The following is a 282,561-nucleotide window of genomic DNA, read 5'->3' as shown; positions in this document are numbered from 1 at the left end:
TTATAATCACTAACTCCTTCATGCTGTTCAAATACTGGTTCCTAGCCAGCGCATTCCCTTCCAAAGACATGTCATTGCACTGAGTGTTAACAATGGCACTCCTGGCTTTATCCCCGTTCCACCAACCACCCATAGTAGGTTCTTATTTCCAGTCCCTTGATAGATGAGCCACTCTGTGTAGTGGCTGCTTTCTTGTACCACGCAGCTATCAAGTGTCACAAGCTGGTCTCCTGGGAAGTAGACTCTGCAGTAGAGGTTCATTGAGGATGGGATTGTCATGGATAGAGAAGGACAGGATTGAGCAGAGAGAAGTTTGACTATGACACCTTTGCATAGAATACTGCTGATTCTGTGAGGTTCTCTGGAACTGGGATGGCCCTGAAGAGTTATCCCCAAATTGGGGGTGTTGAGCTGTCATAAAATGGGAGCCGTCCCTGGGAAGAGAGAGTAACTTAGCCAGGTGTGGTGGTACATGTCTGTAATCCCAGCAGCTTGGAAGGTTTAAGCAGGAAGATTGCAGGTTTGAAGCCAGCTTCAGCAATTTAGCAAGGCCCTAAGTATTTTAGCGAGACCCTATCTCAAAATATAAAATAAAAAGGGCTGGGGCTGTGGTTCATGGTTAAGCACCTCTGGGTTCAATCCCTGATACTGCCCCCACCCCCAAAAAAAAAGAGGGAGTACCTTGGATGAAGTGCCTGCCTTCATTGAGGATAATCATAGGGAGAAGGGGTTAGCTGGGAGCTGCCACCTGTCAATCCTTCCACTAGCTGAGGAATGAGTGCTTCCAGTCTAAAAGAAAATCCTAAATCTGCACAGTGTAGGACAGTGTGTACTACAAATTTAAAATCGTATTTTAATAGTAAAAGAGAGGCATTTAGAAAATTGCCCAGGAGAAAATGATAACTCTCTTTGTGTTCATTCCTCTAGAGACTTAGTAACTTGAACCCAGGAACTTTCCCTACTTGAAGAATGACTGGGACCTCCCACAAAACAAATAAAAATCTGGGAGTGACTTATTTAGTGAAACTGCTGATAAGTGGTCAATTAACCTCTCACCTCCCCACCAGTCTATCTAAGTTAGACCAAAATTATCGCTCCTGGGGTGTGGACTCCAAGCGGTCCCCCAGCAAAGCAAGCAGGAAACCTGTGTAACCTGAGCAAATAAATCAGGGCCTGAATGCTTTTGCTCTGAGTCTTGCTGTCCTGTTGCACCCACAGTAAAAACCATAAATCTGGGCCTAGGGATGTAGTTCAGTAGTATATCACTTAGTTAGCATGCACAAAACTCCTGGTTAAATCCCTAGTATTGCTGAGAGAGACAGAGATAGAGATAGAGATAGAGAGAGAGATAGAGAGAGAGAGAGAGAGAGAGAGAGAGAGAGAGAGAGAGAGGAAAAACAAAGAAAGATATAGAAACTTGACTCCCAAGATCTTGAAAATAATCAGATCTTTACAGAAGAAGAATGGAGGAAGGATGAGGAAAATGAGTGATGGGGAGGGGTGGGGGGAAGGAAAAATAATAGAATGAGACAAACATCATTATCCTATGTACATGTATGATTACACAAATGGTGTGACTCTACTTCGTGTACAACCAGAGAAACGAAAGTTGTACCCCATTTGTGTACAATGACTCAAAATAAAAAATAAAAAAGGAAGATTTACAACTCAATTCACAATAGCTAAATATGGAACCAATCTAGATGCCCTTCAACAGATGAATGGATAAAGAAAATTTGGTACATACACATGATGGAATATTACTCAACTTTAAAGAAGAATGAAATTATGGCATTTACAGGTAAATGGGTGGAACTAGAGAATATAAGTGAAATAAGCCAATCCTGAAAAACCAAAGATCGAATGTTTTCTCTGATAAGCAGATGCTGGTACACAGTGTGTGTTGTGGGGGTGGTTAATGAACTTTGGAGTGTGCAGAGGAGAATGAGGGGAGGGATGGGGTGGTGGGATGGGAAGGATGGTGGAATGAAACAGACATTATAACCCTGTATACATGTATGATTACACTACTGGTGTGACTCAGCACCATGTACAGTCAGAGGAATGAGAAGTTATGCTCCATTTGTGTACAGTGTGTCAAAATGCATTCTACTGTCATGTACAATTAATTAGAACAAATCAAAAAAGGAAGCTTTTTAAAAATATATATCTGTATATACTTCACAAAAATCCTGCTTGGACAGCAAATTTCTAGGCTCCATCCATCTGTTACTGCTCTCCAAATCTCTTTTTATTACTATTACCAAAAAAGCTTAATCTTTATCCCTGAAGTCAACAAAAAGGACACAGTTTTGAGAAGAAGAACAAAATTTTACATTTAGCTTTACTTAATAGAAAGGAAGTTATGATTTAGAAAGTTTAAATAACTGTCCAAATGTTAACTATCTGGTAACAAATTTGAGATTTGAACTCGGACTTCTTTATTACCAAAATCTGTATTCTTTTTACTACCCCTGTATTACTTGGACTTTTAAATTATTTCCGTTTGCAATGTACTAATAATAGATAATAGTCACATGCATCATCCAGTCCCTTGAGTTAATCTAAGTTCTGATGTAATCTCTAGTTAGAAAGTAAAACATACAAACCATGCATTATAAGTATAAAAACATATTGTAAACATGCAAGGAAGAATCTATTTAATGATAAAGAGGTCCTATGCATTTTTCATTTACATTTTCTCTCCTTTTTAAACTAAAAATGTAACCATTGTCTTTCCATGCCAATAATGCTCTCACAAACATGGTGAATGTTCCTAAAACCTGCCAAGTGTTCTGTAAGAAGCATGGCAAACACCAAGACCATAAAGTGACACAGTACAAAAAGGGGAAGGATTCTCTGAATGCACAGGGAAAGCAGCGTTATGAAACTGTGGCTAAAATAAAACAGTGTAAAATTTGATCATGTCACACTCTTACCAGAATCAAATGTTCAGGCTGCCTGCCTGAGTACCCATATTTGTGAGATGAGTGTAGGGAGGAAGGAATCTTGTGTGTTCAAGTTTGGCCCAGAAGGTGATACAGGGCTGGTTCCTCAAAGCTCTGTCTTCCCCAGTCAACAAAGGTTGTGATGGGGAAGGGCAGGGGACAGGCAGTGAGGATGCAGATGGGGCAGGGCCCTCCTTGGCCCTATCTTCTCCAGAGCATCACAGTGATCTCTGACCTCCCACTAAGGGAGAGTGTAATAAAGGCCCTCTGGGTTCCTGAAATGTGACGAAATGTGAACTGAAATTCTGACTCAAAATTTTAGCTAGGCTACTACCCTTGGATGCCCAAGAGGATGCAAAATAAATTTTTTGTTATTGGCAAATAAATGATCTTTATAAATTAGATAAAGAATAATAGACAGTGTATTAGAGAACTCAACATTTCTCATTCATTCACTCTTCTTTTGTTGGTCACTCATTCATTTTACAAACATTTGTTAAGCATTCTCTATTTTATAGTAACAGGTAAGTGAAGTCAACCTCCAACGTTAGGACTCAAACTAGTTAATGAGGTGACTCCACCAGCAATTGCAATAGTGTGCTAGGGCAGATGGTGCTCTTGGAGCCCTGGGGAAAGAGAAGGATGGGGGAAGGGTGGCAGGGAAGAGGGTGCCTAATTCAACCTGGGATTTGGGTCCTGTATCTTGGAGAATTCTCAGAGTTTTCAGAAGACAAGAGTTGGCAAAAGATGTTCCCTTCACAAGAAATAATGTTAGCAAAGACCCAGAGGTAGAAAAGAGGTGTGGGGCATTGGAGAGCTTGCCACTGGTTTGCTGTAATGGGGTGTGGAGACGTCAAGGGCTAATTCAAGGAAGGCATGAAATGCTGGTCTGAGGAACTTACTCCTTATCTCAATGGGATGTGGAGCCTCAGAAAACTCTTTAGCAGAGCATCATTGTAATCTGATGAATGTAGCACAGTCAAGTGCAGTGGAGTTCATGTGGGTGTTGAATCTATATAAATTGCATTTCCTACTCAAAAATGATAATAAAGAATTGAAATTGTGAATAAAGCACTTTTTTGTAAATTAAATACATATATCCTGATACCTATTTAATAAATATACATAAATTATATATGAAAAGTATATATACACATACACATTACTCTCATCCACTTGCTTTTAAATATGTTTTTTTTAATGGAGTTAATGCCAAAGCAGTGGAAATTATATGCATAAATTATATACTTATCTCTTTGTTCTAGCTTTTAGAGAGGCACCTGATATAACATCTATTATCCAAGTAGATTAAAATATTGTAGCATCTGTTTATAATTTTATATTTATGTCCATGTTCTTTTAATTTTTTCAAATAATTGCATTTTAATTTTATTTTTTATTTTTTAAGAAAACATCAACATTTTATTATCATCACAATAAAATGAATGATGAAGCTTAAAACTGGCTCATTTGACCCTTTCTCTTCTTATCTTCTCCCAGTTCAAAATGCTTGCATCTCTTAATAGCCAGCATTCTCTTAGATCTGCAGGTAGGTTTAACACACTCAAACCTCAGCACAATCTTTGAGTTCTAGTCTTTTTCCTGAAAATTGGCTTAGTCGTCCACCATAGCCACAGTTTCATAACACTGCTATCCCTGTGTATACAGAAAATCCTTCCCTTTTGTGTATGGTGTCACTTTTTGGGCTTGGTGTTTGCCACACTTCTTACAGAACGTCTGGCAGGTTTTAGGAACATTCCCCATGTTTGTGAGAGTGTTATTGGCACCAAAAGTGATTACAATTTTAGTTTAAAAAGGAGAGAAAACTAATGAAAAATGCACAGGACCTCTTTATCATTAGATAGATACCTCCATGCATTTTTACAATATTCTTCTATAAAAATAATGTATGGTCCATATATTATACTTAGATTATACTTAGATTAACTTAAGGGAGTGGATGATACATGTGACTATTATCTGTTATTGGTACATTGCAAAGGAAAATAATTTAAAAGCCCAAGAAGTACAGGGGTAGAAAAAAAGAATACAAATTTTGGTAACAAAGAGGTCTGAATTCAAATCTTCAAATTTGTTACTTACCAGACATTTAATATTTGGGCAGTTATTTTAACTCTCTAAATCATAGTTTCCTTTCTGTAAAATAAAGCTAATAATAATTTCCTTTCCAGATTGTTGTTCAAAATGGCAAGTGCATTTAGTGCTTTGTATAGTTGTTTAAGGTGATGGTTGAGAGTAGAAAGATCACTGGGGAGGTGGGTTCTGAGCTGTGTTGCTTCTGAGCCTTCTGACTAGGTGTAGAGGGCTCATGCAGGAAGATGGGGCAGTTAGCTCAGGAGGTCTAAACTAAGATAGTTGCAAGTGGGAGCAAGAACAACTTTTAAAAACATTCCAAATTTGATGTTTACCTTAACGAAGACTATCATAACAACCCCTAAATCCATATAACATAGTACAACAAATATTTGTCTCCCCGCCATATTAATTCAGATCCTCTGAGAAGCATATGCCAGGGTTAGATTAGTCATGTAAGAGATTTATTTGGGAGAAATGCCTACAAGGTATAAAGAGGAAATCAGAGAAGATGAGGAAAGCCTTACATGATTACCAATCTGTTATCTGTGATGGAGAGAACCAAAAAGGAATGGATAGGGGCAGTCCCAAATGTCAGCCTAGTTAAGAAAGTTTCAGTCAATGGAAAATCCATGAGTTGAACTAGTGCCTACCTTGCCATTCTCAGTCATTGGCTGGGAGAGTCCATGGGAAGTACAGTCTCAGAACAAACACAGTGATAGATCATATTACATTGGCCAAGACATAGCAATTCTGTGACCACATCTAATTGCAGGAAGACTAAAATATAAACCAGCTCTAAGCCATAGCACACATTTGCATGAAGTAGATGAGAGAGAAAGCAATGACCCCAGGTTCAGGATTGGATTATTGGGTAGAAGCCTGTGCTATTCACTAATATAAAAATCAGAGAAGGCGGATCATGATTTTGAAGGAGGTGGAGCTATCTAGTAGACTGCTGTACATTCAAGTCTAGAACTCAGGCAAGAGATCTGGTTGGCCATATTCCAGATGGTGGTCAAAGCTAAGAGTTGCCCAGAGATAGCACTATAAAAGAGAAAGGCTAAGAACATAAACCCAAAGAACACCAAAATTTAAGGGATTATAGGAGTGAACATCTTTTTCAATCTCCTTTTATAGTATGCCTTTATGTACTACAAAACTAAAAACTACATTTCCCAGACTTCTTGCAGCCAGGATTTCCAAAGATATGAATTCGACACTCATGTGAGGTTCTAGTTTCAAAGCTGAACAAGTAGGGGCTAGGCAGGACAGGAAGCACCCTCTGTGCCGATGTGGAGCACAGCTACCCTAGGTTTTGAGCTGGTAGCATGGAGCTAGTTTCCCAATCATCAAGCACGTCCTAATTGTGGTCTAAGCAGCAACTTCCCTGGCAACTCAGTTGAGTGTGGCTTTGTTCCTAGTAATTCATTCTAGAGCTTTCATTCTTCAGCTCTCACACTAATTCTATGAGCCAACGAATAGTTTGCAATTATCTCTGTTTGTTTAAGTCAGCTAAGGTGAATTCTGCTCTTATCACCTAAACTGTGAACAGTATGGTCAGAGACCTGAGTCTTGGAAAGAGGTTGAGAAGGATGTAGAAAAAAAGGGGAGATTATGCCACGTCCTTCATGGATGAGGGAAAGGGTTTCTGTCTGAGGACGGTGCCAGCTATTGGTTAACCACTAAGAAATTTATCTCATTAAATAAACACAAGAGCCAATAATCTTTTCAAGTGGGAAAGGTGTGATGAATTGGGCCATGCCAAGACCTGGCCTCAAAACAAGATGGAGAAGCCTACCTTCCCTTTATTTATAGTCGCACAGGTAAAGGGGGACAAAGAGGGGCTTCTTCTGTGAAGAACAGGATGGGGTGGAGTTAGGGACACCATTTGTTTAGAGAATTAGCCTTTTATCAGGCGGTGAGTCACCTCTGTACAGAGTCACCTACCCCAGGCTATCTGAAACAGTCTCTCATGACTGCCAGTTCCTGAGAGTCAGACCTCGGTATCCCATGGCTCAGCAAGGCCTGATTCTGCTAAACATGGCTGGCTTCCCACAGAAGGAGAAACCAGAAAAGTAGTAGCAAAAGCAGAACATACTGATATCTTACTGAAGGAAGAGTTTCAGTAAGTGGTCAGAGTTGGTCATGGTGATGCACACCTGTAATCCCAACTACTTGGTAGGCTACTAGAATCACAAATTCCAGTCTGGTTTGGGCAATTTAGGAAGACCCTATCTCAGAATTTAAAACTAGAAAAGAAAAGAAACAAAGAAAATCTAATTAAAAGGCTTGGGATGTCGCTTAGTAGTAGAGAAAAGCTGGGTCAAAAAAACAAAAAAAAAAACAAAAAAGTGTTCAGTCATTAAACACTGCAGAGTGGCCGTGACAGATACAAATGGGAGGGAACACTGACTTAGGAAATCTCAGGCAATCTTAACAGGCAGTTTCAGTGGAGAAGTAAGGAGGAACCATATTGCAGGTTTCCGAGATTCTTCCACTTTTTTGGACCCAATTTAAGAATCACATGCTGACTCCATAATTTTTCCATTGCTTAGTACTTTGCCTGAAATCTAACATGGCAGTACAATCCAGGTGTTATTATAAGAAATTGTCCTCTGGCATCATCTTTAAAAGGAGCTCTACCTCCAGTTATACTATTTGTTATTCGTGTAAAATAATTCTTCAAACTTTCCATTTTAAAAGGGAAAAAAAATCTCTAGAAAATGGGTGTACTAAAACATAGCCTGTCTTCTTCATTAACAGAATGGCAGAGAAGATAAGAGCACAGGATTGGACATGGCCAAATGCAGGCCTTAATACTGATTTCACCTGCCAGTTAGCTGTGTGACCTTGGGCAGGTTAGCTATACCTAGCTTTCCCCCTCTGTAAAGTAAGTATAATATATCAACCTCACAGAGTGATTCTGATAATTTACTGAGGTATTGAAAGCATTTAGTACAGGGACTGGCAAGTAAAAAGCACTCAGTGAATTTCAAGTGGTTAAAAATACCTTTGGGGAGATAATGCCCATTACTGCTTTCTTTATAGGGTTGCTGGCCAAATGAGATAATGTACAGGGAAGCAAAAGGTCTATTGTTAGGATGAAAATATCATGTGGAAGGTCACACCTCATACCAGATATTCACTGAGTTCCTTGATAATGGGACTGTATGATGGAGTTGGTGGGGAGGGTAAAACCAACAGAAAGAGGAGAAACTGAAGATGAGCTACATTGTTTGCAGTTTGTCCCAAGGCCCACACATGTTACAATAATAGACACTCCACCATAAAAGGACAGTTGATTAATACAGACCCGTTGGAAAGAAAGACAATCTGTGGCTGGTGGAACTGGGTAAGTGGAAGGGATAAAACGAGGAGAAGATATATTGCTTGAAATTAGGTAAAAGATTCATATATCAAAAAGGCTCGTTCTGGCTGGTTTCACTGCCAAACTTCCACCTCCCTACCCCTGCTCCCTGCCTGCCTGTTCCCTCTAGACCTTTGCAGAAAACATGCACAAGGGGCTGGCGTCGTGGCTCAGTGGTAGAGTGCTTGCCTGGCATGCATGAGGCACTGGGTTCGATTCTCAGCACCACATATAAGCAAATAAGATAAGGTTCATGGATCACTAAAATTCTAAAAATAAGTAAACAAAAACGTGCAGAGGTCCAGAAAACATGCACAAGCTCTGTACAAATTAGCATACTTGGAAATAATCTACTTTCTCATACAAACAGAGAGACCAGAAAGCCCTGGAGTGGGCAAGTGAGTTCCTTGCTTCCCTGCATAGCTCAGTCTTTCTCTTGGCCCCCTGTTACCACAAAGAGATAGAATTAAACTCCATTCTCTCTAGCCCACCGCCCATTTTTAAATTCCTCTCCACAGGAACACACCAATAAAGGCACCTACTGGTGGCCCACTGATATCACCTCCATCCCACCTTCTCCCACTTCCGTTTATCTTTATTCCTGTTAGAGATGAAACACTGCTCAGGGAATGAGTTTTTCACTGCAGATTATTAAATTTTTTTCAGTTCACAGTGTTCTATTCAGCCATCCATCTTCCCTGTTACCTCATTCTATGGGGTGAAGCATTTCAAGCTTGTTAGAATTCAAGGTTAGGCTGCCTTCTGCACTTGGAGGCACCCGCTGCAGTGCTAGGCTTTACTCACTTGGCTGGCTTCAGGGACATGCAGGGACAGAATGAGGCATGTGGGCAGAGGCAGTGTGACCAGCTCCGCCACCAACTGTACAGGTGGCAGTGCTGGTTGAGTCAGTCTGCCAAGAAGGATAGCTTTGGTACTGGCCCAGGGGAGTCTTAGTAAATCCCTCCTGATTACTAACCTCTGAGACACTACATGCTATAATTTCCCAAATCAGACCTGTAATTATAAACTCACAACCTAATAATCACTGCCCAAGCCCAGGTGTTCTGAAGTAGGGTGTAAGCTAGCACTAAAGAAAAATGATAAGAAGCTGTTTGCCCAGGAAACACATTCTGTAGAGCAGATAACATGTACATATTGTACTATCTCTCTCCATCTTCCATAGCACCTACCAAAGTCCCTACAAATCACTAAATTATGCTTATGTTGTGGCTGACTTTTTATAGGCTGTTCTTGATATTTTTATAAAAGATTATTTAATTTATTCAATTCATCCAATGAGTTTATACTTTTGTTTTAACATCTAGTCTATGCCTGACACTGTGGGGGTGAGGCATGAATTAAAATATTGTGTCTACCTTGAAGTTATATTCAACAGAGTTGTAGAAATAAGAATCTTAATTTTTTCACAGTGAAGACTGAAGACAGTACATTGGAATGCTTTGGGTCTTCCTTCCACGACTCTAGACTCTCCAAAGACCATAAACCCTACCTTCTTCTTTCCCTCTCGCTTTGAAGAGAGAAAAATAGAAACCTTCTGCTAAGGCTTCTTTGCCCTTGGAATCTGAACCCCACAGGCTACTTTTTTTTTCAGTTGCTATATATTAATTATACAGAACAGTGGGTTACATTGTAGCATGTTCATATATTCATAAAAACCTAATTTAAAAACTTTTTATTGGTAATTAAAATCATACATAATAGTGGAATTTATTATGACATATTCTTTCACATGCATGACTTAATTCCCCAGTACATTGCATTTCTTTCCCTTCCTCCCTACTCCTGGACCATTTATTCTACTCTACTGGGCTCTCTTCTATTTTCATCATATCCATGCAACCAATCCTTTATCCCTTTTTTTCTCTCTAGCTTCCACATAGGCAATAAAGCACACAACCCTTGTCTTTCTGTGTTTGGTTATTTTACTTAAAATAATGCTCTCTAGTTCCACCCATTTTCCTGGAAATGACATAATTATGTTCTTCTCAGTGGCTGAATAAAACTTCATTGTGTAGACATACCACATTTTCTTTATGCATTCATTCGTTGGCACACATCTAGGCTGGTTCCATAGTTTGGCTATAGTGAATTGCACTCCTATATACATGGGTATGTGTGTACTGCTATAGTATGCCAACTTTAATTCTTTTGGATAAATACTGAGGAGTGGTATAACTGGGTCATATGGTGGTTCCATCCTAGTCTTTTGAGCAACCCCCATACTGATTATACAATAAACAATCCCAGAAACAGTGTACAAATATTTCTTTTCCCCTGCATCCTCATCAGCATTTATTATTATTTGTATTCTAGATGATTGCCATTCTAGCAGGAAAGAGATGAAATGTCAATGATTATACATCCCTGATTGCTAAAGATTCTATTTCTTCTTTGGAGAAGGGTCTTGTGAAAATACAGTTTGATCAGTTTCACTCCCTTTATTTCCTTCACCCTCTCCTCCTCCCTCCTCTAATCTCTTTCCTCTACCCTAATGATTTCCCTTTTACTTTCATCATGTCCCTTTCCCTTACCTTATTTTTTCCCTCTAGCTTCCACATATGGTAGAAAATATATGATACTTTTCTCTCTGAATCTGACTTATTTTTCTCAAAATTGTGGTCTCCCCTTCCATCCATTTTCCTGCACATGACATAATTTTATTCTTTTATTTTTGGTGTTTGAATAATACTCCATTATGTATATATACCACATTTTCTTTATCCAGTCATCTGTTGATGGACTTCTAGGTTGATTCCAAAACTTGGCTAGTCACTAGGGACTTTGCCTCATCCTCAACCTTTTCTTTCATTGACAGCCTCTTTCCATCTGCCTAGAAACACGTTCAAATCTAATCCATCCCTATGATTGTTGCTCTGCCTTCATTTCCTCTTGGGATACAGTGTTTTATCTTTCATTGATTCCATCAGTTTTTATTCTTTAATGGAGGCACAAAAACAAATAAAGCCTTCTTGATTATTGCCTTTAGGGAACTGGAAGAATAGTAACCCGCTCATTACTTGATACTTTGACCCTCATGGCTTCTTCTGAAAAAGCCATTGTGGGAATCAGCTGTGACTTTCCAATTGCCGAATGCCCAGGCATCATTACCATTCACCCCAGCCCTCTTGCTGGATTGACACCTTGCTCAACTCTTGCACAGCATGGTTTCTTGGAGACAGAGATATACCAGTTCTTGTTCCATCTAAACCATATATGAGATGTGTGGCTTGAGAGTCACATATCTTCTCAGTTCACCCTGGGTCTCTGTTAAGTAGGCATAATAACATTTATATATCATGGTTATTGTGGGAATTAAAGAAAATATCACAGATAAATTTCTTGTCACATAGAATGTGCTAAACAAATATTGGTCACCTTTTCTTGGATGACACTATACATTCCTAGTTCTTTGCCTGTTTCTCTGACTACTTGGCCTAAAAATCCTTTGCTGAAACTTTGTCCTCCTTATCCCTTTCAATTATAGGAATTACTTAATAGAAATGTGATTTGGGGTGGGTCGCCCAGGATCACTTTACCAAAATTCCAGGGAAAGTTCAAGATTTTCTGTTTGGAGAGTCTATCCCTTCCCAACCTTCAGATCCATCCCTCGTCCCCAACCTCGTGGTTTTTGTAAAGCAAGTCTGGGGATGACATGAAAATCAGACGGGCCAATCCATAATCTTGCATTCTTTTGGACAAGCTGTGATTAGGAATGGACACAGAACTCTTCCACATCACTAAAACTCCATGAATCTTCTGCTGAGGTTTCTGAGAGTGAAATAAGAACTTTTCCCTACTGAACTTGCGTGTGTAAAGATGTAAGACCAAAAGTTGTAGTAGCCATCTTGCTACCATGAAGAATACCAAACCTATGAAAGAACCTAACCCAGAGCAAGCAGAACCAAAGGGTTGAGAAAAGAAAAAGGCCCTGGTGACATCATTTGGACCTCTACATCAAGTCATACCTGAAACCAACATAAGCATTTCTTTGCTTGCATGAGCCAGTAAGTCCCTTTTCTGCTTAAGTTATTTGGATTATGTTTTCTTACCCTTACAAGCAAAGGAGTTTTAGCTGAAAGAAAAATGTTAATATTCACTTTCCATACAACAAATGTTTATTTAGCATCTTCTTGGTACTATTCTCGTCACTGTTTTTGAAGCACTGAATCATCTTTGTCTCTTCCCTTTACAATACCATATTCAACTGGAGGTGTAATAGTGGTCCAGGATTTATCCCTGCCTTCAAGAAGTTTAGAGGTCAATTAAAAAAAGTAAACAGGTAATGACAACACAGTGCAGAAAGAGTCTGGCAACATGCCCTGGAAGTACATGGACACTTGCAGTGGTGTCAGGGAATCATGGGAGGTTTTCTGGAGGGTATACTTGATATGGAGCCAGTGTCAGAGAGAAGATGAAGAGTGTTTCATGCAATGGGAGAATAGAAAGTGAAGGCTCAGAGAAAACAGAGCACCTGGCATTTCTTGGAGGCCTATAAGTAGTTCAGCAGAGTTTTAGGGAGGAAGTCAATTAAGAATTTAGAGAGGTAAGAAAGAGCTAAACCATAAAAGATCTTAGAAGCTTAAGAAGTTTTGGTGGTAATTTTAAAGACTTTTAGCAGAGGAATATGTGGTGGGAAACCCCATGAGGACATACTATGGAAACTTCAGGTGAATCTACACTTCTCTCTTACTCTGCCTGAGTTCCCAAATTCACTAATAAAATTTTCTTTCCAGTCACTATCTTTAAAGTCCTGAGTCATCTTTATGTCTTTCTTTCTCTATACCATACTCTGTTGTTGCCAAATCACAGCAATTCTATTTCCAGAATGTCTCTTTCATTTTTATGTGAACTGAAAGAGCTATATTTTTAATTTCCCAGAAAATTTTCCCATCCTCCTTCTTCTGATCAGGAAATATGATCCAAGCCTGGCTAGTGGTGGCTTCTGTAGAAGATAGGTGCCAGGGTGACCCCAACCCCAAATCCCTAGTTCCTGGTGTTCATGCCTTAGTGTTCTTTCTAGGAGATTTACTTTAGATACTTTCCCTGACTGTTGAGTAGCCATGCTGGAGAAGCCAACCTGGCAAGGAACTGGGGGTCGTCTCTAGGAGCTGAAGGTAGCCTGCAGCCAATAGCCAACAACATGTCAAGGACCTCAGTCCTACAACCTTAATAAAATAAATTCTGCTAATAATCTGAGTGAGCTTGGTAGCAGACACTGTTCCAATTGAGCCTACAGATGAACACCCAGGATTGACCAATCCCTTGATTTTAGTCTTGGAGAGGACCCAGTACAAACAGGGTCAGAGAGAGGTTCAAGAATTGTTCTGGGACTACTTCCCCTTGGATACAATGAATGATTACAATGAGTACCCTGTACTTCAAAGGTAGCTCTACAACCTAGGGTATAGAATTGATTGGTACAAAGCACTCTTTTTTTTTTCTGTATTGTGAATAGAACTTAGGGGACTCACAAGTACTCTTCCACTAAGTTATTATTTTATTATGAAACAGGGTCTCAGTAAGTTGTCCAACGTAGTCTCAAACTTGCAATCCTCCTGCCTCAGTCTCCTGAGTAGCTGGGATTACAGGTATGTGCTTCCACAACCAGCCCAAACCAATTTTGTTCATCCAATTTACCTCACCAATGATGGGCTCCACAAATATGTGTATATCATACAATCCTAAACAACAAAATTTATTTATTTATTACATATGTACAGATCTTTAATAGAAAAGGAAAAGTATATCTCTTTACAATAAAAATGACATTTAAACAAATAGTTGATTTTTAAAACAACACATAAACTCAAAGGTAGAATACTAATAAACTACATATTTTGTTAAAACTGAATTTAGCTCTTTATAATAACTAATTTCAGAATATACATATAAATTCAGAGCTTATTCAGAACTCCTAAAAAATCTATCTGCACTGAAAGGAAAAGTACAGTGGTCTCAGTTCCTGGGCAGGTAGAACAGGATTCTCTCCCAGTACCTCCAACTGCAGGGTGGCCTGTCAGGCTGACGTCTGGCTATTTTCCATTTGACTCTTCATGGTGTAAGTGCAGGAGATGCTGTCTTAACCATGAAGGAGTATGTTGTCCTGGGAGTTTCTGGAAAAGTAGTGAGATCAAACCACATGGTGGTATGCTTGCTTCGGAGCAATAAGATTCACCTAGGAGGGTCCTCATGAGATTATTTCTAGAAGCACATCTCTCTTGGTTCAGGATGGTATTAGTCAGGATTCTCTTGTGGAACAGAATCAACAGGAAGTATGATTATAAAAAGGGGATATATTAGATTGTCTTACACGATCAGAAGCTGGATAGTCCACAATGGCCATCTGCAAACTAGAGAACTGGAAGAACCAGTAACTGTGCAGTTCAAGAGGCAGAGGCCCCAGAACAAAAGGGATCAACAGTGCTACCCTAGTCCACAACCAAGGCTTCTGGAAACTCCCTGGAGAATCATTGGCAGAGCCCACTTTGGAAGAGTGAAGAAGGGATAGTCTGAAATCCTCAAACAATCGAAGCAGCAATCAAAAACCTGTTTTAGAAGAGTCAAGCCTGCATCTGCATTTGCTTCCTGGTTCTTCCAACTTTTATTTCATCCTATTGGGCAGGGCTGTCCTTGCTTAGGTAGGGTCTCCACTTCAGTTCACTATCCCACATTCCAATCATTCCTGGACATGCCCTCATGGACATCCAGAGGCCTCTTAATCATCAGCATCTCCTAATCCAATCAAGTTGACAATTCAAATGAACTATTACAAGAATTCTGCCTTATCATCGTCACTTTCATGATTTTCATCCTCCTCATCTTCTTCCCTCTTCCCTTAAGCATTTCCAGATACTTACTGGCTAAAATCTTCTTTGGCAATAAATCTGCAAGAAACAGAAATTTCTGATTCCTCTGCAGTGTTTGCGAAACCACCGTTAGATCAGTGCCTTCTTTTCTTTCCCACTGCCATGCCTGTGGGAATAGGTGGCTAGATATCCAACAAAGAACTCTGTGGCCTTGGCCGAGAGCCCTGGTGCCTCCTGCTTGATGCTGGACACCTTGGGGGAGTGCTTCATGGTGACCTGGATGTGAGGCCCAGGCAGTGACACAAGCCGCTGCTCCCAGCTCTTGTCCTTGCCCGTGGTCACATCCTTCATCTTCCAGCTGCCACACGACCCAGCATTAGTAAACAATGAAATTGAAAAGAATATTTCCTGGCAAGTTTTTCTCGCCTAAATATGGATGCAAATTACAAAAAGCTTCTTCTTGCCCTGAGCTTTCTTACATGAGGAGATAGATGGTTCTTGGAAATGCAGCAGCCATCTCGCCCTTGAAGGGAAAGTCAAGAGACTGGCAGAGAGGCCTACCTGGGACCTTGGCATTTTTATGTAATTCTATTAACCTACCTCAGAGCTTCTTAGTAAGTAAAATGTTATATCATTCTCATTATTTAAATCACTTTCATTCTGTAGCTTCCAGTCAAAAGCACTCTGATTGAAATATTGTAAAAGGTTCAGAACAAGGAATGGGCACGCCACCATAGCAAGGCCTCTCAAAGTCACTTACTGGGACTGATGGCCAGATTCTAGACAAAGTCCAGTAGGCTTGCTAAATTGGGGGAGGAAATGAGTCCCAGACTCCTGGAAGCAGTCTTTACTTCCACTTTCAGAGAGCTTCTGTGCCGGAAAGAATGAGGCCAAACCATGGAGAGAGGGAGAGACTTAGCAGTAACAAGTCCCCATTCTGTCACTACAGTTTTTGTGTGCTGCAGCTCATTTTATTGGGTTCTTTAAAATAACCTAATATTTTTCCTAGCTGTGTCAGTCAATATATGTAATTGCTTAACAGAGTTTGAAGTGAATTTCTATCATTTGTGCAGAAAGAATCCCCAGTCAGATACTCTCTTCTGCCCTGCTAGTACATGCAGTACCCAGACCTAATGTACCACCTATTAGTTGATTCTTTCACCTGTCAAACCATTCTTTCTCAGGATCTGGTTATGCCATTTACCTCCTGAAAAGCCTCCAGGGCACCTCATGGTAGACAGTTTTAAAGCAGGATTCTTCAGACTGACATTCATTATCTAGCCCCAGCCTACCTTCCACTATCTTCCATTACACTTAGATTTTTTTTCCCCTTTACCATCACTCACAGTAAGACATATTATACATGTAAGCATTTTATACTTTTACATTCAGTCAATGAAAAAAATATTAAAAGCTTCTGCCTTACTTTGAGATGTACAATAGTATTATGATTTTCCTCCAATCTTTAATTCCAAAAATTAGTTCTTTAGTGACTTACACTAAATATTTTAAGAAAAGTCTCAATTTTGTTTTTTACCTATGTGAACAGGAAACAAAATGTCATTTCAAAATGAATCAATGTACTTATAGATTCAAGGTTTTCCCCCAAGAAGAGCTCATTTTATAATTTAATGCAAAGGAAACAGTAGAAAATGTTCAGTAAAATTGCCTGAAATATCTCAGGTCCTTATACTTGGAATAGAATTAAGTGAATATGAATAGAGTTTGAAATAGTGTTGATATAACAAGTTCAGGTTGAAATGAGTTGGCTTGCCATACAGCCAAATTCTCAGCATTGCCAATCTCTGTTATGAACACATTCCTCTGTCTTTAACATCTTGTATCCTCTTTCTATGAACTCTGCCAGGCTAAAGTTAACATCCTCTTCTTCATGCTTTTTTATTAACTTTTTATTTTGAGATATGTGTAGATTCACATGCAAATACAAGAAATTAGAATTTATTTATTTATTTATTTATTTATTTATTTATTTATTTATTTATTTTGTAGGGCTGGGGATCCAACCCAGTACCTCCTGTATGCTAGGGAAGTGCTGTACTGCTGTGCCACAACTTTATTTATTTATTTTTGGTACCAGGGATTGACTAAGAGTGCTTAACCACTGAGCCACATTCCTAGCCCTTTTTATTTTGTATTTTGGGATAGAGTCTCACTAAGTTGCTTAGGGCCTCGTTAAGTTGCCGAGGCTGGCTTTGCACTTGCAATCCTCTTGCCTTAGCCTTCTAAGCAGCCAGGATTACAGGTGTGCACCACCACACCTGGCTTTCTAGCCCCAATTTTGAGAAATGATACAGAGAGATCTCATATATCCTTTACCCAGTTCCCCCCAATGGTAACATCTTTATAATTCTACTATAATATTACAAACAGGAAACTGATATTGATATAGCCCACCCACCTTGTTCCAATGTCACCAGTTTTGTATGCACCTGTTTGTGTGTGTGTTTGTGTGTGTGTGCAGTTCTATACTGTTTATCACAAGTATAGATTGGTGTGGCTACCAACATGGTCAAAATATATAAAAGTTTCATCATCATCCACAAATCTATTCTCCATTTCTACCCCATTCCAATGATATTATATAAGTGGATCATTCAGTAAATAATCCTTTGTGTTTGCCTTTTTTCACTTGGCCTGATTCCTTTAAGGCCCATCCAAGTTGTTCTCTGTAATGATGGTTTGCCCTTTTTATTGCTGAGTAGAACTCCATGATGTGGATGTACCACAATTTGTTCAACCATTTTTTTTAGTTGAAGGACATTTGGGTTGATTCCAGTTTAGGACTGTTATGAATAAATTCACTATGTAAAGAACAAATGTAAACTAAACAAATGCTAGTTGTAGCCCACTAAACTGATTTCATAACCAACTAATGAGCATGACCTGCAATTTTAACAGAAGTTTTCAGTTACTTGGCCACACTAACCTTGTTCTTGTTACAGAAAATATGGAAAGATATGGAAAATTATGGCAATGGAAAGAGACAAAGGGCACTTATACAGATGTAGAAGAGAGAGGTTTATTCAGCACCAGTGCGGGCTCAGCAGTCTTCTCCAAAGGCTGAATATAGCCCTTTGTTCTCAGTATCTTTTTTTTGGAGGTGGGGTACCGGGGATTGAACTCAGGGGCACTGGACAAGTGAGTCACATCCCCAGCCCTATTTTTGTATTTTATTTAGAGACGGGGTCTACACTGGGTTGTTTAGTGCCAACCACTAAACAACCTTTTGCTGAGGCTGTCTTTGAATCCATGATCCTCCTGTCTCAGCCTCCCAAGCTGCTGGGATTATAGACATGAGCCACGGCACCCGACTTCTCAGTATCATTTATATAGTACAGACTTCTGGGTTTCAAGACTTTCTCGTGTAAGTAGCCTTCATCCCTTCTCCTTTCTTCAGACAACTTTGGTTCCTACCAAGCTGCTGAGCAAGCATAATTACAGAAGCAAAAACTAGCAGGTTGCAGCTCTTAACAGAGATTGAAAAGAAACCTCTTAGGAAGGAATTGCTGCTTCATTCTTAAACCAAATGACAGGTCTTGCTTTCCTCACACATGTTCTACTTTTCCTGTTCAGGCTGTCCTTTGTGCTAAAAATGCTCTCCCTGAAACTTCTTTCTATGGAAGTCCTACTTATTAGTATAAGTTAGGGTTGTGTTTGGCTACAAATCAGGGGAAACTTGACCACAGTACCTATTTTTTTTTTCCTGCCCTAACATGTATTGCCTAGAACAAGAGTTGACATTTTCATGTAGGATCAGAGAGTAAACATTTTAGACTTTGCAGGTTAAGAGGCAGATTTGAAGATATTATGGAGGCAGTGATATAACAGAAAACAAAACTCCTTCCTTGCCCCATGTGCTTGAGGTGGGCCATCTGAGTGTGGGCATGCTTTGCAGTTAGTTGCCTTCCCTTAGAGATATTCTTTTTTTTAAAATTGTAAACAAATGGGGTACAACTTGTTTCTCCAGTTGTACATCAAGTAGAGGCATACCATGTGTGTAATCATACATTTACATAGGGTAATGGTGTTTAATTCATTCTGTTATTTTTCCTTCCCCCACCCCTCCCACCCCAGAGATATTCTTGGAAGATAGAACCTAGGGGCTCAAGGAGGAGAAGTCTGGCCAGCTAAGTGGTAATGGAGATGGCAACACCCATGGTCAGTTTCATTCTGCCCCCATGACATCTAGAGTCCAATATGTCCTCCTCTATTCCTAGCAAGTTCAGCCAATTCAGGTAGGCAGCTGATCAAGGCAAGGTGACTTTCAGGCTTAGTAAATTCTCAACTGAGAGATTGCCACTCAGTGCCCAGCAATTGTCAATGGTGATGTCCCAGTATATTGGTGGCAACAAGCTGGGAACAGAAGTGTCATTCAGTACTGACAATACATAGTTGTTCACTAGGAGATAAGTGCTGGGAGCAGAAGGGGAAGTAGAAGCAGAGGAGGTGACCTTTAGTCTTCATTGCTCACAGTGCTAGCCTGCTCAGGCAGTGCCCCTAAATCGTACAAAACAGATATGGCACAGGGAGTGTAGTTGGCCAAGCCTTGTTTAGAGCAGTTAATTGTTGGTGGCTTGAAGATATCAGGACTATCATCTCTGTGTTTCTCTTGATCTTTCCCTCATGATCTCAAGATGTCTGTTTCTACTCCAGCCATAACATTTACACTCAAGTCAAGAGGAGAAAAAATAGGAAGAGACCATGACTGTCTTCTTTACTAGCAAAAAAAATTTTTTTCTCAAAGTTGCATGCAGCAGATTTTCTTTAAGTTGCACGGGCCAGAACTGGGTCTATGGCTCCATTCTCAGGCAATGTCTAGTTTGGATTATATTTCCATCCCTGTGGCCTTGCGGGTAGGGAATTCTGATTGACCAGCCTGAGACCATTCCCTTCCCATAAAAGAGAGGATAGGATTGTCAGCACTGCCAGGAGAGGATGGGGGCGAGTTCCTAAATGAACAGGGTGCCAGGCAGAAACAGAGATCCATTCCAGAAGGGAGTCACTGTAATTTTACTAAATTAAAGTATGATTGTGAAGTCATTATATATAACATGTCAATGGATTTTTAAATGTGCTACCCTGGCAGAATTCTGGGCAGTATAAAAAAATGACTAAAAGTTTTTGCCTTTGAGAAGTATATAGACTGGCATAGACAATAGTTATTTGGTTAAATATAATTATTTTGGTTTCAAATGAAAAAATGTGTAATAAAATATGGAAGCCATGAAATTCTGAATAAGAGGCTCAGAAGTTTAAGTCTTCAGTATACTTTGTGTAGATGAATTGAAACAGAGAAAATTTAAATGCTGTATTCACAGGTGCCTTGAAAGTTGTGACCCAGTTGAGGTAAAAATGCAGCCTCTCCGTTGATAGGACTGATCCAACCTCCTGAGTTTGTCAAGTTTGGAGTTTTAGAATATGCCCATAGAGGAGAGATGCTGTGTCCTAACAGACATGGGGAGGGTCTGCAGGCTGTGATCCTTTTTTACCTGGGAACATTCAGAGCATCTGACTGTATGTTAGTCATTTACTACACCTAGAAGGACACATGCTACTGGAACTCAGCCACTAAAAGAACCGTTTCACAACCTGTGCTATGGGACATCCCTGATGACCCAAGGCATTCTAGATTTTCTCATTTTTCAAGTTTACCCCAAGATGGAGGATGCCAAAAGTGACAGTGGAAACCATAATGAAATGAGAAGATGGTTTGTCATAAGGTGGAGTCATCACATAGAAATGGACAGAGGACTTGGCAGCAGCAAAGCGAAGAGCAGAGAATCCTTTTAATGTGTTCTAGCCAGTTCAATTTTGTCTTTATTTAATAATTAATTGCACTATCCCTCTATACCACAATGCACATCAATTCCTACTTATCAACTATAGTTGAAATCTACTAGCAATTGAACAAGCATTAATTCAATATGTCCACGTACACACTAAACTGCAGTAATACTTTCCTTACTTGTCAAAATAATAAGAATTTATAGTGAGAACACTGATTCATATTTCTTCTACAATTAAACAGTGCAAACATTTCCCATTTTTGCACAATGCCAGGGGTGTAAATTGAAGAAGGAGAGGGCACTGAAGGGAAAGATCTGTGGAGTGAATGAGAACCACAGTCTCCACTCGGACGTCTATGTGAAACCACAAGATTCTTAAGATTTCTGGATCTGTTTTCTCATCTATTAAATGATGATGTGATTTCTGTCATCTCTTTCTATTTTATTTTTTAAAATCTTTATGCCTATATTAAAAGCATTCTAAATGCTGTTAACTCTTTTGTTTATAGGTAACAAAAACTCCCTTAAGTTGGCCAAAGCTAAAAAGAGGTATTGATTAGAAATTCTAGTGTGCAAAGAATGACATGTTGGTAAACTTCCTTTCACTCAAAGAAAATTTATTTCTGTTCCTCCATCCCATTGTGCTGGCAGGAACATGAGAGATGGGGTGTGTGCAGGTGTAGGGATATGGATCTGAGAAGCAGAAATATTCTAAATATTTTACAGCCACAGGAGCCACAAAGGTGCAAACGAGCTGAACATCAGTGTGGGTAAATAGGTTTGGGAGTTGGTGGAATTGGGGCAATGGCGGGGGGCGGTGAGAGGAAAAGAAGAAAACACAAGTACCTCTTTTCCTTTCTGATTCTTTCCCCCCAATAAATAACAACATTAGCTTCTCAACACACAAACTACACATAAAGATAGATGAGCATTTAATGGAACTCAAGGACTGATGCAGTCGATGGCAAGAATGAAGGAGAACCAGGACCTTGAATGCCCCTAAGACTCCAGCTCCATCTCTTACACTGCTTTCTCTTTAGTACTACTTCACTGGTTTCTTTCTTTCACCTGATCAGCTTGGTCTTGTCTGGTTTTCCAGTTTTCAAACTTCCAATAGCTTCTGAAATCACTTTTTGTTTTTGTATAGACATATCACATAGACTAAGGATGAGCCAAATCCAAATTCCCCATAAGGGGTGTAACTAGAAAAGCCTGGGTCGCATGTCCTTCCTTGGACAATCTAATTGTGACAAGGGTGGCATATTGGGGAAAAAATTCTGCTGGAATCCCAGAGCTATTTGTGTGTAGAAGGTGGCACAGGAACATATTGAAAATATTTTAACTGGTATGATGTTACAGGTACTAAGCATTGAGAATGGACACCAGCCATAAACCACCTGTTGGTCTTAAAGGGCATTCTAGCTGGATATCATTCTGGGATGGGGGAAGAGGACCAGTTCCCAGAAAATGCAGAATAATTGTTGTGACTTGAGCAGTTAATTCAAGAACAGTCCATTACAGAGTCCATTATAGAAAAAAAAAGTCAAATTCATTTTAAAAACAAAGTTGTAATGTTTCTGGAAACTTTTCAGTAATTAGAGAGATTAAGTACCATTTTGGTTTCCATTCAATTTTAGATAAGAATTTCATGTAATAGTATGCTAAGTGTTGCAAATAGTAAAAGAAAAATATAGCATGAGACACCCCTTACCCTACCAGGAGTTTTCACTGATGGAGAAGTGAGGTGAAGATTTTACAGAACCAGTAATGTAATCATGTAGCTCACAAAAGAAGTGCCCCAGATGTCAGAGCAAAGAGATTCCTGGGGGTAAGACTGGTCAGAGGCACCTTCAGGAAGTAGCTGAGGATATTTTCTATGACTCCTTTCAGCACAAAGATTTTCCAAATTCTATGAATTGATGAAGGGACCTATCTTTTGGACTGTGAGAGATGTACTAAAAAATCTGGGAGAGTCTTCTAAGTCAAGGATGAGAATGTAAAGAACTTCACTAAAGATTAAACACCAGCAAGGTATGGTGGCACATACCTTTAGTTCCAAGTACTCCGGAGGCAGAGGTGAGTCAGGAGGATCACTCAAGGCCAGGAATTTGAGACCAGCCTGGGCAGTAGGTGTGAGACCTCATCTCAAAAACAAAACAAACAAAACAAAAACTAATTGAACACCAGTCTTCTGAATAAAGTACTGATACATCCTATAATGTAGGTGGACATTACATTAAGTGGAAAAAACCAGACACAAAAGCCACATAGTAAGTCTGTAGTATGATTCTATTTATAAGAAGTATCTAGAAGAGGCAAATCCATAGACCCAGAAAGATAATTCATGGATGTCAAGGGGTAGTAGGACGAAAGAATGGAGAGTGACTGAAAGTGGGCATGGGATTTCTTTTGAGGATGATGGAAAAGTTCTAGAATTAGACAACCAATGATGAGGGTGGTACAACCTTGTGAAGATACTAAAAAATTACTTAACTGTATACGTTAAAATGGTAAATTTCATGGTATTGGACATAGATTTCAATAAAAAAATAAAAACAATAACAAAACCCAAAGCTACCAGGCTTCTGTTAGAAATAACTTCTTGGTCTTTTATTCCCTTCGCTTCGTTCTCTATATTTGTCCTACCCGCCCCTGTGCTATGAATGTCCACCTGTTCGCTGACAGCTGCCTAATCTATCATTAGACTAAAATCCTCCCCTGGGCTTCAGTTGCTGCTAAATATCTTTCCCTGAGATCCTGGAGACATCTCAAACTCAATGCAATGAAAATAAAACTGCAGTTTGGGACTCAAAACTTCTTTTCCTCCTTTGCTTCCTCCCTTAGTTGGTAGCTTCCCTAACCTCTAGTCTTCAGGTCATTTGTATGTGAGTCATTCTTTATGTCATTCATTTGTTGGTCCATTCAGATAATCACTTCTAAGCTCCTGTGTCTATCGGGCACTGTGCTGCATACCTCGAACATAGCTGAAAACAAGATGCACATGGTTGCAGCCTTTGTGGAGTTACACAGAAGACTAATGAGAAATGCTAACTCGGTGAACTCAGTGCTGGAAACACAGGGATCTACGTGAATGTGGAGCATAGGAACCCCACCTCCCGCCTCTCTTTCAGTCACCAAACTCTATGGATTTTGCCTTGTAGATACCTCCTGAATCTGGCATTTGACCCTCATCCACAACACCTTCCTTTAGGCTCTCCAACTGCTCCCAAACTTGTCTCCTTGTCCCCATTTCTGATGTCCCCAGCTATTTTCCCCCACTGCCTATAGCAAGATTTTTCAAAAACAAAACATCTTCTCATTTAAGTTCCCTGCTTATAACTTTTTATCTCTCATATCAAACACCCCAACACCTAAAGGCAATAAAATGGTCTCTTCAGAACAGAGACTCACAAAAATAGTCCTTGATGAAATGAAGGGTGCTTGCCTCTCTTCCCCAACTCTGAGGAAAATCCTTGTATTGTTCAAGTTCTTTCCTAGGACGTACAAAGTTCTTCATTCATATGACCTCTGCTTACTTCTCCAGTTTCACATTTTGTCATTGTTCCTGCCATTAGTGAGATGCATTTTCTTTATGCTCAGTCTCTCCCAATCCCCATGGGCTGTGCAGCACCACGCTGAGAGTACTCCTTAAGGTAGAGAAATTGTCAGATTTTCTTTAAATGTAATAACTTGTTGTAATCCCAGTGACTCAGGAAGCTGAGGCAGGAGGCACTCAAACTCGAGCCAACCTTGGCAACATAGCAAAACCCTATTTCAAAATAAAAAATAAAGAGGGCTTGGGGTATAGCTCAATGGTAGAGAACCCCTGGGTTCAATCCCCAAAATAATAATAATAATAATAATAATAATAATAATAATTAAATCCTTTGTTAGCAGGTAGCTAGACTAGACCACATGAAAGACCTAAAGATCTTCTTTAGATATTTGACCCTGAGACCAGTTCATGGGCTCTCTCCCTGATCCGCTAGATTTGAAGCTTCTGCCCCAGTCCAACAACAGAAGTGGATGGAATCCAGTGACTAAAAACCTAAGACAGTATAAGAAGAGGTGGGATACCGAGCAGAGCTGGAAGAGGAGAGAATGAGAGATTTTAAATAGATTATGGAACTGGAGAAGGAGAGAGAAGAGGAGATCAGAGAGGAAAGATGACTGGTTGACTCTTGCTCATATAGGGTATTCACCACAGGGCCACTGTGGAAATTGATGCTAACACAGGTGCTTGTTAGAGGGGGGACTGGTGGGGTGAGTGGGGAGGAGCCCCCTCCTGAACACCTATCCTACTGAGGATTTTGCATGAGTCGGAACATGCCCCTTGAGCCAAAAATAAAGGACTGAGTTTACTTTTTTAATATTCCCTATGTATGATTAAGTGACTCATTGTAAAAGTCTTTGGTGGTGGACTGTACTATCTCTTCCTTCTGTGTTGCAGGGGGTGAGCAGGAGTTGTGCCCAAATGTGCCCAGTACACTGGCCATTGTCACTTCCTGCAAGTGCCCTGCTGTTCTGTGCCTCTGTGCTTTCTGTACTTGCTGCCCATGGCCTGGAAGGCTTTCCTCCCCTCTTGCCTGTATATTAGACTCATGCTTCATGACTCACTTAGAGCTGTTGCTGACCCTCCCAGCACTAAAAAGCAAGGTGACTAGAGAGCAACGTGATCCTTTTGTTGTTCCTCACATCCAGTGTACCTCTCTTAAGTTCTTGTAACATGATACTGTGATTATTTGTTTAAATATGTCTTCTCCACTGGAGGGGAGGGTGAGGATTGCATCATATTCATCTCTATCCTCAGGCCTTAGCACCTCGGTGGTTTCCAATAAATATTTCCTGGATAGACAAAAGAATTAATAATAGAATATTGCATATTGAATAATAGCCTTGTGTCCCTTTGTCCCCAGATGAAATCTTATTCAGGGTTTCCAGGGCATCCAATTAAGGTGCTTTCCTTCTCATCTATTTTAGAAATATAGAGGGATCAGAGCTCATTGGATTTGTTTAAAGAGAAAGGGAGGGATGTAAAGCAGGCCCCATCCTGCTGCAAAGTTTGCTGGACACAGTCGTAATAAAATTAGATCAGCTGGCATAATTCTTTCTCAGTTTTGATTTAGAGAGGACAAGAAAGGTTGAGTGTGCCTTTAAAGAGGAATGTGGGAGGAAGGGAGATTGCTCAGATCCAATGGAACTTGTTGAAGGAGCCAGTTGTGCCCATTAAGTGGTTAACAGAAGGGACACTTTGCCTCTCGTACTCAGTGTCCCCTCCAAGAGCCTTCAGTTTCCTGGAAGTTTGTGTGTGTGGAGTCTGACTTCCCTGCCACCCATTCCCACTGCGCATTAATGATGGAGTAGCTCTGACCATTTATGGTTTTAATGTTTAATTTGAAAGACAATAAAGATTCCTATTTGTTGTTGTTATGAGCTCATAAGCACAGGGGGCCACCCAAACACCCATACCTTACCATCCCAATTGCTATAATTAACTTCATTATATTTTTGTCCTATGATAATCTGCAATTAATTGCAGCCCATTAGAATTTTACTTCGGCACAAAGCAATGAACAACAGCATTCATTTATGTATTTATTTTGTTAAGGACATTTTGAAAAATATTGAAAATTGTTTTGGAAATATGAATGTGCAGCTTTCTTTTTTTTTCTCTTTCTTATTTTGATATGTACATTTATTTATTTATTGGATCATGTTGCACTATAACCTGCTTTGCTTTGCCAAACCATAGAATGACAGATTGCATATTTCTCTGTGTCATGTGGTTTACGTGATTTTTGAAGACCATAGTATTCCATCACATGCAAGGACCCTAGTTAATTCAATCTTCAGCCATTATATCATATTTCAGGAACTACTTACCCTATGAATTTCCTGCTAGTACTTCCCTTTGATATTGCCAAGATTCTAAGACTTTGGTCAAAATTCCCAGGTTCTCAGGTGATTCTTGGAACTCTGAGAAACATCAGGGGGAAAAACCCAGCAAAGTTGGATCTTTGTACCCAGAGTGGTTTTCAGGGTCCTTGTTGGATGCCCCTAGTTCTGGAGGATACCAGGATGGTGGGAAGAATAACTAGAGAAATTTAATTTAATTGGGAGAGAAGACAAAAGCAGAGAATTTTACCTTAGTTTGAACTATCCAGGATGTTCCTTCAGTAGGCCAAATTCTTGCCACTCTGTTTACTTCAGTTCAATTCAATTTGACACTTTAAAAATTGAGTAATCTGTTACTTAGCACATCCTGCTGGGGACTCAGAATTACTCCTGCTTATTCTCTTTTTTCTTCTTTCTCCCTCTCAGAGGGAGAAATGTGTCTCCTTAATTGCTTTTTTGTCCTCATTGTTTTCACCCCTGGTGTATATCCATTTCTTCTAGTCCATTTCTAGATCATTCCAGCATCCTCCAAGGGTTCTGGAGCAAATGATCATGGACTCCTGGGCCTAGTGGGTTTCCCATGTGCTAAGCATTCACATTATTTGGTTTATACACTCAACAAATTCTTTTTCAGCATATATGCTATGTCATATGAATGTGACTGTGAATATCATGTGCACAATTTTTATTCAATAGGAGCTTACACTTTAGTGGAGGAGTCAAAGAAGTAAAAGAGAAATACAAAATAATGTCTAAGTATCACAAGAGAAATCAGCTATATCAAGATGCTGAACAGAAGTCACCCTTGACCAAACCCACTTTACCAACATCCAGGTCCCTGGGGAGGGCTACAAATATGAACTGGAGAAGACACCCCCAGTAAATCTGCCCCTGTCCTGTGATCTGACCTCAGTCTCATCTATTCTGAGAGGCCTTCCAGATGGCCAGTTCTGGCTCTCTAGCTAACCTTTACACAGTGAAAACAGACTCAGTAAACATGAGCTGAATTATACTGGTCAATTGTTGGATTGATTTTTTTTTTCTTTTTAAATCATTAAAACCCTGAAACCAAGCCAGAATCAAGCATGAATAATGTAATTGTTACTCAGCTTGTCCAAGATTGCCATTTTCATCTTCCCATTCTATTAAAAGGAACTGAGAGCCAAGATAAGTCTTCCCGAGACGGGCTTCAACTAAAGAGCTGTGGACAGAACACTCTGTCCCTTTGGGGGATTCTGACCCCCAGCAGTTCAACAGAGGGCAATCTGTGCCTTTGCTCATTAGCCTAACTGAGATGATAAATGTTGGACGGGAATGAGCCATAGGGAGTTGTGCACTTCTATGCAGCTATCCACACACTAACTGAAGGTGTGACAAAGTTCAGGAATTCAAGCCTCAGTTTTTCCATCCTGTGAGAGTTCACATGACTCTCCTTCCCTAGTCCTGAATTTCCCTCCAAAATCTTCTTTTATAACATCTTCCAAATTGAAATGGAATTGAGCAGAGTAAAAAAACATTTTATTTTTCCAAACTTTTGGCATCAATCTGAAGTTCAATTCTTCTTATTTTCCAGATGCTCAGGGAATGCTCACCTTCCTGTCTCCTCCAGGATATAATAAGTAAGAATCCTGAGAAAATTGAATGAAAAAAATGAAATTTTCAAGACCTTTAAGAGGGGTTTCATGGCCATTTATCAGGAGAATTTTAGTTACAAATTTCTGCTGAAGAATAAGGAAAGATTTTATTTTCATATCCATATTTTTGCCATTAAAGTACTATGATCCAATTATACACTGTACTTCTTAAATTTAAGTTTTGTTTAGGAACAAGTGTGAAAATTAACACACACATCACATGTTGCAATTTAGGAATTCACATTATTTTATTAATAATATAAAAAGTTCCTGGTTGGTCATTTTATCATTCATCCCTACAGTTTTGCCTCTGAAACTCTTCAATCACAAACTAGTTACAGCAGAGTGGGAGATCAGATGCAAGGTCTCAGAACTTTAAATGTGTCCAAGTATATTGAGGGCCCAGGAGTGATTTCTCCATCTTCTCTTTTGTTGTAGGAGTCAACTGACTTGTTTCCATAATTGTTATTTGATTGTCATTAAGAAATAAAAAGGGTCTGGGGATGTAGCTCAGTTGGTAGAGTGCTTGCACAAGGCCCTAGGTTCAATCCCAGCGCTGCAAAAAGAAAAAAAAAAAAAAAAAAAAAAAAGAGTACAACTCTAGAAGAAAATCAAATTAGTGTTAGGGACCAGCCATTCTACCATTAAATGATCTAAAATAGACACAAAATACAAGAAAACCATTATTCTTATCTATTTTTAAACTGATTGAACCACAGTTCTTCAGCATCCTGTATGTGAAATAGGCAAACTTAATATCATGGTTGTTTTCCCCAGTTGACTGCTGGCAGGGAGTCTCAATAGGAAAACCAGGATGGATGGTTCTCTCATAACTAAATGTCAAGGAATCAATAGATTCAACTTCAGGGTTCAAAAGTAGAGACATTCAGGTTTCCCTAAATTCCTCCCAAGTAGTCTCCTTAAATAGTCTATATTTTCTTCAAGTAGAAAGTATTGAAACAAAGATCCATAAGTCATCATTTTAGTCAAGCAATTGCCTTTTTGTCCACACTGTTATGTGATAGGCACAATGCTGAGGGCCTAAGGTGGGTCATTTCACTTAATTTGAGCAGTAACTAGATGCAGTGGGTGGATGATACTTCCATAGTACAACTAAGACTCCTGAAGCACGGAAAGTTCACACTTTTAACCATTATCTGAAGTGCCTATCCTTTTCTTTGCCATGACAGTCCATCCATAAGACGTAAAAAGGAAACAATAATAACTAGAGCTTTTAAAGAATTCTATATATTGTGTAAGTTTCCACAAGTAGGTCTTGTTGTAGGTCTTCATTTAGAACAGATCAGTATAAACCAGTATAGACCAGGATATTTTAGGCAAAGGGTTTTATCTCAGTCACACTTCCAATTCTTCATGTTCTCACCCCTTTGTACTTCACATGAATCAATGAAGTTTAGTAACAAGATGCCATCAGATGCACTTTGAGCTCCTTGGAAAAGGGATACCATGTAAACACAAAGTAAAAGTTTTATAAAAACAGTGTCAGTTTGGTATGTATACAACATAAAATAAACCAAATTATTTTGTTGGAGATTGGGACAAAATAACTCTTTAATCTTGTATATCTTTTGAAAATCATTTTTCATGTTGCTTATGTCTGTGACTTTTAAGGGCAATCTGAAAAGGAAGTGGTGACTGTTTAGCCTTCATATTGGGGACATGCTGAAATATCCAAGATTTTCTTGCCTGTTTCCAGCTTGTAGAAAAATCCTAGGTTGAAATTTTATTGCAATGTTGAAATGTTACATGGAGGGAGGTTTGGCAGTGAGTTTCAATAGACCAAAGACCATCCTGATTGTCTTTTATGAAGGATCTAATAGGCTTTAATTATGATTCAAAAATAGAAAGGTCACTTGAGGACTCTTTTTTCCAGAGTTACCAAAACATTATTTACTGCCTAAGTGAAGTAGGCTATGGCCTCACAGTGGAAAATGGAGGGAGCTTGCATGAAAACCAAGTAGTTTTTGTTATGTTTTGTTTTGTTTTTGGTACTGAAGATGGAACCCAGGGGCACTTTACCACTGAATCATATACCCAGTCCTTTTTTTAAATGTGAGACAGGGTCTCCCTAGGTTGCTTAGAACCTCACCAAATTGCTGAGGCTCTGAGACTTGTGATTCTCCTGTCTCAGCTTCCTGAGTCACTGGGATTAGAAAACAAAGCAGTTTTAATAGGCATAAAGGGCCTCCTTTTTTGTTTTGTTTTGTTTTGTTTTGTTTTATTCCTGCCCCTCTCCCCACACTCACCCAGGGCCTCCCACACTGAGCTATATCCCCAGCCCTTTCCATTTTTTAAATTTCTAGACAGGATCTTACTAAGCTGCCTCAAACTTGCAGTCCTACTGCCTCAGCTTCTGGTGTAATTGGGATTTCAGGTGGGTGCAACCAAGCCCTAGGAGAAACTACTATTCTTATCTAGTTGCTCCAGACAGCTTCACTTGCAAACAGAACTCCTCTCTCATAGATAACAATGCCTAACATCCCTTATTCTTTACATGCACACTTACACCTGCCCTTTGATAAAAGGAGAAAAGGACAGTTGCCTTTGAAAAAGGATTAGAGGACGTGTTAGTCTCCTGGTAAAGCTTCATACTCCAGGTAGAGGAATTCTGGAGAAAAAAATCTGCAAGAAACATCAACAATGCATTTCCACTGGATAACTCATTGCAGTTGAATTGAGACTGTGAATAGGCCTTCTGATTTCCTGGCCTATAATTTTGTTTCTAGAGAGACTCAGAGCAGCAGAAGAGGGAGTTTTCACTTTCTCTTCATCAGCTGGGTTGTACAATTGTGATCTCTGGCTTTAAAACAAATGAATGCCAATTAGTATCAAAGGCCCATATTTTTGAGGATTGGTCCCTGACAATTTTCCTGATTCTGACTGTGCTTCAAACCTGCCAAGTAGCTGCTCAGTCTAAAATGTTTTCATTTATGGAATCGAAATAGTTCTGTTAGATCATCTACTTTCTTTGGTTCATGATATTTTGCTGAGGATAAATCAAATAATGACTTCAAAAATATTTTGAACAGGAAAAACATTATAAAAATGTGAGATGTTGTTAGACGTGTCACTAAAACAGGGTGGCATAAGGGAAAAGTTCTAGGAATCAACAGACCAAAATTAGGCCTGTCTGAGAATAGTGAGATGAGGTGGATGGAACCCCTATAGTAACATTAATACAGGCCATCTTCGCAGGATTGGATGGGTTTCTTTTATTTAAAAAAAAAAAAAAAAAGAAAGAAAGAAAAAGAAAAAAAATGCATACTGCTCTTTAACAGCAAAACCATTTCGATTCTTAACTGATGGTAAGTGCATTTTTCTCATGGGAAAATAGAGCATTGTGGGTGAGGGGCAAGTCATGTTACTGGTGCCAGGACCTACCGGAGATCTTTAGGTGGAGGATGGATTGGTAGAAGGTGGTTTCTTGGCCGGATGGTGTAAGATGTGGGTTTGTGTGATGAGTCTTGCACGGGTGTGTGAAAGTGTGTCTGCAAGAGCCTACGTTGTGTGTTATAACATGATTTATTTCATAGGCATGACCATCAAAGCTCACAAAAGGGCGGTGAGAGAATGAAGGTAGGGATTTAAATCCGTCTTGAAATGGCAGCGGAAGTTTGTTGTTTCCCTTTCCCGAGAGATTTGGGAAACAGCCCCCAGGGATGGGTTCCTGGAAAGAATGTAAGTGCGGTTAGCTGGTCCCTTTCTCAACCCCTGTTTTTTTTTTTTTTTTTTTTTCCTTGCAAAGGGGTTTACAAGAGTATGAACCCCCAGTGGAAGGAAGCGGCGTCAGTCAACTTCCTCGGCTGCAGCGGCGGCTGCAGAGGGGTGTGCGCAGGCTGCGCGGGGCTGCGCGGGGCTGCGCATCCCGCCCCCGGGTCGGGAAGGGGCGGAGCCAGCGCCAGGCGGTCCCCTCCTCCTGGCCGCTCCCCCGTGCGGAGTGCTCAGCAGACACAGTCGCCCGCTGGAGGCTGGTAGCCGGGAACTGAGTCGCGAGTGCAGGCTGGACCGGGCCGGCTGTGCGCACCGGCTCCGCCACCGCCCCTGCGGGTGAGTCCGGCTGCGGAAGGCGGAGAGCGGGCCAGGCTGGGAATCAGGACCGCGATGTAGAGGAGCCCAGTGCTGGAGCTCAGGAGGCGGGGACGTCAGGATCGCGACGTTGGGGAGCCCCGGGACCCGAGGCTGAAGCGGGGTCCAGAACCGCAGTATTGGGGAACCCGAACCCGCGGCGAGGGTTAGGACTCCGGTGTGGGGGAGTTTTAGTACCCGAGCCTAGAAGGCAGAACGCCGGGTCAAGACCGTGGTGTTGGGGAGCCCGGAGCCCTGAAAGGCTGGGGCGGGGATTGTCTGCGATATTAGGGCGCTCCGGAGCCGGAGCCCCGAGAACTGGGGATGGGGTAGGTGTCAGGATCGCGACGTGCGGGAGATCCGGAGGCAGAAGGAGGGGCACCCTGCCGACACTCTTGGGGCGCCCTCCGCAGGGTAGAGGGAAACTGAACCCGAAAGGGGAGTGCCGGGAGAGGAAGAACAGGGTGGGAGGGTGCCCGAGGGAGGGGAGCCCCGGAAAGAGCGGGGTAGGGCCGTGCGTGTAGTTGCACACTGGAAAGAAGGGGGTGCTTCTCCAAGAAGATGGGCGCGATGGGTGCAAAGATTGGAGCTGTGTTGAGAATTGGGGGCAGCTGGTTTATGGGCGGGATGGTGGGTGGGGTTGAAGGGTGGAGAACGCTGCAGCTGGGTGTCGGAAGTGGCGGGTGGGGCTGGGACACAGGGAACCTCTCAGTCATGGGAAAGCCGTCCTCTCATGCAACCAGGTCTTGGACACCTCGAGAGGGCATCCGCTGGAGAGAAGATTGGGTAACTCCAGAGAGGGACGAATGGGGACGCAACGCTCAGAGACCTCCGGGAGTATTGGGAACCTACTGTGGGCGCCCTGATGTAGGGACTTGGAGGCGGCCAGAGCATCGCAGCTTCCTGTGCAGCTGTGGGTGCCCCAGGTACTGATGGACAAGAGGACTGGGCTCTTTATCTTGCCCTAAATTGCACCCCATATTTCTGAACTGGGTTGAAAATTATTTAGTCCAGTGACCCGATCAGAAGAGTGTGTGCTAAAAATAATAGTTGTGGAGCGAGATTTCAGATAAACAGGTAATATCTACAGTGTGTGTTCCTTAGGCGTAACTCATATAATAAAGGTGTGTGTAATTTTTAGATACACGTATGCTACTTGCTTCTCTACATTCTGAGAGGCTGTTTTGGAGTAAAAACTGGAGACCAGTAACACACACAAACACTCATACACATACAACAGCCCACAAATGCACTAAATTCCACAGCCAAGTAAACAGGAGGAGTATTGTAGTTTGGGATTGTTTGTGTCAGTGAAGCTTCCCTTTACTGCAGTTAATAGGAAGTTGCCTGCATGAAGGTGAATTGCCCTTGACTGCACTGTTGAGATCATCCACAGCCTGTACCCACCCCTGAGCTGCTGTACCCTTGACCAAGTCAACTGGAAGGGAGCCAGTCTGCTTGGCCTTAGCACCTCATCAGATGGGTAACCAAGTGTGTATCTAAAAAAACAGATGGCCAGGGCATGGTCTGAGAGTTTATTTATTTATTTTCTGTTGTCTTGGGTGCACAACTGCCTTCAATTATTTAAATAATGTTTGAATACCTTTTATTGTGTGTTATGTTGCTAATTATGTATTGTAATTAGTTTATTTGGTATAACAGTTACTCAGGAAGACCCAGGGCCTGTGAATCCTATTAAGTGGATTTCTCCATTGCAGGACACCTAGATTTGGGACAAAGGAGAGGTGTTCCCTCCTTCTTTCCTTCTGTGAGCACCTGCTGTGCATGCAGGTTCATCTTCTGGCACATACTGAGATTGATGAACTTCCCAGGAGAACCAAGGATTGTTTTGACAAGTAGCATTTGTTGTTGGTTCTGGTCCTCCTCCTTCATTAAAAAAACAAAAAAAAACCAAAAACAAAACAAAACAAAACAAAAAAAAAAAAAACACCAAACTCCTCAGTAATTATGCAAGTTAACAGAAAAGGGAAGTATTCCTTTTGCAAGTGTCATTTTAAGACAAGGTTGGTTTCATTAAGGAGGTATGTATAAGTTATTGAATCTTGCACCAAAAATCTGCATTATCATTGCAGCAGCATATTTATTCACTTGGACATAAAGCTGCCTGGTGCTTCCAATTCTTTATCCAAATGTTAAAATAAATATGCCAGTATTTATACATTCAGATGAGTATTTCTCCCTTTCAGATGTCTCTTCTTGGCAAACCATGTACTAATCTTGGTGATGCTGTCATTGCTGAGAATAATTTTGGAGCTCCTGCTTTGTATTGCCTTCTGAGTTTGCAGCACATTTAAAGAATTGCTTCAGTGATGGCCAACCTTCTTCTGTTGGGAAGGAGTCAAATATTTAGTGGGGCCAACTTGGGCTTCTGGGGTGGAGAATCGAGGTTATAGCAAAAGTGTGCCCATAAAGGTAATGAAAATTCTCACTAAGGACTGGTAATTCTAAAAGGTATATATTTTCAGGATGGGAAAAATAATTACTCCAAAGCACAACCCTCAGTTGGGTGTTTATGTTCTAGTATGTGTGAGAATAGAACTTGGTTGTATCACTTTATTGTTATATCTTATGACATACTGGGATAGAGAAAATAAACCTTTCTTTTCCCTTCTTGATATTCTTCACTAGGCAGTTTCCATCACTGCATATTTTCAGAAAGCAAAACAAATAGGAGAATTGTTTTCACATAAACACACACACACACACACACACACACACACACAAAGATACCCAGAAAACCACTTATCCTATGTAATGCCTAGTGATTGATTCTTGATGTGAAAGAATTTATGAAGAAGCAAGTAGAAAAATCCCTTTAACTGTAGGATTCTAGGACATACATCATAAGAAATTAACTGGACATGCACCTTTTCTTCTGTTTCCCTAAATCCCCCCTTTCTTCAGATTATATGGCATAAATTTTCAGGCAACCATGCATCAAATCTGACCGAACTGTGGTCTTAAGCATGTTTCACTTCTTTTAGCCTCCAATTTTCTTACCTTAAAAAGAAGATATTAATGGTTATGTGTCTCATGAGGCTATGATAAAGATTAAATAATATGCATGTAGAATACCTAGCTTGGTGCCTGACACATAATGAGTGCTTAAAATTATTTGCATTATTTATATTAATATTTTTTAATCCACGTGAAAATTTATAATTTTTCAAGTAATGATTTTCCTTTTAGCTAAGTTTTACAACTGAATATGTGCATGAGAACATTTTGCTTTTACCCTCCCAGCATCTTAGGAGTATTTAAAGGGTAGACTTAAAAATTACCAATTATTACTTTATTTTGAATTCTGATGTTTTAAAAATGAACATACCAATTAGGATTATGCATTACAGTTTGGTGTAGTAGTGAAAGTCTGAAGGAAAAAGTTTTAAAGCCTCTACTAAAATTTTTTTCCCTAATCCAATGAAAATATTTTTCTGATGAAATAGCTATCATTCTCTTGCCATGTATTGAAAGGGATGATTCCAGTAAACATCCCTTTTATTCAGAACATGAGTTTGCTATGCTTTGTTTTTTTAAAGGACATGGAAGAATAGCTTGGCACTCAGTTCTCAGCTCTTTTGTAAATATTGGTATGAATTTTTTCAAATTTATGAATTTTACTTAATAGATATGTGAGGAAGATGAAAAATAATTTTATGCTAATTTTAATCGGATGATAAGGGGTTGCTGTGAAATAGGTAGTGTTCCATGAAATGCTTAACCTTTTATGAGAGTTCCCTATGTTTTAGGCAAGTAAGTGCTAGAGATGGAGAGAGACACAAGACACAGGCTTTGACCTCCAGAAGTTCACATAATGTGCTTTCTCATGACTACATTAGCCAAAGCTTTTTCTCCTAATGGCTTATGGGACCAAGCATTACTATGGGTTTCACTATAGGTTCTTTTCTCTTAATTTCCTGGAGAAGTCTAAACAGGTGGATCTCTCAAGAGTGTTCATATTTTTGAGGTTGATTAACTCTTTCAGGATGAGATCTAACTTAGGCGATTTCTATGAAAGTACTTACTGAATTGTGTAGTGAGATATAACTAACTATAGTTTCCTGGAGGGTTGTGTGTGGTTCTTGCTTTCTCTTCTTAATGGTGACTTATGTACTTGTCAAGTACAGGACATAATATACAAGGTGGTTTATCCCATCATAGTTTCTTCATGGGGAGAGAGCTTGATCTTGCCCACTCCCTGTAGATTTTTTGTAATGTCTGGAGACATTTTTTATTGTAACTGGAGTTGGGAGGGATGTTATTGGCTTCTGATGGGTGGAGATATGCTGCTATGTGTTTTATAAAGCACAGGACTGCCCCTTAAAATGAAGAACACTCTGGTCAGTAGTGCAGAGAAACCCTGGCCTAGAACCTGGGATCTGGAGTGAATGTAAACCTGTACTAGCACCCTGGCCCCACCAGGTATTCACTGTACTACCTGGGTGAGTTATTTATTCAACCCGAACATCTATACAGTGCACATCTGCAGAGATATTGTGAAATTAAATGATAGTGTTTATGAAGTGCTAAGTACACTGGAGGTCCCTACTAAATGGTCACTCTTAGTATTATGACTGGTTTGTAGATCTGGGTTAAAACCCAGGAACTGTGCTTCAAACAAACATACCTTTAGGTGATTTAACCCATTGTGTACAGAAAGAAGCCACATTTCTTGATCCTTCCATGTGTTCAAAGATAGAGCAGAGGAATATACTTCTGGTTCCTTCTGAATTCTGGCCCAGGTTCTACCAACAGCTAGATGTGGTCTGCAGGTCACACCAACCAGTTCCTCAGACTTGTTTTATGTAGACGAGAGATGAGCTGAGGATGGAGTTTTTCTGTTTCCATCTGGGCTACACCTGGATGGAGGAGATAGCCATGCTATGGAGCCCCTTCTCACTGAGTTCATCTCCCCTGCAAAGAAGGTTCTTCTCAGATCCCTGTCTACTCTCGGTCCAAGCTTCCTCTGCTGTGTGAGCAAGCTAGGAGGTCTGGCAGTTTCCCCTCTGCTTTTCTTTAGCCCCTCCTACTTGCACAGAATTCGTGTAGGGGGTCTCTTTACTTTTAGCAAAATGTTCCCATCCATTTTTGTTTTTACTTTGCATGGCATTATCCTGCCATCTGAGAGGGAAAAGCCCAGACTCCACTTTAATCTTCATTTCTTTGTTTTTTGTTTTTCCTCACCACCCGTGGAGCCATAGGAGTGAGTAATCAATTCACAGTAACATGCTGATCTTCAGGACAGGGGTGGGAGTTGAGGTGAGGCAAATTCCAGGCCACAGAGAGTGCTTAGCAGACAGGGATGTAAATAACAGTGGTTATTTGGCCCTGAGCTAAAAACCATTAGAGCTGTACAATAGAATAACCTGGGGCTGCCCAGCTCCACCTCAAACCACTGATTCAGTCTCAGTGGGCAGGGCCTGGGCATCAGATTTTTTAAATGCTTCTCAGATGATTCTGATGCCCATTGAAAGTTGGAGGTCAAAAATCACTGCCTTATGAAATTAATGACCTGCATTTAAAAAGGAGAGAAAAGAGAATAGAATTTAAAGTATCAAAATAAACATTGCTTTGTTAAGCTTTTGCTTTAGTGATGGGCATATGCTGGTTTGCAGTGTGCTTTTGATGGGCTATAGTGTAAAGAAGTTAAAAACCATTGTTTTAGTGCTTAAGCAGTGTTTAATTAATATTGATGAATTTACCTTGTTCAGTACATCTGTGTGTTTATCTGCAGGACAGTTTTCAAAGTGCTTTCATATACCTTGTCAGTTATACCTTTGCTGCCATCCTATGAGACATCAAGAACAGAAACCATCATATTGATTTTTTTTTTTTTTTTTTTTTTTTTTTGCAGATGATAAATTTACAACTTGGAGTTGGAGAGGGTAAGAAATTTGTCAAAGTCATAATGAAAAAATGGCAAAAACAGGAACTTGAACCCATGGCTTCTGATGACTGTTATAGGGCTCTGTCCACCACATTTTTCTACCTCTTCTGATTTTTCAGACTCTATGAGAAAGAAGGGAGCTATAAGTAGAGCATGAGTCTGGCTTCAGGATTAGAAGATAATTGCTATTTTTAAATTTTTTGTTTGTTTGTTTTAGGTGGACAAAATACCTTTGTTTTATTTATTCATTTTTATTTGGTGCTGAAAATCAAACGCAGTGCCTCACATATGCTAGGCAAGTTCTCTACCACTGAGCCACATCCACAGCCCCAAGATAATTGCTATTAACTGAGCATTTCCCTGTATCAGGAAATGTATTTATATTACTTTATTTAATTTTCAGAACAACCCTGTGAAATAGGTATATTATTAGTTCGATTTCACAGATGAGGAAACATACGCAAAGAGGTTGTGACTTACCCAAAGAGCAGAGTGGGCCTTACTCAGATAAAATTCTCAATTGCTTTAGTACTAGTGTGTTGGCATTTTTCTAGATTTAAGATTCCTGGTTTTACCAGGCATGATTATGCACACCTGTAATCCCAGTGACTTGGGTGGCTGAGGCAGGAGGATCAAGACCAGCCTCAGCAACTTAGTGAGGCCCTAAACGACTTAATGAGACCCTATCTGAAAATAATAATAATAATAATAAATGGGCTTAAGATAGCTCCGTGGGAAAGTACCTTGGGGTTGAATCTCCAGACAAAAAATAAAAGACTCCTGGTTTCTTAAGGAGGAGAAAAATGACCCTACTATCTGTAGTTTTCATTCAGTTTTCCTTGTGTGTCTGGAACCTTCTACCCTCCAATGATTGAGAGAGAAAAGCCCTCCATTACTCAGACCTATTTTGTGGAACTTGTCCATGTTGTTTGTGTTACCTAATGCTGTGAATTGTTGAATTTTGTGCTGTGACTTGGGTAGTCCTGGCTAAAGAGAAACCTGAACACTAACCCCAGAAGAGTGAGAGCTAGGTGGACTTGCCTGTGGTCTGGGAACCATTTCATACCTGTTCATTCATTTGTTCATCAAATATTGCAGCCTACCAGGTGCCAGGGTCTGAGCTAAACATTGGGAAGGAATGATAAGCAAAAGTATAATTCCTGCTTTATGGAGGTTACAGTTTGAAGTAGGTTTTAGAGATGACACTTTTCTTCAAACATGGGTGAAGAATTTAATTATCGTGACTTTTGAATGCTTGTATGCCAGACTGAAACCATCAGGGCAAAGCAAGGCTCAGGCCCTATGTAAGAGGGAGGGCACCAATTAATTTACCTGATCAGAAGCTTATGGTGGATGAGTTAGACTTCATGTGATCTCACATAACTTAAAAAAATTTCCCTTCCTCAAAAGTGGGGAGACTGCTTGCTGCATTATGTCAACTTAAGTTAGATGATCAGGTTGAGCTGAGCCATGGGTCGAAGGGAGATTTTTCTTCTCTGCATGTCTGAGAAGGTATCACAAACTTCAAGCCTTCTTGGCCATCTCTACTTTCTTGTTTATGGAGAATTCAGTATCACATCAGGGCAATATTTGTGGAATGAGCAAATTAATGATAATTATGATGAATTTTAATGTATAATAGAGGTAACAGATGACATCAAGATTTTAAGAAGAGTACCTAAGGTTTACTTTCCTTTGAAGAGAACCCAAAGACCACTAAAGTCTTTGCTAAGGGAGTTCCAGCTTTATTACTTACAATCCTCCCAAAACACTCAACAATATATATACAGTGACATTCAACAACCATTTCATAATAAAAACAACAGTCTTGCTGGAATTGCATTGGAGCATATTTTTCTCTTTATATTTTACTTCTTATAATTTTCTTTTAGTTTAAAAGATAATGTCACAAGACATTTACAGAAGTATGAAACACATAGGGTAGGACATATGTACTGATGATTATAACAGTTATCTATTCATCAGCCCTATGGAAAAGACAGTGCACTTGCATCAAAATTTTGTCAAATGAAATAGAAGGAAAATATTGAACTGTTTCTTATTATGTAGTTGTGATCCATCTCACTGTCTGGAGAACCTTGGGGTCTAAATACTAATCAAATTCCAAAAAAGGGAATAATAAATCCATGCATACATAAAGACTTGCAGAGACATAGAGTAATTACTATGTATTGAGTAACTGCTATGTTCCAGGCATTTTGCAATGTACTTTACTTGCTTTATCTTTAATCCCTGCAACAACTATGGGAAGGAGATATTATCCCAGTTTACAAATGAGAAAACAGAGATGAAATGGCCAACCCCAAGGCTATTAGAGTTAGTGTCAGAGTTGGAATGGTAAATTTCTTATTTGTGAGGGGCCATGGAGTAGTTTGGGAATTCTGGTTTAATTAAAAGATTATGCCTTAATCTCTAGCCTGGGATTAGTTCAAGGGGGGTTCCTATCTGTCAGCTCAGGACCCTAAGAAATTCCAGAAATTGGGAGTTTCTGGAACTGACTCTGAATTGCTGTCAGTGGTTCCCTGAACACACTGGAGGCATAAACCTGGGGTTGAAGGTGGGGTTCACTGAAATTTGTTTTCCTTATTTCATATTGCCTACAAAGCCACGTGTATGTGTGGCAAATAGCTGATAGACCATGAAAATTCAGAAGTGTTTTGCTTGGGCTGGGGTAATAGCTCAGTTTGGAGCCACCTACCATCTTACCTGCAGCTGACTTGTGATCTTGTGTATCTGTAAAAAATATGGAGTAATGAATACTTAGTGGATGTGGTTGATTTAGTAAACTTCCAACGCATACAGAACAAATAACATTTTATTCTTATTTTTGATGGTAAAAGGTTGGGCAATCATGGATGGTCTTGAGTAACAAAGAAGTTCTCAGTGCATCTTATCCTCCCGCCTCATGCTGGTGACCCATGCATATCTCTAGAGAGGCAGGCAAGTCTCATGGTGCCTGCATGACCGGGAACAATACCTTTAAAACCCTCCCTGATCTATAACAGATTGTGTTTATTGAACACATGTTGTGTGCTAAGAGTTTTACTGTATTTTTTCTCTCTCTCCGTCCTCCGCCGCTTTCTCTCGTATTATAGAAGTGGACAGAATGGTATAATAAGCCCCTAGGTATTCATCATCCAACTTCAGTAATTATCAATTTATGGCCAACTTCTTTTGTGTATACTTACCTCCAGGTTATTTTGAAGCTAATCTCAGATATATTATTTATGAATATTTGGGAATGTGATTCTAAAAGATAAGGGCTCTTATTGCAACTTTTTTACACTTCACAACAATCACATTAGTGAGGTACCCTTATCTCTGTTTTACAGATGAGGGCCGTGAGACACAGATTAAGTGACTTGCCCAGATCACCGGACTTGTAAGTGGCAACATTCACGCCCAAACTGCCTAACTCCAGAGCCTGTCCTGTGCCATCTGGTTGCCACTGGATCTCTTCTGTAGTAGCTAATCCTTACGCTATAGAACTGGATCCTGGGACTATAAGCAAACTCCCAGGGACATGACTATTGATTTCCATGCATTCAATCAGCCCACCATTGCTGCAAATTGGGTCTTAGGTACCCAGGGACCGAAAGTTTGTGAAAAGCCTGAGTGGTTTTCTCCAGGAATGAAAGGACTAGCTTGAAAGAATAATGAATTCTGTTTAGGCAGGAAAACTGACAAAGCAGTCAAACCATTATTGTGACATTGTTTGAAATGTTAGAGAAATAATCCACAGTGAAAAAAAGACTCAGTAGACATGTGACTGTCGATGGGTGACAGCTACCAAGGGAGCTAGAAGGTTTCTTTTAAGATGAATTTTTCTTTGGTTTTCTCTCTTGGCAGAAGGAATCAAAATCTCCCCACTGAGTCTTTTCAGTTTGTTTCTAGCACAGCTAATTGTGTTTATTTGTCTCCAGAACCACGTGCCTGCCTCTTTTCCCTTGCCTTTTCTTGAGGTCTCTTGCCTGCTGTGTACTGCTTTTACTGCCAAAAATGTTCTCCTCACCTGGGAGCCAGTGGCTGACAACACCAAGAATACATTGGGAGGCCAACTCTGCCTCCCCAGGGATATGACCTAGCCCTGGCTCCCAAACTTGCCTCAGAAGACAGAGAAGAGGGAGAGAGAACTTAGATAAGCAGTGAAAGTAAGCATGTCTTTTGTCTTACATCCATCCACTCCAACCATCACATGTTAAGAACAGAGCAGAAAGCAAGTAAATATTATTTATTAATTGGTTGAAAGAGTTTTGCTAGTTCCAGTTCAAGAAAATGGAAACATTTTTCTTTTCAAAATAAATATGTTGACTTTTCTGCTTAGTGCTTTCCTGTCTCATTGGAACCACGAAATTCTCTTGATTCTTAAGCCTAGGTTTCCTTTCCTTCCCTCTTTCCAACCCAGTCCCATCACAGAAGCCATATAACTGCTGAAGCACTACCTACCTCCTTTTTCATCCTCTCACCCTTGGAGCACTAAGGTGTGGCACTTGTCACAGTGCAGTTGAGGAAGAACCAAGAAATTCTACCTTTGTCCCTTCACAGGGATATGCTAACACAGACCTCAGATGTCCTTTTCAGGGACCATGTATTTTCCTTAACATTTGTTGCTGCAAATATTTTTAGTTTTTCATTATTAATACTTCCACTTAAAAAAAAGTCTATTGGGAAAAACAGTGGAGCGCAAGACATTTAGCTCTCTATAGTAGTTTACTCAGGGATGGCAAGTTAGGGCTCAGTGCCACGGCTCTCTCTTGAGCCTGGCTTCCCTTAAAGAGCCCGTGGCAGACATTGTCAACCGATCACAACACCTTCCCTCAGCTCAGTCCAGGCCAGAATGCCCCTCAATACATTACTCCAGGTTTATCATTGAGTGATAGGGGTTGGCATGAATGATGAAATCAATTTGTCATTTCCTAAATAAGGGATCCATAAAGATCTTCCCATACTAAAATTCTGTGAGCCTTTTTGCCTGTGGTCCCAGTAGGTCTCTAAAAGCTATGTAATGCTTCTCCTCTTTTGACTAAGAATCAGATCAAAGGAAGGGGAAATGTTACCACTCAAGGATGCCATACTATTTATGGAAAGCAAATGACAAGAGAAAATGTTTTAAATATTGATGGTTAGGAAAGGATTTGGAGGTCAAACTCTTCCTTTCAACTCATAGTAGGCCATTCAATGAGTTTGTAGGTTGACTGGTAAACCAATAAGACTAAATAAAGTCATTTTTATTTGGGGAGAAAAGGAATGCTTAATGCAGTGGTCAAAGGAAATCAAAATCAGAGCCAGTCCCTAATGAGTTCCTAATCTGGTGTAGGTGTTGTATTGAGGTGGAGTTAGATTCAGTGTAGTTGAATCAGATGAGAAAGCAAGAACCATAGCCCTACTTATAACTAATTCATTCTCAACTGACATAATTCTCTTTACTTTTGAAGAAACCTGAAGGTATTAGAAATAACAGCCTCCTTGACAGAGATGTTTTTAGTGTTCATAATCATGTTATACATAATGTATTGGGCAGTAAGAATGGCTTAGTGGAGGCCGTAGTCACCAGAAATCATTTCCAGTTCATCACATTGTGCAGGCAGAAGTTGCATAGCCTGTTCCAGGTCTGCCTGTCTCTAGAAAGATTGACAGAGGATGCCAGCTATCATCTGGTGGTTAAGATCAGGCCATATATGCCTGGGTGTTTTTCTTTTGTTGTTTGACTAACAGCATATTCTTTTAAAGGAAAAATCAATCCCACTATTTTGGAATGATCTGATTGGACAACAAGGATGGACAGAGCTACTTTTCTATTTCAGAAACCTCAACTATATATTGGAGTTTGGGGAGGTGAGGAGTGAAAACCCCGTGTAGTTCTGTCACTGCATTATGCTGACCAAGTATTTTAAGGGTATTTTTTAAAAATCAGGTGAGATTTAGATTCCTCCACGCCCAGTAAGAATATACTTGTACCTAGTAATTTTTATCTAAAACTCATACATCAGCAGAAATCACTTGTGGCTTACTATTATTACTTTCAGCATCTTTTTAGATGTCACAACAAGAGGCAAAAAAAATAATTATTTGCCTGTTATTTGGGAATATCTAAATAACTGAATTGCCTGTAGGGATGAGAGGCTGGAAGAGCAAGTTGGGTGATGAATGCAACTTTTCAGTAGATATGACAATTCTTTGTCAAAGAGAGTGCTGTGGTGATGGAAATGAACTGCAAATGCTGATCTTGAATTTTCTGGTAACATAGAGTGCTTGTCTCTTCCTAGCTCCAATGATCCGTGCATTTGCCCAAATAGCTTCTTGCTGGTACTGTATCCTTTGTTTGCTAAAGTCACATTGGAAGCATTAAAATGTCCCCTTTTGGCTTTAAAATATATCTGTGAGGGTGGGATACTGGATGGAACCCAGGGGCCTCACACATGCTAGGAAAGCACTGTACTACTGAGCTATATCCCAAACCTTTTTAAATTTTGAGACAGGGTCTCAGTGAGTTGCCTGGGCTGACCTCAAGCTTGGTATCCTCCTGCCTCAGTCTCTTAGTAGCTGGGAAACAGGGATTAGAGGCATATGCCACCACACTTGACAAAAAAATATATCATATTTGAATGTTAATGTGATGGCAAAGTTATATAATATTATCTATAAAGCACTTAATAAGATTAATCCTTTAAGTCCCAAGTTTTAATTCTGCAGATAGGTTAATGAAATTGACACAAGTGCATTAAAATAGGTTGGAAATCATAATCTAGAGTTTATGTGCCCTTTATATATATATATTTTCAAACACCCTAATCATTCACTTGTTACTTTTCTCAAAAGACTAGAATGCTAGGAATATAATAATTATATCGACAGTTACCATAAGTGGTATATTTGTTGCTCAATTTAAGTTTTTGTATGTATTCCACATCTGGGATGATGGGACTTAATGGGTTAAAACTCAGAAGTGACTCTTGCTGTACCTGTAATCATCCTAATACATGTAATCGCATTTGTCTTTTTCAACTTTAATTCAGAAATCCCAACCTGCAACCTTTATTATTATTTTTTTGGTTTACATATGGCATTGCTGGTGCCAGAAGGATTGTGGTTTATTTTTAAGTATGTGCTTCATTTAATTTCACAAGAGTAGGACTTGGGACCTTTGCCTTCCAACCCACTTTGCCTCTAAGATCAATACAACTTCCAAGGAGAAAAAACTGTCCATTTTTAATGGTGTTTATAATGGATGTGCTTTGTTAATATTAATGACTATATTTACTACACTATAGCTTTGATTAAACACAGTTTTCAATTAAACTAACTTTTACTGACATATTCTACTTTGAAGAAAAAAAACATTAAAACAGGAAAATCAACTGCTAATAGAACTTTTAAGAGTAACTTCTCAGTAAGATCCTAGACCTACCCAATCTTCTCGACTATTGATATCTCCATTAGCCAAACTGCATAATGGAGATGAAGGACCTGGACAGTTCTATATTATCAAAATCGTATTCACGTACTCAGTTTGGAAAGTGGACTCAGACATCTTAGAGTGGTTTCCAGTAAACCCATTTGAAACAGAAAGTGTTTCCCAAATATCACAGAAGTTCAGGACATAGGCTCTGGAGCCAGACTATCCAGGTACAGATTCTTAGGTCTACCATCTCCTGTCTGACTGACTTTGGGCAATGTACTTAACCCATTTCCTCATCTATATCATAGCTAAAAATAGTAGATTCTATTTCATCTACTTACAAGGAATAAACAAGTAATATAGGCAATGAACTTAGAACTTATAGAGTAAGTGCTCAATATATGTCAAATCATAGTAATAATTATTGACAATTGAACAAAAAGGAGTACCAGCTGAAGAAGAAAGAAAAATAAATCTCTGGTTTCTAGCTTGAATACCAGGATGTTGCTATTTACTCAGGAACAAGGAACACAGGACAGAAGTAGGGTTAGTAAGGCACACTTGATTCTCTATGGAAAATGTTCATTTTAAGCTATCTTTGTTATAACTGAGTGGGGATATCAAGTGAACACTGGATAATACCCCATTCCTTAGCTTTCTGCATATTTCATATTCTCTCTTTGGTTTTCCTATGGACTTCTTGAGCTCTGCAAAATACCAGATTCCATGTGTTTCAGGATTTCCATATAATAGTAATGAATATAATAATTGCATGTAGTAGACACTCAGCAAATATATGTTAAAGGGATAATTGCTTTCTAAAAGTCCTAAATCTCTTGTGTGAAGGTAACATATGAACATAATTGTAAACATACTATGATCAAAGGCATAGAAACCAGGTTTTCTTTTACCCATTCACTCATTCTTACAAGAAATATATTAAACACTTGCTGTATACCAAGCACTGTTCTAAGTGCCGGAGAAACACAGTGAACAAAATAGACAAAGATGCCTGTGTTAATGGGACCTGTATTCTGGACCAGTAGTGAGGCTAGGAAGAATGGACAACATAATAACAGACAGCCTAATAAATAAAAATAATAAATTTATCTCATAACCATTACAATGGCTACTATTAAATAGGAACATAAAATAAGAGATGAGGATGAGGATCTGGAGAAGTTGGGATACTTGTACATTATTGGTGGAATAAAAATGATTATAGCTACTATGCAAAATAATATAGCAGTTCCTCAAAGAATTAAAGATGGAATTACCATATGATCCAGCAGCCGTACTTCTGGGTATGTATGAATGCAAAGAACTGAAGGCAGACCCTTGGAGAGAGATTTATACACCCATGTTCATAGCAGCATTATGCACAGTAGCCAAAAGATGTAATCCAAATGTCCATACAAAATGTGGTATATGCATATAATGGAATATTATTGAGTCTTTAAAAAGATAGAAATTCTGTATATAAAGAGCACAAGAACTCAATACTAAAAAATCAATAACTCATTCAATAAATGGACAAATAAACTAAACAGACATTTTCAAAAGAAGAAGTATTCTTGGCCAATGATTATATGAAAAAAAGTTCAACATCTCTAGCCATCAGGGAAATGCAATCGAAAACTACTACTGAGATTCTATTTTACTCCAGTAAGAATGGCAATCATCAAAAATACACAACAATCAATGCTGGGAAGGATGCAGGAAAAGGAAACACTTATACTCTGTCAGTGAGAATATAAATTAAGAGTGCAGCTACTATGGACATCAGTGTGGTGATTTCCCCAACAACTTATGATCCAGCTGTACCAATCCTTGGTAGCTATCCAAAAGATAAAGTTAACATGCAATCTCATGTTTATAGCAGCACAATTCACAATAGCCAAGTTATGGAACCATCCTGGGTGTCCATTAACAGATGAATGGATAAATAAAGTTAGGTATATATACACAATGGAGTTTTATTTAATCATAAAGAATGAAATTGTCATTTGCAGGAAAATGAATGGGATTTAATAGCATTATTTTAAGTGGAATAAGCCAGACTCAGAAAAATAAAAGTATCATATATTTTCTCTCATACATGAATGCTAGAAAGAACAAAAGGAAAAAAAATGGGTATCACGAAAATAGAAGGGAGACCATTAAAGTAGAGGAAGGGAATCATGGAGAAATAGGAGGGATGGGGCAAGGGGGGTACTGGGGAGTGAAGTTGGTTAAATTATGTCATATGTATGTACAAATATGCCACAATGAAACCCACTATTCTGTATAATTAATATATACCAATTAAGTAAAATGTTTTAAAATATAGAAATTCTGAACTATGTTACAACATAGATGAATGGGGGGAGGGGTGGAATTTTAGTCACAGAAAGGCAAATACTCTGTGATTCCCTAGATAGGAAGTCCCCAGAGTAGTTCAATTCATAGAGATGGAAAGTAGAATGGTACTTGCCAGGGACTGGGGTTGTGAGAGGAATGAGGAGTTGTTTAATGTGGAGAGAGTTTCCATTTTGCAGGATGGGAGTTCGTTGGTTGTACAACAATGTGTATGTACCTAATGCTACTGAACTGTACACTTAAGATGACTGAGGTGTTAAATTTCATGTTATGTGTATTTCAACACAACAAAAGTGTGAGAAAGAACATAATATGTTGTCACAAAGTGATAAGTACTATGTAAAACAAAGTAGAGTAGGGTAGAGGGCTCTGGAGTGCCAGGGAGAGTACATATGCAGCATTAAATCAAGAGGGTGGTTGGGAAGTCACCTTGAAAAGGTGAGATTTGAGCAAGGGCTGCAAGGAACTGCTTGTTTCTTTGCTCGATCGATGTTATAATCTGTGTCTAAATCTTCCGGGGACTCTCATGGTGTGGCAGTGCCCTGGCCATGATCAGGTGGTGTCTATCTGTAAAGTATATGTGGTGGGCAGCAGATGTGGAAACTGTAGACATAGGCATTTCAACTTGATTGGAAAAACAAACCAGGTACTCTGGTAGCAGACACTTGCGCAGATTATAATCAGATGTCATCTGAGACTTGAGGTAGTGTTACTGTGAGGATACGTGGTTTTTCTTTAACGTGGCACTTCTAAAATTAAACTATAAGCTAGAAGCAAAAACCAGGAATTTGATTTTTCAGTTATTCTTAAGTTTGCATGTTATTATTTAACCTGAGGAGTCTTGGTTCCTTGGGAGCAAACATTCATTTCTAACATGAATTTTAAACTCCTTCATAAGACTAGGATTTTCAAAGCTTCAGCTGACCTTCCTGTCAACTCGGGAGGGCAGCTCAACTGTACTTATTTCAGTTGTTCTCTATCTGGTAGATCATATGGCATGGAATGGTGAGCTGCTTATAAAAATCCTGTGACCTGAACTATTTTATTATGAATTTATGAAGCTGGTGTAAACAGGTATCAACTTGCCATCATTTAAATCAATACTTTATACTCCTGAAAAAATTGAAAGAGGCTTGTAGCATTGAATGATTGAACTGATTTTTCCAAATGTCATTTTTTTACCTCACTTTTCTAGGTCTAATAAAAAAGAAGAGTGACCATGAATCTCTACTTTGGAATTAGGAAGAAATCTCCTAATTTTATATGAAATTCTTGTTTTGTTTTTTTTTTTTTCCTTTTGTTGGTGCTGGAATTGAATCTGGAGCTTTGTGTATGCTAAGCATACACTTTACCAGTAAGCTATACCCTTAGCTCTAAACAAAATTCCTGTAAAATGATTGGCATAAATATAGTATCTTAAGTGCTTTAACAACAGTAGAGGAAGAATATTTCCTTGATTTTTATGCACAGGCAGCTGCCTATGGTCATTTAGCCCCACATGAGCTCAGGGAACTCCCTGTACCTCTAGTTTCTCCCCAAAATACAGTGTTGATGATAGAGACAAGCAGCATCACTTTATCCTCATGCTGGAATGATATGATATGGGGATGTAGTAGCCACTAGGTATATATGATTGTTAGCATTTATCTTATTATAAGGTGGTAGTGGTACTTGGTAGCAAAAAAAAAAAGGAATGTTCAATGAATTCAGTAGACATTCATTGAGTGTCCACTCTAGGCAAACATCTGTGCCAGGCTCTAAGTGGGGAGGAGAGGGAATTTTAATACCCTCATGCAGCATAGTACTTGCCCATAAGAAATTTATGGCCTGTTATGGATATAGGAAAAGTACCCAGACAACTGCAGGACAAGGTTGTATATGATGGCATAATTTAACTAATACAAACTGAAGGTTGTGAGAGAATGGAAGGAGGAACATATCGCTTTGGCTTGGTGAACTGAAAAACACGGCAGAACTGGCATAATAGAGGTGACTTCAGAGATGGATAACATTTTCTGAGGTAGCGATAGGGAAGAAACCATTCCAGTTAAAGACAAACAACCTGGGCAAAGACCTGAACAGGAATCCCCTTCTAGCATACACCTTCTAGCATTCACAGGAGGATGGATAAATAAATTGTGGGAATTCACACAATGGAAAATATTCAGCAGAGAAGGTAAATCATATAGCAATTAATCTGGAAAAAAAACATATATAAGTGAAAGAAGGCCACAAAATTTTGGGTACAAAACTTATATAAAGGTTAAAATACTCAAAGGTTAAAATATCCAAAGGTTGAAATGTTGTTCATGGATGTACACTATTATTATATCATTATATGTAGACATATACTTTTTAAATTTCCTGTTTTCGTGAGAAAACAACAGTGGGAATGAGAACTACACAAATCAGTCTATAGTGAAATATGAAGTAAATCTGAAGTAAATAAGATGTTAAGATTTGACAAATTGTTGTATTATCCTCTACACTCTTCCATACACTTAGAATATTTCATAAGTTTTAAATGGAGAAAGTCATAGTGCATGTTTAGGAATAGAAAATGGTGTAGATCAGTGATTTTTAAACTTTAACATAACCCTTGTTTAAAAAAATAATATTGTAGGAACCAGGAATTTTCTTACCATATGGAGTACACCCTGACATGTTCTTTTCTATTAATTTTCTTTTTGTCCTGCATGAAATCAAGCAGGGTGATGCCTGTAGATGCAGATTAGGAACAGATCACTGGGGCTTTGAAAGCCAGGCTCAGGAATATGAACTTTAATTGGCAGAGAGGAGAGGGATACCAGTGGCTTTGAGGCATGTTATTTTCTGAGCTGAACTTAGCCAAATTAAATTTGATAGAATTAAGGAAGATTCAAGATCAGCTAGGAGGTTATCATCATTAGTGTAGTTGGGACCAGATACAAGTCTGTAGGGAAAGTGAAAAGAAAAAACAGGTTTGAGAGATGCTGTGATTTAAAAACAAAGAGAGGATTTAATGACTGGGTTAAGGGAAGGAGGAGGGAAAGGAGATAAATTTCACTCTTGATTTCAAGGCGTGGTGACTAGACCAGTCATACCAATAACAAAACTAGGTATAGTTGAAATTTGGTTTTAAAACGCAGTGCTTGGGCTGTGGTATAGCTCAGTTGGTAGAGTGCTTATCTTGCAAGCACAAGGCCCTGGGTTCAAACAGTGTTAAGGGGCCGATGGGGACATCCAGGTGGATATAATGAGCTCCCATAGCATTACACTGTACCTTGTGAGGAAAACACTGAAATTAGGTATAGCCAAAGTGGGGCTAGGCAGGTGGGCCCAGCAAATGGGTGGGAAATAAAGGGTGAGAAGTGCTGGCTAGGGAAGAAGTAAAATGGTTGGCAGTGGTTCAGGTTTGTGACAGGATGTCGCTGGGGCTGAGTGAGGTGAGTGGGCTAGGAATGAAGAAGGGTTGGAGGACTAAAGGTGATGAAGAACCCAAAGAGAGTGTCCAGCAGGTATGAGAAAATATTACAGGTAGAAATCAGGAGTGCTATAATCAGGGAGCAGGAATTTCAAACTGGAGATCTTGGAGCTAAAGTCATTCTGGGTTATAAGTGATCATTACCTTTGTAGAGAATACTGGCCAGGCAGGGGAATAATTATGATATAATGGAGATGAAAGCTGTAATTGTGTGATAGTTCCGTTATTTATCTGAATTGAGTAAATTGATTCTTCAGATCAATTCTGTGTAATAATGGATGATTTTTTAACCAGATCAACTAACTACTGATTATGAATCATTGCTTCAAATTGTGGAAAATGCCATCCTGGGAAATGGAATGCAGTCTTCAGGGATCCCTGTAGGAGAACCCCACATGGGATATCCTGGTAAAGGAGGCTCTGGCTGTTCTTGGTGCACAGCCTCTTTCATTCTAGCTCTTCCTTTTCATTGTGGTTGATGAACTTTCTTTTCCTGAGACCTAGTTAGTCAACTGGACTCTTGGGACAGAGGAGTCAGAAGCAATGGGTTAGGCCCACACGTTATTGCTGATTTGGTGTAAGGCTTTGAATAGGTCATGTCTCATTCTCCCAATCAGGTAACACAAACATTTTTTGGTTGTTTGTTTGTTGTTTTTTTGTTTGTTTGTTTTTTAACTGGGGATTGAATCCAGAACCTTGCACATGTTAGGCAAGTTCTCTTCCACTGAACTACATCCCCTTTATTAAAATTTTATTTTGAGACAAGGTCTCCCTGAGTTTCCCAGGCTGGCCTTGAATTTGCAATCCTACTGCCTCAGATTTCTCAGTAGCTGGGATTTGTTTGCCTGACCACAAACACATTTTAAAAGACAGTTTGAATAATTTTCTTGGGTAACTGAGTCAATTTAATGTAATATATACAGCCAGCTACAGCATAATGCTAAGAGGACAATCAAAGCCTGAATGTTTATGTCCTCCAAAATTCATATGTTGAAATCCTAACTCCTAATGTGAGGGTATTAGGAGGTGGGAACTTTGGAAGTTCATTAGTTTCCCCATGTGAATGGGATTACTGCCCTTATAAAGAAGACTTTGGAGAGCTCCCTTATCCCTTTTGCCACTGAGGACACAACCAGAGACAGCCATATAGGAACCAAAAGGAAGTCCTTACCAGACATCAAATCTGCCAGTGACTTGATCTTAGACTTCCCAACCCCCAGAACTGTGAGAAATAAATTTCTGTTGTTTATAAGCTATAGTCTGTGGTATTTTGCTATAGCATCCTGAGTAGAATAAGATAGGCTTTAACAGGATATGATTAATTATGCTTGAGGCTGTTGCTGAACTTCAGAAGAGAGATTCTATTTGAGCCAAATTTGAGAGAAGCAGGTATTGCCAGGCACAGTGGGTACAATAGCATTAGTGATGTCAAGTGCGTGGCTTGTTCAGGGAACCAGGATGGTCTGTTCTGCCTTTTTCTATGCAACAAGAATAGGAAATTAGGTCTCTTAACTCAGCTCCAATGTTATTTTATATTTTTTTTCCTGCTAGCCCTTTCCATTTCCTGAATCTTTGTTTAGGCATTCTTGGGCACAAAAGTACCGATGGTTAGAGGTGACAAACCAAAAAACAATCTGGTGATTAAAAATCTAGTTAGCAATTTAAGTATTGTTATGGCTACTTACCAAGATGAGCCACAGAGATAAACAATGTCCACCTCAAGTGGTTTCCTTTTGATAAATGCCCCACATTTTGATTATTTAAGATTCCATTGGTTTTTATCCTTAGAAGCATGTAAAGGATAGTCTTATTTCACTTTGTCTTGGGATAATTATTATCAGTTGATGAATTCTGGGACACCTTTACTCTGATAGTTTGCTGATAAGAAAGGACAAGTAAGTTAGTGTCACTGTCTCATGGAGCTTGCAGCTCAATAGGAGAAGCAAGGTTTTTTATAAACAAAGTAATAAGACAATGTGTACATTCAGATATTCTACTTACCAATGATGTGATATAGGTGGGTAACATGGGGGGAGGGGGGAAATCAAAATTGTCATGAAGTAGGTTTCTTGGTGATTCGGGGTTGAGTTAGATAACTTAGGGATATCTAAAAAAGACACTGAGAATGAAGTGACTTGCTTGAATTTGTAGCAAATAAAATGGTCAGGTATACTGTGTCAGCTACTAAAGGGTTAATGTTAACCTTAACTGTGCTAGAGAACACAGCAATCTTTACATGGTGCTCCAGTCTCCAGCTTCATTTGTTATCCAATTCTTCTGCTATGAAAAGGGCATATCCAATATTGATTCCTTGCCGGTGGAAATCAGCCTTGGAAATATCCTCCCTTCAGGGTTCACTCGGCCTGCCTCAGGTCCCAGCAGGTTTGCGAATCAGCGGAAGCTTCCTGATAGCACTAGATCAAGCTGAGAGGCTATTTGACTGAAGCCAAACCACACCTAGTGAAAATGATAGTAACTGCTCACATGTAAAGTCCATGGAGACTCCTGTCCCTAGACTTTAATTAGCAGGAGTTTTAGGCAGCAGTTTACTTTTACCTAAGCAAGAAATCTTAGAAGAAAAATGATTCTTCCCAGTTGACCTATTGATTAGCCTTAGATAGCTCAATGTGTTCTTCTAATATATTTCTACCTCCTCTGAATTCTCCCATCTGGTGGATTAAACTCAGATACTGTTTGTTCCATGGGGTAGGTGCATGCTGTACCTTTAATGATGCATTTAGAAATGATACCTGCTCAATGGTGAGATTAGCTGAGATATGGGATGTAAAGGAAGTGACAACAGAGAATAGTTAGGAATTCTACTTAGAGGAGAAAGAGAAAAAGGCATTCAGAGGAATTATGCTCTGCTCATCTCCCCCCAGGGGCACAGCAGCAAATTAAGGTTGTTTTTTCTTCCTTCTATAATGATTATATATATTTCAGAATAAAAATAAATTCCCTATGATCTCATCACTTAGTAATGGCAGCATTGTTTTGATTATATGCATGTCTATAATTTTTCTGTGCCATATTTGTATGTTTGTAAAAATAGGAAACATACTTTTAATTTGCTTTTTCCTTGTAACACTGTCTTTCATTCATTTAGTCCACAGATTTTTTTTGAGCATGCAGAATGTGCTGGTTAATGTAGCACGTACATACATATCATGTGCATCACTCTATAAGTGTAAATAGACTACATAATTATTTTAATAAGCACATAGTATTCTACTGCATAGTCATCATAATTTATTCAATCAAATCTTCCTTTTAGAATGTCAATACTGTATTAAGTTTTCTTAACTATAAAGGGAAATATGCATTGTCCTTTGGTGAATTTTAAGTCATGTTAAAATTATGTCTGCTAATAATAGGATTCAGCTGGTAGTGTTACTCTGTAAAATATGATTTTATAAACAGTGATATGATTCTTGGCAGATGTGGCTACAAAGATCAGTTAGTGTGGGCCCAGCAGTCCCTCACTTGATGGATGACTGTGGAGATCCTGGAGGCATCTGAGACTGTTTCCAACTCTACCTCTGTCTCAAAGGCTGCTCTCAAAGCATGGTTCCATTCCTTATAAATGGGCACCATGTTGTCATTTTGACTGCTGTTCCTTCTCAGCCATTTATGGTTATGCAGTGATGTGTGAAGCTGACCTTCTGGGGATTCTGGAAGAATTTCTCCCATCCTCTTTGATGGGAATTGCTGCTCTTTTGTTCTCTTTCCAACAACCAGCAGGCCACCTTCCTGCCATCTGTGTAAGTCCTGTTCAGTGACATGAGGCGATGTCACAGGATCTGTTGTTAATGATTTCAGCACACTGTTTGATATTCAGTACAAAGCAAAACATAGCCCAAGAAAATTATAAACTTTTATACTATTAGAGCTTGTATAGCCTCTGTTTATGGACAAGGACACTGAGCTTTAGAGAGGTTGAATGAATTGCCTTAAGTGTCATAGTTAGTGGTACAGTTGGGATTTCTGATTTCTCATCAAATGCTCATTCCAGGGAATCAGCTATTCCAAGTTTGTGGTAGTTTCATGTAGGATCCTTATAACAAGTCGGGGAACACACTGCATTGTAGCATTTCTATGTGGCCTTCACCTAAAATGTCTTCTGTACCAAACTCTGCCAATTTCCCAGATATGGAATTTTCATTTAATTCTCCACTGTTAATCTGGGAGAGACTTTTAGATAGCATGCAATATGTATAACAAAATTCAGTGATTGTCCTCAATTTCAGTGTGCTTTCCACCAGATGGCCGATATATGACCTTCATCTTCAGCCTTAGGACTGGAACATCTCATTGCTACGATTTTGCAAAGACAGCTGCAGTGACCTACATGTTAAGATGAAAGAGCCCCAGCAGGTTTCTGATCATGTTTATCTGGGTCATGGACCCACTTCAATCTACTGATAGATTCCATTCAGATTTTGTGGAAGTCACATTTTCTTCTGTTGGAGTGTGCTGAATTCTGATTTACAAATAAACTCAGTGGCAAAGAACTGAGATGCTTTGCAATACAATTGTTTTTATGAAACCAACTGCAAAAGATCTTTGTTAATAAAGCAAAGCAATATATCCGAAGTTACATATCATCAAAAATTATTGGGTTTAGTCTTAAAGTGCAGTTTTTGAGGACATAGTGATTAAGAGTCCATACTTTAGGCCAACTGCTTAGGTTCACATCCTGAATCTTTCTTACACTGTGTAACTTTGGGCAAGTTACTTAATCTTTCATCCTCTGTTTCTAATATTACTGGTGCCAAGTAATTGTTGGGAATCTTAAGTGAGGTAATACTTACAAAGCACCTAAAACACTTTCTGGCAATTGATGAACACCATATAAGTGCCTGCTATTATTTGTTTCAAATTTTTCATTTCATTCATTTTTTCATTTATTCATTTATAATTTATTGGATTGTCTTTAGTGTGCTAGCTAAATAATAAAAATATTCCCAGCCCTCAAGAATCTCATAGTTTAGTGGGTAAACAGACATGTGACATAAACCATGACACTTTAGGTGTACAGCAAGGAAAGTGACATAATGGAGGACCATGAGTACCATGGAAGTAAGGCAAAGAAACACCTAAGGGGAAGGCTTTACAGGGGATGTACGAGCTGGGAAAAGAAGAATGACTAAGAGTTGGTCAGCAGTCATCAGCAGTGGGCACCCGGGCAATGCGTACAGACACACAAGGCCTAAGAAGATGGTAGAATAACTGGAACAAAAAACATAGCAGCAGAGAGGAACAGTTTAGGGACAGTTGAGATGAGCAGGTAGCAACCAGAATGGCCTGTATTCTACAGAAGTTCCTATGAGAGATGATGAGCCTTCAAATGTGGCCATTGGCTATGCCACCCTGGAGCCCTCCCTGAGAGGGAGCCCAGCAGTGGAATAGGGTGAGGAGCAGTGAGTGCAGTGGGCACACCTGTTACATCTGGTTACGTCTGTCCCTCAGCTGACTGGAAGACATCCAGGTGCTATTCTGCTTATCTATAGTTTCTCTCCAAAAGTTAAATGGTTATTTATGGCCATGTGATATTATGATAAATGTCTCTTTTGGTTTTTATACATAGTTCCTGACTTATAACTCCACAGCTTTTATTTCCTAAATGATTAAAACAATACACTTGAAGTTTTTTTGCCTTTTGACTTTGGTTCCTGAAGCAACTTGTGGGGGACACTTTAGGCTTCAGAAGCGGGTCTCCCTAAACCAAAGATTTTCTCTCTGACCTCCTTTCACCTGCTCCTTTCCCTCTCCAAGAAAGACCACAGAAACCAGAATTTCTGTTTCCTAAGGCAGGTCTTCAAGACTAAAAATAGAATCTAAATTTCCCTCACCTTTCTTCTATAAAATAAATTCTCTGATATTACATCACAAGACCACCATTGTAGAAGAAGTGCTATCTCCCATACCATGGAGGAAGGAATGCTGCACAGAGAGGCAAAGAAGACTCTGAACAGACAGATCTTGCTGGGTTTCCCAACTCAGCCTATTAGCACGGATCGCATGCTTTTTAACCAATCATATTCCTACACAGTTATCTATGCTTTTTACCTAGGCAATGAGATCTCCTTAAAAACCCAATGGACAAAGATCCAAGCTTTTGGGCAACTGAACAGGTGGAGGCTTACAGGAGAGTAAATAAGAACTCATCCATGTGCTGGGAAGGTGGCACACCCCAACTCCATGGGGACCCCTCCAGACTTCACCCTGTGTATCTCTTCAACTGGCTATTTATATCATTTAAAATTTTCTTTTATAATAAACCAGTAAACATTAAGTATTTTAGTGAGTTCTGTGAGCCTCTATAGGAAATTAAATGAGCCTAAGGTGAGAGGTGGTCATTGGAAACCCAACCTAGAACTGGTTGGTCAGAAGTTTTGTAGGACAGAATTTAGGACTAGTATCAGAAGCAAGGGAAGTCCTGTGGGACAAAGACTTCCATCTGTGAGATCTGACACTATCTGTCAGAATTAAATTGGATTAGAGGATGCCAAGCTGGTGTCCAAATCAAAATTGATTGCTTGCTTACTGGCAGGAAGAAATCCCTATGCATTTTGGGATCACAAAGTGATGTGAGTATATCGTGGAAAAAACTGAATTTGTTTTTCTCCTGTCTCCTCAGGGCATGTGAACATCCTATCACCATAAGGGGATTCAAGGAGGTCTCTCCAGAGGCAGAGGAGACATCTACTTGGAACTCATGACAAATTGCAGAAAAGAAGTTAAAGACACATCAAATTTCAGCAAAGAAGGAAGAGCCTTGTCAAAAGTAAAAGGTGAAGATACACATCCTCAGAGCCACATGTGTGCTCTCTTGAGAGTGAGAAGCACTTTTGGGGTCTCAGGCTCTTCTTTTAAAGGACACTTTATGAAGGGTGGCATGGGAAGGTATGTGGGAACCATGCCAGCTTGGTGAACTCAACTCTTTCATCATGTACCACAAGATATCTTTGGTGGTTGGTCTTCCAAGATCTTCGGGTTCACATTGTCTTTTCTATCTAGGTAATATTTGGAATGTGCCTATATTATAGATTTTTAAAATACATCTCCCTTTGCTTTATCTAACTTGAAAGTCCATTGTGCAGGCTAACAGTGCACTTAAGCTTTAATCAAAATGAGAAAATTTTCACTAGACATGGTGGCACATATCTCTAATCCCAGCTACTCAGGAGGCTCAGAAAGGAGTATCACAAGTTTGAGGCCAGCCCTAGCAACTTAGCCAGATTGTCTCACAATAAAAAACAGAAAGGGATGGGGGTATAATAGTGGTAGAAAACTCCTGAGTTTAATCCTCAGGACTGGGGAGGTGGGTAAATGAAACAATTTTCATAGACAAGTAAATTTACTACAGTCACTCTAAGATTTGTAGCTTTCTCAGAAATTGGGGAGTGACAGGTGCTGAGGAAAAAACAGGTCTGGGGAAGAAAGTCCGATGATGGGGCTTTTAGATTTACAGCTATAGTCTCATTTTCCTTCCCTTTCTACCCATCTATATTCCTTCTATCCTACTTCAACATACTTCTTAATGGGGAAGAGAGAGACAATGGTTACCAGAGAGACATATGTCTTGTTGTTCTATTTAATATTATTTAAAAAGAAATATATTCTTTCAATCTAAACTAGGTAAACAAACCTTAATTGATTGCTGTGATTTCTTTCTCTCCCCTACTCTCCTCTCCCCTCCTCTCCCTCCCTTCTTGGGCTGAAGGTATAGCTCAGTGGTAGAATGCATGCTTAGCATGTGCACCAATCTCTAGCATCACAAATACACGAAGGAAGTTTGGGGAGGAGCATTGTGAGAATTCCCAGAAGCATAACATGATATTTTACATTCTTTTTTTTTTCTAAATTTTTATTATTTTTTTATTTAGCTTTTAATTTTTTACAGACTGCATTTTGATTCATTGTACACAAATGGGGTACATAATTTCATTTCTATGGTTGTACACAATGTAGATTCCTACCATTCGTGTAATCATACATGTACATAGGGTAATGTCTGTCTCATTCCACCATTTTTCATACCCCCTCCCTCTCATTTCCTTCTACATATTCTAAAGTTCCCCCATTCTTCTCTAACTCCCCACCCCCCACCCCCATTATATATCATTCTCCACTTATCAGAGAAAATATTTGGCCTTTGTTTTTGGGGCTAGGCTTATTTCACTTAGCATGATATTCTCCAATTCCATCCATTTATTTGCAAATGCCATATTATTATTCTTCTTTATGACTGAATAGTATTCCATTGTGTATATATACCAGAGTTTCTTTATCCATTATCTGTTGAAGGGCATCTAGGTTGGTTCCACAATCTAGCTATTGTGAACTGAGCTGCTATAAACATTGATGTGGCTGTGTTACTGTAGTTTGCTGATTTTGAGTCCTTTGGGTATAAACCAAGGAGTGGAATAACTGGGTCAAAAGGCAGGTCCATTCCAAGTTTTTTAAAAAAATATTTTTATTTTTAGATGGACACAATACCATATTTTATTTATTTATTTTTATGTGGTGCTGAGGATCAAACCTAGTGCCTCACACATGCTTGGCAAGTGTTCTACCACTGAGCTATAACCATAGCCATACATTCTTTTTTAATTTTCAAAAATTGCATTAAAACAATTAGAAGGTAGAAAATATATACAGTTGGCCTCAGTATCTGTGGGGGATTGGCCAGGGATAGCAGGATCTGAGGATGTTCTGGTCCCTTATATAAAATGACAACAGTATTTACATAACCTCCTTATGCATATCCTCCTTATGTACTTTAAATCATCTCTAGATTACTTATAATACCTAATACAATATAAATGCTATGTAAATATTATACTGTATTGTTTAAAGAATGGCAAGAAAAAAAGACATGTTCAATATACTTTTGTGTGTGTGTGTGGCACTAGGGATTGAACCCAGGGACACTCTGCCATTGAGCTACATCCCTACCTTTTAAAAAATGATTTTGAGACAGAATCTCACTGAATTGCCCAGGCTGTCCTGCCTCAGACACCTAAATCTCTGGGATTACAGGTATGTGCCACCACACCTGACTCACCTGACTCACCCAGCCTTTTTAAAGAAGACAATGATACCAACAGCTGAGTAGAGTAAATATTAACAGCCAGACTTCCTACCAATCCATAATTTCTTTTTTCTTCAATGTTTATTCAGTAAATAATTATGAAGTGCCTTCTATATGCCACATGCTGTTTTAAACAAGGAAACTTCTGCGCTGCCACTTACAGAAGTGGATGGCCAATGAACGAGTGGAGTATATCAATGATCATGGCTCCAGGACAAAAGCAAGTAGAGGGAGGCAAATCCCGGTCCCACAGGAGCTGGGGAGAGACCCAACCTAGTCTAGGGGTTAGGAAAGGCTTCCCAGCACTGCTGGCTCCTAGGCAGAGCATTGAAGATGGGCCAGGGTTGCTAGTCTAGGGATACTGAGTTTGGGTGCAAAGGAGATAGAGCACTTTGGAAGAATTCCCAGTGTAATGATCCAGGCCTCAGGCCACAGAAATTGCCTGGGGATGTAGACTGAAGAGGAGGCTGGAAAAGAGAGGACACGAGAAAGGGCCTGTTTGCATGGCAAGGGCTTAGAATTTGTATTGTAAATAATGGTGAGTTATTAAGTTTTGAGGAGGAGATTATGATCAGATTTCCATTTTTTATCCTATCACCATGAAGTGATTGGAGAATGAAGGGAAAGAATGAAGTGAGGCTGTGGTTGCGTGTGTGTTTTGGGGAAAGCCATTATGCAAGAAAAAAGGGCATTTATGGGAATTGGTTGTTATCATCAACGCAAATTAATTTTGAGTGAATTAAGGGAAAACAGTAGAAATGGAAAAGGCAAATGGATTCTAGAAATACTAAGATAAAACCAGCAGCCCCAGGGCCAGGGTTGTAGCTCAGTGGTAGAGCACTTGCCTAGCACGGATGAGGCACAGGGTTCAATCCTTGGCATCACATAAAAATAAATAAATAAAATCGGCAGCCCTAGAGCTAGGGACAGGGGCAATTCTGAGCTGATGGAGATATTTCATGGTGAGTTTGAAGGACCTGTGGATATTCAGTTAGATACCTCAACAGTGGTTAGATATTTGAATGCAAACCTCAGGAAAGATCTGGCTGGAGGCATATTTAGGAATCACCTGGTACATGTTCCAACTGAAGCTAAGGATCTGAGAGAAGTACTTGAGTGAAAAGCACAGCAGAGACACTTAAGAAAGGTGGATTTTGGGGAACACAACTGCCAGGGATGGTGGGACAAGAGAACAGAGGCAAGGCAAAGAGGGTAGTGTTGCTGATCCCAAGAGGAGGAACTGGTTAGCAATAGAAGTCCTGCAGAGCTCAGGGGAGATAATCACTCAAAACAAGCTAAGCTTGTTTCAAACCTTTTCAGATTTTTCATCAAACCAAAGCTTTCACTAATGCCACTGCCCTTAGCCCACTCTTCCTCATTACTCCTCAGCACCCCTTTGCTCATAGACTGCCAAGAAACCACATCATTCTTATACTTGTATTTTGCCCCTTTTTTGAAATGCCTCATTCTTGTCCAAGTTCTGTTCAGCCTTTCAGACCTATCACGTCCATGGCTGCCCACACGTGCTCCAGGCATGCTGTGCTCTATACAGACCTGTTTGTGTTTCATTTTACTTTATGTTATTGGAGGAGTTCCTGGAGAGGGGGACCTTGACTCAGAACAAGTGGGGTCCTTGGTACGTGATGGAAAAGAAGTTCAGCACAAGCCAGTGACACATATATTTAGGGAAGCAGATACACGTTCAAGGGAGAATGTGGGGTAAAGCAAGGAATACACCTTCAAGACAGGATACAGGCCATCTCCAGAGGGAGAGACAGCAACCCATTGGTCAGGGGTGTTATTATTTATACAGGGATAGTAGCTAGGGGTCAAACTAGAGTGGAAGGGCAGAGTTACACAGTTTCATGCCAGTTTTCCTGCCTTTGTGTCTTGTGTATTTCCCTCAAATCATGTTACTTTTTGCTGGCAAATACATGGGCCAAAGATGGGCTAAGTTGTTCAGGAATTGCTTATTTTGCATTTCAAAGGTTCACGGGCATATCCAATGGCTCACAGGTCTTTCTCTTTTGAGACTCCATATATCTTTTTCTGTATCCCTAAATTCCTATGTCATTTACACTTGATTATATGCCATTCGGTGATTTTAGCTATTGATTCATGAAGTTTGACTCTTCTTATAAACTTCTTGAAATAAAAGGTCTTCTTCCTCTGTGGTCTATGTAATGTTGAACAGATAATCCTTGCTCTGAAAAAGCTTTCTGGTTGATCAAAATGATCAGTTTGACTTGTCCAGTTCATGAGGATTCTTTTTTGTTTGTTTTTTGTGGTAATAGGGATTGAAGCCAAGGACATTCTACCACTGAGCTACCTCCCCAGCCCTTTGAATTTTTTATTTTGGGACAGGATCTCACTGAATTGCCCAGGCTGTCCTCAAACTTGCAATCCTGCTTCAGCCTCCCAAGTGGTTAGATTACAGGTGTATGCTACCACACCTGTAATTTCAGGATTTTTTTTTTTTTGATACCTAGGATTGAACCCAGTATTGCTTAACCACTTAGCCACATTCCCAGTCTATTTTTATTTTGAGACAGGGTCTCATTAAGTTGCGTAGGACTTTGCTAAGTTTCTGAGGCTGTTTTGAACCTGGGATCCTCCTGCCTCAGCCTCCCAAGTTGTTGGGATTACAGGGGTGCACCACCATGCCTGGCTAGTTCAGGAGGATTCTTAAGGAAGATATGAATTTCAGATGTCCAGGAGTTGGAGTGAATTTTGTGCAAGGGAGACCATTCTGAGGTCGCCTCTTGGTCAGCTGATAATCACATCAGCTTGGGTAGGAGTACACGGGACAGAGGCCAGAAATGAGGGAATCCTCACTTAGAGAAGCCACCCAGGAAGGCATGAAGGTGTATGCCTGAACAACATTGTGATGTCAACATGTGGTTTCTTCCAAAATAAGCTCAAACTTTACAGTTGGTCTTTTGAAGCCTCTTTCTGGAAGTGCTGCCCACTCTGGCTTGGTGAAAGTGAGGCCTACCTAAGGGCAGGGGGTGCTGGAGGCAAGACCCCACTAGACAGTGGTCTGTAGTTAATGTTGATACAAGATTTATAACTATTTCCATTACTTTATAACCATTGTATAAGTTGCTCTTAGACAAAAGGAGAATTTCATGTCAGAAGGGGAGGTAGTTGCTAAGGAAAAAACAGAAATAAAGTACATTCCTTACTTTACCCCCAGAGTTTCTTGCTATCTAGATGGCCCACATTCTCCCTTCTACTGAAGGAGATTAAGTCTGAGGCCAGACTGGACAACTTAGTGAGACCCTGTCTCAAAATAAAATGGTCTGGGAATGTAAATCAGTGGTAGAGTACCCCTGGGTTCAATCCCTAGTACTGCAAAAAAGTTTTGAATTTTTCATGACTCTGCATGTCTCAAGGGAAATTTAAGTCCTTTAAGTACAGGTAAGAGTACCTTGATCTTTGTAACCCACATCATTGCTGAATGAGACAGGAATATTTTAAGTTGGAGGCCATGGTGATTATATCCCTAGACTTACCTGGTCCCTCTGTGATTATCAGGTTACACTATCCAGAGGGTGTATTAATCCAGGTGAGTATTAATCCAGAGGCATTAATTCCTATGGAAACTCAGAGACTGGGGTGGCTCTATTTTAAAGATCTCATTTGCAAAGAAAATGGTTCTGCCAACTTTTTCTTCTGTGCTTCCTTTCCTTTGAAGCTAAAGTTAATATTTTTTTGGTCTTACATCTCTCTGCTTCTTTGTATACACCTCTCCTTAGTTTATTTTCCATGAAGTGTGAAGCAGAAGAACATTTCTGTAAAGGACTTATCAACATAAAGCCACAGGACTAGTTACTAATGTGAGAACTGGAAGACTGTCATGGTCACAGTTATGCAGGCATGGTCTTCTGGTGTTCAACAATTAGGCAGCATCACATTCTGTCCTTCTTCTCTCAGAATAGATGGGACCAGTTAGTTCCCAGAACTGACTTATGCTCCATTCCACCTATTAAATAACCCAAAACTGAAGCTTTAGTCTTTAGAAATTCTGTTGAGCCAGATGTGGTGACACACTCCTGTAATACCAGCTACTTGGAAGGCTGAAGCAGGAGGATCACCGAGTTCGAGTCCAGACTAGGCAACTTAGTGAGGCACTGTTTCAAAATAAAAAAGGCTGGGCAATGTAGCTCAGTGGTGTAGTGCAACTGAGTTCAATCCCACATACTGCCAAAAAAAAAAAAAAATCAGTTGAGTCATCAGGTTTTTAAGAACATGCTGTTTAATAAACATCATTTTCTTTTACTTCATTTATTTTTTGCAGTACTGGGAATTGAACTCAGGAGCTTTCTACCACTGATCTACATCCCTAGCTCATTTTAGTTTTATTTTGAAACAGGGTTTCACTAAATTGCCCAGCCTAGCTTTGCACTGCCTCCGCCTCTGAGTAGCTGGGATTATAGGTGTGCACTGCAGCACCTGGCTAGACACCTTAAAGGACATAAAGATAAGAAGGAACTCGGTGATTATGTATTATTTGAAATGCAGAACTGTTGCAGATTTTTCTGGGCACACAAAGACAATGTAAAATCCTTAATATCAGATGGCATCCAGATGGGGTCTTCTGGGAAATATCTTTAGGGATTTCTTCTTATAAAGCTTCGTATCCCCAATGTCTCACCTCGGAATCTCCCAACCATAAAATTAGACTGGTATTCTCATCTGATTTCATTTTCTGCTTCACAAGAGATAATAGAAGCTTATGTCTAAAGAACAGAGCTCCAACAAGTACAACTCCCCAGATAATGTGTTGCTAACAGCAAAAGAACTTGAAAAGTTATCTCATGTCCCACTTCTGTAGTTCTTCCCTCTGAGGTCAGCTGTAGAAGTACTTCTTAGCTTTTCCTTTTTGTTCTGAAAAGAATTTGGGTGTTTTTTGGTTTTATTTTTGGGATTTGTGGGGGGGAGGCACTGGGAATTGAACCCAAGGGCATTCTACTGTGCTACATCCTCCGCCCTTTTTATTTTTTATTTTGAAACAGGGTCTCGCTAAGTTACCAAGGCTGGCCTCGAACCTCTTGCCTCAGCGTCTCAAGTCCCTGGGATTACATATGTGTGCCACCACAGCCGGCCTGAATTAAGGTATTCTGATGAACATTTTCTTTTTTTCTTCCATACTCCCTCTTCTTGTGTTTCTCTTGCTAGTTGACTCTGTAATCCTTAGTACTTTTCCCTTGGCATTAATACTTATGTTGAGACTCAGTTCATAACCTAATTTTAGTAGGAGGCTACTGTCTAGTGGGTGCTGACTTAGCAAATGTCTCAATATAGGGTTATTGGAGTTAAAACCAAAGTACAAAGTATGAAGGAGACGTTAGACTCTCCACTCATGAACCATTCCTGTATCACACACTAGTGACAGTTATTATAACAGCGAATTGTTTTTGCAGCTTTAGAAGCAAACATTTTGATAAACACTTAACAGGCATCATATTATATCATAATAGTCCTCACATCAACCTTATAGGGCAGCTTCTCTGTCATTGACTCTACTTCACAGAAGACCGATCTTAGGATAGTCATGTGACTGGTTGACAGTGGGGCTCAGAATTAGAGCTTAGGTCTCTCTAATGCCAATGTTATATAGTGAACTACACTAGTAAAGCATCTTCTAGTTTTCTAGCCATGTCTTGGCAAAAGTTTTTGATCTTGTTCTCTGCCTGGAAATCTCCTTCCTTATCTCCTTTCAGGAATTCTAACTTTTCCTTTAAGACTCAGTTCAAGGTCACTTGGAGAGACCATCTCCCAATCACACCTTCTATGGACTGTGAATTAGGGCTTTCTCTAAATGGAACACTCAACTGTACTTTTCTAGCATGATCCCACTTCTTGTCTACCTCCCAAGTAGACTGACCTCCATGAAAGCAGGGACCCTATCTTATTGGTCTTAGCATTCCTAGTATTTAGCATAGAGCCCAGCTCATAGTAATAAAAATAGTATTTAACATTTACTGAGCACCTATATTGGTGCCAGGCAAAACAATTCATTTTTTAGACTCCCTCATTTAACCATCACAACTACCCAAACAATATGCAAAATTATGAAGCACACTTTGTTATTTAAACAGGCTGAGGAAGTTCTACAACTTGTCCAAAGTCACTAAGTAGCAAAACCAAGACTGAACTCCAGGTCTCCCTCAACTTCTTTCACATTTTATTGATTATTCTGGGAACTGAAACCAGGGGGGTTTTAACACTGAGTCACATCCCCAGCCCCTTTTATTTTATCTTTTGAGGCAGGGTCTCACTAAGTTGCTCAGGGCCTAATTTGCTGAGGCTGGCCTCAAACTTGTGATCCTCCTGCCTTAGCCTCCCAAGTTGCTGGGATTATAGGCATGTGCCACCATACCTGGCCACATTTTATTTTTCATGCCCTACATTTTTTACCTGATTAGGATTTTTTTTTCTTTGAATATTAAGAATAAGTGAGAAGATGACATTTTCTTCACTAAAATTAGTAGTACCCACACAGTACTTGCTGTTTTTTTCCAGTTAAGGATCGTTGAAGGAAGGGCTCTATTTATATAAATTGGTATGCAACTTTTTTTTTTTTTTTTTTTTTTTTTTTTTTTTTTTTTTTTTTGCGGTGCTGGGGATCGAACCCAGGGCCTTGTGCTTGCAAGGCAAGCACTCTACCAACTGAGCTATATCCCCAGCCCTGGTATGAAACTTTTTAAAAAATATTTTTTAGTTGTAGATGGACACAATATCCTCATTTTATTTATTTATTTTTAAGTGGTGCTGAGGATTGAACCCAATGCCTGACATATGCTAGGCAAGTGCTCTACCACTGAGCTACTACCCTAGCCTGGTATGCAAATTTTATTGAGGAAAGAAGCTTAGGAATTAAAAAGTACAGTTAATGTATGCTTCTTTACCCAGTAACTTCACATGAAATTTTGCATCAATTTTATGAAATATTTTACAAAATAATTGCTGTGCTCATCAGGCTAATCTGTCACATGGACATTCCAAGAGTTAAGCATTTCTTAAGTACAGATTTAGTTACCCAAGATAGGCAAATCCCAAACTACTTGATTTCCAGAGCCTTTTTTTTTTTTTTTTTTTAAAGAACAATCCTGCTGGGCACAGTGGTGCAGGACTGTAATCCCAATTAATTTAGGAGGCTGATACTGGAGGATTACAAGTTTGAGGCCAGCCTGGGCAACTTAGTGAGACTTTGTCTCAAAATGAAAAATAAAAAGGGTTGAAGACACAGCTTCATGCTAGAGCATGCCTGGGTTCAATCCTCAGTGCTAAAAATAATAATGATACTAAGTAAATAGAACAGTGTTTGAAATTAAGATTTATGTTAAATTTAGGCCATAGTTTTTTTCTTTTTTTAAAAATTTTTTACAGACTGCATTTTGATTCATTATACACAAACAGGGTATATCATTTCGTTTCTATGGTTGTACACGATGTCTCAGAATATGCATTGGTTTTTCCCAACCTAATGGATGAATAATTTGCCTTTCTTTAGTTTGAGGTTCAATTGCTTACCTCAGATTTTCAAGTTACCAGTAAAATTAGTGCACAGTTTAAGATTAGGTGGGTGCTAAAGAAATAGAAGCATTTATTAGCCTTTATCTTTTTTTTTTTTTTCTTTTTTTGGTACCACAGATTGAACCAGGTGAGCTTAACCACTGGGCAACATCTCCAGCATCCCCACCCACTTTTACTTTTTTATTTTTATTTTTTGAGATTAGGGTCTTACTAAATTGCTCAGGGCCTTGCTAAGTCGCCTAGGCTGGCCTCGAACTTGTGATCCTCCTGCCTTATCCTCCTGAACCACTGGGATTACAGGCATGTGCCACCACACCCAGCTCTATCATGCTTATATTTATCGTTCTGTTTCAATGTATTTATAGTATTTCAAGCCTGTCTGGTTACATCTTAATTACATCAAGGAAACCCTAGTCTTTGAAAAAGTAATCTTATTTACTCCTAGATACCATTAAATGTTGTTCATTATTAACTCATGTTATGATGGCTACGAGACCCAATTTACAAGATGCGTCTCTGCCTCACGCAGAGTGTAGCGATACAGAACCCTGGACAGTAAAGGGACCTTGTTCCAACTCCATCATTCTAACAATGACAAAAACGAGGTCCAAAGAAGCCAGCGGCAGTCCCTTGCTTCCCCTCCTGTCGGAGGAGCGGTGTTCCATTAAGACTGGTCACAGCTGCTCGCCGTCTGCCACCGGCTCGTCTCACCACGGTTTCCCTCTTCCTCAGGCTGCCCTGGCCCTCTGCGCTGCCGCCATGACCACCGCCATCCTGGAGCGCCTGAGCACCCTGTCGGTCAGCGGCCAGCACCTGCGCCGCCTGCCCAAGATCCTGGAGGACGGGCTTCCCAAGATGCCCTGCACCGTCCCGGAAACGGATGTGCCCCAGCTCTTCCGGGAGCCGTACATCCGCGCGGGCTACCGCCCCACGGGGCACGAGTGGCGCTACTACTTCTTCAGCCTCTTTCAGAAGCACAACGAGGTAGTCAACGTCTGGACCCACCTGCTGGCAGCCCTAGCTGTACTTTTGCGATTCTGGGCCTTTGTCGAGGCCGAGGCCTTGCCATGGGCCTCCCCCCACTCCCTGCCCCTGCTGCTCTTTATCCTGTCCTCGATCACTTACCTCACATGCAGCCTTCTGGCCCATCTGCTGCAGTCCAAGTCGGAGCTCTCCCACTACACCTTCTACTTCGTGGACTACGTTGGTGTCAGTGTGTACCAATATGGCAGTGCCTTGGCCCACTTCTTCTACAGCTCCGATCAGGCCTGGTACGAGCGGTTCTGGCTTTTCTTCTTGCCAGCAGCTGCCTTCTGTGGCTGGTTATCTTGTACTGGCTGCTGCTACGCAAAGTATCGTTACCGAAGGCCTTACCCAGTTATGAGGAAGATCTGTCAAGTGGTACCGGCGGGGCTGGCCTTCATCCTAGACATAAGTCCTGTGGCACACCGGGTAGCGCTCTGCCACCTGGCTGGCTGCCAGGAGCAGGCAGCCTGGTACCATACCCTCCAGATCTTCTTCTTCTTGGTCAGCGCCTACTTCTTCTCCTGCCCGGTGCCTGAGAAGTACTTCCCGGGTTCCTGTGACATCGTGGGCCATGGACATCAAATCTTCCATGCTTTTCTGTCTGTCTGCACGCTCTCGCAGCTGGAAGCCATCCTTTTGGACTACCAGGGGCGGCGTGAGATCTTCCTGCAGCGACATGGTCCCTTATCTGTCTACATGGCCTGTCTCTCCTTCTTTTTCTTGGCCGCCTGTAGCGCTGCCACCGCAGCCCTTCTGAGACATAAAGTCAAAGCCAGACTAACCAAGAAAGATTCATGAGGCTTGCAGGTGGAATAAGATGTGAAGATAGCCCTTGTGATTTGGGGGAAACGATACAACAGTAGAAGTTGACTTATTTTTAAGGGTTAATTTTTAAAGTAATATGAATTTCCAAGGATGTGCTATGGCTACAGCATTTCAAAGCCAAAGGATTCAAGAGTTTTATTGTTAATTAAAGGAGTATTCCTCTTCCTTCTGGGTCATAGCCTTACAAGGGAAGGGATCTTGGTAAGACTGATGAAACACTGAACTGAGAACTATCTAACGGCCTAAAATTTTAGCAAATTCTGACTATAGTTTTCAGAGACAAGTCGTAGAACCGAAAGGATAATAAAAATTGTACTGAGAAGTAAGTAGGTGGTTTATTCTCACCCTATTGGAATAACCATCCTACTATGCTGATCTTTGGTAATTGCATAAATTGACCTAAAGACCCATCTTATTTGGATTTCAAATTGTCTAGAGGAAAAGTCAGAATCTTCAAGATAATTCAGTGAAACTGTTAGAAATAACGAATTACTCAGTTCATCTGATTTCTGATCCCTCCTCTCTCATCCACTGTACCACTGACCCTTTCTCAGGACAAATGTCTGCCTGGCTGTTTTGTCTGAAGTGCTGTTCACTCCTGTCCCTTTTTGCATGGTAACTTAAAGGATTTTGAAGCAGTCATATTTCCAGGAAATGCTTGAAGCCATGTGAACATTCAGGAAGTTCATTTTCCTATAATAATGTAAATGGTACTAGAAAGTTCAGTGCCAAGAGCCTCCAGGAGGTCCAGCCAACAAGCATGAGTAGCCTTGCTTGTTTGGTGTTTTGGGACCGTTATTTTATACCTGTGGACTGTAGGATTACCAGAGCTATTAGGGCTGCCTTACAGATCAGGAGATCTGGGGGTTGCTCTAGGAATCTGGTAGACTTGACAAACATGTTTGAAAAAAAACCTTGGTAGTGTGAATCGGTCCTTACGTTTCCTCTAAGGATCTGATTATTTCAAGAGGAATTCGAAGTCCAGACATCTACATAGATGCTGCCTCATGAAGGACCAACCCCAATTCAGAGTCCTCAAGCAGGCAGTTCTGCCTCAGCATAAAGCAGAACCTTAAAATAATCAAGTCCCAGTACAGACAAATGTGGGCTCACTGTGGTTGGTCCCTGAAGGCTCCTTTGGGTCAAGAGCAAGTGAATCAGGCACCCTGTAACCAAAATGCTCTCCTTGGAACTTTGCTGCCCAGCAGCTTCTGTGAGATAGGTGGTGCTTGCAGTTGATGTTCTGGCCACGCAGCCCTCTCTGAGGATTGGCTTCTGTACTAATCCAGTGAAGGATGCTGCATCAAAGGAAGGGCTGAGAATCCGCCTCTTCACAGGCTACGTTTCCTATCAGTATAAGGTCCCTTGTTTACTAAAAAGGGACGTGGTTTGTTTTAATTTTGGTTTGATGAACCTCCTCTAAGATTATTGTCTTCACAAAGATTACTTTTATTCCTTTTTCTGAAAGATTTGTGAGTTTTGTGCCTTATAAATGAAAATGTATAAACACTTTATTTAATATATGCACGTGTGGGATTTCCTGTCTTGGATTATTTGGATCAGAAAAAAAATTCATTGTAAACCTAAGAAAGCTAGAATTACTTATAATCAAAAGACTTTGAATCTGTGTTTTGGCCAAAAAAAAAAAAAAAAAAAAATCCAACTCAAACTTTTCTATACTCTTTAAATCATGAAAGCATGTGTCTTGTTAGCTACATTGTTTTGCTAAATGAGTTTCTTGTTTATCCTCAAGTATCTCAAATTCTGTGCTATCTAAGTGTCATACAAGCTACTGTTTGCCGAGGCCAAATTCACAGCAAATAAAGTTAGCAAAACTGAACAGGGTTGAACTGAACACAGGGAGGGACACAGGAAGGGAGGAATTGTGCAAACATTTTAAAAAGAGGGTCAATTTAAACTGGGAACTTGAAAATGAAATTTTCATTATTATGGATTCACAGACTATTTTTAAAGTTGGTGGGAGAAGTGAGAGAAAAAGGAAGAAGGGAGAAAGGTGTGAATCAAACTCTTGAACATAATGTGGTGGTACTGGTGGAGATCTTTAGATTAAATCACCCAGATATATTTTTTAAAAAGGGAATGGAAAGTAGAGGAGTGATCCTCAAATGTATCTACAGACCAATGCCACTCTACACGCTGTATAGAAATAGGCATGAAACTAAGATACTGCCATACCATTTTTATTTCAATTTGCAGAAGTACTGACCCTCAAGTAATTGAAAAATTTTAAAAAAGAATAAAGGAAAAATAATTTTCTTTATAAGCAATAGTGAGAGTCATTAAGTTAGGGGACTATGATATCATCTCTCTCCTTTTTTGTTTTGGCAGTACAGGGGATGGAACCCAGGAACGATTTACCATTAACTGCATCACCAACTCCCTTCACCCCACCTTTTTGTAAGACATGGTCTTGCTACATTGAGAGGCTGGCCTCAAACTTCTGATTCTCCTGCCTTAGCCTCCTGAGTAGCTGGGATTATAGGCACGTGCCACCATGTGCAACTACAATATGCTCTCAAAATACCAGTATTTCATTAGAAATACATAAACACAGGAAGTGCAGATGTTTATAAATACGCAAACCTTTTTTTTGGTACCAGGATTGAACCCAGGTGAGCTTAACCACTGAGCCATGTCCCTACCCTTGAGATCCTCCTGCATCAGCCTTCTGAGCCACTGGGATTACAGGTGTGCACCACCACACTTGGCTAACTACTCAAACTTTTCAAAGGGGCTAGTACTCCTTTGTGTGTGTATGTGTGTGGTATTGGGGATTGAATCCGGCGGCGTGCAACCACACCCTTTTTATTTATTTTGAGACAGGTTCTTGTTAAGTTGTGGAGGGTCTCACTAAATTGCTGAGACTGCCCTTGAACTTGCAGTCCTTCTGCCTCAGCCACCAGAGTCACTGGGACTATATGTATGTGCCACTGAGCCCAGCCCCTTTAAAAAAATTATCATTAAAATGAGTTATCAGTAAGGTCGAGTTTAAAAGAATAAGAATTTTATAAAGGAGATGACTATTTTACTCCACCACAGCAGCTCCACAACAGTTGACAAATACTAGAAATTCTGTTTATTTCTTCCTTTCTCACTTTTAATTAAGACTGAATCTATTAAAATGCAGATGTTCCTGATAAAACTAAAATTATCAGTCATTTACATCTTTTGGTGAATAAAAATTCTGATGGATTTGTATGAGGCCCTATTGAGGGTAGCAGAACACTGTAAACTATGGACATATTTGCCTGTTTCCCTCCTGTCTAGTTTCTTCCTGACCTGTATTTGCTGATGAGCTAATTTTAATGCTCTTAAGATGTTAGGGTTTCATTTTCAGTTTTGACTGAAAGTATCTTAATAACAATATTTGCAAGATTCATATACTAGAAGCTTGAAATAATAGGTGTTCATAGCCATGAAATGGGGATGGTTTATTCCTGTCTTTGTTGACCACCTGTTCATAAATTGTACCTTAACTTGAAAATATGTAGGTTTTGGCACTGTAGTTTCAAATGGATCCTCCAGATGGCGATCATGTCTTACTTAGGGACAGCCATTGTCACCCACTTCTGCCTACTAATAATGTACTGGTCTTGTTTTGCTTGATTGCTTGGCAAAGAAAAAGTGGTACTCTTTTCTGTCTCTATAAATCTACTTACACAAATGATCATTAAATGGATTTTGTATATGGATTGTTGTAATGTTAACAGTTTAAAGAAACAGCTACCTTCTTCGACAAGGCCCTGGATAGGGGCTACCTTGAAACAGCCCCTCCTAAAGCAAATTTTATTTAGACAAACATTACCAGAAGGAGGCTAGGATATTTTACATCCATCTATAAGTAGTAAAATATATAAAGTTTTAAATTGTCTCTATACACCCCCCAAATATACATAGACCTCTAATTCCTACTTGTGAGTAAAACAAACTGTCTTTTAAAAAGCTACAAAGTTGTTTTCTCTGACGATTTCAATCTAATTAAATAAATACTCCTACTTTCTCAGGTAATAGTATTAAAAGATTAAGTTTTTGAACTGATGACTATATTTTTTGAAATTAAAAATTATTAATGATCATAATTCTGTAAAAAATACTATAATACATGTATTGTGAAATGTGGCATCCATCATACAAATGATTTTGTAGTCTTCACAATTACATTTAAATAGCTAAGTAAAAGGTGATTATCTGGGTTACTGCAGCTTCGGTCAATAGTACTGTCACCATAATAGTTAGAAAACATTTCTATGGTTAGAGGCTTCACTGGTAGAACTATGGAAGCTCCTCTGCCCAAACCTTTTTTAATCATCAGCTGGAGCCCAGCAGTTTATAAATGTTTCTGTTGTCACTGTTACTTGTTTAACCACTCTTAGTTATTAATTTAACAAGAATTTATTGAGCACCTACTGGTGGCAGCATGGTTGCTCTGGAAATACCATAGTAAGGAAAAATAGACATAGAGGCTGCAGACAATGCCTGTAGTCTAGTGAATGAGGACCAGCATCTTCCCTTTGGGCCCCATGACAGGGTTCCTCTTTCTAGGTTTTGGTCCTGGTTACAAGCCTGCGTACCAGATGGCCTAAGGAGATTGACTTCTGTGGGCCAGAACCTTTCAAAGGGATTGAGCTTTCTGTCCTTTCTCTCCAGATGCCAGAAACATCTCCCCTCCAGCCAGACAGTCACCTTAAAGACACTTCAATCTCTTATTCTTCAACCATTCTTATTGCCCTCTGGTTGGTTAGGTCTAGGGATCTATAACACATCCAGACACAGAAAGGAACCCTGTACTTCCACAAGCAGTATAGACAACCCAGGTCTCATCCTTCAGGAAGGGGAACGTGGATTTTGACCAGAGGAAGTTTCCCATGAGAATCACAGTGAGGGGTATTCATTTATGCTAAGAGTTCTGGAGGCCTTAACCAAATTGAAGGCTCCAGAGTAATACATCAAAATTTTATCATGCATTATCCTTTCCCAAACATTTCCACATCTAAATAACTGTATGAGGCATGTAAAATAAAAGGGTATTCATGGATCTAGAAAATATTAGTAAAGTAACTGGTTCAAAGTCACATGACTAGCTGTAATGTTTAAACTCATTTTTCCTTCAGCTAAATCAAGGACTCCTCTAAGCAGAAACATCAGCACCAAATATTTGCAGAGTAGTTTACTGTGTATGAGCATCTATATACGTTATGCATACTTTAACAAAATCTCATTTCAACTTTGATTGTAAATACCTCATGAATCATCAAGGTTGTATTATTTCTTTTTGAGTTAAAGTGACTTAACTTCCCTACATATCCTCAGATACCAAATAAAGCATCCCTTGTGCCACAGAGGCTTCTCAGAGGTCCCAAAGGTCCGCTGTCCATTCTTGACCTAGATTACAGAGAAATCCCATTCTCCATTCAGTGTCTCGAAAATATCTCTGAATCCTTGGATGAGAAGCTCTTTCAGTCTTGATAATCTTGCCTAATCCCAAATTCTCACTCTCATCTTTCACTGGTTGTTCCTCAGTTAGCTCATCCACAGACTTTGACAAGAGATAGGGATTTGAACATGGGATTTTAAAAACCTTACTTTGCCTTATAAAAGAGTTATGCAGAGTTAGAAAATTAGTAGAAAGTTTTTAAAAAGTCACTGGTTATTTCTCATTTTAAACTAATATAAACTTGTCAAAGAAAATGTAGAAAAGTAGGAAGAAAAGATAATCCAAAGGTCTGTCACTAGAATAAAATCCCTTTTAGGGGAAAAATAAGGCTTTTGTCAAGATAATTTCAACTACAAAAGGTAAATAAGCAGTGTCACAGAAAGCTTCCTGAGAAACCAGAAATTAGGAACTAAAAATTTTAAGCAACTTAATACTTTCATTTTATTAAGTACAAAGTCAACAGTTTACAGGAATACCAAGACAGTGACATTATACTCCCTTCTGATGTTCTATTATGCAGGTAATTTGATGATGCTGGACTGAGATACTGGCTCATGAAACAAAGGCCATGATACATTATCTTTCATGTTGAAAGAATTGTGTGAAATGCCTTTTCTGAATCAAGCACCCAGAGTGTACTGTGCTAGAAAGATCTTCACTGGAGGCAAAATCCAGCCTGTTGAACTGGTAAATACCACGATGTACCAGGCTGTGTTCAAGGTATCCACGGCTCGGCAATGAATAAAACATACAAATCCCTGCCCTTGTGGAGAAACAAAAAACCAAGTAAATAAATTACAGTCTGTTAGAAGGTGATGGTGCCAAGGAGAAACAGAGCAAGAAAGAGGCACAGCTGGAGGCCTGGTGTGAGTGTACAAGTTTAAATGGGGAGGATCCCCCAAAAGAGAGGTGAGGAAGCCAGCTATGTTTCTCTCCCAGGAACAGGGAATAAGTGAAAGGGCTCTGAGGCCAAAGCCTGTGAGGAATAGAATGGAGGATAGCATGAACATAGAGGGAAGCAGAACAGGACATGAGAGTCCCCAGTTATTAAATGTAAATATAATAGAACCTCTATGGTAGGGAATTATGTACAGAGAAAAAATTCAGAAGTCAGTTTCAGTGTACTTAAATGTGTTTCCCATCTGAGTCCACCCTGTTAAAGCAGATGTTCCTGGGTTATACCTTGGCAGCTTCCCCTGTGGAGCCTTGCTTGGCTTTCACACTGACTCACTTACCTTCAAGCACGTTCACACTTGGGTGAAAAGGCTGTAAAGGCACTGTCTGCTCTTGCATCCCAGTGGCAATGAGTGGGATGGAGGGGAGAAAAAAAGAGAAAAAGAGAATATGATGATAACAAACCAAAGGAATAGGGAAAAGACTCAGGAGCTCTGTGGGAAGTTCTAGACTTCATCCTTTTCCATGGCACACAGGAAAACTCTTGGGCTCTTTTCAAAATGTCACCTCAAAGACAGATTGGAGTCCCTCCTATCCTCTACAAAGATCTGGGTTATGGGTGTGTGTGATGTTTATATGGAGTGGCCTGTGGGAGGGGTGTAAAAATGAAGGCAAAACTCAAATCTTGCTTAAGAAATCCTTCTAGCCGCTATAATTCCAGGACTCAGGAGGCTGAATCAGGAGGCTGACAAGTTAGAGGCCAGCTTGGGCAACTTAGTGAAACAGTGTCTCAAAGAATAAAAAGATCTGGGATTGTAGCTCAGTGGTAAAACACCACTGGATTCAGTCCTCAATACCAAAAAAAGAAAAAGAAACCCCTCTCTACGTCAGAGAGTCTCATGTATCTGTGTGTGTGAGAATGTGTGTGTGTGGTGGGGGTGGTACTGGGAATTGGACCCATGGGTGCTTTACCACTGAGCCTGACACCCAGCCCTTTTTATTTTTGAGACAGCATCGCACTAAATGGCCCAGGCTGGCCTGTAACTTGCTTCAGCCTCCTGAGTCACTGGGATTACAGGCACGCACCATGGTGGCATCTAGCTGTACAGTATTTAAAATGCCCAACATACTTTCCCTCTTCCCTTCCCTTTTACCTTAATCTGCCTTAAGTTAATCATCTACAGTTTTTCCAGTTCCCAGTCACTCTTCAAACTGTCCCATCAGATTATTCCCCTGAGACAATGGAAACAGGAGTCATTGTGTGGTTTGAGGTACCAGGAACTATTATAAGTGCTGACATATACTGATTCATTCAATGTCCCAATAACCTTATGAGTTGAGAGTAATCATTATTCACCCTATTTACAACTAGGGAAAGGGAAAAGTCAAGAAACTTCCAAAGGGTCTCAGAGTTGGTAAGACAGATTGGTATTTTTTAAAAAAAGTCAAATACATTTATTCTTCATTAATGAAATATTTAAAGATATATCTATTGTAGACATAGCTATTGTAGTAATTGTGCAAATTTTTAGAGATACAGGAGGAGATGCAAATTTTCATAGTTTTGGGAGAGAGAAGTTAGCAATGATTCCATAGAGGGAGTAAGAAATCTTGATGGAATAGAAGTAACCAAAGTTCATTTGAGATGTAAACTAAGGAAAGAGCGAACAGCCAGGTATAGCTAAACATGAGGATCTTGAAGGAGAATACAGTACATGAAGCCAAAATAACAGTATGCACCAGGTAGCATTGGTCAAGATAGCTCTGTGGAGTGGTTTCAATGCCAACCTAGCAGATCAATGGATCAATGATTCTCAAGAGAGGATATATGTATACACCACAGTTGGAGAGCACAATACCCTCTTCCCCGTAATATATGTCCTTACTGTAGTCAGGCACAAATATTGATTAAAAGGTTCTTTGTAACATCTTCAAATATATTAAAGAGAATCCAAAAAGGCAATAGACACCATCTAAATATTTTAAGCAGGCAAATCACTTGTCATAGCTATGTTTTACTTTGTATAATTCTATAATTACATATTCAGGAATAATACTGTTTTTAGTTATTTCTCTGCAACAGCACGAGGTACCTACATACAAGTGTGTTATGTGGGTCAATCTCGAGTGCTTCTCAACACCAGAATTGGAATTTGTATCTCTGAAGTCTGGATTCATGATCTTTTTTTTTTTTTTAATTATAAAAAAATCCTCAAACATATGCAAAAGTAGGCATAATTGTATAATGAATTCCCATGTAACATGTCAACAATTATCAACTCAGGGACAAACTGGTTTCATCTATATGCCCACTCACTTGCTCCTTTACATATTTATTTTAAAGCAAATCATATCATGTTCTGCATAATACCTAGTTGTTTATGCATTCTTGAAAGAGGAAGATTTTTAAAGCAAAAACATAATACTTATTATGTCTTTAAAAACCAAACAATTCCTTAATGTCAAATATTCAGTAGTTTATCCTGGTGGGGTGGCATACACCTGTACTCCTAATGACTTTGGAAGCTAAGACAGGAGGATTGCAAGTTTGAGGCCAGCCGGGGCAATTTGGAGAGACCCTGTCTCAAAATAAAAATAAAAAGGGTTGAAAGGTATATAGCTCAGTGGCAAAGTGCCCCTTGTTTTAATCTCTAGAACCCCCAATCTAGTGTTTGAATTCCCCATGGTCTCAAACTTAATATAAATTTTGATTAAATCAGGATCCTAATAGGGCCCACATGCTGCAATTGGTTGACATGTTACTTAAATTTATTTTCACCTATAGTTCCCTTCTATTTCACTCTCCACCAACATACCCCTTGTAATTCATGGGCAAACAGGGTCATTTGTCGAGAGCTTTCTACAGGCCCAATCTTAACCACTCCTGCAATCTGACTTTGGGCAATATTATGGACCTCTCATTCCATATATTTCAAAGAGGTTAGAGCTCAATGGAGTCATTCCCAGACCCACTGGAGCTTACTGGTTTACTCCATGAAATTATAAGTAAAATCTGCATGTGAATATATGTTATCAGAGTCTGTGGCTTTTTCATGATTTTCAAAATGATCCCATGACCCCAAGCAGTGAATGATTAACTCTGGTTCTCATTTTAGGGAAGAAAACCAGGAGACTCAAAAGAGGTAACTGTCTGGTTTACATAACTATTCATAACACAGGGCAAAAATGTGACACTAAGAATCCAAACTGGTTCCACACTGCATACTTATGAAAGAGGAAGAGGAAGAGTAATTTTGGATATTTGAAGAGTACTGGGGATGTGGAATGTGTGTGAGTATGAGGACAAGAAAGCCAGGGAAATGTCCCTCAAAGTGTTCTCTAACATTGATTTAAGCCACTCCCTGGACTCTGGAATCTCTTATCTTAAAAGAGGGGCTAGTCAATTGTGTTAAACTTTGCAAACTATGGGAAACAGGGAGAGAAACATCCAGAAATTTCAAAACAGATTCTGAGACAGATTTAGGACCCACAGGAAATCTTCATTGACACAAAATCACACCATTTGGGATTTAGGCTATTTTAGTCTTGCTGTGAGCTCACAGGATTGAAAACAAATTCTGGGAGGCGGTATCAGTCATCTATTGTTTCAAAGTTGCCATTTATCTGTCCTCATTTAGAATCCAAAACCTATTCCATGTTATTGCCACACCATTCTCACACTTTTCTTTGAAGGAATTAGGAGTTTTATTACACCAGTGATGTCTCAGTACCAGAATGCCAAGACCAATGATTTCTCATATGCTAAATGAGGAATGTCTTAGCTGTGAGAGGATTAAGGCAGAACATAAGACATTAACCAATGATTACATGTGGGGAACCAGACATTAACCAATGATTCTTTAATCTCTTTTGACCTGGGGATTTCTCATTAGTTAAATGAGCAGGTTAAATTGTTATCAATGGCTTTCCAAGCTTTTTTTTTAATGGTAACCACAATAAATACTCACTATATGAATGCATATATATAATATAGCTTTATATGTCTCTATATATCTATTACAGATATATATATATTTTTTTTTCACTGAATTATTCTTGCCCATACAACATTCCTTTAAAAAAATCTGAGCCAGGCATGGTGTCAATGCCTGTAATTCCAGCAGTTTGGGAGGCTGAGGCCAGAGGGTTCAAAGCTAGCCTCAGCAACTTAGCAAGACTCTAAACAACTTAGTGAGACCCTGTTTCAAAATTTAAAAATAACAAAGGACTGGGGATGAGGTGCAGTAATTAAACACCCCTAGGTTCAATCCCCAGCACCAAAATAATGATGATGATAATAATAATAATATTAAATAACAATCTTGGTCATGGTCACAATCTATTAAGTTCATTTTAAGAACTACTAAGAGGGATTCAATGGCAGTTTGAAATATTCTTTATGGTGATCTCCAAGTCATCATTCATTAGTTTACTTGCCAGTCACTATAACTGTTTAATGGGTATCTTTGAGCTAGGAAAATGGCATAAAAACCCTCCTCAAGAAGCTTACATTCTGTGTGGTGTGTAACACACAAAGTTCAAAGAGAAAAGGGAATTTCAATTGAATTAGTAAATCCATCAAATAGATTTGACTTAAGGAATTGAAAAGCAGCAGAAATACAAGTTTTCCCCAAATCCCAGCCAAGAAATCACAGAAAAACTAAATAGCCTAAACCCCAAATGGTGTGATTCTGTGTCATATGAAGATTTCCTATGGGTCCTAAATCTGCCGCAGAATCTATTTTGAAATTACTGGATGTTTCTCTCCTAATAGGTTTGCAAAGATCAAAGTAATTGACTAGGCCCTCTTTTAAGATAAGAGATTCCAGAGTTCAAGGAAAGGTGGCAATGATTGTTAGAGAGCACTTTGACTGAGGGACATTCCCCTGGCCGTCTCATTCTCGAATTCTCCACACTCTCCACACCCCAATACTTGCAAACCTGCGGGGTGTGTAACTCTTGTGCCCACCCGTTCTGCTCTAGAAAACATGCTGTACCACTTGTACCCAGCAGAGGGAAGTAGAACACAAAATGACCAAAGAAATAATCCAGGACACAAAGAGAGCCATTTGGTATTTGTCTTGTGGATTTAGGTAGCACAAAGTAAAAAGGTAAGAATATCAGAGAATTGAAAACAAATTCTGGGTAATGATGCCAGTTCCAGGCAAAATGTGAAAAAGAAGATGCTTATTTTAGGTGACTACTCATGGTCTGTCCCATCAGGACATCTCCCCTGAGGATTCTCTGGGAGACACCTTCCAAGATGAGACTCTTTCAGGTTTGGCTGCTGGCCACCTGACCTTTCTATTTTTTCCACTCTCTGTGCTTTGAAACACCTGTTAAAATATGCAATGTCTCTGTATTCTTCTGAGTCCAGGCTTTATGCAATGGCCTTCCAAACACTTTTTTTTAGCTGTCAGGGGTGGTTCCTAATGCTTTCTTCAGTTCCACAAAGTGGGAAATGTAGGTACAGGCTGAAGTGCAATGTATGCTCAGTGGTCATGTTTGGGAGAAATGAGATTTTTATATTTGGGTACAGGGGATTGAACCCAGGGCCTTGCATATACTTTCACTGAGCTACATTCCTAACCCTTAAAAAAAAAAAAAAAGATTTTTTGTTTGTTTGTTTTTTTGTTTTTTGTTTTTTGTGATTCATGGTTCCAAAGACTGGGAAGTCCAAGAGCATGGTGCCAGCATTTAGTGAGGGCCTATGCTACTTCCTGGCACTTGGAAAACCAAAGGGCAAGCGGAAGAGAACAAGCATAAGAGGCAGTCTCATTTTATCACGGTCAGTTCTTGTGATAACTAATTTAGTCCTCAAGAGAGAAAGGCATTAATTATACATGAGGGCAAAGCCCTCTTGACTTAATCACCTCTTAAAGGTCCCACCTACCTACAAAATAGAAGACACAGAGACAAACTAACATATATACAGATATCTCATTACTAAACAAAGGTGCCAAAAACATTCACTGGAGAAAAGAGAGTCTAGTCAATAAATGGTTCTGGGAAAAATGGAAAACCACATGTAACAAAATGAAATTAAACCCCTCTCTCTCACCCTGCACGAAACTCAACTCAGAGTGGATCAAAGACATAGGCACTAGACCAGAGACCCTGAACCTAACAGAAGAACAAGTAGGCCCAAATCTTCACCATGTTGGCTTAGGATCTGATTTCCTTAACAAGACTCCTAAAGCACAAGAAGTAAAAACAAGAATTGATAAATGGGATAGATTCAAACTAAAAAAAAAAACTTGTTCTCAGCAAAGGAAACAATAACATGAAGAGAGGGCCTATAGAATGGGAGAAAATCTTTGCCACATGCACCTCAGATAGAGCATTAATCTCCAAAAACTTAAGAACTCAAAAAACTTAGCACCAGAAACACAAATAACTCAATCAATAATTGGACTAAGGAACTGAACAGACACTTCACAGAAGAAGAAATACAATCAATCAACAAATATATGAAAAAATATTCAACATTTTTAGCAATTAGAGAAATGCAAATCAAAACTACTTTAAGATTTCATCTCACCCTAGTCGGAATGGCAATTATCAAGAATACAAACAATAATAAATGTTGGTAAGGAGGTGGGGGAAAAAGGTGCACTCATACATTACTGGTGGGACTGCAAATTGGTGCAGCCATTATGGAAAATGATATGGAGATTCCTCAGAAAACTTGGAATGGAGCATCATTTGATAGCATCCAACTATCCCACTTCTGGGTTTATACCCAAAGAACTTAAAATCAGTATATTACAGTGGTACAGCCACATCAATGTTTATAGAAGTTCAGTTCACAATAGCTAAACTATGGAACCAACCTAGGTGCTCTTCAACAGATGAATGGATAAAAAAATGTGGTATACACACACACACACAAACACACACACACACACACACAATGGAATATTTCTCAGCCTCAAAGAAGAATGAAATTATGGCATTTGCTGGTAAATGGATGGAGTTAAAGAATATTATGCTAAGCAAAATAAGTCAATCCCTAAAACCAAAAGTCAAAAATTTTCTCTGATCTGCAGATGCTAATTCACAATGGGGGTGGGGCCAAGGAAGAATAGAGTTACTTTAGCTAGAGGTGAGTGAAGGGAGGGGAGGGGGTTTGGGGGTAGGAAGAACAGTAGAATGAATCAAACATTATTACCCTGTGTACATATGTAACTAAACAAATGGTGGGATTCTACATCATGTATAACCAGAAGAATGAGAAATTATATTCCATTATATATGATGTAAAAGCGAATTCTACTGTCATGTGTAACTAGTTGAAACAAATAAAAAAATTTTAAAAAATAAACAATTCAATTAAAATATCCCTCAAAAAAAAAAAAAATCCCACCTTCCAGTATTGCCACAATGGCAAATTTCAACATGAGTTTCAGAGCAGACAAACCATATTCAAACCATAGTAGCAACACTACCTGGTTTACCCTTCTCAAAGGGGATGGCATTTTCAGGAAAAACAGAAATTTTCTTTACCTATGCACTTCTGGGGTTCAAAAGTAGTTAAAACACATTCCATTAACCATGTAACTAGCTTGTGTGTGTTTGTGTGTGTGTGTGTGTGTGTGTGTGTGTGTGTGTAATAGATAGATACCTGAGCAAGAAGGTACTCCTCAAATAGAAACAGATGCAATAATGAACCATGGGCTTAGGTATAACTCAGCCTCTAGTCCAGCAAGCTCCTTCCCTATCCAACCCAGTGAATATATATATATCCAAGTACAACCATACAGTTAGGCAAGGACTCTTTATGCCAGGGAATTTATTTTTATTAAGAGTACTAGGAGGGAGGGATCATGTAACTTCTAAGAATTTAAGATTATCATGAAGAATCAGTGAAAATTAGTTACCAGTGATTCTGGGTGTTCAGCATCAATGAGGTAGAGAGAGGTGGGACATGTACCTTCACTTTGAAAGGTTGAACTTTCCATCTCGAATAACTCTCCTAGTAGTTGTGTCCATCCTAGGTTAGTCGCCAAGATATAATGCAATGAACAGGTAAATCTAAAGTTTTCAATAACTTCAAAGATACTAATCAATTCATGGAAGTTCTTTCTAAATGTTTAAGACTCCTTGCAGTAAGTTAACATTGTACCAACAGAAAAGAAAAACAGGGTTAAAGAAAAAAGTTCAAGAACAGGAAACAGTAAGAGGAAAGGAAGAGTTAGTAATAAAGAAACTCTTTGGGTAGGATATTGTATATAGTTACCAATAACTGCTTAGTTGCCACTTAGTGCATTCATGTTGTGAAAATCAACAGGATTTGCTCTGACAAGCAGCAATAAAAGTAAAGCTGCTGTCTGTATTGGCAGTACCCATGACCCTGAGATATGCCTTCCCTGTCAAGTTTACTACTTTGCCCATGTTTCTAAACTGACTGATCAGAAACACCCATTATAAAAATCAGTTTCTTGAACTCCACTTTAGACCGAATGAATCCAAATCTTTGGGCACCTGAAATTTTTATTTTTTAAAAAAAATTTTTTAAGTTCCTCAGTGTGAATGTATAGCTATCTTTCTTTGTTCCTGAAAATGTTTCAGGAACAGGATTACATTTCTTTTAAAGAAAAGGAATCTAAAGAAGTTTTGTTAAAAAGTACCAAATACAAAAATATCTATGATGAAAATATTTTCCCTCATTTAATTTACTTGCTTCTTTCTCTGGACTTGGTCTTTCTCTTGGAAGGAACTGCATTTCCCCCTGTGGTTCCCATCTATTCATTGTGCTTGCAGTTATAAAGCAGAAATTGAGAGATCTTTTCAGTTCAATTCTCGACACTATCCTAGCGCACTGAGACATACAGCAAATATGAAAGATACGGCCTGAAAGAACGGAAAGTGTGCTGAGTCAGGAACTGACAGTAGGATAAAGGAAGCTGAGGGGGTTAAAAAAAAAATAATGCGGCATTGGAAGGTAGGGACGACGAGATAGTTTCCTTAATTCATGGCCATCCCTGGGCAACAGAAATGCAATTATGAATAATCCACAGCCCCCCGTTCCCAAGAAGCATGAGTTTGGGGTAATTAACACGTTCACTGGGACCAGTCATTTACACTTCTGGGTGAACTGGGACAGCAGCCAGGGTGTGAGCTTAGCGACGATGGGGGTCGAGGGAAGGAAGGAAAGTACGTCCCTTCCTCTAAAGACGTGCTTCGCCTTCTCTGCGCGAGCCAACGCCCACTTTTCCCACTCAGTCATCAGCTCCCACGTCGCATCTTCTGGAAGTCTGGATGGGCGGGACGAAGCAGAAGGGGCGGGGCCACCTCCGCAACGCCCACTACCCCCACCCGGTTGTCCTACTCCACCTACCGCGAGAACGCGGAGGGCCGCGAGCCGCGCACGCGCAGGCCTGTCACGCCCGCTCCTCTGGTCCCGCCCACCTCAGCTGGCGGGCGCTGTGTTTGGCGTTACCATGGAGCCTGCCCGGGCCGAAGGACGCTCCTTGTCTCCCGGGTAACCGGGAAGGACAAAGCTAGACCGAGGTGGCGGCGGCGACACCGGCTGCGATGGTGTCCAACCCTGTGCATGGCCTGCCCTTTCTCCCGGGCACGTCCTTTAAGGACCCCACGGTGAGGACTTGTGTGCCCACCCCCACCCGTTCCCGCCTTCCGGACGCCTAGAAGGATTCCTACTTAGTGTCCCTGCGTTCTCCTCCACCCGAGTCAAACCCGTCCTCTGTCCCGAATTCTCTCTTCAGTGCAGTTCTGTTGTTATCTTCTGCACAGTCTCACCCACTCTCACGTATCCTTTGCCCTCACCTCCATCCTTCTCTCGTTTTTGCACTGCATCTTGGTAGTCTCTTGATCCCTTTTTCGTTCTCATCCCCCTAGTTGCGTTCTTACTGCTCTGTTCCTTCAAATCTTCCCCTTCTTCTAATCTGTTTACCATACCCTACCTTCACGCACCCTTTAGGTCCTCACCCTCGTTCATACTTTCACACCATGCGTGGTCTCTGCCCAGCTCATCCCTTACCTCTCTTAGCCTCGTTCCTTTCGCCCCCTCAACACTTCGCCACCTTCATCCATATCCTACCGGTTTTCGCCAGACCCGTCATTCTCTCCCTGCCTCCTTCCTCTTCTGGATCCTGGACCCTAATCTCTTCACTCCCAGCTCCATTTCCTGTGTTGATGTAAACGGTTTCCATCCACTTCTTTCCCTCTGGCACTTTCGCGTAGTCTCCGCCCTTCACGTTTCAGCTTTTACGCATCCTCATTCTTTTTCTCTCCAGCTTCAATCTTTAGTACTGTCTAATCCTACTCTGCCCATCTTTGTTTTCTGTTTCCATTGCGGTTTCCCTTCAAAACTTGATAATCTTCTTCCCAAACCATCACCCTTCCCTGCTTTGTAGGAGATAGCCATTCCAGTTCCCTCAACCACAATGGATTAATTGCTGTTTTCTCTTCCCTCAACCCTGTACTTTCACTCTTAACATTTTTGTAAAAGGCTCCTATTCAGATTGTGTTTTGCTTGACCCAAACTTGTTTGTTGTCACATTTTATAGACAAAATTAAAGAGAAAGAAGTGCAGCAACAGTAGTTTAGATTTTTTGTTTCCTCTTGACATAGTTCAGCTCTTCAAATTATTTAATATTTATTTCATTTCTAACAAGTTTACTGAAATAAATGTTCCGGAAAATCAATATTGAGTATCAGTACACTGATTATCAGAGCTGACCCAACAGTAAATTTTTTATGTGATATAGTTTAATAAGTTAGACTCTTAATTCCTCTCCATATTCATATAGTTAAGATAAAATATTTAGTCAACTTATTTTCTTCCGGAGAATAAATTTAAATCGAAGATGAAAGTGTAGTGAGAGAATTTGGATTCTGAGTCTCTTCTATTATTCCTTCATTAAGGCACAACATCATAGATTTTTGGTTTCACTGGGTTTCCAGTTTTATGTAATTTAGAAAATATTATAGGAATTTTCCTGCACTGTACAGATTCAGGCAAAGTGTTTGGTGTCAATGAGTGGGTTACCCACAAGGCAGGCTTGAGTTGATTTGGGGGATTATAGAGATGTGGATGGAAGTGCCAGATCTAAAGATACATACTGCCATGCTACAAGTAAGATGAACTTGCATTGGATATATTTCATGTTTTAAATACACTGGCCAGATGTTAATGTTAACCAGTTTGTCTTATTTGAAATTTGAAAACATGGTCATCATATCTGCAGCAGTGAAAGAATAGGTATGTATATCTCTGAAGTAAAAGTATTCAGAAGGTGCATCATAATGAATAAAAGGGTAGAGAGGCCTTGCCATGGGGTGTACCATGGGTCATAGTTGAGTGATGGTAGCAACATCTTGTTGAATATGAAAAAAGCAAACAAGTTACTGATGTTGCTCTTTTATATTTTGGTGCTGGGGACAAAACCCAGGCCTAGCACATGCTAAGCATGCACTCTACCACTGAGCTACCCACTCTTAGCCCCTAGTGATATTGTTTCTGCCTTTCCTTCGAGCAGAGGATCTAGATGCTATACAAGTTACACAGTGAGAAAATCAGTTCAGCCCATTTTGTTTTGTATCTTGTGTGTTATGTTCCTGAAAGTTCTGTCAAGGGAGTTGTGGCCCTAAACATATGACCCTTTATAAAAAGTTCACAATACATAACTATTTTAGCAAGAGAAGTTTATTCTATTGTACCTTTCATGTTGGTACAAATCTTGAAGTCTGGTAGGCTGGGGTCCAAAGAAATTAGAAGATAGACAAGTAGATCTTTTGTCTTCTTAAAATATATATTTTGCAATTAATTATAAAATGTATATGTAGTTAAGTATTTCATATATAAAAATTTGAAAGTAACCTCATATTACAAAGAACAGAAAAAGGAAAACCATTAAATTAATCTAAACTCTAATTTGCTTTCCTACTCTTTCAATTTTTATTTAACCTTATTTTTTCTAATTATGAATAAAAATATGTTAATTTTCAATATATAACATAAAAATTAAATAAAATATAAAAAATCAATATAATTCAGAAATGTATAGTATAGACAGAGGATGTTTGCCAAATCCAGTCTCTCTTCAAGCAAATTTGCATGTTTATAATTGTAGTATGATTTTTTAGTCTTATTAAATCATAAAACATTTTTTCCAGTTTGCAACATGGTCTATAAAGCCATTATTTTAATGACTGTGTGGATAGTCCACTACTGTTTTCCATCATTTACTCATTTCTTCATGTTTGTCTTTTAAATTGTTTCCAAAGTTTTCCTATTGTAAATAACATTGTTATGGGCTACTTGAGGCATATAATTCTTTCCCATAATTTTGGATTATAACTTTAAAATTGGTGATCGAGAGTAGAATTATTGGGACTGGGATTGTGGCTCAGTGGTAGAGTGCTTGCCTAGCATGTGTGAGGCACTGGGTTTGATTCTCAGCACCATGTAAAAATAAATGAATAAAATAAAGTATTGTGTCCATCTATAACTTAAAAAAAAGTAGAATTATTGAGTCCAAGAGTTTAAAAATATGTTATCCAGTTGCTTTCCAAAGAGTTTTATGAATGTATCAGTATGATACATAAAAAAAAAAAGCAGGGCTTTTAACAAAAAGGGCTTTCTACTGGAGGTAAAAATAAAATTCACAGAACCTTGTCTTCTGGGTTCCATGATTCATGATCACCGAATAAGATTAAAACTAGGAAAACTAGTGAAAAATTAAGTATATAGATGACCCAGCATGGTGACACACACCTGTAGTTCCAGATACCTAGGAAACTGAGGCAGGAAGATAACCTGAGCTCGTGAATTTAAGACCAGCCTGGGCAACACAGTGAGACCCTGTCTCAACAAAAAAAAGCAGATGAAATAGTGTTTTAGTCTTTCATGTAAGGTGAGCTGATAGTTAAACTGAGAGTATAGAGCAAGATTTTAAATTTCAACATCAAGTGGTTCTTTACCTTTTCATTCCCATCCAATTTTAAATATAGAACCTTTTAATATAGGTAATTTTTCAGATGTAAGTTTATAAGCATGTGATGTTTATAAGCAAAGGTTTAAGTTATAATATTTTTAAAATTTTTATATAAAAAATTTATATAATGTTATTAATGACATACTTCTTTTCTTTTTCAGAAAACAGCTTTCCATAGAAGCCAGACGCTGGGCTACAGGAATGGCTATGCAGTTGTTCGACGTCCAACAGTTGGGATAGGTGGGGAGCGGTTACAGGTCAACCAGCTGTCCCAGGCTGAACTGGATGAGTTGGCTAATAAGGCACCAGTTCTAACTTATGGCCAACCTAAGCAGGCCCCACCTGCAGAATTCATTCCAGCGCATGTAGCTTTTGACAAAAAGGTATCATCTGGGATTCTAGGGTACCCCTTGAATTTAAATGCTGAGAGCCAACTGGCTACAGAAAACTTAATAGTCAACCACAGGATTCCCAGAGTGCTCTGTGAAGAAAATTGTTCAAATGCCTCAACCCTTAGTCATAGACAGCTGAACTCAGGCTTGAAAGAAGCTTTTTTTAGTCAGGAAGCTGATTACAGAAAATAATTCCCTGTAGACTTCACTGGAATATTTGCAGATACAGTTAAAGAAAAGTTGGATGAATTCTGAATTTGTGAGTTCATATTGCTCTGTTTACCTGCTCTATGTTTTCTGTTTCTTAAAAGTACTCTATTCTGCAACAATGATAAGTGTTCAATCTCTATGAAATGTAAAATATCATCTTGAAAACAATGATCTCAACTATTGTCAATTTTCTCTAGGCTGTCTCTGTAAGTTTTTGTTTTTCAAGAAACATTTTACATTTGAATATTACATAACCAAAGGGTCGTATAAAATTTTTGTTTGTTTCTCATTTACCCTTATACTTTTGCAGTGTGAATTGCTTTATTTCCATCTCTTGACATTTCCACATCATTCTTTCTTTTCTTCTCCAATCTTCTTTTCTTCTAAAAATCCTCTTTCTCATTTCAGTTAACTCATTTATAGGAACATGGTCATATATCCATTCGTAGAATGAACCTAAATATCCATGGAACAAAATATAAAATTTGTAATTGGCTGTATCTTTCCCATTTGCTTGTTTTCCTTGTTTATTCATGGTTCTAACAGGCACTGCTAAATCAGTGTAGAAGAGAGAGGAAAGTACGAGAAAGGGGCAGACTAGGGATTTAATAATTTATCAAGAAATTCTAGTGTGTTCGATTTTTGCTAAAAAGAATAGCAAATGATTAATATAAAGTAGAAAGTGATAAAGTGACATAAGAAAATATTGATGAAATTCAGAGAAGGAAAAATTGTACCTGAATAAGCTAATTTTTTGCTTTCAATTATTTTATATTGTTATTAATTTATGCTTATATGTATATATATATTTTTTAGTACTGGGGATTAAACTCAGGCATTTTACCATTGAACTACATCCCCAACTCTTTTTTACTTTTTATTTTGAGACAAAGTCTGCTAAGTTTCTGAGACTGGCCTTGAATTTGCAGTCCTCCTGTTTTAGCCTCCAAGTTGCTAGGATTCCAGGGGTGCACCATTGCTAGGCTTATTGGCACTATCTTTAAAGAAATTAATTGTGGCTGGGCACAGTGGCACATGCCTGAAATCCCAGCAACTCAGGAGGCTAAAATAGGAGGATCACAGATTTGAGCCCAGCCTGGGCAACTTTATGAGACCCTGTCTCAGAATTTTAAAAAAGGGCTGGGGACGTAGCTTAGTAGTAAAGCACCCCTGGTGTCAATTGCCAGTACCAGAAAAAATAAAAATGAAAATGGATAGTATATATAAAGAATATTATTATATCATTCACATATTTATTTTCCAGGTTATTTTATTTGTATCTTTGTGATTTTTAGATAAATAATCCTTATCATAGATAATGAGACAGAGTAGTTAAATGGTTTTGAAACTATTTGCTTATTTGTTGATTTCTCTGAATTAAATCAGAATTCAAATGTTTTAAAGACTATCTGGAGGTCTAATATTGATAACCAACATATTTTTCCTTATTTTGGATATTCTTGAGGCTGCTTCTTGTAGTCAGAACACAACTTCATTTCTTCTTAGGTGATAAAGACCAGGACATGATCTCCATCTACTATGTGTGCCCTCATCTTTTCTCCTTGCTCCCATATAATTTTCTCTACCATTACCCATTGTATTCTACATTTCAGGCTAACTTCCCTCTCTGTGTTCCTGATGTTACTCTTCTTCCATCTTTTCATCTTCAACTTTCATATTATTTCCTGATATTACTCTTCTTCCACCTTTTCATATTCAACTTTCATATTATTTCTGTTTCAAACAAGAAACAGAAGGTTCTGGTACCTTCTCTAGCTAGGATTATTATTCTGACCTAAAAAATCAACAGCAATAATAACAAAACCTCCTTTTACCTTGTGAGTCCTTTAAGCAAAAGGACTTTATTTCTCCCTAGAATGCCAGATCTCTTACAATCTGACTTACCCCATCCTTGACCTCAAAAACTACTTTCTCCTGAGTAACTAGTATTATCCTTTTGCCAACTCTAGAGAGGTTTACTGCACCCACATTTTCTGACTTGCTTACAACATCTGACACTGTTGACCCTCTCTCTCTTCTTGAAGCTGCTCTTTTGTTGCTCCCATGACTATTCCTCTCATGATTTTCTTACTCTTCTCTATTGCTTGCTCTTTCTCTGATCTCCCTTCTTCCTGTCACTTCTTCATTGTAAGCATTTTCAAGTTTCCACACTCATTCTTGATATTATCTTCTTGAGACATCTCAGCCCCTTTTCATGGTTTCAGCTATTTCCTCAATTTAGACAACTGTCAATATTTATTCTCAACTCTGGCCTTGTTGAGACTTAGATCTGTATCCCTCTGCCTATGGGATATCTTCACCTAGATGAGCTGTTAGCACTTCAAGTTCTGTATGGCTCTGACTGACCTCATGTCCCTTTCCCCTAGATATTTGCTCTCCCTGTGTGGTTTCACCAGGTAATATGATCTTGGAACCTGAGCCATCTTCTGCCTTTTCTCCCCAACATTCAACGAGTTACCAAGTCAAATATGTCTCACTTTCATTTCCTCTATCACTTTTGTGGCTCAAATGAGCAATAGGACAACTGTTGTATAGTCTCATACTTAGTTATTTGCTTATAATAGGTCTACCACCTCCTTTATTTCCTGAAACACAACTCTGATTCTGTTACTTCTCTAGGAAAATGCTTTCAGACTTCCTTAACCAATACTGTAAACTTTACCACCTTCCACCTGGCTGCTCTGGCCCCAACTTGAAAATCATCTTTAATTCTTCTTTCTCCTCACAACTTACATCCAATCTATTAATAAACTGTCATTTCTAACTAATCTGCCCATTTTTTTCTATCTCCAATATTAACTGTAAATTCACTTTCCATAGAGCAGCCAGGCTTATCTTTTAAAAATTAAACTATGTCGCATATCGACCTAAAGCATTTCCACAACTTCCCTATCATATATAGAGTAAGATCCAACTCTACAGTTTGCTCCCTCCCCTAGGACCTAGATGGCTGGCCTCCCTGCTGTTTTCTGACTCTTTCCCTCATCTACTGTGTTTGAATCATAATGGATTTCTTTTCCTCATTTCCTTGAAGTGGCAGCACTTCACACCCATCCCCCCATTTCGGGGTCTTTGCACATGCTGTTCCTGGTACCTGGCTTGGCTTTCTTCTCTTTCCAGGTTGCTCTCTGTCTCATCATTCAGATGCCTTACCTGAAGCTTTTCCTGGCCACCTTACTAAGGAAGTCTGTATTTTTCTCTATCGTTTTCCTTTCTTTGTTTTCCTCATAGCACCAATTTCTTCTCTCTGTCATTGCTGATAATAACATGCAACCCACACAGGTAAGAGTCAAATTAATAAAATGTGACAAGGCTTATTTTCATTATGTATGATATGAAAATATTGATTCAGGATTTCCTCCATCTGGAAATAAACAGAAACATTTCCATGTTTATTGTGTTATTCTGAGCACTTCCTGGAAGTTAGAAGACCTGAGTTCTAATTCTGGTCTTCTACCAATAGCATTATAACCCCAGAGAGCCACAATCTCTAGTTTACACATCTATAAACTCAGAAGGTTAGAATACATATTTCGGAGCCCAGACTGCTATAAAATTCCATGAAAAATACATTTTAAAAAACATAAATATTTTAAAACATAAATATTTTCTTTCCCTTCTATATAACACATCAAGTTATTCTACTTGATGTTATCCCAACTGCTTGCTAAATAGTTTTTTTTTTCCCCTTCTAGATTTTTTTTATGGTGCATTGCAGTAGTACATAATGGTAGGATTCGTTTTTGCAGATTATTACACGCACACAATATAATAGTAAGATTGACCAATATCATTCCCCTTTCCTTTCCTTCCTCCTTCCCTCTGGTTCCTTACCTCTACTCTACTGATCTCCCTTCAATTTTCATGAGATCCATCCCCCACCTTTCATTTCCTTTTTCCTCTCTAGCTCCCACATCTGAGAGAAAACAATTACCCTTGACTTTCAGAGTTCTGCTTATTTTGCTTAACAGAATGTTCTCAAGTTCTATTCATTTTCCTGCAAATGATATAATTCTTTTCTTCTTTATGACTGAATAAAACTCCATTGTGCATATATACCACATTTTCTTTTTCCATTCATCTATAAATGAATGCCTAGGCTGGTTCCATAGTTTGGCTATTGTGAATTGTGCTACTGCAAACATGGGTATGCATGTATCACTATAGTATGATAGGTATTGAGGAGGGGTATAGCTGGTCATATGGTGGTTCCATTGCTAGTCTTTTGAGGAACCTCCATACTAATTTCCATAGTGGTTGCACTAATTTATAATTCCACTAACAGTTTAAAAGTGTTCCTTTTTTTTGTATATCCTCTCCAGCCTTTATTATTGTTTGTATTCTTGATGACTACCATTCTGGCTACTGTGAGATGAAATCTCCATGTAGTTTTGGTTTGCTTCTCCCTAATGGCTAATGATGTTGAATATTTTTCATGTCTTTGTTGGCTGTTTGTATTTCTTCTTTTGAGAAGGGTTTGTTTAATTCATTTGACCATTTACTAATTGGATTATTTGTGTTTCTGTTGTTAAGTTTTTTGATTTATTTATATATTCTAGTTAATAATCCTGCTAAAGAGATTTTTCTTTTTAACTCTTTTGCAGTGATTTCTTTATCAGAAGGAGCACAGAACTCTATTCTTGATAACCACTCAAATAAACGAAGACTTTTTAGGTTAGAGTATTCTTTACCTGAGACCTTATTTATTAACTTGGCTCTCTCTAACGTGAATTACATATTAAAAATGTTGTTTTACCATTTGTGTAGATTATGTGGCAGAGGAAACCCAAGCACTTTTTTCCCAGTCATATATATCCCCCATTCTGAGGTCAAGTACCTGTAACCACACACATCTACATGCTCCCCAGTTTTAAGAACATGGCTGTGGGGCTGGGGTTATAGCTCAGTGGTAGAGCGCTTGCCTAGCGTGTGTGAGGCACTGGGTTCAATCCTTAGCACCACATTAAAAAAATACATGAATAAAATAAAGGTATTGTATCCATCTACAACTAAAATTATTTTAGAAAAAGAACATGGTTGTGGCCTCTCAATCAGTCTTTCATCCTCTTCTCTCTGTGCACCCTCCTTTGGTGGGTCATTCAGATTCATAGCTTGGACTGGCCTCCTAACGTTGACAAGCTGTCCTCTGAACATAGCATATGTAATAGCCTATTTGATATCTCCTCTTGAATATGTAAGATATTCAAACTAACCATGTCTAAAACTGAACTCCTAATTTGCTTCCCCCAAAAAACCTCACTCCATTACGGTCTTACTCATTACTATCAGTTTGATATTAATTCTATCTATTCTTTCTGTTGTTTATGTTTGAGTCATCCTTGCCTATTTTCTAATGTTTATTTCTTTTCCAAAACCTAGTCCTGCATCTTAAATTACCCCCTGAAGTATCAACTTGTGCTGTCGCTTAAATTCAGTAGTCTAAAATCAAGCTCACCATCTGCCCTGTTAAAATTATCTTTGTTATGTCTCAATTTCCAGGGGCTTACCACTGTATCCCTAGCACTGTATTGTCCATCCTTCTCCTGTCTCACTCTCAGTCCAGTCAGCCACCTTCTGCTTTTCCTTTTCTGAAAACTAATTATTGCAATCTGGACCAGGGAAGGGGCTTTCAATCTGGTCACCATGCCTAGCGTATTCTGCATGCTGCTTCTGGGTTTCCTTCCTCTTTTTCTGTTATTACCATTGCCTAGAATCCCCTCTTGTCCCCTTTGCTTATCTAACATTTTCTCACTCTTCAAGTCTAGTTTGTCTTCTCTTCTTAGTTAAGCTTTCTCAGACCACCTACACAGATTTCTTTTCTGAACCAGTATATTACCTATTATCTGGAAAGTAGTGAGATATATGGAAAGAACATTAGGCTGTGAGCCTATAGACTTACAGAGCTTCAATTCTCTGATCCTATCCCTCAGATGGCCTCAGGTAAGCCAATATGACAACCTGGGTCTAAGTTTTCATTGAAAATAAATGAAGTTGAACTTTTTAATCAATTCTGGTTTAATATTTTGCATGGTTATAAATCTGTGGCTCAAATACAGGATATTTCCTATTTGAATTACTGTGATCATATCCCTTTTAATTTTTTATAATTGACCCAGAATGTTACTTAATTAATCTTTGTCTTTTGTTTTTACTATTTTTCTCTTCTAAACATTCTACTATACTTACCATTTTACCTTTTTATTATGAGTTTTAAGGTCTTCATTCCATTATAGTTATTTTTCTCCTAGGCAACAGTTTTCTTTTGATTTTTATCTTGTTCTTTCACGATACTATACCCTTTCTATCAACACTGTTTTGTAGGATTATTTTTCCATTCAGCAAGCTGTTTTTGTGTCTTCATTTAAGGATTTTCTTGATTTGTTCCTCTTGAGTCTAGTAGAAACTTGGGTTAGCTCTCTGGCCTACTTAGAACATCATTTCAATACTTTCTTTCCCTGAAAAGAAATATTAAATGTAGAAATAGAATAACATAAATTTTAAAAGTAATCTCAAAGCATATGCTTTTATAATATTGTTTTATTTATTTAAATGTGTACTTGATGTGCCATTTTGACTTTGCATTGATGCTGATGCTTCCGGGAGGGCCAAAGGTTAAACACAGTGAGAGTGTATTACCCTTTCCAAGGAGAATGTATCATTAATATGTACTTACAAGGGACTCCATTTCTAAAGAATTGAATTTGAGCCTTTGTTTTCATTTTGAAACAAAAAATTGTAGTCATGTCTAAAAATGTTAATTAATCTTTTTAGAAACTTGCAAGTTACTTTTAACATTGAGCTAAAGCTAAGTAGTGTTAAGGTCTTTAAGTCATCTCACTAAGGAACCATACAATAAGTAGTCTATACACACTGTGAGTGGTTACAGCAAATGTCAGCAAAGTTTTTCTGTAAAGGGTCAGACAGGAAATATTTTGGGCATTGAAGCAATTATAGTCTGCTTAAGCTTCAATAACAAAATACCACAATAGCCACAGAGAGGCTTAAACAATAGAAATTTATTTGCTCACAGTTCTAGAGGTTACAAGTTCAGGATCACGGTTCTAGCCGTCTTGTTTTCTGGTGAGGGCTTTCTTCCTGGAAGCAGGTAACTACCTTCATGCTAAGTTCTCACATAGCCTTATCTCAATGCATGAATACACTGTGAAAAGGGGAGAGGTTATCTTTTTTCTTTCTTCTCTTGTAAGGCCCCAGTCTTATATGGTCTTATCCACTTAACAATTGTCACATATGGACTTTATCTTCCTATGAAGTCACATTGGGGGTTAGGGCTTTAATAAATGCATGTGGGGGTCATATAATTCAATCTAACAGTAATAGCTCATATGTCTTTCACGACCACTCAATTCCATTCTTGTAACAGAGAAGCAGCCATTAATAAATGTTAATTATTTACATAATTACTTTATCTGTGGGTAACTTAAATTCAAATAATTATCATATATTCATATAATTTCCATGTGTTGTGAAATATAATTTTTAATTTTTCAACCATTTAAATATATTTTTAAAAACCCTCTTAGCTTACATGTCACAAAATAGGGGACAGGGTAGATTTGTAGTTTGGTTGTGGACTGCCAACTCTTGATTTAGAGGATGAGTGATGAGTATTCATATCTCCCTGTGTGGTCCTCTTTTTCAGGAAGGTACTTAATGTTTTTTTAGATGACAGTAACAAATTAATACTACCCCATTTCTCCTTGCCTTGTGTGTTATAGGTGCTGAAATTTGATGCCTATTTCCAGGAAGATGTTCCTATATCAAGTGAGGAACATTATAGAATTCGTCAAGTTAAAATATACTACTATCTAGAAGATGACAGCATGTCTATTGTAGAGCCTGTTGTTGAAAACTCTGGGATCCCTCAAGGCAAGCTAATCAAACGCCAGCGAATAGCCAAGAATGATGTGGGAGACCATTACCACTGGAAAGACCTAAATCGAGGAATAAACATAACCATATATGGCAAAACTTTCCGCATTGTTGACTGTGATCAGTTCACACAGGTATATTATATATTTGTGGGATCTTAGTCATCATTCTTATTTATAGCCAGATATATTCATTTATTAGGGTAATGGGAGGACACTGGTAATACGTCCTGTATGAATTATCATGTATGTTAACTAAGTATTTGTGTGTGTGTTGACATGTGCCAACACTGTGTAGTAACATTATTTTTTAGAATGAAATTAATACAGATCCACTCAAAATCAATCTGTACTATAGCTGAGTAATTTGGTAAGAAACCAGTTCTAATGGTAGTTCAGATAGAAAGTAGGAGAGGTAATGCCTTTAATGGGATAGAAGTAAGGAAAAAGAAGAGGCATTGAACATTTTAAGTTCAAATTTATAAAAACAGTACCACCTCTATTAGCAAATAGGAGCTCCAATTTTTATGTGTAGTTTATATGGTTTTTAAATAATACTTTGCTATATTTGAGGAAAATTTAAAGGATTTCTGAAAAATTTTTTTGAATTTTTTTTTATCGAGAAAAGTCCTTCACTTTCTTTATTTTGAAGTCCTTCACTTTTTCTATTTTGTAAATATGGATTTTTTTATACAAAGTTGGCTTTTCTTAAAGTTATATATATGTATATAAATAAATATATATGCATATGGGATATGATGATCTTTCTTTAGTGTATAAATATTAGGAAATCAATACAAAATTTTCTAGTTTAAAAAATTTTCTGGCATCAAGGATTTTATGCCCTTTATCCTTTACTACTTAATGCCAAATGTAATTTTTTACATGTACTGAACTGCTATGAATTCATCATCTTTTATTTGCTAGCTTATTTAATGAATATTTACTATATACAGAGACTTGAGGGAAGTGAAGAAAAGAGCCATGACATTAGTGTCATTCCGGAGCAGTGAATAAGAAAAGTATAGAAGGTAGAGATGTTAAATTATCTTTGAAATATTGTCCCCTTCAAACTTATTTGGATGTCCTGCTTTTTAAGTTTCCTGTTTATGATAGGCAGCTTCAGAATTGTACCAGCAGTGAGAAATTATAAAATATCATCTAAACTTATTATTTCTACATTTGTATCTGAGCAGTGGACCTAATTCAGTTACTGCTGATTTTCATTATTCACAGTAGTCACAACCTGTAATGTCACCAAAGACACTGAAGTAACAAATACTGAGACATTGTTCTTACAAATGTAGGTTTAGGTTCCTGCCAGTCTCTGGTCAAAACATTTTTTAAAAAATATTTTTAGTTGTAAATGGACATAATACCTTTATTTTATTTATGTATTTTTATGTGGTGCTGAGGATTGAACCCAGTGCCTCATACATGCTAAGCAAGCTCTCTGCCACTGAACTATAGTCCCAGCCCTGGTCAAGACATTTTTGTCAAACAATATGTACCTTGTTTTATGTATGCTTCTATTTAAAGACACCTAATTTAATGTATATTATTCATTTCATTAACATTGAACTCATGGCCAACAGCACTATAAACTCACACCTAAAAGAATCTTATGTAACATGTGTATTTTCTCCATCATTGCCTTGTTGTGCTGGGGAACACTAAACAGCACTTTAGCACTGTGCTTTAGGACCATTTTAAACAGCAATATCACCAACAAAAAGGAGAAAAATGAAATACATATGACAAAAAGGACACTGTTTTACAATGCGAGAACTGAAATAAGAAGGCAACTCTTCACTTTTTTCTACCTCAGCTGAGAATGTACACATCTAGGTGACTCAAATTTTCTGCACTCTGTGCGTGTCTGTGAAAAACAATAACATGTAAGAAGTATTGATTTTAGGGTTACAAATAAACTTAGCAAGTAGGAAAATTCACAAATATGGAATACATGACTACTGAGGATCAGTGTATTTTAAAAACTGATATTTGACTAAAGCTATATATTTGGACATTTTAAAACTTAGATGTTGGTCTGGGGATATAGCTCAGTTAGTAGAGTGCTTGTCTTGCATGCATAATGCCCTAGGTTCAGTCCCCAGCACCACAAAACAACAATAAAAACTTACACGTTTGAACTGGGGATGTGGCTCAGTGGTAGAATGCTTGCCTAGCATGCCTGAGGCCTTAGATTGCATCACCAGCACCACAAAAAAAAATTTTATAAATAACAAAAAGAAAACATATATCTAATTGGTGTTCTTCATTAGGGGTGGACCTCTGAATGGGTAGGAAAACAGCTGTCTTTATGGCATGATTTGAACCTGGAAACAGTGCCTCTCACTGTTCCAAGTAAATATTTGGTGCTATAGTCAGAATTGACAGAACACATTAAAAATAAATCTCCAGAAATCATAGATCTAGAATGTATTATTTTTTGTGTAAGTATTGGTGCTAGTGTAACAGGTGTAAATCCTACTCCACCAATGCTTATGTGCAAGAAACACTGTTTGTTTCTAAAACCAACTTGAGCCCCAGTCCAGTTTGGCTGGTTTGTTATTCAGTTGAGGCTACCATAACAAAAATACTGTAGACTTGGTGACTTAATAGTAAAAATTTATTTCCTCTGGAAGTTAGAAGTTCAAGATCATGGTGCTAGCATGGATGGGTTCTAGTGAAGACTCCCTTCCTACCTGCAGATAGCCCACTTCTTGTGTGCTCACATACCTTTTTCTTAGTGCACATGCATGGAGAGGGAGAGGGAGAGAGAGCATGGGCACAAGTGAATACTCACAGAAGTACTTTTATTTTTCTGACTAATCCTATTGGATCAGAGCCCCACTTTTTATGGCCTCTCATTTTAACCTTAACTACTTACATAAAAGCTCCATCACCAAAGAGTCATGTTGGGTGTTAGGGATTTCACATATGAATGTTACAGATATTCTGTCTAAAACAGCTGATGTGTCTAATCATTCAACTTTACCAAAGAGTCCAAACCCTAAGAACAATAAGAAAATAGACCCACTCCTAGGTCAAAAGGATCATATAGGCAGGGTGCAGATTGTCCAGTGACCAAGGGCACCTCCCTTGTGCTTTGGTACTAGGAAGATCCTGGGTCTCAGAATACCTGAGAGTGGATGGCCTGGCTAGGGCTACATGTGTACTTCAGAGAACTGCCACTGAGCACATGTAGGGGTCCTGCTCTTTTGAGGCCTACCAACCTGTGACTTTTCTAGCCTAGAGAAATTTCCTGCTTCCTTTTTTTTTGCCTCAAAAATCATTCCATTTTCTCTTATCTCCTTGTACATTTTAGAGTAATATCTTCAAAGAGTTTAGGCTTCTTTAAAAATTTGAAACCCAGTCAACTTCAGGAAGCTCTGTGTTCTTGCCAGAATTGCTAAGGTAATATTTTAAAAGGGCCTGGTTCTGTTGGATGTAATAGAAGAGAGTAAAATAGCCATTAAATGCTTCAATCAATAATTGAGTTATACTAATGCTTCATTTCAAGAAAAAATTTTATAGTTATTATCTCTAGTTCAATAGTCTTAGTAGAAGTTAATATTATAATATTTTCATACAGAAATGACATTGGAGACTGCCTAATAAAACTTAAAATACTGAGTTCACATGCTCATTAGCAGTAGAGCTAACACTCAAGCCCACATGTTGTGGCCCTGAGTTTTATATATTTTCGGTTGAGTTGTCCAAAAGCAAGATACACAGTTCTCAAAAGAAACCAAATTTTTTTTGTTAATTTCCAGTACAAGAATGTTCTTTTCTTTTCTGATTATCTGTTAAGGTACAGTTTATTATACTTTTTGTTTTCTTTTCTGAACTGGGGCTTGAACCCCTGAGCTAGATCCCCAGATATTTTTTTTTTCTGTGAATCCAAAAGTGCTCTTACATCCGCAACTCTTTTTTTATTCTTTTGAAACTGGGTCATACTCAGCTTCCCAGGCTGGTCTCAAACTTGCAATCCTCCTGTTTTAGCCTTCCGAGTCTCTGAGATTACAGGTGTCCATCACCATGCCCAGCTATTAGACTTTTAAAAAGATGGAATGTCAAGTTGTATTAAAAGATATAATGACTCAGAAAATAATATATGTTTTTATAATTGGCATAACAAAATTGAAGGTCTTATCAAATTCAGATGCTTTTATTGACTCTTCCTAGTTAGATATGAGCCCTTGATTTGTGTTTCCTATTTTGCTAAAATATTTCTGGTCTAAAATAACCAGTGGGTGTGCTTTCTTTTCCTTTTGGTGAGGGGGATCAGTTTAATCATATACTTGTTTTAAGTGAGTTGGAAGGTTGGAATATGATTTCATCTTATCTTGGCCATTGTTCAGCTTGATTGCACACCAAATGTGAATTGCATACTGTTGGAAACATGGTTAAGTTCCAGATAGTGTTTTTAAGCAATCCTACACACAGTAATCCTAGGACTTACTCTGCTCTTGGGCATCTAACTTGATTGATCTAAATTCATTTTTGAATCCAGTTATGTCTCCCAAATAACTTAGCATATAACCTACTAATTTTAGAAAATAGAATACTTCAAGTAATTTTCAATCATTAGTTCTATCACTATAGAGTTAATTTAAGGTATTTCTGTGATATGATCAAACTACAGAGTAGTAGTTAATTTGAACATTGGCATAGGAATTATTATTGCATCTATTTTGTACTACCAGTTAATTACTTATTCCATGAAGCTCTAAGAAAAATTATCATTATTAATTTTGAAATATTTAGGTATATTTGGAAAGTCAAGGAATTGAATTAAATCCATCAGAGAAGATGGCTCTTGATCCTTACACTGAACTCCGGAAACAGCCTCTTCGTAAGTATGTCACCCCATCGGACTTTGATCAACTTAAGCAGTTTCTCACCTTTGACAAACAAGTAAGTGACCTGGGAAAAAGGTGTACTCATTTCAAAACATGTGTTTATTGGCAAGCTGATTTTGGTAATGATTTTTAAATATTAAATCTATAATTTAACCATTTGGATATAGTGCTATCTTTTTGGTTTCATGTAGGGTTAGAGGTATACCAATAACTAAGTTTCTTATAGCTCTAAAGAAGATTGTGGAGTTAAGTTTTGTGAATTCCAACATATGTTTGCATCTTAAAACAATTCCTGAGCTACATCTGCTGCCCATTTTACATTTTCAGTTGACCATTTCTTTCCCCTAAAATGCATTAATCTCATAGAATCCTTTGGAAAATTTTAAGTGGATTATTGGCAAATTTCAAAGCTGTTGCACATTTGTTAGTTTCTAATATTAAAATAGTTAATTTCACAAAATTCTCATTGTAAATGCTTCCTTTTTAAATGTTATGTTAATGCTGGAGTACAGAATGTTGTATTTTCCAACTCTGTTCCAACTTTCCTAATTCTCCTCCTTATAAGTCAAAGTGTATAAACTGATTGAATCTTTTTTCCCTGGTAAAGGAAAGTGAAAAGAGAGAAATTACCCTTAATACTTCTTTGTTGTTCTCCCACCTCCCCAGAAATTAAATTTCTTTTTGTTGAGAAAATGATACCTTAGTACTAATGTGGCCTTTTAAGGATTTTCTTTATAACAATCATTATCTGTTATTACTTGCTATTTAAAGATTGTGTTGATACTACTACTAGAAGATGTGTGCTGACAGAACCAGAAAAAAAATGGTTAATAAATGAAAATTCTTGAAAACTCAGAATCTTTCTATCTTTTCATACTAATTATATATCAACCATTTACATGAATCTTTATTGATTTATATAAGCCATGGTATAGAGTAACCTATTGCTCTTCTAATGCAGCTTCTCTTTCATTGTCTAATGTTTTGGGTCAAAGTAAGCTCTTAGCACAAATAATCCTTATCTTTTTTCCAGCTATTAACATCTGATACATAATCCAAGATGTTTAGGATCTTTGATGAATATTTCTTTTTTTAATTTACCATCTCAAATTACTTAACAGTTTTTCCAGATAATCATTTCATCATTGTCTTATGTATAATGCCAAAGTAAGTTAAACTCTCCAGTTTTAGGATTCTTACTTAAGTTATTACTTTGGATTCCGCAAAGGTTCTTCGATTCTATGCAATCTGGGATGATACAGACAGCATGTTTGGTGAATGTCGGACCTATATCATTCATTACTATCTTATGGATGGTACAGTGGAGATTCGAGAGGTCCATGAACGTAATGATGGAAGAGATCCTTTCCCACTCCTGATGAACCGTCAGCGTATGCCCAAGGTTTTGACAGAGAATGCAAGTATGTTCAATTTATCCTGTTACTAAAGACTCTTTTTTTTTTTTTAATCTTCAAGGAGTTATTTAGTCAGGGTGGTTATTCCTTTACACTTGGAAAGTTCTAGAAGTTTTCTTAGATTCTTAGCAAATAGCTTTCCTACAGTGCCCCACCTTTAATTTATCCCTTAATTCAGGCATGACTCTCAGACAATCTGGTAAAGATGACTGATATGTAGATCAAGGAAACAAAACCAAAATAGCAGTGGGAGGTCAACTTAAGGAAAGGTAGAACAAGACTTCTGAACTGAAGCAATTTAATAATAGATTTTTTGTGTATGTGTTTCAAACAGGATTGTTATGATTTAAGGATGTAGCTTGCTTAGCATTTCCTTACGTGCTTTCCTGATTTTGCTTCTCATCTCAACTACTTTGTAAATAGGAAGTTTCCATGTGATTTAACTTGAGATTGGGAAAGGTATATCTGTGACTCATAGAGGGAGGGGTCCAATTGCTCAGAACCTACTCTTTTTCTTTGTGGGCTAAAATAACACCTAGCATGTTGGATGGTGAGAAGGCAACAAAGTAGTAATGGATACCTGCTGTTCACTTTTTCCTGGGATAAGTAGGCTTGCTTTACTAGTTGACTTAGCAGTTAAAGACTTTTCTTTTACAAAAATGTCATCTTGGTCACATCTTGACATCTCTCATGTTTGGGAGAGTAACAGTTTTGTAAATATATTCATTGATTTTTAAAAATTTTTACTATGTTTTTTTGAAGTAGGAAATAAAGAATTCTAGGTATTAAGAGGTTTGTCTAGATTAGTGGCTGTAAATAAATTTGACAGTGTGAAGGCTAAATTCAGCCCACCCACATGTATTTCTTGGCCTGCACAGTACTATTGTTATTGTTGTTGTTTAATGCAGTGTTATTTGTGAGCAAGGAGTTGGAGGACTTTTATCATTGTGAGTGTAGATAAATAAAATCTGGTGAAGGTGCATCTTAATTACTGTGCATTAATGAGAAGCAATAAAGAAGGTGTATGCAGAGAGAAAATGAATGGATCTTAAAAATAGTGCTATGTAGAAAACAAATAGAAAAAAATGATGTAATAACATTTATATAATGTGAAATCCACACAAAACAATAGTACACATGGTACACATTCAGTCAGAAAAACTGCACATTAGTGGCACAGGAGTCTGGGGTTGGCCTTTCCACAGTGATTTTGCCCAGTCAGAATCCTACAGTGCTATGAATGAGGCATCTGGGCCTACCTTGACCCATGGAGAGTATTAGGGAGAATGGACTACTGTTTTGAGGTATTCCCTGGTTCTTGCTGATCTCAAATAGCAAACTGTTGCTGCATCTCAAGAAACTAAAAGAAAAAAATCAAACAAAACCTAAAATTAATAGAAGTAAAGAATAAAGATAAGAAATAAATGAAATACTCACAAAAAGGAACATAAAAGATCAATGAAACAGAGAGCTGGTTCTTTAAGATTAAAAAAAAATTGACAACACTTTGCTAGCCAAGAAGACAAATAAAATCAGAGAAGAAAGGGAGACATTACAGTTGATACCAGAGACATATAAAAGATCATAATAATTATGAGCAACTATACCCCAGCAAACTTAATAACCAAGAAGTGGACAAAATCCTAGACACATGCACCTTATCAAAACTGAATCATGAGAAATTGAAAACTTGAATAGACCAGTAACAAGTAACAAGATTGAATCAGTAATAAGTTTTCCATTACAGAAAAGACCAGGGACAGATGGCTTCACTGAGCTCTACCAAACACTTAGAGAAGAACTAATACCAATTCTTCTCAAGTTATTTGAAAAAACTAAAAAGGAAGGAATTCTTCTAAACACAGTCTATGATGCCAGCATTACCCTGAAGCCATAACCAGACAAGAATACAGCAACAAAAAGAAAACTTAATGATTAAAAGAAATTGAAATGAAGGAAATTCTTTCAAAAAAATTCTATGAGGCCAGCATTATGGTGATAAGAAAATTATAGGCCAATATCCTTGATGATCAGAGATTCAAAAATCTTCTACAAAATACTAGCAAACCCAAACCAACAGGACCTTAAAAAGATTATTCACCATGATCAAGTGAGATTCATTGTAGGGATGCAAGGATGATTCAATGCACATGTTATGGTTTAGATATGAAATGTCCCCCAAAATTCATATGTGAGAGAATGCAAGGTTATTTGGAGGTGAAATGATTAGATTATAAGAATTGTGACTTAATGGGTGGATTAATCCACTGATATGAATTAACTGGGTAATAACTATAGGCAGCTAGGGTGTGGCAAGAGGAAGATCATTGGGAGCATGACTGTGGGTTTATATTTTGTCCCTGATGAGCAGAGCTCTCACTCTGCTTCTGGTGGCCACGTTCCAAGCTGCTTTCTTCTGCCACATCCTTCTGCCATGATGTTCTGCCTCACCCAGCACCCAAGGCTATGGAGTTGCTAGACCACGGATTGAACCTTTGAGTTTGTGAGCATAAATAAACTTTTTCTTCTCTATGTTGTTCTTGTCAGGTATTTTGGACACAGTGGCAAAAAGCTTACTAAAACATATGATATTCTATATCAACAGAATGAAGAACAAATGTGATATGATCATCTCAATAGATGCCGAAAGAGCATTTGCTAAAATTCAACATCTCCTTTTTTTATTTTCATACACTTTATTTACTTATTTCAATGTCTCATAATAAAAATGCTAGGCAAATTACATAAAGAAGGAATGTTCCTCAACATAATGCTTATTTAGAAGAAGCCAATAGCTAACATTATACTGAATGGGGAAAAGTTGAGAGTTTTCTAAGATCTGGAATAAGACAAGAATTCCCACTTCCCACTTTTACCACTTTTCATCATAATGCTAGAAATCCTAGCCAGAGCAGTCAGACAAGACAGAAAAAGAATAAAAAGCACCAAAATTGGTAAATAGGAAGTCAAGTTGTCACTGTTTTCATATGACATAATCTTATATGTAGAAAACCCCAAAGATATACACACACACCCCCACAAAAAACAGCTGAACTAATAAGTGAATTCAGCAAAGTTGCAGGATACAAGATAAATATACAAAAATTACTGGCATTGCTGTGTGTCACTGGTGAATTATCTGTGAAATAATAAGAAATCAAGAAATCAAGTAGTTGTTTACAACAACTACTAAAAACAAACAAGCAAAAACAACTAGGAAAAATACCTAGAGGTGAAAGATCTCTATAATGAAAATTAAAATTATAGAACATTGATGAAAGAAATCAAAGAAGACACATAAAAATAGACATCCTGTGTCCATGGATTGGAAGAATCAATATTATTAAAAAGTCTATACCATCTGAAGCAATTTACAAATTCAGCATAATCCCTATTGAAGTCAATGACTGTCTTCCCACAACTAGAATAAACAATACTAAAATTTGTACGGAACTACAAAAAAACCCCAAAGCCATCTTGATAAAAAAAATGACAAAACAGGAGACATTATGCTATCTGACATCAAACTATGCTACAAAACTATAGGAATCAAAACATAATGGTGTTTGCATGAAAACCAACATATAGATCAAAGAAACAGAATAGAGAGGCTATAAGTAAACCCACACATCAACAGCCAATTAATTTTTGTCCAAGGTGCTTATAAAATTGAAGTTACAAAATTAGCTCAAAACTGTTTGAAGACTTAAATGTAAGACCTGAAACTGAAACTACTAAAAAAGAACAGAGGGGAAATGCTTCAGGGCATTAGAATGGTATAAACTTCTTCAAATAAGATTCCAAAAGCACAGGAAACAAAAGCAAAAATAGACAAATGGGATTATATCAAACTAAAAGGCTTCTGAACAACAAAGGAAATAACAGCATGAAGACACGACCTATAGAATGGGAGAAAATATTTGCAAACTCTACTTCTGACCATGGTAATAACCAGTGGATATAAGGAACTCCAAAATCTCAATGCCAAAAAACAACCCAACATACCTCAAAAAAGCTGTGTAAATGGCCAATTGGTTTATGAAAAAAGCATTCAACATTACTAATCATTAGAGAAATGTAAATCAAAACCACAATGAAACATCATCTCACTCCAGTAAGAATGACTGTTATCAAAAATGATAAAGATTACTGGTGCTGGCAAGAATGTGATGAAAATGGAACTCTTATACACCACTGATGGGAATGTCAAGTAGCACAACCATTATGTAAAACAATGGAGATTCCTCAAAAATTAAAAATAGAACTTCCATATGACCCACCAATCCTGCTACTGAGTATGTATATCCAAAGAAAATGAAATAAGTGTGTTGAAGAGACATCTGTACTCCCATATTCATTGCAGCACTTCTCACCACATTAGCCAAGAAATAGAAGCAACCTAAGTGTTCATCCACTAATGAGTGGGAGATGTGGTTACATGTATGCACCAATATAGTATTCAGCCATAAAAAGAATGAAATCTTGTAATTTGTAACAACGTGGGTAGAGTTGGAGATCATTATGTTATTAAATGAAATAAGCCAGACACAGAAAGATAAGTACCACATTATCTCACTGATATGTGAAATATAAAAATGTTTATCTCTTAGACATTGAGAAAGATGATTACCAGAGGCTGGGGAGAGTAGGGAGGGAGAAATGGAGATGGAATCTATCAATTGGTAGTGAGTTATAGTTAAATAGGAGCAAGAAGTTCTGGTGGGTTGTTTAACCATAGGTGACTGTAGAAAATAATCATATACTCTGTTTTTCAAAAAGCTAGAAGAAAGGATTTTTAAGGGAATAAAAGAGTAAAAATAGTCATCATTTTAAAATAAAAGAATTCACATTAAATAGTAATAGCTCTTTTTAAAGAGATGAGAAAAACTGCTAACAGTTTACATTCTCAAATAGCAACAACTGAATCTGTGCCCCAGTTTGACACAGTCCAACTGCTGCCTACCTACATATTCTTAACTCAGGTCTGTATCAAGTCCTCTTGGATTTATATGATACAGGGACTCATGTACTACTTTTAGCTTATTACAGTGTTTAAATGAGCCTGAAATTTCTGCTATTAGGAGCTAAAATAGTCAATTTATAGTTGATAAAGAGGGAAAATGGGAATGTACTCAGAGAAGTAGGAAGAGAGTCTCACTGAACTGAATCCCTTAGGAATTCAGGTTCCAGGTTTGTCTCTGAATTAGCAATGTGACCTAAGTTTAAAATTTTCAATACATAATCATCTTAAACAACTTCCAGTTAAAATATTTTTTCATTAGAGTTGTATGGAGAGGCAGCCAGGTGACATATATAGGGTCATTTTAGGAAGTAGGAAACATCTTTTTATGAAATTCATTGTTAGTCATAAGGTAGCAGTACAAAAAAAACTTAGCTCCTATCAATTAAATTATTCCTTTAGAGAGGCATCTAACTGATTCTCAAAGGCATTTATCCAAATGTTGATTTTTATTAAATTCAATTAAACGAGTTAAATACATGCCATGGGAAGATTTCATATGCTAAATGCTATGAAGATAAAAATGAAAAAGTAACCCCATCCCCACCCAGACATAGAATTCCAGTCCTTCAAGCACTTCTGGTGTCACTGGATAGTAAGTCATATTAATACATAAAGTTGTTAAATAATAATACAAGTTTACTAGATTATCTGATTATGTAGTTAGTTATATCATATAGACAGTTCAGAAGAGACAGGTGTACCAGAAAGACTAAAGAAGGCTTTGCGGAAGAACTGGGGTTAAACCTAGATTTAGAATGGCAGAACACAAAGGCAAACACTACTCTAAAGAAAAGAACAAGAGGAATTAGGAAGGCATATGGTATGTTTGGGAGTGTCTAAAAGACGACTTGGTGGGGAATTTGTATTGGACATTTCAGTCCCATATTCATTGCATTGCAGTATCCAAGGGGGATTAGAGTCAGGACCCTGCTGAGGAAACCAAAATCCACAATGCTCAAGCTCCTTATATAAAATAACATAATATTTGCATATTACCTATACACATCCTCACTTATATTTTGAATTTTCTCTACATTATTTATAATGCCAAGTAAAATGTAAAGGGTATGTAAATGGCTATTTAGGGAATAATTCCTGGGAAAAAATGTCTACACATTCAGCACAGATGCTGTATCTTTGAAAAAAAATATTTTTAATATGCAGGTGGTTGAATCTGTAGATGCAGAATCTGTGAATAATGAGGGTCAAGTATAATAGGGAATTATGGAAATATCTTGCAAAAGTTCTCTATGCAAGGACTTTCTTTTAAGTAGTTAAGATGAATCAAAATTATATGTTTATGATGGACATAGCTAAAGTACCAAGATTCTGAAAGTTCTTTCTTTGTTGAAGGTAATTGCTGGTTACCAGTAAGTAACAGGTAATGTTAAATGAGTATTTGACTTTCTAAAAGCTTTCTATTCAGCTTTTGAGTGCAGTGCACAAGGTTCTGAAGGTCTGTTAGTCTTTCTTTAAACTGACTTCTATATTTCAGTTTTGTCTTTTAAATGAATCCAGAATACCTCTTAGTTAGACCTTTAGTACTCCAGAAAGTTGAACATTTTTCCTCACTTCTCTGAGCATCTTCAGTGGCTTAGTCAATCATTCAGAAATGATAATTTAATTTAATATACTTATGAATGAAGGAAATATGGTAGGTATTGGAAATCTAAACTTTATAGAAGCCCATATCTCAAAGGCTTTATAACCTAGTGAGAAATGCACATCAATAGCATCAATAGCATGAATTCACAATATCATGTGATAATGTTTCAATTGGAAATAATACTAGTGGCTCTGTACACTAAAATTGCCTGTAATAATACAGATTCTGAAACTTTCATTTCGGTAATGTGATAGATTGGTTATTTATAGAAACCCCAATATGCTATAATTTCAAATATAAATATAGCTTCTTTTGTTTTTTTACCCTGGCATGTTGGATATGGTGACAAAGGAAGGGAGCCCTTAAAGGCCATAAGTAAGGAAAAAATCATCAGTTCACACAGAAGCAAATACTACATATGGGACCATACAGGAAGAAAGGAGAAAAGACCAGGAGGAATAAATAGGGTAAAAAGTACATTGTGTACAACCACAGAAACAAAAAGTACCCCATCTGTGTATAATGAATCAAAATGTAGTGTGTAAAAATTTTTTCAAAAAGTCAGAACTACTTATGAAACTGGGATCTTAGAAGGGTAACCATCATGGAAACTCCCCTGCAGAAATAAACAAAAAAGTTACTTTCCTCTTCAGGTCTTGACTCTGAACAGAATGGGAAAAAAAAAAAAAAGCCTCCAGAGAAATCCCCATAGACATCATTACCCTATGTACATGTATGATTACACAACTGGTATGAATCTACATCGTGCAACCATAGAAGTGAAATTATGTACCACCCCATTTGTGTACAATGAATCAAAATGCACTCTGTAAAAAATAAAAAAATAAATAACTAAAATTTTAAAAAAAGAATAAAAAATATAAAAACTGTAAAGAAAAAAAAAAAAGAAAAGAAAAGAAAGAAAAGAAATCCCTACAAACCAACATTCTGACATTTGGAGCCAGAATTTATATATCTATTTGTTCTCACAATCCAAAAGTGAAAATTTAGATTCATAATATTGTAGTTTAGTATTACCTACATTTGCCCATTAAAAACAAATGTGAATCTATTCTGAAAAGACTGATTTTACAACCCAGGTCTCAATGAATTTCTATAATTAAAAATCAGTAAATATATCCCAAATGTAATACTGATTTTACAATTGAAAATTTGTTGATTCCCAAATAAACTGATTGTTATAATCATCTCATTCATTGTCCCTGACCCCTGCCTCCAGTACTAGGTCATACTGTCCTAATATCAGTGATTACACTGAAATGAAGTCATTATTTATGTATTTGTTTAGTATCTGTCTCTCCAAAAAGAATATTTTCTCCATTAAGGCAGGAATTGTATTTATATAAGCAATTATTGCAATCCTAATACTTCATAGTACACTTAGTCTATATAGTTAGTCACTAATAAATGTTGGATAAATAAATGGGTGGGAAGTTAAACCAAATGACTTGGATCCTTCCTCCTCATTAAGATCTTATATGTCTTATAGAAGGACATTCGTTCTTCCTTCCTGTAATGATTTCTTGTAAGCATTAATTTTGCTAAGCTTAGTGACTTATACTGATATTCCAGCTGCATATGTGGGAAAGACTTTACAAAAACCCTTTGGGATATTATCTGTGTGTCCCATCAACAAATGGAAATACACAATGTTGTAGGAATGTAAGCAAAAGACTGTACTGCCCCTGTTTTCAAGAATACTCACTTCGTGTGTCAGGTTTTTTCCTATGCTCATTCATTCTTCTTTTCTCTCTAATCCCACCTTATGTTAGAGAACTTCCCTCAGTGTGTGCTGGAAATCTCTGATCAAGAGGTGTTGGAATGGTACACTGCCAAAGACTTTATTGTTGGGAAACCACTTACTATTCTTGGGAGAAGTTTCTTCATTTATGATTGTGATCCATTTACTCGACAGTTCTACAAAGAGAAGTTCGGAATCTCTGATTTACCACGCATTGATGTGAACAAGCAGGAACCACCTCCTATAAAACAGGTAAGAATAAGTACTGAATGTGGTGAGAAAAAAAAAATATTTTATGTAGAAATTTTACAAAAAATTAAAAGAGAACTCCTATATGAATATTCAATAAAAAAATGAAGAATAAGTAATAGATTAGTTCACAAAAGAAATATAATTGACCAATTGACACATGAAAAGACCCTCAATCTAATAATCAAAGAAACAATGAAAATTGTAATGTTTTTGAATTTCTCAGATTTAATAAGTTCCATTATCCTAACTTCAGGTTCACTGATTCTTCTGCTGGTGCAAGTCTGCATTTGAATACCATTCATTTAATTTTCAGCTCCAGAATTTCTTTTTGGGTATTTTGTATTTTGATTGATATTTCCATTTTGTCCATGCATGATTCTTTGGACTTTTTCCACATCTGCCTTTTGTTCTTTTAAGTACTTTCAAGGCAGTTTTAAAGTCTAGTAAATCCGCCATATGGATTGTTTTCAGCGATTGCCTCTATTGATTTTTTTTTTTTTTTTTTTTTTTTTTTTTTGGGGTGCTGGGGATCAAACCCAGGACCTTGTGCTTGCAAGGCAAGCACTCTACCAACTGAGCTATCTCCCCAGCCCGATTTTTTTCTTTTGTTTCCATTTGAATGGGCCGTACTTTTCTAGTTCTTTGTATGCCTTGTAATTTCTTGTTGAAAACTGGACATATGTCAGATTCTTCCCTTTCTCTGTAGTTTCTTTGTAGTTTCTTGTGTTTTTGTTGTTGTTGTTGTTATTGTTATATCTTTATTACTTTTGTTTTCTTATTTTTGTTTTTTGATTGTTGTAGGCAGTTTCTTTGCCAAGTATCAGCACAGCCCAAGGTATAAAATTAAGGTCTTTTCAGGTATCTTCTGCAACTTTCCCTGGGCACTTAATCATCTAAAAATTTTCCTTGTATATGCATTTGTTTTTGAATGTCCTAGTTGTTAGCGTCTAGCTTCCAAAAGAGGAGAAGAAACACTGAAATAGAGGAAATGAGGTACTAGCCCTTCAGATCCCTTAGAAGTTAATTCATCTGGTAGGGGAAAGACTTGTAGAGATGTGAGGAGGTGCAACAACAATGGTCATCTGCCTCTTTGTCTATACTCTGTGAACAGAAGTAGCATTCACTGTGATCCCAGTGGCTCAGTGGGCTGAAGCAGAAGGATTTCAAGTTCAAAGCCAGCCTCAGCAACAGAGAGGCACTAAGCAACTCAGTGTGACCCTGTCTCTAAATAAAATACAAAATAGGGATGGGGATGTGACTCGAGTTCAACTCACGCCCCCAAAAAAGAAGTAGCAATCACTGATTAGTAGACATATCCCAAGTATTTGGAGGACAGAGTGATTTGTTTTTCTTTCTTTCTTTCTTTCTTTCTCTCTCTCTCTCTCTTTCTTTCTTTCTTTCTTTCTTTCTTTCTTTCTTTCTTTCTTTCTTTCTTTCTTTTTTTTTTGTCTCCTGTGGCTCCTACTGGTTGTATGCAAGTTGTGTAGGCTGCTTACCGCAGTGCTGAGGGGTATGGGATTGGTAGGTGCTTCTGTGGTAAGAGCTGAAATGTATAGAAATTCATCAAATTTACTGCCTAAGCCTTCTGCTGAAAGTTACAAGTCTTCAAGAGACTCCAGAATTTAAAAATTATTACTGCAGATAGATTCTGCCAGTGTAGGTAGAGAGTGAGAGTCCTGGTATTCCTACTATGGCATCTTCCCAGAGTTTTCCTTTGTATTAGTTTTATAACATTTTTGTTCAGTTTGATTTAAAAAAAAAAAAGACATCTTAAAATTCTAGACACTAGGGCATTTCATTATTCTTTTCCTATTTATCATATTTATCATATCCTTTCATTTAAAAATGGTTGAGAGTAAAACAAAGACTTATTAATTAAAGATGTTGGAAGATGACTTTTCATTGCAACACAGCTTTCTTAGAACCAAGTTAGCAACACAATTCTGTGTATTACAGAAGTCTATTCTGATCTGAGAGTAAGTTCATAGCACCTTATAACATACCAAAGTAGTGATCTGATAAACTCGAACATTCAGAATTTTAGCCAACCACATATTTTTAAAGAATTTCAAAATTGTAAGTTATAAAAATTACATATTTAGTAAATTCAAGAAGTATCTAAGATATTAAGATGGTGTAATATCATGAACTAAAAAAATCTGGTGCTTATTATACCTGTTTGGACAGAAGCACCTCATACAAACCTCTCTATGACTGTTACCCATGTGTAAAATAGGGTATTAATACCTGTACACCATATTTATTTTGCTATTGTGTGCATAAAACCATGTCATTGGGCTTTTTATCCTCAAAGGAAGGAATAAATAAAAGGATAGAATTATTGAATTCCTCCAGCTCAGACCCCGCCTTTCTACCTCATTTTCTTTTGTGCTTAGCCAATAATAATAGTAAATTACATGTGGTTTTGCCAATAGAATGTCCTGTCTTACTCTGCAAGACTTATTTCTCTTGTTCTCTTCCATCTGCTTGAACCACTTTTCCATCATCACTTCACATGGCTCATTTTATACTTTAATACTCAGTGTTGGCTTCCTTTCTTCCCAGAAGGCTTTTCTAAAGTTCTAGTCAAGGCTAAAAACCTTTGTCTCTGCTCTTGGGGTATTGTCTGCCTCTCTCCACTAGCACTCATCTGTTATATTAAAAAATCTGTTTACAAATCTTTTCTATTGGACTATAACTTCCTTGAGGCCAGGGACTATGTCCTTTTCATCTTTTTGCTCCTAGCACCTAATATAGTGCCTAACAAATAGGAGGCATGTAATACATTTCTTCAATTGGACTATAGAAGACTGCATGGGAAACATGTGTTATGTTTCCCAGGAAGGCAGCAGATGTTTTTAGACAAGTCTTTCAGAAACAATGTTTCATAAAACCAGTTAAAAAGAAGAATTTTATGAGTTCCCATGAGCAATGACATTTCTGGAAGGAAATGTGGTAGCTCTCTTGCTATCAGTTTTTTCTCTGGTAAAACTCTTCTATCAGTGCATGTGTTCACTGAGTAAGAATTATAATAAATCCTACGTTGCTTAATTTGTTTTGCAGCACTTGATGTACTACAGGAAAAATATAGTAACAGATCTAGATTTTGATGAAACAAACTACTCCACCACTTTAGTTTATAGATAAGGACAGGGAAAAATGGTAGTTTAAGGGACTTGCCCAGAGTCACATTGTAAGATCCAAGGCATTTCTGTTGTCCGTCAAAAATTCATACACGAAGGACTTAGTATAGACAGGGACTGCAACATGGTAATGCCCTTAATGAAAAAGCTTTGATTCATCTTTTAACCCAATGAAAACTTTGGAGTCTTAGGTTACCTCTTTCCCTCATCCTCTCATCCTCATTACTATGATTTTTCCCCGACTCATAACCTTTTCTTTTAAGGAAAGAAAAGGGAGGAAAATCTTGGATAAAGAGCAGAGATAACTGAAGAACCAGTGGAGATTTTGCTTTGGTTTTTTTTTTTTTTTTCCCTCTCCTCGCCTCTATGTTTAATAGAAACTAACTCTCTATATAATAAAACACCCATACATATGGCACATTAACCATAGTGTTTGGTTAATTTTTAAAGTGAATCCTCTATAGTATATAATTCTCATATTAATAAAATTCTGTCAATCCCTAAAAGTCTTTGTTAGCAAAGAGTAAGAAAGCTCCACTTACCAAGAAGCAAATAACTTTAGTCGTTACATGAACCATCCTTGGTAACACACCAGTTATTTTATCTCCAAACAACAAAGATGGAAACCAAGTATAGGAAGCTCTAGCAGGATTGAGATAGATAAAGCTAGAGCCAAGCCAATGGCCAGGGATAGAAGTGAATATAAATTGGGTATATTTAATTTGAGCATCAAGGCACTTTAAGGTCAAACTTCTCTGCTAGGTCAGGAGTAAGTAAATATAGATCCATTGACCAGATATATTTTATCCTGACTGAATCTGTCTGGAGGAAGAGGAAGAAACCAGGGTTAAGATAGTTAATCTGATAGGGGTTGTCTCTAAAAAGAGTATCTGAAGGAATATGAGACTCTCGGGCTCCAAGTATACTAGCTTGGTTAAGAAAGCTCAGGAATAATTCTGGTAGGTAGGTCATATGAGCAGGAGAATCTAGGAGTGATGATGAGGTCCGTGGTCAGAGAATAGGACCCAGGCAGTAGCTTGAAGTGTAAGAAGCAAAGTGCCAGGACCCCAGCCATGAGGACTGATAATTAGGAAAGGTCTTTTGTCAAGGGAAATGAAGTGTGATTCAGGAAAAACAAGTAGGAATTTGAAAAGAATGCTCAGAGACCTATGACTGCCTCTCTGAAAATTCCTCAACCCTCAGTTGTACCTCCAACCAGGATGTTCTCTGTATATGTTGGTACATATGCAGAGCAAATTCAGGACCACCACTTTGAAATTTCTGCCTTACCTCTTGAGAAACTCAAATGTTTAACATATCATATCTCAGCCAGAGGTCCCTCTGTCCACAATAACCTGAATAATTATTGGGTAGTGATTTTGCACTTGAAGGAAATTAGGCCATTGGCCACCTGCTGAATTCACTAGTCATATTCTGGCCATTATTATAACTTTACAGTTCTAACAAATGTGTGAGTGGGTCAAAGTTCCAATTAGTACATCTTAGATGAATATAATGGAATCATTTGTTTTTGAGGAGATACCCTGTTATAGCTAGAACTGGGGACTGTATGGATTATTTTGATAATAAGCCTGAATACAATATATAAAAAGATTTGGGGAAAGTATCTGCAAATTAAAATTATATATACATAGAGTCTGAGTTCCCTGAGTGCACATAACAAAAAGTCAGAGAAAAAGAAGATTGCTGATATTTGCCTAGTGTTGATGTGGAAGAGGAAAACTTAGTCTCTGACCTAAAGATTTTAGGTTAACAAATCTCAGCATCCTACAATGATGCTTTAAGCTCATCATGGAACATGAATGAAACTTACAAGCTCAATTTATACCTTCACACTAACTCATCAAATAACCTATGCATCTGAAATTTTGTTTCCTAAGTGATGAGGGTCCTATGTAGACAAAAGATCTGAGTTCTCAAAAAGTATACCTGTCATCCTTTCCTGTGTGGCAAAAATAAAGAAATAAAAATTTTTTAAATATAGAGATAAATAGAAAAATAGTATGAATCAAGTCCTGACCATTCCTCTTCTAACTCACACATAAATGCGCACTCACTTTGGGTGATCTGTTAAAGAATTTTCGGATCCGCCACACTGAGGCCAGCACCCTAAAACAAAGAGACCACAGACAGACCCATGGGCTTTACCATCTTAGGGTGACCATAAGGTCATTTGCACTGGGGACTCAGTGTAGGACTAGGTCCTGCTTTGGTAGTAAGTAGTCAGTAGGACTCACTAATAGTTTCCAGCCCTAGCAGTTATATTATAGCATCATTAGTCATTTCTGTGAGCAGTAAACATGATGTAAAATCATAAAGGGGTTAAATGTTATTTTTTTCTGATTACATTTGTATATAGAGAAATTAGTTTTGAGTAAGTGTTTTCCAGAGGGTTTTTTTTTTTTTTTTTAACTTTAATGTCATTATTTTTGGAGAGAAGGCGAAGATACCAGGGTTTGAACCCAGAGGGGCTTACCCATTAAGCCACATCCCCGGCTCTTTTTATCTTATTTTATTTTATTTTATTTTATTATTTTATTTTGACACAGTGTCTCACTAAGTTGCTGAGGCTGGCTTTGAACTTGTGATCCTCCTGCCTCAGCTTCCCAAGTTGCTGGGATTATAGTTGTGAGCCACCATGCCTGGTTTTAATGTAATTTTAACACAAATAGCATCTGCTTTACTTCTTGCTTCCTGTGTATCTGTAGGAATTACCTCCTTATAATGGTTATGGATTAGTTGAAGATTCTGCTCAGAATTGCTTTGCTCTCATTCCAAAAGCTCCAAAGAAAGATATTGTTAAAATGCTGGTGAACGACAACAAAGTGCTTCGTTATTTGGCTGCACTGGTAAGGTGAATTTTTATGTACTACCTGTTCTGTCTTAGTATTGTGTACTATTAGCCATCTTTTCTGTGTTTATTCAACAAGCATTGAATCTAGTACCTAGTCTTCAAGAAGGTTGGATAATATTAAGAATAATACCCCTGAACCAAGACCTACCTGAAGTCCTGAAGTCCTTTTTCCTCTGAACCTTTTTTAGATCATTAATCACTCTCTTCTGTTCTTCAAATTTCAGCAGACCTTTTTGCCTCTGTAGTAGGCAATTATGAAATTCCGTGTTATGTATGCATGTGCCCTTCCAGGGTAATGTGATTTCCTTAAGAGTACAGATCATGTCTTACTAAAGTTTATTATTAGCTGTGATTAGCTTGATATATATTTATATTCATTAAATGTAACAAATTGAGTCATATCAATTTAATAGACACTGCCTTTGAGAGGTTATGTGACTAGTGGTTAAGAAATTAGACATAAATTCAAACTTAAACTACAAACTTCTTTCTTTCTTTTTTTTTTTTTTTTTTTTTTTTTTGTACCAAGGATTGAACCAGGGGCACTTAACCATTGAGACACATCCATAGCCCTTTTTAGTTTTTGTTTTGAGACAGGGTCTCCCTAAATTTCTTAGGGCCTTGCTCAGTTACTGAGGCTGGCTTCAAACTTGCAATCCTCCTGCCTCAGCCTCCAGGCTACTGGGCTTTCAGGTGTGAACCACCAATGCCCAGCTAAGCAAACATTTTTAACACCATGTTTAAGGAAATAAACAATGAGATAGAGAATTTCAGAAGAAATTGAAAACCAAACCAAAAAACTCAATCTTAGTTTTGCAAAATTGTCATATTGGTAGAATAAAAGAGAAAAGATAGGTTTTGAAAAGCACTTGATAAAATTAGTCTCTTATGATTTAAAAACAAATCTGTTAATAGAAAATAAAACATGGTTTCCTTAATCTGTTAAAGGGTATCTACCAAAAATCTACTAATGTAAACAGTATATATAGTGAGAAAATGTGGACAGTATACTTCTTGACATTAGGAACAAGGCAAGTTTCATACCTATGGCCAACATTGTTCTGGAATTCCTTGCTAAGACAGTAAGACAGAAAGGGACATAGAAATACATGAGAATTGAAGAGGAAGAAATATAATTTCATTATCCAAAAGGAATGGTTGTTTATGTGTAAAATAAAAAGAGTCTACATTCTACATTAGTAAAGTCAATACAAATGTCAATAAACAAAAAAATAGTTAAAAATACCATTTACTGGATCTGGGGCTGTAGCTCAGTGGTAGAGCACTTTTTTTCGCATGTGTGAGGCACTGGGCTTGTGCCTCAGCACCACATAAAACTAAATAAATAAACATATTGTGTCTACATAAACTAAAAAAAAATTTTAAAATACCATTTACCATAGCATCAAAAATATTAAATTCCTAGGAATAAATTAAACAAAAGGTATATAATACCCAAAACATTATTGAGAGAACATTAAAGAAGACCTAAATAAATGGACATATTATGTTCATTGGTCATAAATTTCAGTATTACAAAAATATTTGCTCCGAATTGATCTGTGTTTTCAGAGTTATAACCAAAATCTCAAAGAGTTTTTACTTTTGCAATTTGACATACTGATTCTATAATTTATGTGGAGATGCAAAGCATCAATAATAGCCAAAACACTCTAGGAAAAGAATCAGATCAGTGGATTTTCTCAACAAAACATCTCAATATATTATAGTAATGAAAACAATTGCTATTGGAACAAGGATAGATAATTAGACCAAGAGCCTAGGATAGTCAGCCCAGAAACAGAGCTACCCATGTTTAAAATATATGGCAAATATGGCACTGCAGAGAGGTTAGGAAATAAGATCCTTTTAGTAAGTTGTATCAGAACAGGTACTTCCACATGGGAAGAAATAGGAATATTTGAACTGTACTTCATACCAAAAATAGAAATTAATTCTGAATAGATTGAAAATTTAAATGTGAAACAATAAAACTTCTTAATGATAGCATGCATAATCTTAATTTGTAGTAAAGAAGATTTATTTAGTAGGAACCAAAAATCAGTAGTTGTTTTAAAAATGGATAAATTTAAGCACATTAAGTTGAAGAATTTCTGTTAACAAAACAAGAAAATCAAAAACACACCAAAAAACAAACAAAAACAAAAAACACCACTGAGAGAGGAAAAAAAGGCAAGCTTAAAATGGGAGAAGATTTTACTACAGAAATCCTAAGAATTCACATTCAAAATATATAAAGGACAATCTTAACTCATTTCTTTATTTTTTTTGGGGGGGGGAGATTAAACTCAAAGGTGCTTGACCACCGAGCCACATCCCAGGCCTTTTCATATTTCATTTTGAAACAGGGTCTTGCTAAGATGCTTGGGGCCTCACTACATTGCTGGGTCTGGCTTTGAACTCACCATCATCCTACCTGAGCCTCCTGAGCCACTGGGATTACTGACTGCACCACCATGCTCAGCTCAATTCATTTCTTAACAGGCATTTCACAAAAGAGAATATCGAAAAGGCCATTAAACATATGAGAAGGTGCTTAAGCCTCCTCAGTAATCAGGCTACTGCAAATTATAACCTCAATGAACTGCCTCTCCTCACCCATCATAATGATTGCAGTATGTTGGTGAAAATATAAAGCCATAGGAACTCTCATACTCTCAGTGACATATCCACTTTGTAAAACAATTTAGTATAATCCGTAATACTACATTGTGCCAAAATGGTATTCTGTATGTGCATCAAAAGATAAGAATGTTCATAACATTACAATTCATAATAGCCAAAAGTAATAGCCATAGTAATAACATCCATAATAGACCTAAGTATCTACCTATTGGAGACTGGATAAATAAAATAGGCATATTTATACAAAGATTTGAATTCTATTCAATGAAAATTAATGAACTATAGCCTCAAATAGTAGCATGGATAAATCATATAAACATAATGTGGGGGAGTACTGGTGATTTAACCCAGGGGCACTTAACCACTAAGCTACATCCCCAGCCCTTTTTGTCTATTATTTTTAGACAGGATCTTACTACATTGCTTAGGGTCTCAATGAATTGCTGAGGTTGACCTTGAACTTGTGATCTCAGCTTCTTGAGCTGCTGGATTACAAGCATGTACCACCATGCCTGGCCAAATATAATTTTAAATGTAAGGATCCAGACACAGATGAATACATACATGTTATATAATTCCATTTATATGAAGATTTAAAAGTAGTCAAAACAAAACTGTTTTGGGATGCCTGTTTGTGGTGATGATAAAGAAAACCATAAAACTCAAGATAATGGCTTTTTTAGTGAGGAAGAGTTACATATAGAGAGTGCTTTCTATGTTCTGTCAGTGTTCTGTTTCTTGACATGGATGGTGATTACATGGGTGCTCATTTTGTAAAATTCTTTGAGCTGTAAATTTTGGGGTTTTGTTTGTTTTATAGTTCTCTCTGTATTGTAGTTCATGATAAGAACATTTAAAAGAAAGCCACCAGAACTATTAGCAATGAAATCGTGGGTATCTTTGTATGGGCAGGAAAAAAAAGTGATATGCTGGTCATGGTAATTTTCAAATGCTTTTTCCTGACTGACTTGCTTAAAGTACAGAATTGTATTTATTAGCCTCCTCACAAAAGTTCTAGAGGAAGAAAGAAAGTGTGCCTGACAATCAGGAAAAAGGTTTAGGAGTGAGGTGGGGACATCAGAAGAAAAGATGGAAATTAAGTTAAAAATGATCAGAGGCAAATATAAATAGGTTCATTATAATTGAGTTAATATAAGGAGTTCAGACAAGGGCACTGGACATGTTGTGAGACAATAAAGTAAACTAAAGCTAGGCAGGTGTTTGTTACCTAAGTAAAAATCTGCTGGGAAACTGCCTGGGGCTCAGAATAGAGTGCTGGCCCAGGAACTTGGGTAGTGTTAGAAGAACATAAGAAACATGATTTTAGCATAAAAGAAAAACTTTATGTCGCTAAGAGAAGAATTGGTTCTTGTGCATGTCCTGGCTGTTAAAGAACAAAAACACAGAAGAATGTGCTCAACAAAGTTTGTTTACATCAGCTACTACACGTGATGGTTATCCAAAATGAATTTTAAGTGTACTATGTTAGGTCCTCTGAAAAATATGTAATTATATTATTTTGAGACAGGGTCTCACTAAGTTGCTTAGGGTCTTGCTAAGTTGCTGAGCCTGTCCTCAAATTTGTGATTCTCCTGCCTCAGCCTCCTGAGTAAACTGGGTGTGTGCACCCAGTGATATATCATATTTTTTAAAAGTTGTGGACTGGAGTGTAGCTCAGTGGTAAAGTGTGCACTTAGCAACCTAGCTGAGGACTTTGGGAAGTGTTAGAAGAACATAAGAAACAGAATTTGAACAGTAATTTTCCAAAGAGTGTGTCTGTCTTCCAAAAGGTATACAAGACTTTACAATATGTGGTGTTTGTTAAGAAAATACTGTAGTCTCTGTTTACCCTATATGAGTTTTTTGGTACTGGGGATTGAACCCAGAGGTGTTTAACCTCTGAACCTCATCCCTAGTCCTTTTTTATATTTTGGAGACAGGGTCTCACTGAGTTGCTTAGGGCCTCACTAAGTTATTGAGGCTGGCTTGGAACTTGTGATCCCCTGCTGGGATTACAGGCATGGATCATGGTGCCTGGCTATCTTATATCTTATTTATTATGAGTGTACTTATTTAATAGCCCCAGTGTTTTTATATGTGCTTTGTAATGCACAAACTCAGCAGAAACTTTTAGCCAGGTGATCAAAGCTAACATCAGTAATAAGACATATTGATATATGAAGTTTTTGAGATGTACTGAAGACAGAATATCTTTTTTGTGATATTTTTGTCAAAAATTCAAAAGTAAGATACCTAAGAAACATTGGACAAAATAAGTGATCAGCAGTTGTCCAAAGTGTCAAGATCATAAAAGACAAAAGCAGACTAAGGACTATCACAGATTGGAGGAGACTAAAGAGAAATAACAACTAAATGCAATGTGGTATCCTGGGTAGGATCCTGAAACAGAAAAAGAACATTTGTGAAAAAAAAAAATAGGTGAAATTTGAAAGGACAGTAGTTGATTTAATAGGATTGTACCAGTGTCATTTTTCTGGTTTTGATAATTGCACTGTGGTTATGTGAGATGTTAACATTAGAGGAAACTTGGTGAAGGATATAATTCTTCATATTATGTATGCAGATTTTTGTAAGCATATGCTTAGCTCAAAATAAAAACTTAAAAAAATTAATTTTTAAAATACTTCTACCTATCCTGGTAAACCTTTCCACTGTCCCCCCAACCCTTGTTGTATGCCCCTGCTTAGAACTTCGAAGTGTGATGGGATCCTTTGATGGTTGAAGGGTAGTGGAACAATGTGATTAGACTTTTATTTACTCTATTGTGGGTGTTTGTTTAAAATTTATTTGTATTATGTGGGTGTTCACTTTTATTAACTATATTGTGGGTGTTCACTCAAAACGTGAAAAAGTTGTTTTACTAAGAGGAAACCGCATGACTTACTTCGTTAAATGAGAAGTTATTACACAAATGCTTTCATGGTCTAAATGAGGAAATATATTCTACCCTGGCACTGTGGCACGATTTGAGTCACGAATGAGCATGTCTGTATTAAGGCTTGTTCAAGCTGCAGTTTCTGCTGTAAGGGTGATGTGATCACTCTCAGTGATTTGATTTAGGAAAAATCTTGCCCCCAAGGTAGTTTCTCTAAATCACTTTCAATTTTGTGATTTTATATTATTCATTCCTCCCTTCTTAATTTTAGTTTTAGAATTATGTATATAAATGATTTGTTAAAAAACAGAACAACAACTAAATCTTGCATCATCATCTCAGTGTCCATGAGGTTAAGTATGATGTCAGCCACAAGGTCTCAAACTAGAAGCCTGTGGCAGAATGTAGCCCACATATGTGTTTTGTTTGTGGTGCGTTTTGCTTTAAAAGAGTTGGAGTCAACATTTTAAAATCAGGGATTTTAAATGGTAATCCAGATTTCTGTCTGTTTGATAACTGAAAAACTGGCATCCCACGTGGCAACACTCAACTGGAATTGAGTTGGGGCAGCCACCCCATGAAGGCCTTCCTTAGATGAGCCATGTCCTTTCCAGACCACCAGTCTCCCCATACGTGGAGTGTTTATATTACATGAACCCAACTTGCTTGATTTCTGTCATATACCTGGCCCTGTATTTAAGCTTAGGGAAGCTGGCTAGATCATGAACCTTCATAACATCCTCTCTTCTTTACCTTTATAGGAATCCCCCATCCCAGAAGACAAAGACCGCCGATTTATCTTCTCTTATTTTCTAGCCACTGATATGATCAGTATCTTTGAGCCTCCTGTTAGAAACTCTGGTATCATTGGGGGCAAGTACCTTGGGAGGACTAAAGTTGTTAAACCATACTCTGTGGTAGAAAACCCCATCTACTATGGCCCTAGTGACTTCTTCATTGGTGCTATCATTGACGGTAGGTCTCAACACAGTTCAGAATTCCCTACTGATTGGGTAAATGGGTTCTTCTTAGTTGTAATTTAATTCATTTGAGTCTTGTGAGAGGCAATTAGGTTTTATTCCAGATGAGATAAAGCTAGTAGACTTTTATAAATATCTTAATCTTGTTCCTTATCAATTAAACTTTAAAATTGGTTACGTTTTTTAACATTAAATTGTTTACATTAATGCATCCGCTTTAGTTAGTTGTTGACAATGAGTTTCCTAAAAACTAAGAAAACTACCGCATATTTATATACACAGCTATTGAAAAATTCATTAGTCTGGGTCATGTCATTGGTGTGTTAATTTTATTTTATCTCTGATCACATGAGAGAAATAATCAAACTAAGTGTATTGCTACCTCTCTCCAGTGTTTGGCCACCGGTTCGTCATCCTTGATGTAGATGAGTATGTTCGAAAGTACATGGAGAGCAATGCTGCCCAGTATTCACCAGAAGCACTCTCATCAATTCAGAACCATGTCCAAAAGCAAGAAGCTCCTGCACCAGAACTGGAAAAGTATGTTTCACTGCCTTTTTGGCCTTGGCATATGCAAGGAAGTAATTCTTTTCAAAATGAATGTGTAATTTTATTTTAGATTTTCAGATTTCCCTCATTAGATGTAAGTTATTAAATCTACACAAAAGGTTCCCTGGATCCAGTATAATAACTAGTAATTTGGAACTTTTTCAGCTATAATTATTTGCTAAATAATTATTTGAATACCTGTCTTTAAGATGCTATCAGTAGATCCGTGGGCTTTATCAGTATATAAAATAGACAAGAAGTTGCGACCTCATGGAGTTGACTTTCTAAGCAGCAAGAGATAGATAATAACACAAATAAGTAAATCATACAGTACACTGAGTGACAACTACCATGGGGAAATAGGGCAAAATGCAGGTGATAAGGGTTTCTAAATGGGGGGAAATGGGTTGCAGTCACTTAGGTTGCCCCTTGAGAAGGTGGCCTTGAGCAACACTTGGGGAAGTTCGCCTGGGGACGTGGAAAAAGAGCTCGTCAGGAAGAGGGAATGGAGAGTGCAAAGACCCTGAGGGGTAGCACACCCAGCCTTGAGTGCTCAGGGAGCACTGGCAAGCAGTAGACTAGTAAGAGTAGCTAAAATGGAGGAAGGTGAGGGAGACCAAGAGATTGAATTAGAAAACTAACAAGGGATCAGGTTGTGTAGGGCCTGACAGATCTGTAGAAAGATTTTGACTTTTCTCTGAATGAAATGGAGACCCAGTGGGAGTTGCTGAGTAGAGGAATGGCAATATTTGATCTATATTTTAAAAGAATTATCTTGGCTGTTCTGTTGAAAATAGATTAGGAAGGAGAGTAGCTAAGAGGACAACAGTAGTCCTGGCAAGAGATGATGATGCATGGACAAGGGTGATCAGTGGAGGTGCAGAAGTGCTCTGATTTCATTATATTTAGAAGGTAGAGCCAGTGTGATACAGAGCTATACAAGGACTGTTAGAGAAAGAGAATAATTAAGGATGACTCTAAGGTTTTTGACTTGAATAACAGGAAGGAAGGACTTGTCATCAACTGTGATGGGAAAGATGTGGACTACAGATAGAGGAGGTTTTTAGTGGGATAAAAGTGGGAATTTTGGTTTTGGATATACTAGCTTTAAGACCCAAAAGAGATAGCCAAGTAGAGATGTCATATAGACTGTTGAGTATTTAAATCAGGAGTTCAGGTGAGAGGTCTGGGCTGAAGGTGTAAATGTGGGAGTTGTTGTCGTATGGACGATATTTTAGGCCATGAGACTGAATGAAATCTTTAAGGGAGCTAATGTAGACAAAGAAGTGAATGACCCAGCACAGTGGTGTAATCCCAGTGATTTAGGAGGCTGAGGTAGAAGGATTGCAAGTTTGAGGCCAACCTCGGTTGAGAGGCCCTAGGAAACTTAGTGAGATCCTGTCTCAAAGTAAAAAATAACAGGGACTATAGGTCATTTGTAAAGCATGGATTCAATGCCCAGTACCAAAAAGAAAAAGAATTTAAAAAGTACAGCTAATCTTTGGGTTTTTCTGGAGAGACTGGAAAGGACCACCAGTGAAGCAGAAAGAAAGACAAGAGGGTGTGACATCCTGGAAGTCAAATGAAGAGAGTACAGACCATCCTTCTTTCACAGTAGTGTGGGAGGGGAAAAACCACTGAATGACTGTGAAAAACAAATATAGTATTCAATAGGAAAACTTACTATTGTTCTGTTAAAAAATTTTGTCACCACATTAATTCTGATCATTATGTACACCTAGGGAAATGAAAAAAATAGTAAAACTAGTTTTTACTCAGCACATTATAGTTTAAAACAGTGGGAACACTGAGAAGTAAAGTGTTTGATTTTAAAAAATGTATCAGGAATATCTTGAACAGTGCTTGCCTTGTTCTCATTGTATAACTTGTGATACAGAGTGAACATGTTTCCTCTGACTTGGCACATTGTCATATTCCTGTTTAAGTTTGGTCAACTTCTAACATTTTTATCATTTTTACCTTCAAATGTCATGAAAGATGTCCTAGAATTTCTTTACTGAGAGTAAATGTCTCTGAGAGTTCTCACGGCATGTTTTTTTTGTGGGCCTCTGGGGCGTTGTCATCCTTTTCATTGCAACTGCTTTCCTCACCTGTGTCAGTAGCTTCACCTTCATGGAGGTCCTCTGGCCACATATCCATGGTCTTTTGAAAGGGAGCAGCATCAACATTACCACAGTCAACTGTTTCATAATTCCATTTATGTTTGACCAAAATTTCACTGTTGGACAATTCCCTCTTTTGATGATCCACTTTTGTAAATGTGTCATGTAGATATGTCCCCAAGAAAGGAGGAGGCAACTGAGCTATGTACTTGGCTGTGAATGAGTGAATGAACTGAAAAACAGATGCATAGGAACCAACAGACAATAGACTTTGAGACAAGTGATGTGATTGTCATTGATCATGATGTACATCTGCTATTTATGTCACAGTTAGTGAACTAAAGATCTGACATAGAAGTTTTTACTTTATGCATTACAGTTAATAAACTGGTAACTTGGATTTGAACCATGTTGTTGAGGGACTGAGTCATTTTACTAAATGGCAGTGACTGAGATTTATACATCTCAGATTTGCAAATCCAGAACTGTCATTGTATTAAGGAAAACAGAATGATTTATTGTGTCAAATAAGGATTTAGTAATATGCATGGAATTGGGAACCTTGGTGAGGAGTTTCACTGCAAAGGGAGGTACAAGAAAACTTGATGGGAGTGGATTTAAGAGAGAATTGGAAGAGAAATTTTTGACCAGAAGTACAGATAACTCTTTTGAGAAGGTTTGGTGCAAAGGTGAAGAGAGAAGGAATGCAGAAGCTGGCAGAGGAAGCAAATTCGAAACAAGTATATATATATAATAATAGCATTTTATATGTGAAAATTCCGTAGTGAAGAAAACATTGATAAATTGTGTGTGTGTGTGGTGGGGAGGATTGTGAGAGGATGGGGTTAAGTACGCAAGATGAGAAGATGGCTTTAGGTAGAAGCCCTAACCCTGCATCTAGGTCAATCATTCCTGAATATTTTAGTCTCAGGAAACTTTTGAAGTTTTAAAAATTATTGAGAACCCTAAAGAATTGTTATGTATCTTTATTCATATTTAGCATAGAAATTATATCTGAAAATATTTAAATATTAATGTTTTTAAAATGATAATAAATTCATTTTATGTTAACAAAAAAAATATAATTTCTGTGGGGAAAAAAAGCCCCTATATTTTCCCAATCAGAAGCATTCATTAAAAAGAATGGCATTGTTTTATATTTTTACAAATCTCTTTAATGTCTGATTTTACTAATAGAAGATGGCTGAGTTTTTATCTGTTTTCTATTGAGCCTGTTATGATACCATTCCTTGTGAATTTTTGGAAAATTCCATTGTGCACTTATGAAAAAACAAGAGTAAAATGATAAATAATGACCAAATTGTTATGGGGATAGTTTTGACCTTCTAAACCCCCAGTATTGTCCTGGGAACCTTCAGGGATCCTAGGATTATTCTTTGAGATGTTGTTCTCTGGTAGCAGGCAGGAAGGCAGAGCATCTGGGTATAGATGTTGGTAAGTGCTTAAATGTGCTTGGGGCCCTTCCTGATTGTGTCAGTGAGGTAGTCAGTAGGAAGAATGAGAAGTTGTGAAATGCTCTATTTATCAAATATATAGATGAAATTAAGGATGAATATAAAAATAAAATGAAAAAGACATAGCATTATTTAATCTCCTACTAAAAAAGAGAAAATGCAAATTATAATCCATAGATACCATTAACTGAAAAGTGAATCCTAATTCCAGAGATGTTAAAATATTTGGCTCAGGCCTAAAGAAACAGGGCAACTGTCTAGCAAAGTGGGAAGCTTAGTGGGGACTAAATATCACTAAGGGCCCATTTATGGTCATATTTAATTCAAGGACTTCTCAAAATATTTTTTTCTGTTATTTCCCCCATGTCTCTGAAAATGCCAGCAGACAATAGAAAGCTACTTGCTTCAGCAAATTAGCAGAAAAGTGATCTTTTTTTTATTGAGAAAAAAATACCACTGGGGCCCTTACAATGATACCAATAAAAATAAAGAAAAATTCAAGTTCTGGGATAAGAAATCTGTTGCTGTCCTTGTTTTGAGCCTCACTTCTCTTTTTGGCTTCTAACTTTCCCATCTGATCATGAATCTCAAAATAAGGAAATACAAATTCTTTATTTGACTAGGAGTAATGAAAGGGTATTCATCAGGCCTGAGTGAAAATTTTTATGTCACGTGGCAGTTACAGAAGGAAATTTGGAGTTAACCATTTGCTTCTCTGAACCAGAAAACTAGAATGGTAGCTGAGTATTGGACTTCATCTTGACGTTCTGAAGTTCTTTTAGGGTTTTGGGTTCTGGTTGCAATTTTTAAAAATCAAATTTAAGGATAACAAATGCCCACACACTACACAAAACCTGTGCAGAGGTTTGACCCACACATTCAGATAGATTATTCTTGTTCTGTTTCTCTGCCATTTATGCCCTTCAACTTCAAGAGGACCTCCTCTCCGGTGATCCTTTTAATCCTTTCTTTTTCTCACTGCTCCTTTTCCTATGGAGAAATTTCCAAATATTCTCATTTGTTTTTCCATTTTCTTTAAGCCCCAAGCTCTTCTATATTTTCTCTGCAGTTAGCTTCAAATATGAGATCAAGTGATCCTGTTTTGTACTCTTTCCTTTAGTATGTTTCTTTACTATTACTCATTGTTTCTTTACCTTCTTTCGTCAAAGTAGCTCTTATTTCTCCAAACTTAAATCTTCTATTTTGTGTCTGAATCCACATCATGACTGCTCCAGAATCCAAGCACTCCTTGTTAATTGCTTTCTTAAAGGTCATTTCTAATTTCCAGATATAATGGTGTCATCTCACTCATTAATTCAACAGATGCTTGAGCTTATACCATGTATCAGACTTTGTAATAAATACTTAAGCAAATATATGAGAGAATGCGGAGCTTGGAATCTAGAGCAGGAATTCACAAATTTCTGCTTGTAAAGTCACAAGTGGGAAATCATTTAGGCTCAACTCAACCCTTGCAGTATGAAAGCAGCCATAGACACATGTAAATGAATAGGAGTGCCTATGTTCCAATAAAACTTTATGCATAAAAAAACACAGACAACAGGTTGGTTTGGCTTGTGTGCTATGGTCTCCTGATCCCTTGCTCTGGTATTTGGTCTTTTTGACCTACATGTGTTTACCACCCCCTATTTGAATCCTTCTTTTTTGAGTTCTGGAAAGTTATTTTGTGTATCTTTTTCTTACTTCTTCTAAGCCAGTGTTTCTCAAGGTCCAGTTTTTGGTCCTCTTTTTTGCCTTCTCTAAATTCCCTTGACATCTCACAGTGTGTGAGCTGCTCTCCAGCCTAACCATTCTCCAGATGGAATTCCTACATTTCTGTCTGCCGTAGGCTCTAGGTATCTGTGTCCATTGAAATCATCAGCACCTCACACTTTGTACAACTAAAAATGAAGTCATTATCATTTTCATCTTTCTAGCACACCTGCTCTTCCCTAGTCTGTCTTTCTGCCTGTCTGTCCCATAAAGTTGAGATAGCAGTGAATTATGATGACACGTAAAACACCAACATAGTGACAAGAACACAGGAGGTGATCAGTAAATGCTAATTACCCTTTTAATGCAATCAGTATCTTGATTTGAAACCTTGGAAATAACCTTGACCTCTTCTATTTTGCAGCATATCCAATACACTGTGCTCTTTTATTTTTTCTGCAATAATCTCTTGCCTTTGACTTTTTTCCCTTCTGAACACCATTTCCTAATTTAAAGCACTCTATCAATTAGAAGTTACATTTGCCTGCACATGATAACCACAATAGTAACAACCTTACGTTAGCTTAACCCAGTGGAGTTTGATGTTTCTCATGGAACCCTATGTCTGGAGGTGAACGGACTCAGACTGGCGTGGTAGCTTTATGATGCCATCTGAGACCTGACTTCCCAGTCTCTTCTCAGTCTTAGCAAGTACCATTTGTCCTCGTGCTTTCTACTCTGTGACCACAAAGTGAATGTCCCATCTCTAACTTCGCACCTATATTCCAGGCAAAAAGAAAGGGAAGGACAAAGGGTAAAAGACCAAAGAACTAAAGCCAGGTGCTATGACTCACACCTGTAATCCCAGCAGCTGAGGCAGGATGATTGAAAATTCAAAGCCATCCTCAGCAACTTATTGAAGCTCTAAACAACTTAGTGAAACCCTCTCTCAAAATAAAAAATAAAATAAGCTCAGCATGTGATTCAGTGGTTAAGTGCCCCTGGGTTCAATCCTTGGTACCAAAAAAAAAAAAAAAAAAAAGGAACTTTGTTATACACTACAATTTGTTGTGTCTCTGGTATGTCAGACACTATGCCATTTATATGTTATACTTAATTCTGACAAGAACCTTTATAAGGTGGTTTCCTTAAAAAAAAAAAAAAACCCTATTACAGATGAAAGAACTGAGTCACAGAGCAGTTAAGGAATTGCATGAAGATTATGCAGCCTTAAAATGGCCAAGCTGAGATTTTGAACCAGGTGCTGAGTCCAGAGCCCAGGTTCTGTACTGCAATCTTTTCTGCTTTTCTAGAGAAAAGCACCAATAAATCAGGAATGTTTTTATTTAGTAAAACTCATGGCCATAACCAAAGCTCCCTGGGCAAGTGACTGCCTATCCTGTGATGGGTTTACCTTTACTGGGGTAAAGGGGAGGCCATGGGTCACAGATCAAGAGCTAAGGTCATGCCAGGGGTCCACGCTGAGTCTTTGCAATAGAAATGAAGCTCTGACACATTGTTAGAGCTGCTGTCCACCAAAAAGAAATACTGTAGGAACAGGAGAGTAGGATTTCAGACTATTTGCTTCTTAAGAAAATATGTTAGTTCCACTCAGTTCCTGCTAAGTAGACAACTTGCCAGAGTGCTTGTAGTAGAATATTCTAAGCAGACTGAAAAACCATTAACATTCATCTTACCATCTTTCCCATGGAGTCACCCTATAGAACACACATTCACTATGGTGGAAAGTAAAGTAGGGCATTGGAGGGCTTGGCACAATTTTCATTCCATGTGTTGGGACCTCCAGCCACCTCTCAGGTTGGCAGTCTCTGCTAAACATAACTAGCAGACCCCTGAGTTCCCATAGGAGCAAAATCTTAGTCTGGGACTTGCTGCTGTCTCATAGAATGGGCCCTGGCTTGTGCCCCCCAAATCAATTAGGGACTCTAATTTCAAATATGTCTGCCTTAACCAGTACCACCTGTTGCTATCTATCTCTGCATGTATTCCATCTTGCTCAAAGACTGATGCCTGGGTATTTTCCCTGCTGTATGAAAGGGAATGGTCATCTGGCTTCTTCAGGGAAGGGAGAGGTATTGTCTTTGTTACTTGTCATTTTTCCCAAAGTGATTGGATGATGATCACGTTTTCACTTAATATGCTCCATGACTCTAATGCCTGAGACTATGTGCAGACAGAAGTTATACTTTCTGACACTAAAATAGTTCCTTGCCAGTCATTTATAATTTAGTATATATCACTGGAGTTATACCCATAAGTTAAACATAGTCAGTCTGCTTTTCTAATAAATAATGCCATAGATCATTTAAACCCTGAGATTTTTATAAAAATCTTTATTGTTTTGCTATAATGTAAAAATACCACATGTCCAAAGTTTTAAAATTAAGGAAGTAAAATTTAAGTCATGCAGATAAAAGCAAGAATATGTTGAAAATCTTGTATTCCAGAGATTGATTACTTCTTATATTTTGTTTTTAATATGCATATAAAATGCACTAATTCTGTGATACTGTTTTACTGACTTTACTTGATAGTCTATCATAAACATTCCTGATATCATGAAATATTTTATGGACTATTGATAACTTAATATACTTTGAGTAGACATGATATTCATATCTTTCATCTTTCATCAACTGCTTACTCCATTCCCCATAGGAGACTTTTTTAAAAAATATCTTCCCAGAGTTTCTTCACACAATAAAGGCAAATTTAAATATATATTTTAATTTTCTCGTAAGTTTTACACAAAGGCTAGCACTTTTTTTTTTACTCTAGTACATCAGTTTTCTAACAACAAATCTTCTCTTTCTGCAGCATTGTTGATGGCTTCATTATTATTCCATTATTTGATTAAAGTATTTTAACTAATTTCCTACTTTTGGATATTTAGGCTGTCTAAAAACATTCTAGTAGATTTATCTTTTCATACAATTCATGATTATTTCCCTAGGATAAATTATTTGGAATTCTTTGTTTGACCTTTGCTCCTTATTTAAAATGACTCCTTTAAGATTATACCACTTTATACCTCTCCCAGCAATGGCCAACAGCAGATAAAAGGAACTAAATTTAAAAGGGGCTAGTTGCAACAGTGAAATTTTTGAATATTATATACAAGAAAATATAAGAACAGAAAATCAGCGCATTGATAGTTTTTAAGTCATGGCAGAAGAGGGATTCAGTAAGAGGTAGTCAGGCATCCTTGAAAGAATATGTTGGAATGGAGTGAGACATGAGTTCTGATCTTGCCTCTGATGTGAGATCTGGGATAAATCACTAGGTCTTTCCAATCACTAGTCTGCCTTCCAATCATTGAAAAAGGGAAGAATGCTTACTGGGTTTATTTGGGCTCATTTTATTCTAAAAGAATTTATGAATATGAGGAAATCTTTTCTAGCTCTAAAACTCCTTAATTTTATAGCTGTAGCTTTATGTTCGTTCAAAGGAGATAAAAATTGAACTTCTACTTAGGGTAGTGTGTTTTGAAGAGACAGGCCTTTCTCTTCCTCATGCTCTGTGTTACTAATCCCTCTTCATTTCAGTAAATGCTAAACTTAAACTTCTCACCACCACATAGAGCAGCCCGTTATTTTTCATAGATGGACCTTCACACAATTCAGGGAGAATTGGGAGAGAGAAAGTTAAAACTACAAGAGATTTCTGGCTGCATACTTACATGTATATTTAAAAAAAAAACTCAGACATTTATTTTTAGATGGGGTAATGTTAATCTGCAACAACAGGAAGAGACAATCATGTAGTTCCTGCAAATACCAAATTTGGGGTGGTGGTGGTATTAGATTTGACTCTCTGTGGCGCAGTGATTTAATAGATGGCAAGAAGGGAGGCAACGAAAAACTGCCCCGTCAGGCCTTCCTGATGTGGGCATTGGTCATCAGCCAGCCTCCGTGGGCAGGTGTTCAGTTACTGGTCAGCTCATTGTCAAAGCTGTTTGTCATTAGAAACTTCCCTGACTTCACCAAGTGAGAACTTTGGTCATTGAGATAAGAGTAGGTCAAGAATAAATACCATGTCCAGTCATGTCCTTCCTTTCTCTACAGCAAGCAAGCTAAAGAGGAGCCGGGCATGCAGGAACTGGAATCATTAATAGACACAATCCAGAAGCAACTGAAAGATTATTCATGCAAAGATAACATACGTGAAGCATTTCAAGCTCATGACAAGGAAGCATCAGGATATGTGGACAGAGAGATGTTCTTTAAAATCTGTGAATCTTTTAACGTCCCAATAGATGAATCCTTGGTTAAGGAGGTTGGTATGAGTTCCTTTTTGGGGTTGATTGTAGAGACTGAGCACTGATTATTCTTTCCTAAAGGTAAATGCACATGTATTTTCTTTTAAATGGGGAAGATTTAGGATGTTCAAGTCAGAACTGTCCCGACTATGGTATTTTCCTGATTCTAGCATTGGCATTCTTGCTTAATTTCTGCTGAAGGGCTTCTCTATAAGTGGGCCTGGGACTAGATAGCATAGAGTTTAGACCAATACATCGGGGCTGAAGGAAGGCAGCAGAGATGACCTGGAGGGGAGCTGCCAATGGGAGACCCAAAGACCCAAAAATTGAACAGGATGGTGGGCAGCCTTTGATGCCCTTCACAGCTGATGCATAGCTTAGCCCACCAGTAGGGCTAGCATGGAAGAGGATGTGAACACTGTCCAAGCAGTGTGTAAGGGGCATGGACAGCTACAAATGGACAAAGGGCAAGGAAGTTTTTCTTCTAGAATTTTCATAAGTGAATTGAAGTGTCATGCCTTTCCTTCATTATTAATTCCTTTATCCAGGGTTCCCCTGAAAGTCAGAACAAAATCCATCCCCCTAACACATTTGCCAAGGATTCTGGCTTACTATTGTCAAAATATTCCCACTAAGAACACCAAGATTCTGGAGCCTTTCTTGAAGATCTTTAAGAAGAAAGCAATGTTCAGAATTAAAGATTCATTTAGGAAAGGATTTTGTTTAGGGCTAAAGTGACTAGGTTAGAGATGAGTAGTTTTTATGGACAGGAACATTAGCAAAGAGTGGGGGAGAGTAAAAAGAAAGGTATTTGCTCATGTGGGCCAAACACCCCATACCTTAGATTGACAGCATGCCTAGTTTGATTTTTGAGTCATTCATGCCATATGACATGGGAACTGACATGGAAGAGAGGAATGGCTGTCATTGGGAAGTGGGACAGGGAAGGGAAAGGTGTTGTGGATTTGTACGTGTCTTATAAAGACTACCACAGGAAATCATTGTTACCAATCAGAGCTGAGTTTTAGGGGACACAGTGTAAACAGTGACAGAATTAGATTGTTCTGTTAGGCTGCAATATCAGGAAACTGCTATTTAGGAGTCTTATTTCCTGGTTGACAAAGTCTTCTATTTGAATATAGAAACAATTAAAATTGCTTTGAAAATGACAACACCCTTATAAATATTATTAGTCTTGAAATCTTGGGCAAGTCATTTACTCCAACTTTGGTTTCATTAAGTGTAAGTGAGTGACAATGTCTGACATTCCTACCATGTTCACAGGATCATTTCTGAATCAACTGAGGATATAAAAACTGAAGTTTGGGTTTACAAAGGTGGGGGATATATGCTCTGCAGTTAAGTTGGAGGAAGTCCACCTCTCTCACCTGTTCTCTCTGCTCTCTTCTGCAGTTAATCAGGATGTGCTCTCATGGAGAAGACAGGATTGATTATTATAACTTTGTTCGTGCTTTCTCAAACTGACCTGGCTGATGAGAGAATACAATATAAATTTTTTCTGTTGGAGCCACAATTGGAAATATATCTTGTAGAGCTCCTGAAGTTATATTTCTTTTTTTTAAATTATTTTTCACTACTCCAAAATTCTCAATTAAATTGGTTTTTATAGGATTGGTGCCTTATTTGGGGTAATTGGGGTATTGTGATGGTTAATTTTATGTGTCAGTTGACTGGGACAGAGTGCTCAGATATTTCATCAAACATTATTTTGAGTGTGTTTTTGATTTAAGTACGTCTGAATTGGCAAGCAAGCAGATTACCTTCCCCAAAGTGGTTGGGCCTCATCCAGTCATTTGAAGGCCTGACAAAACAAGATGGCTGATCCTCCCGAGTAATAGTGAAATCCTCTTGCCTGACTGCCTCCAAATGACTGGCTCTTTGCTCAGACTCAAACTGAAATAAGTCCTTTGCTTTCAGGCTTCAGACTGGAGCTGCACCATCAGTTCTCCTGGGTCTCAGGAGTTTGGACTCAGATTGGAACTATACCCTCAGCTCTCCTGCAGCTCCAGCTTGCCAACTCACCCTGCAGCTTTAGGGACTTAGGCTCCATAATCATGTGAATCAATTCTCATAATACTTATTTATAATAATACTTCTTTGTGATGTCTATACACATACATACACATTCTATCGGTTCTGTTTCTCTGAAAAACTGTAAAATAGATATAGCATCATTAAGTGCTATATCTATATGAATGATAGAATTTTCTAGCAACATTTGGCATATTGAAAATAAGTGCTGGCATCACTGTTGCTGCCAGCCAATAGCCCCCATCACTACCAACCTGCCTGTCCCAATATTGTAGAGAAACATACTACATGTTTTCAAAAACTCTGGTTCTAGGCCCATCAGTAGACCTGCATTTTTAAAAAATGGAATATAATAGAAAGGATCAGTGTGGAACACATGTATAGTAAGTATTTTCATGAAGCTTGTTTCAACTGAGTATATTTGATGGGTTATGAAGTAAAATGTTTTTCTTGATGTGGGCATAGTTTTAAAAAGTAGAAAAACACCGATCTTTTAGAAATTCTGGCATTAAGATAGTGGGGAAAGATTAGTAGCAGTTGCTGGCTCTCTAATGAGTTCTGAATGACTTTCTAGCCAGTGCTACTCTTTCATTGAAGTCAGTCACCAACTTCATCTTTAAAAATGCCATCTTGAATTCTTCCCTGCCACCCAAAATATGGCATGAATGAGGTTGGAATTACATGGGCCTCCTCGGAACTGCTGGGAAGCTGCCCTTGATCTTTCCTGCCCTAATGAGCTGCCACCTTTAACCAGCTTAACAGCTGTAGATACATTGTTGATGCCTCCTTTTTGCTCCAGATTATTATCTCAGGAAGAACCCATGTTTTGTTTTGTTCCTTCAGTCATTCATAACTATTTAGAAAGTTTCAAGTATTTAGAAAGTTCATTTCAGTTTTTAAAATACTAAGTTCTGTCCTGTTTCTCCAGCTCAGTCCTGCCTCAGGCCTGGAAGACTTTAGTAGAATGTATGTGTTGGGACAGGTATAGTCCTTTCTCTGGCTTTTGTTCCCTCAGCCAAGCTGCTGTGTGGGCCCTTGTAGGATTTAGGAAAGGTTAAAGGGCAGAGCCAGAGAAAAGGGAAACATCTCATTTCTGTGACAGGTAATGTCATCATAATTTGGGGTGAAGGCTGAGTACCATGTGCCCAAAGACTGTCACTTTCTCCCAGGGCACCGTGTGTGTGTGTTTTCTTAGGTCACTTTCCCCCAGGGAACCTCCTAGTACACCATTCTCAGATGCAGATGGTCACTAGTTAGCCAAACCTGCTCTAATGGTCTGTTGCCGAGGCTCCTTATCTGTCAGGCTAACTCACCCTGCCAGGGTGTGCCCTCATGCCCAGTGTTCTTAAGGTTCTCTTGATTATGCAGTTAGGTAACTATCTTTGAGACTTGTTTTAGACGAGAATTAGGCACCCCTAATCTTGTGCTCTTCAATCTCCAAGGGACACATGTCAAGCCCCCCCTTAGCTTGCAGACCCACTACATCTGATGCCCTTTTAAGAAGTCTGAATTCTCCAATCCATTCTTCGTCATCCCTGCCTCCTGAGGAAGACAGAAGCTCAAAAGCTTTGGGTCCCTCTGAGGCAAATCTTTCATGGATCAGCCCAATTGGCAACATATGGAAATACTTAACCAATTTTGTCATCAGTTTTGAGCCTTAGCTGAAATGGAAATTTAGGAAGATCTCATTTAATATCCTCTTACCTGCCTTTTGAAATCCAAGTGCTCATAGACCTTCTAAACTCAGTTCGGACCACTCATCTCTTTTTATTTCCCTTTATCTTTTCTACCATATTAAACTTTCAGCCTGCCCCACTGCCGTTGTTAGACGCATCTCAGAACTGTCTAGAATTAAGGTTCATATATTCCTTAAGCTTGCTTTCCACTTCTCACCTTGCCTCCCCTCCCAAGCTCACCCAAGATTGAAAAGCTAAGATCTGACAGCACTATCAGGTATGAGTGATACCTCATCAAAGACCCTAGCCAGCAGGACATTTCTGTGGTGACCTCACACTGCTCACTTCTGTTAGTTTCCACAAGGCAGCAACTGTAGGAATCACCAAAATCAGAGCAAATCACTTTCCTACTGAAATCCTGAATGGCAGTGTAGCCATTAAACATCAATTACATATGCTACAGTCACAACTGGGCTCAGGTGAAGGAAGACGGCAGTTAGCCAGCAGCAAGCAATACTGTAAGAAATGACCATCGTTTCCAATTGGCCAGTTTAGTCAGATACAGGGAGTTTTGTCAGAAACAGAATTATCGTTACCTAGTAGCAGTGACACTGGAGACACACCAGGAGCTGCAGCTGTTAGCTTTAACTGAAGGATGTGTTTTAAGACTCATGAGGGTGGCTTATAGCTTTAGGGCTAATATCTGCCTTGTGGATGCAGATTGGCTGTGAGTTAGCACCTACCAACCGTCCTGGGCCTTGAAAATGCCACCTAATAGTGAGGTGTATTGAACCCATGTCTACAGGCTTTGAGGGTGTTTGGGATCAACAAGTAGAGAAGACTTCTCTAAATGTTTTCAGAGTGAGGGTCACTTAGGTAAGTGATTCCTGAATATCTTGCTGGCACACAAGTATGAACAGGTTCACTTTTAAGAAAAATGAGTTCGACAGCTTTACTTATGCCATGAACTTAGTATTTACTATCACCATTCCCTGTAAATCGAAAACAAAAGCCCTAGGACACAGATGAGCTAGATCACCTACCTTCTCTCACGAGAAAGGTTAAGTGCTGGAGTCACCTGGTTTCTCATGCACAGCAGGACTCCAACCCAAACCTGCCAAAACTTGCCCCCACCCAAATTAGTACCACTCACCTTCACCTCAAGCAAATGCTCTCTGGTTATTCTCACTCCCTGTGGGTGTCCATGACTAACTGCACCTATCACTGCACTCATCTCCTGAGCTCTCGCCAAAGATGTTTCTGGAAAAAACAGCAGACAGCTACAGGCAATAACAGGCCATCCAAGTGACACCAATAATCCCAAGTGTCCACCATTACTCCTAATACTGGGATGTCTTCTGGTTAGCACCAACATACTTGGTGGCACTGAATCCCATGTCCTCCAAGCCAAGTTACTTCATAGGACAGCAGTTAATAAGCAGAGTACTTCCTTCTGGAGCCTCCTGCCCACAAATTGCATGATAAGGAAATCCCTCTTTCTACTTCACTTGCTATAGGTTGAATTAAAATGATGCATATTACTATGCAGCACAGCACTTAATATAACTGATTCTCCATCCTTCATTCCAACTCCCTGATTCATATAACGACATCAAACAAATGTATCTCAAGAAATATAAGAAATGGCTGGAGTGAAAGGTTTTAAACACAAAGGCTAAAATTGATGCCAACTCATTTGTCAAGTAAAAGCAAACAAAAGCATCCACATTAAAAACATTCCTATATAGAGGCATCTCAAGTTATTCCAGAGACTATTAAGACTTATAATAATTCTATGCCTTTTATTCAGTTATTACAGAAAATATTTGATCATTTGTTTCAAAATGTACATTAAAAAATCCATACAAAACTGTAATTTGTTTTAAAACCAGACAGAAACAGTGGAAAAAGGATTTTGAAAAAAGTTCACCAAAAGTAAAAAGATATCCCTCCCCCCAACCCTTTTACATGAAAGCATAAATACGGCAGGTACAAATTTTCCTTGAGTTCCTTGTGGAAATTTGGTCCATAACATGAACAGGCTAAAGTAGAAAAACAAAGACAACTTGTCCACATTTGCATTATGAGTTGCTCAGGGCACCAGCAGCCTCAGCTCATCCTTCAGATGTTTATTTCAGAGGAACCGAAAAGTGAGGTTTGTAGTCTCATCACATAAACACTCGAATCTGCACCCAGCAGGATGGTGGTACTCACTCCCACAGCCAGACCCGCTCAGGCCGCAGGGCTCTCCACCCAGGGCTGATTCTCCATCCTCTCCACGTGCACAAGAAACTGGAACACTTTTACAGAGTGATCGTGATGCCATGGGCCTCACACAGATTGTATTCCCAGATGCTGACTTAGGTCCCATCCTGAGGATTTTTTTTTTTTCCTTTTCAACAGATTCTTTTTCTTTTTTAATATAAGGACTCTTAAGATGATACCACATGTTCTACAACAGGGCCACAGAAACCCACCCAGCATCATGAGAATGACAGCAACAAGGGGAAATGGCTGACATTTCTTCTGTAAGGGATGATGACTACCTCTCCCAAAGGTCCCTCCTCCCCACCTATTGGAGGGCATTGTAAGGGACAGAAAGGCCTGTGGAAAAGACCACGGGCTGGGAGAGTTATTGCACAACCCGGAAGGGCGGGAACAGGCAGGCAGGCGAGGGGCAGGGAGAAGGCTGCAGCTACTAACACAGGGTCACCCCAAATTGGGAGCTGTAGCAGTTCCGCAATCACTGGACCAAACTCACTGTGAAACAGGTAAGGAGTTAAGTCTCTGGACCAGGAAGTATGGGTAAACACCTTCCTCACACAAACTTTGGGAAGTGAAATAGATCAGAAGAGCTTATAGCAAGGATGCCTTTGTTTCTAATATGGGGTGGGAAGAGACAAGGTCAGGGCTTGTTGCCGGGCAGGGTACAGGGGCTGCAGGGGCAGTGCTGAAGCCTTTGAGCTTCCCTTCACAGGTACAAGGCACAGGTGCCTGCCCTTGGGCCACACACAGGCTTCCACAGCTCTCCAGCAGGCCAGAAGTGAACTGCTACAGGGAGAAGCTCAAATGAAGCAGAGAACACAGAGCCTACTACTATGGGGGGGAGGGTGTCAAAGCAAATGAGACAAAACTTTCAGTCCGTGTCCCTTTATGCGTACTGTACTGAGGTATGGTGGTATCCTTGGCTGCATATGCTGAAAGCCCTAGAGCCCTGGCAACTGGGAGCTGGCCATACAGTACAAATGAAGGCCACACGGCAACATAAGGCACTTATTACATAAGAACAGATCTGCTTAGGACAAGGACAAAAACTCTACAGGGGTCACCAAACACTGAAAGGCTGCAGAGAGCCTGCAAGTTTGAATGCTTTTTATCTTCAGGGCTATGCTGATCCAGCCACCTCCATGAAAGAGTTCGTGAGTGGGAGGTGAAGCCACTGGGAGGAGTGTCTTTTCCAGCCTTTTGGGAGGTGGAGTTAATACTCATGCAAACAGGGTGAAGGGTGGGAAGCTAGTCAAGGCTTCCTCACAGTGGACCATGGGCCAGAGGCATCCTATTTATACTCAGGTTTTCAAATGGACCTAATTCTCTAGCAACTACCAAACTCTCTTCTCAGGAAAAGAAGCTGTAAGCTCAGGAGCAGGAGAGGAGAAAGACCATCCAACTGCCCTGATTCCAGACCCTCAGCCCTCTCCATCAGTGGAGAACAGAGGCTATAAGGGATTAAGATCCACTGGAGACACTGAAGCCCTCTGACAGGGAAGGGAAGTTAGTTATGTTCAGACAACCCTACCTCCTCCCACCCCAGATTTAGGCAAAACTAACAGGGAAGACTGACATCTATCAAAGAAATGCAAACCAAGGCCTTCCCCAAAGGTGTTGGCAAACCTCTTGTAATTAAAGCTTCCATGTAACATAACTTTATGTTGTGGAATTTTTGGAGGGCATGCATTCTCTTTCTTATTTACCACTTAGGAAAAGGATCAAGGGGTACTGAGGAAAGAGGTCTCAAAACCTTGGTGCACACACCCATCCCTGGCTTCAGGGACTCTTGGAGTCCCAGGGATTCTAGTCAAGGGAAGCACTGTGAAGGTGGCCAGAACACAGGAGTCTCTTTGGGTTTAAGTGTCAGTAAGCTCCCCTTATCCTCCAGAACCATTCTCTACCTTCAATAAGAACACATGAAATTTATTAATAGTGCAGCTATCAGAGCCTAGAAGGTAAAAATGACTTTTCCATCACAGAACTTTGGAGCATTGGCAGCAGGGGCTCCTCTATCCATCAACATGGCCTCCCTCTCCTACCACTGCCATCTGCTGGCATCTGGATGCAGGTGTACCAGTCAGGGATGTCCAGAGAGGCAGTGGCTGAGGTAGATAAGCATCATTTCTTCTGCTCTTGGCGGATGGTGCTGAGCTGCCTCTCCAATGGAGGGGTCTGGTAGGGTCTGCACAAGTGACTTGGTGCTTTGGGGATAGGATAAAGAATAATGAAAAAGTAGCCAAAGTTCCCAAATTAGTACAAGCTAGCCCAACATGCTCACAGGATGAGTGGAATTGAGTTAAACTCTGGCAACATAGTTTGTGTCAATTTGGCAAAGACTTGACTTTGCTATGACATAAATGTGCCAGAGAAGCAGGTGGAGGAAGGAAGTACCCTACAATTAACTTCTAAGCACCCCCAAATATCCCTGAAGTCCAGGATGGCAAGTTATCAGAAAGGAAAGGGAGATTAGGGGAAAATGCAAACTTTCAAAAATACTGTCCTGCTTTCTAAGGGTAATAAAAAGAAACCAAGGGTAGATCTTTCCAATTCTGTCTCAGGGGTTTTTCTTTTAATGCAGAATAAGATTTTACAAACTCCCATCAGTGAACCAACTCTTGTCCTTTAGGAAACAATCTAAGTTGACCCCAGCCACGAGGCTCATGGTACCATGCATGATATACCAGCAAGACGCTCGCAGGAGACGTACGGAACATGGAGCCATGTCATCTCTGATATCCATGTGCCCTGGGATAGAGCAATGAAAATGGAGAATGGGGGCAGCTGGATCCAGACTTGAGCTGCTCTGCTCACTACCACATCCCCAGCCCTCAGAACACTGCACGCAGGCTCTAAGTATCTGCTGAGGGCATGACTCAGCAGCTCAGCCTGGACTCACCTGAAGGAGAGTGATCTCCTGCAGAAGGTTGGTGAGGCCATGACAGCCTGGGGAGAACCCAGAAGGGCATCTGAGCCAGTGGGGGAGGACGGTGGGTTTAAAAGGCTGCTGGCTAGACTGAATACCCTCTCCACAAGTAGTTCCTGGCCAGATAAGCAGGAACTCAGTTACAGCCTACATCAGGGCTGTTGGCCTGAAGTGGCAAGGGCATTTCAGACCAGCTCTGCTGGGTTAATACCAAGCTACCCTCTTATCAACTTTCTTCTGTGCAGCCCAGAGAAGAGTCAGGGAAGCATAGGGAGATTAGAGGAAAATGCATACTTTCAAAAATATTATCCTGCTTTCTAAGGGTAATCAAAAGAAAGCAAGGGCAAATCTTTCCAATTCCATATGCTTACCGCAGACCAAGATGGAAGTTTACAGTGGTGTTTGGAAACAGATCCCTTGGTTACTGGTAACTTAAACTTTGTCTACAATGCAAATGACTTGGAGAAGGGGAGCTGCCTTGATGAAAAGACCCAGGTCCCCCTTTCTGGATAAAAATCCAAGGTCTGATCTCTACCATGATGTCAGAGAGAGGGCCAGTATGCTAGGTGACATTAGCATTCCTGTGCCACCAAGAACTGCTCCCCTTTGCCTCAGTACAGGACTCAGGGGTTCTTAACTAGGATCTTTTCAAGCCCCCTCCCCTTCAGGAAGTCCTTACAAGACACCTTAAGGACTTGTCAGCCTTGTCTTCAGGCAGCTAGGAAAGAACAGTACAGGGAGGGGAACAGAAGACTTCTGTCTGCTCATCCTCATCCAGCCAGAAGAGCCACTCTGAGTCAACCCTGGCTCATGCCATAGTTGTGCTCAACAAAATCAGCAAGTGATGAGGATTCCAAAAAATACTCATAAGTGAGGCCAGAGGGCAGAATGGCCAGCTGACCCTCCCTTGGGCAGCAAGGGACTGGTGTGGGGCTGGAGCCCTTGAGGCTTAGTGTTTCTGCAGCTAGAGAGATGAAGCCAAGGTAGAAAGATTGACCTGACAGGGCTGGCTGGTTCTGGACTCTGGGCCAGCACCTCTCAGGCAGGTTTACTAGCTATCGTTTGGTTTGGTTTTGAGTGCTGGTGAACGGTTGAAGAAATTACAGCAGCTGGTGCTGCTGGAGAAGGGCCCAGGCTACTCCTGTCTCTCCTGTTGTGTTACCTGTCTGGAAGGGCCTGCTGCTCAGCGTGCTGTGCTCTTGCTCTACAAGTGGGAAGACTTGTCCTCCTTCAGCACTTTCCTCCAGAGTGAGTGCAGGCTGATTTCCAATACAATTCCAACACAGGAAACCCTCTGGAGTAATGGGACCCAAGAGAGTTAACTTGGTTCTCCTGGATAACGTTGCCATGTCCCACAGCAGTGGCTGCTGTGCCTCAGGATGGCATGTGTAGAACTGGAATTAGACATCTTGTCAGTTAATCAGCACCAAGGAGATTACGATCCAAGAGGGCAGGCCTCTCCTCTTCCTGCCCATCCGCATGAGGACCACCAAGGGCCTGCTGCCAGCCCCAGGTGAAGCTCCTTGGCACAAGGCTTCCAGATGAACAGGTCCTGGGAGTGATGGACAGGACCACAATCTTAGCTCCCTCCCATGGTAAAAACCAGACACAGAAAAATTGCACATTAAAGTAAAATGAAGAAGTGAAAAGAAAAAGGAGCAGCCATGAAGGAAGAGAAAGAAGAGGTAAGAAGAATAACCATGAGGATCTAGGTTTCTAGAAAACCCAACACAGGACAGAGGTGAGGCCATGAGGTGGCTTGAGGGAGTGACAGAGGAAGATTTTTGGCTTTATTGAGAATGGTTTATGGAAAAATAAGAAGAGAAAGCCAAGAAGAAAGAGAAAACCCCCCTCTGAAGACAGGTTTCTGCTATTTGAGACGGAGCATGTCAAGGAGAAAGGAGGAGGCAGTGTTGGGGGCCCGGGTTCCTCGCCTCCCTGCTGGGCCCCCACAAAGAGGATTCCTGTTCTCAGCACTTTGGCCTTAAGGAGACTTGAGTTTCTTAGTCCGTGGGGAGGTTCCATTCTCTGCTTTCACAACTCCATTTTCATGGTAACCTGGGAAGTAGACAAAGACAGACGTATGTGGGGTTTCTGCCGGGACTGAAGCAGGAGAATGAAGGATGAGGGATGGGGCCAGATTAAGGAATAAGGGCCACTAGTCCCTCCTGATACACCTCAAAGAGCCAAAGGGGCACTGGGCAGCAGTTTCCTACAGCAAATGGAAGCTAGCTAACAGCTCTGGAAAGCTTCTGCTTTCCCCAGCATCTTAGACAAATGGCCCCATTTTACTGTGCTTAAGCCTGGGGGCTGGGGATGACACACAGAAATGCAGTATCAGGTAGCTGCCCTCCTGCCCAGGCCTGAGGCTGGGGTGAGAGCCTCCCTGGAGTCACCTAGATGCTGCCAGTGCTCTTAGTTCCTTTAAGGCCTCTGCAGGACACCAACTCATTTTAGCAGTAGCTCCCAAGAATGGGGGCAACAGAAGAGAGGGGTACAAAAGGCTGTAGGGAAAGGCCTTACTCAGATGCCTCACATTTCTCTGGCAGAAAAATTGTGCTCTTTAGTTGTTGTGGAAAAGACCTCCAGGTGCTTGATCCAAATCAAATAGGCGCGTCAGCTGCAGCCTCTGGCCGCTCCCCCACCCCCAGGCCTCCTCCTCACATCCAGCTGCGCACGTGTCTGCTTCAAACACACAGGCCCTTGCCAAGCAGGCAGCTGCCTGGAGAAAGGCAGGTGAGTCAGAAAACAGATCTCAGTACAGACAAGCTCCCAGGCTGGATAGGAAGTGAAGGGCTAGGAGTGCTCAGGGACCTGTGGAGGTAGGTGATTAGTAGAGAGGTGGGTATCCCACCCCTGCCGCCCACCTAGCACCATGTCACCATGAGTCATTCCTGAACAGAGGAGGAAACAACAGCCCAGGAGGCAGAGGCAGGCTGAGATGAAGAGCATAAGGGCAGGTGAGGACACAGCAGGCCTCTGGGTAGCACAGGGCATGAGTGGTGGCAGCAGCTCATGGAACTTGGCTGGGCTCCAGAAACCACCCTGAAGACATGTTTCCCGCCAGAGGTCCCCATCCAGCACAGCCCTGCCCCACAGTGGTCTGGGCTCCTGGCCTAGTTAGGGCCAGCCCTGCCCACACTGTCCCTGGCCCATGCCCAGCCACGCGCCAGTCAGGGAGCCCCAGGCCCAGGAAAGTAGTCAGGAAGGAGAAGCCAGCAAGACTGGTGTGTGGAGTGCCCAACAGCCGCCAGTAACACCCCACCCATCCCAGACAGACCTCACCCTCTCTTAGCCTCGGGCCCTGGCACTCACCAGATTCTCTCTTGACGAGCCTGGCTGGAAGCCTTGGGGCAGCTGGGACTCTCCGCTTGGCACTCTGCTCATTCCAGTATTCCCGCCAGTGCCGCAGCTGGGAGTGGATGAAGCGCCACATAAGCCAGGCCTGGGCGGCACACACCAGCAGTAGCATGCAGAGCCTGCAAGGCAGAGAAGGTGGTATGAGGGCGGGCCTCAGACCCACAGTCCTCAGATGGGAAGGCAAGGCCCAGACCCTACAGCTTCCATGGCCAGTCCCCTCATATTGCCAGTATCATCAGGAAGAGCATACGCTGTGGTCATTATACCAGCACACTTCAGTGATGCCGAAGTAAGATCCAAGGAGACAGGGAAGGAGGTGGTGTGTGTCCAGCTCCAACAATCACACTACTCTCATATTTTGGGGGAGTCTTTCATATCCATAGCACAGAGTAAGGCTAATATAAGCTCTGCAAATATTGGTAGAATTCAAATGACTGAACTATGATATACCTGAAATAAGTGTGAGAGTGGCTCTTCATCCAGCACGTCACTGAAAAGAGGAGAAACCTTGGACAAGTCACACCCTCTAAGGCCTATGGACTCATGGAAGCACATGGCTTCTGGCTGTCCCTTGGCCACTGGCCAAGCTCTGGATGATAGGCGTTTAAGGAGTCCACACATGGTTGTAATGATCAACTGGAAGACCAGACGTGAAACCACCTGTGCACCACAAAGTGTTGCACAACGGTAAGAGGATTTGTATTTGGATTGAGATCCTGACTGCAGTCTGAGAAAATCAGGGCTAGGAAGTGATGAAGGTTTTGAGGGAAACAGAAGGCTAGTATCTCCTCTCCCCTCAGGCCGGATGTCCAGAGATTTCCAGCTGTATCTCTGCATGGAGGAGACTCAAAGATCTGCTGCCTCCTGACCTTCTGCAGAAGTTATGCCAAGTTCAGGAGGTTCCTGGAAGCAATCAGGGAGCCCTGAATCATCACCTTGGGCTTCTGCCCAACTCACCTGCAAAGTAAGGTGTTGAAGTTCCCTTTCTCAGGGTCAAATGCCTGGTTCTCCATGCGAGCTAGTCCAAAGCCAATGGCCAGTACAGCAAGGGTGAGAATGAAGAGGCGTGTGACCCCGAACACAGCAGCCCAGGCATTAAACCTGCTCACAGAGGCAGAAAAGACATGTAAGTCTGTATGGCTCTTGAAAGAACCTTCACTCATACCCTGAGTGGGAAGAGGACCCAAGGGAGTCCTAGGAAGGTGCTTGAGAGGTATCTTCAAAAAGACGCCCCCTCCCCACTACCAAATAACCTCAGGGCGCTGCCTGTAGACAAGTAGGCAGCAAAAACCCAGGACAAGAGCCTCTAACTGCTCAGGTCTCAAGGGAGGCCCATGCTCCCTACAGCCTCTGAGTGAGTCAGTCCCCAGCAGCTCCACTTACAGCTTCTCATTGTTTTCATCTGCGAAGTAGAAGAGTCGTGCCATGTGGAAGAGGAACTCAGTGGAGTACTGTAGAAGCAGCAAGATCAGGCCCAGGCGGCTCAGGCTGCAGGGAGAAGATGAGCTTTACTCTCCCCACAAGCAGAAGCCAAGGCCCCATCTTGCCCTAGGCTGTCCTGTATGCCTGGACACCTGCTTTCTACACCACTTCCTGGACTGGCCCTGCCTCATCCTTTAAGATTCAGGTTAGCTATTGCACTTTTAGGAGATTTTCCCAAAGAATGAACCACGTGGCTCTTCCCTGCCTATCTGGGTCAGGTCTCCTTGCCTGTTCCCACCATGAACCTGACATAGGCTCTTCATAGCACTCGGCACCTTTCACTTGTCACCCTGCTAGAACCAAGCACATAAAAGGTGCTCAGAACAAATTTGCCAAGGTTGCTGTCTGATATCATTATCACAATCCTTCAGGCTGAGAGTTGGGAAGCAGGAGGCACTTTTCTATGTGGTCCTCCATGCACACTGCTAGGGAGATGGTGCAGACTGGCTTCCTTAGACCCATTCTGCATGTGACATGTGAGCATCCAATACCAAGCACAGCTGGTACATATCCCTGAACCCCTCTCCAAGGCCCATCCAGGAAGTGACATGGCTCTAGGCTTCTCTAGAAGACCAGAGTTTGAGAAACACTGTCTTCCTGGACTCTAGTAACCTAACTCAGTCATTGTCACAGAATGTCTGCTGCAAGAACCCAGGAGACAGAGGTTTGAGGACCTCCAGGCACACAAGCAAAAGTTACACATAGCAAACCCTCAAATGATAGCCTAGAGGAACTTTAGGGAGCTCAACCCTGTGTGGACAAAGCTCAAGTGAAGTTGAAATTATGAATGAAATGACATATTCATCCTACATAAAAGAGACCCTCTAGATCAAACACTACAGCAACTCTATATACTTCTAGAAAAATCAAGGAGTAAACTATTCTCCTTTACATTACAAACCAAAAAGAAAGAATCCCAGGGCCATGAGCTCTAGCAGTAGAAGCCCAGATTTGGGCTGCCTTTAACCTGCAAAGCCATGGTTCAAAGGCCAGCATCTGTCAAAGTCTTCTCTGGCTTTTCTCAGGTTGAGGTTGTCACTCTCTGATTTCCCATGGCTGATAAAACAGACCTTATTATAGTGCTCATCACAAGTATATTGTCCTCACCTATTTTTATGTTTCTCCTACCAGATAGAGAATAAACTACTGAAGATTAAAAAAATACTCCATTATCCTTTTCTGTATCCCCATGTCTTAGCATGATACCTGGTACACAGAGGGCATCTAATAAATGTCTGCTAATTAAATGACTGTGAATAGATGCAGCAACAAAAGAGGGAAAGGAACTCTGGTGGTTAAGGATCTCACTCACTTTAAGAGGTATGCTCCAGCTATGTGGACCAGGTACAGGCAAATGTACTGGAGCTGGCGGGGAATCTCCTCCTGGGAACAAGAGCAGCAGACAGTAAACTTGTTCATTCCCTACCTGAGGATGCAGGGGGTGGAGGGAAAGTGTGAGGCCCAGGTCCTCCTAGCCCCTCCAGGACTTGGAGGCTTTAACCCACAGTACATGTCACACCAGAGTCCCTCATGCTGGGCAGCAGCATCTGGTCTCATGTCAGAGAGCAAGGTTTGGGCTGAGAAAGAGAAGACGGGAACTGGGAAAGAGGACTTTTGGAAATAACTGAGAATGAAACAATTAAAAAACAAAAAGGGTGTGAGAGTGAAAAAATCTCTCCAGTATCTTGATATTAGATTTTTCCAAAGCCACACATCTGGTGGAAGAGGCAGGCAAAAGATTGACGCTGGTCATGGGGATCCACGTGGCACTGCCACAGAGGCTGGGTCAGCATTTACCCCAAACACCAAAATACTCCATTACCAGTACACACTCTGTGCTCTAGAGGAAGGCAAGGGAGGTAGACAAAGGGAACGCAGGAGGGGAGTGGAGAATGAGGCACCTCCCTGGGGAGGCAGGAAAAGTGCAAACTCACCTTCCGTACCTTCTGGAAGTAAAGCTCAGGAAGTGCATGCAGCCAGTAGGCCAGCTGGCACAGGTAGAAAAACTTCACCTGAAAGCTGGAGAAAAGGGAGGAGTCACACGGAGCACCACATCCCGCCGGTGCTTGCCAAGCATGCGGGGAAAAGGCACAGGCCAAAGCTGCGGGTGATGATCTGGTCCCGGATCAGATCTTGCCCTAGGGAGCAAGGTCTGCCACCACCGCACCCACAGTGGCCATGCCATATATAAGACTATCTAAAAGGACATGGAAAGTCCATGAAAGGAAAAAGTAGTAATCACAAATATGCAGAGGAGGAGGAGCTCTTCAGCCTCCAGAAGGGAAAGCTGAGGAAAGAACTGATTCCAGAGCACTCTGGATAGACACGGTGACCACAGAACACAATGAACAATGGCTGGCTTCAAGTGGCAAAGGAAGATCTAGCTCAGCTCTACATCCTTTGCTATACTTACTCTGAAAGATCACAGGAGAGGCAAAGGGTGGCCTCCTGAGGGAGACAGGCAAGGTAATGCCAGAGAGGCAGGGGGTGCTGCCTCTGACAGAGCATAAACCACAGAGGATGGATGGAAAGACATGCTGTGAATGTGAGTAGGTCACCAGGAAGGCACAAAGTCAGAGGACTTTGTGGAGAGTGTTGCTTTGTATCTGTTTCATGCAATTTAGGTACCTCTGTGGGAAGAGCCAGTGCAGATGACACTCCATTTGGGGACTCTCTGGGAGGAACAGCTCCCACACAGGCCTACTGCCCACAACACCATGCCTCAATAGGCTCAAGGCATGATCTGGCCCTCATGCCAGTTGGCCCTGTAGTGTTCTGGTCACACTGTGGGAAGAGAAGCCAGGGACCACTTGATTCTCCTTAGGAACTGAGTCACAGGAATACTCACGAGAGGTACACGTGCGGGTAGTCTTCCCAGAGGCTTCTTGGGTTTGTTAAGTATCCTTCCTGTGGTGGGTGAGAAAAGAGCACTTAGGGATGTGGACATGGGACCCACTGGGGTCCTGCCACTGGTCCAGGGGTCATGGCTGCACCCAACCTCTACCTGGCTGGAAACAGGAAGGAACAGGAAATGTGAAAATACAGAATCTCTGTACCTGGGACACGCTGGCTCTCTTCCACCTGTGAGTCACGATCTAGTGGGAAGTACCATGCCTGGGAGTCTGAACACCTGGGTCTGAATGTGGGCCTGACATTTACCAGCTGTATACACTGTACAAGTTCATTTGTTTCCCTAAGCTGTAAAATGAGGTTATGAATGCTACCTCAGCAGAGTTATTATTGGAAGTCAATTTGATAGTTTCTGGACAATGTCTAGTACGATGCCTGGACTGTAGGCACTCAGGAAATCCTTACAGAATGAATAAGCAAACGAACTAGAATCAACACCCACTGGAAAAGTGAAAGTTGAGATTGACTTTTCACATCACCATAAATAAAAAGAACATCGGGGCTCCGCAGACCTCACTGCGCATCAGGACTCTGACCCCCATATTATGTTGCATCATGATTGCCACGTGTCTCAGACACTCTAGTGAAGTTCCTTCACGCTAGAGCATTTTCTTGCTCTCCTTTATGTCCCTAATAACTAGCACAGCACCCTGTACACAGAGGGAGAGACAACCTGAAAATCTTCCCATCACACAACATCTAGAAGTGGAATTTAGCAAATACACTTTTAAGAGTAAAGCAGAGCTCACAAGAAAAAAGGGAAATCCCCTGGAACTCAAAGAAACAGGAAACTAGAAGCCAGTGCAGTAAGTGACCTGTAGCAGCCCAGATGGCACTAGTCTTAGGGCTGGGGTTGCTATGCCCACACAGAAGACAGCCCTGGGAGGTGCAACCCAAGATGCTGGTATGAAATCAGGACCCTTGAAGGGCTACAACCTCAGAGAAAGAGCAGTCTAGAAAGTGCTGCTGACCCCAAAAAAGAGGTCTACTCAGCCAGGCTGAGGACAAAAACAAAAACATTTACCCCAAACAACTGAAATGTCAGGTCTGCCCTCGCCTGGGTCTGGAGTTGAAGCCACCTGGGCAATTCAGGAACCACCAGGCTGATGAATCAGTATAATGGTGTGTTGTGGTCCAGTGACACCCTGAGGACATACCATCATCCAGAGATACACAGAATCCCCACAGATAAAACCTTGAAATGTAAAACTGATCGTAAAACATAGGAGGAAACAATACACTTTCATGCAGCAAGAATCAACTGACACAAGAGTCGAATGACAATATGCTGGTTGAATAAATGAATGATGAATGCTTTAAACAATTTCTTCTGAAAAAACAAAGAGCTCGTGTTTGTCACCTCAGAGAAGTTTAGATTAATATGATCTCTAAAGAGAGAAGGAAAGGGAATACAGAGAAAAATCTAAAGTGAGATGGCTTTTCAGTAGCACAGCTAAAATCTGAGCTAGGCCACCAATCTTCTGGTTCTAGAACACCAAGAAGCTTGCCTCAGTAAATCAGAAAATCAGTTGAGCTGGTGGCTATTATGGTTTAGATGTGGTGTTCCCCAAAAGCTCACATGCGAGACAATGCAAGGTTTGGAGGAGAAATGATTGGATCGTAGCCTTAACCTAATCAGTGAACTAATCCCTGATGGAACTGACTGAGTGGTAACTGGAGGCAGGTGGGGTGTGGCTGGAGGAAGTGGTTCATTGAGGGTGTGGCTATGGGGTATATATGTGTATTTGGCAAGTGGTGTTCTATCTCTCTCTGCTTCCTGATCATCATACCATGCTCTTCTGCCATGATGTTCAGCCTCACCTTGAGCCCTGAGGAATGGAGCCTGCTGTCAATGAATGGAGACTTCTGAAATCATGAGTCCCTGAATAAACCTTTTCTCCCTACAATTGTGCTGGTGGACTCTTCTAGTCACAGTGGTGAAAAAGCTGACTAAAACAGTGGCTTTGATGAGAAGCCTGAGAACCTTAACTGTTTACCCCAGGTTTAAGAGCAGGGATTTTGCAATGCTCAGGAGGATGAGAAGGTCAACTGGTTTGGTGAGAAGCATTCAAGGCTATTGTCTATTGGATCTGAAGTTGTATTTCCAACTGAGGACTGATCTACCCACCCTTGATCACTAATGCCCTCTGTCCTATCATTTGGGGTACAGTCCACACTGCCCCAGTGCCATAACTTGGGCCCCCACAAGCACAATGATCTGACTGATAGATCCAATCAGATACACATCCCAATGTAGTCACAGTAACTTACTTTGGAAGGAAAGGGTCTCACCTAAACCCTATGGCCCCAATTCTAATCTCTTCTCACACCTCCACCACCCTTGGTCACACACAGACTGAAGCACAGAGGCAGGCAGCTGTGGGCATCAGGGTGATGGCAGTGAGCTCTTTCACATACACATATTGCTGCTATCCATTCACCTCCCTTCTCTGCAATTAACACATCAGATCTCTGACCCCAGGCATGGTGACACCTGGTCTTCCACACACTCTGCCTTGTTCCAGGGAAATCAGAGGGGTAAGAACATCCCTTCCTAAAGGAAGCAGCAATGCACTTCACAGGAAAAATGGTACTTCTGGGACTGAAGAGGCACTCTGCCAAAAAAATAAAATAAAATAAAATAAAAGGATGGGCCAAGAATAGCAGTGCTGCGAGAATGCGGCAGCCTGCGTGGTCTTGTGACTGCAAACGGGAACCCTCTCTGCTTGGCCTCTTTACTTAAGAGACAAAGAGGTCAGAAACTGGAGGCCAACAAGCCAAGAGAGCTCCCCAGAAAAATACTGCCTTCTTATGAATGTCCAGTCCACTGGGACTGGAGGAGGATGGGAGGAGGGAGGAAAGTTGGGGGAGCCAGAGGAAAAATGACTCACTGCTCTGAGAACAGCCTTTTCCAGACCTGTGTCCAGGCAGCTGTTTGGGGGTGAGCTGGGACTGGGCTGCCTCTGAGCTCAGGCATGCCAAGATACCTGAATTCCTGGGGGTCAGAGGGGCACAGCAAGCACCTGTAACCCCTTCCAAGTCCCATCCAAGGCCTCCACAGATGGTTTGGGGGAGTTCTTAAATACTTTGTTCTCTCGTGAGCTAAGCAAGGCCTCAGCGTGCTGAAGCGATTCCTCCTTCTTCCCCAACAGCCTTTCTTTCGGGTGTATGAACAGAAAGAACCACAAAAACAGCAGAAGCCAGACATAACCCAGCCAGTTGCTTGAATCAGACACTGTCTATATTATTTGTCCATCAGAAACAACCATGTGCTACAAATCTCCCCCAAAGTGACTAGTCTATTAGGAGTAGCCAGTTCTGACACTGGCTTTCCTCCGCTAGATTCTCACTAACCAGTGAGTTTTAGGTTTTAAAATATGAGGTCAGACAAACCAAGGAAGTCAGGCAAATGCTCACCCACACTGCAATCTCTGGGGCTGTTTTATTGTGTGTGTTTTTCTCTTTTCCCCTGAACAATTAGTAGTATATCAAAGATAGATTAAAGTAGAGGTTGACGATCTTATTTGGTTGGTCCAGTCACACTCCTATCACTCTGCCTGCATATGTGCTAGAAGGATGCCTGAATCAAACACTCAAATAAAACTGGTGTTTTGGGTAAGAGGAATTTGGGGTATATTTTTGCTTTCTTTTTTGGACTTTCCTATATTACTTTTTTAAAAAACAATTATCTATGATGTTTATGAAAATCATCAATTCATTACCTACAAAATTGGTGAAGGCTAGAGAAATAAGATCATTTGAAGCCTGTTCATTCCTCACAGCCAATATTTAATGAGCACTTAGTATGTGCCAGGCACTATACAAGGGGTACAGCATAAGCATGGTGTCTGCTAGCAAATAACTCAGGGTCTAGTGGGAGGCAGGCACAGAGAACTACACATGAACCAGAAGAACATCAATAATGGGTGCAATGTGGAAAATGCAAATGAGGGGTGTTCTGTGAGCAGGTGACCTTTAGGTGGAGACTAGATGGCAAGAAGCAGCTAGCCATGTGATGCCTGCAGAAGCAGCACTTGAGGAGAGGAACCACCAGGACACAGCCTAGGAAGCAGAAATGGCCAGGACAGTGAGAGGAACAGAGGTGGATACAGCAGGGCTGTGTCCTCTCAGATGACACCAGCAAGGCCAAGAGGGCCCACAGCACGCGAGTGAGGGAAAAAAAACAATTTTACCTCAGCTATGAGAAGGGCTTTTAGGGAAGGTAAATGTATAATTTTACCTGGGTTTTATACAGTTCCATCTGGTAGAGCTGATTATGGGCTGGGGCAGGAGTGCAGAGTGGACACAGCCTCCCTCTAAAAGGAGGATGTTCAGTGTGCGGGTGAAAGATAATGGGCACTCTGGCTTCACAACCTCAACACTACTGACATCTGGATCAGAAAGCCTTCGCTGTGGAACTGTCCTGTGCAGTGAAGGGTATTTGGTAGCGTCCCTGGGCTCTACCCACTGTGTGTCAACAGTCTGTTGCCAGATGGCCCCAGAGGAGCAAACTCTGTGCAGGTGGAAGACCACTGGGCTAGGGGCAGCTATACAGGTAGAAAGCATCAGACAGAATCTCAGTGTGTTTTGGGGGACAGAGCTGTTGGCCCCATTGATGAACTGACTGGAAAGTGAAAGAAAGAGAAAAATCATGAAAAATCTGCATGATAACAGAAAACTATGATTTTTTTTTTTTAAACTAGTGGTTTTTACTCCTTTTATAGAATTCCTCTTGCTCCTCCATCACTCTTCTCCCACGCAGATGATGAGGCAAGGAGTATAGTGGTGTTATTAAGAGTTGGGGTCACCAGAACTCTGCATGTTGCTCTGGTCTCCACGTCCTCCTGAACGTGCTGAGTGGGGAACTGCTCTCACCAACCAACATAAAAGACTGTTTGGAATTTCCCTAAGAAAAGTCCTACATGTTCCCAAACTAATTTCCATCATCCCTTTTAAGTCTACAAAGGACTGAGAAGTAAGATAGCAGTTGAGTGCTTCACATGCTAGAAGGAGTATTAAATAACTTGGCTCTGGCCTCCAAATCTGGGCCCCATGTGTCACAGCTGGAGTGGAATGTCTGGGGGTGAGGGTGGAAGGGTAAAGTGATTCAGAGATGAGGCAACGGTTCCCATCAAAGATTAGTTACATGTCCTTTGGGTATCCTGAGACCATTCTACCTCAAAGCAACTATGGTCTCCAGAGATGGGCATGAACTCACTGGGGGCTGGGAGAGGCCTGAAACTCAAGTTTCAGGACAAGAGCAGGGTACATGCAGGGTAAGTCCACCCCTGGAGAATGACATGGGACTCCAGCTCAATAGAACAGAAGTCTTAGTTCCCTCATTTAAAATTCCTAGTGTACTACTTAAAAAACTATTTTGTGATGAAATAACTGGAATAAAAGCAATATACAAAAGGACATGTTGACTCCTGTTTTGAGAATATTAAGTCCATTTCAGGTCTGGAGGCACAGTTCCTTATGATGCAAGGGCCTGTCCCTGTCACAGAAGGAACAGAGGAGGGATTCGTGGGAGGCAGTGAAGGAAATCTCAAAGAGGTCATAGGGTTGTTGAATATTCCACACCTTAGGCCTGAATTTCTCATGAGATCAGGTTACAGACAGGAGGGACTCCAGGGAAGGGTGGGTGTTAATTAAAAACTTCCTAGCACAACAGGCAGGGTCTTGTTACAAAGGACTATCCACATTCCTTTGTAGGAGGGGATTTTGCTATATTAAAGATGGCTTGAAATAAATCCTATTGTAGAAAGGGGAGGGAGCTAAATCATTTGAGCCTGTAGGCACATGTAGGAAAGGGCAATATGTGGACAGGGCAATGCTGACCTTGGGTATGGGAGGCCAAAGCAAAAGCAAAACAGAAAGTAAGCTGGATTTGGAGCTGGACCTCCAAGGCCAAGCCATCTTTGCAACTTTGGAAGCACATGGCTATGGATACACTGCAAAATCTGAGCTTGAGAATCTTCAATCTACAACACAGGTATTGGAATGAACATGAAATTGACCTCATGGAATGGGCGGGCCAAAACAATATAGTGCTAGTAGATACATGCTATCATTATGGACAAGATAACTCTCTTCAGCTATAAAGTGGCATCTAAGTCATTTGGGCTATCATGAAATACTTTGAGGGTGCGAAGAGTTTCAGCTCTAAGAAACTTACTCCTTACTCTTCTTCCCTGCAAGTCCTTTGCAGTCATTCATCGGCAATCCAAGAGAGAGAGTTGCCTCAGGGCCCACCTCTCACCTGTCAGCAGTCCCAAGGGCCACTCACCGTCAACACCACATAGAAGCACCACACCACTGAGCTGAGATGAAAGACAACCAGCTGTCCAGATTCATTGAACTTGCTGTGTTTGACCTTGGAGAGATGAAGCCGTTTGCTGATTTTCTAAAGGACAAAGAAAACCTTGCATATTAATAAACAAGGGTATTCATACCTGACAGATTCAAACTCATTTCCTCCCCATGAAAGGATTAAACATTCTTAGATGTCTGAAACCTACTATAAACCAAGTTATTTAGTGTAAGCATGCTGCATACATGCAGGGCTTAGCTTAAGGTAAGCGTTTTGAGAAAGGAGCAAGATTCACATCTGTACTCTACACATAAAAAAAATCCCTTAATCTTGCCACATACAAGAGATCTACGAGGACACTGTCCTGTCATATTTCAGGCAGTTTCTCCTGTATCATAAATACTGCTGTGCCACGTGCTGATTAATGAAGGCAGAGACCAAAGTGTGGTAAGGGAAGTCCATCAACAGGGCCAGCCAGGGGATACAAACTAGGGAGAGCACGGATTCAAAACTGCAGCTTCCTCCAAGGTGAGGTCTTCCACCCCAAGGCATCTCCCCAGCTCCTGATCTCAGAATCCAGATGTCACTTACATCTAAAATGTACTCTTGAACCACAGCGTGCAAGATGATGGTGATAAAGATGTAGAACAAGATCGTTACCAGGTCCTTTGGGCCGTAGTGGTAGTGCACCGTCTCGCTGTCTATGGGGGTAAAAAGAGTTCTATCAGCATCCCCAGGATGAGGAAAAGCTCTGCAGCCCCAAAGTGAAAAGACATGAGAAGCAGAAGGTACCATCAGCCTCTACCTGTTTGGTGTAGCATTGGGCTTAGAAGAACGTTTCTGCCCTAGCCTCCTAGCTAGCCTCTGGACTTGGCACTTGGGAAGCACAAATCAGGATGGGCTAAGTGCATCACCATATTTTGATGTCTGTATATCTCCTCAGTCTGGGCAGGAGAGCACAGCGGTTAGGAGCTAAGGGTTGGGAGAAAACCTATTTCCATTACTGGCTCCATCAGAACCTGGTTGTGTGACTGTTTAAGTGACTAACCTTTCTGTGCCTCAATTTTCTCCCCTGTAAAATAGGATTACAGTCACACTCCATCAAGGAAGCGCAGCATGGGGGTAAAGAGTGTGGACTCAGAAGCTAGACTGCCTGAGTTTATATCATAGCTCTGTCTTTTGCATCCCATGTGACCTCTATGTGTAACTGAGTGCTTCAGTTTCCTTATCAGTAAAGTGAGGATAAAGGTTCTTGTATTATAGGGTTATTGTGATAATTAGATGAATTAATAAGTATGAAGTGCTTAGAACAGAGTCTGACACATAGTAAGTGCTATATGTGTATTTGTTATTGTTGGGCTACTATGAGATGAGGACTGAATGAGGTAGTTTGTGTGCCAGATGCTTATTACAATACCTATAAGTTACAGTAAGCCTGCAACAAATGGGGGTTCATTAGATAATGGTAATAAATTAGATGGAATCCCAGACACAGAAGTCTTGAAAAACTCTGCCAATGCAGCCTTCTTCACAGACAGAGAATTTATCCACTGGTTCCAGTAGCAGGCGGCAAGGCTGCAGGAGCCTGGGGAGCGCCTGCAGGGATCTCGAGGCTCTGTAACCACCATGCTGAGCAGACACAGGGGCTTCCTCTCCAGCTGTTCTGTGTTGCCCTGAGTCATACACATGAGTCATAGTTTTGCTGGAATGCATTTACCAGAAGGTAGGCCAGGGTCTGGATAGCCAAGAATGAAGTAAAGCTGAAGTGGATTACTGTGAGAGTCACCCTTAACCTCAACACCCTGCACTAGGGGAATGTGACAATGGGTGGTATCAAGGTCAGAGAGGACATGAACTTTGAAATCAGATAAACTTTCCTTTTCCCTTTCCCTCCTCTTTTCCACAAAGACCTACTCTTGTGAGAGGCTACAGGCTAACCTTTGAAATAGGGAGATAAAAGATGTTGCCTGCCAGACAGAGGCACAGTGACATGTGCCTATAATCCCAGCAACTCTGGAGGCGGAGTCAGGAGGATCACAAGTTAGAGGTTAGCCTGGGCAACTTAGTGAGACCTGGTTTCAAAATAAAAATAAATAAATAAATAAAGGGGGGGAGGGGGTTGGGGATAGAGCACCTCTAGGTTCAAACCTTAGTACTATGGGGAAAAAAAAAAAGGACACTGTCCTTGGTGATCGACTGCACAGTCCAGCAAGGGTACTGACAAACATACAATTACACTACAGAAAGGCACATGCTGCCAAACAGCAAACATAGAGGGCTGCAGGGACAAGGTTGGGCACTAGCTGGGGTGGACGTGCAGGGGTCCCTGGTCAGTGAATGGGATGCCATGGAAACCTAGGAATAGGTAGGTGGTGGTGTGGGCATCCTAAGAGGAAGCAGCATCTGCCAGGGGTGCAGGAAAGGGTAGATGGGCAGCTGAAAGGTAGTCAGGGCAAATGAGGAAGCTGTCATGAATGGTCTATGTGCCACTGATACCCTGAAGGCCAAAAGAAGACATCCAAAAATTCAAATTAAATAGGAAATCAATGAGACTTGAGTGTTAGAACGTTTACTCAACAGCAGTGAACAGTGGCACACCTGGAGGTGAGGACACCCAGAGGTGAGGGCACCTATTGAGAACCTGCCCTGTTATGCAGGTAAAGAATCATGGGGCTGAATTAAAGCAGGAAGAGAGAGGAGGAGGATGTTGATGGAGAAAGAAGAGGAGGAGGAAGGGTGTTGATAGTGAAGAACAGATGAGATGTGGTGGCAGATAGGAACCAGGCACTGAGGACAGAGAAGACACAGGAGGTGAGGGAGGAGAGATGTGTGTGTGACTCTACCTCCTGTCTCTGCTCCATCTGCGAGGCTGGGATTGCATTTTCCCTGTCTTCCTCATAAGGGAGGATCAAAGGCAGCATATTTTGGATCTATAAAATAGCTAAATACACTCAATGTTTCACCATCAGACTATCATTATTAGGCAAAATGGATTTTACTGAGTCAAACAAGTACATGAATTCATGAAGCAACACCCATGGAGGCTTCAGGTTGTTTGTTCTAAAGCTTTCTGAGGGTTGCCTGCCTTTCTCTACTCCAAACACTATGGTTCCAAAGAGAAGTGGTTACTCTTAAATCCTGGAAAGGAGAATGGATGCATGGGACCTGGGGAGCAGCTCTGCAGCAGAACACCTGCCTGGTGCACACAAAGCCCTGGGTCCGACCCCCAGCACCACAAAAAAAGAAAGGTAGGTAGGTAGGTAGGTAGGTAGGTGGGTGAATACACTGTTGTGTCCTTCACTGTTGAGCTGCATGCATGTGTGCTCATCACAAACCATGTGCAGGGCTCTGGACTGGGCTGGGAAGAGAACAGTGAGGCAGGTGGGCAGAGCCCCAGCCCTCTTGGAGCTTAGTACATGTTATGGTTTGGATGTGAGGTGTCCCCCAAAAGCTCTCATATGAGACAATGCAAGGCGGTTCAGAGGAGAAATGATTGGGTTGTAAGAGTCTTAACCTAATCAGTGAATTAATTCCCTGATGGAGATTAAGTGGATGGTAACTGAAGTGGATGGTACGGCTGGAGGAGGTGGGAATTGGGTGTGGCTTTGGGGAATATATGTGCACCTAGCAAGTGAAGTCTCTCTCTCTCTGTTCCTGATCACCATGTGAGCTGGTTTCCTCTGCCTCACTCTTCCACCACGATGGTCTGTTTAACCTCCAGCCTCAAGGAATGGAGCTGGCCTTCTATAGACTAAGACTTCTGAAACCGTGAGCCCTCAAATAAACTTTTCCTCCTTAAAAGTTGTTCTGATCAGACCTTTTAGACACAGCAGCGAAAACACTGACTAAAACAGCACAATATACCAAATCCTCATATACTTAAAAACCATATATATACATAGTATAATGTGGTTGATTTCTTTCCTTCCTTTTCCTGTCCCTCTACCCTGTCTCCTTCCTCTACTCCACTGATCTCCTGTCAATTTTCATGGGATTCACACTCCTCTTTTTATGTATATCTATAAAGCACCAATTAAAAAAAAATTATACATGAATAGAAGAAAAACCAGTAGGGGAAGGGCAACAGCAGGAGGGAAGTGGGAGGGAAAGAGGAAGTAATGGGACCTGAAGTGGAGTAAATTCTATTCTACGCAAGTATGATTATATAAAAATGAACCCCAATATTATGTATAACTGTAATATGTTAATAAAAAACATTTTTAAAACAGTGGCTAAGGAACTATGGCTCATCAACAACGACCACAAAAACAAACTCAATTTAACAAATGGGTAAGGGATTTGAATTGACATTTTTCCAAAGAAGGCATATGAATGACCAGTAAGTACATGAAAGGATACTAAATATCACTAACCATTATGAAAATGCACCAAAAAAAATCAACTCATACCTACTAGGATGGCTACAATTAAAAAAGTATGGGTGAAGATGTGGAGAAATGGAACACTCGTGCCTGTTTGTGGGAATGTAAAATGGTGCTGTCACTATAGAAAAAAGAAGAGTAGTTCCTTGAAAAATTAAAAATAGAATTCCTATATAATCCTGCAATTCTACTTTGAACATTAACTCAAAAGAACTGAAAGAGGGATCTCAATGAAGTATTTGCACATCCTCACACACAGCGCTACTGACAACAGCAAAAAGCTGGAAGCAGTTCAAGTGTCCATCAATAGACAAATGGGTAGACAAACGTGGGGTCCACATACACTGGGATGTTATTCAGCCTCAGAAAGGAAGGGAATTCTAACACAAGCTACAACACGGGATGAAACTTGAGGACATCACGCTAAACAAGACGACAAATATTACGATTCTACTGGTATGGGGTTCCCTGAGTAGTCAAATTCATAGAGACAGAAAGTAGAAGAGTTGCTGGGTACAGGGGCTGAGGAGGAAATGAGGAGAGGAGTCACTACTTAATGAATAAGAGAGTTTCTATTTTCTAAGATGAACCCAGCTTTGGAGATTCATTTCACAACAATGCAAATGTATTTAACATCCCTGAACTATATACTTAAAAATGGCAAAGATGGTAACATTTATATATATTTTACTGCAATTTAAAAATCAGAAGAGAAAACCAGCAGACAGGTGTGGTAAGTGCTCTGAAGTGGACTCAAGGCTGGGTTGGGGGAAACTGGGGGCCTGCACAGGTTAGGACTCTCAAAGGGCCCCTTATAGATCACGCTAAGATGCGTGGATTGTGCCATTAAGGCAGTGGAAAGTTCCTGAAACTGTGGATCTTAGTCACACATTTACAAAGATCCCCCTCCTGCCATATGGAGCCTGAGTTAGTGGGCAGCAGTCCGGGGGTAAGGGCAAGAATTCCTGGAGATGGGGAGACAAAAGGGTGTCCTGCACCTAGGAGGGTGGCAGAGCCATAGAGACAAACTTGTTGGATAGATCTGGGTGACAGAATCAAAAGGACCAGCAAATGGCCTGGCTGCAGGGAATGATTTCAAGTTGCTTCTGGATTTTTAACTGTATTCTGTAGCCCTCGTTTTTGGTCTCAGAGTTCTTCAGTATGCATTGTCTTCTTTGATACGCATAACCATCTCATGAGAATGGCAAAAAGTAGATGAGGTAACAGAGTTCAGAGTTCAGAGACTTAAGGGATATGGTTCATTTAGTAGCTCTCCTGGTTTTCAGTGCTCCAGTCCAGCCTCCAAAGGCCACCTTGAAGTCAACAGAACCCCAAACCCTCTCCAGGGTTTCATTGCTAGTAATATGCTGCTCCTTTGCACTCTTTCTCCTACACTCACAACAGTGTCAGACCCAAATTCTCAAAAGCAATGCTCTAACTCATACAAATCACCTCAACTGCTTTCTGCCTTGTGATCTTCCTATTTTTGATCACAGTAGCAAAGCAAATTGCTTGGACTCCCTTCTGCTTTCTAAAGAACTGCAGGCATTGGAATTTCATTTAAACAAACTGATAACTGATGATTTAAACTTTTATTAAAAAAAAGGTTTTGATTGTTCACTAATTCTTATAAAAGGCTCTCATTACCCAAGTTAGAGTACCTGGTCCTTACAGATTACTCTGTCTATAGGCTCTCATAAAGAATGGCAATGATTTGGCAGTAACCTTTCATAATTTTTTAGAAGAGTAAGTTTAGGCATGTCTCTGGGCTACTAGATCAGAAAGGTAACTGATCATGAGCCACAGAAAAATGCCTACAGGGATCAGGTGGAAACAAATGAGCAAGAGATCCAGGTGTCTTCAATGTGGAGACCCATTAGAGGAAGCAAGCAAAATTCTTCACGTCCATACAGAAATATGCTTTTAACTATTGTTTAAATGTATCACCTTCTTGGTGTATCTTTCACATCTCCACTTTGAGAAACAAGTCTCAAAAATATCCACTTTCTTTTTAATTTTACTAAGAGAAACACACCAGCTAACACTGGGATAAATGGCAACTGACAGGCAGCCTCAGTGTCAGGGACAACTAGAGTGAGTGTTGACTATGGAAAACTCCTGAATGTGTGCTCGTGAGGGTGAGGGATCTAGTAGGGCAGCTGCTTCTCAGCCATTATGGCTGCAGGGGAGTTAGAGCCCAGTGTGGGCAGATTCCTGATATTTCAAAAGCAGAGAGATCTTTATAAGAATCATCTGGTTTTGAAATGTTGGTGACTAACTCAAAATTTAAAAAAACAATATATGAGCCAACACTAAACAGCTAAAGAAAACACATCTTCAGGCCAACTCTGATTACAGGTCACCAAACTGTGGACAGCCTAAATGACCCAACACCTTTCCAACATCAATATTCTATGAGTCTTCCATCTGTATCCCTCCTGGAATACATCAATATGCACTAATGTAGAATTAATTAGCTTTGGAAGAGAGAACCTCAGTAGTGCTCTTGCCCTGTAGATGGGCCATCCCACCACCTATCAAAAGTGACATTACTCTGCTTGTCTTTGATCACAGATTAAGAGAGACCTAAATAGTCAGCAAGCCTAGGCTGTTTTGATGACCTCTGTGAGTGGCTATCCCTTCTGGAAGTAACATTCTTTCTGACCCTGTTTTGTTTCCTATAACAAACAGACACTTTCCTATATTGCTTACCTCACCTGTAAGCAGTGTCTCCTGCCTGCCTGAACACTGCTATGCAGTCTCTGACCTCCTCCTCTTCTCTTGGGCTGGTTTCCATGTGTTGCTGCCGTCCCATCTGCTTTTCAGAACTCATTAGAGTCTCGACAGCTGCCAACAAGCTCTCTTCCTTTGTCTGAAGAACTGGTTACTTAAAGAGTATCACAGTATTCCCTGGGCCCTTCTTTCTCTCCCAGTTTCTTTCCTAATCCCTGAAAATCTGGATTTATAAAATTGACAGCCAACTCTGTTCACATTATTTCAAATCTTATACATTATATATAAATCCGGAACTTAAAAATGAAAAAGTTCACCATAAACAAAATTGAGAGGCTTGGGGTACAGCTCAGTGGTAGAGCACTTGCTTAGCATACCCAAATCCCTGAGTTTGATTCCCAGCACACACAGAAGTAAAAAAGGCAAATGATCACCTGGGGAAAATATTTACAATTCAGATCAGAAGCAAATGACTAATCTTGTCAATATGTAAAAAGATCCTAGAACTTAAGGATAAAAAGATCAAAAATCAGCAGAAAAAAAGGGACAAAAGATATGAACAGAACATTCACAAAGGAAACACAGATGGCTCTCACACACTGAAAAAGATGCTCAGCCTTACACAGAAGAGAAATGCAAATAAAACCTACCCTGAGATACCATTTCATACCTATCAGACTGGCAAAAATCCAAAGTTTGACAATACACTTTTGCTGAGGCTGCGGGGAAGCATCTTACATACTGCTGGTAGGGGAATGCAAAACGGTATCACCTCTTTGGAGAGTAATTTGGCAATTTCTGTCAAGATTACAAATGCATCAACCCTCAATGCAGTAATTCCACTTCTGGGAGTATATCCTATAGCTGGTATTGCCACAATAAAAATGACACTTGTACAAGGTAATGAACTACAGCATTATTTCTAACAGTAAACTAGTAAAGTATTCCAAGTTGTCTTCATTTAGAAAGAACTAGTAAATAAGATACAGATATACAGATTGGGCATCCTAATGATAATCCAAAATCCAAAATTTTTTGAACACCAACAACATGTAGTACAAGTAGAAAATTGCACACCTGACTTTATATGACAGATTGCAGTCAAAACGCAAGCACACTAAAAATACTGTATAAAGTTACCTTCAGGCTAGGTGAATAAGGCATATATGAAACATAAATGAATTCTGGGTTCACACATGGGTTCCAGGCCAAAATATCTCTTCACACATATGCAAATATTCTAAAATCACCAATATCTGAAACCCAAAACACTTCCTAAGCATTTAGGGTGAGACATGCTCAACCTATAATGTATCATAGCTACTCAAAGTGTGGCCACAGCATCAGTATCATCTATAAGCTTAGAAATGTACATTATCCAGGCCCAATCCCAGTTTCTGACAACTGGGTCAGAAACTCAGAGTAAAGGACCCAAGAATCTATTTTTAAAAAATACCTCCAAGTGATTCTGATCCAGCTAAAATTAAAGAAGAACCCTATTAACAAAAGAACCAGAGAGGAACAAAATGAAAAACAGGTAAAACTAACCAGGGAACTTAGAATGGCCACTCAAGGCCTTGGGATGTGGTATTTGCCAGAAGGGACAAGAGGAAGCTGGGAACGCTGTACCTTGGTCTACACTGTGACCACATGGATGTGGACATACATGAAAATGAAGCATGCTGCACTCTTATGAACATGTGCACATCACTGAGTTGCTGCATACTGATACAAAATGATAGCCAGGATACATTATTTAGTGGGGAAAAAAAAAGCAATGTACAGAAGAGAACACATGGTATTCCACTCTTCATGTAAGAAAGAAGGAGCAGAGAGGGCATGGTGGTACAGGCATATGTAAACCCAGAGATGCTGGAGGCTGAGGCAGGAGGTTTGTAAGCTGGGGATGGAACTCCTGGGTTCAATCCCTAGGATCCCCAACTCCATCCGAAAAAAAAAAAAAAGAGAGAGAAAAATGAAAAAATATGTACTTTCAGTTGCACAAAGCAACACTGGAAGGTAGATAAGAAATCCAGGAAGGGTACTCAGGAACAACAGTGATTCTTATAGGGGACAGGATGGGGAACAATACTTTCACAGGTTATTTGAACCTTGTGAAAATATTTCCTATTCAAAAATATTTTTTAAATAAATGTTCAAATTCTCCCTAATTTGCTCAAATTGCTAAAATAAAGTGGTACCTTCATCTTGTTGTTCTATTTTAGCCCCATAATGTCCAGGAACATGCACGAGAAGACCCAAAGTTCACTCCTGGAGCTGCTACTAGATGATCATGTGATCTAAGGTCTCTCTGACTTAGTTACCACTCCTAGACAACAGGAATAAAACCAACTATCTTTTTTTTTTCACAAAGTTATAAGAATAAAATAGATAACTGACTTAAAAACTATAAAGTGATGTACAAATAAATGAAACCATTATACCATATCCACAGAAAGAATCAGAAGATGAAGGAACAGAACAGTCACTATACAACAACCAGGAAAAAAATCCTATTAGGGTACTCATATGGGATAAATAAAACAAAGGACAGTTGTAAGCCATTTATTGGCCAGGCACCATATTGAGCATGTCTGGTGACTGACATCATTTACTCCTCACAGTAATCCTGAGTATTATCCCTGTTTACTGACATGGCAGCTGAAGCTCAGAGACAAGCAGGAACTGTGCCCTTAGGACCTGGAGCTTGTTGGGTGGGGCCGGGAGCGCCAATGCCAAGGGTCACACCCAGTCTCTCCACCAAGCCTCTCTGCTTCCTGATTCCCCTTCAAATCACATAGTGGGTGCATTTGTTGAGACTTGAAGGGCTGTCACACTCCCCCAAGGTGGCAGGGAAGAGAGGGGCTTAGGACACACAGGACCACACAGACTCAAAGGGCAGCATTCTGACCCCCACGCACACCCCAACCTCTAGGCTGCCAGGCCACTTCCTCTCTGGTCTCCCAACCTGGAAGACAAGGCCACTGGCATTTTAACTACAAGGACCATGCTGGTTCTCAGATACATGTGTGTATAGACACACACATATGTGCACTATTATTGACTGAATCATACCACACCCTCTGTCCCTCCAAAAATATGTTGGAGTCCTAATCCTCAATACTGGAATGTAATCTTATTTGGAAGCAGGATCTCTACAGGAATAAGTTAAAAATGAGGTCATTAGGGCAGGACCTACGATATGACTGGTGTCCTCAGAAAGTAGGAAATTTGAACACAGAGACAGACACTGAAGGGTGACAACGTGAAGAGACACAGGGAGAAGACAGCCACCTATAAGCCAAGGAGATCAGAAACCAATTCACATGCGCGCACGCGTGCGCGCGCGCGCACACACACACACACACACACACACACACACACACGGGCAGCCTATAAAATGAAAGATCTAGGTGAAAGATTTTCAGTTACCATTTTAACCTCATTGTGTTTTGCAATCTATTTTCTCCAATTTTATACTACCATAGGACGACAAGAATACAATGATGGGACAAAACGATGACAGTGTGGGGTTAAAGAGAATTTAGTAAGAAAAGTCCCGAAATTCTGCACTGTTTTCTGGAGGCACCATTTCTTTGTGTAGGGCTATAGTCTTCCCTGTGGGATTCAGGAAAGAAATACAACAAGAATTCCTAGGTGCCAGGCACAGACCACAGACCCACTGCAGTTTACAAATCCGTGGCTTCATATGACACTCCCAGACATGTCACACGCATTCAGTAGACTGCCAAATGCAGAGAATGCTTAAAAAAACAAACTCACTGAGAGCCATCCAGGAAAAGTAACCTCAAGGACCACATGCAACAGCAATAACAACAACAACGAAAAAAAAGAATCTAAAATTTGGGCATTTCTCTACTTGTATAAAAATAACAATTTCAACAAACCTGTTGTTAGAAACTGAGGACAAAAGTTATTACAAGAAAAACAACTGCTTAGGGAAAAAAGTATCCTGGCTAAAAAGAAAAAGAAATGGGGAGGTGACAATCAAGATGTGAGGTGGGGTCTGGGCCAGAGGGTACGTGGTAGGGAACAAAAGGAGAAAGGGCAGTGCCCAGGCATGGAGCTGGCTAACAATTAGCCATAGCACCTTGGAGGTTCCGCTCACTTAAGACTCTAGGAGCTCCACACTGAATGGGCTAAATGTTCTAGGATATGATGGGGAATGGGATAAAATCAAGTCTAGGATGGAAGGGGACCCCTCTAGGTGGCATGGATGTGTTCATTTGTGAAAATCCATCTACTTTTCTGCACAATAGTTATACCTAGTAGATTTTAGTGGGGAAAAAGAAATCAAGCCCAGGCTAGCTGTAAGTGCTAGGTAGAGGCTCCCCAAGGCCAGGCACACTAGCGGCTCTAGTAAAGTTTTCTTTTAATTATACAGACAGAACCTTGAGGCCAGAGGTGATCTTGGTGGTTGTTTGGCACAACAGGGCGAGAACAGAGCCAGATCTGTATCCTTGGTGGGTATCCCCTTATGCTCAACACCCAGCCCTTCTAAAGCTTCCCTGGGCTCTGGTGATGCATGGCCTGCGGGCAACCCAGCCCCTACTCTGCCCTTAATCAGTACATCTTTGGGAACGTAATCATCTCTGAGTTCCTGTTTCCTGAACTGTAAAAGTATCAGGCCAGGCTAGATGAGGCTCAAGTCTCAGCTGTAAGAGCCACAGGTTCAGGATGGGTAGCTTTCATCTGTAATTCAAGTTCAGTTTCCATCTCCGGAGCCACTGCTGCCCACCTGTCTCTTGCCTTTCTTGTCCCCCATGAGCTCATCTTACACAGAGGGGCCCAGTTTGATATGTGGTGCCAATCTTTCAAGTATATGACACAACCAGGAGTCTAATTCCTGCCAGCCAGGAAAGGAAATAAGAAACTGAGTTCTGGACAATGGTCTTTGACTGAAGGAGGGCTTAAAACCATCTGTCTGAAGTGGTTTATGCAAGCAGTGTGTCTCATCTTAGAAGGGGCTGTGAAAACAATCACCAGGTTACAGTGCAGGAGGTTCCTAAGCTTTTCATCTTTAGCTGCAAAATGCAACACAACAGATGGAAGTGATAAAACTAACGGGGATCAACAGAGCCAGGGGATAGTTCTTTGTCACCTCTGCTCACTGCAAAACAAGCCCTTCCTTGAAGAGATCCCTCCAGTTCAGCCTTTCTGCTCTAGGTGTGCAGCACCTGGCAGGCCCAGGAACAACAAAGTTACCAACACTTCTTTCCCAAGCAGCTGCAAACCCGGCTGGAAATCAAATCCACTCAATGGTACGCCCCACCTCTCTCCACCCCTTACCAGACCGAATATTTATAGAAAAACCAAAACTGAAAGAGGACAGAAAGATGCAAATGAATTACTGGATTTAGTGGGTCTCTCAATCTTACCTTTGAGGTTAGAAGCACAGGATTATTTAAAAACCTAATCGGAGTTTTTCACCTACATAACCTATAGCCAATTTCTCAATTTTAATGGGCATCTAAGGATCCTGGGCTTCCTATCTTCCAGTAACTCCTGGGGTTGAGACAGTGACCACTGATCTCCATTTGCAGATGAGTGATGGAACTCCAGAAATTAATGGTTTGTCCAAAACAATTCAGCATCTTAGTGGCACAACCTAAACAACCATGTAAATAAAAGTTTGACTCCAGTGGGCCTTTACCTGTTGTTCTACATCAGAAAGGAGGCCAGCAGTCCTTGAGACTGCCTATAAGAAGAATCAAACTCCTATTATTTTCTGACTTTTTACAGTCTATATATAATTTCTTACCATAATACCAAACACCTTGTGGTATTTTAATCAGAAAGACGACTCAAGAGTTTCTAAGAGTAAGAATGGAAACCTGACATTTTATTCCTTGCAAGAATTGTGTAAGGGGGTATGGTTGCCAAAAAACAAAAACAAAAAAAAAACTGTTAAATTTGAATTTCAGATAAACAATGGGTAATTTTCTAGTATAATTCTGTCTCATGCATAACTTGGGATATACTTATACTAAAAATAAAAAGTATTCAGTATTTATCTAAAATTTAAATTTAAGTGGCAGTCCTAGACTTTTATTTGCTAATTCTGGCAACCCTAATAGGGTGGCAAGTAAAAATAAGAAGAGTAGGAACCAGTAAAAAAGAATAAGCCATCCTGCTTCATCACTGTAGACCATAAAGACAACCACAAGGAGCCCCGTGTGGTGGTTACATTAGGATGAAGAGCATCATTAAAACCACTCTGTGTTCATCTCTCCCTGGACCTTAATTTTAATTTGCTGATTACAATGACACAAAATTCTAAGTCTGTATCTGAAGGAATGGGTTGGACTGTGTCCCTTTTACAGTTCATCTGATATCCTAACTGCCAGCACTCCAGAAGGTGGCTTTATTTGGAAATAGGGTCCTGCAGATCAATTCTTTAAGATGAGGCCACAGTGGAGTGGGAAATCTGGACACAGAGACTGACATGTGAAGACTGACATGCTGCCACAAGGTGGGAGCTGCCAGAAGCTTAGAGAAAGGCCTAGAACAGGCCCTTCCCCAGCACCTTCATTGGAGCATGCCCCTCCTGGTCCTTGGTCTCAGAACTCTAGCCTCCTGAGTCTGAGACAATAAATTTCTGTTGTTGAAGCCATTCGGTTTGTGGTACTTGTCACCACAGCTCTAGGAAACCAAGACTGGGAGCTTGGAAGAAGGGACTAGAGAAGAGGGAGACACACCTAAAAAGTTAAGAAAAACCCTTGACATCGCTACTGTGTCTCTTTTTCTTAGAACTTGAAAGTTTCAGTCCGGGAAGACAGATTTAGAAATGACAGACCACTTTGCAATAAAAAGTCTCTCCCCTATTAAAATTCCATTGTAAATGTTGAGTTGAGCAAGTTACACAGGACTTAAAGAAGTCTTAGAAGTCAGAATTTACCCTGGTTATACAAAAAAGGAGACATTTCCAAGTACTTTCAGTCCTGAAAAGGTTTTTGGGGAGGGTTTTAGAAATTACAGCCTTAACAGACCTGTTATTGTAAAGTATTTTTTCCCACGAGAAGTCTGTTTTCCTCCAGTTCTTACAAACCAAACATTACCATATTGGGTGGGTGATTAAGGAGCTCAAAACAGAATTAAGCAGGCTATTCTGATTTCATTGTCTCTCTTGATTATTTTCTTGTCAGATTTTGAATAGCCCCAAATGATAAGATTTAAACAGTAGACTATTTAATAATATTTTATCTTCTTCTAAAGTAACTGAAACCCCCTTGGTCTAGCACAGATTCTAATGTACCTCTACCCAGGCCTCCTGCAGTCCTGGAGGATTCCAGAAGCAGACTCCAATAGTCCCACCCTGGAAAAATGCCACCCCTGGCTGGCTCCAGGCACACTGGCCTGTGTTCAGTCACTAGAACATGCTGGGTGTTTGTTCCTCTGTCAAGTGCCTTTGCACATGTGAATTCCTATTTCAGGAAGGCTTGTCTTCTGCCCAGACCCTTCTTTGTGTCCCCAAGCACAATCCTCCCTCACCCCCAAAGCTCAAAAGTCAGCTTTTCAAAAACACCTTTGACCTCACTCATTTTTACCAATCACATAGCCCTGTATATTTCCTTCATGACCTTATTGCAATTATAATTATGTACTGTTTATTATCTATCTCTCCTTTAAATTACTTGACACCTAGGCCATCCCACAACAGGCACACAAGTATTTGTCTGGATTGAACACTGAACTAATAATTAAACACACAAAGGCAGGATGAGATAGACAGTGGCACTCCCAAGACAGTGAGGAGTTCTTTATGCCAGGGGTTGAGTCTGGCCCTGGAGCACTCAGCCTACACTCCTCAGCCAAGCTGAGAGACAGACGTAGTAGGTTATCATTTGTCTGTTGATTTCTCTGAGAAGGCTCTTTCTATGATAAAAGGATGTCCTGAGCATGTGCACACCAACTGTTATGATTCCCAGGACAATAGTTTCTCATGGTAAATTATTAGTGTTGAGTTATGATCTGACATTCCATATAAGTTGCCTTTGGGGAGAAATGAGATGAAAATATCAGCACAATATTTGATAGTTGAACATCTCTTTATAAATTTACAAATTGGCATGCTGACCTTAAAAAAAAATGCCTATGTACTTTATATTTATAGAAATTATTCAAAAATTTAGAATATATGGGTCATTAGTATTAGATAACAGGATATTTTGGAAATGCATCTAAAATCTTTAGCTAGTATATTATACTTGACCCAGAAATTCCAGTAGTAGGAATTTATCCTGTGAAAATAATCATGAATGAACACAAAAATCCAGCTAGGAGAATGTTCACTGTAGTTTACAATAAAAACTGTAAACAAATATTCAATAATATGAAGTTGATAGTGGTCCCTATTAAGAAATACTATGAAGCTTTTTGAAGTATCTTGTTGAACGGATTAATAATCAATGACGGGAAAAGGTCCATCACATTCTAATAGCAAAAGAAGTATTTCACCCCAAAATGTTTTAACTAAAGTTTTTGTTGAGTGTGAGGTCAAGTGTGGTTTCTATCTTCTTATGTTTTTCTGTATTTCACACACATAAATGTGTTGTGAAAAAATATTTAAAAATAAATTTTACCTAGTCAACAAATATTATATGACTCTATGTGTATGAGGGACCCAGTGTATCAAATTCACTAAGACAGAAGGTAGAATGGTGGTTGCCAAAGGCTGCAGGGAGGATAGAACAGAGTTATTGTTTAATGGGTACAGAGTTCTTGTTTTGCAAGACAAAGAGAGTTCTAGAGATGGATGGTACCACAATGTGAATGTACTTAGTGACACTACACCAAATGGTTAAGATGGCAAATTTTGTACTGGGTACAGTGGCACATGCCTGCAATCCCAGCTACTTAGGAGGTAGTCAGGAGAATCACTTGAGCCCAGGAGTTTGAGGCCAGCCTGAGCAACATAGCAAGATCTTATCTCAAAAAAAAAGGTAAATTTTATGTTATGCATATTTTACCACATTTTTAAAAATTTGTTTGAACTGGGACTACAGGTGCGTGCTCTGCTATTTCACCACAGTTTCTAAAAAACTAAAAAATATATATATAGTTGGATCTATAGGTATCTCAGGATTTTTTAGTGACAGTAAAAGAAGCCTGACTTTGACCCTGGACTATATGGCACTGAGAAACAGTATCCATTATGCCCATCAGGGCTGGAGTATGACCTGGGACAAACAGGTCTCTGCCTTGTTTCCTGGTCACTCATGTTGCCTGTGGCCTTTTCTGGCTCATTGTGACTGAGACATGCTTTCTCATGGTCTCTTATTCTTGGGAATGGAATTCTTCCTCTTTGCCATTGTGCTTCAGTTTGACTCTTCAATGAATGAACTGCGTTGGCTGCCCCAGAAGCATGACTTCTGCCAGAGCCTGGCCACGGTGACTGCAGCGGACAGGTAGGCCCAGAAGAGGTTTGTAGCTGCAACTTCTGTGGACCATAGGATTCACAGATTTGCCACCAAAATCCTTCCACTAGTAGCTGGTAGAGTCAGACACAGAAAGGAAACTCATCTTCCTCTCTAGTGCAGAGGAAGAGAGGAGAGCTAGATTCAGCAAGCAAACATCTTCCCCTTGTTCAACAAGACAGTACCTAGCACTTTCCAACTAAGAAAGTGATGGGAGCTGGGGAGGGAGCTGAGAACTCCAATGCAGACCCCTGGCCCAAAGGCTGGTTTGACATGCAGATGTGTAGGTTTGGTCTGCACAATGGTGGCCTGCTCACAAAATTTCAAAATTAGTTGCCAACATTTAAAAATCAAGTTCTTCCTCTTCCTCTTTCCCTTATACCATTCCCCTTTGATAGGGCATCCTACATTGCCCAGGCTGGTTTGAAACACGCAATCCTCCTGCCTCAGCATTGAATAGCTAGGAATACAGGCACATACTACCATGTCCAGTTCCTTTAAATCTTTTATTTATTTGTTTGTTTGCCTATTATTTTTTGGTGCTAGGGATCAAACTCAGGACTTTGTGCAGGTTAAGCATATGCTCTTCTGATGAGCTATAACACCTAAAAAACAGGGCATTTTTACCTAGAGATTTCTTCTGGTTCTCTATGGGGGGAGGGAATAGAAGTTCTCAGTCACCCTATGTCAGTAACAACTATATGCTGACAAGTGGCTGGAGGTGAGCAGAAGCTACCCCTTTAGGTGAGTCCTCTGCTCAGTCCAGCCCAGTCCAGCTATGTGCCTGCCTGGCCCTGCTGCTTCTAGTCATGCAGCTGCACAACTGCACTGGAAAATGCTTGTGAGGACCTGACACCTGGCATTACATAGGCTCCCCACAGGTTCTCAGTAATGCTCAGCAACTGCAGGTCAGCTTATGGTGCAACAGCTGAGATAAGTGACCTTCCTGACAGTCCTATCAAGACATGTGTCTAGGCCTGGGTTTACTCCTGACCCCAACCCACTCTACTCCCTGGGCACATTTCCATGCACCACCCAGAGTGAAACATCGTGGCCACTCTCCTTGTTGAGAAAACTAAGATTTTTAGTTCTCTTGGTAAGGGATCAATGGTGATAGTGCTACAAGTCCTGTCCCAAACAGAATCAACACTAGGGGTTCTAAGGAAAGGAGTCAAGTACTGAGGCACCTCAGAGGGCAGTGCTTTTCCTTGATACCTATAGCTGGAGCATACAAGGAAGCTTCTAGCTGTTGCTACTGCAGCGCTCCACCTTGGCACTGGGAAGATGCAGGATGCTGAGGTGAAACTACTGAAAGGTCACAGATGCACAGGGGAGAGGGACGTTGTCCAAGTCCTTCAGGGTTAACAGGACAAGGTGAGATAGAGCCCATTGCTTTTCTTACCTGCTGCAGGCACGCTAACGTTATACTGAGGTAAAATAAATAGGAAGGCAGTCTTGGCTGTAACCTGCAAAACAAAGGAAAAATGCTCCAGTTTAACTTCTTGGCCACATCAAAAGAAACAAGTGGAGTCTGCTACTAGTTCCCAGAGCCCATTCCCTTTTACATCCTAGACCCCAGACCTCTAGGATGAAGGGTTGTACCTAAGGCAGAGTTAGCACTAATTTTTGTTTCATTTTTCTTTAATGACATCCCTCCCAATACCTGCACTGAAAAAAACAACCCTGGGCTCCAGATGGTATTAAGACTTGTATAAACTGCAGATGGGATGAAACAAGCTGTGCTTGGCAGGCTTAGTGCTCACAAGAGAAGGGTACAAATCATTCATTTATTCATGCATGCATGCATACATGTATTTATTAAGTTCATTCTATACACCCAACTTTGTGGAAGATGAGGTCACGAACTTCAAGGGGCTTAGGACCCAACTGAGGTTTCTCCAGTGCTTTTTTTTTTTTTTGCCTGTACATTGGACAGCAGTCCCAAAAATTTAAACCTGAGTTTCAGGAACAAAGAACTCCAGCTGCTAATTTCACATCTACCTATTACAGGGCATGGGACAAAACATAACATCCCACACTGCTGGCTTGTTTATTTTGAAAGTTGCCTTAAAATTTTTAGTTCTGCTGTGAAAAAAATGTGGTTGTCACCTGGTTATTAATAGCCAAATCTGTACTATGACAATTCAGCCAACAGAGGAGAGATGATAAAATGTGGGGATTTGAAGCTTGAACTGAAGAACTGTCAAATGTTGGCTCTGCTAGTCATGTAAATATCAACAAGTAATTTCACACTCAGAACCTAGGATTCTTGTCTATAAGATTGGGGCTATTTGTAGTCCCTCGGATGGTCTGGGGTGAAACTCACTTAGCTGTTAGCTGTTGTTTCAAGATCCCCAGATGCACAGCCAGGGCTGTGAACCACCACTCACCCTGTTCTAAGACAGGCACCAAGGCCAGATGGGGAGGAGGTACTTTCCCAGAGGGCCTCTGAAGACAGCTCACTAAGGGGCTAGTGATTTTCCTCTACATACTGAGATTAGAAGGATGTACATGGCATGAGGTGAGCAGGGGACCAAAGTAGTGTGGAAAGGTAGAAAAGGTGCTTACAGGCTCCCTATGTCACTCCAACTCTGGACATACCAGTGAGCGGGGACTGTCCTCAGTCTACTCTCCTTTAAAGAGAAAAAGGACCCTGGTCAACTACACCTGCTGCTCTGCAGAGGGCTGTCATTCACTTCCGACAGGAGGTGATGCACAGGGAGCCTTTAAGTGCATTTGTGCTGAGGTCTTAAATGTGTTCTAGCAAGAGTGCAAGGAAAACCCAAAGGGGAGCAGCCATGTGAAGGAGCTCTGGAGAATCTTATTCAGTATAGTTATGTTCTATGAAGTCACTGTGAACACGGAATCGGTCAATACTGAAACACTGCACCTAGGAGTATAGGGACCTAAAAACCTCTGGACACTTTTTTACCAACAGATAAATACATAACCTTGTTTTTTTGTGTGTGCTTCCATTTAGGAATTCCTTATCTAAGGTATAGGGTTAATTCTTTAACGCTGAACTTATAGCCAACAGCACTATACCTCATGCCTGAATGAAGCTTATTTAACACACGCATTTTCTCCATAAGGCACAGCACAGTCATCTTGTGCTTTTGGCACACGAGGCAGCACTCCAGCACATCATTTGGGGACCATTTTAAAACACTGAAATACCAACAAGAACACAAAAATGCAAAAAGGAAAAAAAAAAGTGGCACTAAATCAACTGCAAAAAGGACACTTGTTCACAGTATGTAAGCTGGAACAAGAAGGCAGAGCACAGCCTCATTTTGTCTCAGCTGGGAATATGCATGTTGGGCATGTTAAAGTTTCTGCCCGAATCTGTCCATCTATGAATGACCACATGAAAGTCAAATATTAGTTCTGGTGTCATATATAAATTTTGACAAGTAAGTCAATTTGCAAAAACAAAATCCACAAATAATGAGGATCAAATATTTGAGGGCAAACATGAAGGTCAGCTCCACAAGGTCCAAGATCTTTTGAATAGCTTTATTAAGGTGTAATTTATACACTATAAAATTCTGTCATTTTAAGTGTACAGCTCTAAGGGATTTGTCTTCGTTTTTAAACTGTCTCTCTCTTCATGGGAACACAAATTCAAGGAGAGAGGGGAGCTGACCTGCCTTAGTGATGATCCTCAATGCACAACCTCAAAAGGTACGGAGGACACACTCTACTCAACAATAAATGCTTAATATCTGGTCACAGCAATTAAGCAAAAGAGCCAGAGTTCTACTCAGCTACCTGATCTGCAACCTGCTAAGCTGCCTATGTTTGTACTCCCATGCAAGTGTTTTCCTTCCCTGGGTCTCTCCCAGTGCTGGGCATGTAGTAGGTATCTCATAAATACCCATTTGATGAACTCATTCTGCAAGCAGCCGTGATATTTGGTAACCACAGATGAATGCTTAACACATGTTTTCTGAACATGATTCTGTGAGAACTGGATTTAGGATCTTGAATTAAGGCAAAAATACTAGATCCAATATTTTCCCTTCCTTACCTCATGGGAAGTGGCAGCAGAAATCAATTCTAAAACTGGCATCTTTCTTTCTAAGTAGCTATGCTTGCTCCCACTTTACCATACCGGAGCCAGATGGCATCAGTTTCCCTGTTTTATGGATGAAGAAACTAAACTTGGGGCACAGAAAGGTAAAGTCACTTCCTAAGACCTCAAAACTACACAAACAGGAAAGGCAATAGTCAACATGATTTTACAAACTTGTTCCAAAAACAAGTTTAGTAAACCCAAAATACATCACATAACAGAATGGTAACATAAAAATGAAGCTGGGATGGTGGGAAGCAGGGGGAAGAAAAAGAGGAAGACGGGGAAAAAAGAAGGTGGCATTAGCCAAAAAGAGCAATCTTACCTGTCTAGTGTAAAAACCACTCTGCTTTCAAAGGCCCTTTGGAACCCCAAATCTTCATCCCATAACCCTCTCCTGACCTCAGACCAGGTACCACATGATTAACAAGCCCCTCTCTGCAAGTACTGGCTGAGTTCATGTAGCACAGAGGGCCGAGAAACAGGGGCCTATTAAAAATGTCATTCCAATTATTTCTCATCCCTTTAAGGCTGTTTATAGGAAACATTATTGAGTTTAATAGCATTTTAAATGCCAAGCTCAGTGGGCGAAAGGTTAAAAGTGACAACATGCTAATACACTAATGCAAAGGAGAACACTAAATTACATGGGAGGGGCCGCCTCTCCCTCCCTCCCTCTCTCCCTCTCTCTCCCTCTCTCTCTCTCTCTCTCACACACACACACACACACACACAAACACAGACATGGAAATTTTCATTAAAATTTTAACTCAATCAGGCATCAAACACAAAGTCAAGGGTGTTGTGCGTGCCTGCGTAGTCCTAGTAATCCCAAAACTCTTCCACTTGCCATGTTCCATTAGGGGCACATGAAGTTGAGCCTTTGGTTGCAACTAGACTAAAAATTCTGGTTACATTTCTGCTACCTGCTAAGTGTGCTGGGCTTGGATTCCAGGCTGTATGCTGTGGGTCAGTTTGGGCAAGGTATTCACTTCTCTGGACCCATTTCCTTGCTAAAGAGTGAAAGTTACGATGGGCTTACTCAGTGCCAGGCATGGTCCTAAGGACTTCACACAGATCATCGAAGGCAATTCAACAACCTTATAAGGCAGGTACTAATAATAACCCATTTTATAAAGTATGGAAAGGATAAGGCGAAAGGAGGTTGTTTTCTTAAAGATCCTGCCCATGCCCAGCTCCAAGTGTCTATTATCTTCTGATTCCACTTAGTCTTCCATGCCAAAAACAGCCTCACAATCAATAAACTTCCTGAGAGGTCTTTCCACAAGTTTAAAATGTATTGCTGCTTCCCCACTGTGGGAAGATGAGGTCTGAGCATCACCTCAGTCTGACAGGCAGGAAAGCAAGGGCTACAGGGTTAACCGGTGGCTGCCAGCCATGGGTACACTGAGGCTTCCAAGTGCCTGAGTCCATTATCCTTTCACTGCAAGTTGATAGCTGAGCACCAAAGATAAAAGGGAAGAACCCAATAAAAGCAGTCTCATTGCTTCCCTGGAGGTATTTAATCCTTCAGGTTTATTTTGCTTTTCTCTCAGCAGACACATCTGGTCACTGGCACGAGGAAGGGCTATGGTGTAGATCAGGCCAGGATGGGATAGTGAGAGAAGCAGCTCTGCTCTGAATTGCTGGTGGAGGTTCCAAGGATGCCATCATGCCCACCTGGGGCATGGGTCCCTCCACTGACCGTGAGGACACTCATCTCTCCTCCTTGAAAGCATAAAGTCAACTAAAATTGTCCAGCTGAGGCTGGAAAATTTCCCCTCTCCCCCAGCTCAGCCTTGTTTTCAGGAAGCCAAATCATCTCCACTCAGGCTTTCCCAAAATTGATTTTGCATCTTTTTGCTGAGGCAGTGGATAGGAAAATTTTGGTCAGACAGGAAAACATTGGAAAGTTACACCCAATTGGTAAGGAAGAGTGGGGTTTTTTGTTTTGTTTTGTTTCAAATAAAAGAATCTTCTAGTCCTTTGCTCCTGGAGTACTGGTATCCTAAACTTCTTCCTTCCAAGATCTCAGTGGGTCTGCTGATCACCACAGGCTCCTTGTATGTGAGGGGACACAAGGTAGGCAGGTCTGCAGCCCACTGCTCAATAAAAGGCAGTGACAGCTGAGACAAAGATGCATTTCACTCTGGCTTTCTGAAAATCTCCATTTTGGATGATCAGAGGCTGACAGGAAGAACTAAGGGCCTAAAACACAGCAGGCAGAGCTCCGACAGTACCATTTTGTGTGGTTATTAGCAATGCCTAGAGATTCCAGTTTCCTTACCTGAAAAACTGCCTTTACATGAGATCGGGGCAACCCTAAACAAACACACATACTAGAGTCTCCACAAGCCTGTGACCACCATGCTGAACAGACTCACTAATAACAGTCACAATCACAATCTTAGATCAGATTTTTAAATGACAATGTATTTGTATAAGAAAAACCTGTCATTGGAATAGCCGTGCTTATAAATCACATTTCTTGCTTTATTATAGTATAGTCATCAGTTCAAAAATCTAAATTTTATGACAAGATAAAGAGGAATTAAGAAAGGGACACATGAAAATCATAAACATCTTTGAAGTTGGGATTTAAAATACATACATGAAGCTCAAACTTGCCATTTTATACACCCCAATTTGGGAAGTTCATCAAGTAAAGAAAAAATAGAGGAAGGCTAGGGACGCCCTTCCCTGCTTCCTTTATATCCACAACTTAGGAACTTAAGATTGCATATTCATGCAACTTGTACTTGCAGGCTGAATGGCACCTACCTGCCTACAGACGCTTTATATGAAATATATGCATGTGTGTGAATTTGCATTCCTTCTACTAAATCCTACACAGACACCCTCATCCCTCTTTAAGGCCCCTGGATAGGTATAAACTCATTATTTGTTTATACGCATCGCACTCCTCGCAGCCCTCTCCAAAGGCTTCTTTGGCTAGCACAATATACTCACAAACCACTCCTTGTAGAAGCTAAGAACTAAATAAAAATAAAAAACCATTCATGCAAAATGATTTTGAAGAATATTGATGTGCCTAAAACATTTATCCTACATTACATGACAGAGTTCAGATTACTGGTTGTGTGTGGATATTAGAAAAAAAATACATTGGTCAGGAAAAAATATTTTTTAACTTTTGGCCAAAAGATATCTAAAAAGATGCAATATCACCTTTAAAATAAATTAAAACTTGAAACAGAAAAAAAGATTTTGGAGTATAAAATTTTAGGTTGTGACTTTTTTTGAGTTAAGATTAGGTAACATTTTAGACTTGACTACAGGGAAGAAACCACTTCACCAATATATTCCAATTGGGTTTTAACTGCAGTTTTTGGAGCCACTTCAGCTAAGGCAGGAAGTGACACAAAAAGGGGAATCACTACAGATGGGTTGGTAACAGTTAGTCAATCACAAACCATATGCAAGCATTAGCACAGCCTTAAAACTAGGAGCAACGGAGAACTGTCCCTTAGGAACTTCTGGCATTTCCTGGTCTTTTGGGAAATAAAAGGATTATTCAGAACTCCACAGATCAAGCATAGCTGGGGCAGGCAGGTCCAGGTGTATTTGCCTCTGGTTGCTTGTTTGCACTTTGAGAAGGGGTGAGGGGGCAGACAGTGATCTACTGTGATTATTGTCAATGATTCTCTAACATCTGGAAAGCTTCCAGCTCAGAACATCAGCATGTCGACCCCTACATTTACCTAAAGAGCCAGGTTTGTTGTTTAGTGTTTGCTAGGAAAGTGAACCTTGAATTCACAGGGATAGAGCAAAGTGAAGTCATCTCCAGGGACATAAATCAGCCTGTCAGCAGGGCTGACTCTCACAGGAAGCATTGGGATTCCTCCAGGTATCTGTGAAGGGCACATAAAGAGGGTGTTCACCTCCACCCATGTCTGAACTGAGCAAAGAACTGGGGCTGGAAGGTGACTATGTTTTTTAAATGTTGGATGTGCAGTCTCTGCTCCCAGTTCCCAGATATCCCTCCTCCTTAGAGGGTGCTGGTGAAAAAGATATAAATAATGGATCCATGGGGCGGGGGGGGGGGGGGGGGGGGGGACACGATTCCAGCAACTTTAGAAGACACTAAGGCAGGCTGGGGACTCTGCTCTGTGCACTGTAATCTGAATCAACATTACCTCCCATCACTTTCTGTGTGCCTATAGTGCATCTTTCTTTGATGGAAGACCATCAGAGCAGCCTAGACTTGTGTGAGTTCTTTTGGCTTGAGTATACAAGACCTACGAAGGACCAACAGCATGACGGCACAACTTAATGGTGAAGGTTTGGTTCAGGTGATTAAAACCAAGGCCAAAAAGGTTAATGAAAAACTTCCAGCATTCAAATATCACCATTCCTCAGCAAATAATATTACCGAGGGGATATTTAGAATCACCTTCAAAGTGAAGGGAGAGGACGACATAGAAGGCCAGTGTTTCCAGGAAGTGTTCTACAGATGAACAGAAAATACAAACCTAACACCAAAGGCCTGACCCCAGGTAAACACTACCCATACTTAGACACAAACCAGTCACCTTACATCCCTAAAGAGAAAAACAATGGGCAAATGTCAATATTTAGATTAAATACCATATTGCAGGATCTCGATCTCTCTCTCTCTCTCTCTATCTTTCTCTCTCTCAATCTCTCATACACACAGGCACACACACACAGTTACATACGTTATTATGAAATCTCATTATACTAACTTGAAAATGATGTTCTAAGGAATGGTGCTTTTTCTCAGCCTGGCTGGGCCAGTCTTCATCCTACCCTCACCATCCTGCCATCTCATTGTGACATCACACAGAAAGAAGTAGCTCAGGAAGAAACCTAAACATCAGAGGAAGAGCTCACGCCTGCATGAGTCGACAGCTGGTGCCTCAGAGGCGTCAACCCTTTCAACCAAGGCTCAATGTGCAAAAGCACTTTGCGGATGAATCCAGCCTTCGAGCTAGATTCTCTTCCTTTTTTTCTTCTTCTTCCAGTCACTTCTATTCCGCCCCCACCACCACCACCGCACCCACACCCTGAGGCAGGAACAAGGCCCCTGGTCATGCATAGGGCAGGCTGAAGAACTACCTCTGGGTACAGTTTCTGTCATCTCCCCCAACTAGACACTGGGAAAGGCAGCAGACCCGACTTCCTAAAATACCACATGCCCTTTTCTATAGTTTTCTGTGGCTTCCTGTTGCCAGAAGAAAATGAAGACACCTGCTTATGTAGGACTTCATAGGTGGCCCCTTCCAAGCTTTGCTCCCCCAACTCCCAGACACAGGAATGCTGGCAACCTCACTCCAAACACCATCCAGGCAAGACAGGACCACCCAGATTTGCACCCTAGTCAGACGAATCAGTATGCAAAAGACCATTTACAACCTACTAGGATTTGGGTATAATATGAATGTCCCCAAGGGCCCATGTGTAACAGACATAGTCCTCAGGTGATGCACTGCAAGATGATGGAACTTTTAGGTGGGGCCTTGTGGGAGGTCCTTAGGTCACTGGGGGAGTGACCTTGAATAGGCCTCTTCCCCACTCTCTGCTTCCAGCCTCTGAGAGCTCTCCCTCTGATACTCCCACCATACACTACCCTCACCAGAAAGCCAAACTCATGGGACTGCCCAGTCTTGGACTTGAACCTCCACAACTATGAGCAAAAATAAACCTCTCTTTACTTCCTAAGTAGCCTGTAACAGGCATCTCATTGTAGTGACAGAAAGTGAATACACAACCCATCAAAATCATTGCCATAGTTTAGATCTTAAAGGTCCCCCAAAAGCCATGTGTTAAAGGCCTTGTCCCTGGGTGGTGATGTCAGGAGGTAGGCCTTTGGGGGAATCCTTAGGTTAGTGGGGGTGTGCCCTCAAAGGGGCTAGTGGGACCCCAGTCATTTCCTCTCTTCCCTTTGCTCCCTGGCTCCTGATGAGGTGGGCAATTTTGCTCCTGCTATGACCTGTTGCCTTGCCACAGACCCAAATAAAGGATCCACTTGATCATGGACTAGAACCTCATAAATTGTGTGCCAAAATAAATCTTTTCTCTTTATATTTTGTTAGTGACAGGAAGCTGACTAAAACAATCATTATTATGAGGGAGCATGTTCAGGGGTTCAGGAGACCAGCAGAGAGGTCTCTGACTGATAAGGTTCTGATGCTACCCCATGCTCCTGGGAAACCTTCACTAAGAAGGTTCTGACTGACCTGGATCCGGAAAGGACAAACAGGCAAAAAGGAGGCAGGGAAGTCGCTATGGCAGAGGGAATGACATGCACCACAATAGGGAAGGAGGAGAAATATGACTCCCAGGGAAAATGATGGTTCATGTGTGGACAGTGATATGGCCAGAGGCTGGCAGGAGCCGGGTCCCATAAAGGGTACTATATGGCAGGTATGCAAACTGGACCTATTTAACAGGGGGAAGTTCCTCTTAGGATTTTTAAGCACTTTTGACACAATGCAATTTCCACTATAGAGACCGCATCTTGCTCATGGTGTAGCGCACAGGCCAGAGAATGGCAGAAAAGAAGGACCATATAGAGACCAGTCAGGAGGCCACCACAAGTAACAAGAAGGGACAACACAGGCCCTCACTCAGGTCAATGGCAGCAGACACAGAACGGCTTCAGTGATTTTTCAGAAGAGCTGATGACACAAGACATTAAGGTGAGGAGTGGTCAAGATTGGTGCTCAGGCACTGTACAGAAGAGACACACGTGCAATTTAAATAAAATGTGTGTGTGGTGTGATGACATTCTCAGGCACCCTGGATGACTGGGGTTGCAGAACAGAGGAGGAGACAGAGAAGGCACAGTCAGAGAGGACAGAGGAATACAGAGGAATGGGGCCCAGCAGTCAGGAGAGGACAAAGTTCGGAGGAATCTGCTCAGCTCAGCCAGTGGCTCCAGGGAGCATGGATCAACCAGGATGGGAGTGGGAACTGCATGAGGGCAGGCGTCTTTATTGTGTTTGCTGGTGGGTCCCAAGAGCTGAAAGTACTCAGCACATAGTGGAGCCTCAGTAAATATGTGCGGGATAAAGGAATGCATGAAGCGTCCATCAGATTTGGGAACCAGAAGATCACTGGTAACTTGTTGAGTGAATGCCGAGAACAGGAGGGGGCAGAAACAGGTATACATGGGTGAGTACAGAGGAAGAAATGGGACAGCGTGTGGACTGCTTGTTCAGGCAGCTTGACTCTAAGGAAAGCAAGAGACAGGGAGCTAGAAGTGGAGGGAGAAGAAGCCTAAACCTGTGCAAGGAAGGAGAAAGAGGAAAGAAGTGAGGGGACCAAAGGGAAGTTTCTCTGAAACACATCAAGGTCAGGGGTATTTCTTTAGGAAAGGAGATGCAGAACTACAGGGAAAGGGTAGCCAAGGGGAAGCACTGGCCCTGAGCAGCTCCCTGTCTCTCCCTGCTCCAGATCCCAAGATCCCTGGCCCCCTCCTGCACTTATCTCAATATACACACTAGATATATGCTCAGTAAACACCCCTTGAATTGATGTAATTCAGAGAGGATTGTGCAAAACAGGTGTTAAGGAGGAATATGAGGACTTGCAGGGAGAGAAGCAAAACCACAATCAACGGCCCCCATCCACCATCCAATTCATAAAGGCCTAGGGAAATCTTCTGCCATCTAGTCAATGAACTCTTTGGAACCAACGCTACACTGCCAGTCTCAGCATCCGTGACTTCATTTCCTTCCATCTTAAGAGGGAGAGGCAGGGCCCCATGGAAGAATATACAAGGGCTGGTTGCTCTGCAGGTTCCCAGGAGGAAAGATGCTAGGGGACCTGAGGGCCAGAGGTGCATGAACTGCTTCTACCTCCTAACATTCTAAGAGCCTTTACTGTCTCTTGGCCAGACTGATTGGTTTGGAATCAGAACCCACAGACATGCAGATAAGCTCCTGGCTGCCAGCCAGGGCCCAGGCTCTAGGGCAGGCCATGGCTGCCACCATAGCCACAGGGCAATTCCAAGCTTCCTCCTGGATCACACAGTGGCCACACAGGGTTTTCCAAACAGATATGTCAAGGAAAGCATCAGAAATGTGTGTGTGTGTGAGCATATATGCTCACATATATACAAAGCAAGCCAGGAAGACACTTTCACCCCCAGAAGCACACCTTTGTGTAGTGCTGCCTCTAGCAAAATGGAATTTAGAAAAAATTTAAATTGATCCTTCAATCACAAACTACACATTGAGCATAGGTTCTGGGAGAAGCACAAAGCTATAGGCAATAACAAAAATAACAAGACCTACTTTCTTCCCTCAAAGGCTCAGAGACCAAAAGCAGGAGCTACATTATCAATCTAGTCTAACTCCCTTACTGTTGAAATGGTCAGACCAACTGCATCTATATGAACATTTACTATAAGCCAGGCAAGGTTAAGGCACTTTATCTAATTACCTCAAATAATAATCCTCCACACCCCTGAGAAGAGCAACAATACATCTAATATGTGAGATCTTATGAAATGCCAGGTCCCATGCTAAACACCAAACAGGGATTACTTCATCTAACCTCCACCTGTACAAGGAATGACCACATTGCTACCTACAAAGCTCCTAGCACATGCCAGGAACTGCTCTGAACTCTTACAGAAATGATCTCATTTGATCCTTCCAGACATCCTTATGTACAAAAAAAGTGAGGTTCAGAGAGCTAAAGAAACTTGCCCAAAGGCACACAACTAATAAGCCCCAGAAGTGGAACTGGAACCCAAGATCCATCTGACTATGACATTTAGACTCTTAATCACCATGCTATCTGAACAATGTGCCCCAAATCTAATGACCAAAATGAGACTTTGATGTATGAAGCTAGTTTTAAGATTAGAAAAGATGTCACAGTTCAGGACTGAACAAGAAAAAGGGCATGTGGAGACTCTCCCCCAAAAGCAGAGACTATGTGTTCATTCATCTTTGTATTCTCACTGTTATAGGCACAAAGGAGGAACTCAATGAATACCCACTAGTGCTCTGGGTTTGGAGAGGAATTTTGGATCTCCTCTAGAAGACTTCTGGGATGGGGTGAGCTGAGTCGGGAAGACGGATAGAGAATGGATTAGTGGCTGGGGGTGGTGGTATATGCCAGTAGCTTGGGAGGCTGAGGCAGGAGAATTGCAAGTTCAAAGCCAGACTCAGCAACTTAGTAAGGCCCTTAGCAACTCAGTGAGACCCTGTCTCTAAATAAAATATAAAAAGGGATGGGGATGTCGCTCAGTGATTAAACACCCCTGGATTCAATCCCTAGTCCCCTTCCTCCCGCTACAAGAGAATGTGAATTAGTAGAGGAGAGGGTGAGGGTTAGAACAGCATCTTACGATGCTGATGAAGCACTAGAGGCAGCCCAGAGATGGGTGGTTCAGTTTAACTTAGTCATGATAGCTTTGGGGACTGTCCTCTGTGTGATCCAACTTCACATCTTACTGCCTACATGTGTAGTCTAAAATGGAAAGAGGAAAGAAATCCAGTCCTCTAGACCCTAAATCTTTTATTCAGTCATTCATTTATTCTCCCTTCTTCAAAAAGCTAATGGAGGAACTTTGGATTGTGTAGAGGGAAATGGGGTGGGAGAGGTGGAGGAAGGAAAGATAGTGGACTGAGACATGTACATGTGTACATGCACATGTATGATTACACGAATGGTGTGATTCTGTAACATGCACAATCATAGTAATGCAAAGTTGTACCCCATTTGTATAAAATGAATCAAAATGCCGTCTGTATTTAAAAAAAAAAACAAAAAACTGCTGGGCCCCAGAGGGGATTAGCTTTGTCTTCTGAATTCATCACTGGGGACATCATCCATTCCAGCACCTTGTGATTTCTAAGACTGGCTTCCCAAAACAATGCAAGACATGATTAAGAAATGAGCACTTCCCTCAAGGTAAATTTTGTAACAAAATTTCAAATTCCTTCTCACCACAAAGTCCTAAAAACTGTACCATAAATTACCAATTAAATTTATTCAATTACCTAATGGACAAGTAAGTCTGAGCTCCTCCATGTGAAACCATCAGGGAAGCAATTTTCTATTAGACACAGATATTCAAAGACTACTGGTAACTGAAAATGGTGACTTTCAATCCTCCAGAGCTGCTGGTATTATAGGTGTGTGTCACCACAGTAAGCCTTAGAAATCCGTTTATGCTGCACTGGAAACTCCTGTTTATCCCTGAGAGCTGAGTGTGCAAAGCACTGGAGTAAGACAAAGAAATGGGTTTAGTGGTACTTGAGTATTATCTGAACCTGATAATCTGAAGTTGGAAGTGGAGGCCTTTAATATTATATGCTGTCACTTTAAGAAGCAAGGGGATTCTGGTCTCTCCAGAAAATGGGGCAATAAGTAGTTTGAAGTAGATGTGGTTCAGTATTTGGCTTACTGCAATCAGGAAATGTCTGTCCAAAAAGCTGGTTGTCACAGATTGTAGTATTTCAGGAACATCAGTTTAGCTTTGCCACCCTTTCTGATTGCCTGTCATCACACATAAGGCAAGATTCAAACAGGAGGTGGAATCTGTAAGTAGCACTGGTCTGGATAACTCTCCACCCTGCCAAGTGACCCAGTACACAGAACTTAGCATTTATGGAGTCTTATCAATGGGCTTCAGATTGAATATGCAGGACATGAAGATATCTATTACCCAGCTCCCTCCCTACTGGGCAGCTCTGGTAGTGACTTAATCTTCCAAATGTCCAGTCCCTCTCCTTCAATCATACCTCTCACTGATGTTCCCTCCATCCCTTTTCATCTTAGGTCTCTACCACTTCACCCACAGACCATCCAGACTTACGGGCATCTCCCCACTTTTCAAGCCCTAGAGTGCTTTACTGTTCCTTATCTGTTTCTGGATTCCATCCACACCCTAGTTAACGGTGCCTTAAATAATCTTTCCTCAATTACCCCATCTGTTTCCTGATGAGACGCTGACTGATGTGGCCAGGTTTCTCAAATAAAAGGCTTAATCCCAACACCACTTAATAATTAATCTCATCAACAGAACCACTGGCAACTGGACACTAAGTTAGGAAAATTCTCTTTCATACACAAATGCTGGTCTTATCCCTCATGCAACCAATGGGGGCAGACAAATAGCCACTCTTTAAGGGGCACCTAAATTCTGAATGCCTAAGTGTAGGTAACAGTATCTGGAATGGGTTTCTTTATGCAGAAAACACTCCAGAACTGGCTTCTCACAGATTCTGATCAAGATGAACCACTAATGTGGATCAGCAGCTATGTAGGTGTCTCAAGGGGAACTTTGCTTAGGAAGCGGGTGGGGGAGTGTGGGATCATGAGGGCACCATGGAACTCAGGTCGCAAAGACCAACCCCGTCCTGGCTAAGTGAATACTCAGTCACAAAGCTTTTATTATTTTAGAAAAGCCACACCCATTATGCATGTGAACTAGTTTTAAACTGATAAATAATGTCTTTTAATCAATGATCTGCAAGGACCTTCACCTCTGCGTGCTCACATGCTATATTACAGGGTCACTGAGTGACGGGATTACCCAGCAAGTCGCTAGTCATTTACCTCCTTTTCACAATGAGATTCTTCTCCCTCATTTTTTCAGGGTAGAGTAGGAACTGGAGTGAGCAGGCAAGACAGAAGGGTGCTGAGCAGTAGAGAGTCTGCGCACAAATGGGTCACTTATCTTGGGATGTCTTTCTACCTTTTCCTACAGCTGAGTAGCTTGGGGGCAAGTTGTCTGCCAAGTTTCCCGCCCGTGTAAACACTCTGGCACCAGCTGGGGTTTGGAATCTGCTGAGTCTCTGCCAGCTGGCGACCTGGAGATGGGTCAGATTAAAGGAATGCATAATGAGGGTGGGGGTAGGAGACAGAGGCTGTATTTACACACAGGGGGTCCGCAGGGGTCAGTAAGGGCTAGCCAAAGGGGGCTCTGGCAACAGGAAAAGGAAGAGGTTTCAATGTGCTCAAGCTCCACACCACACCCAAATGGCCCAAGGCTGTTACATTCAGTTATTTTTTTCCCTTTTAAAAACTGACTTCTTTGTCCCTGTCTCAGATCCCTGCAGCATCTCCCCAACCAATTACACACAACCCTTTGAAAAGTTTGCAGCTGGCCGCTCAAGAAGACTCAGCATGATCAGACAACACGGACACTTGATCCCTAAGATCCCAATTTGGGAACGTTAACACGGAAACCCAAGCCACGTGATGACAAGCAGGCCCTGGGCCGAACCCAGGCCAGGCAAGAGGGGAAGGCACAGAAACCCAACAGTCCCAGCAGACAGGCCAGCCTCTAGCCTTAGAGAGCTCTGCAGGCTCCCAGCTGCAAGGTTAGAGGGCAAGGATGGATGGGACAGCCACAGGACAAGACCAACCAGCCACTCAGCCCTTCTGCTGCCCTCCAAAGCACAGCAGGACAAGAACAGACTGAAATCATTAGTCCATTTCGGATATTTGGTGGCCACCTGCTAGGAAGACCACCTGCATCCCTACTGCAGATCCTGCAAACAGTTAAACCTCAAAGGGCTGCCTTTACATATGAAGAAGCAGGCAGCAGGAACAGCACAGCACAGAGGCAAGAGACCTGTTCTTGGTGGCTTGGCCACTACATGATGGTTGGCCTCTGGCTCCTCCCATCCCTACTAGATATTCTGATCCTTCAAAGGACGTCCTCTGAAATCCTTTTGCTTCCACAGATTCTTCCTACAGGCTTCCTGGACATGATTTACCTCCAGGCCTGGGGTCCAAGTCTCTGCTCCTCTTGAACCCTTAGAAACCCTGCTACATTAGTTGCCTCTATTCCAGTATCACCGGGATCTTCGTCCTAGGGAAGTGTCCTGCATCTTTACCTGAACCGTGAAAAGCTGGTGCCAAGAGAGAGCTCCATTCTGGTTGTATCTGGTCAGCAGTCCAATACCCTGAACTCCCCCTAGAACCCCCTGTTGGTTTTGTCCTGTATTTTTATTAAATCCATTATGTCCACTCCCAGTGCTACTAAGGAGCAGCACACCTTTCTCTCTCACCAGCCTGAACAAGATGATGGATTCTCTGCCTCAGGGCTCAACCCACCTTCCTCCCCCACTACCACCACCCTGGCTAGAACTGCCAGGCAAAACCATAAACAAACATATACACTTCACACACACACAGCCCCTACATGACTCTCCACTGCTTAAAGGATAATGTCCAACTCTTCAATCTGGCATTCCTGAACCTCCTGCTTTCTGCATCCTTAATTATGACAAATCCCCCAACAAAAAAGAACAACTTCCCTGGGTGTTTGAAAGTATACTCTGATAACATCAGTTCATGAAATACTCTCTAAGGTCGAGCAACATGTTTGATACAAACACATAATACTCATTACTACTATAGCAAAGGCTCTGACAAGTCCTGCAAAAAAAGGAAACATGCTAAGCCTAGCATTTCCAAGTTGATTTGGCCCAGGATCTCTCTGAATGCCTTTTCTTGCCTGAAACAATACCAGCCCTCTATTCTCCTTTCCCTTTGTTCTTCTGCCTTGGCTTTCCTTTGAGGACTAGCTCTGGCCTCACCCTAGACCCTAGACTCTTCTCACCTATCCTAACCTCACCCCATGGCACTTCCTTCCCTCACACCTGAAGCACTGCTGCTGTCCCTCCTTGCTGAGAGATTGTTATGGTTTGGATGTGAGGTGTCCCCTAAAAGCTCATGTGTGAGGCAGTGCAAGAAGGTTCAGAGAAATATTGGAGTTGTAAGAGTCTTAATCCAATCAGCGATTTAATACCCTGATAGAGACTGAGTGATAACTGAAGTGGGAGGGTGTGGCTGGAGGAGGTGGGGTTTAGGGCGAGGCTTTGGATACATATTCCTATCCGGCAAGTGGAGTCCCAGCTTCCTAATCTCATGTGAGCTGCTTCCCTCTGTCACACACTCCACCATGATGTTCAGCCTCACCTCAAGCCCCAAGGAATGGAACCCGCCTTCTACAGACTAAGATGTCTGGAACCGTGAGCCCTCAAATAAACTTTTCCTCCTTTAAAATTGTTGGGGTCCTTTAGTCACAGCGGTGAAAAAGCTGACTAAAGCAGAGGTAATACATAACAAGGGTTAAGAGCCCGATTTTGCATTCAGTTCTGCCCTCACTCTGAAACAGAATTGTTCAACTTATTTGGTATAGACAGATACAGAATCTATTAAAAGGGATTAGTGGGATTAGAAGGTCAAATCTAGCAAATGGCCTAGATGTCACAGATATTCAGTAAGCAACAATTAAGTTTTCTTATTTAAAAACAACTACTGCTTTGCCAATTATGATTTTCAGTGTTATCTTCCAGAGGGGAGTCCTGGGCTGAGCACTGTTCCTTCTCCTGCCCTTTCTACATAAAGTGGGCCCAAGTAGGTGTTGATAGACAGCCACCACCAACAGCTCCATCTTCCACCTGACAGCAGGTGAATGCGCACCTTTCATACGCTGGAAGGTAAAGACCGTCAGGCTGTTTACCATAAGTTCAAGTTTTTTTGTTTTTTTTTTTTTAATTTGTTATCACTTTCACTTATTCATTCTTTCACTCATGTATTCACTATATAAAAGGCACTGAACTAGGTAGTAGTACTGAGCATTTTTTTTCATATGCCTGTTGACCATTTGTATCTCTTCTTTTGAGAAATATCTGCTCAAGTTCTTTGCCCATTTTGTTATTGGTTATTTGTGTTTTTGCTGTTGAGCTTTCTAAGTTCCTTATGTATTCTGGATATTAACCATTTGTCAGATACATAGTATGCAAATGTTCTCTCCCATTCTGCAGGTTGTCTCTTCACTTGTTGATTGTTTTCTTTGCTCTTCAGAAGCTTTTAAACTTGGTGCATTCACATTTGTCTATCTTTTCTTTCTTTTTTTTTTTTTTTTTTTTTTCTGTGCTGTTAGGTTCTTATTCACCGGTGCCCACCCCACCCCCAAAATCTTTGCTAGTTCTTTTGCCCTGAAGCATTTCCCCTATATTTTCCTTTAGCATTTCATTTGAGTTTCAGGTCTTACATTTAAGTCTTTAATTCATGTTTGAGTTGAATTTTTGTAACTGGTGAAAGGGGTTAATTTCCTATTATTGAGGAACAGTGTGTGAGGATGGAAAGGGCACATGTTTCAGAATTAGACTATGCTGGGTTTGAATCTCAGCTCCTTCATTTACTGGTTTTCTTTTTTTTTTTTTTTTTTGGTAAACCCTGCCCTGGGCAAGAAGAGATTCAAGACATGACAGTCCTCTAACTTCACACACCCCTTAACCGATACCACCCTGCCCTGCGCCTACCACCTGTGTGCTTCCTACATGCCTGGCCAGGGGTGCAGTGGGGCAGGTGCCTTTCAGAAACCCGAGTGAACAGTTCTCACCCAAAAGTGGAATGGGTGGCCCACTTCCATAGCACCTCCTCCCCCATCAGGCAGCAACGGGCTGTTGTGTTGGCTGTAAACTTTAAATTTTCAATTGCCATTTTTAAAAGCCTAAAATTCCACCACAGATCATTTCATTCATGTGATTTGTACAGTTAATATGTGGAACTGAGAAGTTTCATTTCCACTTTGAATCAATCTTGAGTTTTTCCTGATACATTTATAATTATAATTTTAAACAGTTTAAAAGCCCCCTGTGTTAGCTCTCTAAGCCTCTCTTCAAAAGGTTTCTGGAAAGTGGAGTTTTCATTTATAGAAGGTGGAATGGCATCTTTAAGGTCCAGGGCATGGGCTCCCCTCTCCAGCACCTTACCAGCTTTGCTGCTGAGCCCTCCTCCTTGTATCCTAGCCTTGTTCTCTCCACCTCACCCATAAACCTCTCCTTCTCTCCAAGCACTAATCCAAACTTGCCATCTTTCCCTAAATGAAACAGTTTTTTTTTTTTTTTTTTTTTTTTTTTTACGGTATTGGGGATTGAACCCAGGGCCTTGTGCTTGAGAGGCAAACACTCTACCAACTGAGCTATAACCCAGCCCATGAAACAGTTTTAATGTGCCTTTTCCTGATCATCAAAATAATACATTCATTGAAACAAATATTCATGTATATGAGTAGGCCGATTAAGTATGGAGAAAAAAAATTTAATTACTTGAAATTCTACAGCACAGAGAAAACCATTGATACTTTTTTTTTTTTTTTTTTTTAAATTTCTTGTGTGCGAGTGGTGCTGGGAATTGAACCCAGGGCTCAAACACGCTAGGCCAGCACTCTACCACTGAGTCACATCCCTACCTCTTACTGATACTATTTTGATGATCATCCATACAGATTATCTTTCTATAAAAGTACAATAAGTTCAAACTTTAAAAAAAAGTTCACATCAAGATGGTATTCTGTAATCCACTTTAAAAGAAATATAATCCTATGTGTTAAATATTCTATGACATTGCACATAGATTTATGTCACCATTTTAAATTGATCTAACCAATCCCTTACTAGTAGGCATTTAGAAACAGCCTCATCTTTTAAGAATGTGAACATTTCAAAATATTTGGCTATACTACTGAGTGGGAAAAAAATCAGAATTCAGTCTGTGAATTTTTATTACAACCATGAAAAACTGTAGTGTCTAGACACAAAAGCAGTAGAAACTGAATAAATCATGGTAAATGGAAGAGCTTGAAGAAATTTGTTTACAACAGTCATATTTAAACAGCAAAGAAAATTCCTCAACAACAGTGACTTGTAAAAAAAATTCCTATTTTTTTTTTAAATGTTATGATAGGTCACACTTCTGTATAGTGTATTTCAAGTAGTTGATCCCAGTGTAATTTAACCTCAGAGTATTTGTCCCAGTGGGAGAGGAAGATACAGTAGCAGAGCCACATGATCCTTGAGAAAGGAAAAGAAGAGGGTTCAATGTGGAGTTCATGGCCCTTGCCAAAAGGTGTTCATGGGCAATACAGGGGCTGGAGACTCAGAGCAGAGGCTCCAGAGAACATAGCCTCACAGCCTCCAAGGAGACTCCCTCAGCAGATGCCTCAAACTGTCTACTTTCAGTCTTGGCCCAGGCAGCAATGGCTGGGTGAGGAGAGAAAGATGTGTCTGGTGAATATGGACACATCAAGATGTACAGACTGCATCAAATCTGGAGCCTGAAGATCAGAAGTACAGAAAATGGCTGCTTAATGACAGCTGCAATATTCATACATTATTTAACATTTATGTACTAAAAGTGACATACACTGATTAAGCCCTTACTGTACATCAGGCTCTGCAAAAATGCTATATGTACATTCATCAAAAGTTTACTTGGTTCTTCCAAAAACCCAGTAAGGTGGGTACAAGTATTTTCACCCTACTGTTACTGACAAGAAAACTGGGCACAGTTAAGTAACTTAGAGTGGTAAAAAAAAAAAAAAAATCAGGCAATTTGAATTCAAAGCCTGCACTTGGACTGTGCACACATCTCTGTATTTGTAAGCACAACCCAAGGTGATACAAAGTACTTATCCAGACAGGGACCACAATGGAGCCTCAAACCTGCAGCCTACTTTTCTGGGGAAGGAGACCCTGCAAGTTCATCACCATAGTAAACCTTCTACTCATAATGAGCTCCTGCACTGGACTGTACAGATGCTGTCACTATCTTCCAGGTTCAAGAGGTCTTCATGGAAATGCATAAGACCAAATGTGACCTGGAGTCAGCCCTCTCTAATCTGTTTAGTTTGACACATGCCCTTTGTCAAAAACTTCAGCCATATCACCACAGTCATTTTTTTAGATGTGAAATGGAGAAAAGGCACTTAGGAATAATCACAGAAATCACTTGTGGCAGCAGCTGAGTTTGCAAGCTGAAGAGCAGTATATTTAGCTTAAATAGGATGGGTGGAAGGTCAGGATACTATATTTGGGCAAAACACTGATTTGGGGTTGATGAAGTTCAGGTTTGGGCAGCACTCTTCTCCTGCCCTGCCCCATCCCAGGCTTTTCCTTAGGCAGAATCTGCTAGCTTATTCTCCCAGGGCTCTGGAGAACAGAGGAGGCACAATTCCTCCAGAGAGTGATGAGGTACTACATCACTACAACCAGCAAGCAGCCAAGAAGGAAGCCAGAGAAGCAGCAGCCCTGGAGATATGGGTGGTAGTGTGGTCCTGCCCAGGGCATGTAAGCCCTGAAAGGATCCAATTCCAGACAGACCACCTTTCACTATGGCCATGCTGACCATAACCACTGGCTTTCCCAGTCTTCTTCCCAACCAGACTGAAAGGAGAGCATATTTTAATCATCTCAGAGGAGGTGCTCAATTAATGTTTGTGTAATGAACAGAAAGAGTCCTTGAGGTTGGTCACACATTGTGAATGTACTCAATACTACCTAACAATACACTTAAAAATGGTTAAGATGGTACATTTTGTTATGTGCATTTTACCACAATTATAAAATAATCCATAATGGCATATATTAGAGCCAAAAAGAAAAAAATAGGTGATGGCCCTCAGATACTTCTAATACTCACTGTTTGAAATTTGGTAGTATGTAATTTGAATAATTTGAGTTTAAGAACTATGGTGGGAGTTGGGGTTATGGCTCAGTGGTAGAGTGCTCGCCTAGCACACATGAGGCCCTGGGTTCAATCCTTAGCACCACATAAAAATAAAATACAGGTACTGTGTCCACCTACAACTGAAAAGTAAATATTTTTAAAAAAAGAACTATGGGGAAGATTAATAGTTGTCTAATAGTTCAATAGTGAATCGTGATTTATTGAAACAAAAAGTCACAAAGCAAGGGCAAATAGGACCCTCCCACTAGGCTGTCTCCACATCCTAAAGCAGTAAGATTCAATAAGTGTGCCAGAAGCTAGAGATATGGTCCTAAGTTCATCCGAGAAACCACCCTCCAACATGTGAATCTCCAAGAAAAATTTCACATGCCTCTCTGGTCCAGAACCTCCCAGTCTCCCATTGCCAACCCAGGGATTTCAAGAAACCAGAGCCTACATTAGAAACACCTATGTTATAGACATGACAGATTACCAGGAATACCATGAGTCCAGATCCTGGTTTCTCAGTTTTCTAGCTGTGTGACCCAAGGCATGTGACTTGAATTCTCCAGGTCTCCATCTCCTATTTAAAATGATGCACAGGACTCAGGCTGTGATGTCAGAAGCAAGGCTGTGAATTCTGGCTCAGCTTCTTATGAGCAATGGGAGTCTGGTCAGATTGGACTTTGTAAGCCTCAGTTCACACATGTGTAAAATGGGTAATCATAGCATCTGCCTCCCAGGATGACCATGAGGACTGCACGGGAGGATACGGGCAAAGTGCTTATCATAGTGCTCGGCACAAAGGAGGCACTCAAAGCACAAGGCTTTGAGTACTCATGGTACATCAAGTACCATGTAAATGCTACCCAAATTTAAGGGCCAAGTTGAGTCCCATTCTTCATGATGCCCTGATGGCTAGAATCTAAAAGCCCTCTCACCTCAGGGCTTGATCACCACGCATGTACTGGCATTTAGTTATATGCCAATATGCAGTATTAAATCCTATGCTGATATCTAGTGTTTCAGATAAATGTCTTATCTCAGGTGCCCTTTTTTTTCCCCCAAAGTAGAAATGTGGGAAGTCAAATGAATTTAAATGATAAACACAACTACTATTAAAAAAAAAAAAAAAAAAAAAAACTTTTAAAAAGAGAAAGCTGAAAGCTGAGTCAACTGCTGGCAATGTCCTGTACTTTTTCCAGCTTTGCCTTCGCACATGCAAACAGGTTTTTATTCAAATGGGCTCATTCCATATATGCTAACCCCTTTTGTTTCAGACATAAATCCATGTCCACACGTAGAGGCTGATGCCATCTTCTTTAAACAGTGATTATGCTCCACTCTATGGTTATATTAATAGTTTACCTAACTGGTTCAATACAGATGGATATTTAGTTGTTTCAAGTGAGTTATGGCAAGAGGGCAAAGGCCATGTCCTGTGTGTTTCGGCACCTCCACAGAGTTAGCATGGTGCATGTGGTAAGCATTCAGTAAGTCGTCACATAAACTCTAACAACATTTGCCTCTGATGATTATTATCCTACAGTCCATCAAATATGACTCTCATAACCAGCACCACGGTATGAAGCCAGAATAATGAGCTACATTTGTAATACTGACTCTGAGATATAACTCTTAGATCAAAATGACAAACTATTCAATATGATTTCAATACTGGCTCCTTACCTGTATGAAAATTATTTAAGACCAAGCAACCCAAGAGAACTGAAAACATGATATCTGCACAAAAACTTGTACATGAAAGTTTGGGCAAGATTATTCATAATTTTCGAAAAGCAGAGACAACTCAAATGTTGCTCCGCTAATGAATGGATAAAATACAGTATTTCCATACAATGGAATGAGTCTGTCATAAAAATGAATGAAGAACTGACACGTGCTACAAAACGAATAAATCTCAAAAACATTATGCTAAGTGAAAGAAGCCAGACACAAAAGGCTACTTATCATAAGATTACATGAAATATCCAGAATAGGCAAATCCAGAGAAAGAAAGTAGACTAATGGTTTCTGGGTTGGGGTGGGTGGGAGCAAGGGGCAATGAAGGTTACCAGATTTTTCCAGGGGATGACGGAAATGTTATGAATTAAATAATGGATAATACTGTAATATATAGTGAAGATACTAGAAACCACTGAACTATAAATGTTAAAATGGTGAATTTAATGGTATGTGGCATATCAATTAAAAACAGAAAAAAATCTTTGAAAGGAGGTTATCAAATGACAATTCTACTTTACAACTTATTTTCTGAAAACATTACATGAGGGCCACGGAATGCCAAGTGCTCTGCTGAGTGCTAGAGACACTGGTAAGCTAGGGCTGGCCCCTAAGGAACTGACAGGCAAGCACAAAGGGTGATGGGACCACACACAGTCATGGGTTGTCAGGACCAAGACAGGCTGTCCTGAGGGAAGAACTTGCATGAAGGGCCAAAAGCAAGAAAAGCATCATGGAGGAGCTGAAAGATAATTCATTATCCAAACACACCAAAGTAATTTAAAATATCCAAGTATTTGTTTCCTATTATATACTGGGCACTGTGCTAGATTGATGAGAATATTAACATCAAACAAATTTGGAATGCACACTGGTATAGCACACTGTATATTTTCATGGGTACATGATAGAGTCTGTGGCTGATTCGCTGATTTAAATTCATGGTATTTAAAAAGGACAAGAACACTTTTTCAATATGTTTTAAAAAACAAATACAGTTTTGCTTTGGTCCACTCATTCCACCTTTGGGATGCCCAGATAGGTACAAGATCTGCCTGTATAGCTTGAAAATGACATACATACCATGATTTTCACTGCCAGCAGTGTTTATAAAAACAAAAAATCACAAACTAAGCAAGTACTCATCCAAAGGGAACTGGTTAAATGGATTAAGATGAACCTGCATCATGGAAGACTATGAGATATTACACATCAATGAGGAAAATGTATGTGCATGGGGAAATCTCCCAGATATTTGGGTAACCAAAAGGTAAGGTGCAAAACAGTTTCGATAATATACTTCATTTTGTGTAAGAAAGGGACAATAATACATGTGTATATGTATAGATACTCATGTACTGTATATATCTTATATATTTACAGTTGCTTGTATTTACATAAACAACTGAACAAGAATGACACACAAAAACTAAAAGTGGTTACTTGAGGGCAGGGGATAGGAAGCTGGATGTGAATAGGTGAGTAGAAAGGGACATTTCTCAATGTATTCTTCCGATCAGTTTTTGATTTCTGGATCATGTGATATATTACCAAATAGTACTTATTCCAAAAAAATTTTTTTCCTCAGCTTTTTAAAGCTGAGATTGTAGGTTCTCTGTCTACATGCATATGCTAAAGTAGCCAGCATTCCTAATGTGCACACAAGCATCTCTAAATGGTTACCTGAGAACCCAGAAGAGACAGAATGGATAGAAAAGCATCAAATAACCACAAGAGCAGAAAGGCCACTCAAGACACACTCTATTCTGTATGTACACAGGACCATCCCTGATAAATTCATATCAGCCACATATTAGGAACAGAGGTGATGGAGACACTGAGAAAATATGAAACAACTCCTTCCTTTAGGGTGGGGCGTGGGTCACAGCAAGTGCAAGGAGCCATACCAGTCCTACTGCCCATAATCTGTCCATGTAACTCCCTTGCTCAGAAATCTTCCATGGCTCCCTGTTACCTAAGTTGACACCAAGTTCAAATGTTTGAACAAGGGCATCCATGGCCTGCACCCTGTTTGCCAGTCCAAACTCATCTTCCACTACTGTCTGCAGTAGCATATGCGCGCGCATGTGCACACACACACACACACACACACACACACACACACACACACACAGCTTCAGCAACACGGAGACACTCACCACTGCCCCCATACCCTGTCTGTCTACAACACCCTCTCCCCAAAATGTTGGCTGTGCCAAGAACCCTCAGGCCTCAAGGCCAAGCTACACTTTTTAAAACCCTCCCAGGGAGTTTTGCTCCCTTCCTGACCTTGAACACACAAGTGCAGCAATGACACTGTCACCTCCCTGAGGACTCTTGGCTCTTCTGAGAAGGCAGAATCTTCACCTTTTCATCTTTTATGCTTAGCCTGAAGAACAGCATTTGGCAGATAGCAAATGCTCTCCAAGTCTGTCTGAATGAATAAACAAGAGAAGGCAGAAGGGGGTTCAAAGGAGGAATTTACTCTATTAGGAAAGGAAGGCCAGGAAAGCATCCTGAGCTGGGGTGCTGCTGCAATACCTGAGATGGACATGAAAGGAGAAGCAGGAGTCGGCAGAACGAGAAGGGACCAAGACAAGATTCAGGGGTCAGGGGTGCATGAACTAAAGCAGAGAAGCAGGGAAGACAAGGGAACGTTCAGGAAGCACAGGTGGGCTGGTTCACAAGGAGGGTCAGGCAGAGGGGAGGCCTGGGAATGTGCAGAGGAGTCCAGGACAAAGGCTACACAAACTACAGGAAGCCCTGAAACCTTCAGCTGAGCACCCCGGGAGGAATTAAAGTAGGGGAGATCATGCTCATCTCTGTTTGAGAACAGATCATGGAAGAAGGATCAGAAGAATCGAGGGGCTAGGGCCACATCACCACCACCACAGCCATTCAGGTGAGAGATGTCAAGTGTCAGAGCTAAGGACAAAGAGCATTAAGGGCAACAGGTGACTTGGGAGTAATTCAGGAGGGAAAACCAGAACAGATGTGCAGGATAAATCAAGCATGGACCAGGAAAGGGGGGAAGTAAAGGGTTTCTGTCTGGTATGTGCACTCCAGGAAAATGCAAACTGCAGTCCCGATGGGAGAGGGGAGGTTAATAAAATCATGAGTATCACCTACTGGACTTGGTAAAAAGACCACTAGATCCTGTATCATTCAGTACAACAGAATGATATCCGTGTTCAAGGGCAAGATAAGTATATTTAACTAGGGTGCCAGAACAGACCAGGGGAATACCTCGCTGCACCTGTGACTAGGGGCCTGGTAAAAGTTCAGGGATGAGTGGATTACATTGTCAAAGAAATCTCAAAATTATTTACTGATACCCATTAGGTATGAAATACACATAGACCTTAGCATTTAGTAAGTACTCATTAACTTTTTTGAATGAATGACACATACAAGCCATACCTACATTCCTCTGTCCACCAACCACACCCCCACTATAACTAGAAATACATCCACAAGGAGAGCTGACATTCCCTTGGCCTCCACTGAGCACTGGAACAAAGCCTGCTTCCTCAGGTAAGGCCGTGGGACCTGTATGCAACTCTCTTTATAGCTTATTTAGCTAAGAAAAAATACAGAGTAGAGGGAAAAGATATAACTCACTAAAGACCTCCCTTTTAAAAAATCAGATACCACATAACAAGCAAACAAATAACTATTTAATAAGTCTGAAGAACACTTCAGGGGTAAAAGTCGTGCAAAGGCAATCGAGACTGTACAACAGAATGATATCCGTGTTCAAGGGGAAGACCAGCATGAGCACAGCCTCAGGCTTATAATTAGGTCTACAGAAACACTGTCTCTCTCTCCGAGCTCAATGTTTGTGGCCACGCCCCCACACCTGGGCCTTGCTGCTTTATGTATCACATAAAATGTACAGGAAAGAGATCTGAGAATCAACAACAGAAAGCATTCTGGTGTGTGGGTGCTGCCTGCTCCATGAGACTTACTTTCTGGCTGGAGGTCGAGACAGAAAGTTCCCCAGGGGAACGTTCTCACATGGACCACTGCAACAGCCTCCCAACCTGACTCCCTATGTCCAGTCTCACCCTCCAAATCACTCTCCAGGTAGTCTCCAGAGTGATCTAATCACAACACTGTCCTCCCCAAAACTCTTTGAAGACTCCCTGTTACATCCAGGATAAAGTTTCAACTCCAGAGCAAGTCCTATAAAACACTCCATGATCTGGCCCCACTATTGCCCCTCCTTTCCATTCCCAGAGCATACTATGTTACTAGTTTGCAGAGTACCCCAAGTTCCTCCCCACACCTACCCTTTTCACCATTCTGTCTTCATAAGGATGTACTGCTCCCTCTGTCTAGGACCTCCCATAACTCCTGTGTTCCTAGCCTTACTTAGCATGTGCCTACTCCAATTCTGAGTTAGAAGCCCCTTCTCCATGTTTCCACAGAATGTTTTTCCCTGTGGAAATCCTGTTGGGTAGAACAGGATTGCACACTGGACATAGAAAACCAATATGGCAGCTCAACTAGAGTACTAATCCTCAAGTGGCTTATTTCTTATCTTCTTAAATAGATGGGAAGGCAAGTTCCTTTGGATTAGGCAATGGGTCTTTTTTTCTGTGTTCCAAACACCTAAAATGCGCTGGTTAATCAGCACCTGCACAAGAGAACAAGAACCAGCTCTGTTCAGACTCACCTACCTTAGGCCACAGGAGCAGCAGTACACAAAGGTGGGACTGAGAACAACACTGGCCAAGTTACCCTCGGCCATACCACAGCTAAAGGCTGAAGGTGTGGTATTGGTCAGAGACAATCTGACAACGTCATAATTGTCATGCCTGGAGTTATCTGGACTCAAGAAACTCAGGAAGAGAAGCTAAGAGGCATCACATTCTTATTTCTCAGACTCCAGTAATGACCACACGAGAGCAAGTTGTGTCAATAGGTTGACTGGCTTTCATTTCAAATTTGAGTGCCTTGCACAGAGTAAGTATATATGCTGAATAATTCTTTTTTTTTAATTGAAAGTCTGGGTGGCTGAATAGTGTTGAATGGGGAATATTTCCAGGCTGGCAGTGGGGTGAGGGGGTTGTAAGAATGCCAGAAATGCTTCTTTCAATTTCTTGGGTAATACATGTACTATATAGCAGACAAACTGTTTTTTCAGGGCTAGAAAGGTGTTGTTCCCCAGAAATTTCTGGGAATGAATCATTCTGAATATCCAAATTTTCCATATAAGTTGTTTTAGTCAGCTTTTTTGCAGCTGGAACCAAAGGACTTGACAAGACTAATGTTAGAGGAGGAAATGTTCACTTGGTTATCACAGTTTCAGAGTTCTTAGTCCACAGATGGCCAACTCCATTCCTCAGGGCCCAAGGTGAGGCAGAACATCATGGCAGAAGGGAATGGCAAGGAAAGCAGCTCAGGTCATTGCACCAGGAAGCAGAGGGAAACTGACTTCCCTCGCCAGACAAGATATATACTCCAAAGGCACACCCTCAGTGACCTACCCCCTCCAATCACACCCTGCTTGATGGCAGTTAATCCTTATTAGGGCTTTAATATACCAATCAAGCTAAGGCTCTCAAAACCCAATCTTACCTTATCTCACACATGAGTTTTGGGGGACACTTAATATCTAAACCATAACATTACCCCAGACCTGGATTTGAAACTTTAACATTAGTTATTGTGACTATACATCTTTCTAAAAAGCTATATGAGTATACAAGTTGCAATGTGTTCTGGGTGTTGGATTTTTTTCAGATTTTGGAATATTTGTATTTATATATATACATATGTATGTATATATATACATATGTATGTATATATATATGTATATATATAATATTTTGGGAATGAGACCCAAATCTAAACATGAAATTCACATTTCATATATACTTTATGTACACTGCCATAATAATTCTGTGTTATAAACACTGGCAATTGAATGTGTGGCCTCACAAATGCTAGGCAAGTGCTCACCACTGAAATACATCCTCAGCCCCAAAATAATTTTATAAATAAACATTGTAAATAATTTTGTGCATAAAACAAGGTTTCATGGTGTGGAATTTTCCACTTACGGCATCATGTCAGTGATCAAAAACATTTCAGATTTTGGAGCATTCTGGATTTTATATTTAGGGATTAGAAATGTACAGCCTATACTGTATACTCTTTACTTTTTCATGGAACTACCGGATAATAATTATGATCATATATTATACTTTACTATTCTAATAATCTTAAAATCTACTGCAGCTGTTTGCTTATACTAAAGGACACCAAGCATTCAGAGTTTTTTAATTGCTTATTTTTTCAAGTATTCGAGAATGGATAACCATACCACTAGCCTATCTATACCACCCGCATCATCTCCCATTTTCTTATTCTTTCTTCTATAAGTTTGATAACCATTCTCCATAGCACTGTGTATAAAGCAAGCGCAGGTGGGCTCTGAACAGGACCTGAAGGACTAGATGGGAGTCCAGGTCACCAGGGCATGGGTTCGGAGCCAACATCAAGCTGCTCTGACCTGAACCCTGTTCCTTGGCTATGTTCCAAATGGATGAGGCAGCCACAAACAGGAGCTGAACATAGTTGAGATATTACTTCAATATTTTCTACATATAATAATGACATAAGTAATACATATTGTGCTCCTATGCTGCACCAAGCCCTCTCCAAAGTGCTGTTTATATTAATATTTCTAGTACTCCCAAAAACTCTATGATGTACTATTATCCCCATTTAATGGATGAAAACACTAAGGCACAGAGAAGTTAAATAATTTGCCTAGATGGCACTGTTAGGATGTGGAACAGAATTCAAGCTCAAGCAGTCTGGCATGACCTTGACCACTGTGGTCCACAGCCTCTGATGATTTCCTAACAGAACCACACCACAAGGAACCCTTACTCATTATACTGTGAAACAAAACGCAGGTTCATAAAGCAATGTGTAGATCAGCACTGTCCAACATAACTTACAGCAGTAATCAATATGTTGTGTATCTGCACTACCAAGCACTTCAAATGCGGTTGGTATAAATGAGAAACTGATTTTTAAATTTAAGTTTAATTCATTCCCATGATTTTAAGGAAAAGAGCAAGCCATTTTAGGCTAGAGTACCTGAAGAGATCTGTGAGATGAAGTGGGAACCTATAGAAGTAGCATTGTAAGTTGTTAAGCAAGGCCTGATTTAGAGTACAGCTGGGGATGTGGGACCAAGGGGTGTGAGATCACAGGTTAGGTTCAGATTCTATATTCACCCTACTGATCCCAAAAAAAATAAGCTTCAGAAGTGTATAGGTGCCTATGTGATGAACTTATCATCAAATATGAAAATACTACCTCAAGCACAGAGTCCCAGATACATTCAGAGGACTAGTATGATAAAACCTGACTTGGCAGAGCAGAGAGCATGAGCCAATCTGCCCAGCCAGCGGCCACCTCTTGCTACTCCCTAGTCAGCTTTGGAGAGGCCATTAGGGCCTCTGACATAACAGTCACAAAGCCAAGCCCACCCCTTCCTATCCCAAAGATTCCTTTCTAATATATAGATTTTCTCCTTCTCCATCCTGGGTTCTGCTAAGCTATCATTACATGCCAAACCCAAATTTAGGCTAGAACCCAATTTCAACTGAAATATGAAATAAAGTCAAGGTGAGAACTTAAGTGTTCTACCTAAGGAAAGTACAACTTCACTCTATTTCTCCTCCTATATCTGTATGGTCAGAGGAAGATGCATCTAATTATTACCTGCCAACTTAAGTTCTGTGTACATTTTCTGACCCTGTTGTATATGCCCATGTTAAAGAGGTATGACTAAGCCAAAGAAGTCCACGATCCCATAAAGCAAATGCAGCTTCGAGAGGTGAAGGATCTCTCGTGTGCCACATAGGTTTTTACCAGAAAAATACAGGCCCTACTCCTTGCCTCTTCGACCACACACTCCACAGGGTACTAGCCACAACTCATGACTCAAGGACTTTGGAAGAGGAATACATGTTCTCCTTCATGACCCCACTAGACACAAAACTGCTACTTAAAAAATAACAGAAAGCAAAACTCAACCATCATCCATTCCTTCCCACTTCAACATCCCCCTTCTAAACAGATCACAAAAATCCATATGAACAAGTTATTCCTTGCCCACAGAGGTCAAAAGTTGATCCAGTACAAAGTCAGACTACAAACGAAAAACATACTTTAAACTCCAGAAATGTAGCATCTAAAAAGTTCAATTCTGCTCCAAGTTCCGAGGAATTCCTCTCAGCGGGAAACCAGACATTGTGAAGCAGGCCTTGAGATTTCCTGCAGGACTCCAGGAATTGCTGGAGAGGAGGCCTATTTATCCAAGGATTGCTCCTCCAGGTCAGGAGCCCCCAGACTGCTCTTAAACCTCAGGAAAGAGCTGGTCACACATCCATGTCCCTCTAAACCCAAGTCACGCTCACCCTGACTCTTGATGCTATCTTCTCAAAGATTTGGCATTGCATCAGGCACAGAGACCTGACCACCAACACTTGTTGATTAACAAGCATGGGAGCGTGGTCCTGGGCATTCCTCAAAGCGGGGGGTGGAAGGCACCAGGGGAAAGAGAGGAATAGTTGTATAAATTCCATCTCTGCCTGTTGTCCTAAGACATATCCTTCGAATGGGGCCTGGTGGACCATGCCTGTAAACCCAGCAACCCAAGAGGCTGAGACAGGGGGATCACAACTTCCAGGTCAGCCTCAGCAACTTAGGGAGATCCTGAGGCACTGAGTAACTCAGCAAGACCCTGTTTTAAAATTAAAAAAATTAAAAGGGTTAGGGATGTAGCTCAATAGTAAAGCAACTCTGGGTTCAAAAACTAGTACTAAAAGAAAAACAAAAACAAAAACAGACAAATCCTTCCCCTTCCCCAGGAGCCAAAGAAGTCTTCACAATGGTGTTAGGTCACTCAATAAACTCTTTTTAAAATTTTCTGTGGAAAGAAAAAATTAAATACTTCTTATGAGAACTATCTGCACCTTTGTAATAAAGATGGAGGAACAGACTGATTAAATTAACACTACTCTGTCCTTGCAAAATTCAGGAGCTTCCTTAAGAAGTCCTCTCCCTGTTTCAAAGGCAGGGCATCGGAGGCTCAGAGGATTATGACCCTCCTACCTGAGCTGTGCTCACCTCCACCCACCCTAAAAGGGCATTACAGATCATGACAGGGTTTGATGTTCAAAGTCTTTTAAAAGACATGTGGATGAATTCTCCTAACCTCAGTCAACCAATAAAGGACTCCCACTACTAGAAATCCCCAGCCCTATTTTGTATTTTATTTAGAGATAGGGTCTCACTGAGTTGCTTAGGGTTCCTATGTTCTTATATGAATACATGGCTAGTATAACTCCACATCATGCACAATCACAAAAATGAGAAGTTATACTCCATGTACATATGATGTTGTCAAAATACATTCTACTTGTCAAGTATAACTAAAAAGAACAAATTGAAAACTTAAAGAGCTTAGTGGTTAATCTCTCCCCCTACCCTTTTTTCTCTCACTTTCTCCATTTTTTTTTCTGCTGTGCGAGGATGAAAAAAACAGAGATGAACATCTAAGAACCAGAAGCAGACCCTCACCAGACACTGAACATGCAGTGCCTTGATCCTGGACTTGCCCAGACTTCAGAACTATGAGAATAAAGTGTTGGTTGCTTCAGCACTTAAAACTATGCAATTTCTGTGACAGTTTCTCCAATGAACTGACTTCAGATAGTAAAGTATGCATCAGAATACCAGTTGTACCCTTGAAGCTATCTAGGAGTGCCCACCAACTACTCTTCTCTGAATACTGACAACACCACACCCAGCGGTCAGTTCTTAATTTAATAAACTGCCCTTTCTAACAAGAGCAATGGCTTGAGATTGAAACTGAAGAGTTGGAGGTTGCACCTGACACTCACGTCAAGCTTTAGACCTGACTAGAGGTACAGCACTCGCCTTGCATGCACAAGGCCCTGGATTTAATCCCCAGAACCACAGAAGAAAGAAAGAAAAGGACCTGACTCCATTCCACAAATAGTGGATCAGTTTTAAGTCACCACACAGTAACCTCTTTCAGGACAAGGACCCCACCTTATTCGCTTCTGCATCACAGAGCTCCCACAGGCGCACAGCAGTATGCAGGCACTCAATAAGCAGTTGCCAAATAACTCAACATAGAGCTCTTAAGGAACATATATCAATTCCAAGACTTCTACACATAGCTTGGCATTTAAAGATGGAGTCTAGAATCCCAGTGGGCAGATGCATCAGAGAGTTCAGAAGACAAGGCCTCAGTTTTGCTAAAAATTCAAATCTTCCAATCTCTGGGGCAGGGGGCATCTTATTTTTCTTTTCTGTAAACACATCAGAAGACTTCTTGGTTTTTCCTCTAAGATCTTCAATTTATATGGCCACAATGTTAACCTGATGACAAGGGCAATGCACAAGTGACAACCAGAAGCATCTAACCTACATGGGTGCTGGGAAATAGCAGGCAGTAACTTCAATGGTAGATAAATCCTGTGCCCATTTGCCCATGTTCACAGGTGATAAACCCATACATTTAGGTCATCCTCTGTGGTCTTTTTCAGGGAGATGGAAATTTCAATGATTATTCCAGGCAGAAAGTGGAACAATGACCCAAAGACATTATTTCCAGGTAATAAACAGATTGCACTCAGACAAAGAAAAATAAAGCAGCCTGTGGCTACATTCCATAGACGCCCCATTCGTGGGAGCATCAGGGCTGAGCTCTAAATGCGAGCCAGACATTGCTGGATTCTTATTTTGGCTCCAACTCTAATGCAGAGTGGATGGTCCTTGGCCAAATCTCTCCTCTAGAAGTCAGGCTTTGGATGGATATGACAACCCCCATAAACCATCCCGATTACAGGGTGAGGCCAGTAAAGCATTTCACAGATGTAAAATGCTGCCAACCCCCCACAGATAAAGGAGGGAAGACATCAAGAGGCAAGGGGCTCTGGTAGAGAGCCACAGCGCACCCCCTCCCCAACCCTGGGTTCCCACAATCTCAACAGAGGGCCCAGAGGCCTCGAAAACCCCGGACTCATAATCCGGTCCCATTTCTCCTCTGCTGAAAAGCAAGGAAAGTTGGGTGAACTTTCACCATCCAGAAGAAGCCCTTGCAAAGTTCTATAAACCACACAGTTAACTCATAACCTTAAGCAGCTGTAACTAAGTTCGGTTTGGTTCCCGTACACTGCAGGACATTTGAGACAGTGGAGGTAAATCAAGGCAAAGGAGCAGAGTGTGATAAAGGTCTGCTCATGAAATAGAAAGGGCTGTTTGGGAACCGTTGGTAGTTTTACTGGTTTCTCTTCTCCCCCCTCTTCTTTAACCATTAGGTACCAATGGATACCAGATACACAGCGCTGGATAGAAAGGATAGAAAGGTTACGTGATAGTATCAGCAGTTTCCCACCAAGGCCTGCTAATAGAGCTCTCGCTGATTAGAAAGCACTTCTGTACTTTGGGAACTCTAATCCGTGCTTATCAAACCTCTGGCTTCGTCACTTATCAGGGTGGGAATGAGAGGTACATCAGCTATGCCACAGAGTGATTTCTGGGGCCCCTGCCCATGAAGAAACAGATCAAAAAGGAGTTCATGCCTGGCAGAGTGAAGCTTTCACCATAGCAACACATGTTATTCTACAAACAGTCAGGACTAAGGCACTCTGTTGCGACCAGTCTGGACAGTGCCTCCAAGAAAATGAGCGACTGAGGCTTCAGACAACAAGGCAAGCAAGAGAAAAGTGCCACCTATTTAGCTTGCAGGGCAGTCTCCTCATGGTTTTTACTTCTCCACAAAGCTGACAGCAGCAACACCAAAACCCTCCAGTACCCACGGTCCATGTTCTAAAAAGGTGGATGTCAGACAGAAAACAGATGTTCAGTCACACCACAGGGATTCCTGTGGAAGAGAGGAACTCAGGTACAGCCAGTAATCAAACCATTCGAAAAACAGACAGTTACTGGAGAATTTGGGGAAAGGACTCCATCTCAAAACATCTCATCTGTAGAATGAAACACAGCCAGGATGACCAATGAGCCATCTGAGAGTGGAAGGTGGACTCAGAGACTCAACAATGAATGCCATAAAAGTCATCAGTGTGGCTGCTGAGCCCATTGACAAAGTGGCCATTTGCCAGGCACAATGCTGGTGACACATACTAGTCTTCACCTTGAAATTATGTCAAAACTTTATCAGCTGGGCACTGCCTATTTCTGGATATCACATTTTCGTCAAGGGAAGGAACAGGAATAACCAAAACACCCTTATATTCTACAGGAATATAGATTAAAGGAAAATGATTATACCAGACACTTGAACAAAAGAAAATCTAGCTCCGAATTTTTGCTTTGTGGTTCAAATCACTGAGTCACACGTAGAAATCCAATTGCCAAACAAGGGCACCCCAGATAATAAGTTACTCCTCTTGGTTTCCTCTGACTTCTCTAGAACACCACTGCTGGACCACATCATAGACTGAAGAGGGGGATGCAAAGAGCTATAAAAGGGACAAAAGAACTTCTTCAAAAGTGCATTAGAAGTTAGTCAAAGAAAGACAACTTATGTCCACAGATGTGTGTCTGTGACATTTGTATACTTCTTTCTATTACTGCAGTAGAAGAAGAATCATTTTATAAAGCTAACATTAGGAGATAGAACCAACAGCCCATTTCAGGTTATAATACCTGCAGGGATGTGTAGGAAGATGTGAACTATTGCCACAGCTGAAGACTGTGACACATGAGATGGGCTCATATGCTGCAAACATTTCATCCTGACAAGTCAATCATTGAGTCAGGAACAAGGAAGAAGGTAGTTCCTGGAGAAAAGGTAGATATGCCACACCTATCTCCAAAACAACTAAAAAGCAAAAAACAGCCACTACTCAAAAATTCCTCTGGGTCCTAAACCCTTAAGTCATCATAGACCAAACAGAAACCAAAGCTACAAATGACAGAATTTCACAGATATTTATTTCCAGCTGCAGAGACTGATTTAAAAAAAAAAAAAAAAAAAGTTCACATCTCAAAAATGACACTTTAAAGGTAATGGATAAGTTGCTTCCTCTCTTGCAGAGCCCCTTTCTTCTTATTCTCCATTTGATAATGAAAGAGTTTTCCTCTTCCCCTGCCTGTTTCAGTTGGAAACGTGGCACAGACAGGACACTGGAAAGCAAAAGGAAAGGGGAGGAGGGAGACTACTTTCAAATCTGACACATACACACACCCCAACCAGCGAACACACCCTGAAGGACTGTCAGGACCAGACTCCACCTAAGAAAGGACCAAACTATTGAGTAGAAAACTCCCCCTGGCGCCACCTCTCCCAAAAGCAGAGTTAAGAAAGAGAAAGCTGGAAAGGAAGGAGGGGGAAAATAAAGTTCCACATTCCTGACATTTTTTAGCCAAGTGCTGTGGCTGCACAGCACAGCTCTATTCCAAACAGCCCAAAGGACAGGGAGAAAACCTGAGTTCAGGGGGAAGAACCTGCCCCCTGTCTTGGAAGTAGGATGACCCAAACCTAAACCCAAGGCGGGGAAATGCTGAGGAGGCCAGACAGCCTTTCATGTGTGTTCCCAAAGGAAGTGATCCCAAGGGAAGGAATTTGGAGTCAACATCTCCCTGAAAATAGAGAGCTGAAGTCCTGGTGTTCTTGAGAGGGAAATGAAGGGCCCTGAATGCTGCAGAGGTGCCTAGCAAGGCAGAGCTGAGATGGATGCACAGGGTTATGACTGCCAGGGTGTGGGATGGTGGGCAGTATGAAGCCCATCTCATCATTCAAGGTTGGGCAGGGGACCCTAGAGCGAGCAGTGGTCAGGAGAGTCGCTCTCTGTGGGAGGAATAATGATTGAGTTTTCCTGGCTCAGTTTCTGAATGAAGAAATCCTAGCCTGGCACAAGACAGGAATTCAGGAGCCTGATGGCCTCTCTCCCCTCCTCCCCACACCCCCTGCACCTCCTTCTGTATTCAATTCTATGAAAAATTGTGTGAAGTTCTGGACTGTTATCACCTTCCCACCATATCCACCCCTACATACACACACCTTACCCCAGGGAAGAACTCAGAAGATTATTAAATATCCAGTCAGTCCTGTGCTAAGTTTTGAGGCACCTCCCCATTCCATCCCCTCGCTTTCCCTCATTTTACTCCAAATATGAAGATGCCTATATTGGTTTGTGTGAGGACCCTACATGTTTCTGTTCTCATTTGGCAGGGGGAGCAGAGTTACAATCCAACTCCCCTACAAAAAATACACCTATCTCTGTAGAGAGTCAGTTGGGAGGAACAGACAGTCAGGACCTACTATGCACAGCCCAAAAGGCAAGTACTTCACACCGGAGATTCAAAGCAAAGCCTTCTTTCTCCAAGACTAGCAGAAATTAACAATCTCTGAGCACCTCTAAGAGGAGACACCTGCCCTGTAAGTTTAGTAATCTAAGATACCATGGGAAGAGAAGTGGGGATGGTGGAAAGAGGGTACCAGGTCTTTCAATTAGGCCCTTTCCACACTTCCCAGCCCATTCCTAAAGGAGAGAGTCAGTAGTTTTGTTTGTTTCTCATTTTGGACTTTTCTCTCTCATCAGGTAACAGTAAGATGAGTTCCTGTACCTTTTGACTTCCACAGATTCGTGGGTTTAGTGCACAGGACTTTCCAGAAGACCAGACACAAGGAGGGAAGGAGGTATGGGACTCACACACTAGACAGCTCTTTTTACACAAAGATAAAGCAGGTAGAGTCAGAAACCTTAACAAATACAAGAAAACAGCAGAGAGCCACAGACTATGCAGAAGATGTGGCTGCTTCAGAGGGTGTGGCTATGAGATTTATAGATGACACGTGTGTCTTTCTAGCCAGACCCTCCAAGACTGGGACCTCTTCCCCGAGGAGGCTTCCTGGAATGCAGGGCAGCAAACAGACACAAGGGTATCAACAAATACAATTCTCTGTTATTTCACTAAATTATTATTATGATAAATAATAAAACTGCTCAAAGAGCAAGAAATTAGTTCTCACCTTAGTAGGAAACATTACAGTTTTTGTTGCTGGCATCTCAGTTAAACCTACAAACCACCCTGTGAGTAAGACAATGTATTACCAACTACTTCAACAATGGGGAAACTGAGGCTGCAGTCAGTTTTCAATCAGACTAGAGAGAGCAAGAAGTGGGACACAGCCCTATTCAATATACCACAGGCGGGCTGTAGGGATGGGAAGGACCCAACAGAAGGAACACTATAGAAGGGGTGAAGATCCCTATTCCAGTCTCATGCTCATTTCCTACAGACTCTGAAGCCCAGCCAAGGTCACATGCACACATCCAAACCTGACCTGGCCACCACAAGAATGCCCCCAGCTTGAGGGCAGCTCCACCAACCAAGTAGGACCCTTGACATCCATAAAAGGAGACAGAGGACCCAGAGACAGAGGCACACAGAAGGAGGAATCAGCCAGACTAGGAATCCTCCATCTCCAAGGCAGCTTTTAAATGGTTACAGCTTCTTACCACATCCCCCAGAACGCAGATAAGCAACCCTACCCAGAAGGGAGGACAAGGAGCCTACTCACAGGAACCAGAGGCGACCACGGTGAGCCGTGAGGGGAGTGCCACTTACATATCTCACTCCTGAGACAAGATAGACCACAGAGAATCCAAACCCAGTTTCCTCCAATTCTACCCACTTTTGAATATCACATTTCTCTCCTCTCTGTAGGAGTAAGGAGTCTTTCCCATCAGCCCCCTTGGATTCTGACCCCTTACTAAAACTCCTAGTTCTGAGGCCTACACCAGTGCACTGCTGACGGTATAGGATCCCATTCTCTGCCCCGCATCTCAGCAGCCACACGAAAATCACCTTTCCCCTAAAAGGAGAGGGTATCCCTGTCCATCTCCTTACCCCTATAAAAGCGGTGAAGCTCTGGGTCCATCATACATGGATCTAAAGAGACAGTCCCCTGAGTGACAAAGGTAACTCAAAACTGGCCGTTTATGCCATAATTAAAAATAATAAGACGGCAGAACGCCACTGCTGGGATAGAGCCAGGGCCACACGTGAACACCTGGAGCACGTTCCAGAGGTGAGGATGCGAAACACCCAGAAAATTAGAAGGGAGGTGAAAAGGGTCAAGGTCCCTCCCACTGTAAGAGCCTAGATGAGAGAGTGACCCCCACTTGGGACAAGACGGGTTGTGCAATGACTGGTCTGGGAGTCTCCCGGCTTGGCTCCCGGATGCCAGAAAGGAAACCCCACGCGTCGGGCCAGGGTGGCAGCGCTGCGGTTGGTTGGAGTCCAGACTTGGTTTCAGGGCTGCAGAGAGGGCTGCAGGATATGGTGGGTACCCAAGGGGGCGGCAGAGTATGGCAACACTGGCACGGCGCGAAGCTTGGAGGTACTGTCTGGGTTGACCGGGGTACAGGCCAAGGGGGAGTCCAGGGCACAAAACCGGTGTGCAGATAACGTGCAGGACAGCCCGGAGTTCCTGCTCAGATGAGGACAAGGGGACCTGCAGGAGTAGTCCCGCGGCGCACGAGAGAAGGCACTGCCTGCGCCTCCAACACCCCCTCCCCAGTCTCTCACCTCGAACATAAGCCCGATGAGGACGCAGAGCACTAGGCAGAAGCCGATGTCCGCATGGTTGTGGATGACGAACTCTTGACTGAAGAGCGGGTAACTTTTCGTCCTCCTGCGGAAAGCCATGGCAGCGGGCGCGCAGCGGCCGGCGGGGCCCGCACCCTCTCTCACCAGCCGCAGTGCAAACTTCTCCAGCCACGGCCCGGTCCGCCCGCCGGCCCGCCGACCGCTCACCCAGCCGCCCGCCCGCCCAGCGCGGAACAACTTCTGGGCCCCGCCCCCTTCCTCCGCCCGCCCCCGCCCCCGCCGCCCGGAACCGCCCCCGGCCGCAGCCCCCTCCCCACCCGCGGCCCGCACTCGGCGCGCAGGGCCCGCCCGGCCCTGGCCCGGGCCCCGCCCCCTGAGCGCTTAACCCTCTAGCCGCCGAGGCCGCGCGGGAGGCTGCGGCCGCGGTGTCCGCGGCCGGGAGCTGCGGGAGCAGCGGGAGCAGCCCGGAAACCCCTAGCCCGGCGTCCACGCCGCGCCCGGTCGCATGCCCCGAGCCGGGGCTCACCGCCTCCCGCGCGCAGGGCGCAGGCCGCGGAGGAGGCGGGCGCCCAGGCCTGCCCGGACAGGAAGTGGGCCCGGGTCGCGCCCCGCTCCTTCCTCCACGAGAAGGGAAGGGAAGGGCCGGGAAGCTGCGGGCGCCGAGCAGTGGGCCGCGCAGCCGAGGTGGCAGGCTGGGGCTGAGAGCCGCGCGGGTTCGGAGGAGGCAGGGCAGCTTCGGGCCGGCCTTCTCGCTGGCCACAGCGCCCTGCACGGACGATGAATGAATGGACGGCGGCTCTAGTGTTTGAAAGCTTGCAGTGGGCTTGGCAAGGTTCAGGGTGTTGGGAATACGCGGCAAACAAAAGGCCCTGCCCTAGGGGGCTCGCGTTCCAATGGGGGAAGTGGGAGGATGGGTGTACTTTTGCCCTCTTAACTTTTGAGACCTTCGTGCTACCAAAAATGAGTTTTACACGTCTCACCCAAATTCTTCCTTCGTATTAATTGATCCGAAGAAATGGAAGAATAAACACAAGAAGAAAAAAGGAACTTTCTTAATGAAAGTTTAATATTGTCTTTAAAATACCCCAGGAAGAACAAAAGGTCTTTTTAATAAATTAATTTACATTGGCAAATATTGAATTTAATCCCACCAGTAATGAAAGAGTCAGCTAATCACTTTCTAGATTTACGGAAATACGAAATGAACAAAGAACTGTTTAATTTCGATTTTTTTTATTAGGCCCACAGTTATTTCACTTCTAAGTAAACACAGTTTCTTAAAAATGGCACGTGTCTGAAATCTGACAGACTGCATGGAGTTCCTAGAGAAATTTTACTTCCTAAATTTGCACTATTTAGCATAGTCTTGGGTCTTTAATTCTCCTATTTGACGCTCAAGGAAATGAAAAAGTACAGTAATTCCTATATTGAAAAAAACCCCATTTAACTTCAAGACTGACCAAGAATTCTGGAGCACGTTGATTTTCTAACTGTGACAGAAATTTCCAACCTGCAGCCACACCAATTAAGTTGAACATATGAAGTTGGTTTGTTTTGTAGTATTCCAGTGTTTCAAATGGTTCAACATGGTATCCCCATGTTTCCCATGACTGTTTGTAGATAATGTTGTGGTAAGACTTTTCTGCATAAGGTAGAATGTTATCAGTCAGTTAACATTTAGAGTTTAGGCTGAAAATCCTGGGAAATAAATCAGGTATTGTAACCTCATTATCTATAAATGACAAACCTGAAATAAAGGGGATGACTTAGAGTTCTTACTGCCAACCAGTTCTTACTGCCCCCTGAAGAACAATTGAACAATTAAGCAGTGTTGTTAGATGCATGGTTTGATAGTTCATTCACTTTGAAACTCACAGAGGAAGTACCAGATGCCTACTTCGACCACTGTAACCATCTCTAAGACCACCCTTCCAAAGCCATCTTGAACCCAAGCAACCAGTCTACTGTTTGCCAGGACTTTCAGCCTCAATTTTTAATGTTAAGAAATTGACTTCTCACGTTTTGCAGAAAATGTCCAACTCCTCTCATTCAATCAGTTTTGGAATCCAATGAATATTTACCTCAATCTCTCACCAACCCCCACTTCCACCATTCCACACATGGCCCACACTAGTTGCCCCTGGATCTCCCTCTTTAACATCCATTCCATTAGAAAAGTCTACAAAGCACCAACTATCTACCAAACACTGTGCTAGTTACTGGGAACACAAAAATATGACATTCTGTGTGGTTTTAAAATATGTCCTCGAATTCTTTGATAATCCTTCCTTCAAAAGTCTTCCATTGAGTGTAGGGTGGAAATAGTGGCTCACTTCTAACAAATAGGGCATAAGTGATGGTGTGTGACTTCCAAGACTGGGTTATAAAAGGCATTTCAGGTCTTTCTGTTTCTAAACTCACATTGGGAGAAGCCAGCTGCCATATTGTGAGAATAGTCCAAAGTCTTAAGGAGAAGTCCAAATGGCAAGAGCTGAGCCTCCTCCCAGCAACTGGCAGTAACTGCTGGGCATGTGAGTCAGCCATTTCAAGCAGATTCTCCAGCCTTCAGATGGCTGCAGCCTCTACTAACCTCTTGACCACAAACTCATAGACACCCTAAACTAGAACCAGCCCCTACTAACCTCTTGACCACAAACTCATAGACACCCTAAACTAGAACCAGCCAGTTCAAAGCCACACCCAAATTTCTGACCCATGACAACTGTGAGATAATAAATATTTGCTGTTTTAAGCCACTAAATCCTAAAATTTGTTTTGTAGGAAGAGGTAACTAATGCACACTGCTAGAGCGTACATTATTTTAGAAGTGATAAAGACAGCATTACAGTGCAAAGGGATGGTGACTCTATAAAGTTTGAAATATGTATACTATGAGTATGAAGAAGGGGTAACAATTCTTATGTTAAGGGAAGAGGACCTTTATACTGAGCCTTTATCTGACAGAGGATTTTACTGATAGAGAATGCAGGAAAGAGTGGGGGATGAGTTTGGAGAGTTAAAATGGTGCAGGATCTTAATAGGTTTTGAATGCCATGACAAGAATTGTGACTTTATTCTGCAAACAATGGGAAGGAGTGGGAAGTTTTAAAACATGCCCAGATCTGGCTTTGAAGGAGAACTATCAGAAGTATGGAACACCATTCTGATTGTAACAGAGTGGTGTCAGGAAAGTCCACTTGGGAAACTATTAACAATCCAGTCTAAAAAACGAACACTTCTTAAAAGAGTAGTAGTGATAAGAATAAAAGGAAGTGAATTATTTCACAGACATTTAGAGGATTAACTAATTGAACTTGGATTTGGTAACTGCTTAAATATGAAATGTAAGGAAGTTGAGTAAGACAAAACTTTAGGCTAGGGTGACCATTAAGTGGAACAGCAGATAAAGAACAATCTTAAGAAAAGATAACCTCAGCTTTGAATAAGCTGGGGTTGGAGAGTCACAGGACATCTGAACACACACTTAGACAGTTCAGTTGGAAACTGTTGGACTAGTTTTGGGGAGGGAAAAGGTGTCGTGGATCCTCTTCAATGGAACTGTTGAAGCCATAGTACTAAACAAGTGTTCCCTCTCAGAGAATGAGAAAAAAGTCTGAGGTCAGCAGATTCCCAGTGAACCCAACACTCAGAAGGGAGAGGAGGAGAATAAAAGGAAGAGGGATGGGGTAGAGTGGCATGACACAAGAATTTCACAAGACTGGTTAAATCAAGCAGGATGAGAATAAGACGAAGCTCCTAGATCCTTGAGAGACAACTTTCAATTGAATATTTCAGTGGGCTTACTGATAGGTACATGACAAAGAGGTAGAAAAGTAGTCTTAAGTTTTAAAAGAGGTTTGATAAGAAAAGGGGAAATGGATTGCATTTTGAACGATGTGGAGAACCTGAGGAAGGATTTTTTAATTATATTTAATTTTTGGAATTGGAGCATGTTTAGAGTTAGAGAAGAAAAGCCAGGGAGAGAGAGGGGGAGATACTGAAGATACTAGGAATATGAGAGATTATTGATGAGACCAAGGAGGAAGCTGGAGGGTTGCTTCACAACAGGAACAAGAGGGAAAACGCTGAGATGGGGGCAGGGACCTGAGAATGGGTGGATATATAGTTACCTCTGGGGGTGGAAGAAATAATAGCCCTCACATTTATATTGCACTTTACAGTTGCCTTGTGAGGGAAGCAAGACAGTCATTACCAACCTCTTCTGTATCTGTTCTGGGACACACGAATGACCAGGGACCACATAATTAGTGGGTAGCTGACCCAGGACTTAGGCCAGTGGGTCAGCTGTCAACACACGGTCCCTATGCTGGACCATACTGCAACCCGCCAGACTGCCTGAGCCATGGCACTGTCAAATGAGCTCCAAGTGGCACCTCCACCAATTCAGCCACCGCTGCTAATTTATCTACATCAACTCAATCTGAATTGGACTAGCTCCTCTTTCCAAAACAGATCTCGTGGTTTCCAATTTCTGTGTCTTTGTTCCTGCTCAACATCCCTTTACCTAAAAGGTAAGCATTCTTCAAGATAAAGAGTGTGTGCCTTTTCCTTTACCAAGCCTCAAAGCACTCTTTTAGAGGCATCCACAGAGTATCTCTGAGTACCCCTCATGAGATACCAAGTTCTCCTACAATCAGTGTGCATATCTCTGAGTTTTTGCCACTATTGGATGGTGTGACCTTCAAGGCAGGAATTCTGCTGTAGAATACTGTGCTGTTCCTACAGTACCAAGCAACAAGAATCCCACATCTTGTGTTATAACCAAGTGTTGGTTGAATGCATGCATGAATGAGAGATGCTGTTGCTATGGGTTTTATAAATATTGACCACCATCTCTAACATTATTTACACAGAGTACAGCATGCTTTTGTGTTGATGAATCCTTTCCATCATTTGGCCCAAAAAGAGGAAAAAAAGTTCCCCCAAAAGAGGAAAGTATTTTCTCACATAACAAGAAGTCAGCAATTAATTCATTCCCAGGGAGAAGTAATGCACCAAAGACCAGAGTCTCACTCACTATCCTTCCTCTTTGGAACATTATGTTTGCTTTGTCTCAGGCTTGTCCTGCATGGTTACAGAATGGCTGCAACAACTCCAGGCATTCTGTCTTTCAACAAAGAATAACCCAAACAATAAGACCACAACTTCAGATGAGAGGGGGAGGAGCACTTTGAGAAGTGAGAAAACTTTCACAGAAACTCATGAGACCTCACTGACTAAAATTGCATCCCAAGCTCATTCCTAAACTGATGATTGGCAAAGTGAGTAGAACAGACATGATTAGATTAAATTCACCAAGAATGCATCCTCACAATGGCTGGGAAGTCCACTCTCCTTTGAAAACACTGACTAATACTTACCTGAACAAAATATGAATTCCAATGGCAAGGAAAAGGGAGAATTGAGGTGGAGCAAATATCCAGAGTATCTGAACCATATTTGTTTTCATTATATCTCACCTTTCTCATTTTTGTTTTGGCCTTACAGGATGTGTGGTGCTTTTGCCCAAAACAAGCTTTGCTTTCTGATTTCTTACACTAGGCACATGAGCCTTACAAATGTCACTCCCTACTGGTCACTGTCAAAGTGTCTGACTACAGGGTCTTAAGCTTGACAAAGTAGATGTGTTTATGCTCTGGCAGTTGAATGTATTATTTTAGGCTCAACAGCGCCTTTCCTGGGATTGGGAGTATAACTCAGTGGTAAGAGTACTGCCTAGCATGCACAAGGCTCTGGATTCAATCCCCAGTATCACAAAACTAAAACAAAAACAGCATCTTTCCCCAAAGGAGGACACTTCACAGCCATTAAAACGTCTTACCCACTATACCACAACAGTTTAGTGGAATCAGTGCTGTACCAAGAGGTGAGGGGCTGGAGTGCTCAGCTCCTGGGACAGGGAGTAAGGAGTTGTAGATATGTAAAGAATTTTAAAACAATAATAAAAATCTAAATATAACATCCTGGATTGAAACCTAGAATAGAAAAAAAGCATTAGTGGAAACACTGGTAAAATCCAAATCAAGCCCATAGTTTGGTTAGTAGTATCATTCCAATATTAATTTCTGTGTTTTGATAAATGTGTCTGGTTATATAAACTGGGTGAAAGGTATGTGGGAACACTATGCTATTCTTGCACCTCTCCGATAAATCTAAAATTATTTCAGAAGAAGCTGTTTTTTAAAGAGTTAAAGTTGACAGAAAATTGGTCAGCTTTTTTTATTGTCACCATGCCCTGGCCGTTATAAACAAGGTTAGTGATAAAGTACTTCTTCCCCAAATCTTGTGGTCTAAATTTGAAACAATTGTAGATACTTTTGAGTCCTAATAATATGTATGCAACCTTCAGTTTAGTACATTTTTATTATTTATCTTTTAATAAACATTTCAGTCTGCATGTAAGTGAATCCTGAGGACTCTTGTACATACACTCAGTCCCTGACACACAGTCTCAGATGCATTTGTTTCTATCCGTTTGGAATCACCCAGATTTGTTGGGGTCATGGTTTGTGTCTCCAACCTATCAGGTTCTATGGATTCTTATGTTTAATCACATATTTAAAACAATGATAGCACAGTGATTGTAAAGACAAAAATCAGAGAACTTAAATTACCTTAATTCTATCCTTCTATGTGTGATTGAATCTTCTGTGTTTAAAATTAAAAAAAAAAGAAGGCTGTTAATTTTAAAAATATTTATCTTTGGTGAATCGTCTTTTTTCTAATAGTTGTAGATGCCTTGTTTTTTCTAAAAATAAAACCACAGCTGCAAAATTATTTCTTTTTTATGTATTTCTATTGTTTTAAGAACAAACAAAATGTGATAAAGTTTTTTGGTATTTCTTCATTACATATGTTGATTTTTTTAAAAAATTTAAAACTGTGACTGGTACAGTGCTCAGTTCCATCATTATGATTTACTTTTTGGAATGACTATGTCTGGAATTTTATTTATTTATTTTGTCATTGAAAGATGCAAGGTGTTAATATGATCTGCTCCAGGTATCAAACATGCTAAGAGTGAGTGAAATTAAAATTCTGTGTATTAGATAATCCCTTAAAGGTCACTCCCCCACTTCAGAAACAAAGAAGGGAAGGTCGAGAAACTTGCTGCTATTAATAAGGATTTGGAGAGTTGGATCCAGGACAGGCCCCCCTACCTTCCTCTTAGGCTGTTGTTCCCAGTGCTGACTCTGCAATCTAGGCTGGCTGTCCTTTAGCAGACAGGCAATAACTCAGAAAAACCAAGTTTGTTGTCCAGCATAGGCTAGTGACTCAGTAGCAGAGTAAGGCATGGGAATCAGGACTCCCGAGAGCTCTAGGGCTCTAACCTCTGCACCCTATTTCCCCTTTCCAGATTAATACCAGACAACTAATAAATGTACCACCTGACTTTCCGATAGGAAGAGGGTAGCATTCTTAAAAAGGGATGCAACTCAGCATTAGAGATGAGTAAAATGTCAGTCAGAATTCCCATCACCAGATAAATACTGAAATACAACATTGGAGAAGAAAGGGAACAATTTCAGGCAGTTTTCCACTGAGTTCTCTAATTTGGAGTGCATTTTGGGGTGGAAAAAATAATGGAATCTTAAACTGCCCACAAAATGCTTTTCCTTAGTTTTCCCATGTGGAAGGAAAAAGTGGTGTTGATCTGAAAGGACTGTTTTGATACAGTGGGCCATCACATTGAAGTACAGTTCTATAGGAAGAACTCTGTGGAACAAAGATTTTTATGGGACAAAACACAACCCAGGAACTCCTGCTACTTGACTGCCATGCCTGCCTTCTTTGAGCAGTTCCCACCCAGACTGGTAAGAAACTTTTAGACACTACCTTGATTAAATGTAGCCACCTCTTTTCACCCCATCTTTGTTTCTCAGATCTCAGTACAGTGTTTAGAAACTATTCCCTTGTGAATTACACTTGTGAACACTGCACGCAATTACCAGTGTTTTGTCTTTGCATTGTTCCCTATCACTGAACTAATAACTGATCTCTTATCACGTGTTTGGAAGGATTATGGATAAGTTAATAGATGGGTACGTGAATGGATGAATGAATGGATGGATGAATTGATAAATGATTGGATGGGAAGGTAGATGGATGAGTGACACATGAGAGGATGGATGCATGGATAGATGAGTAGATGGTTGGGTGAATTAATGGTGGGTGGATGAATGGATGAATGAATGGATGGTTAAAAAGATGAATGGGTGGACGGATTAATGGATTAATGTACAAGAATCTGTATCATTCCATCTTTAAATTGATACCCAAGGTAATTTCATATTGAAGGGTTCCCAAGAGATGCTGCTTTCACACAGGAGATAAGTTCAGGACTGAAGCCAGGTTTAGGGTTAGTAGAAGGTTGCCTTGGGGTAGACATTAAGACCCTGAAAAGCAAGAATCATGACTTTGAATCTATGTGCCTTAGTAACTGGCTCATTCCCTGCCACAATGCCAGGACAAAATCAATAGTAGTAGGCAAAATGGAATGAATGAAAAAATGAATGAAAGATTTGAGAAACTCAGGAATGGCTCCCCTGCCCTGAAATCCAACTCCACATTCTGATCTTTGTGCTTATACTTGAATATTAAAATGTCACTACTCTGTAAATCGATTAGGTATCCAGAAGTATCCTGTTATGATGCAAAACATTCTTGGATGTTAAAAACATTAAAGCCTTTCCATCTGTTTTTCCTTTGGCAGGAATGAGTTGGTCACATTGCCGTCTGTCTTGATACTTTGCTGATGACCTGTTCGACCTGAGGCAGGTCCAGAGGTTTCTCAGACTGGGGTGATGGACTTTTGCTGACAAGTGGAAGAGGATCCTTTACATGGGAATCACCAGGGCTGGGAGGAAGAACCCAAAGAATGGCCCAAAGACTCCCTCCCCTCTCTCATGATCTCAGGCAGCCGGCCCCTGGCCAAGATGCCTGCTTCTGATTGGATGAGAATCTCTCACTTTGTCCCATGGGTTTCTGCAAACTGAGCAGGGCACTGAGGTGTGGAAAGAAATGAAGAGAGAAGAGGAAAGGTGAGAGTAAGAAAGGAAACATGAGAAGAAAGGAGGCACACTGTAAAGAGAGAAGAGAGGACAGAGAGGGGGTAAGACTGAATAAAAGCAGGCGGGGGGTGGCAGAGATAAAAAATAGATTGTATTTTTTTTTATTGCAGCACAGTGCCTCTAGTAATAATATTATCATTATCTTGCCTGAACAGATGTGTGAGGACTCCCGTCTACTCATTATAGTGCATGAAAATGGAACACGTTTCTATCAACCTCATCATAAATCTTGGCAGATCCTGTCAGAAAGTGCACACTATTTCAGAGATGTGATTTTTCAATAGTGTATACTGTACTTTTTGATTGGGGTTGAGGAATAGAGGAGAAGGGAGTTGATTGTGCTTTCTTTTTGTTCTATTTTTTATTTTGAAATTCTTTCCCTGGGAGTCTTGTTTTAGACATCACTGAGCATCTTTGAAAAGCCGTGTTAGTCTGACTGTTGGTCTGGGATTGACCAGCAATATTAGAATCACACTAAAACTCCATGTTAAGGGCCCATTCATTTGAAATAACCCCCTCACAGTTCTCACCTCCCCTCACTCCACCATTATTCATAACTTCCAAGTCCCTCTATTCCACCTCTGCCCTGCCCTCAATGTTCCTGTTTTGCAAAGACACCTAAAGCATGTGGTTCAAGGAAAGAACATGTTTGTTCCCAGCTGAACAAGGCTCAGGGACCAGCAGTGCCAGAGGAGGGAGTAGGCACCATCCCTCAACTAAAGCCACACAGTGTGCACGATCCCCTTAGCAAACACCACCTTTCCCTGGGAAGGCAGCCAAGGCCTAGAGCCCCATGTAGGAAATCCCCTGTGAGAGGCCCTTCCTGAGCACCACAGAAAATGGTTCTTTTCATAGGCTCTGAGTCTCCTTCCTTTCTAGCCATAAATGCCCACATCACATCCCCCTTCCTGGACTTCTACACCCTGTTCCCATGCCAAGTGCCCCCACCCAGGCGCCTTATGGCTCATACAACCCTTCCTCTTCCCCTCCACATGCAACTGACTTCTTCCAGTCCCCAGAAAGCCTCTTCCCTTCCGCTGGGCTGTCAAGCCTCCCTCCAGTCAGTGCTCTGTGCCTTTCTCACAAAACTGCTCCATGCCATGACCTAACATCTCCAGAGGCTCCTCCTCTCGGGGTTGAACAGAAATGATTTGTTGACTTTACCAGATTAGCAAGGGGAGCAAATTCCATGGATGCCTCTGCCCCTAAGTCTCAAAGTTCAATCCTCTAGCCTGATAGCAGGAGCAAGGAGATGGTGGCAGCCTGAGATGGCACAAAAGAATAGCAATGACAACAGCCACTCTCTGTGGAACAGTTGCTAGCTGGCAAGTGATCATGGAGGCCCTTCATGTGACTTTTTAAATTTAATCTTTGAACAACATCCTGCAGTAGGTACTATTAGCAACCCCATTTTAGAGCCAAGGAAATGGAAGTCCAGAGAGGTTAAGTACATTCCTGAGGGCCTAGGTTAGTTAGAGGTAGATCTTGAGTATGCCCAGGGCATGGGATTTCTGCATCCCCTAATACCTTCTGGCATACCCTGGGGATGGCAGGAAACCTGGACTCCAGCCCAACTCTGTCACTTCTCAGGTGTGTTAGTTTAGGCCTCTACTTCTTAATCATAAAAATCATGGGATTTGAGGTGATTACTTATGGCCCTCTCCAAATGTGATGTTGTATTTTTTCACCCTAATTATAAGAGTACTCAGAAAGATCTTCAAAATTTCTGGACTCAGAGGTAACCCAGGGCAAATGGATAAAGTAGCAGGAAAACGAATCTCTGGTAATCCCTAAAGGCTTCCATCGGTGCAATGTGCAACTCCCTCCCAACTCCTGTCTGTATCAAGACCTTGGTACAATCCCTGATGCCCCTGGCAGCCTGGGGCAGAGCACTAAAGGAGAATGCAAAGAGGGTATATCTGTCACTTAATGACTCAAAGAATACACATGAACTACTACCCCTCTGGGTGAGCAAATCTGAGCTCCTTACTAAGAGAAAGCTGTTCGTGCAGCTGGCAGCACCAGTTGAAATTGATGAAGAATCAGTCAGCAAAGCAAAACAGAGTTGGAGTGGAAAGAAGGCATGGAAAGCTATAGTAACCTGGCTCTTCAGCAGGTTACAGGGGGTACTAGAATCTCTATCTGGAAATCTAAAAATATCCTCTTTGTCATCATAAAACCAGATGTCTACAAGAGCCCAGTTTCAGATACCTGTGCCATTTGGGGGAAGCCAACATTGAGGATTTATCTCAGCAAGAAGCTGCTGAGCAATTCAAAGTTCAAGGTGAAGCTCTTTCAGACATTCAAGAAAACACACAGACTCCACTGTTTAAGAGCAAAGTGAAGAGAAGGGCTGATGAAACAGGTGTGGAAGTTAAGGACATAGAATTGCTCAGTTCACAAGCAAATGTGCAGAGAGTAAAGCAGTCAGCACTGAAAAACAACAGTAATGATATTATAAATGCTGTTATGGAATTAACAATGTAGCCATCTGAAAGTAAGGATCATTTTTGTTGTTTTAAAAGACCAACTGCAGCTTGGTTTGAAATTTGTCCTGTTTCCATCGTTAATACAGTCATGGCTTCTTGTTGGGTTAGAAAAAAAGAGAGAGAAGGGAAAGAAAGCTTACCTTTGAGTGTGTCCTCATTTGGAGCAGAGGTGAACACACTGACCAGTGCTATTCAAAGGTGATTCCAGCAGTTATCCCATTCCAGCCATCTTGGGGACTGATCTTTCATGCTTTGATAGAAAATGTTCATAAATACCATTTCAGATACCAGGGTCCATATGATCAGAGATGCCAGAATCATACACCCCTGCTAGGAAGACTTCAGTGACTGCCTTTGCCTGCAAAAGGTCTGTATCCCTTAGCTTGGCTTCAAGGAGCTCCATAAGCACAGTTTACCTCTCCATGTTGGGCTCTGGCTTTCCTAGAAACAGATCAGTACTCATCCTCTCCAAGCCAGCAGCATCTCAAGAAGTAACACTTATCATTGGTGGAAAATTTGTAATGATTTGGTGTATTCTAAAACACACACTTTCTCATTTTGGCATCTTACTAATTGATGTTAAATCTATGGGATATTATTTGACTGCACTTCTTAGTAAAATAACAGTTTCTCTTACAGCTGAAGGCATCTCTGATTTGATGAGGTACAATAAATAGCATTCTCTAGATTTTAAGCCCTAGACGCTCAGAGACTGAGAACTCATATACCCATTCTCTGAGTCTTTCACTCCCAAATAAGAGCTGGGTTCTGAGGTAATGGGTGATTTATGTGTGCTGGTACTATAGCCACCTAGTTGTAACCATGGTGATATTCAAGTGTTTAAAGAACAGATCAACCAGAACAAAAACAAATGGCATGACAGCTTACCTGTCAGTCCCCATTCTTGGTTATTGTAGTTCTTACCTGTTGTTTCCCAACCCTTCACCCATTTGCCATTCCTTATTTTATGGATATTTGGAATTAATTTCCCTGGAATTGGTCTGTCATCCAATTCCAGGGGAAAATTCTTATTTGGTCTAAACCAAGCACAGTTATCCCAAGCTCCTTTGCCATTGTTGGCTTTAGGGATAGGCATGTGTTTTAGTTTTCTATTGCTGCTGTGACAAAATACTGCAACTTTATCTTAAAACAGCACAATTTTAAATTCTTACAATTTTGTAGATCTGGTGTCCATTTTGGGTCCCACTTGCCTAAAATAAAGGTGTCCACAGGCCTGTGTTCTTCTCTGGGAGTTCTAGGTGAGAGCTAGTTTCCTTGCTTTTTCAGGTGTTGGCAGATTTTGGTTTCTTGAAGCTATAGCACTGAGGTCCCCATGTCCTTGCTGACTGTCAGTCAGAGGCTACCATGAGTCCCTAGCTGCCTCTTTCTAGTTCTTACACATAACTCCTACCTCTTAGAATCTGTAACAAATTCTTCTCAAGCTCCCATCTCCCTCCCACAGCTGAAGGTAGATTGGGCACATCAGATAACTAGGGCAGTCTGCCCATCTCAAGGTTCATACCTTTAATCACAAAGTCCCTTTTGTGAGATAACATAGTCAGGTTCCAGGGAACCATAATGTGAGCATCTTTGAAGGCATTATTCTGCCTACCACATTATGTGACCCAGTCTGTCCAATGAGCTATAAAGGGAAATCTGTTGGGGTTTGGAGGAGGGATTCTGCTCCCTGATGAAAAGAGAGAGATGGGGGTTTGCCCCACTCCTACCTACTTTGATTGAGGTGGTGTAAACTGTGACAGGTATCTTATGACCTTAAGGTCTACAATCCAATAATAAAAACTGACACACCAAGAACAGCAGTGAGGGTATCCCAGTGAAAAGATAACAGTGTGGTCATTTGGTGACAAAACTGAGCCATTGAACCAAACCTAGAACTACCCACTTACACTGTGAGATGTTTCAATATCTTTATTGCCTAAGCCACTGCTGCTAGTCAGATTCTCTGCTACTTGCACTGAATTCATCCGTGTTGAAATTTAACCCCTTCATTATTGACTCATTTCCGTAATGCCTGGATTTGCCACTGGTAACCTGTTTTCCTGTCCTACCTAATATTTTAGTCCTACTATAGCATGAATACCTACCTCCTCCACCAACATCAGCCTATTTAAGTTTCTAAAATCCTTCCTAGTTCATGCTACTCCCTCTTTAGTGACTGAGTGAGCTCCCTATATTTCCATTCATGGCTAGAGATTAGTCTTGGATAAGCTACTACCCATTGTCCACGAAACTTCCTGGCTGAGATCACTGGATGATGCCTGAACTTGCTGTCCCCACATGATTACTTGGATTGCTGACTTCCCTCACAGTGGCTCAATCTCCCAACCATATGCCATTTGGTCTTGACTTTTCCTTCCCTGTTAATCTTGCATCTCCTCCCTACACTTTGCTGATGTTGATTTTCCTGATGTATCTTAACATCCAGATATACTAGACAGTGGCCATTGTATGACTAGTCTTTCCCCTTTTATGCTTCTACACCATTTCTCATGCTAGTTCCTCAGTCAGAAATGCCCTTTGTATACCATTATAGTTTTACCACTAAATCCTCAGGAAGATCTTGTGAGGAAATGAAATTAATCCTATTTTGCAGGTGATTTAAAAACATGAAATCAAGTCAGGTGCAGTGGCGCAAGCCTGTAATCCCAGTGACTTGGGAGTCTGAGACAGAAGGTTTGTGAATTCAAAACCAGCCTCAGCAAAAGCAAGGCTCTATGCAACTTGGTGAGATTCTATCTCTAAATAAATTTCAAAATTGGGCTGGGGATGTGACTCAGTGGTCGAGTACCCCTAAGTGCAATTCCTAGTACCTGAAAAAAAAAACAAAACATGAAATAACTTATTTAGGGTGATGTGCCCAGTGAATATCAGAACTGGGATGCTAGTTCTGACTTCTCTTCTGCCCTTTCATTCTCCTGTTTAGCATTTTAGGGGAAACCAGGCCCAACTCAGCACTTGAAGGGCTTGTTTTCTTCCATGCATTATAAGCACCTTGAGGGCAGGTTTTGTTATTGACCTGTAGAATCAACATGTGCTTGTAAATGGTTAAGAATTGTCTCTTGTGTGGGAAGTGGAAAGCACTCATTCACAACAGTTCCAAGTCCCAAGGGTAAATATTCCCATTGTGGCTAATTTCCAGTTGAACAAACTGACCAAGGCTGAACAAGGATTGGGAAGATACAGGCAGTACACACCAGTGTGTGGTATTTCCACCATACAAATATCATTCACGCGAATAGCCTCAAGATTTAAATAATTAGGAAATAATGAGTTGGGGTATTTATTACCTCTGCTTTAAATATAATTTATTCCATTGTAATTTAATGTAATTTAATCTTTAATAATTATGTTTAACAATTGGCTTGCAAATTTCCTGAAAATTTAACAATTGAACTTACCAACTAGCTTGAGCCAGCTCCGCACAACATTGCTAGAGTCTAATATAAAGCTTTGCTTTTAATAGGCATGGAATGGTGGTGAAGATGCTAATAAAAAGAACATGATTATCCACTTATGAACTCTGAATGCAGCTGGTAACCCGGATTCCAGAACTCTTTTCTCCATCTGAGAATTTCTTATATTTCTATCCTTTATACTTAACAAAAGACAAACAAATAAAAAATAGTTGAGGGTGGAGACCAAATAATAGCTAAGTTTCCAACTATGGGTTGTGAATACTGACCTCTGCCCAGAGTCAGGGTGGGGCCTTGAGACTGCTTCCAGTTCAAAACTGTCCTCTGCAATTGTGCTTGGGTAAGCCTCTGAGTTATAACTGTCATCTCCTCTCCTGGCCTTGTCCGGATCACGCCCACAACAAGAAAAGCACTGAAAAAGCACCAGTCAGATTATTACTCTATTACATTCCAGAAAATACAGCCTCCTAGAATTGAGGAGCATAGAAAAAAGTGAACACTGAATCACTCCTAAAGGCACAAAGTCCTGAACTTAGTTATCTTAACCTTTTGTTATGGGTGCAATGCTGACCTCAATGGAAACTGGAGTGACCGGCACAGTTTAGGGAGACAGGGACAGCTGGCGAATCAGCTGTGTTGTATTACAGTCTGCACTATCCCAGTCATGGCTCAGGGATTGTACCATATATGGACTCAGGCTCAGGACAGCTTGTCACGCCGATTTGCATCAAGGCTCCTCTAAAATTGCATCTTGGGATTAGGTCATTGTTGCCAGCAAAAAGGAGACCCCAGAAAGGCTGGACAGCATGAAGACCTCAGGACGAATTGTGGTCTGGCAAGGAAAAGATGAGAGAAGGAGGGTACAACCCTCTGCAGTTAAACTGTGCTTGCAAATGAAGGTCCCTGAAAAAGTTGTGAGTGTGATTCCCAGCAGTGGTTGCAACAGGAACCACACAACAGAGGACCAGCCCCCTTCTGCGGAGACTCCAACATGTCTCACTGGCCTGGGGCTGCAGGAGCCTTATCCCCAGGCAGACATGAACAACTGTATAAGGGTGAAAGGGAATAACTCCAAACTGTCAGACCTGAGAGGCAGTTTTTCTGGCTGTGGATGATGGTAGCCATGATGCTGCTGAAGAAGCAGAAACTGTATTGGCCAAGTGGGGGATGGTTCAGGCTCTGAGTTAATCTAAGGTGAGGGTAGGTTCACCCATGTAGAATGCAGCTAGTTAAGTTCTAGTCCTCTTCTATCTGTTTGGGTTAGATTAGCCTAGTGTGACCTAGCTGGGACTGCAGGAAAGTAAGAAAAAAATAAAGGAAAGTGGGATGGAGAGTGATTTGGGAAAGTGATTGGATCTGATATGTAAATTAAATAACTGTGTGTGTGTGTATGTGTGTGTGTGTAGCTTGACTGCTTTTTTTCTTTTTCTTCTTTAGGAACACTTCTTTCTTTATGTGCCTTTTGATTTGGTTCAAAAGACCAGAACTTTGGAACACTCTATTGCAGAGTGAGAATGAACTACTCCATATGCAAAACACAGACAAATCTTACAAACATAATGTGAAGTGAAGAAGCCAGACACAAAAGGGTACTGTGAAATCCCATTTCTATCAAGCTTAAAAACAGGCAAAACCAATCTGTGATGTTAGAAGTCAGGATAGTGGTTCCTTTGTTGGTCAGTGACCGGGAGGGCTGGGGGGTTTGGGGGTACTGGTAATGTACTGATTCTTTGTCTGGCTGCTGCTTACACGGATGTGGACATACTGAGCTGTCCACTGATGATCTGTGCACGTTTTTGTATGTGTGCTGTATTTCAATCAAAAGTGTCCAAAAAGAAAAAAATAAGGAAAAAAAATAGGGAACAGAATATAATCTTGTGAAATTAGTGGTCATAAGAGTGAACACCTGTGTGCCAACCAAAAATCAAACTCTAGGGGTTGCACAGTGGCACCACCACAGGGTTGAGCGTCAGAAAGCCAGTCTCTAGTCCTACTTCGGTTATTCACTGGTAAAGCAGTTTTGGAAACTGAACTCCTCTGTTGCTCAATTCCTCAACTGCAGAACAAAGGGGTCATATCAGATGAAATGATCTCAGAGAGAAGATTCCTCTTTCCTTCCTGTTCCAGTGGAGGTGGAATATGATTTATTGTTTATTTGGCCTCACACGATCTTCTTGTAGAGGAAAGCTCTCCAGGTTTGGCAAGCTCATGGACTGGTTTTCATGTCATTAAATGCATGTGTGCATGTGTGTGCACAAATGCTTGCACACACATGCACACACACACTTGGGAGTATTTGACCCCAAATCAGCCTTCACTTTCACATTCATCCTCATCCTCTCCTTCCTCTCCCTCACTACCGCCTTCCTTGATCTTAGTGCATTCATTTCCTAGGGCTACCATAGCAAAGCACAACAAACTGTGTGGTTTAGGACAAGAGAAAGTTATTGTTTCACAGTTCTGGAGGCTAGAAGTCCAAGATCAAGGTGTCCACAGGGCCCTGCTCCCTCTGGAGGGACTGGGAAAGGTCTTTTTCATGCCTCTCTACTAGCTTCTGGTAGTCTCCGGTGTTTCTTACTTGCAGATGGTGGCTCCAATCCTCCATCTCCATATGGCACTCTCCCCAAGTCTTCACAGCATCTTCCCTCTGGGCACGTCTCTGTTTGTGTTCAAATTTCACCTTCTGGGGAGTGGAAAGTGCTGGGGATTGAACCCAGAGTTTTTTCATGCTGTAAATTTCCCCTTTTAGCCTACCCCCACGACTTCATTTAACTTGATTTCCTTTGTATAGTCCCTATGTTCAGATAAGATCACATTCAGAGGTACTAGGGGTTATGACTTCAGAATATAGTTTGGGAGCATACAATTCACACCAGGCAGTAATTCAAAGGCTTCAGGAAAATCTAAAGTAGTCCCCAAACTCCATGCCTTACCATGGAAAATCAAGGATTCCAAGAAGACCAAACACCAAGAGATTAGGATACAGTAGTGATCTCTTATGCTTATGTAGTACTTCCCACTCCAAAGCATCTTCAAAATCATTATGCCATTTGATTTTCACAGTAATAATAGTAAGAATGCATCCTCTGGGGCCAGTATGCCCGGACTGGAATCCCAGCTCCGTCTATTGCTAGCTGCCCGACCCTTGACCTTTATGCTTTAGTTTCCTCATCTGCAAAACTGGGATGTGATAAGGATTAAATTAATTAACACCAAAAACACTTAAAACAGTGCTTACCACACAGTTAACATTTGATAAATATTTATTACAACAAGAGCCAAAGGCCAGGTACTGTTATCTGAAGAAATAAAAGATCACAAGGCTAATTCATAGAAGATTTAGAACTGAAGCCCAGGCCTTCTGGGTTGTAACACTGAATTATGAGGTTATCTGGGATGACTTTTGTAATAATAATAATAGCAACAACAACAATGGCGCTATCTTTTACTGAGCACTCACTAAGTGCTTTAGATACAGCATCTCATTTAATCTTCATAATAATCTATGAGGCAGGTTTTAAAAAACTAGTATATTTAAATTAACAGATAAAATTGTATGCATTTACCATGTGGCAGGTATTTTAATGTTTATTCCTATTTTAGAGGGAAAATTCAGGCCTAAAAATTCAGAAGGCATACCTGGATCATTCAGCTAGTGATGGGGGATGAGGCTTCTGCAACCCCAGGGCCTGAGTTTCCAACCACATATATTTGATGAACTCTGCAAAGAAAAAGATCACCATAGTAGTTTACTTTATAAATAGTTGGAAGTTGCCAGGACAAATAAGGTGATCTTTGTAAGTTCCCCAAGGTCAGGCAGAAGTCCTTCTTAGCCATCCTTCATTTTTTTTTTTCCCTTTTTGCACCCTGTGGGTGTCCCATATGCTCCCGTGGAAGAATTTGCAAATCAGTTTCCAAGAGTTGAAGAAGCCAGGCCCAGGACAGGAGAGGCGCCAAATGAGTGCTTAATAGCCAAGGACAGGGCTGGGAGCCAGTGGGATGGTCTGATGGTGCTGAAGAGATAGAAGACCAAACGCCAGAACCCAGAGGGAGCGTGGTGCCTGGGCATATAGGCTTTGTGCCATCTATCAAGTTTGCAAGAAGAAAACAAACTAAGGGAGAAGAGAATGACACTTCCCACAAGAGCAGCTAGTCCTGGAAGGGGGTACTGTTCTTTACAGATGGTTTCCGATGGCTGCTTACTTAAGTAGGTTCACCAGTGAAGGCCTAATAGAAGCAGTCCTGTGGTGGGCTTTGCCCAGGCCATTCTGACTCTGACACGTTCTGACGAACACACATGGTTGTGGCTAGCAACCCAGACAGACACGACTGTTTTGGCTTCTGTCATTTCTTTTTCTCCTCTATCGCCAAAAATGTACTCAAGGTCCTTGATCTCAGTTCTGCCAGATTAGGGTTGGTCATCAATCCCTGCACCATGCTTGTGCTTTCTGGGTCCCCCTGGTGGAAGAGCGAAGGATAAGGGAATCATTTAAGGCGGTAAGTAAAGAAGGTGTGGTGGAGAAGTGGGGGAGGGTTCTGTGGATCTCTTCCAACAGACTTTAAAGAACTCTTTTGTGAGTCTTTTGTCCCACACTGGATGAATGATTTACTATGAGTTTAGGGGTCTTGCAAACACAACAGTTTTGACCCTTGAATGGACTTTGATGACCAGGCAAAATAATGGCTTGGCTTCTACCCTTGACTTCCTTTTGGAGGGCCCACAACTCTCAGGGGATTTAGGAGGTAACACATTTAGAGTGTTCCCAAAAGATTATGGGGCTGTGGCTTGAGCAAAAGGTGTTTACTCCCACAGAGGTGGGACTTTTATTACTAGTTTCAACATCAAGGAGGTGTGAAAGTTATGTGCAAATCCTGACAATCAATACCATCTGAGGAAGGCCAGAAAGGGGCTCCGAAGGCTTATGCTTCTCTAACTTAAGGTGCACAGTTTGGAAGCATCTGGGGATCTTGTAAAGTGCAAATTCAGAATCAATAAGTCTGGTGGGGTATGAGAGTCTATATTTCCCTCAGTTTGCTGTGACATGAAGACCACTCTGATGAAGAAATACTCTTGTACTTAGCACCCTCCTCTACAAATACCCCCCACCAAAGCCACAATAGGAAACAAAAATGGGGAAATTGCCTTTCCTGGAGGTGTCTTACATACTCCCAAACAATTGAGAAGGGACTGAGATACTGCATTAAGAGTTTTCACCTGCCCCATCCCCCAGAATGGTTTTATACTTGACCAGGTTAGAAGATAGGGCAAAGGATGAAAAAGAGTCCATGGGGAACTTTGGGCAATTTTGAAAAATAAGTAGAAACAACAGTATTACAATTACTTCTTTTTTTTTCCCCCTCAAAATATACATCCTTTAAAATTTTTTTTTTATTTTTACAGACTGCATTTTGATTCATTGTACACAAATGGGGTGCATCTTTTCATTTCTATAGTTGTGAAAAAAATACATACTTAAAGGTGGCTTTCACTGATACATGTGCATAAAAATAGGAAACAGGGTTAAAGATGCCAGTTGTGGTGGCATATGCCTGTAATCCCAGTGGCTCACTCCTGTAATCCCAGGGGCTCAGGAGGCTGAGGCAGGAGAATTTTGAGTTCAAAGTCACCCTCAGCAAAAGTGAGGTGCTAAGCAACTCAGTGAGACCCTGTCTTTAAATAAAATTCAAAATAGGGCTGGAGATGTGGCTCAGTGGTTGAAGGTCCCTGAGTTCAATCCCCAGTAGCCCTTCCCCCCTCAAACAAGGAAACAGGGTTAAAGGAAAAGTGTGTTATTTCAAAGTACTTTCTATCTATCCCAAATTTTCTGAAAACAAACCTCTATTGTTTCTATTTTTCTTAAAGGCTAAACTTGAAGCATCCTGTATTGTGGAAATTCAAAGGCCTTTACTTTCCCTGGTGCCATCTGACCCAGAGGGAATCTTTAATATCTAAGAACTGAAGCCATATATACAGGGGCCCTTTGCAAGTGACTGAACCTTTGTGGGTAGGGAAAGATCCAGAATCTTCTGGTGCTGAGGAGGCCAAGATAGCAGGACAGGTTGTGTTGAATCACTGTTTGGCATTGAAGAAAGGACAGAGAAGGCCTATGGTGCCTGGTCTCTGCCTCCTGAGGTTATGCTGACCACTTGATGACCCAAAGTCTGATTTATTTTAGTTTCTATGTCTATAAGCAGGGCCAATTTGCATAAGTGGTGGTCTGGCATCTTGATTCATGTTTGTAAATCAATGAGCAGACTATCTAAATCAATGACCTGAGATCTTATATGTTTATGGAAGAGAATAGACAGGTTGGGGATGGAAGTAGGAAGGTGGCAATAATCATGGAAATGTATTACCTTCGTGACTTAGTTTTTCATCCCTTGGTATTTCCTTCAAATAAGGGATTCCTAATCTGCAGAAGTGCTAGGGCAGCATAACTTTGGTGATCACACCCCTTTCTTATCAGCTCAGTGCTTTGTATATAGTAGGTACTCAATTTGGGGGTGGGTGTCATAGATTGAACTCAGGGCGGTTAACCACTGAACCACATCCACCCCTCCCCCCTCTTTTTTGAGACATGGTCTGGCTATGTTGCTTAGGGCCTTGTTAAGTTGCTGAGGCCATCTTTAAACTTGAGATACCCCTGCCTCAGCCTGCTGAGCTGTTGGGATTACAGGAGTACACTACTGTGCCTGGCATCAATTTTTTAAATATATTTTTAAACATACTTTTTTCCTTTGATAGTCTGAACACAAACAAAGCAATTTGGGGAAATTACCATCATTTCCCCCTGGTAGCAGTGATTTGCAAAGAGGTTTGGATATATAGCCACCCACACTTATTTGTTAAAGATAATAAAAAACTATAGAAGTAACAAGATTTGGGATGACTGAAACAACAAAATAGATGTTAGGAAACAGAGAAGGGACAACTCTAAAAGTAACATTTTTAAAAAAAATTAAGCTCTAAGATGTACAGTTTTCAAGTATTTGTTACCTAATATTTGAGGAAATAAAATTTTAGTAGGGCCTTTCTCTTAGGTCCTTCTACCAATGCTCAGGAATGAAATTTGGACTTGATCACCAACTTGGCTCATTTGTTGACGGACTTGTTAATCCCACTCAATTTTGAATTGTCTTTATCCTTCACAATCTGTATTGGAGCCTCCAGTCTTCCTTTCTCTAGATTCTTTATTCTTTTGACCATGCCCTTCTCTACAGATGTCCAATATTTTCATGACTTCCTTTTGGACAAAAGAATAACTTTCTGTCGAGGAGCAGACAACTGATAACAGTTTGGAGTAGAATAGATAGGTTCTATTCTAGGCTAAACCATGGAGACAGGATCTCCCTATGCTTTTTCAATCCTTCATTTTCAATGTTAAGATGTCTTTGCTCTGGAACCACCTCTCTGCAGCAATCTCAGTTCAGGAAAGACCCCTATTTGCAACTGTGCCCTAGCCCCCATACCACTCCTTTTCTTATTATATCATCAAAACCTACCAAGCCTTGTCTTAGCTTTTAGTGTTTTTCTCATAAATATACCAATAGGTCCCCACAATAGTGAGAATTAGAGGAAAGTTCATTTTGAGATAAGAGAACTTCAAATCACCCAGTGCTAAGTGTCCTGGCCCCCATAAAGGTTCATGACAAAGGAGTTGGGCTGTGGCCTACATGGTGCTTGTATTTCCTTGATTCCAGAGCACTTTCCTCAGGTCCTGGGTGCATCAGCCATTTGCCAGGAGTCTTGAAGGATCAAATTTTTCCCTACCTACAGCAGATAAGATGAAAACAGAAGGTGGAGTTTTCTATGGTAGATCATTGTTGTTTGGACAGGTTGGCATTGCCTTCTTCTGATCCCAGGTCTCTGGTTGAACAAACTGAGACGTGACCAGTTCAATTTCCCTGGCAGTATATTTAGCACAGGCTCAAAGCTTGGATGGTAAAGAGGCATGGTCCCTGGTAACCTTGCTAATGGTATGTGGGCTCTGCACCCTATGAAGGAATCATTATTAAAAATGAACTTTTTATAGTGAGCAATCAGAAGGAAATTTTACTGTTATAGCAGATAAGGAAAACAATTATAAATAGTAGAAAGAACAAAGCCTTTTATCTGAGAGCAAATAAACTAAATGTTAGAACAGGTTACAATGTCACAGTGATAAAGTAATTAGTAGTTCCTATTGAAACAAGTTCCTATTGAGAAACTCCATCAGTGTTATATTTTCCACGTGTAACTGGGCAGGAAAAATATGAAACCCAAGAAGGCAGAAAACTAACCTTTTTGTTGACATTCATTAAAACTGAATGTTGGAACATGAAAGCACTCTGAAGCATATCATTATTTTTCTGTACCCTTTTATCACTATGAGGCAAAGAAATCAATCTAGGGAAAAGGTGATAGAGTTGGCATTTTGAAATGCATCAAGAAATTCTAAATTATGGGAGCTATTGATAAAGTCAATATTTATAACTCAAAGATTTTATAATATTTATATCAAGATTAAAGACACAATCAAAGCCCACCAATCCATTCCAGTTTGTGAATGCAATTTCCATTCTGAAAGCCACTAGGTTAAAGAAACATGAGGCTTCTTGCAGCCAAATGTATGTGGAGCAAGACACACTGAAAGGGTCACTTAGATTAAGACTTAAAATATACATTTGAAATAAAGGTTACCCAAGCCAGATTGTACATTTGACAAATTGGCATCATCAAGAATTTATCTTCAATATTCATCCATAAACACAAATTCTGATGAATGAAGTCAGATAGTGCCCAAGAATATAAAATATCAATTGACCTCCTAAATTTCTATTTCCTAAAACTCTGAGAGAGTTTCCCCCTAAACCCTACTTTCAGATTTTGTATCCAGGAGGAATGGGGAATATCATCAAACACAAAGGATTAACAATCATCTTTGTCTTAGACTTCCCTCATGTCTTAGGTCCCCCTTCCTTTAGTGAGGGCTTCAGTTTCATTCATTTATGGATATGTTCTTTTTTTATTGTGTTAGCTATCAATTGCTGTATAAAATATACCCCCCAAGACATAGGGACTTACAGTTGCATACATTTATTATCAGTTTCTGAGGGTCAGACTTCTGGACACAGCCTATTGAGTCCTCTGCTTTCGAGTTTCTTATAAGGCTGTAATCAGTCTGGGATTTCATCAGCAGGGAGACTGGGGGAAAGATCCACTCCAAGGTCATGTGGTTGCTTGAAGGATTCAGGTCCTAGCAAGTTGTTGGACCAAGGACCTCTCTGCTCTTCTCGGAACTACCCTCAACTCTTTGCCACATAAACTTTTCCAACAAGGCAGCTTACTTTATCAAGCCAAGAATATCATTAACAGGATGCAAGTTACAATATTTTGCAACATAGTAATGAAAGTGGCATACCTTCAATGTCACCATATTCTATCACTCGGAAGCAAGGTACTCAAGATAAGGGGATCACACAGTCTGAAAACTAAAAGGTGGGAATTGCAGGGAGCCATCTCAGAGTTTGCCAACCACATTTGTTAGGAATTTATTGAGGGGGCTGGGGAGATAGCTCAGTCAGTAGAGTGCTTGCCTTGCAAGCCCAAGGGCCTGGGTTCGATTCCCAGCACCGGAAAAAAAAAAAAAAAGAATTTATTGAACACTATCTAGTTCTTTGGCAGTGGTAGATGTTGACAACATGGTATTGAACATCTTGCTCTTATCAGAAGGCACAACCCAGCTAGGGGAGAGGGGAGCAGACACTAAATAGATCATTGCAATTATGACAAGCACACTAAATAAGAAATATAGAGAACAAAGAATTCATCTTGGCCTAGGTTGAAGAAGGTAGGATGTCAGGAAGAGACATTTCAATGGAGACTTGAAGATGAAAGAGATGTAGGAAGTTTTCTAAGCAGAGGGAATAGCTTATGCAAAGATCCCAAGACAAGAAAGATCATGTTGTATTTGAGAGAAGAGTTGCTGGGGTAGAGTGGGAAGATGGGAAGAGTAAGAAAAGGAAGAGGAATCTAATCTACTATATTAAGGAGATTGACCCAGAGCCAGAGAGGAAAGGGAAGTCTTTGAGAAGTTCCTTCTGTCCACCTTTCTCCTTCTGTGTCTTCTCTCCATATTCGCAGAGGCTGTGACCATGCTTGGACTCTCACGACATCTCTCTGCCCTGTAACAATATCCTGCTGATATTGTTCTGAGTGATCCCATATGGCACAATATCAGCAGGCTGGGCTTTTCCTCCTTCCACGTGTTGACTTTTTTCCCAGCAATTTTCAAACTGTTTTCAAACAAAACAAGACATACATCCCTAATATATAAAATAGATAAAAGTAGAACCACCAGGATCAAAGAGAGTTTCATGTGGAGAAGGAGCACACTTCCCCACATCCCCTTGGGGAGTCCCAAGGTATTTCCTGGAGTTCTAGGACTCTGCCCATTCTCTTTTGAGAAACATGTCCCCAGGCCACAACTTTGTCATCTGTTGTTTGCAGTGTCTTACTCATTTGATGACTTGGGTTGATCCTGACAATGTGTCAGGTATGAAGTAGGCACTGAGACTATAAAGGTGAGTAAGAGAGTCTCTATCCATAGTGAACTCACTGAGCAGGGATTCACATGGGTGAACAACCCCCTGCAGCTCAGTGTGATATACAGTTACAGAGGGCTGGGCAGGGAGCAATGGTAGCTTAAGAGTTCAGAGTTAGGAAGATTTCCCAAGCAGAGGAGTCTGTACAGGAACAGGAGGCCAGGTTGTGCCTGTCCTTGAGGATTTCCCCTTGCATCTGAAGTGGCTCCCATTTTAGACCACACTTGTCTAGATAGCACTCTCAAAGCTCTTTCTCACCATGCTTAAACAAGTGTCCCAGGATTTAAGTAGAAAGGACTCAATTGCTCTCCCAGGTCCTATAACAACTGTGATGCTAGAAAGCAATTACTGGATTTTTAATTTCTTATGGTGTCTGGATTGGAGGGAAGATGAACAAGCTTACTTCTTTACCCATTTATGCATAGGAGGGACTGAGAACACTCTGTTTTCTACCTAAATGTGTGTTATGGTTTGAATATGAGGTGTCCCCTGAAAACTCAAGTGTGAGAAATGCAGGAATATTTAGAGGTGCATATATTACATCATGACAGTTGTAACCTAGTCAGTGAATTAAACCATTTCATGGATTAATAATTTGAATGGATTAATGTGTGGTAACTGTAGATAGGTAGTACATGGTTGAAGGAAGTAGGTCACTAGGGGCATGCTTTTGGAGATCATATAATCTCTGGATTCTTGTACTTAAGCTTTCTCTCTGCTTCCTGGTTGTCATGTTCTGAGCTGCTTTCCTTAGCCACACCCATCTGCCATGATGTTCTGCCTCACTTGGTCCCAGAGCTACAGAGTTGGCCAACTATGAACTGAACCTCTGAAACTGAGTCAACCTTTTCTTCCTCCAAGTGGTTCTTGTTGGGTATATTGGTTACAGCAATGCAAATCTCACTAACAGTGTTTCCATTTTGTGAGGACTCTGCACAGAAGAAGCAGTGATGGCTTTGACCTCCCATCTGGTTTCAGAGTCTTAGCACTGACCTTACCAATCAGGACTAGTGTATTCTATTGGTTTATTGGATCCTCCTTGATATGTCATGACAGCCCAAATTCTAAGATAAATTGGTTTCCATTTGTTGATTATACCCAGGGACTAGATTAATTATTCATGATGCCAACCAAATGTCCACTTGTCCTAAAATAGTAAATTTAAGTCTCAAAAGACTTGTAAGACATTCTAAGGGATACAATGGTATGCTGAGGCTAAAGTACAGTATAAGAAGTGGCCAGTCAAAGGAAAAGTCTTCAGACCAAATGTTGGGTGGTGCAAACCAGGATGTCTATTGTTTAAGCGCATTATTTCTTAGTGACTCACTCAGCATCTTTTTGCTTAGCCTCAGGCAGGCTCAGATAATAACAAGAGTACATCTCAAATTTTTTTCCTCCTTAAGAGCTCAGTCTTCGTCCTATAAACTCAGATTACCTCTTGATTTTTTCCACACATTGTAAAACAGTATAATAGTGTCTTGGGATACCTTTTAGAATATCGTGGTAAAATCTTAGACTGTTTTCCTTCTCAGGTGATGCATTTTGTCTGCTAGAGGAGATTGTCTGCTCTTTTGGAACTCAGACAATACTTTACCCATGTATGTATTTACTTACCTTTGTTTGTATTTTCTCTCCCATCTCTAGAAGATAGCAAAATGACATACAGCGTAGACACTCTATAAATATTTTTATATGAATGAATAACCGTGACCCTTCTCAATGATACGAGGGTGGCCTGGTGGGTGCATTTGTTGGGGGAGGGCCTTCTTGCAGGCAGTCTGGGTGGTCAGCATGTGATTCACAGCTGCCATACAACCTCTGCAACCCCCAGGCCAAGTATGTGTGAAAGTCAGCATCTTTATGCAAAAAAAAAAAAAAAAAAACCAACAACAACTAATTAAAACTGCCTGGAGCGTAACTGCTATTTACTTAACCCCATCTTGGACAATCTGTATCACCAAGCTTTGCTTGAACCCTGTCCTTTTGGTGTAATATGGTCATTTTCACACATTTCATTCCTTTATATAAGAGTTTTTCTTGAAAATGATGAAACTAAGGATTCTTTTAAGAGCAGCATGTTTTTTAGTTTCTTCACTATTGCCATTTACTTAGACAACAAGACAACTAGAATTTCATCTCCTTCAACCTAAAAGTTGAAGAGCAGGTAATACATTCAGCGTGTCATGATACTCTTATTCAAAGATAGGATTTGCTTTTAAGCGCAAGTATCAACACTGTGTTCTTAGCCCTGGATGGGTCAGGCTTCTCTTTTGACTTTATGACTGAATGACTAATTCATGCATCTGGGAACTCTCCTTCTGCCTAAAGGTGAGAAGGAGACAGGGACATTTCTCAGGACTTCCTACGATAGAAATTGAAGTTACAAATCTAATCTCTCATAGGCTATCTCTTATATATTTTGTCTATGACACACTCTACTGCCAAATTAATACTCCTAAGTAAACAATTTAATCATGTCATTTTATTTCAAGGAGTTGAAACTTGCCATAGCTCTTCACTGATTACAAGATCAATTTCTTAATTTGGGTATTCAATAACTTCTAAAATCTGGAATAAATTTATTGGGCGATTCTATTTCCCACAACTCTCTGTTACAAAATTTCTGCTTGAACAAATTGATCATATTACTCTGCTAAAGGTACACCTCCTTTTATTGCACTCCACTCTATTTATTTATATATAATCAAGAGCATGTTGGGTCCCTTCTGTGTGGTAGTACTGTGATAAGAGACGGGGCCTGGTTTCTGCACTCAAAGAGCTTATTGTTTGGTCAAGGATGTAAATAAATGAATTGACCATGGCAGAGGTGAAGGAGAACAAGATGTAATGAAACCCTGACTGTGATGGGAGCTCATGGAACTGAACCTAACCCAGCCATGGAGGTTAAAGACTATTGCTCAGAGAAAGGGACAAATTAAGTGAGACACCGAGGCTGAGTAGAAGTTAGGCCAATAAGTTGAAGAAAGTGTGTACCAGACAGAAAACAGTGTGTTCAGTGGCCTAGTGATGAGGACACGATGGGTTGGAGCAACTGAGAAACTCTGATCAAAATGTGGAATCCAAAGTGTGTGTTGTGGGTGGAGATAGGGCAATGGCAAGAGAAGAGGCTGAAGAAGGAAAAGGGCAGCAAAACCAGCTAACCAGAGGTCTCATAAACCAGGCAAAGAGGATTTGGCTGGACATGTTTGGAGTAGCGGAGAGTCATGACCAAATTTAACTGTAATCTTGAGGATGCCATATCCCTATGCATGCACCATTGCTGTGTCTATTAATGTTTTTTCTGTTTTCATTATTTTCACAAATCCTCCCCGCTCTTCAAGCTCAAGCCCCACATTCTCTAGCAACTATCTTTTAAAACCATTCCAATATATGGTCATTGATTTTTGTTTTCCCTGACACTGTTTGACTGTTAATAACAACACAAGTTTTTCTGACATCCTATGTGGTTTGTATGTCTTATATTCACATCAGAATTGTAAATAGTCTTAAAGTAGAAGCATGTCTACACATTTCCTTGCAGGGATCAACAGACTTTCTATAAAGGCAAGATAGTAAATGTTTTAAGCTTTTCAGGCCATATAAGGTCTCTACCACAGTCGTAGATGATACATAAACAAATGACTATGTTCTGATAAAATTGTATTTATAAAAACAAACAATAGGCTAAATGACCTGCAGGACACAATTTGCTGATCTGTGACTTATGATATCCATGCATTGTCCAATACATAAAAGGTGTTTAATAACTATTTTCAGATTAATGAAGATGCAAGGATTAAATGTTTTGGAGTGTTAATAAGACTTCTCTTTACAGTAATTTTTTTCTTGTACTGTGGATTGAACCCAGGAGTATTCTACCACTAAGCTATACCCCCAGCCCTTTTTATTTTTTATTTTGAAACAGGGTCTCATTAAGTTGCTAAAGCTGGCCTCAAACTTTCAATCCTCTTGCCCTAACCTCCTGAGCAGTTGAGATTACAGGGATGTGCCACCATGCATGCCTTCTAGGATTATTGTTAATGATCTTTAAATCTTTGAAAAATTTCCCTGTATTATTTCCAAAAGTGAAAACTCCAACTAAATCATTCCTTGAGAACTCAGGCCTTTGTAGGGTCTTAAAAGAATGATATGGGAAATCTTCCTAATTCAATACAGAGACGAGTCTATCACCTACTGGTATTTTATGCTAAATTATTGCCTTACAGATAATATCTCCCACTGCTTGAAAGTTCACTGTATGCTCATGTATTCATGTCAACTTGGGTGAGATATGTATTAGTATACCCATTTGTCTAACCCTTTGTTGCCTAGGTGTTTCTTCTGCCGGTTAACCTAGTTCCTCGCTCTTAAATTCAACCTTCCATAAAGCCCTAGGATATAGCTCTGCCAGAGGCTTTGCACATAGCATAGCAAAGAGGACTTTTACTCTCATTTCCAATGCCTTGCTTCTTATTTCTACCTGAGACCTCTTCAGAATTGCCTTTACCATCTATGTTTCTACCAACATTCTGGTCATGACCACCTGATTAATCTCTTAAGTTTTAGACATTTCCTACAGTCCTCTTCCTCTAAGCCTTCACCAGAATTATCCTTGAGGCTGTATTTATGGGAACATAGGCCTTTTCTAGCCTGATTCTTCCAATTCTTCCAGTCTCTACCCTTTATTCAGTTCCAAAGTTAGGTCCATATTTTCAGGTATTTGTTTTAGAGACAGTCTTAATTCTCAGTACCAATTTTCTGTCTGTACCATTTTGTGTTGTCATAGTAGAATATCCAACACTAGACAATTTATAAAAACTAGAGATTCATTTCTTACAATTCTAGAAGATGGGAAGTCCAAGACAGAAGAGGCACAGTTAGCAAAGATTTTCTTGCTGTTTCATTCTGTGATGGCAGGCAGAAAGGCAAGAGAGCATGTGCTCATGTGCATGAGAGAGAAAGAAAAGGGAAGAGAAGAGAAGAGAAAAAAGCTGGGGATATAGTTCAGTCGGTAGAGTACTTGCCTAGCATGCATAAGGCCCGGGGTTCAATCCCTAGCACCACCAAAAAAAAAAAAAAAAAAAAAAAAAGAGGAGAGAAAAGGAGGAGAAGGGTGACAATGATGAAATGAGAGAGAGAAGGGGGATGAAATCCTTTTATCAGGAACATACCCCTATATTAACTAACCCACTTCCTTAATGGTGGCATTAATCTATTTGTGAGGGCAAAGGCCTCATGACCTAATCAGCTTTAAAGGTCATACCTGTCAACATTATTGCATTAGGGATTACATATCAGACACCTGAACTTTTGGGAAACCAAACTATAGTACCATTCTATAGATATGAAAACTGAGTCTCAAACTGGCTTGAGATCTTTGGGTTATTTGTAAATATTTGCTGATGGTGAACAAATAAACCTGGGAGTTCAACCACAACTTACCTGTACTTCAAAATAAACCTGGGATTTTAACCACAACTTACCTGGACTTCAAAAGTACAAGTAAGTTTAAGGTTTTGTTTAATTGATATTTACCTATATTAATCAAAGCTATTTTAGAATCTTTCCTTTCCGTCACTGTGCACCATAAGTCCAGGTGTATAAGCTACCATATGCTTTGCCTAAGGTGACAGCTGTACAACAAATACAGAGAGAATTGAATAAAGAAACTTGTTAAGGAGTTTTATGGTTCAGATGTGAAGTGTTCCCCAAAAGTTCACATGTGAGACAATGCAAGATTAGAGGTGGAATTATTGGATTATGAGAGCTTTAACCTAATCAGTGCATTAATCTGCTGATAGGAATTAACTGGGTGGTTAGTGCAGGCAGGTAGGATGTGACTGGAAGAGGTGGATCATGTCTTTGGGGTACATATTTAGTTCCTGGGAGAGGAGTTTCTCTCTCTCTCTGCTTTCTGGTGGCCATGTCTTGAGCTCCTTTTCTATTCAACACCTTTATACCATGATGTTCTGCTTCATCTTGGGCCCAGAGCAACTGAGTCAGCCATCTATGGATTGAGACCTCTAGAAAAGTGAGCCCCAAGTAAACTTTTACTCCTTTAAAATTGTTCTTGTCCGGCCTTTTGGTTACAGTGATGAAAAGCTAACAACAGAAACTGGTACTGAAAAGTGGAGTTGTTGCTGTGACAAACATGACAATGTGGTTCAGAAACTTTGGGAGCTTTTTGGAATTTGTTGGGGAAAGGAATTTTTAAAACTTTATGAATGCAAGTTGGAAAAGTTTTGGAATACTGTAAACAGAGCTTAAAGGGTTATTCTGGTGGGAGCTCAGAAGACCAGAATGCTGATAGACTGTGGACAGTAAAGACTGGGCTCATGAGATTTCAGAGGAGGGGCTTTGTTGAAAATTGGACTATAGGCCATTTGTTTTACATTCTGGCTAAGAAGTTGTCTACATTTTGTCCATAACCTGAGACTTTCAGTGAGGCTGAATTCAAAGGTGAAGGACTAATTAATCTGGTGGAAGAAATTTCTAGGCAGCATAGCATTGAGGCAGTGGCATGGAAATTGTTGGTGGCTTTTAGCCATATTTACTGTGATAATCAGGAGCAGAAAACAGAGCAGAAAGATTTGAAAAACTTGGAGTTTGGACAGAAATGTGGGAGTAAAACTGGTGCTAAGGAAGTTGGGGCTGTTAAAGACTTTATAATCACTAAAGAGATGCTAAATACTTTACCCAGAGACAATGGGAAAAATGGCTTGAGATCATCTGAGGAATTGGTAAGACCACACCCATCTCAGGCTGAAAGATGTAAAGTAAAAGTTTCACTGAGAAGAGACTAGTGGGACACCCTGCTTGCATGGTGTGGGGATTTAGGAAGGTGTTTCACCATCCTTAGCTGTCAAGGCACTCAGGCTGCTACGAGCAGGATCCCAGAAGCCTTGAAGACTTCTCTAGATGACAGCAGACCTTGGCATCAACCATATGATGCAGGTTCTGCAAGATTGCAGGATACTGGATTAGGGGATCATGGAGGCTTTCACCAATATTTCAAAGGAAGTCTTGGGAAGCCAGGCAAAGTGCAATGGGATTAGTGTCCCTGTGGGCAACCCCTGAGAAGGTAATGTATGGAAATGTGAGATGGAAACCACAGCTAAAATGGAGACCCTCAAGACTAGTCAGTACTATAGGAAGTCTGCTGAGGAAAACTACAGGATTTGAGCAGAGACAAGCCAAGAGAGAGGCCATGCAAATTACCATCATCAAGGCTATAGGGGTAAAGCTACACAAGACTTTTGGAGGGAACATCATGAGTCCATGACCTGAGATGCTGGACACAGAGCAACAGGACTTGTTTGCCCAGCTGGAATTGTCTTGACTTTGCTTCTATCCCTTCTTTCTATGCCCCTCTTTCTCCCTTTTGGAATGGAAATGTTTACTATAGGCCATTATATATTGGATGTATATAACTTTCTTTTAATTTTTACAGGAGTTCATGCCTTGAGTATCAGTGGAGACTTTGGACTTAGACTTTTAGCAGTGACGGAGTTATTAAAACTATGGGAACGCTTGAAAATGGGCTAAATGTATCTTGTATTATGAGATTGGCATGAGCTTTTGGGGGCTGTGGAAAGAATGTAATGTTTACAGATGAGGTGTTGTCCCCCAAAAGCTCATGTGTGAGAAAATGCAAGAAAATTTGGAGGAGAAACAGGTGGGTTATGAGAGCCTTAATGTAATTGGTGCATTAATGCACTGATAAAGATTAACAGTGGCAGGTAGGGTGTGGTTTGAAGAGGTGGGTCTTTGGGGCATGCCTTTAGGGTATACATTTTGTCCCTGGGTAAAGGAAGTCTCTCTCTGCTTCCTGACAGCCATGTCTTGAGCTGCTTTCCTCCTCAATAACTTTCCACCATGATATTCTATCTCAGCTTGGGTCCAGAGCAATGGAGTTGGCCATCTATGTACTGAGAACTCTGAAATTGTAAGTGTCAATAAACTTTTCCTCCTCTAAAATAATTCTTGTCAGGACTTTGGGTCACAGTGACGAAAAAGCTTACTAAAACTAGAAGAGAAACTTCGGAGAGAGGGGAGAACTTTTTAGGGTGATTTGTATTGCTCAGATGTTGGACTGCAGAATTTAAACTATGCATAATGAGTAGGTCTAATGTTTCTCTCACTAACTTCATCTCAGACCCAAGCTTTATGGTAATAACTAGTGGGTTGGAAGTGAAATTGCTTCTCTCCCTTGGTGCATTTGAGAAGTATAATGAATGGCTCCTTACATAAGCCTCCCTTGTATGATTTGACCAACTACATAGAACTGAGTCCTCCAAAAACAGAGACTTGTGTCCAGGTTTTTGAAACTACCAACCAACCTGTACCCAGAAACAATCATTCATTTAGATGTGCAGGAACTGAACAACTTCAGAAATGTTCCAAGTCAAACGGCACAGGGTAAAAAACAAATAGCAGCAGCTTGCTCCATGATGTTCCTAAGGATCACCCTGCCCAGCAAAGAAAACAACTGCCCAAACCTGTGTGCTAGCCAATTCAAACCTGAGAGTATAATGCCAGGTCTCAACATGGCTTTGCTATTTAAAAGTGCAAAAAGTGATGAAAGTTCCAAACCCAAGACCTTGAAAATAGGTTAGGTACTCTATGAAAAATTAAAATTTCTGTTTTACCACTTTCTATCAATCCTAGGAGAGAAGTACACAAATGATTAGCACAACGCCTATATGATCACAAAAAAACTGGAAAACAACCTAAATATCCATTAATGGAAGATGGCAAATAAGCTAATGTAGTCATATAGTGGAAGAGAATGCAACAAGAAAAAGGAAATTCTAGTGGGTACTAATAAGTGCTTAGAAAGCTTTCCTTGTTATTATATTGAAAAGAAAAAATAAATGGTAGAAATTTATGTGTAGATTGGAAATATTTATGTATGAAAAAGTAGAAAGTAAACCTAGATTGAACAAATCAAAACTAAATTTGAGCAATTTGAGTAAATATACTGGAAGACATAGTGAGATGATGTGAGGGACCCTCTGCAGAAAGGGCAGGATAAGGGTAAGAGAAACAGGGAATTCAGTGATATTTATTTAGTTATTGTTCTGGGGATTGAACTCAGGGGTGCCTTACTACTGAACTACTAACCTTTTATTTTTCACTTTGACACAGGGTCTCACTATTGCTGAGGTTGAGTCTGGCCTTGACCTTGTGATCCTCCTGCCTCAGCCTGCCGAATCACTGGGATTACAGGTATGTGCCACCATGTCCAGCTTTCAGTGTTATTTATAATATTTAATTTTTTTTTACAAAAGGAGATATATCCATGCATTAGTTGCATAATTATAAATTAATTATTAACCAATTAGTTATAACTATTTAATTGGAACAAGAAGAGACTTTGTGGTTATTAAGTTTGGGAGGGGTGCTGGGGTTTTGAACTCATGACTTCATGCATTCTAAACATGTTCTCTACCACTGAATTACGTGCCCAGTCCCAGAAAAATATTTTTTAAAAAGAAATTTAGACTTCTCAAGGAAGAACTTAAATTGCTAGTATTTAGAAATTATAAAACTGATAACTAAATTAAATGATGATGACTTTCTTATGAAAATTTATTAGGAAATATTTAATGAGTGTAAAGAGTCAATAAACCTCTATCCCCACAAATTAAATGAAGTTAAGTAAAATATCTAGAGTTTTGCTAAGTTTTCCAATATATAAGCAATTACCCCAATGAGAAGACATTAATGAAAAAATTACATTTGTAATAGCAGTACAAAAGCATTAAATATCCTAGAATAGATAGGATTTATATGACCAAAACTTAATTAAGAAGCATAAAATGAAAGGAGATATAGATTATGCTCCTTGGTAAGAAAAATGAATTGTTGTAAAAGATAAAAATCATTCTCAAATTATTTTATAAGATTAAAGCAATCCCAGTGAAAAATCCCAGTGGAATATTTAGTGTTGGAATTTGAAGACATGATTCTAAAATTCTCTTCAAAGAATGGGTTGATGAGGGTTAAGGAACTGAACAGACACTTCACCAAAGGAGAAATACAATTGATCAACAAACATTTGAAAAAATGTTCATGATCTTTGCAATTAGAGAAATGCACATCAAAACTACTCTAAGATTTCATCTCACTCTAGTCAGAATGGCAATAATTAAGACTATAAGCAATAACAAGTGTTGGTGAGGATGTGGGGAAAAGGTATACTCACACATTGTTGGTGGGACTGCAGATTGGTGCAATTGGTGCAACCACTTTAAAAAGCAGTGTGAAGATTCCTAAGAGAACTTGGAATGGAGCCACCATTTGAACCAGCTATCTTACTTCTCTGTTTATACCCAAAGTCCTTAGCATGAACATACTACAGTGATGCTGCCACAACAATGTTTATAGCAGCTTAATTCACAACAGCTAAACTATGGAACCAACTTAGATGCCCTTCAACAGATGAATGGATAAATAAAATGTGGTACCTAACACAATGAAATATTACTCAGCCTTAAAGAAGAATGAAATGATGGCATTTGCAGGAAAATGGATGGAACTGGAGAATATCATGCTAGGTGAAATAAACCAATCCCCAAAATACAAAGGCTGAATATTTTCTCTGATAAGCAGATGCTGATCCCTAGTGTGGGGTGGGTAGGGAAGAGTAAAAGAACTTTGGATTATGCAGAGGGGAGTGAGAGAAGAGGTGGGGCAGTGGGGATGGAAAGGACAATAGAATGAGATAGTCATTATTATCTTATATACATGTATTAAAAAATTTAAAAAAAGAATAGATTGATGAGAAAAGTCAAGGATTTTCCTTGCTTTATGTTAAAATTCTGCATAGAAATTAAATTTTAAATTTTTGTTGTATTGACACAGCTGTACAAGAATTATTGTACAGCAGCACACACCTGTAGTCCCAGAGGCTCTGGAGGCTGAGATAGGAGGATCACGAGTTCAAAGCCAGCCTCAGCAATGGTGAGGCACTAAGCAACTCAGTGAGACCCTGTCTCTAAATAAAATACAAAAAATAGGGCTGTGGATATGGCTCAGTGGTCAAGTGCTCCTGAGTTCAATCCCCAGTACTTCCCCCGAAAAAAGAATTAATGCCACAGAACAGAATGTAGTCTGAAGTTCTATCTATGAGAAATATCACAATTCAATCAATCAATCCAGTGATGAAAGGAAACTTCATTTAACAGATTTTTTTTTTTGAGACAGAGTCTCACTCCATTTGTGATCCTCCTGCCTCAGCCTCCTTAGCTGGAATTACAGGTGGATACCTCTCCACCCAGATAAACAGATAATAGTTTTAAAAATCAGCTATGTGAAAATAACAACAAAACAGATGAATCCTAGGGTTTTGGTTCAGATTTTCTATATAACCAAAATTATGTTTTTACTTCAAACTTTTGGTTAAAGAGGGCTTCTGAGTTGCACAATTGCAGGGGAAGATTTCGAGATCCCTTGAGCCTTCACAGCTGCATGCAGGATATTGCTTGCATCAAAAAACATCATCATTCCAAGTCAAGCAAAGGCAGAATTGAAAAGCACTTCTTCAACATGTATGTCAAAGAGAATCAGACAGAGTGATCTTTTTACCACCCAACAGGTCACCTCCCTCCTCTATTTCGACACTTTCAATAGCTTCCATCACACTCCAAGCAGAAGCTAACGTCTCTCCTGTGACCTGGTTGCCCCAGGGCCACCCCTCTGACCTCCACTCTTCTCCTTTGCCCTGGATGACTGCACTCCCGCTCCCCAGCCTTTTTACCTCTGACCCATCAAGCACACTCCCATTCTCTCTCTGGTCTTTGCTTTTGCTGTTCCCTCTGCTTTGAGGCTCTGCTCATTCTATTTAAGCCTATGTCACTTTTTCAGTAGGGTTGGTTAGGTATTGATTAATATAGATGAGATAAAATGAAAAATTTCATATGATTCTAATTTTAAAAAACATTTTTCTTAAAGAAAAAAAAAGAGACCATTTTGGCATATCTCTGATTAATGGGATGATGGTAATTTTGATTTTTTTTCTTTGTTTTTTTGTGTTTTCTAAAATGTTTTATAATCACATATATTGCTTGTAAGAAGAAAGCAGTATTTTAAGAAAGCATGGAAGGAAAGTAAATGAATTGTCATTGGTTCAATTCTTTTGAGAATGACATAAAAGCCTTTCCATGGTTGACTGCAATTTCCCTACAATTTACACTGAAGACTAAAATAACAAAATAACAAAGTACTGAAAAGATCAAAAGTCAAACGGTGCTTCTATGAAGACTCTCATGACACACCTTTCCTTACAGACAATTCACAGAGGCTCTGTGATGTCTTGTGAAGGGGAAAAGACCATGAAAGCACCATAAAATTCTGTGCTATTTCTTCAGTGGAAAGAGAGAGAGAAAAAGAAGAAAAGGCCTTTATAGCTACTGGTTTTATCTTCTTCCCAGAGTTCACAGGAGAGTTCAAACAATCCAATCTGTAATCTTCTGGAGGGAACCCAAAATCCTTCTAACACCCAACTGACATAGATTACGAACATAAGCAAACATCTCTTCTGCTCTTTAACAGTTTTAAGGTACTTCAACAAGCAAAATTTGAGACCAGAAACTTTGTATTCCCTGGTGGATCCTTAAACAATCCCTGCTTTATTTTTTCTGGAAGTTGGAAATAAAAAATAAACTTACCAACCTTCATGCCACACAATCTATATGATGGAGCAAGAAGATAGAGTTTTATTTATGTTTATTTTATGTTTTCTTTTTAAAAATTCTCTTTTCTCTGTGTACAGAATATGATAGCACAGTGGTACAGGTATATAATTTTAAATATGTATTTAAATATCAATATATCTCTATATATTCACATATATAGGTATGTCTATATATACGTGTGTATATGTGTGTGTGTGCATACCTGCATTTTCTTTAAAGATCAGGGTGCATGCAAGAAAAAAAAATGGAGACAGTATAGACCGGAAGATGTCAGTTTCAGCTTTTAACTGTGAAACATGTTGCAACTGATATTTTACTCATAGTAGTGAAATACTATATCAGTATGGTACCTAAAAAATAGAAGAGCAGGGTTGGAGGTATAGTTCGGTGGCAGAGGATATGCTTAATGTGGGCAAAACCCTGGATTTGATCCCCAGCACCTGAAAAAAAGAAATTCCGGGATTATTCTCACTGCTGACAAAGGTGGTGTGATTTTTTTTTCCAGTAGAAAATAGAAACACACATCTTGCCCTATTTTCTCCAAAACCTCAAATTATCCCTCACTATTTAGGTACCATTAATAATGAAGAACACGGGAAATCATTGTGAATCATTGTAGTTTCTCCTTTTCTTTTAAGTGAGAAACATGCACAGATTTATGGTAAGAATAAAAGGCAAAATATATATAAGTAGTTTACAAACATGAATGATGCAGTAAACATTTATATTAACAGCACCATAATAATATTATCAAAACAATGTTATGAGTGAAATTTCATTAATGCTATTTGTATTACTGGTACTATTTTTAAAAATTCAACAGATCCAACATTAAAATAATAAAATTATCTAAGCTTATTCTTTTAATACTTTCTTGCCCTATTATTATATGGGGAGAAATGTGCTGAAAAACAACTTGCCTAGCTTTTAAAATAAGGTTTCAAAGTTAGACTCTTCTTGTGATTTTCCTTGTTGTATTTTTAATATTATAAATGACCAATTTATCAGATGGATAAAATGATTTTATGAATACCAGATCAAGAAAAAAAGATCTGGAATACTCTTTTCATCTTTTTCTATAGAACATTTTTAGCTTTTTTTCAATATTTGGATAGAGCATGGAAGAGTGGAACGCTTATGAACCTCATTCATTATTTGTGTTACAGTAGGGAACAGATGAGTACTTTGGACCTTTCAGTTTCAGTATTCTAGAAGTCTAGACTGTGCCTCAATATCCAGGTAGTTTATAGACTAGAATTTCAAAAGTACAGAAGGCATTATGACTTTAGAGGCCATGAGTTCTTTAAATGGGAAGGGAAGAGATGTGGTATTGGCACAGACTATGGCCAAAGGTGGATCTATGTGTTGACCTTATTTCAAAGCTCCTTCTTATAGTAATAGGCTGGCTAGTTGTCAGGATAATATCCTATGACTATCCCTCCAGTTAATTGTGTGGCCTTACTTAGTTATCCAGGGGAGTCACAAAACAGTATTAAAGCGAGATGTCCTTTCATTCCCTTTAAATCTCACAATAGTTTTGTCAACTCTGGAAATGGTATGTGTCAGAAGGACAAAAGTCAAAAGCCCAAAGAGGAAAAAACAAAAAAACAAACAAACCAATCAACCAAACAACAAGTTTTGTAGTTTCTGTACTAGAAATGGAAAACACCTGTTCCTCATATCCATTGAGAAATGGCCGAAGTTGAAATAATCAGAATCTAGACAGATCATAAATTTAATACAAATGGGATGGAGAGGTCAGGGTGTTGAAATTTATATCTGGTTATAAATAGGAGCAGAGGTAGTGGGTTAAGCAAGGTGAGTGAAAATATTTTCAGAGGACAGTTACTTAACATGGGAATGGATTATTGAGGGAGATGGTTCAAAGAGTATGTGCTCTTACCAGAAGTTGAAAAGATAGAATCTTACCCCTCTGGGAGAGTTTAAATCGGTTCTCAGTAAAAATTCAAATATCTAGGAATAGGTCCTGGACATTTGAATTTTTTAAGACTCCCTAGTGACTTTGAAGTGCTGTGAGATTGCAATCTGCATTAAATAAAGTATCAACACTTTTTATTGTGAATTTGTTGGCAGAGATCAATAAGATTTTTGACCCCCATTGTACTAATGGCTAATTTTGATTGGCAATAAATAGCAGGAAAAGATTTGGAGCAATCAAAGCAATCAGAGATTCATCAGTACCATCAACAAAGGGATGTATTAATTATTTCATTACATTGTGTATTTTTTTAATTGCTTTCCTCAGTGTAGGCTATTCAGTTAGCATGGTCTCACATGTTTTCTGCATTGTTAAATCATTTAAGGTTTTTCAAAGGAAGTATATTGACCCTTAATAGCAGGGTCAATATAACAATGTGTAGTGCCCTTCTTTTTCTATTTGCTCATGCTTCCAAGTTCACAGAGGTATACCATAATAATCCCTAGCTCTGAGAAATTTCTCCCTTTGGACTCAGGAGTGGGATGCATCCTTCAGATCTTAGGTGGACCAAAGGGTGGAGTTAGGGGTACTTTAGATTATCAAAGATCAGACTGTTTCACTTATCCTAAATGAAGGCAAGAATCACAACTTCCTAGTGACTTTTAATTTTACTTTATCACTTGTAAAAGGAAGCTGACTGTTTGAATAAGAAAGTAGACTTAAGCTCAGAGGAGGCCTGATAAGCAAATATTAGGTTTCCATTATGACTCCTTATGCAGAGAGATGTGATCCTAATAATCTGCCCACTTAAGTTGGATATTATAAATCATTTTGGGAAATGATTGTTTTCTACATGGCCTAATCCGAAGATGAGAAACAGCAGGACAAAAACATGCAGAAGATATAAGCATAATTGCAAATTTCTTGTGCACTCCGCTAGCAAACACCCTTTTTTCCTGCTAAGATACCATAATCATACCTACATTTTTGTTGCTGTTGTTAAGAGATGTTTTGTACATTCAAATGACAACCTTTTTGGAAAATGAAAATCTCTAAATAATGGTTTTGAAATTTGTAGTCTATTGTTAGTAAGCATAATGAATGAAATGTAGGACATATTTCTGGAGCATATCAGAATTACATTTAAAAAAAACAACTCTACATGTAACTTCATTCCCTTCAATTCCATACAAGAAAACATATCAGAATTTAAGTGACCATAAATAAAGTTATTAATGGTCAAATCTAGGTGGTGAGTGTAAGACTGTTGTTCATTGTGCTTTTTGCTAATATTGAATTATACCAATTATACTAATTTAATTTGGGGTTAGGTTCAGTAGAAATGCAATGAATACAATCTATTAAAGTAAATTGAGTATTAGGGTAATATTGAATCTGTTGGATTTAAAATCATCCTAATAATAAGTTTTAATAATACGCTTTAAATAAGCTTCTTACTAGCCACATCTGTTCTACTCCTGTTGGAGTAATTGTATAGGATAACTATCCATTATAAAGAACAACAATATTGGTGGGAGGGGTGGGGGGGAGGAAAAAATAACAGAATGAATCAAACACCATTACCCTATGTAAATGTATGATTACACAAATGGTATGCCTTTACTTCATGTACAAACAGAAACAACATGTATCCCATTTGTTTACAATAAAAATAAATTAAAAAAAGAACAACAATATTATGCAAAATATATATAAAATAGTTGTTTTCAGATGTTGAATACAGTCTGGGGGCCTGGAGGTGGGAGGGTAGGGGACTGTAACTCCTGAAAGAGGGGAAATTAACATGGTAAGCTACATATACAAAAATTGATTTTGCTGATGAATTATTTCAAACATTTTAGGAAAAAATAACACCAATCCTACACCACTCTTTTTAGAAAAAAGAGGTGGGGGAAACACTTGACAAATTATTTTATGAAGTCAAGATTATTGATGTTGAAACCAGAAAAGAACATTACAAATAAGAAAATTACTGACTGACATTGTCATGACCATAGATGCAAAAGACCTTAAAATTTTAGCAAATTGAAATTAGCAACATAAAAAAGAATAAATGCATCACGATCAAATGGAGTTTATTCTAGGAATGCAATATTAGCATTTGAATATAAATTGATGTATGTGATCATTTCAATAGATGCAAGAAAGGCATTTGACAAAATTCAACAGCCTTCATGATAAAAATCTCTCAACAAACATAGAACAGAAGAAAACTTCCTCAACATTATAAGGTCATCTATGAAAACCTATAGCTAACAACACATTTAATGTGAAAGGTTAAAACATTTTCCTGCAGTGTGTAAACTCTTACCACTTATATTAGTGGCCTTCGACACCTCTACCAGAGGCCTTCAACAATGCAAAATGACAAGAAAAAGAAATAAAAAACAGAACTGTAAATGAAGACAAAACTGTCTTTGATCAGGTACACAGAAAATCCAAAATCACGAAAGATGTGAGAGCTTATAAGCAAATCTAGGAAGGTTGCAGGATATAAGTTTAATACACCAAACTCAGTTGTATTTCTACATACTAGCAAATGAATATCTGAGAAATGAAACTTAATGCCATTTAGAATAACATAAAAAAACCAACATACTTAGGACTGTACTTAGTAAAATATACTCTGAAAATTATAAAATACTGTTAAGAATTTAAAAATACAAACAAATGGAAAGATATGCAATTTATTATTAAGATGCAAATTCTCCTATAATTGATCTATAAATTCACCACAAGCCCAATGAGACTCCTGGAATTTTTTTTTTTTTTTTTTTGGTACTGGGGATTGAACTCAGGGGCACTTGATCACTGAGCCACATCCCCAACCCTATTTTGTATTTTATTTAGAGACAGGGTTTAACTGAGTTGCTTAATGCCTCACCATTGCTGAGGATGGCTTTGAACTCGTGATCCTCCTGTCTCATTCTCCCCAGCCGCTGGGATTACAGGTGTGTGCCACTGCACCCAGCTGGAAACCTTTTTAAAATATAAACTGACAAGCTGACTGTAAAATTTTTCTAGAGATTTGAAGGACCTAAAAGAGATAAACCAATTTTGAAAAACAAAAACGGCAATCAAGATAGTGTGCTACTGATATAAAGAGACAAATAGAGACAATATAGTACAAGAGTAGTTCTACATGTATTTGCTTTTTGACTAAGTTGCCAAAGAAACTCAAAGGGGAAAGGAAATAACTTATATCAAATGACTTTGGAATCATTAGCTATCTCTGCAGAAAAAATTAATTGAAACCCATACCTTGTACCAAATGCAAAAATTAATTTGATATGGATCATATGCCTAAACATGAAAGCCGAAATCATAAAGTTTCTAGAAACAAATTGTCAGGTTACTTTTGCAATTTAGATGTAGACAAATATTTCTTTTTCTGGAGTCACAAAACACATAAAATAAGCAAATAGTTAAATGGACTTCATCAAAATTTAAAACTTTGGTTCATCAAAAGATACTGTTAAGAAATTGGATAAACAAGCTACATATTGGAGAAAATATTCATAGCACATATGTCTGACAAAGACTTATATTCAGAATATAAAACTCCTATGATGCAAACAAACAAACAAAAAAGACAAACAATCCAATTCTTATGAAGAGGACATGAAGATTTCTGCTTTCAAAAACTGAAGCAGGGGGCTGCCTGGAGAAGGAGGAGCGCGGCAGGTCACTTGGACTCGGAGTGACTGCACCAGGGCTACGGTGGTTGTTGGGAGGAGGAGGTGCGCAGTGAGTTGCTTGGACTCCTAGCGACTGCACTGGAACACCGGTCGGCTGCCCGGAGGAAGAGGCGTGCGGTGGATCACTGGGGCTCTGAGTGTCTGTATGGGGCTCCAGGTGGCTGCTCAGAGGAGGGGCTGCATAGCGAGGCGATTAGGTGCAGAGCAGGGTCCCGGGACCTAGGTGGCTTCTTGATGGAAGAGCCACACAGAGACAAGCTGAGGGGCGGAGCAAAGGCTCCAGGACTGCGGGCAGATTCTCTGAGGAGAGGCAGCCTAAGGAGACTCGTCTGCGAAGGATGAGGCTCCCAGACCCAGGAGGTAGGTCCGGGCCCCTGGGAACGTTGCAGAGGAAGGCAGCCCAGCCCAGGCAGTAGTTGTGGATTGAGGGGAACCTCTAGGAGGAGAACTGACCAGCAAGACCTCCCCACCTGGTGAGTCTTCCCTGCCGGGTGAGGTTTTCCCACAAGGACAGTAAAACCAGAGACACAGGCACAAACAGGCCTTGCCTCAGCCCGCAGCCTAGTTCCCCTTTGGATGACCATTGGTCAACAAGTGGAGGCACTCTGCCCACTAGCAGGGAATATACCCCACCTGAGGGTCACCAACCCTAGAGAGGCAGCTTCCTTGTGGAGCTCTGCATTATCAACTTCCTCCAAGACTTCAGGCTACTGAAGGATAAGAGGGGATATACTAGAAATCTTCAGGGACATTATAAGTCAATAGAGGAAATCTGCAATATCTCAGCGGTCCATTGATACCTGAACAATATGAGAAAACAAGGGAAGAAAATGCCCCAAACAAATCTAGATGTTACATCAATAAAATCCAAAGACAGCATGGCAGAAGAAAAGACAGAAAGGAAGTTCAGAATGTACATAATTAAAATGATCAGGGAAGCAAATGATGAGATGAAAGAGCAAATGCAGGCATTGAATGATGTGATGAAAGAGCAAATGCAGGCATTGAATGATTGCACCAATCGACAGTTAAAAGAGCAAATACAGGAAGCAAAAGACCATTTCAATAAAGAGTTAGAGATACTGAAAAAAAAACAAAGAGAAATCCTTGAAATGAAGGAAACAATAAACCAAATTAAGAACTCCATAGAAAGCATAACCAATAGGATAGAACAGCTGGAAGACAGAACCTCAGATATTGAAGACAAAATATTTAACCTTGAAAACAAAGTTGACCAAACAGAGAAGATGGTAAGAAATCATAAACAGAATCTCCAAGAACTATGGGATATCATGAAAAGGCCAAATTTGAGAATTATTGGGATTGAGGAAGGCTTAGAGAAACAAACCAAAGGAATGAACAATCTATTCAATGAAATAATATCAGAAAATTTCCCAAATCTGAAGAATGAAATGGAAAATCAAGTTCAAGGGGCTTATAGAACTCCAAATACACAAAATTACAACAGACCCACACCAAGGCACATTATAATGAAAATACCTAACGTACAAAATAAAGACAGAATTTTAAAGGCTGTGAGAGAAAAGAACCAAATTACATTCAGGGGGAAACCAATACGGATATCAGCAGATTTTTGAATCCAGACCCTAAAAGCTAGAAGGGCCTGGAACAACATTTTTCAAGTCCTGAAAGAAAATGAAAGAAACCAAGAATCTTATACCCAGCAAAACTTACCTTCAAATTTGACGATGAAACAAAATCCTTCCATGATAAACAAAAGCTAAAAGAATTTACAAAAAGAAAGCCAGCATTACAGAACATTCTCAGCAAAATATTCCATGAGGAAGAAATGAAAAACAAAGAAGGAAATCAGCAAAGGGAGGAATGATCCTAAAGGAACTGTCAAATAAAGGAGGAACCAAGTCGTGTCAAAATAAATAAATAAATAAAATTTAAAAAATGAACCAAATGACCGGGAATACAAATCATATCTCAATAATAACCCTGAATGTTAATGGCCTGAACTCATCAATCAAAAGACATAGACTGGCAGATTGGATTAAAAAGAAAGATCTAACAATATGTTGTCTGCAAGAGACTCACCTCATAGAAAGAGATACCCATAGACTAAAGGTGAAAGGATGGGGAAAAACTGTGCACATGGACTCAGCAAAAAAGCTGGAGTATCCATCCTCATTTCAGAAAATGTGGACTTCAAGCCAAAGTTAGTCAGAAGGGATAAAGAAGGACATTTCATACTGCTTAAGGGAAGCATAAATCAGCAAGACATAACAATCATAAACATCTATGCCCCAAATTGTGGCTCATCCATGTATGTCAAACAAATCCTTCTCAATTTCAGAAACCAAATAGATCATAACACAATAATACTAGGTGATTTTAACACGCCTCTCTCACCACTGGACAGATCTTCCAAACAAAAATTGAACAAAGAAACCATAGATCTCAATAACACAATCAATAATTTAGACTTAACAGACATATATATAGAATATATATGTAGAATATACCATCCAACCAAGAGCGAATACACTTTCTTCTCAGCAGCACATGGATCCTCCTCTAAAATAGACCATATATTATGCCACAAAGCTAATGTTAGCAAATACAAGAAGATAGAGACACTACCTTGTATTCTATCAGATCATAATGGATTGAAATTAGAAATAAATGAAAGAGTAAAAAACAGAAACTACTCCAACACCTGGAGATTAAACAATATTCTATTATATGATGCATCGATAACAGAAGATATTAGGAAGGAAATTAAGAAATTCTTAGAGGTAAATGAGAACAAACAAACATCATATCAAAATCTCTGGGACACTATGAAAGCGGTACTTAGAGGAAGATATATTTCATGGAGCGCATTTAATAAAAGAAGTAAAACTCAAAAAATAAATGACGTAACACTACAGCTCAAAGCCCTAGAAAAAGAAGAACAGACCAACACCAAAAGTAGTAGAAGACAGGAAATAGTTAAACTCAGAGCTGAAATCAACGAAATTGAAACGAAAGAAACAATACAAAAAATTGACAAAATAAATAGTTGGTTCTTCGAAAAAACAAAATTGATAAACCTTTAGCTACACTAACAAAGAGAGACGAGAGAAAACCCAAATCACTAAAATTCGGAATGAACAAGGAAATATCACAACAGACATGACTGAAATACAAAACATAATTAGAAGCTATTTTGAAAATCTATACTCCAACAAAATAGAAAATTTCGAAGACGTCAACAGGTTTCTAGAGACATATGAATTGCCTAAACTGAACGAGGAGGACATACACAATTTAAATAGACCAATTTCAAGTAATGAAATAGAAGAAGTCATCAAAAGTCTACCAACAAAGAAAAGTCCAGGACCTGATGGGTTCTCAGCCGAGTTCTACAAAACCTTTAAAGAAGAGCTCATTCCAATACTTCTCAAAGTATTCCATGAAATAGAAGAGGAGGGAACCCTCCCAAACTCATTCTATGAAGCCAATATTACCCTGAGACCTAAACCAGACAGAGACACATCGAGGAAAGAAAATTTCAGACCAATATCCTTAATGAACATCGACGCAAAAATTCTCAACAAAATTTTAGCAAATCGCACACAAAAATATATAAAAAAGATAGTGCACCATGATCAAGTGGGTTTCATCCCAGGGATGCAAGGTTGGTTCAACATCAGGAAATCAATAAATGTCATTCACCATATCAATAGACTTAAAGTCAAGAATCACATGATTATTTCAATAGATGCAGAAAAAGCATTTGATAAAATACAGCACCCCTTCATGCTCAAAACACTAGAAAAAATAGGGATAGTGGGAACATTCCTTAACATTGTAAAGGCCATCTATGCTAAACCCATGGCTAATATCATTCTAAATGGTGAAAAACTGAAAGCATTCCCCCTAAAAACTGGAACAAGGCAGGGATGCCCTCTTTCACCACTTCTATTCAATATCATCCTTGAAACTCTAGCCAGAGCAATTAGACAGACCAAATAAATTAAAGGGATACGAATGGGAAAGGAAGAACTCAAACTATCCCTATTTGCTGATGATATGATTATATACTTAGAGGAACCAGGAAATTCCACCAGAAAACTTTTAGAACTCATAAGTGAATTCAGTAAAGTAGCGGGATATAAGATCAATGCACATAAATTGAATGCATTTTTATACATAAGTGATGAATCTTTGGAAAGAATAATTAGGAAAACTACCCCATTCACAATAGCCTTGAAAAAAATAAAATACTTGGGAATCAATCTAACAAAAGAGGTGAAAGACCTCTACAGTGAGAACTACAGAACACTAAAGAAAGAAATGAAAGAAAACCTTAGAAGATGGAAAGATCTCCCATGTTCTTGGATAGGAAGAATTAATATTGTCAAAATGGCCATACTACCAAAAGTGCTATACAGATTCAATGCAATTCCAATTAAAATCCCAATGATGTACCTTACAGAAATAGAGCAAGCAATTATGAAATTCATCTGGAAGAATAAGAAACCCAGAATAGCTAAAGCAATCCTTAGCAGAAAGAGTGAAGCAGGGGGTATGGCAATACCAGATCTTCAACTCTACTACAAAGCAATAGTAACAAAAACGGAATGGTATTGGTACCAAAATAGAAAGGTAGATCAATGGTACAGAATAGAGGACACGGACACAAACCCAAATAAATACAATTTTCTCATACTAGACAAAGGTGCCAAAAATATGCAATGGAGAAAAGATAGCCTCTTCAACAAATGGTGCTGGGAGAATTGGAAATCCATGTGCAACAGAATGAAACTAAACCCATATCTCCCACCATGCACGAAACTAAACTAAAATGGATTAAGGACCTCGGAATCAGACCAGAGACCCTACATCTTATAGAAGAAAAAGTAGGTCCAAATCTTCAACTTGTTGGCTTAGGATCAGACTTCCTTAACAGGACTCCCATAGCACAAGAAATAAAAGCAAGAATCAATAACTGGGATAGATTCAAACTAAAAAGCTTTCTCTCAGCAAAGGAAACTATCAGCAATGCGAAGAAAGAGCCTACGGCGTGGGAGAAAATCTTTGCCAATCATACTTCAGATAGAGCACTAATCTCCAGAATCTATAAAGAACTCAAAAAACTCTACACCAAGAATGCAAATAACCCAATTGACAAATGGGCTAAGGAAATGAACAGACACTTCACAGAAGAAGATCTACAAGCAATCAACAAACATATGAAAAAATGTTCAACATCTCTAGTAATAAGAGAAATGCAAATCAAAACCACCCTAAGATTCCATCTCACCCCAATTAGAATGGCGATTATCAAGAATACAAGCAACAACAGGTGTTGGCGAGAATGTGGGGAGAAAGGTACACTCATATATTGCTGGTGGGGCTGCAAATTAGTGCAGCCACTCTGGAAAGCAGTGTGGAGACTCCTTAGAAAACTTGGAATGGAACCACCATTTGACCCAGCTATCCCACTCCTTGGCCTATAACCAAAGGACTTAAAATCAGCATGTTACAGAGATACATCAATGTTCATAGCTGCTCAGTTCACAATAGCCAGATTGTGGAACCAACCTAGATGTCCTTCAATTGATGAATGGATAAAGAAAATGTGGTATATATATATATATATACAATGGAATATTACTCAACCATAAAGAACGATAAAATTATGGCATTTGCAGGCAAATGGATGAAATTGGAGAATATCATGCTAAGTGAAATAAGCCAATCTCAAAAAACCAAAGGATGAATGATCTTGCTGATAAGTGGATGATGACACATAATGGGGGGTGGGAGGAGTCAGTGTTAGGGTTAGAGTTAGGGTTAGGGAGGGGGGCAAGAATGGAGGAAGGAAGGACTGTATAGAGGGAAAAGAGGGGTGGGAGGGGTGGGAGGGGTGGGGTAAAGGGAAAAGATAACAGAATGAATCAAACAACATTACCCTGTGTAAATTTGTGATTATGCAAATGGTATGCCTTTACTCCATGTGCAAACAGAGAAATAACATGAATCCCATTTGTTTACAATAAAAAAAAAAAAACTGAAGCAGACATACTTGCTCCTTAGTCTTCCTTTGTAGCACTGCCAAAAAGCTCTGTTCATTCTATATCTACCACAGATTAGAAAACTGTGAAAGGTGGAGAGAAGATAGACCAGCTATACGTCTCAGGAACACAGGAATAGAAGTGTTCTCTGAGTTTTCTTTTTGTCTCCTACATCTCAGTCTGGGTACTCAAAAAACCAGTGCAGGGCTGGGGTTGTGGCTCAGTGGTAGAGTGCTTGCCTAGCATGTGTGAGACACTGAATTTGATTCTCAGCACCACACATCAATCAATCAATAAAATAAAGGTTCATCAACAACTAAAAAAAATATTTTTAAAAAAGCCAGTGCACTGGGAATGCCAATAGACACACATGCATACACAAAATCCCCTAGAAAAGCCTGTTCACTCCAGTTAATGGACCAGAAAGGGTCAGCCTAAGAAGACAGAAAACTGTTAGACAGTAACTACTCTACTATAGCCAAGCACTGGAAAATCTGTGACCCCACCCAATCCCAGCCTGCACAGAGTCAGTGGGGATCCTGAACTTCCACTTCCTGAGTTTATAGTGAGCACTCTACTTTCCCTCCCTCTCCTGTAGGGTGATGTCAGAGATCAGAGACTTACAGAAAAAGCCATGACTTTACCCAGTCTGACTCCAGTTGTTTGACCTTTCTAAACTATGAGATGGTAAGTCACCCTTTTTAATCTAAACTCCTTCAGTTAGATTTAACTAAGAATCATAATTCAACTGAAAACTATTTTTCTTCACAAAACTCTCTTAAGTACTCTCTCATCTCAACTTTCTATCCTTTCAGGCTTCTTACTACTTGATTCTTGTCTTTTCCTTAGAGCATTAGTTTTGCCTCCTCCATTTTCTTTCCTGCCCAGCCTGTATCCTATAGTGTATCTCTTCAATATGCTTTTGTCTAAATAAACTTGATTGAGTTATAATTTGCCTGAAGTGTGCTGTCCCTTGAGATGTACATGCATCAAAACATAACAAAGCATTCCATAAATGTATACATTATTATTTGCCAATCAAAAATAATATTAATCTGGATGTAATGGCCTTTGCTTCTAGTCCCACTCAGGAGGCTGAGGCAGGAGCATCATTTGAGCCCAGGAGTTTGAGACCAGACTAAGCAATATAGCAAGACTCTGTAACTAAAAAACAAAAAAAGTTTAAAATAATATTAATAAATTTTAAAATAAAATAAAAAGATACCAAAACAACAAAATGATGAATTCTAAGGTATGCACATAACAATGAAACTACAACTATAATATATAGTAAATAATAAATTAAAACAACTATTCTATATACAGAACATTTTATCACCCTCAAAAATTTCAGCTCCAACAAGATATTGCTACTGATGGCCCCAAATATTGGCAAAGGATGTGGGGCAACAAGAACTCTCATTTGTCACCGGTGGTGATGTGAAATTGTGTAATCATTTCGAAAATTGGTCTGGCAGTTTCTTGTAAAGTTAAACATATACCTACCCTATGACCTGGCAAATACACTTCTAGGTGTTTACCCAGGAGAAATGAAAACATCTGAACACAGAAAAGACTTGCATGTGAATGTTCATAGAAGTTTTATTCACAAGGCTGGACATTTCAGAAAGAAAATTATTAAAAATGAAACAAAAAAAAACTTTCCCAGGCTGTAGGTGTAGCTCAGTGGCAATGTATGCCTAGCATGCATGAGTCCCTGGATTCAACTCCCAGCACCAAAAAGCCCACAAAAGTACAAAAGCAAGAACAAAATAAATGCCAAAACAAAACAACAACAACAAAAAAGAGAATGATTTAAAAAACAAAAAACCTTTACCTAATTCTTTTCTATTTTCTAGCCTTGATCTCAACAACTAGGACAGCAGAAAACTAGAAACCACTCAAGCTCATTAGGAGGAGAATAAATAAAGGAAATGGGCACATCTATTTAATGAAATATGCTCAGCAGTAACAAGAACAAAAAACTCTTAATATACACAACACACTGATGGGCTCTATATTGTTATGCTAAGTGAAAAAAAACTTTATGTAAAAGGATATATATTACATGATTCCTTTTATATGAAGTCCTGGACCATGCAAAACCAACCTATGGCAAAAGAAATCAGAACAGTGATTGCCTGTGGGCCAGGAAAAGATATACTGGGATAGGCGAGCTTGGCAGGGCATGCCTGTAATCCCAGTGACTGGAAAGGCTGAGACAGGAGGATGACAAGTTAGAGGCCAGCCTTAGCATCTTAGTGAGCCTTCAGCAACTTAGTGAGACCCTGTCTCAAAATAAAAAATAAAAAGGACTGGGGATGTAGCTTAGTAGTAAAGTGCTTCTGGGTTGGATTCTCAGTACAGAGAGAGAGAAAGGAATTGACTGGGATATTTTGGGAATTACGGTAATATCTTTAATGAGATATGAATTACATAGATGTAAGCAACTGTTGAAACTCTTCCAACTATACAGCTAAGATCTGTCATTTCACTGTAAATTATACTTCAATAAAATGGGAAAAATTAAAAAGAAATAAAACAAATCTTTTATTATGCAAATTTTCAAACATACAAAAAAAGTAGAGAGTATCCTGTAGAGAATACTTTCATCATATTTGGGCAATTATTTGCTAACTTCAGTTATTGGTAAAATGATTTACACACGTCACAACTGGTCCCCACATGTTCTTGAGCCAAGAATGACTGTGTATTCTGTTCACTTTCTATTGAAATCACCCCCCCCCCCTCAACAGGTTCATGCTTTGAGAAATGGTGGGATTGTTTTTGCCTTCTCAGGGATTTAAATGGAATGTCAGCATTTGACCCATTGAGACCTTTTGAAAAGACTTGGTCATTTTCAAATATCAGCAGGACTTCATCTTTTAGGGCTTTCCACAGTCAACATTACCCTTTAGGAGGAAACACCCAGAATTGATTGATTGATTTTAAAGTAAGCCTGCTATTTTGCTCTTTCAACAAATAAAGAGCTACAGTGACAGTTAACTCTACATGTCTCTCCATTCAAGTTTCAGAAGATGAACTAGTGGAAAGAATGAGGCAGATTTGGGTTAGAATGCTGTTTTTACCAATCATTTGATGCGTGACATTGAATGCATTTCTTAATCTTTAGCACTCAGTTTCCATATCAATAGGCATAAGAACACCTACCTCATAGTGACTTTCCAAGTGCCAGGAGCTTGGTAAATGTTACTACTTCCCTTACCTCCTTAGCAGAAGGCAAGAATGAGGAATGCTGCCTCCTCCATATTTCCAGAGTGAGTATCCTCTGAAATTTGCCTCTTCTTCAGGGAATTTATACATGTCAACTTGAACTCTTACAAATGAGGTGGGGATAGGTAGGTCAAGGTAGGTGAGGTGGGCAGTGCTGAAGAGTCCTCACCTTTTATCTGCTTATACATCATGAACATTGAATAACAACTAATGATGAAAATATTGTTTGCACTCTTTTTCTCTGTGAACGAGTATTTGGAAAGCCATTTCTTCTTGTCGTTGTGTTTGTTTTTTACAGTTCACTGGGAAGCACTGATCTTGGACTTGGCTGATGTTTGGGAGGCCACTTTCCCTCTAGCCGGTGGTGGTGGAGACGTCAGTGTGGGCTGCAGCAATGACTCTCAAACTCTGAACAATGCTCCCCAGTATGTGCACAGGAGAGCCAGTCCATGGTGGCCTCTCCTGCAGCCAGATGTGGGCTTTCTGCCCTTCCTTCAGTTTTGTTTAAAGACAGGATCCATTTAGTCTTTGTCACTTCCTGTAGGGCCACCACACTTCATTCACTGTGAAGCCCAGCCAGATCTCTGTAATAAATTACCTGAGAGTCAAAGGCTGGGAAAAAGAGGACAGAATAAGGTAAAGTGTTTTGAAGACTGACTTTCTTTCTACAGTCTTCAGTGTTATCTGCTAGAAGGGGCACAGTTGCACTAAGGTGGTTGCTGGATGGCTTATAGGCTAAGGTTTGTAGGAAAAGTTTGGTGGGTATGTTCTGGGCATCACTTACATGTTCTTCACATTAAGGGTGAACTTTTTCCAAATTAACAAAACAGAACAACAAGTCCAAAGTGTTAAAATTCTGACATGGTGGCACACACCTGTAATCCCAGCAGTTTGGGAGTCTGAGCAAAAGGATGGAAAATTCAAGGCCAACCTTACCAACTTAGTGAGGCCCTGAGCAACTTAGAGAGACCCTCTCTCAAAATTAAAAACTAAAAATGGGAATATGGCCCAGTGATTCAGTGCCCCTGGGTTCAATCCTTGGTACAAAAAAAAAAAAAAAAAAAAAAAAAAAAAAAAAAAAAATTAGCACTGTCTCTTTGTACAGCATGTCATAAACATACATTTCACTAACTCTTTACCAAACGGTGAGGTAAAAAACATTAGTATCTGCTATGGTTTGTACGTGGTTTGTTGCCAAAGTTCATGTGCTAGAGGCTTTTCTTCAGTGTGGCAATGTTGACAGGTGGTGAGCCCTCAAGAGCTGGGGCCTAGAGGAAGGTAATTATGTCATTGGAGGCCCTACCCTTGGAAGGAAATAGTGTAGTTCTCATAGGACCCTGGTTAGCTCCTAGGAGAGTGGGTTATTATAAAGTGAGGCTACCCCAGGTGTTCAATCACTTTTACATTTCTCTGACACGTGACACTGACAAAGGGCCCCTCACTAGAGGCTGAACAGATGAGACTGCCCAATCTTGGACTTTCAGACTCCAAAACTGAGAATCAAATTCATCTTTTTTTCTTTATAAAGTATACAGTCCAAGGTATTTTGTTATCAAGAGAAAGCAGATTAACATAGTATTCCTCCTTTTATAAGAAGGAAACCAAGGCTCAAAGAAGTTACATGCTTGCTTGGAATCATATAGAAGGTAAGGAATAAAACCAAGTCTTGAACCCTGGCTTCCTGGCCCTAGATATTTTCCCACTAGATTGAGAAAACATCTAGACTGGATGCCACCTTCAATTTTTTTGAAAACAGAGAACTAGTTGAGTGGGCCAACAGGACAAACTTGGGTATTCTTCCCACAAGCACAGTCTGTGATACTGGAGATCCAGGGTGAGAAGTGAAGATGTACAGACTAGACTTGAGATGCCGTACACAAACTTCACAGCTAGTGCTTGCAGAGAGAAGATTCAAAATGACACTCTCATGGCTTCTCTGGAGTTGGATCTTCTTTCATATAGCTCCATTATGAGGTTTCCTGCATTCTAACTAGGAACAACCAATGAAGAGTAGCAAGTAGAGATAAACAGACACACATATCATTTCTAGAGTTTATGTCCAGAGAGCCACCAAGTGAGAAAGAAATCCATAAATGTACACATAGAAATCCATAAATGTACATATCCACATAATTTCCCCCTTTTTAGATGGAAAGCACTGTGTCCCAGAAGCAGAGTAGAATGGTTGCCAGAGGTTGGGTGTAGGAGAAGTGGGGAGATGGTGGTCAGAGGATACCAAGTTTCAACAGTGCAGGATGAATAAATTCTGGAGATCCAATGTACAGTACAATGATTATAGTTAATAATAGGGTATATGTACTTGAAATTTGCTGAGAGTAGATTTAAAATTTTCTCATCACAGAAAGAAAAAAAGTAACTCTGTGAGGTGCTGGATATGTTAATTAACTTGAACACAGTAATCATCTCACAATGTGTATGCATATCAAAACATCACATTATAATAACATAAGTTTATAATACCATAAAATTTTATTTGTCAATTATACCTCAACAAATTTGGGGAAAATATATGCAACCCTATGCAATAGATTAAGGAAATTACATTGTAATATATGGCTATGAATTTAGCAAAGCTTTTAAATATATTTGTATTTTACTGCTCATAAGAGTACCTCAGTGCATTGGAAATTAAATTCTTCAGAAACCAAAATACTATGCACTACTGAGCATAAAACTTATTCAATTTTTTTTTGTCAGCCCAATGTATTTTTGTTAGCAATGTTGACCACTGAAATGATTTCCTTAGCAGAGAATTTTTCAGTAAACTTCCCACATCATTGCAAACTTCCTGTTCCTGTGTTCTTCTTCTCAGGCTCCTCATTATAGGTGGCAGGAGAGCTGGTAATTAGCAGAAAATTCACTTGGCAGGGTATGTTTTTAAAGGCCTCAACTTCCAAGGGAAGGAAGTTTTGTTTTGTTTAATGGTTTTACAAAGCATTGCTTTTTACTTGTGTCATGTCTTTTGAAGTTAGGGATCACTTTTTGCAGATAGATACTTTTGGTTTAGCCTAAGTTCTCCATACAGGTCAAGCATCCCCAATCCCAAAATCCAAAATCCAAAACTTTTTGAGCATCACACTTGATCTTAGGTTACAGGTCACAGTCAAACACAGGTACACTGAAAATACTGTATAGAATTTCCTTCAGGCTATGTTCATAAGGTATACATGAAACAAAAATGAATTTTGTGTTTACACTTGGGTCTCATCCCCAAGATATCTCTATCTCTCCCTCTTTATCTCTCTTCCTTTGTCTCTCTCTCTCTCTCTTTCTCTCTTCAGTACTGATGATTGAATCCAAGGCCTCACACATGCTAGGCAAGTGCTTTACCACTGAGCTACATTCACAACCATGATGTCTCATTATGTATATGCAAATATTCCAAAAAAAAATTTCCAAATCTATGACCCTTCTGGTAACAAGAATTTTGGTGAAAAGGGAATATTCAACATATACCTGAAAATATATTCAATACGTATTGTTGAAAGAATGTTTAAGGTTAACTTGTGCTTCTTTTGGATCAAGTGAAGGACATATGGGGGGACTTTTTTTTTCCATTTTAGATGAGTTTATAGGAATAGGCAATCTTTGGAAATTAAGGAAATTAATTCCTGGGGATTGGAGTTCAAGTTTAAATTCTGGGTCCTTGAACATACTTTTGAAACAGGGACCTCTGACTCTTCATTAAATACAAAATAATCACACAGTTAATGGAGACCTCCTAAAACCAATGGTTATCAGATTTGGTTGCATAAAGTGTCACCTGGAGTTTGATGTGTATTCAAATTTTTATATTAATTATTATTATTATTATTATTTTGGTATCAGGGATTGAACCCAGGGATGCTTAACCACTGAGCCATATCCCCAGCCTTTTATTATTTTTATCTTGAGACAGGATCTCACTAAGTTGCTGAGGCTGGCTTTGACCTTGTGATCCTCCTGAGCCGCTGGAATCGCAGGCGTACACCATCACACCCAGATGTGTTATGATTTTTTAAAACACTGCTTCATTGATCTCAGACCTAGAAATTCTCATATAGCAGTCTAATCTACAGCCTGGGCTTCTCAATTTTTTTAAAGCTTCTCAGGAGAGTCTAATGAATAACAAAAGTTTTGTGTCATTGTCTTAAAATGAATGAAGACATTTTATCAACACTTAGCAAGTATTGGGCACTGTGGCTAGGCATATGTTATCCCTTATTTTACTAATGTGGAAATTGGGACTCATAGAAGTTAATTTGCTTATTATTATAGAGCATTAAATTAGAAAGTATTATAGACTATTAAAATTAGAAAGAAAAAAAAAGAAAACTTATGACCTCATCATCTTTGTGCCATTTACATCATTGTAGCAATTAAAGGATACATGCTAGTGACTGCAAAAGCCAAAGTATTGACCTTTCAAAATGATGATACTTAAAAAAATATCATCTCTTTTGAAGACTGGAAGAATAGTCATTGGGATGGTATGTGAAGCAAGTTTTAAAATCTGTCTGAAAATAAAATCTGGATGCAAAGCCTGTTTAAAAAATATATATATATATATATATATATCTCCATCTATTATTACATTCTATTTTCACAACCCAACAATGCCTTCTACTCACTTGGAAATTGTAGACTAATTTTAAGAAGGAGCTAATGCCAGCCTTGAGTTGGGTCCCAGAGCTGTGAGCCACTGAGGAGCACATATAGGTGGCCACCACAAAGAAAATAGGGACAGATCTGTTGACAGGGAGGGACTTATGAAGGTACACTCTGACAATATAGTTCAATGCCCCTGTCATAAGCTGGAAGACTGCAGCACTAAGATTGTGTATCAGTTACAGATCCAAACTGCTTAGAAATGCAGGGAGTAGCTATGTGGTTAAGAAAAGTTGAACTAAGAACAACACTTGGACCAAACCCAATTTTAGTTGTGATAGAGCATCTCAGTGCCTGGGGGTTTGTGACTTTAATGGGTAGATGTGCTATCTAATTTTTGGATCAAATAGAGGTGATCTATCCATGTTTCTTCTTCTCTCAAAATTCTCTCTCCCTTAAAGATCTCCCCTCAGTCCTTATCAACTGTTGGTCTGCCTGCTGAATAACATCTGGAGTAAGGAGGACCTGTGAACATTTTCAGAGTCCTGTCTGTCTGGAGCAGTGAGAACTCTTTCAGAAAGGAAGAAGAGATAAAGGCAGATAGAGAAAGGGAGGCCAGACATAAAAAATGAAATTGGCAGGTAGTGAAAGTGACAGGAGGTACAAGATAGATGAAATAGAGAAGAACAGACAGCCTAAGATAGAGAATGAGTGAGAGAGGGATGGAGAAACCCAGATAGAGAGAGATAGGAAGAAACAGGAACTCAGAGAGAGTTAGACAGAAAGAGACAACCAGTCCATCATGGAAAGAGAGAGAACCAAAGAGAGGTAGAAGAGAAAGTCAGGCAGGAGACAGAATCAAAGAGAGACACGTATGCTGAGCCCAGAGGACAGACAGGGTGAACAGGGATGTGGCAGAGAGGTATTGCCAGGCAGGAGGAGGATGGGAAGTTTTGTATGCATGTCTTACAGAGAAATGAGGGGCATCCTGGAGGGACAGCCTTGCCAGCCACAGCCATTGAAGGGCATGAGTATAGTCACCTTCAGTAGAAATAGGATTTCATTCCCCCAAGCCCAAGTCCTGCTCTTTCTGGAGGGCATCTGGTGAATGTGGCTGTCTGTCTGCACTCTGGGCCACAGGAGAAACTTGCAGAATTGCAGATGGTTGGAACTGAGATCCTTGTGGTGGATGTGTGTGGCTTCTTGGCCAGTCCCTACCCATTTACCCTGTTTCCAGTAACAGCCTCCAATGTTTGTGGGGAAACCACCCTTCCCTACTTTCAGTCCCCGCGGGTTTTGTGGAGTTTAGAGTACCTCCCCACCCAAACCCCCTTCAGAGATAATTTCTTCTGCGGTCAGGGATAGGTGCATAACTTGAGGGAGGTAAATGAGAGGCAACCAGCCTGATTTTAGGGGGTTTGTTGGCGCTTCTAGATTTGCCCTCAAATCCAGACTTGAGCCACAAAGGGATGTTGGCTGGAACTGGGACTGCCATCCTTCCTCCATGCACAGTCCTAAAATGAAGCCAATTCACAGAGCAGGAGAGAGTGAAATGAACAACTAACTGGGTTTTAGCTGCTTTTTTTGAACACTAAGAGAGCTGTTTCAGGAATCAGAACCATCTCTAGACTTTTTATTACAAAAGCCAATAGATTACCTTTATGCATAACAGTTTAAGCTAGTTTAGGTTGGATTTTCTGTCACTTGCAACTAAATAATGTCTTAGATATCATGTACCACCATGTTTTATTAAAAACTGAGTTTAACAAACCTAAGATTTAGCTAGTTAATGGCAGCACATGAACAGAGGTTTTATCTTGCTTGTGTTCTCCCCTTCCCTGAACATACTCTTTCATGATCTCCACCTCATTTCATTTTTAAATTAACACATAGGCCCATTTCAAGAATATGTTCTACTCTAGTGACTTCAAAAGCTTTAGAAATACTGATCTTTGGGAAATTGCCATCTTAGGCAACGATTATCTTTGTTCAGTTATTTAGCTTTTCTGTGTGTCTTCTGTCTCCCATCTGAGGCCATGGTAAGCAGAATATGACCAGTATCATTGGTATTATAATGTGAATATATTGAATCAGACCCTTTACTCTTAAAAGAGAATAATAAAAAGATGCCAATGCCATTTCTCTTTCAGGAATTCCACATACTGCTGCATGTGGTTGGAGGACGAAGGTTGGAGTTGCCAAACCTTCTTAGAATTCTCGGAAATGTCAACTCTGAGCACTGGTTCCAATATTTATTTTCTAAAATTATAACTAAAAATTTTCTGGAGAAGTTTTTAATGGTGTCCTGCAGGCAAGTCCACATGTGAATCAGATGCCTCACTACATGCAGAGAGTCCACAAGTGCTAAAATCAGCTGACACCTGGGTGACAGAGAAACACTTTTGAAAGAGGAATTCAGGGTTTTTGCTTTTCCATAGCTGGAGCTATCCCTACCTACACTTCTCCCCCAACTCCATTCCAGGCAACAGCTGAATCATTCTATTTTCATCACATCGAGGAAGGGGTGCAAGTAGAGAGGTGAGAAGTCTATTTCCTGGTTATTGTGCTTCCAGACTATGGGCAAGTTGGCTCACAGTGTGTGGCCAGTGCAGTTGCACACAGCTCCAAGCTCAGTGAGGGTCCTGCCCTTGGACTTTAATGTTCTTTGTTAACTGTCTTGAAATTCTTAATAATTTTGTTTTTTAAAAAAATTATTAGAACTTTATAGTTATACATAGTAGCTCTGTTCATCCTGACAAACTCATGCATTCAATTTCAGTTCATGATCCCCCTTTACCCTTTACCCTCCCATTCTTCATCCCCTCCCCTATTCTCCTTCCTCTCCTCTACTAGACTTCCTTATGCTCATGTATTTATATTTTATTGGGTCTTTTTATTTATGCATAAAGATGAAACTCCCTGTGGTATATTTATGTGCACACATAATATGATTTTTAAAGAATTCATTCTGCATTGCCTCCCTTTACCCATCCCACCACTTTGCCTCTAGATCTCCTTCTTCTACATTACTGGTTTTCCCTTTATCTTTATTATATCCTACCCTTCCCTCCCCCTTTTCTTTATTTTACTCTGACTTCTGCATATGAGAGAAAACTTCAACCTTTGAGTTTTTGAGTTTGGCTTATTTCACTTAGCATGACATTCTCCATTTTCATTAATCTACCAGCAAATGCCATAATTTCATTTTTTCTTATGGCTGAGTAGAACTCCATTGTGTATATATATCACATTTCTTAATCTATTCACCTATTGGTGGGCATCTGGGTTTATTCCATAATTTAGCTATCGTGAATTGTGTTGCTATAAACATAGAGGTGAATGTATCACTGTAGTGTGCTGATTTTAGATCCTTTGGGACAATACCAAGGAGCGAGATAGCTGGATCATATGGTGGTTTCATTCCTAGGTTTTTGAAGAAGTTCCATAATGCTTTCTAGAGTGGTTGCACTAGCCAGCAGTCCCACTAATAATGTACAAGTATACTTTTCCCCACAACCTTGCCAGTATTTATTATTGTTTGTATTCTTGATAGTTGCCATTCTGAATGGAGTGAGAAGAATTCTTAGTGTAGGTTTGAGTAATTTCATCCTTGACCATATATCTTGTCAAGTCTAGTAGGACAATGGAGTGTGCTATAGGGGCTCAGAGCCTTGGCTCTTGTTCAGGCTGGTTTCCTACTTCATCTCCTGATGGGTTCTCTGCCACAAGTTCTTCTATCACCCCATGACACATATCCTGCCTCCTCCAATTTCCTCTACATGGGTCCTGTTCTGTCATCTTCCAGGGACCAGAGTACCGGTGTATGGAAGGTTAGGGCCTAGTTTTTACACATCACTGTGTCTGGGGGTGGAATTTAGGCAGTGGTCTTTTAGCATCAGGCTGCAGGTGCCACAGCCATTTAATGGACAACTCTATGAAATCTTGAGCCCATTTCCAATTCAGGGACTAAGTGCATGCTGACAGGCAATTTGCATTCCTTTGGGATTGCCTGCCTGTTGTGGACCCATGGGAAGAGGAGGTTGACTTCCTCAAAGCCCAACCCCAAATTTTCATTTTGCCTCAGGTCTGAAAATGATGTAGCTGGCCCTACACACAGGCCTGAAGCAACCCCTGGAGACTACTACACCCTGAGCATCATAGAAATTATGAAACACTATTAATAGCTTGACTGTGATTTTCAATCTCCCAGCATTATTTTGGGAACAGAAGATCCATCCTTTGTACCTCAGAGATATACAGAATTGAGCTGGGAGAGAGATGAAACTGGTGGAGCCTTGGGTCAGGGATGACTTAGCAATGACCTGGGCAGTCAAAGACTAAAAGCCAATAGGAACTGGGATGCCTCAGGGGATGCCTGCACAAATAGATATTGATCCAGAATGGGTAAACTCCGCCATGCGTGTGCATGTGTAAATCCTCCATCAGCAGATTAAAGAGGACAGCTCTGAAAATCAGCCACAAAAGCCAAATGAACAAGGGGCGAAGAAACATAAGAACTGAGACTGGTCAGAGGAAGCCTGTCAAAGAAGCAGCAAAGATGTAGCCAGGCATGGCTTCCTTCTGAAAGTCGTTTAAATAGCTCTTTACAATGTTTTGTTCTACCATGCATGTATGATCCATTGTACTTTATTTGGGAGAAGATTTTCCTTAAAGCAATTTAGCTAAATTGTTTGAGTTAAAAAATGCTGAGTGCTAGAGATGAAGTGAAGAAGCAGAGGAAGAACACCTGAGAAAAGTTAGTAGGAAGTGAATCTCAGGAACCTTGAAGAGTGAAGCCCGAGTTTTATTGGGGAAATTTTGTTTTTGGATATTTCGTTTTTCTTTTTCTCTATCTCTTCTAATTTTTCTATAACAAAGGTGCTTGTGTAATTTTTACAAGGGGGAAATCCTCTACATTGAAAGATGACTCAGAATGCTCGTAGTAAAGATGCATATGTAATTCTAATCTCCCTTTATCTGTATTTAAGAGAAGGAATAACAATAATAATAGTAATTACTAATAGTAAATGAAAAAATCATATATAGATTTATTCTCTTCCCCATATGCAGAATCTAGATGGAAATGAAAGAACAAACATTCCTAGTGAGACAACAGAAAGAAGCAGAGCCAGGAAGTTCCCAAAGGGAACCATGTCTTTAGAAGTCCAAAGCCACCTTCAAGAGCCCTCCTTAAGGAGCTACTGCCGATGAAATCCACCTGGAGAATGAATGGTTATGTACTTTGGGGACAGTAGGCAGATTTTGTGACCAAACTAATTCCTTATCAATAAAAAGTCTTGTAAAATCATATAAGTTCCAGGTTGCAGTAAATAATAAGAATCTCAGATAATACAAACATCACGGCATCCAAAGTGCATGAATGGTTCTCTGGAACTCCTTGGAACTAGGTTTGACTAATGGAAGGTTTCAGCTTCTCTGTGTGATGCTAAATATGCCACAAGAGAGAACTTCTGTTATGAATGCACTCCTACCTGTGATAAATCCAGAGAGAACACACTATTCAAACTGAAGCATCCAGAGAGAATGAAAAGAGAGCAGAAAAATCGGACTTAGAAAGAAATGGTGTTTGATGACCCAGAGTAGATAACTGATTTGTTCTTATAGAATCAGAGTGAAAAAAGCTTCTTCAGAAAGGGTCAAATCCCCAACACATTTAGAAGAATGAACACTCTCTTTGGCTGGGTGCCCTTCTCCATTGATGTGGTCTCTATGCAAAGAGAACTGGATCCTGGTTCTCAGAAGCTCATGTTTCCTCTTTGTCAGGGATCTTGTTTAGCTTTTGATGGGAATTTTGTCCTTATCAGCATCATTTTTCCATATTCCTCACACTGATACAAAATCAAAAGGTAAGAAGAGTCCCTTTTGAGTGTTTTATATCATGATTCACCAGTCCTTTCCTGACTCACCAGGGAATCTCATCCACACACAGAGGTTCCACTGACTCCTATGGTCCTCTTCAAAGCCAGATTCAAGAATGGAAAAGATGAGCTGGAGTCTCTTTCGTGTCGGACTCATTGGCTAAGTTCTGTTGCAGTCACAGGTCAGAGCAGCTTAGCATTAAAGAGGCAGGAATAAAAGAGCAGTTCAAATACGTGGGGGTTTCTAGCATTCTGATTGTAAGTGGATCCAATAATTTATATGCAAACCACTGAGAAGGAGATGAATGAACAACAGAACTCTGTAGTGTCCATTTTAACAAGCAGTTCAGCCTGTTTTGGGTGGTAACTATAAACACGTGCAACTAAAGGAAGTGCTGGTGTCAAAAATCTTTGCCAATTTTTTGTTTTGTTTTATTTTAATCCTGGAATAGGGAAGGAGGAACAGAGTTTAAGAAAGTTTATTCAAACCTGTGCAATCTAAACTCTTTCTAGAGACATAGCAGTATTGGGATTTTGAGAGGCTTATTTAAAGATTCAACAAGAAAAATATGTTTCTTAAAAATTATTAACTTAGGCTACAACCTCTCTGTACAATATCTCTCACTCAGAGAATGGAGAAAAATTGACCATGGCCTGTTTAGAGTAAATTTGTTCTTTGGAAACATGAGTATTCTTGTGTTATTTGTAAATAAATCACAAGACATATTTATTCACTCATTCACTGATCTTTTCATTTGTTCATTCAATGAACATCTATTAGGTCCTTCTCATGTGCTAGGCACAGTAGTAGACACAGGATATATAAAATTAAATTAGACTCTTGTTCCATGTCAGATGGATAATACAGAGTGAGTAAACGAGTATTTTTTTTTTCCCCATTTGGTGTAGCCATAAAACCTGGACAGAATACATGGAGCAGGTATTTAATACCATGAAAAGTAAATAGAAGCATGTGGATTGGGGGAAAGAAGAGAATCTGATGGATCAATAAGTTACTTTTCCCCCATCTGGTATCTATTGGCCTCAACCCAATGATGCCCCAAAACTTAGATGTAGGCATTGGCAGAGGAGAGAAAATGTGTCCTGAATCCCCCATTTATCTTTTTTTTCTTCTTTTTCTTTTCTCTACTTTCTCACAATCCAGACTGTGAAGGCCCCTTGACACCTAAAACTCTAAAGAAGAGGAAACATCCTTTCTCCTTGGAAGAATTATGGTCCCAAAGGGTGGTACAAATTTCTGTCTTTTTTTTTTCCTCCTTTGTCTTCTCACTACGTGGTCATGTGAAAAGGTGTCTGATTATATATTTGATGTCTGCTGACAGTTTTCAAGCCCTACCACACTCCCTTCCCCTCTGGCCTCATATATGGGAAAGTTAACGGGAAAGCTCAGATGTTCCTTTGGCCCTGCTGGGAAGTTCAAACCATGCAAACTCCAGCCCACATGCAGGAACTCTACCCAGGCTAGCATAAAAGCCAAGCCAGTTTTCTTTCTTCATTCTTTCCAGCCATTTTCAGATCAGCTCTGGGGGCCATCTTTGATTTCTCCAGAGAACTTCATCATATGAGTAATGAACCTTTTTATACCTTCTTGTTGCATGTTGGCATCACAATTCTCAATGTCCAAAACAAATTTGGAGTATTGGGTCCATCTTGTTTCTACAAGTGACTACAACAACCCTGAACTTGGGCTCAACTGGGAAATGCTGTACAGATGAGAATCAAAATGGGAAACTTCAAAGTACCAGAGAGGTCTTATAGAGAAGGCAGCTGGGAAAGCTACTCATCAAGTTAATTAAGAACCTGAACCTTATTCCCAAGCTGTGCATGCATGAATCTGACCATGAAGACTTACCATAGATTTTTTTTTTTTTTTTGCTTGTGTTCTTTTTTTTTTTTTTTTTAATTATTGTAAACAAATGGGATACTTGTTGTTTCTCTGTACATGGCGTAAAGGCATACCATTTGTGTAATCATAAATTTACATAGGGTAATGTTTGATTCATTCTGTTATTTTTTTTCCCTTCCCCCCCACCCCTCCCACCTCTCTTTTCCCTCTATATAGGAACAGAACTAACTAGAGGAGAAACCACTGCTCAACTGCCCAGATAGGCCACTAGGTGGCATATACATCAGTTAGATCTGAGAAGTACTGCAAAGGCTCTCAAAACAGAACTGACAGGGAAACCACAACACACAGAAGACTGGTCAGAAAGAACTTGGTGTTTAAAACCAACTTTTTTAGGATTTAAATAATACAAAGAATCTCTTAAGATGATATTCAAAATGTCCAGTATATAATCTGAAATTATTCAGCATACAAAGAACCAAGAAAATGTCAACTTTGCTGCTCACATGTGTAAAAACTCATAAATTGCAAGTCAAAAAAAAAAATTCACTCGCTGTATTTTAATTTAAAAATTCAAAAAGTTCATATGTTGCCCTTCGCTTATAAGAAGTGCTCAATCTAGTGTGGGATATAGAATCATAAGTTGATAAATACATAATGTTCGATACCTATGATGACAGCAATATGGACAGGCCAATGTGGAAACACAGATGTATACCTAATCTAACTTAGGAAATAGGGATCAGGCAATTGGGATTGGCTTCCAGGAAAAAAAGATACTTCAGTTAG

General features: G+C 40.1%; 3 protein-coding genes, 1 non-coding gene and 2 pseudogenes across 13 annotated transcripts; 3 read left to right on the top strand and 3 right to left on the bottom strand.

The window, feature by feature from the left end:
• Positions 1-15,199: 15,199 nt before the first annotated feature.
• LOC124989284 (chromatin accessibility complex protein 1-like) lies at positions 15,200-15,590 on the bottom strand (annotated as a pseudogene).
• A 16,923-nt stretch (positions 15,591-32,513) lies between these two features.
• Paqr8 (progestin and adipoQ receptor family member 8) lies at positions 32,514-71,836 on the top strand. 9 transcript variants are annotated; one of them, XM_047558153.1, is made up of 6 exons: positions 32,519-32,643; positions 33,405-33,587; positions 38,537-38,567; positions 58,451-58,604; positions 65,926-66,025; positions 69,182-71,836. In XM_047558153.1, exon 6 carries the CDS (start codon positions 69,209-69,211, stop codon positions 70,271-70,273), a length of 1,065 nt encoding a protein of 354 aa, XP_047414109.1. In that variant the 5' UTR covers positions 32,519-32,643; positions 33,405-33,587; positions 38,537-38,567; positions 58,451-58,604; positions 65,926-66,025; positions 69,182-69,208; the 3' UTR covers positions 70,274-71,836. The 9 variants fall into 9 exon arrangements, with proteins under 9 accessions (XP_047414106.1, XP_047414109.1, XP_047414107.1 ...); XM_047558151.1 differs by lacking the exon at positions 38,537-38,567; XM_047558159.1 differs by lacking the exon at positions 38,537-38,567 and having other exon boundaries at positions 58,451-58,716.
• Positions 71,837-86,077: 14,241 nt separating this feature from the next.
• Efhc1 (EF-hand domain containing 1) lies at positions 86,078-137,360 on the top strand. Its single transcript, XM_047558486.1, has 11 exons — positions 86,078-86,249; positions 89,773-89,994; positions 97,971-98,258; positions 102,897-103,046; positions 104,220-104,412; positions 112,829-113,049; positions 118,922-119,062; positions 125,371-125,584; positions 125,982-126,129; positions 135,535-135,745; positions 137,142-137,360. The coding sequence occupies exons 1-11, from the start codon at positions 86,187-86,189 to the stop codon at positions 137,211-137,213; spliced, it is 1,923 nt and encodes a 640-aa protein (XP_047414442.1). The 5' UTR covers positions 86,078-86,186; the 3' UTR covers positions 137,214-137,360.
• A 3,883-nt stretch (positions 137,361-141,243) lies between these two features.
• Positions 141,244-216,430, bottom strand: Tram2 (translocation associated membrane protein 2). 2 transcript variants are annotated; one of them, XR_007109510.1, is made up of 12 exons: positions 216,177-216,430; positions 176,667-176,730; positions 159,304-159,413; positions 158,689-158,805; positions 152,338-152,396; positions 151,424-151,508; positions 150,802-150,872; positions 149,391-149,495; positions 148,965-149,108; positions 147,963-148,126; positions 145,810-146,705; positions 141,244-143,925 (listed from the first exon to the last, which is right to left on the bottom strand). XR_007109510.1 is itself a non-coding variant. In XM_047558663.1 (11 exons), exons 1-11 carry the CDS (start codon positions 216,294-216,296, stop codon positions 146,632-146,634), a joined length of 1,113 nt encoding a protein of 370 aa, XP_047414619.1. In that variant the 5' UTR covers positions 216,297-216,430; the 3' UTR covers positions 141,244-146,631. The 2 variants fall into 2 exon arrangements, 1 of the variants encoding a protein (XP_047414619.1); XM_047558663.1 differs by having other exon boundaries at positions 141,244-146,705.
• On the bottom strand, positions 195,226-195,298 carry Trnae-cuc (transfer RNA glutamic acid (anticodon CUC)). The gene has a single exon. It is a non-coding gene; the product is annotated as a tRNA-Glu (tRNA).
• Positions 216,431-227,100: 10,670 nt separating the features above from the next.
• LOC124989283 (nascent polypeptide-associated complex subunit alpha-like) lies at positions 227,101-227,776 on the top strand (annotated as a pseudogene).
• The last annotated feature ends 54,785 nt before the right edge of the window (positions 227,777-282,561 follow it).

This window comes from Sciurus carolinensis, chromosome 7 (assembly GCF_902686445.1).
Source record: "Sciurus carolinensis chromosome 7, mSciCar1.2, whole genome shotgun sequence".
NCBI lineage: Eukaryota > Metazoa > Chordata > Mammalia > Rodentia > Sciuridae > Sciurus > Sciurus carolinensis.
This window is presented reverse-complemented; position numbering and strand designations above follow the sequence as displayed.

Excerpts from the sequence above, each read along its gene's own strand:
- Paqr8 (XM_047558150.1), top strand. The coding sequence starts at position 69,209 with ATGACCACCGCCATCCTGGAGCGCCTGAGCACCCTGTCGGTCAGCGGC.
- Efhc1 (XM_047558486.1), top strand. The coding sequence starts at position 86,187 with ATGGTGTCCAACCCTGTGCATGGCCTGCCCTTTCTCCCGGGCACGTCC. Across the intron at positions 126,130-135,534 it reads CCTGCACCAGAACTGGAAAA|CAAGCAAGCTAAAGAGGAGC; the intron begins GTATGTTTCACT and ends CTTTCTCTACAG. Across the intron at positions 135,746-137,141 it reads ATGAATCCTTGGTTAAGGAG|TTAATCAGGATGTGCTCTCA; the intron begins GTTGGTATGAGT and ends TCTCTTCTGCAG.
- Tram2 (XM_047558663.1), bottom strand. The coding sequence starts at position 216,296 with ATGGCTTTCCGCAGGAGGACGAAAAGTTACCCGCTCTTCAGTCAAGAG. Across the intron at positions 151,509-152,337 it reads TACCCGCACGTGTACCTCTC|CTTTCAGGTGAAGTTTTTCT; the intron begins GTGAGTATTCCT and ends CCTTTTCTCCAG. Across the intron at positions 146,706-147,962 it reads GCTCGTCAAGAGAGAATCTG|GTTACCATGAAAATGGAGTT; the intron begins GTGAGTGCCAGG and ends TCTACTTCCCAG.